Genomic DNA, 288,358 nt, shown 5'->3' with positions numbered 1-288,358 from the left:
CCCTGTGTGAATCCAAAGGGAGGAGCCTCAAGGGAACCATGGGTGCTGGTAAATCCCTGAGAGGACACAGCCACTAATGCTCATGGGAACTGAAGATGGGAAGTTCTTCAGTTCGACTGCTGTGAAAAGAAAGTCTCTATATATGCACGGTGAATACCCTCAGATCCTTATTCTTCTGTAACATTGTATTAAAAAACAAAGAATACATTTGAAGTACAGCCAGTTCTCTGAAGATGCTCTTACATCACAAGAGAGCCGGGATTTGGAGAAGAAGGCAGTGAAGTTGTCAACACTCGACAACACAAATCCTACCAGCATCAGCAAGCAAGCAAATCAACTTTATTTATAGAGCAGTACTCATAAGAATGACCCTAATGTGTTTACAGATACGAAAACGATCAAATTTGACATTAATTCAGTGATGATTCAGATCAAAATCAAATTCAATATCTTTAATTAGATTAATTCTTCATTGTAAAACAATAAAATTGTTTTGCATTTGCATTAAATACACCCTACACCCTATTTAGTATTTTGTGCATAAAACAGTAAACAATAGAACAGACACACATAAAAACTGAGGGGGATAAATACTGGGAATAAAACCAGACTTAGAAATTGGCTGTTTGTAACTGTGTCCTGGGAGGGATCTCCATCACAGGGATGATGTGTGCCTGGCTAAAATCCAAAAGCTGCAAAAGTCCAAATGAATTATACATATTTGTCAAAATTAATAAATTATAGATTTTTTTCTTCATAAGTGAAGAAAATATTCTGGATCTCCAACATAATGATGCACTGAAATACTGAAAGTTACAGGTTTGGGTGTTGTCTGTGCTCTCTTTAGCAAAATGCATAAGCATCTTTTCTATATACAATATGATACACCAGACCCTGTGTTTTTCATGAAGAAATGACAAAAGACTCACATCAAGTGGCAACACATGATGGGAACCAGTGATGCCAAACAAAATGAAATAAAAGATGTCTTGCTCACCTAGAATATGTTAACATACTTGGATGATTGAACGTACACCAGAACACTTACTGTTGTTTTATGCTCTGGCAACATGGTGCAGTGTTTGTTCATAACATCGTGAATGGCACTTTACAAGTGTGCTATGTCACTGTAAGGAGATGTGCACACAAATAAATGTTTTTTTATGGCATGCATTTCTCCAGCATGCAAATGAGTCATCTTGTAATCTCAATCGTTCTTCACTGCCATCACTTCATCAAAGATCTGAAACATCAGCGCCACATTTGTCTTTTATCGGCAGACTATCGACAAAATTCAGTCAATGTTTCCAGAAGATGACCATATCCCAGTGGGGTTCACAAGAAGAGCATGCTATGTCACAATGTGTGTGCCTCATTAGAGATAATTGTATACACTTATGCAAATCATGGAAATGTGCTGTTTCTCTGGAGGTTTGACACATCTCCTCACCCACTCATTCTTTTAAATGTTGTCTCTCTGTAATCTCTAGACCTCTCCCAAACATTGGCAAGTCTAAAACATGAAGAACAGCATTTTCTTTTCTTTTGTTTTCACTCCCCCTCTCCTTCTGTGTGAATGGTGTTCCTGAGTTTCATTGTTCACAATATGTGTAATCCACCTCTTTCCAGGTCTTCATGGTCGAGAGTCAATTGGGGAATGCTGGATGGTTTGTAAAGCCCTTTGTGGTTTTGCTTGACTTGCTTGAATTTTCATTTTGAAACTTTGTTTCATAGGTTTTTTCTGTTTTTTGGCAGAACTGCAGCAAAGTAGGTGTAAGGGTTATTACTGCTTGAAACAGATTAAACTGCATGAGTTACAAAGGCAAATGCACTTGGATGAATGCTCTTCTGCAGCTTTTGGGTGCCCAACAAACAACTGGCAGGCAAGTCTTGTGGTGGGTGAGCTGATAGCGAAGAAGCTGAAACCTCATTCAGATGAAGAATTTGTGAAGGAGTTCCTTGTTGCTACTGCAGAGCTGCTCGCCCAGTACAAAATATAGCTCTTCTGATGTTTAAATTTGTTTTGAAGAATGCACAGAGATGGAAACCTGACGTGGAAACTCAGTGATAACAAGCGTCTGTGTGATTTGGCCTTCCTGGCTTTCAAAGCTTAACCTCAAGCTTCAGCCAGCTTCTGAGCTCTCTGCTTTCAAATGTGAAATCATCTGAAGTGAAATTAAGGCTGTGGCAAGGGCAAAGCAGGTCCATGACACACTGGGTCTGTCCTGTACCACAACCACAAACACAAACACATACACTTCATGAGAAATCAATAACCAAATCCATACTCAATGTGGTCAATGTGCAATGGCGCTTCACAGCACATGTGCACAGGTGGCACAGAGACAGTACAGTACCTGAGGGGATGAAAATGGAAACTACATAAAACCCACAGCTGTGAGAAGCAGACGACGGCTACACGCTGCAACAGTCCGGCACAGAGCAGAGTGGGGGAGGAAACAGCTCTCTGTGAACCAAAAGGCATGAGGGAGAGCGCAAAGCGTTGCAAATAACAATCACTCGAGCAAAACACTCAATACAGAGTGAGTCATAGTAAAACTAGAGACGTCAGGAGATAGACACCAATGAAATAGCACTAGTAGTTAATCTACACTCAAGATTAGCTACTAATGAAGCATGATTATTTTAGTGCATACCAGCAGTTAGTATAACCAAATTAAATGAAAGCAGCTCTAGAGGGAATAATTTCCAGTCACGGTTAGTCAATCAGTTTTCATATCGGCCCTTTCTGCCCATCTCATCTGATTTGTTACACACATGTGTGGCCTATTTTCAGAGTGCTTAATTAAGCTCAGGTGTGCTTCATTACTGCCTCACTTTGTCTATTGAGTCAAACTCTCACTAACTTCACTGCTGTGCTTGCACAAACACTCTGCTAGTACACCATCAAACTCAAGTGGGACAATAGTGGGACATATAATCAAAACAGAGTGATCTGGTGCCAGTGCCAATAGTTGAGACCCTGTCACAACAGAAAATGATAGGCCTACAACGGATTTGATCTGCCCATCTTTGCTAAATATGTGGCTCTACAAAATGCTGTAATATCACTTGCAGGACTAGTTGGCAAGCTATAATAGCTGAGGAGCTAACACACTAACCTGCCACGTTTTATATATATTATCATATATCATAACAAAATATATCAGCTCTTATGCTCTAATGCTTATCTTATGCTCAATGCTGGGCTTTCAGTGGCAAAAAACATATATGTTGGCCAAACTATCCTTGCAGTTCATTCATTCTGGGGACAGGAACAGAAATACATCAAAGTTTAGTGCTGTCACAGCACAACCATTTTTTGTTCATAGCGTTAGATGAGCCTCTAACAACCTAAGCAACCCAATTCTATTTTGGAAGACGATTAAATCTTTATCTGAAAATAAAAGAAATGGTATAGTGCTTCCCCCATGCATTGTCGAGGACTCTCAAGCCATAATGCTTGACTGTTGCAACGAGCACTTCATTGTCTCTGGTTCCCTGTTTGACACTCAACCAGCGACAAGAGAAATCTCCAGTTTGTTCTGATGATCAGGTAACTGGAAGGCAGTCTTTCAGTTTAAAGCCTGTTACTGTCACAGAGGTACACAAAGCCCTAAACTTTTAAGACACCTGAAAACCGACAGGTCGGGATAACCTCAAGCTATATTTTCCAAAGTTAGCTGCAAGTTTTATTGCACCACCTTTAATACACCTTTAATCTCTCCTTGGTGTGTAATGAAATTCTTCCCATACAGATGTGTGCCTTTGTTCTTCCATAAAAGTAGGACACCCCACACTTTTTAAACAGTTATAGGCAGTCATCTCCAAACTGTCTGTTTTAATTAAGATTTTGAAAAAAAAAAAAAAAAAAAGAAAAGAAAAAAAAATTTTCAAGAATCTTTTACATACATACAAGTTTTTGAATTTTTGCAGCTGTGGAGCACCTTCAATTATTTTGAAAAATCACTACTGGACTATTGGAACAAACTGTTTTTTGATTTGAAAATTATATATTAAACAGATCACAGTGCGTGCAGGCCGAAGTCAAGCTCCTTTAACATATCAAAGGGTGTGCCCCAGGGTTCTGTCCCAGGACTACTAATGATCACAACATAGATAAACAGTGTCAAAATAATGCGACCCATGTTAACTTTCATGCTTTTATGCTGATGATACTGTTGTTTGCTACTTTGCTCCTACACAGCAGCAGGTTCTTTGTCAGTTACAGCTGGGTTTTTATATCTACAACACACATTTAATTTGATTTTGAATGCTGACTTGAATGCTGCTGATACTGATACTTGAAGCTGAATTATCTCCCATCATGATGCACCACAGTCTGACAAATCACAATTGGTTACCTCCATTTTCTTCACCTTGACTCTTACTTTGACTCTGGAGTCAAATAAAACACCATTTCAGTTCCAGTTTGAAAATAAAGAAGAAACAGAAAGCAAAATAGATGTCTTTTCCTTTCATCTTTACTTTTCTGTGCACTTTTCTGGTTCAAACAAGTTAAGTTTTTTGAGTTTAAAAACATTGATAACATTCAGCCACGGTATATGACATTCTCAACTCCTGAACTACAAAGCACACTGAGTGTCTGGCACCGGAAAGTTTTCTACAAACAGTGGCAAAGGCTGTCAAACACATTTGTATTCGAGTTTTATTTCTGACATTGCATCACTGGAGCTTCCTCTTGCCTCAGGATACACTGTCTGGTGTGTTGCTTAATTTAGATGTCGAGATGGGTGTAAGCATCTGGTGAAGGACAGGGAAAAGGTGGAGAGAATGACTGAGTGCTGTTTTTAAGGTCAGGATTTGGAGACCAAAATAAAGAATGGAAAAAAAAAATGCACCAAATAGTGGAAATTACTTAAACTGCTAAAAAATTGTATTAATTATTTTTTTTGGCCACTTGGGGCAACAGAACAAGCTCTAAACACAACACTGACACATTGTCACCTCATATATTATATTTACACATCCAGCAGACACGCATTAACATTACCATTGATTTCTAGTTGGATTTCTGTCTGTTTCACTGCATTCACAATAGGTTCTGGTTCATCATCACTTGTGATCCCTTTTACATTACACATATTCATTTGACGCAATCTTTAGAAATATTGCAGTGGTGAAGCTATAAAAAAAGAAAGCCCATCTCTCAGTCTTATAGGGACATATATACTTTAACACAATGTGTTCATATATATGTGTGTGTGTGTGTGTGTGTGTGTGTGTGTGTGTGTGTGTGTGTGTGTGTGTGTGTGTGTGTGTGTGTGTGTGTGTGTGTGCTACATGTTTAAAAACCAACCTTGTCACAACATCCCAGGTCAAATGTAACCAGTAGTGCTCTGACTCTACATGTTCAAATCCTCTCTGGAAATTCCCAATGGTTATCTAAGCCAAAGAAAAAAAATAGCAACATAGTCCAATACCCTTTCTACAACATCCAGTGCATACAGGAAATTAAAGCAACTGGAATATTATGTTAATGTATGAAATGCATTACTGAGAGTAAAATGTGTCCCGTCTATGTAGCTTAATGGTGCATTATCAACTTAGGCAGACCAGTGATTGCAAGACATTTTATGCTACAAGTATAATCATTTTAAAAACTGAGAGCTGAACATGACACGGCATAAAAGCTCCTCCATGAGGCTTCTATCCAAAAGAGATGGAGGGAGGCACATTTACTGCCTTCGGCTTTGGAAACAAAACAACATGAGGGCGCGCACGCACACTCAGAGAGGCACACTCCCATACACAAACACACACACACGAATTGGCAGTAGGGCATGTAAGGTGGTGAAGGGCTTGGAAGCTTTGCTGTTCCAGTCAAAAGAGCACAGTCAGTCCATCCATGTAAGACTATGTATGTCTGTGTGTGCGTGCATGTGTGTGTGCTCCTATGACACATTGTCCATACTTTCATTGCTATTAATTCACACAAAAAAGTCTGCAGACATGTAAACAGCTAATCACGTGATCCCTGCTGCATATAAACATTTGTCTTATTCTGTGATTAAGACTGATTTGATGAGGTACAAATGAATAAAACATTCATCATATCCATATATGTCACCGTGTGAGTCACAGTAATCAGTAACAACCTAAACCAGAGCTGGATGAGTGCAGAACAGACTTCACAGCTTTAGGCGTGCCTTCAAAATGTGTCTCTGTTTATTCTATATACAGCAGCAGCACTAAGGCCTGTGGCAAAACTGTGCTCCAATGTGTCATATGTCCTGACAAGCCTGCAAACATATTTTGCCAGCGATGACAACCATTCTTATACACCACCAACCAACAATGTCATCCCTCCCTGGAGTGACAAACATTTTAAATGTGGCTGCTTCGTATATGCCATACATAAGATTGTGTGTGTGTGTGTGTGTGTGTGTGTGTGTGTGTGTGTGTGTGTGTGTGTGTGTGTGTGTGTGTGTGTGCGTGTAAAAATACAGTGAACAATATGAGATGTGCATGTGTTAATGAGCATGAAAAATAACCCTATATACTTAGGAGGTGAAATCTAAAACACATCATGCACAGTTACACATGATAAGATGTTTTTAGCCTCTAATTGCTAATGTGTCTCTTGTTATATTGGAATATGTTGAGCCTGTCACAGCTGAACCAGATGTGGGGGCAGAGACTTGGGAGAGGAGGAGAAAATAGACAAGTCTGTCTTTGGATGTGTGAGAGAGGGGGAAAGAAGGGCACAGGAAAGGCACAATGTGTGAAGGAGAGGGAAATCAAGCAGCAGCAACCATAATGTGTGTTATTTAAAGCTTTTGGTCACCTGGAGGCAGAAGAGCTCCAAAACAAGCTGCTTTAAAAAGTTGCCATAGTCAAAATGTTAGCAAGCAAATGGTTTCCCCACACATCCCGCAAACACAAAGCAGCATTTCCATTCATTTCTATTATGTTTCTATCCCCCTGATAAATGTAAGTTTGCCAGATGTAAATTTCTTCATCAGCTTGTCACAAACACTGGGCCCCTTCACACTGACCTTATTTGGTCCACACTATCAGTTTGAGCATGGTTTGGTTAATTTTTAGTGTAAAATGCTTTTTTCAATTGTTTTCCAAATGACAAAATGAATCTGTTAATTCATTTTCTGCCTCCATTCAAAATGTAACAGAAGGTTGCCCACCGAACTGCGTGCGCACTTGTCCGCTAACCAAAACTAACCAGATAAAATGTATTCAACATAACAAAAGCGCCAATCTTGGTCAGGACTTTCAGGTGTGAAAAGACCCTTTGTCTGCTATTGTTTTGGTTCTGGGCAGGTAGCATGAGGTGGGTTTATCAGAGGCATGTAGCTGCTTGCTGCTGCTGCTGAAAACGGATGGGTTGTTGACATACTAATTAAAATTTTTCAGCACTGCACCTTTTAGCTAATTTCTAATTACTTTTAATAATACTGAATTTATTCCACCAGTAGCAATTACAGTCACAAACAAAATATCACGCTGCACGTATCAGGGCACAAATACAGATAGGGAAAAGATGTTTTATTCACAACTTCCACAGAAATGTTGCTCAGTTTTTTAAGTTCAGATTTTTCCAACAATCTCTTTCATCAGCACACATGCTGATTTAAGAATTTCACAATTTCTGCTGGAGGCAGAAGCACAGGGGATCCCTAGATTGGATTTATTCAAGCGCTTTTTTTCATGGTTTAAGACGGGACAAAACATTTCTCAAAAGCAATTATAAGACTTGCGAGACAGACTGTCAGTTTTATTCACAGCTCGGTAGGGTGCAGAAGTGCTGAATGTTATATTGTGGTTAGCATTTGGGAATATTGGCAGAGGTTGTGTTTTCTGTAAGTACTGTTCATAAGCAGCAGGACACCTTTGAAAATTTCCATTCAGGACTCCCACTCCTATTTGGACACAATTCCACTGATACAATCATCCAAAATTTAGATCTCTAGTTATCATGACTATTACTATTAATGGGGACTACTAAGGATCGCAGCTTTGATGAATGCTGTCTGTGATTTTAACTTATTCCCCTTTATGACAGCTTTTGTTTAATCAGACAAGGGATTTAGGATCAAAGCTCAAATCAAAAAAGATGAAGACTTTTATCTTATCTTAAGACCTAACATTCATGTTGAAATGTTTCAGCTGCCTGAAACACCTCTTCAGTAATCCAGCCTTTTCTTCTGTTATTTGTCTACATCACTGTGTAACAAATTGTCCAAATGCAGGAATTAATTTGTTTGGCAACACTGTGTAACTACGATTAGCACCTAGCAGTTAGCTTGCTCAGGCCTTTTAGCTGTGGTTATTCTGGTGATATTCACAATATAACTGTAGACCTATGGAAGCTGAAAACACAGAAACATGGAGAGCGGTGGCTGCTCTGACCAGTGTGAGCTGAGCGGGCTTTTCAGGACATAGCCCTTACGGAGGACTGGAGCTAAAAGCAATGGACACTATTAGAAGAATAATGTATTATTTGAATTTTTGAAGATTGAATACCTAGTCTAGTAAACAAAAAGTATGAATCTGAAAACTCTATCTCTCTCTCTATCTTTGAGATGATCAACTTTTTCATAGATCAATTTTGCATGCTGCTCAACAAGGTAAGGCCGAATGTGTCACATTTCGCATGAGGTCGAGCCCCAGCACACATTTGTGGAGCTAGGCTGCTCTGTGTAGCCGTCTCATCTATATGCATAACACAGTACTACCTACCTCATTGCGTTTCACAGCACGGACAATATTGCTCTCTTGGTGTTTGTATTGTCCTTTGGATAAACCAAGCGTTGTCTCAGCTTGTTGGCAGGTTTGAAGCCAGGGGAAAAAAAAAACAACACACAATAGTAGGCATATGAGATGATAAAATGGTTCTCTGGTGGTACAAGTCTCTGACCACATGCTTTGCTCCCGGGCATGTGACAGTTGCTCATTTCCCCCACACAGACTTTTTCCCAAGCTGGACTAGGCTTCATACCGTTGCTGCTCTTATCACACGGCCACTTTATGTTGTTCCAACACTTGAAAGTAGGCCTAGAAACATGCTGAGCTGAGTTGATATGCATTGTTAGTATAATCAGAGGCCAAATCATAAGAAAAATTAAACTGAAAGTGAGTAATTTCTTGATGGCCAGTGTTTTTGTTGTTATTGTTAAAATAAAAAAAATGGGGGACATTTTTACCCAGTAAGGCCATCAGTGAACTGGGTAAATAATTAATACTGGAAGATAGATTTTGGATCAGCAGTGGGGTTTACAATGAGAGAGATGATTGTTTCTTTTCAGTGGTGAACGTGAGAGGTCACAACACAAAATGCCTCACAGCACTGCGATCAGTATGGGGACTGCGTCGCAGACTCTGCAGTGATGGTCAGTAATGTTATGTAAATATGGAGGGAAAGCATTATGTCCACAGATGGGAGGGAAGTCAGCCGATTTCAGCTGTCTAATGAGTGTGAGTGCGAGTGTGCGCATGCGAAGCGGGTGTTAACCACGGAAGCTGATGCAGGATGACAGTTGAAATTAAACATGAGGCGGTCATTGACATTTGTTTTTCGATCCATTCACAGCTGCAGTTTTCTGTTTATTCTATGATCTTGATATTGACAACACCACATAGCTTATGATACTGTCAGAAACCACTTGTCCCTTGTGAATATCATGACATACAGCACAAAACATGACAATCTGGATTTATATCCGACTGCGAAGGACAGATCCTCATTAGTCAGTGTAAATAACATGGAGACAAATCTGATCTGTGCACTGGATTAAAGCTGTGTATTAATGACAGGTGTTAATGGGGTCTGTGAGGAATAGTACTCTTCATTGCCTCTGCACTTTGTGATTGGAGAAGATTGGTAATATCTTTCATTAAATGCTGTCTTTTTTGGCTGTGGAGAGAATTTCAAGTGGACTGAAGTGGAGGGGAACCACATCAATGGAAAGTACTTAGTGAAAGATAAGCTTTCTTCCCATAAATCACATTTGCAAGTGACTGCTGCTCTGGATTTGGAAGGCTACTCGACAATGGTGAAGCCAGGAAGGAGAACAATTCACCAGGCTGGTACAGGGAGAACAAAGAGCTCCTCTATAGACCAAGTCCATGCAAGTGACTACTGAATGTAGCGTAAGCAGCCATGAGCACCTGGAGTGAGTACAGAGGGGATGTGAGGTGGGAGAGCAGTGGGATGTTAAGACAATACTGGTTGCAGCATTCTGGGTGAGATAAAGGGAGTTGGAGGAGGTCTTCCAGGTAGCTGGCAAGGCAGGAGATGCAGTGGGTCAGAAAGGAGACGCTTACTAAAGAGGACGAGAATGAGTGTTTTTCTTTCTTCAGAGTCAGTGTCGCTCAAGAATACTGTGTGGGACATTCTATTTTATGGCAAAATGATTGATCGCATAGCTGGAATCAATACGATAATACTTGCCTTGCGTTTTGTCATTCAGACGGACAGGCCAATAATTGAGCTTGTGGAGAGAGAATGTAGCAGGTTAGAGAGAGTACGGCAGGGTGAGGGAGGGAGGCAGTCTATGAGGCTACTTTATATTTTGGTTCATTTTCTATTAACGGAGATGGATCATCACTAGGTCAAACCTCAATTTGTTAGATGGCGATAGTGAACCCCAATCAATCCACTAAAATGTTGTGAGTGGTTTCATTTTAGGAACAATGGATCGGGGGAGGAGGCGAAGGATATGGGGAACGCAGTGATGGAGATTAATGTTAAAGTGGACTAATGGACTGTCTGTCTAAGCACTCACCATGGACAAACTCTGTAATCAGCCCATAGAAGCTGCTCGGGTTTGCAGGGAGGCAGCAGGCTGCAATGGGGTTGCACATAGAATTTATTAAGAGCGTGTCTTGGCAAAACGCCTCATTTCCCAAAGCCTCCCATGCCTGTGATCTGCATTTTAATTGTTTCTGCATTTAAATCCTGATCTGCAGCAGCACAGCTCTCTGATTGAAACATTATGACCTTGATGATGTCCGTCATCCCTCCTTTTCTTCTTTTCTCTCATCCTTTGTCGCTGCTTTCCATCACATTTCTATTTCTACTCACTTGCACTCACCGTTTCATTCTCTGTTTCAGCAATTCATCACTGTTGCCTGATGTATGCACTGCTGTGAAACTGTGTGATTGACATATGGAAAGGTCATGTAAAATGTAAGCATGAGGGACAAAACTCAAGAACTAGAGCTGAAATTACTAGGCTGGCAAGAGCGCCTTGTACAATTACACCTCCAACCTGTAACATAATGAAATTGCTGAATTTAATTCTGTATTTTTTATGTTTTTTTTCTTGAGAAAAAGACATTTTTACAAGTGTTATACATGAAATGGCACTGATACTATTGCTTTATAGCTAATGTTTCTGATTCTTCCGGGAAGCATAACTTAAAGTTGAAAGTGGTATTCTTTCATGTTTGAATACACGATAAGCTGCCTTTCAAACATGAAAATGCAAATGACGTACCTGGCTTTTAAACTTTCTCTTTCTACTTTTTCTCTTTCATTATGTGCTTTCATCGTGTTCTTACGTATTTAGAACAATACACTTCAATCACTGCCCTGCATATATGGTAAATTGAATATGTTTCACGTACCCTGGACACCCTGCAGTTGAAATAATTACAACAATATTTACACTACAAAGAGGAGGAGGACAGCTGTGTAATACATATCATTCATGTCAAGGTAAATGTGCCTCCTGATGGCGAGTGAACTGCATGACTTTCAGAATTGAAATAGCTCAATTATAATTACAGTATCTCAGAGTAAAGAACGATTTGAATCAATTTAGGTGTTTTTATCTTAAATATCAAAGTCATGGCCTAGCATTTAAAGATGGCAGCGTTTAATCACATGTTGAAAACATAATCCTTCTTTTGCTCAGACAGGTATTCTAGCAGTTTTGCACAGAGATACTACAGAGAAGAAGAGTATTCCATGTCACATTATCTCACATCATCATCCTATCTGGTCTAATCTCTCCGTGTGTCACGTTGCCATGGGGATCATAGCCAAGCTCTCCGGGACTCCTGTCAGGTAATGGAAACGTCTCTGGCACAAACACGATGCGAGTGCGTTCTGAATGCAAAACAACCCGTCTCAGTGTCCAGCCGTCAAACCGAGGGAGGATCCGAAACAGTGGTTGGCGAGCATCCACGGACTGACAGAGCAAATCAGAGCAGACCTCCTGACGTCCTGGAGACGGCAGGAAAGTGACATTTAGATTTGGCTGCTCGCAGAGTTAAACTGCTTTGGATGTGAGCACATGGTCACACACGACTGTAGATGAGAAACCTCAAATGGCATCATTTTAGGACGAGGGCCAGCGATGTTTGCTGTGGAATTAGAGGGGGTTCAGTAAACACATAAATAAGACTTGCAAATATATATGACAACTTCTTTCCGTCCATATTTTCATGCCCTCTACTTAACTGAACAGTACTAAAAATCAAATGGCACCTTGAATGATCTTATATGTATTATATACAAAATCTTCTACATTATTGTGAAGACTGCTTTTTCAAATTGTATTAGTTTTTCAGAGATAACCATGTTTATTTGTATTTTCTTTTGCAGTATTGGCTATGTATGCTGCTTGTCCTCAACTAAAAAGCTCACACGAGGCATGAAGTTGTCAGTTATAAACGATGGCAGAGCTTGTGACAGATTGTCAATAATACAACAAATGGTAATTCTGCTAATGGCAGTTGGAGAAAATGTCTGACACACTTATCAGTGGCTCTTAATTTGATACATTGGTCATGACAGGATGCATCTCAAGCTGTGTATTCACCTACTGAGTCATACATAATTACTCCAATCTTGACATTCAGATGTCATCTTCATTTTTGTAAAGACAAATGACCAAATACTTCATCTTGTTTAGGGAAATGGCATGATAATCAACAGGGTATGCACCATTTAGATACTAGAGTAATACTGTTGTTTTAACTGGGAAGTCCATTAAGAATAAATATTTTTTTAACTACTGTACTGCTCCCTTCAGGCTGACTGTGTTGGCAGTGGCTTAGCATAGTTTTGCTCTAGTTTTGAAGCACAGAAGCAGAAACAATTTAGTGCAGTAAAGATTCATTTCCTGTATCTGTGTCACATGGGCTTCGCCACTGACTCGCCCCTTTAGGTCCTCAGTCTATTCACTCCAATGCGAGAAGTGAACGTGAGCACAGATTATGACCCCCATGTTCTTTCACCCTAGTAATTATTGGACCCATTTTTCATAAGCCACACATGTTCTGCACATTCTGATACTGAAATGGCCTTTTCAGACGGATAAATCAGGAGAAAATTAACTTTGTTCATGACCTTTTTCTGTCCCTGCAACATATTCCTGCAAGAGCTGGAGTTAGCATATTAAGCAAGCAGATAAAAACAATAAATTTGTATTGTATCTAGTGTTGTATTGTTTTGGCAAGGACAAGCAATAGTCCGTCAGTAATGTGTTTGTGTTAAAAATGCCAAAGGGGGACGATGAAGAGGCAACTGCGCCTACTACTTTACCACTTCATACCATTGCTGTAGCTTGTTATTATAGAGCATCATTTGCAGAGGCTAGCTGTTATTTCCGTATTCATTAACTTTTCATTCTGTATGTCTGTGAGTACAAAGTAACATAGTTGATTTTCTTACTTTAAATATTTAGCTTCAAGCTGTTAATTCCTTTATGACCTACAACAAACATAAATATGTTAAGATGCTAATCGCATTCACATGTCAATGGGGTTTTCAATGTTATGTTAGCATCACTGCATTCGCCAGCTCAAGTTAAATGCTCAGCTGTTGATGACATTATTATAGATCCCACTGCTTCTCTTGACATGAGCCACCCTTCTCTGCCTCTGATTCACCATACCCTGATATTCCTACCTTAACCTTAATCATTCTCACTCCTCATATCTATGCCTTACCAACCCAAACAGCAAAGGCAACCAATCAGAGGCAGAGTGAGATCCATAATAAAGTGTTGTAGACACATAGTTTTGAGTTGTGAATAAAGTATTTCTCCTGGTTTGACTGCATTTGTGTGTCTTTTGTCACCGGTTTTACTTCATAAATCGTGCTTTGACCCAAATTTTCTCATTGCTGGTTTTCAGGCGAATGCAACAGCACAGAATTTCTTATATTTCCCACCTCAATTCATCATTGTTACCCTCACACCTTTCCAAACCACTATACTGATTTTTGAATGAAAACCCACACCAGCTCTTTATTTCTATCTTTCTCTTTCACTAGATCTACAGATGAGATTGACCATGCCAATGAATTCAAAGTTAAAAAGTATGTCATGTTGTCCATCAGTGACCACTTTCTAGCATCCTGGGCCTTGCAGCTGTCTGTGGCCTGGTCTTAATCACTCTGTCTTTGGGGTGGAGACAGGTCACTTTAATCTCAGTGGTAAGTCATGCTGACCTTTCATATCTCTGATGCAGACCTCTACATGACCTTTTATGAAGACTGCAGGATGTGTCTCTCACCTGGCAGACATTTCTGGCGAGTACAAGCAAGACTAGGTCATACCAGAGGCACAACATGATGGAATTTGGCCTTCAAACTCTAGAGAATATAGATGCAACCATCACAGAAGTGCCAGGTTTTCCTGTCTTTTTGTACTGTGATCATCTCTGCAGTGACGCCAAAGGAAAGGTTAAAGCAAGGTGTTTCTGACATGCCAGAAATTAATAACGTTGCGGCATCCTACTTCCAAAGCAATTACTTTTTTCTGATTAATTGATTAATTGCTCAGTCTGTGAAATGTCAAAAAGCAAAGAAAAATCGGTCCATCACAAAGTCCAAAGTGACAAATTGCTTGTTTTGTCTGATAAATGGCGCAAAACCCAAAGCCATTGAATTTACAATATAAAACTGAGCAAAACAGCAACTTCGCACATTTCAGAGGCTGGTAAAAGATTAACTAATTGTCAAAACTGTTGTGCCCACTCACTTTGCATTGTAATTTGTCACTTCAAACAACAGTGCAATAAGGAGTGGCCCAAATGAAATTTATTTTCTCACCCAGCTCACTCCACTTTGACAAGCTCATTGCACTAAAGATTACGAACCTTGACTTCCTCAACCATTACAAATTTTCATTGATTTTAATTTTCACACATATAACTGTGGAGCATACACACTGAAGCACGGAAGAGTCAGGAACGTCATACCTTATTACCTTGGACAAGGCGTCCATATGGATGAAAGAACCTCGCAGAGCAGGCTAACACAAAACTGAATGGAGCCTTGCATACTCCGAGATGTGGGGATCTGACAATGACAGGCAGCTAGTAATGGACGAGAAGCTTCAGAAAAATCATTTCCACAAACTTCCTTGTTCCTGTGACAATTCGTCTCACTCATGACCAATGATAGTGTTTACCTTTCCTCCGCTGAGATGAACAACACGGCAACTTTGGGATGTTGTCGTTGATTGACTCTGGCAAGGAGCTGTTATGGTGGTGAATAATGATACGGAGGCAAACACAGCTGGAGAAGATAGAAAAGAGGAAGTCGGATGCTCTTCCCTGCATACATATATCACTGCATTCGTGTGGGTGTGTGTGTTGCGTATTTGCAGGCCACAAACACATAAGCACAAATGTCTGAAAGCAATGTAGAGAAAGAAACAGTTTAAGATGAAAGCAAGTATGATATATGGCAGGAGGATTTCTATGCCTCTTACCTCTTAAAACCCAGGAACATAGACTGACAGATAAATGGATGGCTGCAGGAGTCAGAGGCAGAGTGTCAGAGAAGGAGCTGGGACATCCACACTCACAGGGTGCCAACTGAAAACGCCGGCATCTGCCAGCCGGCCTCATGTCGGCCTGTCTCTTTTACCCAGGGAGAGGTATTATTTATGAATGCCAGAGTTGTTTATGCACTGCAAAATAACACCCTGAGTGGGTCAAAATGAAACCGACACAGGAGTCTGTGATTGGTACCATATTATTTTCATTGCATCTCCCAAAGCCTGAGCTGTAGCTGACAAAGAAAATGATGTGAAGTTAGACAAACACTGTCTGCAGTTCACATCAAACTGCAACATGCTGTACTTTGACCGTGGTCATAGTTATGCAACGCAGAATTGTGGCTATTGAGCTGTGAGCTCTTACATAAATGGCAATAAAATTATATTACCTCTATTACTGATTTCTGGAAGACCATTCACCACTGGTTTTCTCACCTTTCCAGGGAGGCCAGGTCAGGGTCCACTGCAGTCTCATCTTGGAAAGCTGCACTTCCATATTAAATGATCTGTGTCTGCAGAAATTCTTGTCAGAAAATGTGCGATGATGAGATATTGCTGAGCCAAAGGCAGAACACTGACGGGCTGTGGTTTTGAAATAGGATTCTTTCAATCGCCCCTGGAAATGGCAGCTATGGCTGGTTTATTTTCCCAGATAAATACGCTGCTGCAATACAAAAGAATACACGCTAGCTGCAGTTCTAACTTGTATTTGCACTTCCATGAATAATGGCTTTAATCCTCTCCATCTCACTGGCACTCCAATTAAATTTTATTTAAATACAGTGACATTTGACACCCTTTGAAATCCCTTGCTTAAAGTGTTAATCCTGACTTTTTTCTGCTGGCTTGAACTGAAGCATTTGCACTCTGTATTCCTGTGTCTGTTTATGCTGAGCCCCGACAAGGCCCATTTTTTGGCGGTCAACACATTCAATTATGCTGTTTTGCTTTGCAAAGAGTAAAGGTGTCTGGTTCTGTCAGGGTTTCCTTGGTCGTCTTGTTCCATGTTCATTCAGATTTGTCGGTTGAAAGTGTGATTGTGGTGAACATTTCTCATGATTAGAAATACAAAACCACTGTATGTACCTCATCACATCACAGTCTGGGCTCATTCTCTGTACAGTTTGTACAAGTCCAGCTTAATACATGGACTTGCAACTTAGAAACAACCAGTGATCTAATCTTTATGACTAAAAGTGGAGGTCTGAGTGGTGCCCCAGCCTGAGAATAGCAAGTCTATCTATTCAGCTACAAACACTTGCACACACAGATGAGCATCTAATTCAGAATGGAATATTTTCACAGTGCAGCAAAGCTTCTATTACTGCCAGAGTGGGCATCTTGATTATTCAGTCTGTTGCATCGGCACAGCAGGGTTCCTCTCGGCAATGCTCCTAATGGGCCACTTATTATCATGCAGTATTCTAACACCAGTTCAACTGGCCTGCACAGATGATTGCAGAGCTTTGTTGCACAGAATAACAATAAAATCTGCCATTTTACATTTGCTCTTGTTTTTCCTTTTGATAAATGGCAAGTTGTGAAAGGAGACACAATGCAGAGGTCCATGGTAACACTGCCCCTGCTCTAATGTGAACTACAAGGAAACTGTGCATCTCTTTTGCCCAAAACGTCAAATCGATATCCAGTTAGATTTGAACAAAATGTAACAGACCTTTGACACTTTCTTTCACCAGCAACTCTTTTTAATTATGTCCATGTTTGGCATACTTCTTATTTGATTATCTGACAGCATCTTGATGCCATGCTTTGTGGCAACCAGTTCTTCATTTTTAGATGTCAGAGCTGCTTCAGCCTGTGGCAGGTCTTGTGATGTGTCGCTCTGTCTCACAAATAAATCATGAGGGAGATGATTGTCACAGTTCATGCATATATGATTATTTTCATATTTCTTTGCAGACATGACTGGCCTGGAAAAATTCATTACTACAGTCCTCCCAAAGTGCATTGTTGCAGACGGTTTGGGTTTTGTAGAGCCAGATGACCTTGAAGGTGTCTGGAAGAAGGAAGCGTCTTGCTCATTTCAGACAAAAGTAAAACACTATTAAGTGGTCAGTATGTGTCTTCAGAAGTGCTTGTCAGGTGGTGAATAGCTTCAGAAACCTCCTCCAACCAGAATTTCCTGACACCAGATTATGGGGGGCTGTATCCAACCATTTCTGTAACTTTCGGACATTCGCACCCACTTCACGCCGTGACTGGCCACCACTGTAGAGGTGAGAAAGGAGCCAGCGTTTGAACTTCTCTCTCTAGCTTGATTTCTGTCACTTTTAACATGAACTACCAAGTGCAACACTCAAATGCTTTCCAGGAGAGACTGTTATCCCCTTATTTAAAGAATATCACATCTCCTCCTTGCCTGCGACGGCTGGTTTTCACTCCACCTTCCAGTGTGGCTGTTCAGAACAACTAAACCTTAGAAGTTGTCTGATAACAAGTCATACAAATTAGTCTTGTTTGAGCATTGACTGACCATGAGCTGCTCCTCTGTACATCCCAAGATTACTGATAACATGCACTCAGTTTGCATCCACCTAGCTATTCCTACATGCAGTGTACAGCTAATATTGCAGCCCTGCAGGAATCCTACCTTTATGAAAGTATAAGTAGTTTTGCTGAAGCTGATTTAAAGGGATGTTAGTGCAACTTTGTGGTCATTTTGGAGGCTGTAATTGGTGCTGCTGTTAAATTTTATTGTGTTATACTGAGGTATATATTTGTTATAGTTCAGTGGACTTTTTCTCTCAACCTCTGCACAGCATCAGTGTTACCTCCTGAAGAAGTGAGATTACAATCCTGCAAAAGAAGTCAAGTTATCAATTCTTGTCAACCTGTCACTGAACCATGCAATGGGAGTTCAGAGATTCTTTCAAAAGACACACATTATTCATCTCCATATGGTCCGGCAGTTTGTCCCAAGCAGTTGACCACAGGACCAGGGCTCTGTGGCTCAGGCCCCCTCAGTCTGTGCATATGGCCTCTCTGGCTCCGCTGGGCTCAGATGATACACTAGCCACTGCCGCTATCCTGCTCACTGCCAGGTAACACCCACCCACGGACACACGTTCACCGAGGTCGATGATAGCATGGAAACTGTGGTTGTTTTTCAGCAGTTTTGACTCATGCAGTTTCTGTCATGTTTTCGTTTATTTGCCTCAGGCGTCAGCCCCGCAGCAGGTTGTGCAATTGGTGTGAAACACTGTATGACGGAGACACGCGGTAAGAAGCGCTGCATGACTGCAACAGAAGCATCTGTGTTGTTTTCAGGTCAAGTCATTCTGCTTTGAGTTAAAGAAAGCAAACTCTTCAAGAACTGCCATCCAATAAATGCTATTCTCAACTTTAGCCACATGGTTTGTTCTATTGCTTTCCAAGCCTGATCAAAATTCCTTCACTGAAGTCAGTCGAACACATGAAATATGCTGTACCTGACTTTAATGGACTGTATTGTATAACGTCTTTTTAGACTCAATGAGTCAGACAAGTACCAAACATAGCCATCTATTAGCCATCTCCTGCTCAATCCATTTATATAAAGAAAGCAGTAAGAAAGGGAAAACGTGTTCAGCCTGATTCCAGTGAGTTTTTCAAAAGAAAATCAGATGTTTATGTTTCATAAAGAGATGTACTGCATGCGGTAGAGCATGTGTTAAAAATAGCATAAACATACAAAAACAAAACAAATGTATGTTTGATGTTATTGTGCTGCATGAATGTGTAATGATATTTTTGGTACCTCTATACGCTGCAGGGGGATCAGCAAGCTCTTCATGCTAATTTGAATACACAGCACAGCGAGAGGAACGGCTGTGAGGTCACTGCAGCCATGGACACGTGCTGCATGCCCAGGTGAAGCAAATACCCAGAGAAGAAAGCTAAGGTAGAAGTAGTACTGCTATCAGTAAAATCAGCACATGCTGTGAGATGAAGCCTCAAGCTGTTCTCCTCATGTCAGTCATTGCTTCTAATTAGTGCACATTTACAGGATGTCCTGACACACTTTGACTGAGCCCACGCTGTGCCTTTTGATTACAAACAGCCAGTGCTGATTGTGCTAAAAAAACAAGATCTGACCCATCAGCGCCCTTCTCTCAGCCCAGCTCGCTCACACCTTGCCACACTTTCCATGGATGTTTTTGGAGGTAATGAGGAAGCTTCACCAGAGGCAATTAGTGAGCCCATAATAACAAGCACTGTCTCTGCCACAGCTAAGGATTCTAATGTTTCTAATTCAGTTAATTAGTATAAACCTTAATGAGTAATACCCAATTAACTCCTGAGCAAGATCAATAGAGCCAATGAGTTATCAATACGATTAGCTCTTAACCTTTCAGTTGAGAGGTCGGGGAAGCTTAGAGGATAATCAATGAGAGTGCATGTGTGTTTTCTGAGTCTAATACAGGAAATGCAGCAGCTTCTAGTTTATTTTGAAAGACTAACAAGGGCTGTAATGTCCTTTCGAGTTTGGCATCATCCACAGTGTTGAGCAGTTTTGATCTCGGTGATTTGAACTCGATATATGCAATCACCCAGCATATAAACATTACCATCGTACAGCGCTTTAAACCCTTTGTTCCTAAATAACTGTTATTGCCATAAAATCACTTCCTGCTCCAGAAAGAAGAAAAAGCTAAACATTGCTTTCATGACATCACTGAATATATTACAATGCAAATTATATAATCTATTGCAGAATGTTTTAGAATGAAACACTTGCACACAGTCTCTTTCCTGGACATAAATATTGGTCTCTATGTAGAGTCACATGAAAAACAAACACCACTCCTATCCAATAACATCATGACAGGGTTGAAACAGCTGGAACAATTTGATGGAGGTGGAGGAGTTGCATGATATTAGTGAGTCTTTCAAGTCATGATAAAATGAGCTAAAGGGGATAATTTAGCGCACGTTATTGATGTTTGCCATCAACTCGTGGAAGATGACTGCCACTCTTAATGAATGTCCTCTGAAAAACTGAGCTCTCTGAAGTTCTTCAAACGAGGTGTTAATTTCAGGGCTATCAGGAGAATGATCAGAGAATCCAAAAATGAAAGTCAGTTAATTGAGTGAGATCATCGCTGCTCTCCATTGAATAATATGTATTAATTAACAGAAATCACACAAAATACTGTATGCACACGCATGTAAACACGCTGTGAAACAAACTGGTTCCTCCATCTGTAGCTGTCTTCACTCAGTCTGTGCATATGTCCACTTCCAGACCAGGAGGAGATAAATACTCACAGATTTAAGAGATATTTTTCATTTAGCTAGATTAAAATCGATGAGGTTCAAAATGATGGGAAGATATTTAAGAGACACAAACATAAACACTTTACAATGTACATGACAAATTGTTTTGGAAGTAAAAACTTTACTCTGAAGTCCCCAGTCTACTTCCAAACAAGTCATTATGGCCTTCACCAAATTAAATGTCAATAAGAATTAAAACGCAAAGAGCAATAAAATCATAATAAAAGAGGAACAGCAGTCATTTTGGTTTTGTCACAGCATTCGTCACTGAATGTTGTACTAATGCTAGGCAATGCAGATTTTATTCATTTTGGAATCAATAAGCATAAGTCACACCACCAAGAAAACACCCTCTTTAGTACCGTGTTGGCTTGTTAAGTTGTTGCTGAAGAGCTCTCTTTCAGGAACAGCTGTAGTGAGCTTACATTCATGCTGGTTATAATGTGCTCCAATGGCAAAAAGTTTTCAAAGCTGAAAACTGTATGAAACATAGAAACTTCCCAAATTGCTCTTGCTCCAGAGCACCTCTCTACTGTCCATTTGTTTGCTCAGTTTGTTCCAAACACTACTGCAACAAATGGCTAAAAGCGCCGCTTCTGTCACCTGCTAATGAGCAAGAGTGATTGCCTGCGGAGCGAGCCACAAATGGAAACTTAATTTTTTAATAGCATAATTTTTTATTTTGACGTGGGAAGGGCCCAAGTGATTTCCAGTCACAAGGCTAAAGTACAAGTGAGGTGACAAGTCCTTGGAGTTAAAGTGAAAGTCCAGTTGCAGCACGTCAGATTTGTGACTGGTCTGACTGCTGTCAAAGTCACATGGCCCCGATCCACACACACGCACAGCCTCACGTAGTTGTGTGTGCAGAATTTGGCAGAGATGGAATCTGGTCACGTCCTGTTGTGGCTGCAGTTCAAAGAGATGTAACTGGCTTTGCTTGCTGTGCATGTCTCACTTCGTGCTCCACCTGTTCCTTTGCCCTAACACCACACTACGCTGGCACAGGATGCACATATACAATCACACACAAACATGCACTGTCATGCACACACACAGCCTCGTGTGCACAAGCAAACTCCTGCATATGCTCATATAGACAGTACATATGTACTATATACACACTCAAACACACTCCCAGTCACAGGCACACAAGGTTCCCCTTCCCAACCTCCAACAGCTGCGACAACAGGAGGTTAGAGGAGTAAAATAAATTAACAACATCTGCAGACTGCAGATTAATGGGAGAAATCATCTGTAAATTAGGCATGGAGCTTATTCATCTGCTCATCCATGCATAGAGGGGAGAGAGAGATGCAAAGTCACAACATGTAACAAGGCAGCCAGCTCATCTTCTGGAATATTTTGAGTGTGTTAATTTTGCAGAAGCATTTTTAATGCTTTTAATGTCGCATAAGTTCTGATTTGTTTCCCCGTGAAGTGGAAATTTTCTCTCAGAGCTGTTTAAATTGACTTGGTTATATATGAACACACCATGAAGAAATGTACTTACGCTGTGAATAAATGTACTTGTCAGTATGGAAGAAAAGATGATTTTTCTTATTCAAAGTTTTCTGAATTAGAAAACATTCAGTGCGTGCAGTGTGATCCAATTTACTTGAGGATGTGCTAAAATGGACAGCAACATATTGCGAAAGAAAAAAAGATATTCAGTAGACACCAGCCTCCAACATCAAGTACCCTAAGGATGCACATTCATTTCTAAAATGTCCCGCTTTAAATAGCGATAGTTATCGCTATTTAAAGAACAGTGTGCCAAAGAAATACTTAAAAAATATGTCTGATATCACCAGCATCTATTTGTCCTTGTCTGTTTATGTGTTTGACATTCCATCACATCTAAGTTTGGTTATGATGAAGTAATGGAGTATTTTTATAAAGTCGTACTTAGTGAAAGATCCCAATGCTTTCTTCACCGCTGTTGACCCAACTATCCCATTTTCTTCCTCCTCCTCTTCAGTTTTTGAGCAAATGGCCAAAGCTGTGACGTGCGAGGACGTGTTTATGAAGGCACAGTCATCCCTCGTCTTCATCCACAAAGCTTTTTGCAGCCAGTTGAAATTCAGGGAAATGCATTAAAGGCTGAACTACATTGTGTAACTTTCATTGCGTACTGTAACACTCAGACTTTGTTTCACTCCGAGTTTGCCCTCTTTAAGCTTTAGGGGCAAAGACTGATAACCACAGCCTCTGCCATTACAACTACTCGTAATGTAACTGGAGCAAGCTGCCACTCAGGAGAGGGACTGGAGTAGCATTACTGTCGAGCAGAAATGAGAGATGTCATCTCTTCAAATATCAGTTCCTGAATAAAATTCTTCACCAAAGTGATGTATCACGCTGAGTAATGCAACTGAAGTAGACAATTTGAAATGACCCTGAAATACAGGCAGCCAGAATCAATGCTGAACACCGCAGATCTCTGTGGAGAGTTCTTCCTCTCTGCAGTTTGATAACAAGACAAGCGTTCTGGTGGTGTGGCTGGCCTTGTTTCACCTTTCTAGCTGTCCAGAGAGTCCTCAGTCAGGCAGTAAATTAAAGCGTTTGTTCATCTGGGGATCCTGCTTTGAAGTCGGGGGGAACATACACGCCAGAGCTCACTCAATGTGGGTCATGTTCAAAGTAAAATGGAGCATCACAAGCAGTAGATAGCATCCATATGCATTGCAAAGGAACAAGAAAATCAATTAAGTTTAGTCTGATTGATTATAGGTGACTGATAAACTAATAAAGAGTAATAAGAGCTGATGTCAGTCAATCAATCAGTCCAGTTGAGTTGAATCTCTCTGATGAACTGACTTCGCCCTCCAGGCTCCTGCAGGCAGAGGCCAACGAGTCCTGCTCAGAAAGGGTCACCACACAGGCTACAAGTAGTGTCAAACTGACTTTGCCCTCCAGGTCGGAAAGAAGATGTATTAATGAGATAAGGTTACGGTTCATTTTGGGCAGGAGAACAATGTAACAGTGATAAAGACATCTAATGTATGGGAAAAAAAATAAATAAATAAAAGCACAATAGCCTACATCAGGTTCGGCAAAGATTTTCTTTTTCCCTGTATGTGTTGTCTGTCTCTCCCTGTCTTTGTGTGGGCGCGTCATGCAGGTCACGCCGACAGGATTGGATCCACCTGTCCACACCTCTTCCTCATCACCTGAGCACACCTGAGACTCATCAGCCAATTACTCATCTGCTCTGCAGTAATTAAACCCTGGCTCTGTCTGTTGTCTCCAGTTTCTGTTTTTGCTTGCTTGTACAGCTGCGCACCCGTCTGCCTGACTCAGGTCAGTTCTCCGTCCTCATTTGGAGCATGTTCTCTGTGAATTCATTGGTTGTAAGTAAAAAGTCTGGACTCTTCTCCTGCCTGCCCATTCTCACCTCAAGATGCTGTTGGATCGTCTGATTCTTCTGTTGCACATTTCAGTCCAAAAGTTATTTGATTAAAAGACATTGTTCATCTCAAACCTCCATGTCTCTGTGTCTGTGTGCAGCCTTTTGGGCCCTAGCTTGGAAAAACATGACAGCCTAAAACAAATGACACCAAAGCTGTTTGCACCCCAGCAGTGCGTATGTACACTCATTCTTTGAGTTCACTCCTGCAGTCAGGCGTCCCTCAGCACATGTGGACATAGTCCTCATTTGGGCTCTAAACCCTCAGAATCAAAGCCTTAGGCAATGCTCACCTTCACTCAGAGGCAGAAAAGACTGGTTCTATTCTGATGAATGCATTCATAACTAAAAGATATAATGATCTACATTTCCCATGTTTTAATATTTAGTGTATAAACATTACAGCTGGCTATTTAAATAAGTATGAGTGGGTTCAGTGTGACAAATACAAAACACAATCATCTCACATCACAGGCAGGAGTTGGAGGGAAAGTCTGCTGAAGATTAATTGGATGAACTAAGCTGGTAAGAATTCAGCAGAAGAATTCAAGTAGCACAAAATAGGAAAAAAAAATAGCAGTGTTGTTGCTCTTTTGATTAAAAGCTGCTGTGCAGACTTCTCAGCAAAGAGCAATAGATCATCTATCACGAAGAACCAATAATTGTTTCAAAGTCGGAGGTAAAAAGAGTGGAACGAATAATGGAAGGTAAAATGAGTTACATCCAGGACAGAGAAAAGACTGAAATGTGCATTTATTTCAGCACGTAAGAAAACCTGATTTTAATTAAATGCTGCTGGGCCAGTTTCGGTTTGTTTCAAAAAGTTCAGCAAATATAACCCCACCCTGTCATCATGCCTTTGTTATAATTGTTAAGAGCTGGATGTGGAATAATATTTTTTTTTAAGTGACAGACAAAAATCATAAAATCATAAGTTTTTGCACATTTTGCTGGTCCTCTATCCAGTGTGCGTCGCTTTGGGCCACAATTTGAAGGTGACACTAATGAGCTTCAATTAAAATTTCACACTCAGAGACTTTCCCTGACAAAATAAAGACATGGCAAGCCCAAAATATACTAACAGGGAAAGAAATTATTCCCCTTGTTTGTGTTTTACTCTCCAACGTTATTAAGAATCATGACTGCAGATCCCACTGATCATGATTGCACATTATAGTTCTTTAAAACTACCCTGTTATCTTTGTTGTTTTACTATAGCAAACCGCCACAACACCACCTGGCTATCAACGCCGTGAGGTAATGATCCAGCTACGTGTGTACAAGCTGGAAGATTGATTATAGTAACTGGATCAAAGGAGGAAAAGTCAAGATCTCATTGAGTGGCTGAGTGCACACTTGTACAAATAAGACAATTAGATATCTGACACACAGAAATGATTGCTGTAAAGTGAAGGACAATGTGGACAAGCCAGCCGTCCACAGGACAGAGTCAATGATGTGTTCAAGCAATTACACGCTGTTGAGTGATTTACATTTTCAGGTAATATGGCGGTGGCGTAGAGACATCAGCTGTGTATTTACTAAGAAATGTTAAAAATACAGAGAAAAACCAAGGCTGCGTTACCTTTCTCTGTTACCTCTCGATGTAAGATGATCCTGTGGATCTCTTCACTAATTATCATTTAATTCACTTTTTCTTTAAAATGTTAATTATCTTTGGCAGTACTGCTATTCTTTACTTCCATTTTAACATTATTTAAATAAGTCTGAGAAGTTAGTCCTGAAAAACAATGGCCTGAAAAAACCTTATAGGATGATCCTGGGATGATAAAATTGAATTGAATTGGTACTGTGCTGTATTTGAAAGTAGACCTGTGCAGCATCTCCCACTCAAACTGCAAATTCTTCTAATGACTGCTTTTCACTGTTATTCACACCCCCAGCCCTACTTGTGCTGAAAAAGACTGACAAGCAAGAGCGCTGAAACTGGAAGAGCGCAGTGACTCAGCCTCCACATTAAACTTTCACCATAAAGAAATAAAATCTGCTTCACAAATCTGACACATTAGCACAGGCCCTTGAAAAGGGTACAACTCTTACGCTTCTATCAGGAAATTCAGCGTCCTTTGTCTGCAAATCCATCAGCACGTTTGTAAAGCTTGATTGAGGTCTCAACGTCGCAGAGTAATGCATATCGAAACGCGGCCATTTGTCCAGTTTTATTGATTCTGCTGTAGCACCTCAAGTCTTTATTAGTTGGCACATAATTTTCCCCCTGGCTTGGCCTGTGAAAATGAGCCACAAGCTTAGCAATGGCCTGTGGCCAGCCACCGCCTTCTTGCAGAATAGGCAAGTAGCAAGGGGCCAAGCCATTACCATAGCACAAATTGACTTTGACGAAATAATTTCAAACTGAACACCCTATGAGATTTTTCTTTTTATCACAACATTGACTGTAAGAATCTGAATGCAGTGATAGCAGAATCGAAAGATTAAGGATCATCCGAAGAGTATTTTGGGTTCATGTTACAGGCTTTTATTGGCAATTTTGTGTTTAGAACGCATCCTCCTCAGCAGGTCGACTCTTATCGACTGTGGCCACGCAGAGCCAATTATATATGTGGGTCCATCCGTTACAGGAGGTCACGCTAGAAGGGTCAACATCATCAGTGTATTCCAACCTGTTCATCTACTCATCTCAGCATGAGTCTAGGTTTTAACGCTGTTTAGCAGAGTGTGATATCATCATTAAATAGAGATTGTGACAGCTATTGCCCATTTTGACAGTGTCTTAAAGCATGTCATAATTACTGTTGTAGGCCTCCTCAATGAAAAAGGTAAGGGCCAAGCTAATTATATGGACCCTGAGCATATTGATCTAGTGGGAGAAGCTTTCTAATCACCGGCCTCATGCTGATAAAGTGTACATGGCGGTTGAAGTCAATCTGTCAATTCCATTTCAGGCAGTACGCTGTTCATGCTCCAGTGACTTCTCCTCAGGTTTGCTCCTGCAGCAGGAATCTCATTTTAAAGTATGCAATCTCTATACTTTGCACAAACTTGAGCTGAATCATGTTCTGAAAAATGTCATCTTGATTTAAATCTGTTCTTTTTCATTGTAATGAAAAGTGGTGTTACAACTCCCCCCTGTTCCCACTGCTAATGAGAATACATGGCGGGAGTGGTAGAAAACTTTCGTCCTTCAAGCAGGAAACCAAAAAATTCAAATTAATTCACATAAAAATGCATGTAAGGAATGTTTTGCCTTCTTACTCTGTGCCTGGCTGACCTTTATTAAATTCTGTCTGCTGTGGCTCTCTCTCTCTGTCATCTCTGTTCATTATTTGTCTTGCCCAGCTCTGCCCTCGTTTTTCACCGCTGTGCACTTTCAAATCAAGTTTACTCTGAATGAACTGTTTGACGCTAATAAGCCATCACAAGATTTTGATGAAAAGGAGAACCTGAGCAACTTTGTATTCCCTCGGAGTTCAAGCTAATTGCCTTTTAATTGATAGCTTTCAGCTTTAGTGCAGCTGGTTAAATTGTCTGCTTTCTGTCTGTGTTATTCTGAAGCACCTTGGTCTGGTGGGCTTTGAGAGTTTATGACATTTCTGCAACTGTGTTACTATAGAAAACACAGAGGAGAATTTCACATGAGGGTTGCATGGCACACGTTGGTTTGTGTTTAATGGTTTGGTTTCCATTTCCCATTATCATTCACGTGAAAATGCACTGATACACAGTGCAGTATTAGAGTTCACTCAACCCTTAATATTTTGTTACATGGCTGCTGAAGATGCTTTCTTTTCCTTACGTTCAATCATTTCCTCTGAGATTCCTCTGCAGTTGAAGACACCCAGGCTGTGTCGCTTCTCTTGTGAGAATACAACGCCCAAGTGATGCAGGTGTTGTTCTTATTCTCCTTGTTTAACAGTCAGGACACGTCAGAGGAGACATGGCTGATGTCCTGAGGGGACAGGTAAAGGTGTAAATCAGAGGGCGGTTTCAGAGATCATCTCCTTGTTGTTTGTACGGCTGTATAGAGGTGAGCACCAATGCCACGCTGTGGCCTCTTTGAGTGACTTGATGTCTCTCCCCTGCTGTTGGTGTGGACATATGTATGTATACACTGGATTAGCACAGAGCAAACGTTTTCTGAATATATAATGAGCAAAAATCTCTGTTATTTCTTATTGTCAATGTCACTGATCATTAGAGCACTCTCATGCAAAGCCTGCATAAATGGCATCCTGTACAGCTAAACTTCCCTTAAACATTTATGCTGCTAACACTGTATCCTCTTGCATTAGTAAAAGCTCCTTCCCTTTCCTTTGTGCCTGCATCTGTCTGAGCATACACATGATTAGCCTTGTCTTAGCGTGCCGTACTGTGTGCCATGTGTTGGCATATGCAAGTGAGTTGGAAATCATATGCATATGTGCGTGTCTACGAGGACCCTGCGCCCTGTCTCAGCAGGCCGCTGGTACACTGGCTCCAGTGTCTGGTGGCAGCTGTCTCTCTGTGTGTCCCTGTTTCAGGTGACATAGTAGCTTCTCATGTCATATCATTGTTCTGCCTCAGCGCTCAGACGCCGGTCTTCTGGCTCAGCTGCTCACAGTGAGACCGGGTGGCTCTCCCCAAAGACGTAAGGTGCTCCGGAGATAGAAACAAGAATGCTCATTCACATGCCAAGCCTGGAAGATGTTGACTGTGTGTGTATCTGTTGATGTACGGGCTTGCACGTGTAAATTTGCATGCCTGAGTGTGTGTGTGTGTGTGTGTGTGTGTGTGTGTGTGTGTGTGTGTGTGTGTGTGTGTGTGTGCTCTCTCTCCTGTATCCTCCTGTATTTTGGGATAGCTGTCTCCAAAGCTCACAGCTCACAGTGGGATGAGCCAGAAAAGAAAGGCATTCACTTCTATTTCTATATTATCCTACCCAAGGGCATGTGGATATACTGTAATGAATACATCATTCTGTTATCTGGAGTGAGCAGTATACTTGCTGATACTTTTTGCCAAGTGGACTTAAACGATTTCGGGAAAGTTTCACATTTAAAAACATGTACAGTCCTCCCTTTGTACATTTAAGTAGTTTATCTGTGGCCTTCTGAATTTCTTTTGAGGAATTAAACTATGTCAAGGTGATCTCGGCTGATATCCCTCCCAGAGTGTTACGGTGTCCGTGTGTGCGCGCGCATGTGTACGTGAGAGACAGTGTGATGGCAGTCTTTTGAATACAGAGTCATATCAAGGCCCATTCACAGATAAAAAATGAGGGCTTAACTTATTCCTATGCACAGACAAAGTTGTGAGTTCACTAAATTCCTATTAAAATGGATTTTGAGAGGAGGGCACTGGAGATTAAAAAGAAAATGGCACTACATTTGCATTGGCAGGTGATGTCCTTGGCACACATTAAAGCTTAGACATCACCCCAAAGAAAAAAAAGTCCATGATCCCTCCCCACACACGCTCCTGCTTCTCAGTTCATATTCAGTTACCACACACTAATTTTGCTCAATAGCCCACAAGAGCAAAACACAGTCTCTTCTTTACACGGTCAGTTTGCTTTTGAAATTGTTTATTTCTCTGCCTCTCCTAACTTTTTTGCAAAATACACACTTTATCTTGGGACCCAGAATGTCTATTTCCATACAAATTAAAGCTTGACGGAGGCATTTCAAAGCAAAATAGTGGTGTGGTTGGGGGAGGCGGTGAGAGGACGAGCTAAGCCTATGAGAAACTGGCCCTCTCGGAGAGAGAGGACTCGAGACTGGAGCACCCAGCAATTCATCAGTGACTAAGAACGCTGTGATCCATAGCAGCCACCAGCATGCAAATGTTCCTCTCCTGACTGGATCTGTCACTCTTCTTCCTGATGTCGGTGCATGAGGGCGCCAGTTTAATAACAGATGTCTCGAGGAAGACTATCAAATTTAACTTCCTTGTGGCACTGATGAAGAATACATTCTGACAGTTGTATTGCACATCAGTAAAAGCTGTTCCGCGCTCATAGTCTTGATGCAGAATGTAAATAAATGTAGAAGCCACAGAGTCCTCTGAAGAAGACTCTGTTCTTCTCATTATTTGATCAGTGACAACGTCGCACTTATAGACTCACGTACTTAAACAAGCGTGTACCTGTGAAGTCTGGAGTAGCTACTGAGGTCCTGTGTTTGATGAAGCCTCAAACAGCTCATACTGGTGCAGTATTCCCAGTTCCGCCATTATATAACTGCATTAATACTGACTGCTGATTTACATGAGATAGAATCAGTAAACATTTCCGCTATGGCAGAAACTCTGTACAAACAGAAGAAAGAAGGTGGGGAATGTCAGGTCTCCATGATGATTTACAGCGTGTGTCATGATTATTTTCATATCCTTCTTGTCTTATGATGTATCTTATTCCCTGGCAGACTATCTACTGGGGCCCAGTCCAAGTCAGGAGGTTAGACATTTGGATTCAGCTACAAAGACAGTCAAAAACTATTCTATATCCTATTGTGTCACATCCCTGTTTCCCACATTAGTCCAAAAAGTAATCAAACCTTTGCAAACTTGCAATACACATTTCCAAAACACCCATCAACCCCCTGGTGTTCAGTGTCTCCATGCATTATGATAAGCTGAAGAAAACAATCAGATTGTGGTTAAGGGCTTTGACTTTGTTGGTCTGTCTCTCCTTATCCAGCTGGCACTTGAAGCTTCTTTTCCCTCATCAAAAGGCCTCTCCTCCCTCTTCCTCTGTCTCTCAGGATCTTCTGACAGGCAGATGCCGCTCAAATCCCCAAGGTAAATGTTTTGTGCATTTCCAAGTCAAAGGAAGAGTTCCTGCGCAGACAATGTTTCCTCTGAAGACCAGCTTCAATCAAAGCTGCGTTAACTAGAGCACTGATTCTGATCACACTATAAAGACAGTATACTGTCCTGGCGTTGGCTCATATACTGTAGCTCACAGTGATGACATAGGCTGGGATACTGCTTCTCAAATTACTGCATGTTGTATCATCTGCATGTTATATCATCTGAGGAGGTTGAGTACAGAGGTTCAGTTTGTTTTCCATAATTAATTGTGACTGGAAATGCTTATACTTTGGGTTTCACCTAAGCTTGTTCATTACTGCATGTTACTCATTGCTATTCCGTCCAAGTCTTTGTAAGGGATTTAGGATGCGGAGAGCAAACAAGAGATGGGATTTATGAGAATTGACCATACTTTGCATCACTTGTTTACCCAGCTTCTCTGCAATAATGCGACCTGTAGGAACGTTAGAGAACATAGCGTCTGTGTTTTGGCCTAGAGCAACGAATTGGCAGGGAAAAGAAGCGCCTACACGATTCATTGACATTCTGCAAAGATGATCATTATTGGTATTGTTACTTTTTCCTTCATATTGATCACGGTCAAGGAAACAACGCAGAACACAGCATGCTGAGAGGTTTGCACAGATCCGAAACATAATGGCAAACAGGATAATTGAAAATAGACACATTTTATGAAAGACCTGAACCTAATGGTGGCTATGGAGGAAAGTCAGGAGATCACCAAAGTCACTGGGGTTCTTCTTTTGGCAACCGTAAATGTCTCTACTAAATTTTCACAGAAATCTATGCAATTGTTGAGAATGTCAACTGCACAGACTTCTAGTCCATGGGCAGTTTAAACGAAATAGTTTCAGTATGTCGAGGCAAAAAAAAAAGGCTTCTTTAGACGTGACATGAAGCCTCTTGCTCAAAGACAAAGATTTTAAGACTCAATACTAGATTAAATCACATTTCAAGATGAGGTTGCACGAATGAATGCATGTGTTATTCCTGCCCACATTTACGCTAACCTAGACCGTCACTTTGCTCAGTTCTATGGATTGGGAGTAAATGAAGAATGGGAGAAATCGGATGGTTCAACCTTTCCAATTAAATGATAAGAAGGCCATCTGCTGACAGGTCTGCATGTTAAGAGACTTTCCACTGACAAATACAACACACATTTCTCCCTTCGTCATTGTTCTTCATCAAATGTAGCCCAGGGGTGAAGGTTATACGGGAGAACGTCTAATGATGTGTGGACTGAATCAATCTATTTCCCCTCCTCAGTGGCTTTTCTCAACACGATAAATGGAGAGGGCCTTCATTTCCCATCTGTACTCCAGGTGTTATGTTAATGTGTCAAGCAACGTTTGAAACCAAATACATAGCACAGAATTTCCAGAAGTTAGCTAACCGCTTCACGCAGGCAAGGCAGTTTTACATATAGATATTACATATAGATATAACATGAACTTTACTTTAAAATACTATAGCAACATGTATAGAAGAATATAATCATTGAAAAACAACTCCACAGTTACATATTAAGAATGGATTATGAGTGCTGGTCAGTGGGTATGAAACTCAGAAAATGAGACTCGCATTCTAACTAACTGAATGTATTTTCAGTCTGTCTGATACTCATGCTGGCACACTCACCCTCACCCTTTATGCTCATAGCTGTGACCTGGCTACAAATCTGTTCTCCAAAAGCATTTGAAAAACACGGTACATCAACAGTACCTCTGCTTTCGCTGCACAGCCAGCATAGACGAGATGAATTCAAAGGAGAGGAAAGACGTGCATGCAACCAATCCACATGGACTCTGACCTTGGTTACAAACGTCACTGTCCAAAGAACCATCTGTCCTATCAGCAGCACAGAAAACGCTGGTTACTTCATTGTATTTGGAAATACACATGGTGCTTTTAAAGGATAAAGTTGGTGATATTCTATTAACTTCATGTAGTGTTGTCCGTAACCACAGCCTGGTAGAGCTTATTGTTCTGTGCCATAGCGCTCCAGTGTTGTCCAATAATATTAGAAACACATCAGTGAGTCACATTGCTACACTGGGTGACATGTTCCTTCATTAACATGAAAAATGGGTCTAATATGAGTCAATCCCACATACACTGTCCTGCTGTTTTAAATACTCTGTGGAGCAGTGGTCGTCAACCCATCCATCTTCATCAACTGGTAAGTCTTTGAAACTTTCCCTGCAACTCCCTAAAATAATAGAAAAATAAATGCAAAAATACATTATGTCAGATTAATGTTCAGTTTTTCTAAAGGCCACTCTCTGTGTTTTGATCCAGCTGCTGTATTTCCTTAACATAGCAGCTACTGCTTTAAAGTGACAGATGAGATAATAGAAGAGTACCGGTACATTGACTGTTGCAAATATTAATATAGGGCCCATGCTGGTGATAGCCTGCGAGGTAGGTAGCTAGCATGGCAGACGCTCCATGAACAAAGATAAAAACGTACAATTTCCATCCAGAATGGGAAGAGGAATTTATTTTTAGCCTGGTGAAACAGAAGTGTGTACATATGTTGTGCCACCAAACACAAGTACTGTCTACAAGAGGAAATCTGGAGAGGCACCACAACAACAACCTTCAGAAATTCAAAGACAGGTACCCCCCAAAGAGCGCAATCTGTGCAAGCTAAGTTGACTGAAATTGGGTTTGAAGGCCCAGCAATCACTTTTAACAAAACCTGCTGTTCAAAATAAGGCTGCTGCTGAAGCATCATTTCATCCCAGTCACCTTTTGGCCAAACACAAGAAGTCACAGATACCAATTTATTCAAGGAAATAATGGCCAGTACCGCAGAGACTGTTTTATACGTCTTAAGAACAAAGACGCCATCAAACCGTGCTCCGTGGTGTACTGCTTGGCCCTTCAACAGTGAGAATGTGGATCAAGCCATTGTCAGGAGACAAGCTTTAAAGGACTTGTGACTGAGTATTTGTCATTACAGTTCGATGAAGTTTTCTGGGATTCTACAACAAAGGAGGACTTTCTCACTCTTTTGCAAAGAGAGTGTCTGCAAAACAGACATCCATATTAAAAAACTGCTGGCAATTACAACTGTTGGGGCCCCAGAAATGTGCTGTGTGCCACTGGCCTCATAGCACTGTGCCATTATGATCACGATTTTCTTGTGAATTATCACTGATTTATCAGGAGCGCTTATTCAAATGAGTTGATGCCGCTTACGAAGACCTACTTCTCTGTGCTGATGTCGAGCAGTTGAGTTGTAGCAAAATGCTTCAGCAATTTTTTGACTTGCTGCCTGGCATGAAGACGTTTCCATCGACAAGGAACGAGTAGCATGAGGAACTGCCAGATGATTCATGGTTGGTGGACAGACCTAAGATGGCTCCATGGAAAAGGCCAACATTTGCCCCACGTGATGCAGTGAATGCCTTCAAGGCCCACCTCGGTGTACGGACCACACATCTCAAGAACGGGAGATTGGCACACTTTCCAAACCTGGAAAAATAGGACATCAAAAACATGCTCACCTGGATAATGTGGTGACAGAGTTCAATCATTTTGGGGAGTTAGACATCACGGAAGATATTGCTGCATTCATCTGGAAACCGTTACTTCCCATTGATTTAGTACAGATAGCCAAATTCCAGCAAGAATTTTCTTTGGCAAGTGACATAGAGCTGAAAGGTAGATCAATGGACAGTGATTTTGGGGGACTTGTCAGCAGGGAGAGGTTTCCTCTCCTCACCATGTGCACTTAGAGTGCGTGTCTACTTTGGATCCACTTCCCTCTGTGAGATGGCATTTTCACAGATGAAAATAATCAAATCAAAGCTCAGGAGCTGCCTTACAGACATCTCACACACGGCCTCAGACTGGCTGTCTGCAGCTATGTGCCAAACTACAAAGCACTCACAGACAGTGTTCAGTCACAGGCATCGTACTGACTGGAGTGAGTAACATGACTGCAACAAACAAACAGTTTTTCCTTCTGATGGCATCGTGAAAAGCATTGTGAAAGGCAATGCTGCATAAGATGCAACATAGAACTGCACTTAGATGAATTATTTGCTCACTGAGAATTTTGTTTGCACATCATAGCTCTACTTTCTAAAATGCTAATGGTAAATGTAATTTGCATGAAGCTTCAGTGGATAGGCATAATTATTTCCATATGGCTTTTGTTTGCTATTTCTGAACTGTAACATTTACATCTTACATACATTTTAAAAAGTATTAGCTTGCAGCCTGCTGAAGGTCTACTGCTGTATGTTTTGTGCTGGTTTCTGGATGTTTGGTGGGTTACAGGTACAGGTTCAGAGGTTAAGGTGACCAGCCTTGAGAATATTCAAAACTGTGATTAAGAAAAGCACTAATGTATCAAGCACATCCGGCCCAGTTTCTGCCTCTGCAGGCAACAAATGTGGCTTGACTCCGGGGCCAAGGACGCATCCTTGGTTTTAAGGTCAGCAGCTCTGTTAGCCCGTCGGCCTTAATCACCTTTCACATTAGCATGTTGGCACTGCTGGGGATCGATCGCCAGCCTACACTCTCCATGTGTTCTGGCCTTTGTTCAATCACACTTGCCTCATTCGAATCAACTATAATTTATTTGTCTTACAAGCAGAGGAGATGCATACCAACCCAACTTAATCAGTAACGGATCGATCCCTTACGCTTCCATCACAGGCTTGCCTGCAGGGGAGGCAGCATACAAGCCAGAAACAGATACAGCTAGAGCAACCATGCTTTACTGTTAATACAGTGAGTTAAAATGCAGACCTTCTATATACGATATTGTCTATGGTGATGATTTCTGTTCAGAAGCATGAGCAATGGTCAGTTGTTGTTAAATTAATGACAGTTCTGCACACCTGCATCGGATGGAGAAGCAGTAAATCCTGTGACTTTGTGTAATTCATCTACAAGAGTACACAACAGATATTTGGCTGGGAAAGTGAAGCATTGATTCGTTAGTTTTTGTTTAATGGCATTAAGTTCCTGGCTTATGCATTTTGAAAACATGTAGCTTATTGTCAGAGTTCCTTGAGAATTCATTTACAAAGTGCTTTTTTATGTCTCCACAGATTCCTTGGCTTTCATTTTGACAGTTTCAACGTTTTCGAGTCCCCATATGGATGCCTCACCATCTGCTGCGTCTCAGCTCTGTACCTCAGCCTACATATATCCACCTGTCAAACAGGCACAGTGCTTTTGACAGGCTGCCCAATTTATTCTCATACAGCTTCATTCCTAGAAAACTGCTTTTAAGGTATGAGGGAGAAATTGGTCACGCAGTTGAAGTTATGCAGTTGTGGTTATGTTAAATGCTCTTACATGCCTATTGTGTGTTGTTCTGTTGTGGACCTATTCTGGATGTGTGAACGCTACCAAACAGATTCTCCGCACAGCATTCCCTTCATTGTGACACAGGTTACACTTCATTTACACAACATTCATGTTTTTATTTGAGCATTTTACATAATTATGTGTGTCCTTGTGTTTCTCTTTGCACATTCAGAGGAGGCAATTATGCCAGAGAGCCACAGTTCCTCCAGAATGACATTTCATATAGAACAATGATCAATTTATGCTCATTTTTCTTGAACTTTTTGGTATATATGCATGTGTGTGTGTGTTTGGAGCTCTGTATTAGCATTTTACATTAGTGCCGCCGACACATACAGCACTAGACAAGCAGCATACAAATAAGTTCTTATGTACCGCACGTGTATCATTAATAGTTGCATCACATGCAAATTCACCAGCATACTGTGCAATGAAGAATTTATGAACTCTTGACATTTTAAATGCACTTCAATCACACAGTTGGGATGAGCTCCAATCACATCAGTCCCTCTCCTCTTCTTTAACCCTAAAAATGCAGTAGATTTTCAGGAAAGTCCAGGTGACTTTAAGGATAGTGACATGACAGGAATAAGAAACAAAAAGAAAATCGAATATGATATACATAAAATAGAACAGAAATATAAAAAGAAGGACTCTAAGTTGTAATACTGTAATAAAACAGAATAGAAATGCTGTGTTTATGTGCTCATATCTGAACATATGGTGAACAACAAAGAGAAGATATAGCCAATATCAGTGGTGATTGTACAGAGACCAAACAGGAGGCACAGCAGTGATGATGGACCAGTATAAAGTGTCTTATACACATGTGCCAGAAAATAACATAATATAGATGATAATATAGTCCAGAATAATATAAAATAGAACTGTGTACATGATAGTAAACGATGCCTAACCAGTGCTGTCTGCAGTGCAAAGAGGTGGCACAAAGGTGACATGAGTTATGAGTCTGACGCTGGCACAATGTGTCATAAATGCTATGTGAAAAGTAATAGTTTGGAAACTTGCATGACACAAATGGAGAATTCACTCAACTCAGAGTCAGCCATCTTAAAACATTACTATTATTAAATATATGAAATGAGCAAATGAATTACCTCTTAAGCACTTCAACACTACTTATGAAGCAACACAGTGTGAAATTAACTCCAAAACTTAGTGTATTTTTTATTTTCTTTCCTAATTGGCACCGTCCCAGCTATGCAATACACTCTAGTCCAACACTAGCTTGAGTTAGACAGTGAGACAGATTAAATAAGTAGCCAAGCTGAACTGTTTGGATGCAGTACGTTTGCTTTTGTGATTCAATCGCTGAGTAAATGTGACAGTCCTCTATAGTTTGAGTCAAAGCGCAGTGCACCAAGCTAGAAAACAACATTGTTAGTGTAAAGCCCGCAGAGCCTGGGTTTCCAAAATCTGGTTGTACCAACCCCTCAAAGAGGATGCTGTCTGTGTTGGGATAGAAGGAGCAGATCACTTGAACAGGCACAGCAGAGACATCATTTGAATGTCAGTGTGTCCAGTCAGGTGACACTGGGACCTAACTGGCCAATCAAAATGTTCACTGGGACTGAGCAGCACGTTATCTTGAATTCATACAGCATTTATGTATTCAAATACATTTACTTTTGTGAGCATGTCTCCAATAGTGCATGTGTTTGTGTGTGTGATTAAGGCTAACTGGCATGCTTGGATGTAGTAAGTGATGGCAATATGGGATGCATGGAAGCATCAATGCTCCCTGTAGAGAACCAATTAGATGGCAGCCTTGGGAACGCTCAAAGCCATACGTTAGCTTGCCAGCATGTAACAGGCCAAATGTAGGAGGGGGGCCTTACTTTCCACTCACACACAAGAGCACACACACTCCCAAACACACACGCGGAGCACGGCACACCAAGGCACACACAAGAGCACATATGCACCAGCCATAAACAAATTGCCATTTTCAAGTGTCAGTGCAACGGTTTTCAAGTGGTGGCTTGAGGTGAAACACATTTGCAAGCTGCTCTTCTCATCTCTTTATGTTTTGATGTTTGCGGGGTGCTTAAGATGTCAAAAGCTTTCAAGAATACAGAGTATTCACCGCTCTAAAGTTGTGTTAGAATAAATGGATCTCTCTGTTCTTTGCCACAGTAGAAGAAGACTACATCATCCGATTATTCTGTATGTATTCTGTAGGCGTGATTTAGGCAGGCTGAGAGAAGCAGGGTCATGACGTCACACCTGGGGGATGATGGGGCGGACTCATTAGCGGCCAGGAGTTTCACCTATGGGGAGAGATTTCTGGTTGAGTTGTTTCAGACATGCCATGAGGAAGACAAAAGCAAGATATTTTGGAGACGAAAGAAAGACGAGAGACTGAACATCCACACAGAAGAGCGACATGCGGCTCCTGAGGAGGGTCGAGAGAGAGAACAGAAATCAGGAACTGTGACCTGGTGGTGAATTAACCACACACACACACACACACACACACATACACACACACACACACACACACACACACACACACACACACTCATCCCTTTGATAGGAAAGGTTACATTCATCCAGGGCCGTTTAGGTAACATTTTCACCTCTGATTCAATTCAATTCAATTCAATTCAATTCAATTCAATTCAATTCAATTCAATTCAATATTCCTTTATTAGTCCCACGAGGGGAAATTCAAATATACAGCAGCATCAATAAAGTGTATAAAGTATTAGAATAAGAGCAATGCAAATTCAAAACAAGTATATATACAAGAGTGGGATAAAAGAATAACGTCATCCTAAGAAATTGTTGATAGTATTTACAGATTGTTATGCACTGATTATTGCACATTATTGCATTATTGCACAGGTTATTGCACAGATTGTAAAAATATTATTGTACTGATTACAGTTTCTGTTGTACAGTCTGACGGCTGCAGGAAGGAATGACCTGCGATACCGCTCCTTCACACACTTTGGATGTAGCATCCTGTCACTGATGGAGCTCCTCAGTGCAGTGAGTGTGTGTTGGAGGGGGTGGGAGTCATTGTCTGTCATGGAGGACAGCTTGGCTGTCATCCTCCTCTCCCCCACCCCACCTGTTCCAGAGGGCATCCCAGGACAGAGCTGGCCTTTCTGATGAGTTTGTCCAGCCTCTTCCTGTCAGCTGCTGTGATGCTGCTCCCCCAGCAGACTAGTCCGTATAATAGGGCAGAGGCCACAACAGAGTGCCCCCTGCACCCCAAAAGACCTCAGCCTCCTGAGCAGGTAGAGTCTGCTCTGTCCTTTTTTATAAAGTGCAGTGGTGTTATGAGTCCAGTCTAGTTTGTTGTTCAGATGAACACCCAGGTACTTATAAGATGTCACCATCTCAATGTCCCTTCCCTGGATGTTCACTGGTGATGGGGGAGAGTGCGGGCGGCGGAAGTCCACAACCAGCTCCTTGGATGCAGCACAAAGGGACTTAACACAGTAAAGTAATAATGGAATACAATAGAAACTGATTTACTTAAGTAAGGACAAGGATAACTGCTCAGCATGTCGTGTAATATGTCTGTCTTTAGTAACATCTAGCATTATGCTTTTACAGATTCAGCGAGAGATCTCCTTACATGTGCACATACATCTCCTTCTGTTCTACAATGTTTGATTGAATATGTACCCTATATTGGCTCTCAAAGCTGGCCTCAGTCCCATTGGTCCACTCAGCCACAGAAAGGAACTCCAGCCATTCTGTGCCTCAGGCAATCTATTCGACTGCAGGCTTTTCTCTTAAATCCTTTATAATTAAATCCACTTAACAGAGTTATTTAGATTTACACACATGCACAAACACAGTTAAGGAAAAAATCTGTTAACTAATGTTGGTGTAATTGTACGTGTGACATTTTATAGAACCGACCCTCCCCTCTCTGTCCTCCATGCATGCTCAGTTGATTTGTAGTCGGCTGGTAATTAGTCAAGCAGGTGGGAAGTCATTAAGGAACAGACGCTGAGCTCTAACCAGGGGAGAAACCCGAGCAATAGAGAAGAAGTTATTGTTGTATGGAAGATGTATATAGAGTGCAGTCACAATATCTGGTATCCATTTTTTAGGAGCTGTATTTATTGAGGAACTATCAAACCATAAAACACTCTGGCAAGTGCTATCTATAATCCCAAAACAAACATAGATGTTCAGGGCAAAACAGAATCACCAAGCATCTCTGCTGATTCTCACCGTGTGTTCAGACTGAACGCAGCGAAACGGCACAGCTGCATGCAAAGTCAATGGACAGACGCAAGTGAATGTGAACTTGCTCTAGGCAATGCAAAATGTTCCAGCAGCCAAATGAGTGCAAATTTTACAAGATGAAAATTTGCTTCCTGTTCTGTGTAAATTCACATTCAGGAAAAGGTTAAGGAGATAATGCTCCTTTGCACTGAACAGAGTCAGTAGAGTTAATCCTGGCATCGGATGAGAGTGCCCTCTGGATCCCTCTCAGTGGAGTTATCCCAACCGTGTGGTAGACCCCCAACGCTAAGGAGGGATTACATACCCTACATGGCCTGGGAACACCGTAGGATCAAGGAAGAACGTGAGGATGTGGCTGGAGAGATGGACATCTGAGCTGCCTTGTTTAGTCTGATAGTGATATCATCATTAAATCATACTTGAGGATCAATTAATTAAATCAATGCCTTATGCAGGCTAACTTTTTCATGCATTACAGCTGTACGTGGATGTTTGGTGGTCATATTTAGCACCTGGAAGATCAGCATCATCTTCCAGGCAAAATGTTGAAAACTACTTTGCAGGATGTCAAAGTACCTGTTGATCATGACACCCTACAGATACTCAATGGTGTAAATATCAAGAGTGTGACTGGTGCAGCAGCAAGAAAAAATATTTGAGCAGAGGCGCATCGTTTCTCCTCCTGACTGTGACCTTCAACCTTCGCAGCATCAGATCTGAATCTTTCTCAGAACTGAACGCACTTTAGATTCTGCAGCTCACAGCCGTGACCCAACGCTGACTGTGAATCAGTTTACCTCACTGACGTTTCCTTCCTGTGTTACATGCTGCAGGCAGTGAGGGAGATAACGTTAACTCACATTGATCTTCCATTTCATTTCTTTTGTTAGCTGATTACTGGGGAGGCTTATGACCACGGGCTATTACAATGCAGAGTCCCAATGTCAGGTCTAACTTGAGGCAAGGCAACCACAATTATCTAGAGGGGCTCTGAGTGCAGATCATCTCTGATGTTGCATCGGACTTGAAGGACACTGAAGGCAAGTTGCCTTTGAGGTGATATGAATCAACATTTCACACAGAACATTTCATGAGCATTGTCTCTTGTGTCCTGGAATTTTACAGATATGGCCAACGGAAAATATGATCTTGCAACAGGATAAAAACAAAGCCATGCACAAAGCTCACTCGGTATATTCACACTTTTAGTGAAACTACAGTTAATAATGTCTCAAGAGAGGCACAAGCTATGAACTCACAGAGAATTATCATTTAACTTTGCAGGTCCCCTCTACAGAGCATGTCTCTATCACTATCTGCTAATGCATTCACCATAGCAACTCTATGAGGTGATATTATGTCAGTGTTGTGTTCACAGGTTGTTGTGCTGCTTCTCAGTGGCCAGAAAAATCAGCTATTGCATGTTGAAAGCATTTGCGGCATTCAAAAGAATGTGTTTTTCTTCTCCTGGCATCACAACATTTTAGACCTGCCAGGAATGGAACAGAATATTTGAGACAGTGACTGCGGCTCTTTCTTGTTTGCCTCAGGAATCAAAGAGGACACAAGGATATTTAGCTAGAGGGGAATTTAATCTTCCACAGAATGCTCTCAAACGATCACTGAACTCACTTTGCGGGTCAGATGAGGGGATGGAAGCTGTGAATTAAATTTTGTTATAACTTGTTTTTTTCAGGCAGGACATTTGAATGTCATGTTGCTCAGAGCGGCGTTTCCACTTCGACGCTGCGGAGCTTTCAGACAAACACTTTGCTGACAAAGCAGGTGAAACTCTCTGATTCATCAAAGCGGATCTGGCATCAGTTTTTTTCATTAGTTTGAATTAGATTCATCAATGAAGGCTCAATCAAACACAGTTTTGCACAGAAAATTCTCCGCCTTTGTAATACAGTATAATAATTTTATGTTACAAATCCAGAGACAACAAGCAAACACATCAACCAAACCAGATCTCCCTTCCTCCTCACCATTGCACACACACAAACACACAGTCACATGGCTTGATCCAGATGCTAGTCAGTTACAGTGGTTCCCACTTACCATGTCAGAGGCAGTGCTCATCGCAATCTGTCTCTCAAGATGCATCATGACAGCTCCTCCAGTCTGCTCTGGACAATGTTCCCTTATGATGTGAGACTGAAGGAGGTGGAGAGTTGCCAGAGTAAAGTAGCACAGAGAGAGATGATGTGAGATAGCAGATACAGAGGCACGGAGATGGAGTCCTCAGTCCTCTATCTGCTCAAAAAAAAAAAAACAGGTGAAAAAATGTTGAACATCACAAGGCTGTGTGTCACACCAGCAATACGCGTCCAGGCAGGGACATTTTTCTTACACTTGGGGAGGAAAACTTAATGGTCTTTGTGCTTGATTGTGGTTTCATTGGAGGAAATTGGTGAGATATTGGACTCTCCATCACGCTATCAATCTTACTTACGGTTAAAGCTTTCAGACTCGCACTTGAGAGATGCACAAACACACACATGCACGCACCCGTAAGACTAGAAATATAACAATGCACTGTTGACTGAGACTGCGGGCTAACCTTTAGGCTCCACAGTGAATGTGGTTTTGTGTGATATGACAGAGGATGTCAAAGGATAATTGTGGTTTGTTACAAATTTAGTCTTATTTCCACCTGACCTCCTTGTTGCTCCTTGAAAATAACATAAAGAAGTAAAATAGCGAACATGAGTTCTCAATTTACAGGTACAAAACGCGATACACAGTGACATTTTAAATAGATTAAAATTTAATGCAAAGAACAACAAGTACTTCTTATTCCACTTATGCCAAATTCAGTGGCTCGACCTCTCAGGCGTGGATGCCCGGAATGAAAATATACACTACAGCCAGTCATTTTCATGCTCATTTTATGTCGTGCAATGGAAGACAAACCGAGGCAGCATCTGGGATCCCTCTCCACTTACGCTGACCCACAGGAGCACAGAGTGCTCTTCACCCACAACTGTAAACATGGCAAAGCAAAAGAGGATTAAAGCTTCATTTCGGTGCATGTGTAACCATTTGACTATCACGCTCAGGTCAGGAGCATTATGCTAAATAAATCACACCTGTGCTTTCACTGCTGAACTCAAAATGAGGTGATAATATGATAAAGTGCTCTCTCGGGTGCCCTTCCAGTGGAGAAAACATGGGGTAGGGCAGTCAAAGGTGCCTGTCCAGTGGAAAAAACTTAACAAAGTGCATTAATGGGTGCCCTTAAAACACAGAAACACGATACAGTGCACCCTGGGGTGTTCTTCCAGTGGAGAAAACATGACAGCTGCTCTTATAGGCTGCTCTTCATGCTGCAAAACGAGTTGGCCTCTATGTACCTCTAAATTGTTAAATAGTAAAAAGTTCCCTGTGAGCTTTTCGGTGTAGTAGTTATGATTTAAATCTGACTCACGTAATAAAACAATTTCTCTCTTAACCAGGGTTTGGGGCAAAGCAAAAGAAGATTAAAGTTTCATTTCAGTGCATGCGTAACCATTTGACTATCACCCTCAGGTCAGGAACATTATACAAAATAAATCACACCTGCGCTTGCATGGCTGGGCTCGAAATGAGGTGATAACGCAATGAAGCGCTCTCTAGGGTGCCCTTTCAGTGGAGAAAACAAGATGCAGTGCCTTATAGGCTGCTCTACATGCTAGAAAATTAGATGGCCTTTATGTACCTGCAAATGGTTAAATAGTAGATAGCTCCCCGTGTGCTTTTTGGTGTTGCAGTTATGATTCAAATCTTGCTCAAAATAAAAGTTTCATTCTTAACCAATGCACTGGTGCTCCACCACATGCAGCTGCTCTTTTATTGTTCTCACTCTTGCCCCTCAGACACCTTCTGCATACATACAGATTGTACGCTGCACACCTGCATATTCACCCTCTTTCTACTGAGCAGGAAGGACAAAGACATAGCTCACCTTTACTGCTGAGTGATGAATGATTCATTCGTAAAACCGTGATTACGTACGTAAGCATTTGTTGTGGCTGCTGTCAGGTGGAGCAACAAATTTTTTCACCCCTGGCACTTTAATGATCACCTATGTATGTACGCCAAGTTGTGAAAGACAGCGAACTATGATCAGGTCAGCCTAGTCGCAGTAATTCATCACTCTACTGTTAATAATGTAGATATGATATTATGGCATAGTGCTGCATGGTTTTACTGTTAGATTATTAATAAAATGTGGTTTAGTTAAATGCATTGTACAATTAATTTATGAACATTATACACTGGTTTCATTTTTATTCTTTTATTTGGATCATCACACTGCCATTTATTATGTTGTTGGTATTTGGTTACATTTCTTTTTACAAGTAGAGTCACAATGCAAAGCTCACTCATGAAAAGGTAAAAGCCCTGAGACGTGTGACGGACATTGTGGATGATAATACAGGATTACAACACACATAAGATTAAATGGGAACAAATTTACAAATCAGGGATTATAGGATAAAGTGAGAAAGCGTAAGAGAGGGAGAAAGAAGTTGAGGAGAGAACAGAAATGAGAGGTTGTTGGCTGAAAGGAGAGAATAAGGCGAGCAAGAGAGAAGCTGAAGAGAGTGAAGACACATGACAGAGCAAAGAAAAATGAATGGAAAGGACATTAGAAGAAAGATGGAGATGGAGGTGTGATTGACTGAAGAAATATGTCACCTAAACTACAGGAGTAAGAAAGTGAAAGGAGCCAAATCCCTTTGCTCGCCGTCCTCAGCGAGTGATGAAAGTCATTTCAGTTTTACAGCCGTGATGACATGTCCCCAATGCCCACAGTCAGATCGATCAATGTGCACGGGGGTGCACAAGTGTGTGGTTATGTGCGAATGTAACCCATTTACAGTCAGCAACCGCCCTTGGAGTTTGTGTCTGTAATCCTCTTGGAGTGTGAATCTGTAAATGTGTTTGTAGTGTGTATTTATTTTTGTCTCCTTATTATCATAGGTATTTCTAGACATACAAGACACAGGTGTCCTCGGGAAAATAGAAAAAAATCTCTTTTGTTAAAGGTACATTTTAAGGTGAGGAATTGGCTTTAGGAGGTATACATTTTCTTGACTGCCTTATCTTTGCCTGATGTTCAAGTGTCATATCTTATAAGAATATTGCACTTGGCTAACTGTAGCCCTGAGAAGTGTCTGCAGAGCTTCATCCTAAGAACTTAAATGCAGGGCTAAAGAAATACGCCACAGAACACTTGATGCCTGTAAAGCTTATTTCTGGTCATAATTAAAGCAATGCAGAGCTTGAGCTTATTAACATTTCCGTGAACTCAGAGGACACTTCTCAGACAGATTTTAGTGAGTGGACCAAATTGAGAGGGAAAGAAATGGAAGTCGAACGGGGAAAGTAAGGTTGACATGTCCCCTCGTCCCAGTGGAGGAGATGCCCTGGTGTGAGGGGTAAGACAATGCAGACGATAAAAGTCAAATGTTTGTCTATTTTACAAGCCCGCAGCCAATCTTGGCTTATGTGTCTTTGTGTGTCTGCTTGTCTACCAGTGTATTCCTTTGTGTGTGTGTGCGTGTGTGTGTGTGTACTGTCCCCTCTTTTTTTTTTTTTTCTAGGACGTGTGAATGGACTTGTCATGCTCCTGACAGCCTCCGGTGAGCAAGCCAAGACGAGGGCCTCTCTTTGGTTTTTTTTTGCCTTTGATCTGCCCCACTGACTGGTGAAAGGGTGGACATGAGCTGTCACCCTCCCCTCCATTGCTGCACATGCTCCTCCAGAAGAGCTCCCAAACACCTCAAGGATCACAGAGTCACACAGAAGGACATACGCACAACACAAGGATGCACATTTATATCTACGGAAGCAGCATTCACACATGAAGCAATACAAGGGGACGCACTCACAGGGGTATGTGTTAGGGTGTGTTCAGGCATCAATCAGCATAGACAGACTCATGCACATACAAACACAATTAGAACAGAGATGAAGGTAGACAGTGAGGCTGCTGACTGACAGGCTGCCTCGCTGACAGCTGGCGCCATTCAAGATGTTAGTGGGACTCACAACCAGGCTTGTTTTGACTGGTGAGCATCTGTGGCATATTCACTCCCTCGGTCTGCTATGAATGGGAAGCAGGGTGTTGCTGGAAAAGAGCAAGAGAGCTCAGCTGCTTTTCCTGGGTAAAAGTTCCAATGATCCAACCAAACATCCGGGGGCGTCATGAAAGCCAAACTTTTGATAAGGGGCACAATTAGAGCGGCCCTCACTCAGAAAAAAATTAATTAATGATGCAATTTTCTGCAATATATTCCTCAAATGCAATTAAGTGTATATAACTGATTGCGTTTCCACAAGTTTGAAAAAGGGACTGATGCTTGACTAACCACTTCAGCCACACACCGTTAAGCTGCAGCCTAAATCTCCTCCAGCATTCATGCGTAACAGAGTACTGTGTGTGTGCACACCTGCTGTTGTGAAGCGATTTCATCCTGCAACTTTTGGAAGAAACCAACGCCATAGAGAGGGGAGGTGTGTGACTTTTGGAGGTATGATCTGTGATATAAATACAAGAATATGTTTGACTCATAATATAAAATGATCAGAAATGTATATTCTGAAAAATGATGCTAATTAAATGACATGAAAAATAAAATAAAAATATAAGAGAGATCAAAAATCAGGTGGACCATGTGCTCACCAGCTTTAATGGGCATGATGTGTCTACAAACATCCATTTTCTCTGCATAGCCACTCGTGTAGTGTGTCCAAAAGGGATATGTTTCAAGCTCCAGCATGTCCTTTGGTGTACTCTTCCAATCTGTCTTACCCAGGCCACATCCAAAGGCAGGAATCTGAGGGCATTCACATCACATCTCTATGTGAAGGAACAACCACTGGTCTCACCTCGATATCGCAACCATGAGCGAGGCCACTGTTGACTTTGTCATTTCAATTTTTTGCTTAATGGAAGTCCCTCATGGTCACAGACATTTGGTGTCACTACCTTGAGTTACCTTTATAATAATGAGAATTTCGCTGTAGCATTGCATTCAATGCTTCATGCACAGTATAACAAAATTAAGCTCTCAACACATGAACATTTTCATGCATACTATGTATTTGACAGCATCACACTCAATTATTTTAGAGGGAATTGCACTCACTATTTGTCTTTAGTGCATGGCACCAGACTTGATCCCTTTTATTTGGTGACAAGGACTTCACGGTCAGATAGTTTCCATCTAGCATCTCTGGATGTTGAGGTCAAAGGATAAAAAGCCTCATAAAGTGCTTTCTGCAACAGTGAGCAAGTCAAGCAAAAAAGGACAATTTGCATACAGCTAACCTTTGGTGTAGCAATTCCCAGGAGAGACAGTAACAAGTAAATTGCCTGTTACAACAAGTTAACCATGAAATCACAAACAAATCTCTACATGCACATTTACACCCATCTCATTGTGTTGTGTGTCCTCACATTTTCTCCTCACCTATCGTTTCTCTGCAGGAATACATCTGAGGTGTTTACCTGTCGAGCAGCTTGCTCCATTGAGGCTGCATGTGTTTGCAGCGGGGTGCCGAGTTTAACAAGGTACACACACTGTCAAACTTTGCAACTTTAAACAGAGCAGGTTTGTCTTGTCTCTGCCTCCAATTTTGTAAAATTAAGTAAGCATGAGGAGGATAAATGAAGGAATGAAACAATGAATCTATTATTTAACTTTTGTAATAATAATAAAAAAAATCCCTGCAACTTTATGCATTGCACAGATGCTCCCCCACCCCAAATACATCGTCCACTAGCAGCTTATAACTTCTGATAATGTGTGTGCTGGTGTGCTGAGAAAATTATGTTCTGCGCAGGCTGACGTACCCTGAGGGACTCTGAGCTCAGAAGAACTCTGCATAGCCAAAGAAGAATCAAAACTAGATATAGACGCAGAACTGCAGCATATGGTCCTCCCTCTTGGGACAAATTTTAAAAGTAACAGGCCCTACTTATGACTCATGAAAAAAAAGCATCTTCCTCTGAGAAGCTCACCTTAGGCTCGCGGCACAGTCCTGCATGGGTTCATTTTTGCCAGTGAATCTCTGCACCATGACCGACTCCTTATCCACAGTTGTCTTTAAATCAATTCTGCCTCATTGGAGACATTATCAAATATTTAATATATGGGCTCAGAGCTAACAGCTATAGGCAATGTGCAGTGGGCAAATGCAAAGGATACCATGGTGCATGATGCATAGGAATGCATGGTGCATGATGCATAGGAATGCACAATAGCCGTGGGGAAAAAATTATAAGAATAAATGAAAAAAACATGCGGTTATACATACTGAGGAGGAGGGGAAATTGCTCTCCATGTTTTCTTTGGATTATGTTCGTTCTCCGTGTTGATTGTTGGCAAAGCCACATACTCAGACCTCACTAACATCACACAAAAGCTTTTTGTTATGTTAAAGTGTCACTTTTATTGCCTCTTAAGTCTTTACTGGGTTAAAATAATCACTGATTCTTCCAGTAGTGCCATTTTACAGCAGTTAGAACAAAAGGCTGGATTGCCAGCCGAGCGAAGTAGAACTCCAGGGGACTGAAAGGTAGCGCCTTACTGTGTGCTAATGTGATTAAAAGTTTGTTTGGGGAAATGAATGGTCCAATATCAACTGACATGATAAGGGCCTTGAGGTGGGTCCTGCATTATTAGCTTAAGTTGAGGCTCTGCTTTAAGGAGGTCTTTGTATCACAATCTAGTTTTAAGACTTAATCCAGTTACTACACAGCAAACTAAGTAGTGTTCCAGCATAGATAAACCTAGACATTGCAAGGAGAAGCACAGTTTTGACAGGGGGCCTTTGGCAGGTCAACATATAGCCATGGTAGAATGAATTACTTGCACTGTTCATCTGCAGTCGCACAGCGCAGAGGATCTTTGCAGCTGCAGACAAAGGCAGGATATTGGCAGAACTCCAACAATAAGAAAGCAGGAGATAGAGGAGTTAGAGGAGAAGCTGGTCCTCTTTTTACATAGGGAGAAAGAGGGGGAAAAGAGGAGCAGAAGAGGTAATGTTGCGTTTTGGCTTTCTTGAAGTAGGTCATGTACACAGTGCTGCATTTGTCATAAGTGACAGCCCTATAAATCATGGAAGGGGCAGTGTCAATGCCCAGTGGCTTTGCTCTGCAGGTGGGTTGTCCCTCTGGATGCCAGGGCTCCAACCTCCTTGTTCTCCCCCTGTTCTCCCTACTTTCCGTCTCCTCTTATCCCTTTGTGCTTTAGCGCTCTGAAATGGCTCACCTTGCGTGCCCTCTGTGCACATCCGACTCTCACCTCTTTCTTTTTCCAACTCCAATTCCCTCTTTCCCTGACCTTGGAACTTTTTGCTAAATTTTAAGTCCTGCACTGACTCTGCCATCGAAAGGCTGACACTGTTGCCTCTGAAACATCTCAGATTTCTCTGACTTTTGCCCTCAGTCTTCTCATTCTTTTGTCTCTCCTCCATTTTCCACTGTCCAACCATTCACCTTCTTTTCAATCCATCCTATTTCTCCTCCTCTTTTCCCCAGGCAGTGGTTCTGGTTTTTAAGGTACTCAGCAGGACCTGTATCAGCAATCAGCCAGTTTGCGCTCCAAGCGCTGACAAGTTTGAGTTCCCAGGTGTTTTGACCAACCTTGTTCCCCTCACACACCTGTCTCCATTCCACCTAGTCCTTTCTGTGTAGAGAGTTGTTAATACAGGCCTTAAGGGAGATGCCTGTGTAACTGTCTGATTGTCTGACAGCTTGTCTGTATACTGTACGAGTGCAGGAACATGGGATATGGTAAGATATGACTCAGGAAGAGTTTTGGGACTTCTGAACTTTATCCTTAACACTCTTCAACTGAGATGCAGCCTATTTTCATTTGGAATGATAATGAATAAATACCAGAGCAATAGTTATTGTAGATTCCTGAAGTTTGTCTGATTTGGTAAAGAGTCGAGCTGTCCGTTAGCAGAGTCCGTTACTTCAACATTTTGCAGGGGCAACTCGTTCGCTGTCTTACGCAATTTGATGGATGGTTTATATCTGTTTGCTCTCTCTCCATTTAGTTTGGTATGGCTTAGCACAGGGGCTGCAGGTCGGGGGGAAGGCAGCTAGCCTTGACCAAAAGCTGAGAAATGCGATTCCCGGTGACTCTAAAGTTATTGTTTTTACAGCAAACGTCATTAAACCATGTCTTTGTTTCTACTTGTACACATGTTAAATGCAGAACATTTGTTATGTGGGTGAAGGGGATTTGTAGTATTTCAAAGGCACCTTTTATAGATCTGTGCTGAGTAGCAAAGTAAAGCAACAAGTCGCACAACTAAATATAACCGTATTTTCTACTATGCTATGGAGACCTTAACCTCAACAATACAACTTATCCCACGACACTCACACATGGGGTCGTCTCTTCCAACACTTCCTTCTGCATGTTTGTGTGTCTGTGTGTGTGATGGGTGTGCCCATCCTGCTGTTGATAGTGTTACATATTTCAGTCAGATTCCACGGTCATACATCTGGGTGCATTTGAGACCCGAGATAAGGAGGGATTTATGAAGGCAGCCCTCTGCTAAGTCAAGGTGAACACCAGAGATATGATGCTTCTGTGTGTGTACGTGTGGTGTGTGTGTGAGTCAGTGTTTTGTGTGAGAGAGATCACCATACACCATAGACATGCATGTCTGATTTAGTGTGTGTGTGTGTGTGTGTGTGTGTGTGTGTGTGTGTGTGTGTGTGTGTGTGTGTGTGTGTGTGTGTGTGTGTGTGTGTGTGTGTGTGTGTGTGTGTGTGTGTGTGTGTGTGTGTGTGTGTGTGTGCACACCATTGACGTCGTATTTTCAACTTAACTATTCCCTCCGTGGAATGCCTGTGAAGGATTTGATGCCTTATGGTGCCTGAAATCCATCCTTTTAATATCTCAGTATCATTTTATTCTTTCATTCATTCTTTTTTTTCCCGCCAACTTAATCCTTTTCTTGGCCACAGGGCTGAAGCCTTTCACAACTTACATTTGGCAGGAGGATCTGTGACGAACTAGTGACGTGTTTTAGGTGTCTCCCTGCTTTTTTGTGCCATGAATCCAATGATTTAATTTGAGGTTGTTCATCTAATATTAATTCATATAACTTTGTCTGTGTCTGATATTTTCATATGACTGGCACTCATAACTGTCATTGTATATGAAGGCATTGCACCTATGACTTCAAGTTTTAACTGATTCCTTAATCCTGTGGTTAAAGCTAATATGCAAACAATGCAAACTAGACATGCACATCCAGATACCTTCAAAGGCATGTGCTGTGCCAATAGAAGACAGCAATGAAAACATGAAAAATGGTCTGCAGCTTCCTCCAGTGCAGTTTAATAGTACATCCACCAAGCTAACCTTATGTTTGTGTAGCAGGATACAATATGCTCCAGAACATAAATAAAATAATATCCATGCATACTGATATGCACAGAACAGACAAACCAAACACTGGCTAGCAGCCACCATAGGTTCTCCTACATGCTTAGCTGGTTTTAATGTGCAACCTCACTGTTAGACGCCACCAAATCCTACATACTGGTCCTTTAAATATTGAAAAGGCATCAAATGCTCACTTGCAGCAACACAACGCAGCAACCAGCAGCTGCCATTAATTAAGTGTTGCTTTTCCATCTGCCATTTCTTATTAGTAGGTGGAGGCTCATTAGACGCATTCGCTTTTCATATGGGTCAGTTGCCACCTTCAGTTTATTTGCCTTCGAAAAATCTCCACCTTCTCTCAACATGCTCTCCAACAATCATGGTCAGGGGTGCTTTACCTCCTGTGGCTCAGGTCATCTAGCGGTAGTCCACTTATCAGAAGGCTGTTTGTTCGATCCTTGGCCTCGACAGTCTACATGTTGAAGTATCCTTGGCCAAGATACTGAAATTGCTCCCTCCCCTATGCCGTGCCTTTGGTGGGTGTGAATGTTCAATGCTCGTAATGATAAATGCAGAAAAAGCACTTTAAGTGGTCATCAAAGTCCATTGACCATTTGTCATTTCGACCTGGGCACAAGTGCACTAAGGGCTCTTATGCATTACAGAGATCTATCAACTTCACTGTGTGTGGTGTTTTTTGAGAAATAACCTGTAGCCAATCAGGTGGCTGTGCCTTGACCACAGATTGACGGTGTGCTTTAATGTGACGCTAGCTTATTTCTTTTTTCATTTGTGCTCTGATAAACAGTAAATTCATCAAATTCAGTGCCCCATATAGCTATTTTCCCAGCTACTGTAGCTGCCATGCTTCATGAGACCCACGTGAGTGGGGTTTCCATCATATGGTGGTGGATCTAAAGTGCGTTGGAAAAACAGTGGAAGTGTCAGGCAGAGTGAGGAGGCGTACCTGAGGTGACATTTTAAGTTCTAAATTGTCGTTGGAGGTCAGAGTCTCTGGGCTCTTTTTCGAGCTCTGGTGCATTTTATTGGATCATGCAGTTTTTGAAAGCATTTTAAGCCATGCCAAAGGAAACCATGGTTTTCAGATTTGGGGACAGCAACTTTCTGGGAAAGTTGGATAGGTGATAGCAGCAAGTAAGTTTTGGGAGAATACGATTGGAGGCATCGCTGCTGAGGAGAGTAGTGTTGGGTGATGTGTGTCACTCTCTATTGCGTGTCTCTCGGCCCGCCACCCCTTCCACTGGCACACTCCTAACTGAGGAGGATCGGACTGCACAGCACCCAGCGACTCCTGCCTCCTCGCATTTTGTTATGTCATCGAGGAGCCTCTCTCTTTTTTGACTTTTCTCTCAGGTCTCTCAGACACCCTTGTCCTCCCTGTCACATAACTTTCTTCTCTGTCTCTTTTCACCCCCCTACAAAAAAAGAACTTTAATGCCTTTATCTGCTTTATTTATCACTCCATCGCAAGGCTGCAGAGAACTGGGACAGAGAAGATAAAGAGGTTTTTTTAAGGGGGAATATAAATGTGTAACTCCCTTATTCTATTACACTGTGTTTTGTACATATGCTAAATGTCTAAGAAGTGGCTATGAGTTGGTTTCATGCATTTCACAATTAACTGTGGTCAGCCGCTCTTTTGACCACAGAAAAGCTCAGACTCCAGGCCATGTGAGCACTGGCCACTGGAACTTTCCGTCTCTGTCTGCACTTTGTGATTATGTTTAATTCTACTTAGTGTCAGTCAACACCGACAGGAAGTAAGGCGAGTCTCCACGAGGAAATACATCACGTTCAGCTTCGCATTGTCACATTCGTGTCTTCTTATGGGACGTGTTTGTTACAACATTTAATTTCATGCTGGAATTGACACCTGCAGGACATTTTTATTTTGAAAATCGCTGAAATACAGAAGTAAAGAGACTAGAGCACTTCATGAGCACAATATTGTCCTTTAACTGTCCCACGAGTAAAGAGTGTGTCTGGCTGCAGGTCTCTAATTAACAGCATGTTGTATTCTTGTGTCACACTGCGTGCATTTTTTTGTGGATCACATAATGGATTTTTCAACCCTACTGTACAGCGGCATCCTGGAAAATATTAAACCACCAGTGACAAAATACCTTTTTCCTACATGGGTATAAGGAAAGAACATTGCCACCATGGGAGCGCAGCGTAATTGGAATACACTCTCACCCACACTGAGCTTCTTCACCAAGTTGGTCAATGCTTTCTGTGCTAAATGGGCAAAAGGTGCCCCTGTGTATTTGTGATACTATTTATGTCTCACTGTGGTGACACTAATGACTACTGTTAACAATGTCCATGCTTCTGGCCCATGGTTATTGACTGTAGGACTGTTAGCACACAGTCGACCTCTCTACCTCGTTTTGCCTTGTTCTATCTATCTATCTATTTCCCCTCAGGGATCAATAAAGGAATTCTGATTCTGATTCTGATTCTGATTCTGATTCTGATTCTATCTATCTATCTATCTGATGTCAGGTGGTTGTGATGATGATGATTTCTCGTCAGGATGGGAAGGATGTACATACTCGAGCTGAGGGAGGTTGTAGCAACTTAGCTTGTCGTTGCTTTGCAGCTCAGTGATCTCTGTCGTAGGTTTGTCAGGCACAACAGCTGGTTCCACATTAAACAGCGTATCGAGTACACTCAGTTCCTTTTGTTTACTTTTCATGTCCTGAAACCTCTCGGCAAATGTCTGAAGGAGTTTTTCACACTCACCCTCATTTTCAGATGTCACAGCAGGCTTTTGTTCTTCCAGAGTAGTTACCTCTTTCCACATACACTTGCCACGGCTTTAATTTCACTTCAAATGATTTCACACTCGAACGCAGAAAGCTGAGAAGCTGGCTGGAGCTTGAGGTTCTTGGTAATGTCCACCATGAAGACATAAATCACACGCAGGATATTTCTACATGGATCCAGACACACTCCATTAAACCATAGTCAGTAAACAAAGTTTATTTGCAAATAATAGCATTCTGTTTTTATTTACGTTTTACACAGTGTTACAACTTTTTTGGAATTGGGATTATATCATGTTCATGCTGAAATAAAGCTCTAATGAGACCTATTTCACCCACTTCACTTATGAGCCCCTACCGTTGCAGCTATGGATGAATCTGGACTCATAACACGATGGATCCACCCACAAGCAGCTGATTGCGGTAGGCGTCGGCAGCCCATGGCAGTCATCGCCACATTCAGTCCAGCAGCTGAGCATCAACTTCTTCACTTCATTTCATCTAATCAAGCAACCTTGAAAGCATCTCTCCTCTCACTGACCCACATAGGTGCTAATCACTAATCACCATTGCCTTTTCCATCCAGTTAACTCCACCTGCAGCCAGCTGCTTCCAGCGCCTGACAGGATCAACCACCCACAAAAACACTCACCACCACTGTAAGAGCTCATAACAGAGCGGCTTCACCTAATTGAGTATGCACCATTAAAATAGTCCCTGTTGTTGTTTGTTTTTTCAAGTTTATCTACTCACAGTACTCAGAAGGCTTCATGCACTGAGTAGTTCCTCTTGTCCTTATTGGTCCTGAAGAGATACAAATCAAAAGCCAGAGTCCTTTGTAAACGTAGAAATTCAAGGAATCTGAAAGTCAAGGGTACGTCTTTTAGTATGAATTTTTCTGTTTGGGTTAATATAGATATACTGCAGCTCAGTCAGGAAACACTGTTTGGACACCCAAAAAGGAACCAAAATGACTGTATTTTTGGCAGATTATTGCAAGATTTTATCTAACTCAAATTGTTAAAGCCTCATATTAGCTTCAACCAAACTTAAGAATGGATTTTTGCCCAAAACAAGGATTGCGTATGTTGTCACTTACATCAAAATTGCTTTAGCTAGTGATTGCATCACGGCCAGTGTGGACAGGAAAAACAACCGCAGTGACCTAAGAGTCTTTTGGTGTACTGTTTGGGCATGTGAGCGCTAAAAGAGTGAACGTATCTTTTAAACTATTAGCTGAAATGCTTGAAATATGTACAATTAATAGTACATAGTATCATACAGTACATAGTAAGTCAGCATCACCAAACTTTTGTAATCTGCATCTATTTGATGATTTAAGCAGAGGGTGTGTTGTTCAGTCCCTGGCATTGGTAGAAAAGTGCATTCAGGCTGTTTTCTGTACATCTGCTTTAACTCACACATTGTCATTGCTGCTGTCCCTATGAGCAAGGCACATAATCCTCAGTCTCATTCATGAGTGACCCTGCAGAGTGACATTTCTGATCAAACACTTGAACGCATGTGAGAAATGAGGGGGGAAAAATTGAGGCTTTGATCTTCGTTCTGCTTCATTCCTCTCCAGATAGGTTGGTGGGCTCTGTCTGCACTGGCCCCACCTGTCATTATGGGGACCGTGGTAGAAAAAGAGGCACTGCACACTGTAATGACAAACTGAGGTGATGTGTGCAGATTATTAGCAAGCAAACACAATGACACAATTATTAGCAAGCAAAACAAAGATTTCTCTTGTTTTCTCTGCCTGACTTCTCTCTCACACACGTTTTCTCTTCACCTCTCTCTCTCCTGATCTCTCACCAGGTGCCTCTATCCAGTTAGATACTGTTTGAATGATCACATTCCCTGGCATGAGAGTGCTATGTAATTAACCTATGAGATTCTTGCAGTTGCAACGTGCCTTCTGCCTGCCTCAGTGGCCCCCTCTGGTGGATCATTACTGCCATCTTCTGGCCGAACAAAAACCTTGGTATGCCCACAGTAAGAGAAAGCTGTGACAGAGGAAGCTGTTGACATTTTCAGTCGCAACTATGCCTGAGATGACAGATTACTGTCCGTTCAAAAATCCCTCTCTGTCTCTCTGTCTTACATCTCTTCAGAGGTGATTAAGATCTGCAGAGGGACATCTGATGGGGCCCCTGTGAACTTTACACAGAAAAGGAAGAAAGGGTAAAGCAAGAGTTTAAGTATAAATAAGATAAAATAAACCCGACTAAGGGTTTTATTTATATAGCTCCATATAAATAAATGAATAAGAGTGTCTAATGATTTATTTATAGTTATGAATATGTTAGCTATGAATTCTTGAAATCAATCACTTACAAATGTCTTTATTTGTTTGTTATTTGCTTCTGTGTAGAGTTTGTTTTGTGGGTTTCCTTCAGGTGCTCTGGCTTCCTCAGACATGCAGGCTAATGGTGACACTTTGACTACACATATATGGATATTTAGCAAAACGAACACCTTCTAAAGTGCAGACTTTTCAAAACGTTGGCTTTGAGTACCCTTTTGGCAAACAATCATGTCATCACCTCAATTTGCAAATGCCCATGGTTGTTCTGTGTAATGAGCAGGCATTTAAAACAACAACAACGGCGGGTAAGTGGCTCATTTACATTTGGTTCGCACTGCTAGGCTGCTATTGTTTGTGCTTTGGACTTTATCGCCACCTACTGACCCCGACATGTTTGTTTGAGCGTTTGGAATCGTTTTTGCATTCCCTTGTGTATCGAGATATTTTGTAGAACGAGGATCATGTGGCCAGAAAATGTTTTTAAAAATATTCATACATGAGTGGCCAAGGTCTGAATTGTCCGTCGGTGTGATTCTGAGCATGACAGGTTGTTTGTCTCTATGTGTCAGCCCTGTGATGAACTGATGACCTGTCCAGGGTGTACCCTCTCGCCCAGTGTTAACTGGGATCAACCCCTGTGAAGGATAAGCTGGACAGTCGCTAAAATAACATGCTAGCTGTCTAAATTAGCAACTATTATTGTCATTATTAATGTTAGATTACCAAAGCAAACAGACGCCGAGTGCTAAGTGCCTCGTAGTAAAAGAAAACAACTTGTGAAACAGCAAAGTTTTAGTCTTTAGGTTTCTGCTCAGTCACTGCACCACCTTCAGTGCAACTCTGTGTCGGTTTTCTCCACTTTTTCCACTTTTTTCTCTCTGTTTTTATAGCTGCTGGAAGGACAACTCCTCATTGTGCCTGTCAGGATGAAACTTTCTGCTTCAAAACAAACTGAAAGTCACAGCGGGCAGGTGGAGGACCAGAATCAAACAGGGCCCTTTTAGGGAGGTTTGAAGGTTTTTATCATTGCAGCAGTGTCTTTAAGAGGGCTATTTTGCTGTCGCTGTCAATACTGTGGATTCAAATCAGTGAGTTCTTTGAGGGCCCCAAGTAGTTTCCTGCCTTGTTGTCCATACATGTACATATTTAATTATTTCTTCAGCTGTCTTTATTTCCCTGTCATGTGACAGTGAAATAACAATCTTTCTCTAACACCTCTCTGTTCAGCAGAGCATTATCTCAGCAGGGTCAGCGTGTAGCATTCAGTTAAACAATAATCATCCCTGTGAAAAGGTTTATTTTGTATCTCTGTAGATGCTACTTTTTTCTCTGCCTGGTAGACAGGTGTATTAGTATCAATTTCTCCCTAATTATGTGTGTAGTAGGTGCTTACAAAGGGTAATTACACAATGAAGCTGCATTGAAGGAGTTTTATCTTGGAAGCGTGATATAAAAACACTGTAATTATAGATAATGTGGGTGTAATTAGGTACATCTTAATGAACAGACTTTCAATGAGATGTTGCTTCGATGAGAGCAGGAGCTGGATAGGACTAGAAGACTTTTTGAACTTACTTGTAATGTCTTGTCCTCACTGACAACAACAATAAGCCAATCTGACCAAAAGATGGAAGATGGTGGCCTTGTTCGTTTCTACAAATCACATTAAAACTTAATATATATCATATCAACGTTCCTACAATAGGTCTCAAAGTGACGTATTTCAGATTACAGCTACATGTAAATGAGTTGACTTCCTCATGAGGAGGAGGAGAAGGCGTGACAGCAGACAAGATGACTGCCAAGCAGCAGACTATGAGTCGTGTATTCCTGCGATAAAACACGATTTTGGGGCGTATTCCAGCCATCTTTGAGGTGACAAACCTGGGTGTTTTAAGCCAAAACACATCTTTTCCTTACCCTAACCAAGTGGTTTTATGCCTAAATCTAACCAAACCTTGACCACAGCGCTGTCACAACATAAACTTGAAAATTGAAATGTAAAGACACAAAGCTTGAACACAAAGAAGCATAAAGTTTTGACATATCCGTGGTCTGCAGAAACAATGCCAGCCTTTATTCTGGCGACTGGGTTGACAGTTGATGTGAAAATGGGGGACATCTGTGTTTTTCGCCCATCAACGCGACCTCACAGTGAAGGCTAATCGATGCAGCAGCTGCTGTGTCTGCGCCCACCACATTTAACACCTGGGATGAACTCCATGATATCTTGGCCTTATTTCCCCATCTGCTGATAAACCCTGAACATTGCTAAGTGCCAAACATCATACAACACTTATAGCTGAAATGCATGAGGATTTTGTGGTGTATGCTCCTTATTCAAACTCTTCTTTGCCCTCCAGCTGGGATCAGATAGTAGCGACGGTGACACAGCTGACTGCCATGTTTTTCAGCAGTGACTTCGCTCTCTCTTAATTCATTTATTCCCCTGCTCCACTTCATCTCTCGCTGCGTACCTCTGCCTTCTTCCTCATCAAAGCGAAGGGATGTGATTTAGCCACCCTCCCCGCTGTGTTTGATATTCACACTTTCCTCTGCACTGATCCATCAGGAATGAAACCGCGCTTTGATCCGTACATGATTGGCCGTGACATGCGTGACATTCATGGTCTTGGCCTATCACATTCACATTCATCGTTAAGTCCACTCCCGCGCACTGCAAGGCCTCGGTCCTTAAACTTTAATCTCTCTCCATCTAACTACTTTTTCCTCAGGTTTGTCTCTCCTTCACTCCACTATTTGTTGTGTCACGGCTCTCAGAACCAAGGTTGTGATGCAACATTAAGGAAATGTGACAGGTTAAAGTGTCAAATGGAGCTGTTTGTCTCAACACAAAAGATGCACAGCAGTTATCATTTTGCAAGAACTATTCCAAATGTTAACTTTTATTAAAGGACACATTATTATATGATAAAGCCTTGAAGAAAAATAGATGTTGTTCTTCCCCCTCTGTGCTTCATAGGCCATTTTTTCTATTTTTGGAGTGTAATGGACCTCAAGCTGTGTCAAAAGTACGCATTTATAGCATATCATATTATTTAATACTCTGGAATAACATTGCATGTGGTCTCTTTGAATTGATGCCGGCTTTGAGGCTGCCTTAAGATTCCAGTCACATTCAGTCTTCTGCCTTGTTGTCTCTCAGCTTGTTGCTCAGGTCGGCTTTTAACTTGTACTGTAGCTTCATGGGAATTCACAGGAGGGGTGAGGACACAGATTGACATTTGTATATTTTAAAAAAATCTGCTCTGCCTAAATGTTGCCATCCCTGCTGACCCAGAGGGAGACAGTGATGTGTGACCAGACTTCAGTCCATCCACTAACGCCCTTTTGAAAGCCCTCCCTTGGCAGACATGGAAATGCTTTTAGTAGAACACATTATTCAGACTTTGGTGCCCCCTGTCTGCTGCCATCAGAGTCGCAGAGTTCATCCCCTGCCCTACAGCGCTCTGTTTGTCTGCTCAGGATGGCTAAACACCTGCTTCCCAAAACCCCACGAATATGCTTACAAATCAACAGAGCCAAGTGGGTGTGACTGCGTTGAGAAAGCTGATTTAAACCGCCTGAGCAGTTCCGATCCATCAACAGACCACAGAGCCTTTTCACAAGCCTGTTTTTGTGAGGTGTTCCTTTCACCTGAGCAGCAGAAGGAGGCGCAGTAAAAATGAAATGAAAGAGTAAAAGTCAGGCTCATGCCCAGTCGCCGCTCAGCCTGTAAAAGGGTGAAATATCGTTGCATCTTTTGATATTTTGTCTGCCAACAGTTCTCGGTTGCAGTGCCTTCAACCTTCACAAGCCTCGCTGGGTGCTTTTTCTTTACAGATGACAGGGGCCCGAATGTCATTTGATGCAGGCCTGGCAATTTGCTGAAGGGAACAGGAGGGAGAGGGAGGGAGAGTCAGGAGAATTAGAATGTATTTCAGGTCTGAGGCAAGTGGTGCATTGCTGCAACTCGTATCTCAGGGAAGGAGGGAGTTTAAAGCGGGGGGTATGTGGAGGAGAGCAGGCGGGAGGGGGAGGCTTTTGCAGCGAACTGTTGCTAGGAAACACTTGTGGCATCTCGACTCCCTCTCGTTGAAATGCCAGAACTAACTGACAGAGAAGCGGGAGTGAAATGTCAGTCCTATCCTCCCAGGAGTTTGAAGAATGTGCCGCGTGTTTCTATTTAAGTAGCCATGTTTATCAAAGGGTTCTCATAGAGTCAACACCAGCCTTTCTTCTGCCGGAGCACAGAGTGTCTGGGATGCAGGCTGGCTGGAGTTTCTCCTGCCTCTTTCTCGTCTGTTGTTTGTCTGGTTGGCTGCCTTTCTTTCTACGTCTTTGTTTGTTTGTTTTTTTACTCGTTCTGTCCTTCAAGATTTTTCCATCTATCTTCTCACTGCTTCAGGTCCACCTCCCTTCCTTCACTCACTCACTCACTCTCAGCTGAGCACCATTACTCCATCTCTCATTATTCTCCTCTTATTCTCTGTCTTTTATTGGTCTCCGGTGCTCCGTAATTCCCTCTCTCCTTTTCAAATTCCAAGGCATATGGTCCATCAGTGTAATCCTCTGCCCAGATATTTGATTATCAAAGCTGTCTGGCTGAAAAAAGGCTCAACTCTCCATTGGCCACTATTGAGTCCATTCTCCTACACTCAGTAAATTGTAATTCAGAGAGGGTAACCGGCTTGAATTAGTATAAAAGCATTCAAATTCTGCAGTGACCTCATCTGCACCACAATGCATCAGCAGAGAAAGACACACTTGGACATACAGATCAAGAGAAACTTGAATAAAGAAATAAAAAAAATAATCCTTCATTCTGGACTTTCTATTTGGTAAAAGAATAACACTTTTATTTCTGCGTTTAATAAAAAAAAACATCAAAAGTAACGGTGTTGCACATCTGTTAACATAATTACTTCTATCATACATGAATCATCTTTATGCTCCTGCCAGCAAAGTTTGTTTTCCGCCACCCAGCAAGCTCCCAAACTGTGTTACCACACCTAACCAGAAGGATTGCCTTTACGCTGTGCCATCCATGTAACCTTGAAGAAATCTGATTCTCCATCTTTGGCTTTCAGTACACACATAATGCACAAGACAGACGGCTTTATGCTTTATGGCTTCCATCCATGTACCTACGTTTCACTCTCCCACTGGGAGGGGATAAAATTCATACCATTGATTGACTTCCATTGCATTGTGTGAGGCCTTGAAGCTAATGCTCTCATTATAGATGCCAGGCTCATGCAGAATACTGTTTCGGGTTTTTTTTGTCTCGTTATGTGACAGCGTGAGGGCACAGAGCGGTGAGGCTTGACACAGCAGTCCTATTCTTGCGCAGCACACATACTAATGGTTTTGTATGCAGGGGTGTAATTAGGGCTATGAAAGGAGTGCCAGTCTTTACTCTACTGTGCAGTTGCTGCACCCTTAAGTGAAAATATCAAGAGTTCGGAAAACTCATACAACAGCCATATAGAGCAGGTCAGGACCATGCTCTTTGATGCCACAGAGACCCAACAATTCCCCCATGAGCAAGCACTTGACAACTGTGGCGAGGAAAAACTTCCTTTTAACCGTCATTAGGTTAACTGTGGTGAAAAGAAACGAGTGAGGAAGAGAAACGTGTATTGATGAGCATTGACAGCTGCTACATAGTGTGCAAAGGCACTTTTGGAACAACGGACATCATGTATTTCTGATTTTCACGGCACATTCTTACCTTCTGTATGTACCTGTTACGTGCATCCCCGAATATAATTGTGTTGCAGCTTTGTAGCAGTTGACACTGTACTAACTGCCCGACACGGCTGTGAACATAATCCAGGCGGTAATTACATTTCTCTCCACACTAGAATTTGGAAAACAAGTAAGTATTATATGAACCTAATTTCTATGACACAGTTTTGCAATATAACAAAATGAGAAATTGTAATAAAAGGTCTCTAAGTAAGATTCATCACATCATGATTTGAATTCCCTAATAATGTTATAAACATCACATTATGATTGTTCTGAAGACTTTCCACTGAGCTAATTTAGTGCGATATGCTGGAGGAATAAGAGTCACAAATAAGAGCTACAAAACACTGCAAAGTAAAATGAAATGTGTCAAGTGTTGCTCTGTTCGTAATAAATAATTTCAGGTGGAGCTGGAAGGTTATTTGTTCAGGCCTTATTTCCAGCTGCTTCCTCTCAGAGGTCAATAACTAGCTCTGTGTAACTTTCAGTATAGCAACAAAAAGTCAATAAAAGTGAGCCTTTTCCAGCGAGTAAATGGGTGTGTTTTCTAAAGGCCAATATCAATATTGACAGTGGGGGGACGTCCTGTGGCCCGGGCCTGCAGCTTCCACAGCAGGCTGGTTTTCCAACAGTCCCTGCTTTGTGTTTCTACCCACAGCGCCAGCCGCCACACTACAACTTCTCCATGAGACTTGTATGTATCGTTTCACTTTCTTTCACTAGAAAATCTGAGGAGTGTTCAGTCAGACATTAGTATGTGGTCTGCCTCTGTTTTGCACTGGAGATTTCATGTGTACTACTCTATAAATTGAGTCTGAGTGCAAGAAAATGCTTCAGTATTGATTCAGATATGAAAATTTGCATGTCTAAATAACCCTTATGTCCATATTAGCCTGCTGCTTTATATAAGAATGCTTATATTACTAGATCAATTATGTTTTCTGTCATTGTTCTGCAGACCTCTGAGTTCTGACCTGATCCTCTGCTGATCAAAATGCTGTTGAGGATCTGTCTCATTGCAGCTCTGCTGGTATGCTGTAAGTAGCCTACTACATGCACCAGACAACTGTTAACATGTATCATAACATATACACACATGTATACTCAATATGCCTGAAGTATTTCTGTATAATAACAACCAAAACACAAACACAGAGACACAAAATGCCTCCACACAACCATAACCATGCATGTGTAGGCTCACTCACACACACACAGCAATCTGACATTCCAGAGTACACTAATAAGATTCTTATTATAGAAACAATAAATGGTGTAGAAATATCTGCCTGCCCCTGGTGATTACCATGAACTGAGCCCTATTAGCAGACTCTAAACTCCTGTAAACATAAACCTTGGGGGGTTTGGGTCTATTGCTGGAGTGACTGTGTGTTGGCGCAAGTGGATGAGACATTTAAAGCATGATTGAATGCTTAATGCAACATTGCATAATTGCGTCTCACTGCAAAGCTTAAGGCACAGTCTGACTCCGAGGGACTGTTGAGCTACATGAAAATGTGACAGCGATCTTATTGCAGAGATGCCGCACAGTGGACACAGCTCTCACTCTGCAGTTGCATGAGAGGAACCCAGAAATGTGACAGTAATGTTTGTCGCTGTTTGCATCGACCTGTTCTGCTTAAATGTTGATGACACTTTGAGTGAGTGTCCCTTTGCCATCAAAGGTAAAAATCTGAAACAATGCAGCTGCCATATACCCTATTTCACAAAGCAGCAGGTCATTTTTCACTTCTTGTCACAAACATTTCCCAAATTCTTCTTTTGTGAGTTCAGTACATAATGCTCAGACCTACTAAAGCTATTCAACTTTGTCTAAAGAAACAGAGAAATCAAAGCTCTGTTGGACTCTTTAAAGAGTAATTATAAGATTAACAAAAAAACGAAATGACATTTTTTTTCTGATTTTCGCTAATTCTGTGTGTCCTTGATGATGTGCAGGCTGGTTGAAACAGCAGGACGAACAATAATGAATATGCAAATAGCTAAATTTGGCTGTGGCCTGCCACAGCAAGCACTCTAATTAAGTATGAGACATAATAGTAGTGTGTGTTGCCTGGCAAGCATGCTAACTATGCGCACAGTATCATGAATGGCATTGGCTACATCTGGTGCAGTTAACATAATGTGAAAATGCAGTCTTTGCTAAGCACTACATTGCTTTTGGTATGTGTGGTTTCAGCAATGTATGGATGTGGACAACGACGCCAAACGGCCCCATAATGCAGCAATCACCTAGCAATGCAACAGCCATCTAACAAAACACCATTAAAACTCCACTCCAGCGTAAAATTGCTCAGGAAACAGACACACTTTTTTTTCCCACAAAATTTTTTGCTTTTTCTGTTTTTTTAAATTCACATGCTGAGGCGAATTGCTTTTCCATGCCTCAGCCAGCTATCCAGCCCGACTGTCTCCCAGTCATTACGGCCTTCTAGTGATAAGCAGCTTCTTTCAATCACTGAGCCCAGCGTGTGTTCCTGCGCCAGGGCAGCGTGATTGAAATATTTTCTGTGCCTCTGAGGTTAATAGAGTTAATGAAGATCAAAGACTCGTGTCTGGGCAGGATAATTAGTATTCTGTCAGACTGAAAACACACTATGAATAACTGAACTATGACTCTGTCTGTCTATGTGGACAAGTAACACCGTTCTCAACAAGTGTGCCCAGACGGGGAGCTAAGACGTACCTTGAGACTTTGTTAAAATGTTAAAAAAGAAAATGCTACGAACAACCACATTTAACAAAAGTACTTCAAAGACATAATCAAAAGCAAGTTCGGCGAACTCATTAAAGTTTTTCCATTAACATCCATCAGTTGTTAATGTCTAGAAGGTGTGCTTTTTAGCCTTCTTTATTACATTACAGATTTTTATGGTATTTTACAGCAATCAGCAGTTAGGTGTGACTTGGAAATTTATCAAACTTGCTTCAGGATCAGCAAGTTTTGGGGAATAGTAATTTAGTTGTCTTTCTTTTTGATGATGTGAACTTCGTGTGATTGGTTGGTGATTGGTTTTTGAGCCCTAAAGTGAATCCACTTAACTCTAACCCACCTCAACGTTCTCAATATCTAACCTCTTAAAATGGCTAGAAATAGTTAGGTGGGTAGATGTGTTGTATGATTCGTGCAATCAGTTGCCAGTTTATTAGGGATACTTTGCTAAAACTACTTCAGTCTAATACAACAGTCCTGCAATAAAACCTAACTTCCTGAAGGTTATAATGTTCAGTGTTTAGTCTATTCATTTTGGAGGCTACAGTTTGTGGTGCCGTTGAATTGTATTCTGACAGATGTTTCTATTATTTTGTCCACCACCTTTATATCAATGAGGTTGGGCGAAATAGAAACACATCTCTGTACGTACGTAATTCAACAGCACTACAAACTACACTGCTGAGGGTTGAGTGGATTGGTCAGGTGAGTACAGACAGTAAAATCATCTCAGAATCCCTGAAGTCTGAAGAAACTAAATCCAAAATTGAAGGTAATCCTAAAATACCAATATCACAAAAGTTTGATTTAATCCTTAATCCAGGAGAGTCATTGCATGCCACATTCTCGTTTTTAATCCTCGCCCCTTAAATCTCTGAGTGCTTTTAATCTCTCCTCAAGATGTCCTGTTAAGTTGTGCTTTAGAGCATGACAAGAGGGAAGGTGAAGAATTGCAAAGCCCTGACAAGAGCGCTGACAGCAACATCAAGGTGAAGAGAAATTACACAACAGCAAATGACAGGGGACCTAAGGCTGTTACTCAGAGGAAGAAGGTCAAGAAGACAGGAAATAAAAGAGCTTCAATGGGACCAAGAGGCGACATCAGCTGCACCAAACTGGGAGGTATCTGCCAGTCTAACCGGTACATCTGCCAAGGCCAGTACCTAAAAGACAAGTGCTCAGGCGCAAGGACTCGGCAGTGTTGTATGCCAGGTATCATGACGCAGTTCCACATGAATGCAAACACATACCAGCAAATTTGGAAATATCACAAGGTCTCCAGCTACTTCATGCAGCCACACAAACATACTTCTGGTGTCTGTCGAGTAGGGATTAAAAGGGTTGCGTACCGCTCTTTCCTATCTGAGCCATGAAAATGTGTTATTGTGGGTGTGAGGCTGTATCAGTGTCTGACACACCACTGATATAAAAAACATCAATACATGACATTTGAATCATGTCTTTCTGCTGTAATTGGCCCTATTTCCACAAGAATGGTGCATGAGGTGACTCAGACTCAGTGGATGGTAAAATATCTTTTTTTGAATATACTTGGCCTTTTCGAATGCAATGCAGCTGCCTTTAAATACGTAATAAAAGTACTGGCTTAACATATTACTTGATTTTTACCTGTCTCAGTTGGAGCCTGGAGTATCCTCTGTGCTGGTCACCACAACAACAGAGTGAGGGCGTGTGATGTCCACGGCTGTGGAGCTTTCAACTCCAACAGGTGATTCTTGCAGATCTGATATTCATGCTGAAACCTCGAGATTACTCATGCTGCAAAATGAAAGCTTCGAAGTGCAGATGAGTTGATAATGCAGCATTTCTGGTGTTACATATCCTCTTAAACTGTTCACTGTGTGGCTTCTGACATGTCTTACTCTGTGGGATCAACCTGTTTATGAGGTAGACATGACAACAGTCCCATATCGCAGACAAAATGAATTAGCTGTTATAACTTAAGTTATCATTTAAGGTGATGTCATTTCAAGGCACAGCTCACTTTTACCACCAAATCTTTGATAATGAAGTTTATAGATGATTCCTCTGGGTGGAGATCTGGCCAGACAAGTACAATATTCATAGCTAGACATTGTTGAAATATGACAAATTGGAACAGGCCTTTTAAGATGGCTGTGTAATCCCAATCTTTTCTATTGCTCCTCTTGCAGAGGTAATGACCTACATAAAGCAGTGGACCTGGTGTGTGATGACTACGGTATTATCAACACTCCATTCTCAGGCTTTCTGGCAGGTCCAGTGAGTCGGAAAGACCCCGCTGGGAATCAGTATGATGGGGTGAAACTTCTCAATGATGGTAAGAAGGACGAGATGTCGATACAGTGCTTGAAAGTGAGTGCAGCAAGGGAAATTAACTTTGAAGATTATTAATCATAATTTAAAATTAGAGGACTCTGCCTCTGAAAGTGTTATTTCAATCCATATTTGCATAGGAACCAATGTTAAAGTCAATATGTTTGAGTGCATCTGTCTACTAAATAGAAGATAAGCAAACCATTTATTTTCACTTAATGATAACTGTATAATAAATCAACAAAACTAAGAGTTTACAGTGACATTAGCTGCCCTGTGAGGCTTTAATGCTCAGTGTGAAGGACTGAAGGTTATATAAAAACATGACAGTGCTTGCTGAAGTCAGGGGATAGAAAAATTTCACAAAGACTCATTCAGAAGTTGTTGAGATATTTCATTGAACAATAAATTTTAATACGCTGGTGGCACTTGAGGAAGAGTCAGGGGGTTGCCAAAGGATTGATCATCTGGGAACAATGAACATTCGTCCAAAACTGGTGCTAATCCATGAGGTCGTTGTAGAGATATTTCCTGCTGGTCATGCTAGAAAAAAAAAAAAGTCAGGGAATAATTAAAGTCAGTAGGATTCATCCTCTGGGCACCATGAGTATCTGCACCAAATGTCATCAATCAACCTAATAGCTGTTGAGATACTTCAATTGGGGCCAAAGTGATGGACCAGCCAACTCACTGAGCAGCATGCCATCCTTAGTTTTATCACTAGAAGCCATACTGTCATGGGCTACACCAGAAAATAATTAAAAAGCAGCACTTGTTCTGTTACCTCTGCAAGTAAATTCCTGTAATCTGCAGTGCATGGGGCCATGGCCAGGGCAAAGTCGATGTGAGGTTATTATGGTGTAGGCATTAGGTGAGGATGAAAAAAAGGAGTGATTTAGAGGGATTAGTCAAAGTGTTGGAGAGGGGTGGCTGAAACTCCACTGAACTCCCAATGGCCTCTAACATCATGATGTAGCTGCATCTGAAGCCCCATCAAAGGCTGTTCATGGGTAATGACCCCCACTAAGGGCCATCATTACAGAACAAAGCAACGCATCAGCATGTGTGTTTGTGTTCGTTGAGCCTGGCAGAGGAGCGGACATATGCCTTCGCAATGTACAGTAGGTTCGTGTCTGTATGCTCGTTTGAGGGAGTGTATTTTGAGAGCATCCTGCGTGGATAAGGCACTGGAGTGATGAGTAAACATCATTAGTCCTCATTCTGCCTCTCGCCCTAATTGAACTGTATTATCAGAAGAACACATGTACTGTCAGCTCCTTTCATCTCAGGGTAAAGCACAGACATGATTAGACATCACAGAGAGACATTACCTCACCATGATACCCACATTAATGCCGAGACACTCATCATTAGGAGCTAGTAGCATTTAATGATGGTGTTGAGTTGCAGACTAGCCTACTTTTGGGTTGTTTGTTTCTGAGTCGGCAGCTCACTTGTTTTTGTCTGCAGAATGGTGAAAGGGAGACGGTAAGGTAAGATGTTATTTAGGGTCTCGAGTGGATGTAGATGCATTTGGAATTATAAATGAGCAGTTATGATCCAGCTAGCTCCATGTTCCGTATTTGTCAACTGCATACAGCACGTTAAGAGAAATTCATAGCTTCTAGGGGGAAGCATTGTTAATCCATTGATTTCTACCACATATATCCATTCACCTGTGTGGGAACAGGTTTTCCACTATCATTCACCTCAACTGCATCCACGCTCTCCAGTAAGTTGAGTCAGAAAAATGGGATTCATTTCCCCACAAAATTACCCCATGAAGGTAAAGTGATGAGACCACCTCACTTCACAGGTATAAATGAGCCTTAACTCTCAAAAATGTTCTTAGATTGTGACAGCGAGCTGACCTTACTCAGTCTTGGCATTAGCACCATGTCTTTCTATTACAAAATGTCACTGAAATTCTCAAATTATTGAAGGAAAAGGGGGTGGCAAAAAAAAAAAAAATCCTTCAGCAGCTCTAAGCAGGAAATAACAGTGGATTAATGTCCTCAAAACTATTTTTTCTCTCTTTGTCATCCAGTGCACTGTGTTAAGATCTTCAACATCCGACCTTATCGTTACATCGGCCCGGTGGCTCGGGGAGAGGCCTTGGGTTATCTGTTGCCACTGCAGGAACGCTTCTCTGGCATCACATCACATCTGGAGCTGCAAATGTGTGACAGCACTGACCCGTCACCTTTCATATGACCCTGACTTTCATCTTTCTTGCAACTTGTAATGCTTCACTTTTTGCAATTCTTAATATTTGACCTTTGACCCTGTCAATAAACTCCTTAATTTTTTTGACTGGTCAATGATACGACAGTCCCAATTCTTTATCCTCCCAACCGAATGCATCCTTGCTCTCTCTAAGCATTTAAAAAAAAATTGATGTCTCATATTATGGTAACTACATTTTCCCCTAATGACAGGCTCACGATGGCCAGCTTTTATGTGACTGATGATCCTTTGTGTCATTTCTCTCTTTTCTTTTCTTTTTTTAACTTTTTGTATTATTATTTTTCCGCCTACTGAATGCCACATTCTATCCTAAGTTTACTGGAAAAGCTAAATATGTCCTAATGACATTAACTCTTGCATACTTTTTTCCTTCTCCTTTCTTATGAAAAATCCCACGAACATGGACTCCCATGACCCCCTTTTACATAATCTCTTTATATTTGAATGATGCAATAAATTCTTACTTTCATTTCTGCTTTTGATTTAAGTGATTTTTATTTCCCATAACCCAGTTGGAAGTAAAATGTACACTGTACCTATGCAGAGTCACATAGTTTCATTACTTGTCATAAAAATGAATTGCTTACTTTATTCTAAACTTGCTATGACTATTCTCACCCTTGACATTTTCTCCGTAATGCAGCCATCATTTCATATTAATATCTGCATGTCTGCAAGAGCTGCACCTCCTCCTCAGACAGGGGAAAACTGCCACATATGCAGTATTGATGTAATGATTACAAAACACCAAAAGATGGCGCTGTCTTGCAACAAAACTGCCAGTCAACTCTGAACCTTGGTCATTTGTCTTCTTAAAAGCTGTAAATGTTACAGTAATTTGTCACAAGTATCAAGTGTGATATCAACAGGGAGAAAATCTACTTAACAAGCACATTTGAGAGGCAAAATTAGCCAATTTCCAGTCCAACCCACCACAGCTTTAAGTACCCCATGACTCTTAGAAAGACATTAACCACATACACAGGAAAACATCATGTGATGCTGTCTCAATGAGTCAAGCTCAATGGTTCCTTCCCTTCACCCCATCTCGGTACAAGTGTTCAAGTTTTATATGTATACAATTGTACAAGTTTTCCACCATTACCAGCATTATAGGAACTGTTAATACCCACAGTAAGGAGAGGAAATCTGTGGTGGATTTAGACTGAAATGCAGGTTGGTACACATGTGAGCAAATTACAAAATTAGCCACAATTCCCATACGCACCGTAATACATTTTATCCACTTATCTTGGCTAATAGACTTGGAACACGGTTCCCTAATGCATACACTTTTGTCAGTCTGCTGGGTTTTATTAAATATAAAAAAGGAGAGTATGATTTGATTAAAAAGTATAACTTGTGTACATACAGTCAGATACCTGTAACACATCACAAGTGAATGGGTGTGAACTAGCATTGCTATTAGCAACCAAGCATAATGGATGAAATAGCATTTGCTAGCTAAATGTTAATGTTAGCTAAAACTGAAGGTTTAAATAGCTTGACAGGTAAAAGTAATTGATAGCTAAATGTTTGAAATAGTTAAAAGTAACAGCTAAATAGTTTAAATGGTTAACTTTAATATAGGTTACCTTATACAGCCAAATTAATGACTAAATGACTGACATTATGTTAGCTAGCGTGAAAATGCAATGGATAAACTGTTGAAATGGATAGCTTGGCTAACTAGTTGGAAATATTGGCTGAAGGGTTAAAATAGTTTGCTAAGTAAGGGCTAAATGGTTGACATAACCCTAGATATGTTAAAAGCAATGGATAAACAGATGAAATTGTTAACTTAGTTAACTAGCTATTTATTAAAAGTAATGCTATATTTCCTTAAGCTTGATGCTGCCTTTGAGTGCTGCCTTAAGGTTGTCAATAATTGTTCGTCAGTATACTATAATGTTTCACTTTCCATTCACCTTTCCCAATCTGAGTATTTCTGTGAATTGTCTACATTAAAACTATTTGATACATATGGATCAAAATATTCACAGTAAGGTTGATACAACTTTAAGTCAATGGATTGAACCCGTGGTCGAGCGGTCCTTCAGCCTGTGGTTTGCTCTGACGCTGGAGGGTTGGTCCACGGAGCATAATGGAGCGTCCCAGTCCCTCAAATGGGAGTGGGCGAGCTGGGATAGGCTGGGAGTTTGGTCGGAGCCGTCAGCGGAACAGGACCAGGCACAAGGAAAACGAAGAACCGACTGACTGTTAACTTCTGGCCTGTGAGCGGCTGAATGTTGGACAGGAAATTTGACGCCGACAGTTTTACGGAAAATAGCATTTGTTGCATTCAGAGGTTCACGGATCTGAGCGGCGCGGATGACAAAGAAGCGTCGCCGTGCAAACTTTCTCAACCGGGTTTGATCGCTCGTAAAAACCCAACAGGGATCTCTGTTTTTCTCTCTAAAGGAGGCGTAAAGAAGAGGACATCATGCCACGGCGCACCGTGCAAGAAGTAACCGTGCAAGATGTCCAGAAGCGGAGAAATCCGAACAAACACTACGTAAGCCTGATTTAATTCTCCTTAAAATGAGCAGCAGAGCGAGGTTGCATTGCAGTTCTTCTCCCTTTCCTGTCGGGCAAAGTAAAAACAAAGAGAGTATCAAATTACAGTTTTACCAAGCCAGCCGAAAAGCACAGTTAGACTTTGTCAGACTTTTTAGACACAGTAAATGTTGAAACTCACTCATTATGGCCCAACAAACCTTACAGTAAGGAGAAGACGATAAACACTTAAGTTTGCCACCCTTAGATTAACTGTTGGCTTTGTCACTTCTTTGTTGGATGTTAGATTAACCAGCAGCTTTTATATTTTACTCCTTACAGGGACTGTGGTCAGTATTGTTGTTTTGGGTAACCCTAAGGAGCTCAAATGGATCAGACTCATGTGACTTTGCATACCTTTGAGTGACTATCAGCAATTGAGTGTCACATGTACATATTTGAATTTAGACATTTTGCAATCACTACCAGAGTCTGCAGTCTACCAAAAATTTTCTCCAGTCTTTCCATATGCCTGCTGCCATGTGTGAGCCAGATTAAGGTCCCAGAAAACATCTTAATAGGCAAATCACTGCAGTCCACACAGCATCCAGACTAATCCCCATGAGGGTAGAGTTCAAGTGGAGCATCGCAGCTTTGTCTCGCCTCAGGCTTTCCAATTTACTCAGAAAAACATAGCTATAGGCACCAGGAACCAGGAAGTATAACTGACAGAGTTTCTAAGGTCACCGCAGTGAACACAGCTATGTTTGAGCAAGGGAAGAGCCAAAACATTATATACCATGAGTCATGTGGCATGTTTTCAATCAGGGATGTCTCCTTATAGCCAGATGTATTGATAATTTGACTACTTACACAGAATAGCTCTTGTTCTGTGGTGTTTAGTTGATGGAGACAGTAACTTGACAATATCCTGATGTCTGTAAGAGATGTCAGGTTATAATACTGCCATTATCTTACTAAGTGTCTCTCCATTGCCATACAGTACCTGTGCCAATTTAGGGTTTTTGTTCAAGTCCCACTACTGTGTGTGTGGGTCAGGAGAAAAGTAGGGATAGAAAACCATCATTCCCCGCTGCTACTGGAAAGCTTGTGTGGGAGACAAGAATGTCAAAAAGACAAAGGCCCTTTGCCTGCTTTTCTGCAGTTTGTAAACAGCGGAGCTTTCGCTCTTGTCTGAAATATTCAGGGATACATCAGGGGAGGATTTGTCGGCAAAAGTGCACACAGTCAGTTTAACACATCCATGACATCATAGGATGGAGAGGGCCAAGAGTGCGAGCCAGTGCCAAGGCCTTAGTAGGTGTTAGCGTTAGTTCCGTGTACATGGTGCGTGGCTCCATGTGCACTCATGCACATATGTTGATTTGCATCCATCTGTGTGTGAAAATGATGCCTGGGTTGAGGGACCAACAGACCTTACACCAGTGTGCATGTTCGTGGTCAAGGACACACAGTTCTAGAGGTCCTGTGTCTTCTCCATCTGTCTGTTTGCTCTCTGGTGGAGGCCATGTGGTTCAGGGCCTCTGGTACTCTCTCCATTCAACCCTGGAGGTTTGGGTTAAGAGTGCAAAAAGCAGCTTCTATCTCTGCTGCTCATCAGAGAGGAAGCTCTAATGTAGACAGGAAAAAAGAGGCCTTACATATATAAGAGCTTTTTATTGCCAGTGTTTCAGTTTCAGCTTCCCTTTTCTTCTCCACAGCTACGCCTTCAGCCTCATCTGACATTGTAGTGGTAGTACTGGTAGTAGTTTCATAAAAGGTCCTCATACACCCTTTTGCATATAACCGTTCTCCCTCTTAATTGTTGAGAATTTAGTAGTTGGGGAAATAGCAGTTGGCCGCAGACAAATAAATATATACTGTTTTGAATGAAGACGACCTCCCTGTGGGCCTGAGTTGGTCCGACCATGGCCATGTCTGACTCTAGTGCCCTGAAAGAGACAGTGAGCAGGTCTGGGACTGGGGCCAGCAGCTTTCAGCCAGACACAGAGAGCCACCGGGGAGTTTCCAGTCACCTCCTTGCCTCTCCCCTCTTCTTCTTTAGTGAACAACATAAAGAACTGTGTCTGTTTCCTCTAGACTCTCAGTGATTAGATGGTTTTTAACATAGTGCCACAAATGATACAAAGGTATCAACAATTCATCAGTGTTGTAATGGTGTTTGTAGCACTTGGCATACGTTTACAATGTGATGTTACGCAGCATTAAAGACCTCACATCAGACTCATTAACGGTTGTTTTCATTGTTGCTTTTGCTGCTCGGTTCTTCTTGGCAGTACCTGCCACAGCAAAGTGTCTCAAAGAGCTGCAATTTTGGAAATACGGCATAATCAAATCTGCTGCTTTCGCGCAGGATAATGACTTCCTCTTGGGCAGGAAGTGATGCAAATGGACTGGGAAATGAAATAATAGGATATCCCTTAAGCGTTCCTGTGAACAGATGATGACACTGACTCCTGCTTCATGTTGCCTAACAAGTGTGCTGTCTGCCTTTCCTCTTGATATCCTCTCTAGGAGTGCTGCCCTGGGTGGTTTTGGCTGTTTATTAGCTTGACTGTTCCAGTTATTTTTGTCTTTTGCTTTTCCAGGTTTACATTATCAAAGTGTCCTGGAGCGATGGCAGCACAGAAATCATTTACAGACGCTACAGCAAGTTCTTCGACCTGCAGGTGAGTAAGTGTGTTAGTGTTTCTTGGCATTCGATTATCTTTCAATACTGTAGTTGTGTGCAGTTGCACATTTTAAGGGGCAAGCAGTGTGACGAGTTCTAACTTTTCCACCAGCCAAGACTAGCATGGCTCAGTAAGTGAATGGAAGTACTCTCAATACAGCACTGTGCCCCTGCAGACCTTTGCTTGTAGCCAAGCCCTCCCTGCTCCACCCATGTGACATTGGTAATTATATTGTGCGAGAGGAGTCGGAAAATGTCCCAATGAAGTTAATAGAGGACAGTGATGAATGCGACGACCACACTGATGACCACAGAAATGTCTGAATCATTCTCGAACGTCACGCTGGCAGTGTGTGTTGCACAAGGAGGGAATCTCATTAGTATCCTAGTTTCTCTTCCTCTTTCGAAGGTAATGGATCTGGGGCCCCGGCCACATCTGAGCTTAGAGAGCATGGACTCAAGGAAATCCAGAGAGGCAGCCGCTTTTAATGAGCACATGGTCGATTTAGGTGAAGCATACTGTCATTCCTAATTGGATTAAATTCCTTTTAATTGATTAGGATGGTCAAAGCATGAGCAATGAAATAAAAAAATGATATTGCTCCACAGAGGTTTTTCTCAGCCTGCAGTTGTATGTTAACCAGAATAATGCAAACTATTTCACAGCTAATTTCATTTGTTTGACTTAAGCCTACAAAAGCTGCCAATAGTGTTTCTTATAGATCAGCTCAAATCACACTTACAAATGTTTTTGTTTTGTTTTGTTTTTTCATCATGGCACCCTCCCGTTTTTGCAGCCATGCCAAAATAAAAGTGCATGTGTAGCTATGAACAGTAATCTTTGTAGTGCAATGAAAACAGATTGGCTACAAACACTGACTAAGGGCTGGTCTCTGGTCATTACTGATAACATTTAAAGGTGTATTAAGTCATCGGTGCCCATAAACTATTGTCAATCAGCAAGAACAAGAACAACAGTTAAAGAACTACACAAGCACAAACCCCATCCCTCTTTCCCGTTATTACTGTCGTCTATAATGACACAAATGATAAAGATTTCATGAAAGAGACAAGAAATATGGCTAATCTGAAAGTGTACTGTGACATATGTGTAAGCAAGATTTTGTATATCGGTGCTAAATTTCAATTCAATTCAATTCAATATTCCTTTATTAGTCCCACGAGGGGAAATTCCAAATTCCAAATTTTCCTAACAGTGCTACTAACTAACAGTTAATCTAAAATATCACAATCAATTGTCACACATTGGAAAACTGTCTCTAAAGTAAGTTAAGCTCAGTCCGAGCTTTCCCAGGGTTGGTTTTTCAGTAAGTTTGGTGTCATCATTCAGCCGTGGCACTGCTTTGCTTTTGATGTTTTTGGCCCAAGAACAATGCTTTTTAGACTTAGTGAGTGGTGTGACCAAGGAGTTTTCTTTCCATCATAGGCTGGAAAGTGAGTTTTGAAAGTCAACATGGGATGCAATAATTCCTGTATCAGATTTGATTGACTTAACATGTCATTTGTTTGCTAGGAAGCACAAAAACTCTCCTGTTGCATCCACAGATATTGATAAAACAACAAAATCATTCTGTGCTTATTTCATCATAGATTACCACTACAAATCACTAGTTACATCACTAAAGGCCTAGAGTATTGGATCAATGGGATTGGATCCGGTGACCATGTGTGACATATTTGCAGCAGAGGCATTCCCTGCTAGTGTCCCCCCCCCCCCCCCCCCCCCCCCCCCCCCGCCGTGCCATTCAGCTGCTTCCTGCTGTGCTGACAGCCTGTGGGTGGGCTCTCACTGCTGAAGGAGATGTAGATAAACCCAGCTGGAAAGCTTACAAACCAATCTCTTATCTCCTGTAAGGCTTGGCATTGAGGTATCATAAGCCACCTTGAGGCTGTGGTATTTCTTAAAGAAAAGTGGCGAGTTGGAACGATCATCAGCTCCAATGTGATAAAGAGATTATACGTTTCATCTGCTCGCATTGTTCAGAGAACTTGTTTTCAGAGAAGTTGTTTTTAAATGGTTATCTGATGAATAAGGCGGTGGTTTGACATCATCAGGCGTCATCCCAGGTGCCCGGCCGGGACAGAGACATCGAGCTGAGTCATTCAGCTCCTCTCGTTCATGTTTCTTCATTTCCTGTCATCCTCCTTTGCTTCTTTACATCTTACCCTGCCTTTTGCCCGTCTGCTCTGGTCATCCCTCGTGTGGCTTGACGCTGCTGTTATGTAAATGGAGATTATACTGTTTGAAAAACAACAAAATGACACGTTAAGTGTCTCTGGTCATTCCAAAGCCTCAGAGCCAGACAGGAAGTATTATTCACCCCCTCAACGCAGCTGGCCCGAGCAGCGGATGCCTTAGTTCAACCAAGTCATCCTGCTTTTTGTGTGATCACACCGTTTACTCACTCAGTCTGACTTCAGTATCATTTCTACATATATGAGCGGAGTTTCTATCCCTCCAGACCTGTTTGGTTATTATCATTTAAACACATATGTATGTATTTTAGATTTGGGTGACACATTATCAACCATCTTTCTTTCATATAACAGGTCAAATTCAGACCAGGTTGTGTTTAACATACAGCCTGGTGTTGAGGAGAATCTCTCTCTCACACACACACACACACACACACACACACACACACACACACACACACACACACACACACACACACACACACACACACACACACAGGGTGTTTCATTAGATAATTATTATCTTAATACTAATTTGCATTCCTTCATCTTTTTAAATGTTGTTCTCTTGTTTTAACTTGCCCGGGAACAATTCTCCTGCCAGGTCTCCACCACATCAAACGCTGTGCAACACGACTGACATCATGGCTCAGACATGTCTCTCATTACCAATCTCTTACACGTCTGACAGGATCTTGAGAATAGTTGACGAAGAGCCAGACGTTTTTCTCGCCCCAGATATTTCTGCTACTGCTACTACTAACAGCAAAGCAGTCTGTAACTGCTCCCCCTAAATAGCATCAGGGAGTTCAGTATCCATTTCTGCATGCTAGTGAAGGACTCGATGGTGAGATAGAATTATTGCCTGCGCTTATGCATAAATGTATGTAATGCAAAGTGTATGTTTAGTCTTGCAAGCTGTGGAATACTGAGAGAATGAATTGAGCGTTTAGCATTTTAACAGGAAACCTCTGGGGGTTTTCTCCCCTCTGTGTCAGTGTTAAATTGTGAACAAAAATAGACTGATCGGTTGCTTCAGACACATGGAAAGTGCAGAGATTTTTTTGCCATGGGGTCATCTTAGTGGCTTTGCAATTTTATTTCCATGTCACTGAGAACAGTTTCCATGCTGCACACGTGTCCACTCGACTTCACAAGCTTCGTCTTCCAGCGTTCCCGCTCGCTTTGGATACGGGATACACTTTAAAGCTGTCGGAAAAAATCCAATATATCACTGCGTGCTTATTCAGAGTTGCACAGCTGTCATTTTTTCCATCTGCAGTAAGCAAGCAACAAAACTTTTCAAGGGAGGCAGTTTGTTTTGCTTAGAGCGGTGGGGCTGCCTGTTGTGCACATTTCGCCAAGCAGCAACAATGTGCTCATTTCCTTCTTGTGCCCAGTAACTTTGGCCATTTTCAGAATAAAATGCGCTTTAGGTGTGAGACAGGGAAGTGCCTCACGTCTTGTTATTAACTGGTGATCTGTCCGGGGTGCACCCTGCCACTCGTCCAGTGCATGCTGGGATATGCTCCAGATCCAGTGACTAAGAATAGAGTAAGTGGGTATAGAAAAGTGATGTATGCATGGCAATTGTGCCTTAGCAACAAGTGGGCGGGGGGCAGTATATGACACCCGATAAATTGTGTCATATGCCTCCAGAGAGACGAGGAGTCCAGACATAAAGGGTGTGATTAAACCAAGGCTTATCAGTGTGGCAGCTGCCCACCAAAGCAGTAACTCCTGTCAGTCAGGCCTTAGATGGCATTTAAGAAGCACAAGTTAAACACATTAGTAATTATTGTATTGTATTATTGTACCCTTGTGTGCTGTTGTTAAACTGACCCTCTGCTGTGACCTCAAAGGAGTAGACATGTGAAAAGACAATGGCCCTAAAGGGACTACCTAAAAAGATTATTATCTTGACCATATTCAGACTGAACATACAGCACCAGTATCATCTATGAGTCCCCAGAAAGTGCATATTAAAGATAAATAGATTTCTTACTCATTCATCTATCCATTCATCCATCACCTATACCTGTTGACCCTGTGCTGCGTCACGGGGGGGGCCGTATCAGTTCATATTGGGCTCATCCTTCATTTTCATTCTTGTGCAAACAGGGAAAGTAGTCATTGGCAGCATAAAGCATTACATGGATGATCAACCCTTGGCTTTATGCAGTATTGTAAGTTCACCTGATAACATTGAGAGCTACAGCCGATGCCGGATCTCTTTGTTCTCACTGCTTAAGAAATGAACAAATAGCTCAGCCTTCCACAAATGAAGGGTGCTTCAGTAACAGTCTGGCTCTCCGCAAAGGGTTAAAATGACCTCAAGCATGAATGTATAGCGGACTGAGCGAGAATCAGAGGTCTACTGAGATAGGCGTGTTGGAAAGAGAGTAGCCATTGTTCTCTGGCCTTTTATGCTCTCATTCAAGAGAGTCCCGGGCGTCTTAGATCTGCTTTATTAGGCCTTTATTTGAAAGCTGATGATGTGGTTAAAGCGGATATGGAGTAGACAAATTATAGCCCCTTGGACCATTACGTTAGTCTCTGAATCAGCAAGAATTTGGTAAATGAAATAACAGTGCTGAAAAGTTTACAGTATTACAACAGACTGGTAACGTGACAGCGGATCTATTTGTTCTTCTTCCTTACATCCTTCTTGAAATGTGTCAAACAGTTTTTTTAATTAGAGTAAGTGGCAAACTTTGACACAGCAATGTTTTAAGAGTTTTAACATTTTCTGTTCAACGTGTATTCACTCATTATTCAGTTTCCCTGGCAGAGTATAGCTTTGCTGACTGTTTCTTAATCTATCGCAGAAAATCTCAATATTTTACAAACATTGTTTAGAATGATAGCAATGTGATTGATCGGGCTTTGGTCAAGGGTTTGAATTCAACTTTTGACACAGTTTTGACAACTGAGGAGTTCATAGACTGAAATTAGCACATTTTTTTAGGCATTGTTTGAGGTGATCACTGTGTGGTGTCCACGATTACTATCTATATCTATCATTATCCATCCATCCATCCATTGTCTATACCCGACTATCCCTTTTCAGGGTTGCGGGGGGGGGGGGGGGGGGGGGTGCAAGAGGCGGGGTACACCCTGAACCGGTCGCCAGCCGATTGCAGGCCAAAAGAGTCACCAGTTAACCTAGTGAGCATGTTTTTGGTCTGTGGGAGGAAGCCGGGGTGCCCGGAGAGAACCCACGCATGCACAGGGATCGAACCGGCAGCCTTCTTGCTGTGAGGCACGCACACGACCTGCTGCTCCACAGTGCCGCCCCTCTGTCATTATCATTTCCTTCTAACTAAATGGACTGAGCAGGACACTATCTCTGATAACGTACTTCAGAATAGCCTTGGAAAGTCGCGTGGAGCTTGACCGTAGTCCGCCTCGGCCTGTCATCTTCATGCCTGTAGAGCATGAATATTTGATGTTGGGTGCATGATGTAACTGGTATTTTGAAGAGACAGCTTTACTCTCTCCAGATGCCTTTTCTTGTGTGAGTGGCTCTGATTACAGAGTAGATACAAGGTTTGGAGTAGACACAGAGACTGGGTGTGTCCTCACTCACAGTCAGGCACATGGGAACAATTACAGTGTGTGGGGTATTGGCTCTTCTGTGTTTGTCTCTCTCTGTCTGCCTGTGTCTTTGCGCATGCCGTCTCTCTTAAGGTGACACTGCGTCCCTGTCGAAGCATCTGACTCTTAAGCCGAGCAGATTGTCGCTTAGTGAGTTTTGTGCTCCTCTTCTGTCCTTTTCTGAATTCCCTCTGTGCCCTCTGCTGTATGGAAGACTAAAGTGGACTGACTCACCTCTCTCTTTGTCTTTATTTTGCAGACAAAGAGGGTTCATGGCTCACTTTTCTGTCCTCATTCTGTTCAGTCTTTTCTTTGTTTCAAGGAAAATTATGGCTTTAGCTTATGATGGTTAGCATTAGCAGTCAGAGCCAATTACAGGTCATTTAAGTGCAACCATATCTGGCTTGATATCCAGGCCATCCCTTATCTCTGGCCTCATTGGACACAGTATCAAACATAACCACCAAACACCAGTTTTCTCAGATGCAGTTAATACCATAACCCATGTCTGTCAGGTATCAAAGTATTATTGGATTATATGCTGGACAGCTTGTAATATATCTAATCTTAAATGGAGATAAATTAGAACAAGCCCTTTGGAGTGAGAGAGGTTGAGTTCATCAAACATGTAGAAACTCAATTTTAGATTCCAAAGCAAAGAAAATGTCTTTTTTCTTGGCATGCTTGAAGATTTGAGTCAGAACTAATTAGAGGGTTTTAGATTAGGTTAAAATGAAGTTATTGAACTTCCTTGTATACGCAATAAGGATTCTGCACAAAGTGCTCAAAGTGAAACAAATGGACATTTAGAAGCATTAATGTGAGCAAGAGTTAGTGAAGAACTGGAGTGAGGCAGAGAAGACAAAGGGCTGGGAGGGCCTGTCTGTAGACATTCACCTGTAAAACATATGTCCTCTTGTATACTTGAACATAGATCATCTTTCTTCCTTTTTCTGACTGGTGTTTTTCCATCCAGATGCCTGTAGCTATCCAGGAGCTGTCAGACCTTTGGCTCTAGTGCCGCTGAGGCGCTGTTGAGATTTCAGCCTACTGCTATATTTCAATTAGAACTAAAACACCTGTTTGAATTACGAATGCTCATTCATTAAGGACATCTAATGTGGTTTTGCAGTCGCTCTCGTCATTGAGTCTGTTCTTCCGGCTGTCTTGGTTCGGATCGCAGTGGAAAGAAGGCAAACTGTCCAAAAAATGCATCTGCGCTTTACCCAAAATAGAAAGTGATCAAGGCCTATCTACTTAAGTGATTTGAAGCTGTCTAAACATTATGCCGCTCCATTGTTTTATGGCAACAACACCTCTTTGGCGCCTGACTAGACCGAGGCAGTCCATATAAAGCAACATAAAATACTATCTGGCACAGGCCTCTGCCTTTCCCATAACCTCTCCATCACCTCACCTCATATTATACCTTCCCCTGTCTCCCTCTATTAGTTTTGGCTCAATCCAACTTATTGTTTCTTTCCAATTCACCAGAGGACTCTCTGTGACAGCTGTACTTAATTTATGTTGTTGTAAAAATGCATGAATACTCCGGAAAAAACGTAACAAGATAAGATTTAATAGCATAGAATATCAACTATGAACTTCGGTGGATGATACCGACCTCGTGAAAAATAATGTCTGGTGAGCAGATGAAGTGCAGCACTCTGCATCCTCCACGTTTCATGACCCACACCTGTAAAATTAGATTCAAGAGTAGGCGGCTCAGAGGAGGCCGATCAGTGATATAGTTTGTGGTATAATATTAATGTTTTGAGTCAATTATGTTTCATGTTGGCAGCAAACGGGATGCTTCTCATCGTCCAATATGAGCGGTATTGCCAAACCAAATCTAAAATCTGCCTTATGTTACACATCAGATGTCTTCCTTTTTAAGATTCTGCATACAGAGATGCGTACGCTCGCTGTGAGATCTGAAATTGAGCCACTGAGGGTAAACATACCCAAACATTACTGTTTGGGTATTGCCAATGCTGCATGTTCGAGAAATGAGTCACACCAGTGACGGTACAGAGCTGTGTAACAGTGAAAAAAATCCCTGTTTAGCACAGCCTTGACAGCTATATCCATTTTACCAGGTTGTCATTGAACAGAACCCGAAAGAAATCTCATTAATCTTCACTGTTAAAGCTCTGTCCCTGATTTCAGTTGAAGCGTAACGATCTTTGGAGTGCCTTCATGAGGAAGTCTGCATAGTAGCACGTTTGGCCATCTGTCACTCATTTGCTAATAAAGGCAACTTGAACATCAAAGGTAATCTGACCCAGAACTGCATAAGAATGTTTTAGATCAGGAGGATTATCTCAGTAGTGACAGAATGAGAACTTTTTTTTTGAAGATCAAAGAATGAAGGTTTTAGTTTCAGCTTGTGATTTCATTAATAGATCACTGAACTGAGAGGAGAAACTCAGCAGTGAACCCCCTGGTGCGACCACGCTGACTAAAAACAGTGATCAAATAATCCGATAATTAATTGAAGAAATGGTATATCCCGTTAAATCATTCAGCCACACTTTGACTGCTTCTGCAGAGCCGTGCAACACTTGCTTGAATCCCCCTAAAAATGTTTTTCTGCAGTCGAATAAAATTTGCCGTGGAACATGAAAGCCTTCTCTTAATGTTTGTGAACTACTGGATTCTGTAATCTGAGTGAGATATCAGAGAAATGTCCAAACACTCCTCTGTCAAGTGTTTTTATTCATCGCCCTAAATCTTATGGTTGGAGGATTCGTTTGGGTTTACCTCAAGCAGCATGCAAGGATCCATAAGTGAAGACATTTTAGGGTTCTTTGACATCTGTTTTCAGTTTTTCTACATTCTCCTCCATTTTTTTTCCCTGTGTTTTCAGTTTGGATTTTTCTGAATTCTTTGTTTATGATTGAAGCACATTTTTCAGAATCAGAAAGTGTCTCATCATGTGATAGAAGAGTACAATTTCAGCAATTCAGACAGAAAATAATCAGAATTTTAAATATCGATGATTTGATGTAACACCTGGACAGCCTCCACGTGTCTCCATATGCAGCTCAAACGCAGCAGGTGAGGTGGGTTTGACGGAGGCTCTTCTCACATATGGGCGACGCTCCTCCTTGTTTACGTGTTTGACCAGAAACAGACTCAGATTCATCATTTTTCCAGCAGAATATCTGACTGTGTGCAGATATGAAGTCTTCAGTGAACTCTTGCATCTGCTGATGTGTTTGCACTTCTGAGAGTTTGCTTTGTCTCTCAGCGGGTGTCTTCAGTGTGTGTGTGTGTGTGTGTGTGTGTGTGTGTGTGTGTATGTTTGTGTGTGACTCACCAAAACATATCAGTGTTGTTGTTGTTTTTTTCGCGGCTCACTCAGCTCAGATTCCCTGAAAAAAAAAAAAAAAAGCTATAATGGTTGGGAAAACCCTAATTTTCATAAATTGCATCCACATTTTGGCATTTTCCTCAATATTCTGCATTTTGCAATTGATTCCCACGGTGGCGCAGCAGGTAGTGCCTCACAGCAAGAAGGTCGCCGGTTCGATCCCCGGGTCGGGCCTTTCTGTGTGAAGTTTGCATGTTCTTCCCGTGCATGCGTGGGTTCTCTCCGGGCACTCTGGCTTCCTCCCACAGACCAAAAACATGCTCATTAGGTTGATTGGTGACTCTAAAATTGTCCTTAGGTGTGAGTGTGAGCATGAATGGTTGTATGTCTGTGTATGTTGCCCTGTGATCGACTGGCGACCAGTTCAGGGTGTACCCCGCCTCTCGCCCGTTGACAGCTGGGATAGGCTCCACCCCCCCGCAACCCCGAAACCCCATTTCTACTGTCAAATTCCGCTGTTTTGTTCATGTTTTCTGCATCGTGGAAATCGCAGGGCTCTACAATGTACAGATCCACTATCAGAAAAGAGCATAAGAACAAGAGAGAGTCCACCTGGAGTTCACTGGCCAGGTGTCCTTTTATTGGCCTCAGCTGCATGGGGAAGGAGGTCGTGCACAGACACACGAGCACAAATATTTACTTATACGTGAACAACCATACATGTGGAAGAGCAAAGAAGACATTAGTGGACTAAAAGAGAAACTGCAAATCAGACCGAAGGAGCCACTGCTCTCTGGCCTTTGAAGATGATAGAAACAGGAATGTTCCACCATGTCAATGGTGCCTCGCTGCTAAGAGCCACTTTGCTGCAGCAGCACATGAACTAGAGGGGAAAAACCATACCATCTGCTCAGGACATTCCTAATCATTGGCAGGTTTTACTTCATTGGCCGAATTCCTCGTAGGAACTGCTGATATGTAAAACTGTAAGCCCTTACGCTCCGGCCTCAGCGATCCTGTTGTGTGTACTGTTAAGTGCATGTTTATGTGTATGTGTGAGCGTAAATGCCTTTGTGTGCTAATTGGTTTTAATTAATTGTGGCATTTCAGATGGAACTGCTGGATAAATTCCCAGTGGAAGGAGGCCAGAAAGACCCAAAGCGCAGGATCATTCCATTCCTACCAGGTAAGAGTTAACACATGTCCCCAGGGCCCTTTCACACACACTACTGTACACATAGCACACACACGCACAACTGTGGCTTGTCTGAAATGAATAGAGGAAGAGTTATTTTCATATTCAGTGGATTAGTATCAAGACAAATGGCAAAACATTTGCTGTTTCCAGCCTCTGGTATATTAGCATTTGCTCTTTTCTCCCATTCATATCAATGCCTTTTGGGTTTCGGACAGCTACTTGGACAGATGGCGCCATAACAAGACACAAAGAACAGCGAACTCGTGCATTATCGCTCCTCCCACCTCTGTGTATTGTCGTGTCTCCGTCTCATTCCTGCTCCCATCAAAAACATTTGCAGGCATCGGGTTAAAACGGGGACAACAATGACTCAGTGATAGGCTGAGAATAAACACGACAGAATGAGCCAGAACAATCTGCTGCAGCCATAAGTGGTCATGACCACACTGTTTCTGTGAACCAAGAAAGAATATGTTTTCCATCTACTCCTCAGACGCTCAGCTGACTCAGCTCAGCGTATAGCCAGCAGGCATACATGTATTAAACAATTACACGGATTAGTGTTGGAGCCTTCGGGTGATACGTTTAATGTTTGCCAATTTGACAAAAGAATACCTGAGATCATAAAATGAAAAGTTTACAATGCGTGACGCTCAGGACGAGCCGTCTTCGCTGCACGGTTGTCCCGGCTGAATCATCATCTTGTGTAAAACCTGACTCGCCAAAATTATGCTTCCTTCTTTTGAGTTTCCATTACTCTCCTACAAGGACAACGGCAATGCAGCTTGTTTGGAATAAGGACTTTGGGTGTGCTCGACCAACTTTTTTACATTTAGATCCTGCTGAAAGTAATCCTCTATGAGAGTTTGGAAGAAAGCCTCACCCAAAGACCCCACCCACATCTCCCCTACCGGGCTTGGGACGAGTGGGGGATAGGATTTTTTTTTTTTTTTTTTTTTTTGTGGCCTTGCAGGTCTGGAACTCATTGAAAGAATACACACACACGGACACACATGCGCACGTGCACACACACTCTCAGACTGACGAGTCGGAGGAGGGGGAGGGGGAAGAAAGATAGAAAAATACTGCTTTTCATACTATCCCTGTACAGTCTCTGCTACATTAAACTGTTAACTTCCCTCCTGCTTTTACAGTTTTGCCCTGGAATGAGAGATTTTCATCCACTTCCCATGAAGGATCTTTGCTTTTCCTTCCTGTCTTCAAGTGACGCTCTGAGTGTTGTTCGACTTTCGCTCGTCCTTTTTTTCCGTGGAAGAAAAAGACGACTGAAATGCCCCCAGAGGAAGGCACTAAACTCCCATCTGCTCCTCTGGAACTGTTTGCTTTTGTAGTACAGTGTTGCTGACAAAAAAAATGTTTATCCTCAGTGCCTGCATATATTGAGGTTTAAGAGAATGACCATTACTAGTCTTAGATCCCAGATCAGTATACATCTCTGAGATGAATTCCAAGCTTACATTTACTTCACATTCGTAGAGCAAAAGTCTGGACTGTGGGCTGAGACCAGCATAACAAGACCCGGAAGTGGTTTTCCCTTCTTGGTTTGGTTTGTCAAGGCCCCGAGCTGTTTTTACTTGTTTGGTATCTCAACATCAGCAAAGTGGCTTGTCTGAATGTGTGCATAGTGCAGAATTTATGCTGTGTTTTTGCCAGGTGGACACGCAAAAAGCTTGACTGCTGCATTTTGTCCACCCTTTGAGGCCCAAAAACTTGGCCATCTAATATATATATGTGTGTGTGTGTGTGTGTGTGTGTGTGTGTGTGTGTGTGTGTGTGTGTGTGTGTGTGTGTGTGTGTGTGTGTGTGTGTGTGTGTGTGTGTGTGTGTGTGTATATATATATATATACACACACAGGAGGTTGACTCTTGCTGTTTCAACATTGCGTGGTATCTATAGGCCATATGTTGTCTGAATACGTCTCATGGTACTAAATTTCTTTGATACGTTCATAGGACATTTAGATAAAAGTGATAAATTTGATCCATTTACCCCAGAGCCCTGAACGATGCTCTTCAAGGCATTGACGGCAGGTCAGCCTTTGAAAACGATCTGATATGCTCTTGAGCAGTTATCTTAAGTTGGGCTCGCTTAACTACAGTCAGATCCCAAGAATGTGGATCTGCTTCTTTAGGGCCCCTGCATGATAAAAGAGGGGATATTCTTTCATGAACTTCCAGAAGTAGGATATGAATTTGTAATTTGGGTCGACTTTTTTATTCCCTTTCCCCTTGATGATGGATATCGTACCTCCTTTTTTCAGAGCGTGCGGTTGGCTGGGGATCTCTGGCTGCCACAGTAGGATGCACAGTATGTCAGGCATGTTAAAGAAGTACAGTATGTTTCTGTGGATCTGAATAACACATTCCGCAGTCAGTCCTCTGCGAAGGGCAGAAAAACACGAAGTAACAGAACAGTTCCAACGACCTTGTTGCTCATACCTCATTCATATCACGTTCATCTCCTGTCCGCAGGGGAAAGCAGCTGCTGAACTGTCTGCTCGAATGTGGTGCAACAGTGCCAAACTTGTCTTTTACGTTAGCTTTTGAGGTTGCGTCTGCCCTTAGTCAGCAAGTTACCCAAGAACACAGTAATTACAACTCACACACACCGCTCGTTCTTTCACACTTAGAAGCTCCACACGTGCCTTGTTACAGTGATATGTAGAGCCTTTTGGGGCAAGTCATGTGAGTCAAGTCTGACAACAAGGCTTAAATCAAGTTTCAGCTCTGTCTACAGCTTCATAACAGCTCTGACGTAAAGTCGTCAGTCTTATCTTGAATAATGGAGAGTTGACTTGTGACTTGTTAATGCAAGACTTGAGACTTAACCTGAGACTTGCTGTTATAAAACTTATCCGTTGACTTGGATTTGTCCCACGTTTAGTAAAGTCTCACGTTTGCAATAGTAAGTTATTAAAGTCCTCCATTTTTGTGACCAGTCTGAACAGAGCCTGTGCCTTAAATATACGACTTTGGTCTTATGTCAAGGTTTTAATTAGTCAAGGTCCATCTGAAGAGCTTAAGTAGGGGGAAAAAACAGGAGGAATTCATGTGTGCTGGTCAGCCCAGTGATTAAGAGGTGAGTGCTGAGAGCAGCTTTCTGTGGACCCTCTCTGCATTCCCCTCTACCAGGAAACAAAAGTTGTTTGATACCCTTGGTCAATGCCGGCACTGAGATTTACCATAAAGTGTGCCTCAGCCATAGCTCCGAGGCAGCGGCTTTCCCTCCCTCCCTCCTCAAAACAAGCCCTTTTCTCAGCCTCGCTCATGAGCTGCCGTGCATACAGAGTGGGCAGTGTTGAGTCAGAGCTTCTCTCCTGACCCCTGAGAGCTTTGGAAAACCGTCAAGAAAGCTTTCTGTTTGAGGAGTGACGAGGGGAGGAGAGGAAGAAGGAGAGCGAGGCAGGAGGAGGAGATGTACCGTAGGCGTCCAGGGGTTGACTTTCAAATCTCTTTAGTTTTCATGAGCGGTCCAGACACCATGTCCTTTCGGCTGCTCTGGCAAGATGTTGCCAACGCCTTAGAGACTTGGATTGCCTTCTCTCATTCTTCATCAAGTTAATCTCCTCTTTAATAGTCTCCATGTAGTACAAGCCCAGTTCCCAAAAAACTGGGACGCTGAGTAAAACATAAATAAAAACAGAACGCAATCATTTGCAAACGAACTGTTTACGGACGACAGTTTAACCAAGCCATCCTTTGGGCATGTAGTAATGTCCTCCGTGCAGTTGTGTTTCTCAGAGCGCTGAATCTCGCCCCATCCTTGTTCGTGAACGACCGAGCCTTTTGAGTTTCAAGTCCTTTCGTGTTCTTTGAGCGCACTTCGCTCGCGTCCCAACTTGTTTGAAACTTGCTGCTGCCATCAAATTCAGAACAAGCAGATACAGTTTTGACAAAAATCAATCAAGTTGATGAGGTGAAACTGAATATATTGTGTTTGTGCTGTTTCCAGTTGAGCATATGTCACTACAGTTATTTATGGCGCTCCACCCAGCAGTTGTCAATACATTACGCTCAAATTCAAAATTGTGTAAAAGTCACGGCTGCAGAAGACGAAAAGTTATCTGGGTACCATGAATGTCTGTAGAAAATCCATTCAACAACCAACAAAATGGCTAAATTGACTGACTTTTCTCTCCTATTCAAAACATTTGCCCAGTTATAGGACTGGATCTTCTTGAGGTTATATTAGTCTCCAAAGCAAAACCCGGTTTCCTTATTCACTGAATACATTTACAGTCTGGCTCTTTGATATCACAGGAGGCGTCTTAAGTCACTATAAAGAAGATGTGAAGGTGATTTCCTGTCTTTTTTTGTTTTTGTCACACGTCTGAGTCAGCTAGCAGGTTGCCGTCAGAGATGGCTTGATTGGGGAGGGCAGAGGTGGGGTCTTTTGGAAGTGGGTTGTTGGTGGTTGTGGTTATTGTGTGAAATGTGTGAGATCTGAAGTCTGTCGAGGAAGTCGTTTATTTCAGTGTTTATCATAAGATGAGCAGAAGTCACAAACAGCCTCTGTCTCTCTCCATCAATAGGTGGAGATGTCGGGGGCTTGACTGCTCAGCGCTGATCTCCTGTGAGATAGATTCATGTTTCAGCAAGTCTGCTTTAGATACTCTGAAAACAAATACCATAAACCCTGTGGTGGAGGTGATTCAAGAACTTCTCAAAACATGTCCCCTTTTGTGTCCAGGATCGTGTTACAGCCTTGACTTCCTGCCCAGTTTATATGTTTGCGTTAGAGCTGTCTCAGTGAATTTATTAGAGAAACTTCAGCAGCTAAAAGGAGGAGAAAATAAATGCTGGCTCTGAAATTTCCTGCATTCCGTTAAGTTAGAAGAGTGTTTTAAAAGGCCTATTTGTAGCCGTTTCTTGTTATTGTTATGGCGACACAGCTCGTCTGTGCCTGTGCTCATTCGTGCTTGGAGATAAGGGCACTGGGGTAGCATTTAAGCTGTCATGCAGACATAGTTCGCTTTCCCAAAATCATTTATTCATGACTTGGAAAGGCCAGCTATTCACCTAGCTCCTTACCCACCTCATTGTGCTGTCAGCGTTATTGATGACGTGACTGTATTGTGTCTGCATGATAATTCACTAGCCATGTTTTGGAAAAGCAACTGTGTCCTTATTGTCCTTCAGTGGACGCCTAACTTTTTGAAGTTGCTCTTGACAAGAGCATCATCCGAATTACAGAACAATTCAGCATGTTTTTATTAGGAAATATTGCTTTTTTTTCTATATGACACACATGTATGCTTATTATAAAGGATGATGAGTAGAAAATGTAGTTTTGCTGTGAAATACTGATGAGTATGCTATTACTTAAGCATTAAGTTAATGATAAGTTTGGCTTTTCTGACTTCTAAGTCTGTTTTTCCTTCTTTGTTACAGGCAAGATCCTGTTTAGGAGGAGCCATATCAGAGATGTGGCCATGAAAAGGCTAAGGCCCATCAACGAGTACTGCAGGGTAAGTGTCTCGACCAGTACTCACCTTCAACCTGGAAATCTGCACTGGTCTTTTTTTGTCTAGTTCATGAAAGCACTTCCATCCTCAGTACAAAGAACTAAAATCAAGGCAGAAAGTGCAGTGGTCAGAGGAAAAGAAAAACAAGCATCCCACCCACGTTGCATTAACTTAGCCCTGAACAGGAAAATGGAAAATAATCTTTTGGTGCCCTCTGCGTATGTATGAGCAGCACGAGTCGCTGTTTCTTTTCAGCACATTCAGGCTTATGCTGAGTGACCTGAACATCTGATTTCAGGAGAACGTTTGACTTGTCTTCATGTGTGATTTTTCCGTGTGACGCCATGCCAGCGTCCCAAATTTATAAGCCGCCACCGTCATCTGTCAAGCAGACACACAGACACCGTAGTTGTTAAAAATTCAAACACGTCGTTATGTTCATTAAAGTTAAGCTCGTAGCCACACTGCGAGATTTGCATAACAGCCAGATTTATAGGATTACATTGTTCCAGGAACAGCTGTGTGAATAATGCCAGTGCCCTTGCCTTCTCAATTGGCACTGTATGGTTTGCGCCATGCGAAATTCCCTGGAGCAGGCCTTTGTGACAGCAGGCATCCACCACGCTGAGGTGTCCTAAGAGCTCCCCAGGTGCTCTGTAGCTGACAGTGACCTCCCTGCCGAAGGATGCAAACTAAAGTGGAATTGCTCTTAAGGGATCAATAGTGTATGAGCAAAAATGTGGAAAGAAGATGTCTAATAGCTCCCATATATACAGTAAACTCCCATGATCTCTCTGGACAAGAGAATTTATAGATTTACTTAATGTCTATGCTGTTGAGTTGCTGTCAGTGGCAGAAGAAGAACAGGGTGGGCGCAGGGTGTGTCGTAGCGTCGGTGGTGTCTGCTTTTCCATTTGAAATACAGCATTTTTCCACCAGTTAACAGGGAGATAATGTAAAACCTGTGCATTATCCAGTCCATTACATGGCTTTTTACCAAAGAGATTAATCACTTGGCCGCAAGAAAGGGGGGAAAATATGTAGCTGTGCATTCTCAGGCTCTGCTGTAGCAGAGCTGCAAGCGTAAAACTGCCAATAGCTAGCAGCTAATCGCTACAGTTTGACAGAAATGGAACCACAGCAACCTCAATGAATACATTATGATTGATGTTCGGCATCTTAGCAACAAGACAAAGTGTTTTGCCCTTGAAGTAAATTCAAAGCAGTATCTTAAAAAAATTTCCATTTCTATAATTTAACTTGCCAGTTGTTTATCTACTGTAACCAAGGAGTGGGTCTGTTTTGCAACCAGCGGTCATTACTTATTATGATGAGATGTTTCCAAATGGATATCTCGGCCACAAAGTCACATGACTTAGGTGTGAAACACTGCTCCAGTATTCAGAAACACCGGGCAGGATGAGCTGTTGTTGTATCTCATTTAGTGGCGGTAACTATCAGCAGAGGGTTGTGCCAAAGGCAGAGAGCCGGCTGGTGCTGAGCTTGCTCCAGTCAGCACATCCACAGCCCATAGGCTGTGTTTTTGTTACATTTTACAGGCTTGCCTTAGGGCCTCTAAACCATACACACCCCCATCTGTCTCTCACAGAGAGGGGAAACTTGAGGGTGTTTTTACAAGTTTTGTTCTGACTTAGCCTTTGCTCACGTCTTCTTGTCTTTCCAGCTATATTATTTTATCATGCGGCCGCTTCTCTTCTCCATAAAGAGCCTCATGAAACGGTCACTGTACAAATCAGTTTCTGATGTGGCGCTGATGGGCCTTTTGTCACTTCTTCCATTGTGAATGAAAAATAACAATCCTCAAGGCCTCAGAGTGAAGAGGAGAAAAGTTTCATGAATAATAAACAATGTTGAGGACTGGCGTGGCGCGGTGACTGTACAGCTACTCCACCAAGTGTCGTCTGGGGTTAAAGGAATGTACAGCTGGTGTAGGCAACATCTTTAACCACTTATGTGAAAAATAAGAGTATGGGGGAGGAATGGATAGAGTTGTTGGTTCGTGTCAGTGGGCGTGGATGTTTATGGGAATAGCTTAGCCACACCAGTAGCATTGCTGCAGTCAAAGTTGTTTGCGTGGAGGAAAATTAAAAAAAATGAAAATGGTGGCTGGGGTCCTAAGCTCCTGTCTTTAAGTAGTTTGAGGACAAAATACCTCTGAGCATGTGAGAGCATTACGTGGAGTGGAAGGGAATACGATCCTGTTGGACTGGCTTTAAATCTGAGCAGCTGGAAGTCGCAAGTCGCCAGCCAGTGAGCCAAACGCTGCCTCACACATCAGTCGTGTCAGTCACACATACCTGAAAATGATTTGAAACATTCAGACCCGTGATAGCATCATCAGAACGCGGCGCTGGCAGTGTGTTCTGCATATTATGATAACCGCTGAAACAAATTTGAACTTGACTGTAAGCAGAAAAAAAAAAAAAACTGGCATTGTCATCCACCCCCGTAGGCAGTCAGGTTGACAAGGTGAAACTTCGTGTTTTTCTCGGGGAAGAGCTTAGTCAGCCCTTCTGTAGCACAGCTGAGGCTTTAACCTGACTCATATGGAATTTCCCTGGTTGTAAAGTCTTATGTTTTTATTCACATCAGGAAACACAGTCGGTTAAGAAAGAAAGAAAGAAAGAAAGAAAGAAAGAAAGAAAGAAAGAAAGAAAGAAAGAAAGAAAGAAAGAAAGAAAGAAACATGGAGATTGTTTGCATAGACCAAGAGTAAGACTGTTGAGGATGACGAGAAAGGTCACACATTGTTGAAATGCATCGCATCAAAAATTGCTGTAGGAGCAGTTTTCACCTGACCTTCATCAGCCTGTGTTCAAAAATTTGGGATGTGGGAACGAAATGCATTCATAATCCTTTTGTTTGTGAAAAATAGACCTATTTTTAGTGGATGATGCCAATGCAGAACCTAACCTCTTAAACCTCTGTTGTTGTTTGTGTTAGTCCAGTCTGAGGGTTCCCATTGGCTGTGTGTGTCTTCATGTGAGAAGATACTGTGCACAGATATAGTCACGACGTACTGCACCGTATGGAAGAGCACATGTAGATCTGTCATTCCCATTACCTATTTTTCATTGGAGGAAACACACGTGCGCACACACGCACACACACACAAAGGCACACACAATTACCTTAATGCTGCCTGCTGTAAAGAACGGCCATAAAGTCCATTTGCTGTAATGTACCCTGAGCCCCCCCCCCCCGTCTCCTCCCTGGGGAGAATTGTAATGAGTGGACGAGCCACAGGCGGACACGAGGAGGGGAATAAATCCAAGGAGACGATAGCCAGTTCAGGATGCTCTCTGACCTCGGGCACAGTGCAGCGTTCTGGGCTGCAGGAGTGGAGGGGGGGTCCCCTGGAGGTCATCAGTTAAGATCTTAAATCAGCTGCTTGGCTTTGGTGTCTCAGGATGTGGATGAAACTACTGTAAAAAGGGGGCTCATTTGATGCAAAATAATATTACACTGTATGTACCATGAATCAACAAACACCTACGTGGGCTCCCTCACGCTCCATGTGGCTCTGCGGCTAATGGAAAACACTAGTTAGACTTTGTTCATGGCAGCAGCGCCGCTCCTTTCTGTCAACACAAGCTGCTGGCATGAACTCGTGGCCGTAACTATGACAAGGCAAATGTGGCACATGGGACAAGGGCACCTTGGTCGGGTCTTTGGCTTCCATTCTGCATCTGTCAGAGTATGAGAGGTAGATGGAGACTCTGCTCCCTTGAAGGACTGAACTGAAACACTTACGAGTATTAAAATCAGAGGTAGAGGCCAGCAGAGGAAGCTTGATGGATAGCATTGAGCCTCGCCTGCCAGCATAGGGAGGAGGAGTGGCCTTGCTCCTTTAGCTGTAAGAGAAATAGTCACCATGGGGTCGTTGGCAACAGTTATTCTGTCTGTTGGTTTGGGGCATCAAGCTGTGGAGGTGATTATCTGTTCCACAGCTGCCCTTTAGTGGTTCGCTTGAAAGAGTAGGAGAAGCAGATAAAACCGACTCAGGAGAGAAGAGAAAGAGGGGCCAGAAACAGACCGAGCGATAACACGACGGGCCGCGTGCGCGAGGGAGAGCTCGCACCAATAAAGACCAAGATGAACGCGGCCGCTCTGTCTTTCATCTCTGGCCGCGTTGTCAGGATCCATCTCCGCGTTGCTGGTGATCCTCCGCAGACGCTTAAGATTAGGAAGGAGGGTAGGCAAGACCGATCAATGAACTGAGATCAGAACCAGAGAAGAGATGAGCTGGTGTGATTGAGAAGCACTGAAAGAAGAGAAGGGGAAATTACTCATTTTACATATCATTTTTTTATTTCAAAGTGCTTTGTTTTTGCTCTTTATATTAAAACAGAACACCAACAGGGACAACAATAAATATTAAGAGACTACAAAAAATAGTAGAAATTTTTTGTTATTTAGGTAGTTATTAACTGTGAAACTTCCTTGTAGTTGATCGGACACACAGGTTCATTTGTATGAAAAACTTAAACATTAGACAAAACACATAGCTCCATGCCTGTCTGCCTTACTTGCACACAACCAATGATTGAACACTATGTTTAACCTCTGGTTGACTTCTGTGTGCACTGAAGTGACTGTACTTGTCAGAGTGTGTGATTACCCATGTTTCCTGCTGTCTTTTGTGCCTGCAGGCCCTCATCCAGCTGCCAGTCTACATCTCGCAGTGCGAGGAAGTCAGAGTGTTTTTTGAGACCAGACCTGAAGACCTCAACCCACCCAAGGAGTGAGTCCCACGCATGTGCGCGCACATAGACACCCACACATGGGCACATTTGTCAGAAACCCCCAGGCCCACATCCAGTGGCAAACACCCGTCATTGTTCTCCTGACTGTCATGTCACGTCCTGCCAGCATCTACCCCCAGCCTGCCGGTAATGAGCGTTCATTACACCCTCTAATGGATATGATTTCATACTGTTGCGCTACTTCCTGTTGGATTTATCAAGCAGAAACATACGCAGTGGGCCTTTTAAATGCTGACTTAGCATTTAAGCATGTAGCTGCGGCTCGGTTCAGCCACCAGGCTGCAGACATGGTTGCTCTGAAGGCGTGCGGACCTGCCCGGCTGCCTCTTGTAAATCTCACTCAACACGCTATCGTCGTATCCAGCGCTGACAGTTACAATGTGCCGAAACTAAGGCATCAGCAGGCAACGAATGCCAGCGTCCAACACACACAAGCAAGTGTTGACACACACATAACTTCACACGCGGGCCTCAGTTACAGATGTGTTGTTATTAAGGTTACCAGCGCCTTCGGGGCAGTGGAGGTTACGGGTGGCTGGTTTCATAGACACCGTAATGCGAGGCTCACATTTTGACCCTGGAGATGGTTTTTACACCAGCGGCTGTCAGCTGACTTATTAGTTTTAACCTCTCTGTCATCACGTACTGATGTGTGGCACCGGGCGTTGAGAAGTTGTCTCGGTCGGCAGGAAATTGAGCTGATAAGTCCTGTGATATATGCTGGGAGTGCATGTAAGGCCAGCGGTAAGCCAGCACATAGAGAATGGGTTTTTCAATTGGCAAGACTTTGTTGTAAAATCTGGGTCATATACTTAAGAGACTATCACTGTGTCCAAATCCCTTACTCAATGCTAACAGTATAATAAAATACTAATGATAGTGTTCACCGACATGGATGGATGCACTACATACACAGAAACATGGTTAGATTATTATTATTATTATTATTATACATCAGGGATCCTCGTACCATTTTGCACCTGAACAGTACAATAGGTGTCGACTTTTTGGCCCGTGGCCTTCCTTTAAGTTTCAGTTCTGGCCCTCTGAGGGACAACCGTGGTAATAGTAATCCAATTTAGACACATTTTAAGATTTTTCACTTTTCACTTACTGTAATGGCCTTAAGCATGACAGTTTATCTGGCACGGCTCGATTCAGGCAGCGACAGTCGTGCACCTGCCTAGCGCATGCGTGAGCGTGTCTTTCTCCCATACCCATCGTCCCCCTGGTCACCTTGACATTTAAACTCGCTAAAACTGTTGAGGCGGTGAAATTGCAAAATGTTGCTCCACTTTCGGATTAATTTTTGATGCTGCAGCTCCTGGTTCATTTGACCCAGAAGCCGTTCAATCTTTTAATTTTTTGTGATGATAGCATCTTTTGTTGGTACAAAAATGAGACAATCGCTGTGACAGTCTGTTTTCATTTCACTGTGGGTCAGCGAGCATCCGCTGTCGCCGCCGTGCTTTGATGCTGCAGCAAGAATTTTCAGATTCTGCACTTTGTGGCTTTAAGTTTTAGAAACTTTTTCTTTTGCAATGTTGAGTGAATACGATTACCTAAGGCAACACAGTATCTACATCCATATTCTTGGTATCAGGAGTGACTTACACTGAGTGAGCAGCTGGGGGCTCTTGCTCAAGGACAATTAACAGGACACATTGCTGTTACAGGGATTGAGTGTGTGACGGGTACGTGCACCAGCCTGCCATATTGTCATTTATAATATAGATGGATTTAATGTCACTTTGAAGTGTGCTGTCTGTTGCGGTCAGATGGTTTACCGAGGCTGTATTGCTCTCAATGCTCAAGCCTGTGATAATATAAACAGAATTGTGTGAATGTGTCGCTCAGCTTCTCTTATGCCAACATTTTGACCAGCGTGATAACAACCATAACCCTCTGAAACTCCCCATAAAAAGAAACGTTCTTATATCTGTGTTTGATCAATGCATGAACACACATGCACACATTTTGTTTCCTGTCCTCCCTCAGAGGAGGTTGCCAAGGACACATACCTCCTCACTCCTCATACAAAACCCCAAGCATGTGTTGGGAGAGGCAGGAAAGAGACGGAGCCTTTACTCAAGGCGGATGAACATAGGAAAGACCTTGGTTTGTCTTTATTGAAATTGGATTACTGCTTTCTGCCAGTGCAGCCTGTTGTTTGGCTGACTGTCAACAGGGCTGGTGTACAGACACAGCAGCCACTGTGGGAGAAGATTTATCATGGACTATAAATCTGCTGCACCGAAAGGGACATCTTAGACTACCAGAAAAGATGGGTAAGAAGCGAAGGAGTCTGCAGAAAAGAGGAAGCATTGAGGAAAGGAAAGGAAAGGAAAGGAAAGGAAAGGAAAGGAAAGGAAAGGAAAGGAAAGGAAAGGAAAGTGGAAAGTAAGGGACATCATAGGGGAAGAAAAGAGGAGATGAAGGGTCGGTTTGAGGTGAGACAGAGGGGTGGGGAGAGGGGGAGAGATTATGAGTGGCGGGATTTCCTTAATCATTCAAATGTACGAGCTCTCTGTGGAATGGCACCTGTTCGCTGTAAGTTTGGCTCCAGGTGTAGAAACCTGATGGCTTTTGTTTGAAAGGGTCTGCAAGAGTCAGAGCCCACAGCGAACATATCCACACAACCTCCAGCAGCAGCAGCAGCAGCAGCAGCAGCAGCAGCAGCAGGTTTGATACATGTCTCATCATTTGCCTTTTCTCCTGTAAGAGCAGACGTGCGAAGCGCGTTCTCACAAGTCCTCTAATTGTCCCATTCGTCATGTTAGCGGCCACCGTGCAGTTCGCCTCAGCCGTGGCCGCTCGATGCCAGCGCTCCCAGGGAAGTTGAAATTGAAGTTGGCCCCCGCGTTAATGTTTTGCCTTGAAGTAACATGAAAACTTGGAACCAGTTACAATAAACTAATCATATTAACAAGGTGTAATATGAGCGGCCATGTCTGGGGCATTACATGACCCTGATTTCACCTCCGTTCAAAACAAGCAAACAAAGCACACACACACACACATTCCTGCTCTATAATAACCCAGAGCATTGGTACTGCTTTGGTTGGCCCGGCCAGGGATTTCTTTTTATAGTGCGTTAATGGGCACGCTTATGGGTAAAGATTTATCGAGACTGAAGCCTCTGCAATTAACAGTTCTGCCGATCGAACGGTGCTTTATGTGGCTGAGAGCGCTCATGTTGATGCGGGGAGACGAACAAGCAGCGGCTGCCAAGATGAAGGAGTGAGTGAAGGAGGCGTGGAAGATGTGGGGTGGAAGAAGGAAGGCTGTAAAGTAAGGTGATATTTAGATAACAAAGAGGGTGAAATGCTGAGATTTAGTCACCATTGATATTTCGGGGCATCTGGACATGGAATCAGCTCCTGACTGCTGCTGTGGAGTGATGGTCTATTTATCTGGCTAATGTCTAAAGCAGACGCAGCAGATGCTGTATTGAATTTAACATCAGACTGAATTTCAGAGATGGGCTATCTAAAGGCTTTCTGTTCACATCGGCCTGGAGTAAAGAGACAGGCAGACAGACGTATTCTTCTCTCGTGTGTCTGGAGCGTATAAATAGATCCAACCGATACGTCAACATTAGCAATTATTGTTGATTCTTTGCCGGAGTAATCAGCGTAAGTGTTGTGCGGCGGCGCCATGACAAATTCAAAAATCAAACGAAACAAATCAAAATCAGATCAAATTAAATCGATTCGGAGTTTGTTTTAAAAGCATCGTTAGTGCCAGTTTGCTGGGCGCAGTTAATAACCGAGAACAGCAGTGACAGATGGCGCCAACGGCAGTAGATGCATAATGGAATAAAAGCAAACATACAGCTTTCTGTGCTGTACTGCAAAGTTCAGATTAAAGATAACAAATCACAGGACATTTTGTGATATCCATGAGATGATGTGAATTATTCTGACTATTGAAAACAGTGAGTGAGGAATGTCTCCACAGCTCTGTCATCTGGATGTAACGTGATGATTTCCTCTCTTTAACAGGGAGCCCATCGGAAAGAAGAAATCAGGTATGTGTTTGAAATGAAAGTGGGGTCGGGAGGCTTTGGCTATGGTGTGTTCTTTTTAGTTTATTCATTCATTTTTCATGAAAACAAAAATAGTTTAGAGGAGCAATACAAGAAATCAGGTGCTCTATTGTTACTGCTTTTATGAGGCTCCACCTTTTATGACTTCTCTTCATAACAAATCCTCTACAGCCATCTGTGGCATATAATATAACATTATCTCCATCTAGTGGTCACATAGGTTCACACAGGAAAACACACCATCCCAAAAGTTTCATTAACAAAGACATTTTCTGGCTGTATCCAAATGTTTTCCTGGAGGTGAAGAAACCACCTCTGCCATTGTTTTTGTTTTTTTTCCTCTCCATTCATTTAATATTCTGAACTTGCATCAATGTCACTGTTTTCAGTTTTCTTCTCCATTCGTTTTCCTTTCCATTAGGGATTGTGGAGAGAGCGACTACTTTCCTAAAGCGAGGTAGTAAACACTTGGTGTGTGTGTGACCCAGCGGGTTGCTAGCGGCCTGCTCCCCCTCTCCTCCCCCGGCCTGGGCAGGTGGGATGTGGCTCTGATCAAGGCTTGGGGGCTTGCATTGGTTCCGTAAAGAAAGCATAGCTGGTGATCTTTAAACCCTGTGCGGCTCATGTCTTGGGTGTATTTAAGTATGTTTTCTTGGGAGAGAAAAGACCATTTCTGTCCCAATAGAGGTCTTTATTTCTGCCTGTGTGTGTTTTTACTTGATAAGTAGCATTATACTAAGTTTAACATCATAGACCAGTGATTTAAAAGCATTTATGTGGGTTAGCTTGTCAGTCTGTCTGATCATCCCAGTTCAAACTAGCCTCGATTAGCTTCCCTGATGATCTGCTACCTGATGATTATCATGTGCCCAAAGTCTTTTTGCTCTTACGTTAGCTAACTGTGGTGCTTTGCTTAAAATTAAACTCAACCTGATCTTAGTTTCCCTGCTTTTGAGATATGTTTGCATTACTAATATTCAAATTTCTGATTCTGGACTGAGAATCTGTTACAGATTAGCTGCTGCTCACTGAAGGATGCATACACGCAGACAAAATGAAGCTGTTTTAGGAGCCATCTAATCAGAGTTTCACCACATCTGTGCTTTTCAGATTTTTTACATTATATTGAACTCCGCTGAGACCTGTTTCCTGTCTGCCTGTTGAAAACGTGTTCATCAGTACCTTCAGTGATCTGCATGCTATGCTGGATTTTAATGTCCCTTCACCAGTCATGCACTTAATTTAAAGGCATAAACATTGTTAAAACGGCAGCGTGCCATGTGTCAACCAAGTATTTTGTTTTCAATTATTTGTACATTAAATTTAATCTCTCGGGTTGTTTTAGAGGAGTCGTGCTGCTGGGTGTATTGTGATGAAGATGATTTTTCTCAGGCTGGCTCGGTGCTAACATTGGTGGTGGGTCCTCGTGGTGCTGGTTTGTTTCTGTGTGAAAGCCACAGCCATGTTGATGATCGACTTAACCCTCAACACTTTTGAAACCCCGCCTCTCACTCCCGTTCTCTAAATCTCCAGTTATTCCTCTGCCAGCTCATTCTTTCCCCTCACGCTGTCTCTCCAATCACGTCCACCACCTCCTCTGCTTCGTGTCTGGGCGAATCTCCGTACTCCAAATAAGCCTCCTCTCACTTTTCACTTAAAAGCTTTTACACAAATTGTGACCTTGGACTTGTAATTGGCATTTCATCAAAAACGAACTGTTCACTTATTATAGCTCTCCTCGTGCATTTTGGCTGTTTTGTAAAGACCGTGGCTAAATTGGATTTTCGGCTAAGTTCTTTAAAGTGCCTATAAAATCTGACATTTCAAAAGGTCACGTTCCCTCCAGTCTGTGAGATGCAAGGAATTTTAAAGGTCAATATCTTTTGTCTCTAATGATTCCAAGTTCAGAAGCGTTCCTTGAATATCACATTAACAAATATTAGCACACATCCTCAGTGAAGGGCAGAGCGTGATGAGTGGAGGCTTATTTACATTATTGAGATTTCATCCTGAGCCTGTCTAACAACAAAGGAGCAGGAGTGAGCACAGAGCTAACCGAGCTCCCGTTCTGACCTCAACAGGAGATTCCACCTCAGCAGACCCTCTCCTCCTCGACCAGTACGTGGCAGTGACGGACTATGAGAAGCAGGAGAGCTCTGAGATCAGCCTGCATGTGGGTCAGGTGGTGGAGGTCATCGAGAAAAATGAGTCAGGTACGTTCTGTACAGCATCCAGCGTACTCCTCAGTTATTTTTGCAGACTGAATATACTCATAGGGGTTATGGGTGGAAACGTGCATTAATTCCCATTTTCTTTAGCCAGTTTTCTGGAATGTTTGTTACAATTTGAGCGACATTACATGAAATACGAAATGGACAGAGCACAAATCCGTCATGCATTTCAACAGTGAATAACCACAGACTCGCTCAGGATATCTTGTATGTCGATGTGTTTCTGTTCTGCTCCTTTAGGGTGGTGGTTTGTTAGTTCAGAAGATGCTCAGGGCTGGGTCCCTGCCACCTGCCTTGAGGCACAGGATGACCCTGATGACTTCACTTTTCCAGGAGAAGAAGGTACATAAAGCTTTCCATCTGGGTGATATTGTTCAGTATCTCCTCAAGGAAGATTTAATAATGTTAAGAGGCCATTTAGTATTTACTCTCAAACTCAGCTGTAGGGGGGTGGGGTAGTGGGATCACGTTAAACTGTACTTTTATGCAATTTGGACAAAAACGTTTTGTGCACTTGTCTTTCGGTTGCCTTCTAAAGGGCAACACACACCAGATACTCCATATAAATAGAAAATAAGTAGTCATAGCTCCGTGATGTGCAGATCCAAGCAGCAAATGCAAATCAATTTATGCTGATGGTGAAGGTGTGCATTGTATTCCCCTGGTGTGTGTTGCTCCTAAGAACAGCAACCTAAATATGTTGAAATACCTGAATTACAGAGCACTCATGAATACAAATATGTGTAAAGAAAAGATTAAAAGGTGAACAAAAAAAGAACAAATAGGTAAAGAAATGCTATCTGTGACATAAATATGAGTGAAATTCCATTAAAAAAAAAAGCCAGATTTAGATGATTCTGTAATGATACTATACTGCACATAGCAGCAGCCCTGCTAAGCAAAGAAGAGTACCCAGCCAGTATGTAAATTACAGACCATATTTCAAGTCTTGGTAAGCCGAAGAAGTATGTGGTTTTAAAGTGGACATTGAGCTGGCTGCCCTGTCTTCGTCGGGCAGGTCACTCCTTACAGCCCTGGAATTAGACTCATCCACATCTAACATTCACATTCGCAGACGTATAGAACTATGATATAAAAATAGAAGCAAATAAATTAGCAACTGAGCACATCACACACAAGAAAGTAAGGTCAAGCTGTCCATATGCTAGTCAGCATCAGTTAAGCAAGTTCTCCAGTAATGAGAAAGATTTAATTAAATAGTGGAAAGACCACGTTCATCCTACAGACCCAAAGTAACCATGAAATATATGGTCCATAACAGAGTATTAACAGATTAAGTTAGAAATTAAGCTGCACACCGATACTGACAGTGCTTTCATTTAGGATGAAAACATCCTCCAGATGGCTTATGTAATGTTCACTTCCTATTTTGCCCCACTTACTGTGCTGGGATGTCAGTGCCTCGGAGATTCTGGTCACTGCCAAGGCACATGGGTCGTCGCAGAACTTTAGGGGATCTATTCAGCACAGGCTTTGGGCAAGGTGGAGCGCACGCCTTTCTTCTCCCCCTATTCTAAATGTGTGTGTGCACACATGCATACACAACTGTATGCATGTCTGTCCATGTGTATGCATGCAACGTTTGCTGCATGACAGATCCAAGCATGTCAGTTAAATCCTTGCATGCAGAGTGGATTGTGCATTTTATCTGATAGAAATAAATATGTATTGTATCATTTCAATTAACCAGCATCAAACACTTGTTAGAATTGTAGTATTACACAGAGTAACTATAATAAATAATAACAGTAGGAATAGCTAAAATATTTCTAGTAGAGTAACAATTTTGTCCTGTTTGTGGTCAGTATTTGTGGAGGATGGATGTGTGTTTTATGTGTTGTACATGTGTGTATCTTACATCTTCTCACTCCATAAGATGCTGCTCAAGCCTTGCCTCATTTTATCACTCAGCTAATGTAAAACCAATTACAGTATCTCATCCTAAACCACTAATGAAAGGTGTCGTGATAGAGAAATGATTTTGAACCCTTTCATTAAAAGGTTGCAGACATTTTTAGCGCATACCAACCACAGGAAGCTTAAACAGTTTCACAAATGCAACACTACACACCGTGTCAAGTTACAGTGGCAAGCCATTGTAATCCAAGTGGGCCACTGTGCGCTTTGTCTCCCATGTTATTACCCTACATCAGCATTTAATGTGCTCCCGTATTTTTGAGCCTATACACAGTCATCTTCAGGCATTATGTCCTTATGTTTAACAATACTGCATTTGTCTGACTCCAGAAGAGAAGTACACAGTGATTTACCCATACTCGGCCAGGGACGAGGATGAGATTGACCTGGAGAGAGGCATGGTTGTCGAGGTGATTCAGAAGAACTTGGAGGGCTGGTGGAAGATCAGGTAATAACACTGATGACATTAACTTTGGAAAAGCAAATATAAACATTAAGAAAAATCTTTATTTATGAAAGAGACAAGTTATTTTAATCTATTCTTAATTTTATTTTATAAACATTTCAATTTATTTTAGCTAGTTAATTTTATCTGTACTTACTTCTGAACTTCTGCTGCCTTAAAACCCAATCTTTCCTTCTGGGGGATCAATAAAGGATTATTTTATCTTAACATGAATTGAGATGACTTTAGATAATACTGACGGGGAAAAAAACCCACCTGATCTCATTGTACAGACTCAGTTTTTCCAATGATTGCACATCTGTCTTCCACTCAGGTACCAGGGCCGTGAGGGCTGGGCCCCAGCCTCCTACCTGAAGAAGTCTGACATCCAGAGCCAGAAGCAGTCAGCAGGCGCTGCTGCTCATGCCAGTACCAACGACCTAGACGGCGGTTCTAAACACAACCAGCAAAACAATGCCGCCAGAGAGAACCGAGACAACAGCCATAAAGAAAACCGACTCTCATTTTTTTCAGACAAAAGTAGGCAGTGAATTTCAAATCCGGTGAACTGTTGTCTGCTTTTCATCAGTTTTGCTGCTGCAACACTTAATATCTTTCAAAGCTTTCTATCTATACAGTAACTTAAAAATAAATAATGGAGGGATATGTGAAGACACTAAAACTATACAAAAATGCAGTGTTCTTGTATGTTAGGTAACCTTCGATCGTTTCACAAGGTATTGATTTGCTATAGGCTGCAGTCTGTCCACCCACAGTCAGCACACCCAGGACTCAACACCAACAACAAAATGATTGATTACTTAATGTTCTTTTCCTCGACAGAAGTGGGATCAAGACACAGACCTCCTCCACGCAGAGATCTTACCATTGTAAGAGATCCTGTTCAAATCTCCTTTGACAAAGACCGGATTCTGTTGTATTGTAACTGTAGGACTCCATTTTTCATGAACTTAACCTCCATGTGTCTTTCTCACATTCCTCAGCCACGTGGTACAAACCTACCCAAGCCCCCAGTTCCTCCTCAGGTTGAGGAGGAGTTCTACACCATAGCAGACTTCCAGACCACCATCCCTGATGGTATTAGCTTCCAAGCTGGAGTCAAAGTTGAGGTGGGTCGATTACTTTCCTCAGTTGTGTTAAAATAAAGAATGACGTGATTGCTTTGAATAAAAATTTGTCTTTTCATTAAATGCCAGTACTAATTTTAAAGTGTTTTTTTTAACCTACCAGGTGATTGAGAAGAATGCAAGTGGTTGGTGGTACATCCAGATAGATGACAAAGAGGGCTGGGCCCCCGCCACCTTTATTGACAAGTACAAGAAGACCAGTAATGCTGTGCGACCTAATTTCCTTGCCCCTCTTCCCAATGAGATGGAGAAGCTGAGGCTGGAAGATGGTGGTTCTTCAAATGTTTCAGGCACAGATGAAAGCTGGTCCAAGCCTTTACCAGATGAGCCAGCCTCTGAGTCTCGGCCTAAATTGAGAGATTGGAAGTCCAGTGCCGGCAAAGGGGCCTCTGGGCCTTTACCTCCAGCCCCAGCTGCCCCCCCAGCTGAAGAGAAACCAGCTCTGCCACCTCGAAGGGAGTCTATTAATAAGAGCTTTGAGTTAGAGGTTGCAGAGAAACCAAGACCTGATCATTCCAAACCTTTGCCCCCAAAACCCCCAGCTCCTGGGGTCATCATGCCATTGGTTCCACCCAAGGCAGCCCCCTTCAAACCAGACAAACCACAAGATACCAAGAAAGAAGACAAGAGCAAACCTCTTCTCCTTCGGAATGAGATGGGTCTTGAATGCGGTCACAAGGTCTCTGCCAAAGAGGTGAAGAAGTTTAATCTGAAGCCGGTACCCAAACATCCACCAAAACCCAAATCTGATGCACAGGAGGAGAAAGCAGAGGCCGCTGGCCCAGCAGCGTTTATGAAGGCAAAGCCAGTGATCCGACCTAAACCTGTGCCAGCTGCCAAGCCAGATCCTCCGGCAGAAAACAAACTGGACATCACCAACCTGAGAAGCAAACTGAGGCCATCAAAACCTGCAGACCTCGGCTCCGATGCCTCTGCAGCAGTGAATAGTTCTCAACCCAGTCAACCTCCGAGCTCTTCCCCCATCCATATCCCTACTCTCAATAATGGAAAGCACTTAGACGAGCCAAAACTCCCCCCAAAACACATCAATGGCAGCCATAGCCAGGAGAGCTCATCACCCCCTGCAAAACCAGCAGTGCCTCCACACAAGGAACCCCCCCAGAGACCCCCCTCCATGGCTCCAAGGAGACCTCCTCCTCCAAAGAAGGAGAATCCATCCAGCCCAACTGAGCTCAAACCTCCTCCTGCCCAGGATATGCCCAAGGGCGCACCACCGCAACTCAGCAGACCCCCACCCCCGAAACCCAAAGGGTTTGCTATGCCACCACCAAACAAAGAGAAAGAAGAGCCCAAAGTGAACAAAGTCCCGATTCCTCCCAAGCCCATGGTGAAGAGTGAGAAGCCCGGCCCGCCCAAGGACAAGCTTCCACCTTTACTCAAGGATCCCAGTAAGGATGAGCTGTACCTCGCCGTGGCGGACTTTGAAGGGGATGAAAACACATCCAGCTTCAAGGTGGGTACAGTGTTCGAGGTGCTGGAAAAAAACGGCAGCGGCTGGTGGTTCTGTAAAAATGTACGAGAAGAAGTCGAGGGCTGGATCCCCTCGAATTACCTGAGCAAGAAACCTTAGTGTGAACATGCTCGCAAAAACCATCGCCATATGAATAAATAAAGTAAGGATTTAAATGAACAAATTATCACTAGTTTGTAGCTTATTAGCATTTTTTTTATTTATAGGTACCTTTTTTTTAAATTGACATGTTTTTGTTATGTTTCATTTTGATAAAAATATTCTACCTAAACTGAACCAGCAATAACACATGACCGTGTGTGGGGTCTTGTGATGTTTACTTCTTTTAGTTTTTATCTAAATATTACATGAACTCTTACGTAAAAAGGTTAGATGCTAGAACAGCAGCAAATGTATTTCCACCCATGCCTTCTATGATACGGTGCCTCTATATTATATGCAAAGTGCTTCAGTGCTTAATATACTGTATGCAACTGTAGACATAGTCCTTCTCTCTGAAAAAAAAACTCAATCTAAAATGTGCATTGCAGGAGAATACACTAGATGTTCACACCCAGCCAGTCTTTCCCCAGCAGTAGACAAGAAACCTCTTAGACAAAGACTGCACATGAACTCACTGGGGGAGTTCAATGACTATATCAGAGCTTACAAGTGCTATTAGCGATTACTAAAAGAGATGTCTTTGCCAAGTAGAAGTGCTGTTTGTTATACTAGAAACAAGCATATTAGTTTTCCGCGCTATTGTAATGCTTTCTTCGTTGACTGCGTAATTAATGTTGCAGTGACTTGTAACAGATGTGCACTTTGTCCATCATTTCAGATGAGGTAAGTTTAAGGTTTGCACACGCTGAAGGAAGGGGAGGAATGCCACAGTGCATTTTATTTCTTAGTTTTAGTAGTCGTTTTAGTAGCTATGTTTCATTTTATACTCACTGTAACAAATATCCACCAGTGTAAAAGATGAGGCTAGAACATCCAAACCGCCGAGGTGAAAGGAAGCTCTCTGTCAAAGAGTTGTGACGCGTGACTTGCAGAGCATGTCTGCATATCTGTACCAGATGCCTAAGGAATAAGAAATTGGAGATCTACAGTGATTTGTGCAATGATTTACAGTATTGTAAGTGTACAGTCTGTTCTTAACCGAAGTTTGGTGCTCAAATAACAGCAAAGTGTGACCATTGTATAAAAATAATGTTTTACATTAATGCTTGACTGGTCTCAAGCATGGTCAGTATAGCAAATTATTTTTTATTGTACAGAAATGAGAGACATATCTTAGCTGTTGTCACTTTTCTTTGATGGCCCATCTGTTCTTTTACTCTGTACTGATGAAAGGATTAGAAGGAGAAAAGAGCCAAGGAGGAATTTGGTTGGTTGATTTATGGGATTTGCCATTGAGCGGAAATACAGACGGTTGTGTTGTTTCTGTCAAGAGACAAATGAAAACTAAGTATGTGAAAGAACTGGCTGCTAATTTCCCAAGTGGTCCAGAAATGATTGTCTTCTATACAAGTGTTAGTTTACTAAATAAGCAAAATTGGAAAATAGAATTGTATGTTCATGGTTGTTAATACAATCAGACAAGGCTTAAAGCTGTAACACGGATTCTGTTCTGCTTCTAGTCGCTATAATGTTATTCAATCTTCCACCGATGTTTTAGAAAGAAATGACAGCAACTAGAAACAAAAGGGCAAGTTTTCAACACACTGTACCTGAAATTGCATCGTTCAGGTATGTTAGATGGATAAATGCAAGAAGGTACAGTACAGTGTGAGACAAATGGGTTGATGGTGTCGTCATTTCAGTATTGTAATCTTATTTACTTTTTTGCTATGTATTTTTCATTACATTGAGTCTCCTTTTACTTTTACGTCAATAAAGGTTTCTGATTTTTCAGTTGAGCTGTCACACTGTGTCTGAATCTATTTATATAGCCAATGGTCTGAAGTAATAGTTTAAAAAAATCCAAGAAAAATCAGGTAAAGAAGGTAAAAACTGAAGTATTCTCTCTTGTTGCATTAATCAAAACTTTTGTGCTAAAACAGTAATTTCTTTGACCACTAGTAGCACTAATACGCTTTGTTTTATACAAGTGGATCCTCACCCAGCACAGCCAGTGAAGACAACATGAAAAATGTAAAATATTAAAAAATTGACTCAACAAATGTTTAAGGAGAAAGGAAAAATGGGCGGTAGGATACTCATAATGTGCTTTGGGGAGTAACTTTCATTTGTCTAAAGGAAAACTTACGAACAATAGCAATCGATGAAAATCACTACATGTATGTGTGGCTTGTAGGAGTTTTGGTTTTATTACTGTTTGGTTTATTCATCGACCTGGTTTCAGCCACAGCAGGCAGCTGTTTTCAGGGAAGAAGTTTGGATATACCCACAACCTGCACAGCATCACTAAAACACAGCTTTTAAACCCAAGTTGGTGACTGCTGTAGTCAAGTATTTGCCAGCTAAAGATCCATGTTATTTCACTAAGGATTAGGTGGAGACCAAAACGGAGCTAAAATTGTGCTAACATTGCATTGCGCTGTCTCCAAATGGCCAAAAACAAACAAAAGCAGGTGTGTGGTGACCCACCTCTCACACTGTGTGCTGGTCCAGTTAGATTAGCTACGGCAGCATAGAGCTGGCTCATGGTCTGTGTGAGTACTTGAAACTTACTGTAATGTACCAGTGATCCTCCTCCTGCCTCCTCTTCCTTCACTCAGACTGAGAAAACTGGAGCATTATATGCATTTCCTAAAACAATTTTTTTAAATCGAAGACTGCCATCATGTTAGTCTTCGTAACGTGTGCTTTGATCGTGTCACTGCTGTTAGAAAGAGCCTACGCCACAATCCTGTAATTAGAAAATCTGCCTTTATTAAGAGTTATTTACAACAGTGGTTCCTTCTGATATAGTTTCATTCACGCTCACAACACCTCCATACAAACAAGGACATGTAAACTGAGGCAGAGAGGAAGGCATAGACGGAGCAATGGAACATGACAGGAGAGAGAATTTGTACAAGAAATTTAAATACTTTTGAGAGAGTACGTGAGAGGGAGAGAGAGATTTAGCCGTACCTGATTGTTGACCTGCTTCAGTGTAAACCTGCAGGTCAAACTGCTTTTAAAAAAACAACACGTTCTCTCATCAAGGCCACAAGTTCCTCAGCTGCAAACTTTAGGTTTCAGTTAAATATTAAACGTCCAGCGGACTCAATTATTGCTTCCCAAGTACTAAAAACAGTGGAGATCACTTTTAAGCAATGCGGTTTCTTTCCAAACTCCATTTCTGGAGTTAAACTCTTCATATTATTCCCCCTCTCAGTGCAAAAGAAAGCAAAGTTTAAGAAAAAATAAACCTCTTTAAGCTGAAGACATACATGTAATATTGCACTTTGGTTAGCAGGCAGTACATTTACTGCACACGGTATAACAATTATACATTTTTTAAATTCAAATTATATATATCCCCTATCTAACATCCTTCAAACAACAACAGTATTTTTGCTTTGGCTTTGTCAGTTCCCATCCAGTGTGACTGATTTTACAGTTAAAAAAAAAACAAAAAACAAACACAACAGATAAACACAATAGCTCCACTTTGTGATAACGATTAGTCTTCCCTTGTCTGTTAAAATCTCACTCCTAAAGAATCATTAAAAAAGAAACTAGTAAATCTGATCTTGATTCAGCCTCATCCCCCATTTCAAACACGATACAAAATAATAAGCACATCCTTCATACCATGGGTGCGTTGATCAAAAAAAGAGAGACGATGTTTAAATTAGCCTTTACAGTGATGAATCTAGGTAAGGTTGTTCTCTTTGAGTAAAAATAAATAAAGGCAGACTTTAGCTGCTGTAAGACATGCATCTGACTTCCGGACGAAACAGGTCGATTAGCCGAGGCACACAGAGATGGGGACAAAATAGAGAGAAGCTTGCAAACGATGACATTTTTGGTGTCTTTTTTTGGTCATGCTGTTTGGAAGACGGCACTGCTAATTTGGGGTCAACAAAAAGTGCTCAGTTACTGGCTCACCAGCTTTCATAGGAACAAAGATTCAGCCTCCTCATGCTAAAAGAAATGACTGCGCTGGGTGCGAAGAGACCACAAACTACTCCTTCTCAACAAAAAGGTGTGTTTTTTTTCAGGATTTACTCATTGAGACTAATAATTAGTTTGGTTTCTTCAGCTTGTGGCCGATAAGAAGCGGAAGTTAAAGAAATTAAAACACTGTATGGGAGCCGATACTCTAATCGATTCATATGAAGCACGCGATGAGTTTTAAATCAAATACTATGACACTTTTTTTCAAAGAAAAAGCTTAGAACATGAGCTAAAACATAAATATTCACTAAAACTATTAAGGAACCTAATGGAGGGATAAGTATGCTGCCGTTACAGGCAAAGCCAATTAAAACGGAGGCAGCAGGCACTTGTTACGCCTGTGTGTGTGTGTGTGTGTGTGTGTGTGTGTGTGTGTGTGTGTGTGTGTGTGTGTGTGTGTGTGTGTGTGTGTGTGTGTGTGTGTGTGTGTGTGTGTGTGTGTCTGCGGTCATGTGTCGGCCGGGAGAGGGTGGACCATCACAGCGGATGGTTTTATGTGGTGGAAGTATCTTGGTAAGGCACAAACTTGGAGAGTTTGTTGGGAGAACTTGGGTTTGGGCAATCAGAGATCTCACTCATCCTGAAGAAGGCCTCCTGCTCCCTTTTCTTCATGTTTAGCTCGTCCTCAAGGGCCTAACAGGTGGAAACCAAACCATGTGTTACATTACGTGACCGAGCTAACTGATTACTGGTCTACAGGTTACACAAAAATGTGAATTACTGAGCTTTGTGTGCTTGAACTCTGAACAGAGCCAGGCTAGCTGTTTCCCCCTGCTTACACTCTATGCTAGGCTAAGCTAATCACCTCCTGGTCTAGTTCCACACTTAATGCAGATATAAGAGATGGTATGGTAAGACTCTCTGGTCACTTAAAGTCTATCATAAGCACATGAATGATTTCAGTGCATGTATGATGCACATTCATATTTTTTAACACATTGTGACAGGAGACGTACCTTCTTCCTGGGTTTCAGCTGATCCCTCCAGGTCTTCAGCAGGTGGTTGTGCTGTTCATCCAGATGTTTGAGCTTCTGAGTCTCATTCTCGATCAGCAGGTGGCATTTTTCATTCTGGAGCACAAAACACTCTTGTCAACAGCTGCACATTTAGCGCTTTAGACTTCGATGGCGCCGTGACACAAGCGTGCGGGATCAAAAAGCGGTGCCCCTCATTCACCTGCAGCTGCTGCAGCTCTCTGATGTTGCTCTCGCACTGGCCGACCATCTCTCTCATCTGGCCCTCGTGTTTCTGCTGCTGGTGCAGCCTCTCGCCCTTCTGCCGCTTATCCTCCTGCTGGGAAAACTGAGAAGAGACAAAGAGAGTGAGGCGCTGCTCCATTAACTTCCTGCTTAAATACGGCGTGAGAATAACTTTCGTTCCCGCTACCTGTTTGATCTTCTCTCTGTCCTCGGACGAGCTGCCCGTTGAGTTGATGCGGAGGCTCTTCTTGAACATGGCCATGCGGGTCTTGGCCTCGCCGCGCTGGATCTTTGGCAGCCGGTTCTTCTCCTGCTGCTGCCGAGCTTTCAGAATCTCGATCATTCGCAGATTGTAGCACTGCATCTGTTCCTGCTCCTGAAGTGACACAGGAAACAGACACATTCGTGCGTGCAGCCAATGTGGAATACATGCACAGAAAAGTCAATTCCTGATCCACGACTTGACTTTGACACGTGATCACATGATTCAACCCGAAGTCAGATGGGTGCAGAATGACGGGTACAAGCAAATGTAGCTGAGATCAATTTGACAGTTTCAAACATCTTGAGCTGCAATCCACTGATTTACCTTCTCATGTTTCTTGAGAAGCTGGTGCCTCTGGAGGAAGGACTTGTCTTTCAGCTGCTGCTTCAATAAGTGGTGTCTCTCGTAAAGGTTCTTCTCCTCCATGTCCCATATCGTAGCTTCACGCTCTAATCACAGCAAAGAGGGCAGAAGAAATGTCCAAGAGTTACTGAATGTACCACAAATGTAGCATCAGCGCAGCAGGGACGGGCTGAGAACAGTAAGACTCAGGAGTCTGCACCTCTGATTAGTTGGTGTTTCCTGCTAAGGCAGTCCCTCTCCATCTCTGCAATCTCTCTCTTGTTGTTGGAGATGATCCTTAGAAGAGTGGTGTCAAGGTGGCTCTTCTGACCCGCCAAGAATTTGTTCTCCTACAGCACAGACAAGAGAAACGGCTCGTTTCAAAACCAGTCCAGTCACATGAAAGCACCATGAGCCCAAATGACCAAACAACTCACCTCTCTGATCTTCATTTCTTGGAAAGCATTCATCCTCTGCTTCAGCGCTTCTTTACGCTGACTCCTGGGCAGCTTATCAACAGCTTGTTTTACCTGAACGTATTAAAAGAAGGCGAATTTCGGCTAGAATCACTTTACCAAGACACAAAGTATGCAAACACTGAAAGACATCCTTTCGCCACAGCCTGTTTATGATTTAACTGAACATGTCAGACGTACCTCCTTTTTCTTGTGTTTGAGCTGATCCTGGAAGCGATGGTGGTCGCGCTCCTGCTCCGCTTTGATGCGTTTGGTCTCGTCCTTGAGTCTAACGTTGTGATCTGCCTCCATCTTCTCAATAGTCTGCTTCTGGTGCTTCTCCAGGTTCTCCAGCTCCACGTCATAGTGCTTCTTCTTGGCCTGCGATGCACCGAGGAGGAAACAAGCACACTGTAAGCTTCTGTAAAATTAAACAACAGCCCGACAGCGCTTTGTATCGCACTGTGCAGCGGTCATATCAGACATGGTTAAGACTCAAAAATCAAAAAATACATTACAACCTTGTCCTGCTCCTGCCAATCATGATATGAGGTAAATAATAAAATCTATTAAGACCAATTCAACAGTGAATGAAGTGAAAGCAACAACTTTCTGTCTCAGGAAAAACTCGTCATTTTCTCAACTGTAGGTGTCGCTGCATATGTTGCAAGTGGCAGCTCAGCGTGTGTGTGTGTGTGTGTGTGTGTGTGTGTGTGTGTGTGTGTGTGTGTGTGTGTGTGTGTGTGTGTGTGTGTGTGACACTCACATTCATCTCCTGGTCAAAACGTCGCTGCATTTGTTCTTTCTGTGTCTCCAGTTTGGTGTTTAGGACAGACAGAGCACGGTGCTCCTCCTTCTGCAGCAAACGGAGCTCACGCAGCTCCTGACGTCTAAACACACACGTTATTATTTTTAACATGTATACAACTTCAGTTTATGACCTCAACATACTGTTTTAAACAAAAAAAAAAAAAAAAGTATATGGGGGAATATCAGAAATGTTGCTTTTTCCTCTCAGCCTTTACATTTGGAGCCTGTCGCTCTTGTGTTGTGTCACAGACTGGAACTGCATGCCTTTATAAAAATGACAGAACTGCTTTATGCAAATGCAGTTTCAAATTAGACAGTTTGATTGGCTGTATGAGGATAAGTTCAAAAATTAAGATGAAATACATTTTTACCCTCACGGGTACTGATTTTGTTCTCATGAAGAAGAAATTTACAAAGCAAAATGATATGTTGTAGCAGAAATAAACATGTTTTTTAATGTCAGCGGGACTTTGAGTCTTTGCAAACTGACATAATTTGTCAAAATAAGACCCAAGTCACAAGGTGGTCACACATGCAATGTCATATTCTCACCACTAGATGGCAAGAGTCACGCACCAGGGACTTAAAGGGCTTCAAATCAGTGTGTTTAAAACTGGTGTAACTGTGCAAACTGTTGATTTCAAAAACATCAGGTAATTTATGTCATGTACACAATGATTGTGAAAGTGTATGGATCTTTTTATGTGACGTCTAGACTCCCTGCATCAAACACAGCAAACCTGATCTACACCTAATGTACATCTAAAAGTAACTCCATTTTTCTTTCAAACCATAAACCATATATAAAGAAACAACTCCCTAAATTAGTCTTTTTCCATGACAGTTTGGGTATTTGTGAAACTCAAATCTCGGGGGGCAAAAACCCAAAAGAGCAAGATTCCTGAAATAGTACTAGCGGTAACAGCAACATCCAAAAGGCCCCTTATCGCTGCACAGACGTCACTCTGAGCTGAGGAATGAGCAGTTCATGGCCCTCGTTCACAGCGAACGAAGACGGATTTTCATTCTCTGTGAATGAGCAATGGGGAGCACATATGTCTCACTCTGCTTGTCCAGACGGTGAGTGAGACATAAGTGGAGGACATAAGGGAGACAGAAGTGTGTGTGATCTGTCGTCGGGCCGAGCCGTCCACGTACCTCAGGAATCTCATCTCCTCATCCTTCTTCTCATCGTCCCTGATGATCTTGGAGGTGGTCACGCTCACCTCTACGCCGTCAATAACAAACCTCCTGGTTCGCTTCAGAGTCTTACTCGAGAAGTCCTGAGAGGATGAAGGTCACAAAAAAAAAATCAGAGTTTAAGTACAAGACAAGAACAAGACAAGACAGTTTAGTGACATTTTGGGAGGAAAGAGCAGAACTAAGCAGTGAAACATGACATTTTTTAAGAGTACTCCCCCAGTTTAGCCCTGCAATCCTGTAACACTGTCCGACTCACGAGGGACAGTTACAGAAACCAACAGAACCATTTCACATATCTTACTTCCCTGTCAAAACCTGCCACCTACGTTACCCACAATGCAACGCAACCACCAACAACTTGTCAGAGATTCATGTGTTATGCTAATAGTGGTTGACGTAAGCTGCTAGCCTCAAGCAGAGATGAGGATGAGGAGCGTCTACCAAGCGTACTTCTTTCAGAGTCTTCAGCTCCAACTGATGCTGCCTCGAGTGACATCACTTGAGGCAATTCATCAGGCTTTATAAAACTGTTTTCACATCGTTTGTCCCCAAGACCTGTAAACTGACTGTGATGTGTATTAAATTGGAGTTCCTTGTCTGGCGGGAGGAGAGGCAGCTGAGTGTGAATGTGTGTTGACAAAGGCATTAACATTCCCGTCAATCTGGTTTTACTGTAACAAGACGCAAGATGCTCCATCTGTCAGTGTACTGGGGAGCGCCATGCAGGAAGTCCACTCTATCCATCAACAGTACGGCACAATGCGACTTGGCTTTTTTAACTCTTTACAACAACGCTGGGCGGAAGCCTGTTTTACTCTACAGTAAATTTAGTTGTTTTTCACGTTAGGATTTACACGTGTGCTGCATGAGAAACTGGCAACCAGTTAAACAGCTTTCCTAGTTGCAGGAACGGCCACTTTTTGGAGATTCAAGGTGTCAAAGTCGAACAAACTCAGTCTAATTTAGGAGGTATGAGACAGACAGTACACAGCGATCCAACAATGTCTAGAGATGTCACACCATATGACACATTACATCTTTAACGTGACTCAGAGTGTCACCCCACCTTATAATTGTACAGAAAATTGTTACAGCTGACAAAGCACATGTTCTTCAATGGTTACATAACATCTAAATCAGCCTTGGTGGCTCAGTATTTTCAAGACTGATATGGCAGAGTTTACCCTGCAAACACTGGCTCAAACCCTGGATGTCGTCATTTCCTAGTTTATAAATAGTTTCTACATAAGGAGAGGAAAAGAGGAAGCTGAACCAAAGAGCGGGCATTAATTTGGTTCGTGCAAGCTGTCGTCCACTCTTTGACAAAGCTTCCTCATGAAGCCTCCACAGCTGAGCAAACAGACAACGTGTGAGGCTGCTGGATGCTACTTTTACGCCGTTCTGTGCTGTTGATTCCCTTTCCACACATCTGACACACTGACAATACATCTATGCGCTTGTGTGTTTGAGTGTGTTATTAAGCGCACGCTGGCACTATAATCAGAGGTCATCCTGTGGCTCGGCTGCCTTGTTTGCGTTCGAGGCCCGACGTGACTGCGCTAACTTCCTATCGCTCGTCATTCACAAAAATCACACACACACAGCTCTCCTGTAACACACAGAGGCACACAGCGCACAGTCAACCGTTCAGGAGCGCACGCTCACATGAACGAGAGCGTCCTCCTGTCCAAAAAACAAAGAAAGCCCATTCACTGTCCCTGCAGGCTGCTGGCCGAGGCGCCTGCTGAATAATCTGTTCTGGAAAAACTTAACGGACCACAAACAGGCACTACTCCACGCGCAGTCAATAGGATTTCAATCATGGTCAATCCATAAGCCTCCAGAAGCGGCAGAGTGACAATGAGCTGCATAGAAACGTCCATTCACGCTGGTGAATGCTGAGCCGTGCCCACACAAAGGGCACTGTTGCGCCTAATGAATGGAAAATGTTGCATATTTTGCTTCAGAAAGACTCGGTGTCTGATGATAAAATGGTCTCTCTCTTCTCTCCCCTCAGCTTCCTAACTTCCTCCCTCGCTGGGATTGTCAGGCAAAACACAAAATCTGTCAAGTCGTCTGTGGGTTACGGGAATTCTCCTTTAATTTCAGGCAAATAAACCCTTAAAAATCCATTGGATTATATCAAAAATGCACCATCATGAGGTTTTTATGTGACCCACATCTGGCAGTTTGGTTTTCACCTCTCATAGACATCTTTTAGAATACTAGAAGTGTTTTTCCACCAATTAGATTCACCAAATATCCACATTCACCACAAATCATAACCAATGAAAAAGAAAAGGTTAGGGTTTAAGAGCATTCACCAGTATCCCTCTCTGTATCCACCCAAAAAGCAATGTGCAGCGCAAGCCTAATGGAAGACAGGCTATCCACTGTTTCAGATGTTTAACACCCACACCCCAAAACACAACACAATGCAGTTTCAGTTCCTCTGTGGGTGCCGAGAAACAGTTTTTCCAAGGAGGGGTTTTCCTCCGGCCTCCGTACGATGGAGACCTAAGCTTCATTCATGTAAGCGGTTCAGCAGAAACGATAGCTCTGTATCTCTGGGTTCATTCCTCTTCCCTGCATCAACAAACCATTACGTGAAGCCATTTCCATGATGGTGTCTTAAATAATAAGATGTTTAAACAGGACAGTTTTGCTTCCTGTGGACTCACCCTTGCAGACATGGACATGCTCTCCCTGTGGATGGACAGGTCCATGCTCTCCGACGCCATGCTGCCTGAGTAAGAGTACCGTTTGTTGCAAATCCCTCCATTGATATAAGGCGAGACGGCCTCAGCGCTTCCTCCTGTCGATGCCCGCTCTGGGATACCTTTGGTTAGGCTGCCGTTGGGCCCAGAACGGGATGCGGGTACCGGGGTAGGAGCAGAGGAGGGGGCGGGAGTGACGGTGGGACTTGAGGTTGGAGTTGCCTGTGGGTGAGATGTGTCTATGATGATGTCAACATGTTCCTCAGATGCCACGGGCTGGGGGAGAGACGGCGGCTGTTCTGTCTCTGGGGTCACAGCAACCTTAAAATGAATTTTAGTACCATTATTAACACAATCTTTGAATACATCACTTGAACGTCCATCAGTCGATGCAGAAATATTTCATGAGCAAAAGTTTCAAAGAGCACCTTTTCCTCCTCCGATGTTGGGGTACTCTTGCCATCCTCAATGCCTGAATCTGAGCTGGACGTCTTGGTCGAGGCCTCACTCTCTGATTTCTTAGACTCCTTAGAGTGACTGACTTCTGCGCCCAGCTCCTCTGGGCCTTTTGGAGGGAGATTCTGCCGTGGTAGGGGAACAGGGACCACCATGACGGTGCCCTGCTGCTCCTCTGTTGGTGAGTCTGGCTCGGCCTCCTTCCTGGGTAACGGTGTTGGTGTGGTTGGGGAAGGCGTGGTGGGACTTGGAGTGTCCGGAGGCTGGTCTGCCTCCAAACTGGTTTGACTGGTCTGGCACGGCTCCTTGCCTGAAGACTTGGGGAATGAAGAGGGGGGAGAGGAGAGGTATTGTTGAGCACAAAATGGCAAAACATTTGATGTTTCTCAGGCTTTAAGTCATTGGTGGTCTCCTAAATGTTGAAGTCTGATTAAAATCACATTTTTCATTGATTTTTGGTCAAAAATAACAAGAGATAAAGCAAACAAACTTTCGCTATAGCCTACACATCATGGGCAGACCGTGTTTTAGTGGTACTGAAGGGAAACTAGACCAAAGAGACGTCTGGAGATGCGTTTACATGCTGTTCAATGAGCTACAGCTGAGCAGCCAATCAGCTGTCTAGCCTATGAACTGATGCTAGCAGCGCACTTTCCCCCCCTGAATGTTGGTGTGGTCATTTGATCAACAAGCTGAGGTGCAGGACAAGATGTTTGGGTTTGCCAGTTGGAGAAAAAGCAGACTTGAGCAGGAAAGAATTGTGGGTTCAAAGTCCGTGGCTGAGTGCGACCGTCTGCTCCACCGATGACAGGAAGTTGACATTACTGCTTTATGCAACTTTATTGTTTTCAACCTTTGGTTTAGCCCAAATGCTAGTGGCTTAAGTCCTTCAGGCGTGCCACCGTCAGTGAAGTTCAGCCTTAGCTTTGGTAGGAATGCGGTCATTCCTGCTCAGACTCCTGCACTGCTACCTCTCGCTGTGGCTGAGGTGGTTATCTAAATTGTAATTAGTACACTGATTATTACAGCGGTGAAAAGCATGTGGAAATCATGGCTGACGAACAAGGACAAAGAGGTCTTAATGGCATTATTGCCCAGAATTATGTGTGACTCTTGATGCGCACGTGGCAAAACAAAGCAGTCTTGTTGGTTTGTGTGCGCATTTTTAAAAATCTCATTACATAATGGAAGTTAAATAGATGACTTTTTAAATACCTGTTTTACAGCAGCCAAAGTCTGAGAGATATCTAAATTGAAACAAGCAGGGACGATAAGGCCTAGAATTATTTACCAAGTTTCAGGCGTTAACCTGCAGACACGCTGCAGAAGGGAAGTCTGACTAAGATTAACAATCTTTTACAACATGATCTTACAGACTAACATCGTAACACAACTCGACTGGCACGAAATACAGTGTACAAAAATGCAAATCCTGAATAAGATCGCCAATAAATATCATACAAAGGTCGTATCCTACAAGCAGCTTAAAACACTCTAAAATTAATAATAACTAAGTGAGCCTAATACACCCCAAAACCTTGGCAGCAATTATATAAATTCACAGCTTTAAATCTAAATAAAGAACGTTCCAGACATTGGTTAGACACAGGGACTCTATGATCTGTAATCCTAAACACTACTGAGCATGTTATGTCAGAATAATGTGCACAGCTATCCGTCAAACTGACACTTCTCCGCTGTCTTCCACTGGAGGTAAACAATGCTATCAGGCATCTTTATGGTCAGGTTCAGCCATTCTAGTGTCTCAGCAAACATCTCTGTCTGGCTGTGTGTGATATATAGGAAGAGATGAATGGGCAGGCAGCTGCTTGGCTGGCTTTCAGAGCCTCGTAACTGCATGTGTCAAAATATTGCTGTGCGCAGACAAGAATGTCCTTGCTTGAAGAGATGCAACGATATCGTGGTCAACTCAGCACAGGGATGGGAAAGATGATGCTTGGACTTAATGGGCCAATTGCAGCCATTTACAGTGAAGTGCTGCACTGTATGTATAAAATTCTCCTATAAGTAAATGTCTATCTTGCAACTCCAGACTAAAGTAGCGCAGTAGCAGTTAACCAAATTCATGGAAGTGGTGAGTTGTTGTCTTCCTTTCGTGCCAACTGTGGACATTAAAGTGGGCAAACTTTCATCTTCATTGAGAGAAATAAAATCCATGTTGACAACATGATTACACATTTTTCTGCTCAAAGCTTCCTGTCAGAAAGAGTATTTCTGGGGTCTTCTGTCTGTCTGTCTGTCTGTCTGTCTGTCTGTCTGTCGTTAAGGGTCAGAGTATAGAAAACAGAACAATGTGTGACCTTAAATAATTTACTCCAACAGTTGTTGTGAGGTAGCAGTGCTTCTACTCAGGATGGAGGCTGAAGGCAGCACCTATATTTAACCACATGTGGGTGTGGGTGAATGCCAGGATTCCGGTTTCTGTTCCTTTGTTTGTGCTGAGGGCAGACGGTGCACTTGCGCTATGTTACTTTCTAATCTTATACCCTCGGTGGATTTATGAATGGCTTCTGCAGAGCGGACCTTCAGTGCTTTGGCAGGAAGGTCATGTTTACAGAAGAAATGTTGTTCAAAGTGGTCAACAAGCAGAGAGACTTCAGAAGCAGGGGAAGTGGACAGAATGCGTGTGCTTTTCGGGACAGGGCTGCATGCAGGCAAGCTTGCCTTTGCGCAATCATGTGCATGAGTTTCCATTTCATTTCACTGAATGTTCCATAAGTGACCTTGTAAGTCCACATCACGTGCACGTGAGCTGCCCACTCTCCCTCTCGAAGCAAACAATGAAACAAGAAAACGAAAGGAGAGAAAAGATCAAGGGTTGGTACCACAGTCAGCTCCATGGCGTCGTCCTCCTCTCCTTCCTCTCTATTGTCTTCTATTTCCTCCATTTCCTCCATGACCTCAGCCTTGGCCTCGGCCACCAGCTCCAGCAGCGGACGGTTCGACGTCACCGATCTCACGAAAGGGTGCTGTGGACAGAGGAGAGGTGGTTAATTGGCTATCAGCAAAAATCCACAGAGCAACTTCTTGTTTTTCTCCCCCTTTTTTCGTTTCATGCATCATATTCTGAGCATGAATGAGCATGTAACCATCACCCATAACATCCAGAGCGAGTGAGACTAAAAGGCTTGATGTGACCACAGGATAAACACTCTTACAACCGTAAAACAACATTTGCTGGAAGAAAACACATTATCCTTGGATCTGAGCCCTATTAGACCATGAGAGTGTCGCTTGAGGGATGCTGCAAGTACACATGAATGACGAGGCAACGGTAACATCTGATACATGTGATTTCTGTCCTTTTAATCAGTCACCACATTAACTGTAGAGGTCTGAAGCCAAACACAACAAATAAGCCTTCAGGTAGGAGACAAGAGTGAGATGAAGGCAGGCGATGCACATGAGAAGCTGGACTTTCACTGCGGGGGAAACTCTATCTACCAGCTGCCAGGTCCTGAACAGCTCCAAACAATACAAACTCTCTCCTTAACGGCGCTCTGATGTAACGGTGTTCAATCTAACATAATGTTCTTAAAATAGCGAGCCATGTTTACTTCTGCGACTGCCAGACCGAACGTGTGCTTTGCCAGGCTGCAGATAAGGCAGTGATAGGTTGAGTGTGAGCAGACTGAAAGGCTAAATTAAAAGTTGAGTGCAGCTGGGCTACAATGCTGATCATCAATTATTCAGATGCTTTGCACTGCTGTGTAATTTAATTGGAACAGCTGACAAAGGGGAAAAGCTACAAGTTGTGCTGGACCATGAAGTGTGTATAAGTCAAGGTGTGTGTGCGCGCATTTGTTGTGGGTGATCACTGTCCTCATAGACTGCATTAGGCTTCAGCTTTTAACTTCTCCAGTGACCAAACAACAGTCAGCTATTGTCTAATGAGTCAGGTAGTGTAACTGCTGAGTGCCATCTAAGCACTCGTTATACCGCAGTGGAAACAGTGGAGGATGAAGAACATTCGATTAAAATGCTATATATACCCTTTTTTTTTTTCTTTACAAACGTCCAAATCAGAGAGTGAACACTGTTACATGCAAATTATCTAATCATTCTCCCATTCACCTGTCGGACAGATTTTGGGGGAGATTTTAAAGGGATATTTCAGGCCCCAGTTTGGAGAAGCAGACAGGAGCACCAGCTAAGCTTAGCAATGTACTGATGTAGAGACAGGTTAGCTAAAAGTGTTTAAGCCACCTTAAAAATCAATATATAAAGTCAACGCTATATTTAGAACATTTACACCACGTTCCCTTGCCATCAGACTGAAGCCACTTTATCCATCAACGCTCCCTTCAAAAGCCACCAGACTCCTTTAACAAACACAGTAATTTTGCTCTCACAGAACAAGGGAGTTGCTGGTCTACCACTGCCTCAATCAGTTTGTTTGTTTGTGTTATTGTGTGACTTTGGTGTCTTTAAGGATTGATTCAGATTCACCGCAGTCACACAATAACACAAACAAACAAACGAATGGAGGCAGCGGTAGCTTAGTAACTTCCATGTACTGTGAGGTAAAATGACTGTTTTTGGTGAAGGAGTCTGGTGGCTTTAAAACTAGTAATGTGTTGCTATTAAGTGTGTTTCAAGTGCAAGCTAATAAAGGGACGTCCTGCAGAAAATTAGAACACGAGTCCACAGCAAAAACATCCTGGAATTGGATGCAGGATACCTTTACGATTAAGTATTTCGACATACACTCAGCAACTGTTGTACAGGAGAGACATACTGAAGAGACACTCTGGTTGATTCAACACGCGCAGCTCAATTGATATGACTCATACTGCAACAACCACACCACCACACCCTGCGTACACACCAAGAGGCTGAGAGATCAGCCATCAGCTTGTTAAAACCAAATGAACTTGTGGTGGGACGGAGTGAGATAAACAAATGCTGGGACTTCGAGTCTGCAGCTGCACTGAATGATCCAATAATACTTGAAAAATTCTTGATGCTTGGAGGAGGGTGCGCCGGCTGAACAGTGCTGCGGTGGGTATATGCATTCAAGGGCAAAAGTCAATAAATAATCCAGTTCCTGTGTGTAGGTCACCTACTCTTCAGCTATCGCTATAGTACTATGCTTTACTCGATATAAATTCCTGCGATACTAATAGGTTCCCCTGATTAATAAAGATTTTTTGTCCACTACTGCTCTACACCTAATTACTGCATCAAACTAAAATACTACCTGTGCTGCAGCTCTTTCCCCTCAGGCACCATTTGAAGTCTGCCTACATTAGTGAACATCTGAGATTTCAGCTTCAAACTGTTTATTCTAGCCAGTGAACTTCCACGCTGAAGCTAAACTCAGGTTCCTTTGAGGCATATCAAAGGAAAAAAGGCGAACAGTGTAGTACTGCTGCCCTGTTAAATCTGTTTTGGAGCTGTGCATCAGTGGAGCTGATATCCTCTTCTAGGTTTCACGTTGCCTTAGAGCCAGAGAGGCTGGTGATTCTGGCTCTTACATGCACGGCTGGGTATGAAAAGTTTAAATGTGAACAATATCCCCATTAGGGGACCACAGCAGGGGGGTGCACCTGTGTAGCAATGACAGTGGAGTGTGTGTATTTGTACTTCTGTCTGACTCTGGATAACTTTGAGTTTTAGACAGTGAGTGAGGACATTTTTGGGAATGTGAGGGCCTTCTGGTCCTCGCTTCCTCAGAGCGGTTCGGAGGTTAAGACTTGTTTTTAGGGTTAAGGTTATAATTAGGTTTAGGTTAAGCTTGGGGTTAGGCATGTAGCAATTTTGGTGTGCATAAATAAAAGTGACTTGACTTTTATTTGCTCAAATTTTGTAATATCAGTCTGAGATTTCTGGTGCTCACGGCATTGAAAAGTTTGATTTTTTAAAAGGTGTTGTCCTTGAAAAAACGTATAATCCACAGACGTAAGAGGAACTACTTTGCACTGAAAAATAGCTCCTATGAAAACTGTTGACAGCTTGCTCTGCGGTTTATCCAGAGAAGCAGAGAGCTATTTCTAAAAAGGGATGTTGTTATTGACTTGTTAAAATGTAATTCTTCAATGCTTTTAGTACCACAAACAAACTTCATTCACCTCCATCATTTTGGCAGGTTGGCAGAAATGAAACACCTGCCCCTCAAACAAAACTGAGACAACTGTGGCATTAAATTATCATAATGTACGGATATATATCTCAGGATAAAACGCAAAAATGCTGTGATTCTCAGGCATCATATGGAGCTCTGAGCTGCTTTGTGGAGGTTCTTTGCAACAGACATTGAAGTTAATGACATCTTCAGAAGGTTAAGTCACTACAATTATGTCTATGACGTCTGTGTGTTCAGATTTGACCGAATTATGACTTTGAGAGGGACTACAAATTTAATTTGCGGCAATCAGGCACCATTTAGTCGTGCTGCTGCAGCTGTTGACCATGTTGGTAAGAACAAACTATGATAACTACCTTCCTGTTGTTTTTAAAACATTATGCACCTGTCCCTTTCACCTTGATATCTTTGGCCTCACAGTCTAAAAAACTCTAAAATTTGGGTGAACTGACCCTTTAATGTTTGAATTAGACGAATAAGAGTTTAGAGTAAGGTCACATCAAGGGTTGGGCTTACAACTTACAGCTATGATGGCGTTCTGGTTCAGGGCAAAGGAATGCATCGTTCCCACAAGTATAAAAGTATAAATATGAGTGTGTACGCCAACACATGTCAATATCGCAAAACCACTACAAAGCCCTGGCTCAGAGATAAAATAGCCACATGGAGTACATGGAAAAACTACCCAACATACAGACAGGCTATGATCAGAAACAGAAAAGCAGAAAATATTAGGCGGGAATGGAGGCTACTCCGACAAAACACTCAACAATCCTGACCATGAGAAACTATGTGGGAGGAGAGGCTATGTTGAGTATAATGAGTACAAGTCATCCAGATGGTCCCCTGCCAGCCACACAGCCACAGTGACTGATACTGTGTCATGTTGTTTTGTATACATTCTTTCGAAGCACACATGTGGGACAGACCCAAGGCGAGAGGCTCAGACATGTTCCAAACTAGAAGTCTTTGTGCAGCACCGTGCTTTCATTTCCTCTGCTGATACAGTCACACACACCTCATACAGTTTAGCACCTTCATTCCAGACACTTATCTATGATTCAGTATTATCTTCCTGTACTCTTACTACATCTGTTTTCCACATCCTTATACTCCAATGAATAACCACATCACACAGTCTGACCTAAAAGCCATATACATTTACATTCAACATCCATTCCACAGCGGCCATCATTGCACAACTATGTACAATAAATACTATGTGACAGCCGTTAGGAGCAGCAGGCATGATAAACATCTAAAACCTCTAACACGGCACCAAAAAACGGACCGCGCCCGTCTCTTTTTCCCCCCACTGGAGAGCACATGCAGAATTCCCAGCGGGCCTGGGTCTAGGAGTTTCATCTCTGCTTCTCTCTAATTGGCCAGAGGTGGCGAGCTCAGGGTAATCCAGCCATACCATTGGTTGAGGGTGGGAATGTAAATAGTTGGCATTCCCTCAGCTGTGGGATACAGACAGGAAACCGTGGCTCTGAATTTTAATAGACGCTGCGCTCGTGCTTTAATCCACACCCTGTTCACTTTTTCTCTCATTTTTCTGGCTCGGGTTCCTGGATGCTGAGAGATGTTTGTCAAAGCTCGTCTTCAGATATTAACGTTTTTCTGTCATCAGCCTCTCCACAGCAATATGCTAGCTGTGCCAAAGTGCACTTAGATGTAAACATCCGAGTTGTGTTTTCCTGCCAGCCTGAATTTATGTTTTTCTTGCCCACTCTTGTACACCCTCTCTGCCTCTCGCGCCCACATGCCAGTGCCCTCTACAGGGCACCACTCACTTCCCTGGCTTAGATCACTCCATTGAGGCCTTAAAATAGAAGATAATGTGTGTTGGTGCAAGATAAGGACAGAGCGAGGACAATGTTCCATCATATATCAAAGCGCAGCATTGTTTCACGTTTGCTAGGTTATAATTGCACATCAGGACCTACCTCCAAGAGCTGTGTTGCCGTTGGGCGAGTCTCAGGGTTTTTGTCCAAAGCTTTCTTTAGGAAATCTTTAAACTCCTGTGACCTTGGGTGAACACAAGAAAACAGCATTAATCAACAAGAAGAGGAATGGAGGAAGGGTGAGAGGGAGGGAAGTGACGATGGGAGAGTTACAACATGAGACATCTGAACACAACATTTCCAGATATGCTTTGTCAGTACATGTGGATCATCTTTGTGCACAGCTGCGCTTCGTAAAACAAAGCTTTCAACGGGGATGGTGAGTCAGCTCCCCATCCCGAATCTCCTTTCAGCACCTGATAACTTTGCTTTTGCTGTATTAAATTCGCTGCTATGGAACATTCGGCTCATAAAATTGATGAGGAAAAAAGTTAAAGACATAGTTTGGCGCTCGCTGAGGTCCTGCCTCTGCTGAGTTGTTGCTGTAATTTTGGAAAGGGCAAAACGGAGTGCAGGCGGAGAAAGGGAGGACAATGTGATACATTAAGTGTCTACAGTCGATTACAGGGCAAAAACTTGTGAAAAATGTGGTGAACACAGTGAAAGTAAATGAGCCTGTGGAATGAGACAGGGAGATATAAGCCTCTGCTGAGTCCACCCATCATATTCTATGCCGAAACGAATAAATCATGGATTGTGTAACACATCAGAACACCAATCTTCTGGGTAACACATCCCTGCTCTCCCTCTTCCCAATCTGCACAAATCATGCGATACATTTACTGCAACAGCAGCCTTTTTGGATGCATCCTCACCATTTGTGTGGCTGCTCCAGGGTGGGAGGCTCCGACTTGGCGATCTTCAGCAGCACCCTCATGGGGTTGAGCTCGTGGTGCGGGGGTTCGATCTGGGCCAGCTCGATCAGAGTGATTCCCAGGGACCAGATATCGGCCTTGTAGTCATATGGAGCGTCCTTCATGGTCTCACACATCACCACCTCCGGGGCCATCCTGAGAAGACCAAGGATTTATAGAAAACCATTAAGTAGTGAGAGACACTGAATCCTCAAACAAACTTAAGCAGCACCAAGTTGAGGCACACTGCACATTAATAACATTTATCCTTAAAACATCCTTAGAGTGGAGAGCTTTCCCTCCGCTGATGCCATTTAGTCTATGATTAACTTTCTTGTGTCAATGACGGTGATATGGTGGTGGATAATACGGACATGGACTTCTGAACCTTAGAGGCGTCTCACAAAAGGTTTGCATTCCATATTTTTGGTATACGTTTATGATCGGTGCTACTAAGCATCAAGCAACTCAGCTTGTAAAGATTTCATTTTGCCAAACCAGCACAGCCCGTCACAGAGACGCCAGTCCGAACATGATTCCGCTACCATAAAGCTACACCTGCAGTATTTACAACAGCGACCTCGGAGCGGTGGCAGGAAGTGACTAACTGATGATTACTGCAGGGGGGGGTGAGGAGCGTTCCTCCTCTCTCTTACTCTGCTTTGCCTGTGTCAACATCGAGCGCACTTCTCCAGTCAGCGTGTTTGCTGACAATCTGCAAAATTGCCTTCGTAAGCCGGAGCGCTCAGATTTACTCAAGTGCAAAGAAACAAATGTTTGCAGTTGCTTATCAGTGCACTCAAAGGGAAAAGGTATACGACAAACCTGCCTGCAATATTCTTTCAGGGCTAATTGTGCAAAATGAGGGCACGGTCATGTTTCTTGAGCTGGGAGAGTATTCCTGATGGGTGATAACCTGTTCTTGTCAATGGTTAACTGGCTGCAAGCACATTCATGCAGAGGACAACGGTATGGAACAAGGTTCATGGACTTCAAAGGGGAGCTTTCCAATTTGTTCAGGTATAGAATAGGAAACTGCACTATTGTGACAACAGTGGAGGATTAAAGCAGAGTTGAGGTACTGGGTTGAGTGTGTGTATACACAACATCATGCTCTATAGAGTATTACGGAAGAGTCGTGGGCAGCAGGAAATTTATTCTCAACAAGCAATAATCTCCTGCTTATACAGCTCATGTAGGGATGCCAGGATGTCTCCAGTTAGAGATTTTGCTATGTGGTTTGCACCAAGTTAAATATCCTCCTAGCAGCTCAGGTTGTGTTAACACATTGCAGGCATTTTTTAAAAGGATGTTGCGTCAATGTGATGGAATACCTTGATTTTCCAGGCCTTCGGGGAATTTCAGTAGTCTAGTTATGTTAGCTTCTCAATTGAATTTCTATAAAACAATAAGAATTACCACCTCTGCCTCCACCAACTAGTCAAGTTGTAGTTTACATCCATGTCTGTCCAGACTCAGAGTAAATGTAGTGAAGTCCTTTCACTGAAAGGTGCTTTGAGGGACGTCTTACTCACCAGTATGGCGTTCCGATGAAAGAATCTCTTCTTTGTAGGGTTTTGGTGTTTTTTGCAGATACGCCAAAATCAGCTAAAAGAAGGGACATAGAAAAGGATGTGAGATAACTGAAAAGTTCCCCAGTAGCATTTCTCAGTACGAGGGACTGAAGCCACTTCAAAAACTTGGATCCCTTTCTTTCCCCCCTTACAGAAGCTTGTAAAGCTGTCAGGACATTGCGATGGACAGCCACACAAAGCCAGAATTTATCGCAGTCCCGTTTCCAAAACAAGCTGCCCCCATTTCCCCGACGCGACCCTCAGATTACAGGGGTGTTTGTTTTCACTTTGGCTGAACACGTTTTCCCCTGCAAGACAGAATATTACGTGTGGCCCAGGGCTGAGAAGTGTTTGGCAGAGGCCTGAGGATTTTACTCACAAGGCAGCAAGCTGGCCGCTTCAATTACAAACGGGCATGTTCTATTACGGGCACTTAAGTGACTGTCTTGGTTTTGCAGACTACAATTCAAATATCTTTGACTTCCCAGTCAAACATATCATTTGGACTGTTGCAGCCTAAACTTTTGCAGAAAGAATTTTTACTTCCTACAGAGACAAATAGCACTACTGCTTTCATTGTGCATCCAATACCAGGTTACACATTCATATCCCAGAGGGTGGTAACATACTCTGGTACCAATAGTGTCAACCGGCCCTGTGCTCTCCTCAAGAAGCATTATTATGATTATAGGCAAATATTTCTACCTTACACATCTAAAAGCATGAGTGTAGAGGAACAGAATGTTTTCATCTTAATAATTTTAAGAGGAGAAATACAGATAGTGTGTAAATTATGAGCTTAAGTAAACAAAACTATGTTGTCGCCCACTCCACACTGATTTGTCGCTGGTATGTAGCTCTTGAAATAGGTCAAATTGCTTAACGTACCTAGAGATCAACAGTCGCTGCAGAGTTTACGACAAGAGTTTACAACCGGCTGTGCTGCATGGAAGAACATGATGTTTAATGTCATGTATCATAGGTGGATTTAATGCATTTCGGCTGACCTCAATGGCAGTTAATTGGTGCCTTCTTTGAATTAACAACTAGTTAGATAACTTTGGAGACTGTAAATGAGTCAGTGTCATGACTTAATGAGTTTAAAGAGGCAACTCCCAGTGATTATATCTAACTGTGGAGTCTTAGGGAAGAATGTATGGCAACAGAAAAACACAAGTGCTGTTCAGTGAGCACAGCAGCTGACAAAGTGCCTCATTTGAATTAAAAAAAGAGAGCGATTGCAATAAAAACATGGATCAATAGACCATTTGGAATTAAATTAAACTGAACAAAAAGCGCAGCACACGAATATGAAGCTCTATGCAGCTCACAGTCACTCTCTATTCAGAGATTTTGGTTTGTTGGTCATCGAGTGCAAAACGACAGAGAGCCAAGGAGTCTAAAGGAAGTGAAACATCATGCATGAAAAACAGACTATTTTTGTTTTTGTTTCTGAGTTTTATGTCCGAGGATCCAAATGTCAGGCAGCCAATAAAAAATAAAGAAAAATCAACACTTCCTTCGCTCGCACTGACACAAAGCACATTAAACTCTCCCGTTTCTGGAAACTGCCCTTCAATCCAAAACACACGGGCGATTGGTTTGGATCCACAACATCAGCTGTGCAATGCGAAGAATGTGGAGAAGTCTTCAAAAAGCCAATAAATGAAAATATGCAAAACTCCTGAGAATGCAGTTTTCCCACACAATGCTCACTTATGATCCTCGTACAGCGCCGCAGGAGGGGCACAGGGCCTCTAGCTCTGTGTGTGCGTGCGTGACAGCGTGCGTGTAAGCCAAAGAAACAACGGAGCAGAGATAACCTGTAATGTGCAGCAGGAATGTGCGGTTGATGTGAGAATTAGCTCCACTTGCATCATTTAAGCAGTGAAAGATATTTTTCTGTGAGAATGATGGGATGTCAAGAGAAACAGATTCTTATAAACACGGTCCAAATTCAATGTGCGTGTTTAAACTCTTCTTCTGCTCTGCAATGATCCGCAGGACTCCTGCCTTTCAGGGATATTTCATCGCTTTTGGACTTTACATTCAGTGCATGTCTTGTGTATTTCTTCGACATTAACATTATTTCTGATGGGATATTTATGGATTCGACTAATTTCAAAAGCATCGCTTCATGTGTGACAGATACAAACCTCATGTTCTCCCCATGCAAACACTTAAAATTTGCATTTTTTGAATATCACTTCAAAAGAACATGTGTCTGAGTTAGCCATCATAACTTATAGGTAGGTCAAACAGTACAAATGCATGCTGTGGAGCTAAGCACCATCCAGACTCACAAAACCCTCCAATTTCTAAAGCTGTGATCTATTTGTGCACCAGATAACTGCCATTTTTGCATCGTCTGTGTAAATACAGTGAGGGAAATATTGTTGTTCTAAATGAGATTACCCTCAGAAAACACCATGTTGCATTTTCAGACTGTGCACTTGGACAGATGATGTCTACACAGTGAACAATGTTCAGTGCATACAAACACATCCAGCTGAAACCAGCAGTAATGTGACAAATATCCAAACCCTCACCCAGTTTGATTTCCCCATCCAGCATGAGGAGGATATTCCCGGCCTTCAGGTCTCTGTGGATGATCTTCATGCTGTGGAGGTAGACCAGCGCTTCCAGCATCTGGCGACAAACCACCTTAATCTGCGGCTCCGTCAGCCCACGATCCAGCTCTGATAAGGGCGGGAGAAGCGGAGGCAGGAGACAGGAGATGGAGGGGTTAAATATGGGGAAGGGGAGAGAGCAAAATGAGAGGGTTCAAAACCCTTTGTGTGTGCACACCTTGCACATTCCATATTCTGCATGCATACCATCATGGCAAAACAAAGTCTTGAGGACTAATCTCATGTGTGAGAAAACAGAGAAAGGTAAACCCGTGATGATATCAATGAAGTCTCTCAGATAGTGTTGCTGGTTAAGTAATCCCAGATCAGAACGGCTTTCACACGTCCAAGCTAGTCCTGCCCTGCAGACTTTACTCTACTGTGTCTGTGTTTGGTTAGCTGCAGTGGGGGCACAGACAGTTATGAGGATGTGGATTACCAAGTAAAAACAGACCATGGGGGTTTCCCACACCGGAGGACTCCACTATGTCTAGAACATTCAAGGCCAGGCTGGCGAAGCTGCAGTGCAGGATCATGTTCGGAGCAAAGCAACACCTTTGTCACAAAATGCTGATTTTCTAGCTTTTTCCTATAGAAAATAAACCTGACGGGAGCTTTAAAACAAGCCTTTTCGACCGCTGCCACAGGTGTGGAGGACAGGTGACAGGGAAGAAGGTGGAGGCCTACCGAGCATCGTGGCATCCACAGCTCCTCCGGGGCAGAACTCGATCATGATCTGGGGAATGAATGGGAGGGGAGAAGGGGGGAGGTTAAACTTGACCGAGCTTTATGAGAATACAGCTGTAATCTCCCTTTTCAGGGATTTATGTGTAGCAACAGGAGGAAGACATCACATTTCATCAGCAGCACATGCACAAGTTACGCAACTAACACTTTCATACAAGCTTGCGGTAATTTACAGGAACACCTGAAAGTAAAATGAGCTCATGTCAATAAATAACTTACACACAATACTCCACGAGTGACAGAGACCACAAAAGGTAACACCAACAACAAACTGGCAACATTCCCAGTCACCACCATTCACACTATCGTGTCAATGCCAAAGAAAAGAAGGAATGTAGATGAGATGAAGATGCCTCTTTGCTGCTGACTGTGAGAGCAAAGCACTGCTGCTATTTTCTTAAAATATGTGGAATATATTCCCGTAACACCAGCAGAGTTTGACATGCAATTGCTTTGAACAACTGTGATTTTATCCTGACAGCAATCATCCAGAGTAGAGAAAAACTGAGTTCCACCTGTTTGAGGTTTTGTTGCCTTTGGTGGAAGCTGTTAAAAGTGTGGTGGCATTTCTATTCTTTCACACACACACATTGAAAAAACAAACGCTTTCCCCATCCATCTGTTGAGTACCCGGTGAACCCAGGGGGAATCAAGGTGAGTTTTTACATTTGCTGCACTTGGACGAAGAGAGGAAAGAGATAAATTCTCTAAGTTTTTAATGCAGCCAAGTAGCTCAGTCCTCAGTGCGGGCTGCACAGACAGACAGCTAATGTTTTATGTCATCACTCCCACTGCCATTCATCACTCCAACACCCTTTGACATCTGTGGTGAAAGTACTGGAATACACACACTTTGCAAAGTGGACAGCTGGATTCCAGTCTCGCAGAGGCAGACCCGTCTCCATGCAAAACCACTCTGGCTTTAATAATTTCTCTAAACCGCTTACAATCATGTTGGGGAGTGCTACACCCCTGCATGCAGCGACGGTGCCCTTGCAAAACAGCAGAAAAGGCAGCAGCTGATAGCTTCTTTACGCTTATACCGCTTTGTTTTTTGTTTTTATTATTTTGGGGGGTTTTTCTAGCCTTTATGATAGAGACAGCTGAAGATATGATAGGAAAGAGGGCAGAGAGAGAAGGGACGACACGCAGGAAATGAGCTGCAGGTGGGAGTCGAACCTGCAGCCGCTGCAGAGGACTGACAGCCTCAATGCATGGCGCGCACATTCTACCGACTGAGCTATAGGGGCACCCCACGCTCATACCGTTAGCAACCAGGTCACACACAGACAGCGGAAGGTGAAGAGAATGTCAACTGGAGCAGCCGACCAATGGCAGGCTACTTCCTGTGAGTCTCACTAGCAGGAGTCAGACTGAAGTGTGTGATAAACTGCCCGGCTGTGACTACACACACTTCCTGAGACACACTGCCAAACGTATAATACCACTTAAGCAGTGAAGTAAAAACAGAGAGAGACACGCAGAAGAGGAAGAACGATTCTGGGAACACATTCCCTAAATGGTGTATTGTTGGCCAATAGCAACTTCCAACAATTACCTTTCATTTCCTCTCCTTACATAGTCAGACACACACACACACAAGACTGTCAGAAAACCTCATTCAAGTAGGACCAAACATAATAAAGACACCACAGGATTTCATGAGAATCCTGCGAATCCAAACGGTCACAGATCAGCCCGAGGTGCTGTGCAGCATACCCGCTGAGCGACGTCATTCTTCTTTGAATGACGGAGTCCTGCCTGCTATGACAACACCGTCAAAGCCTCAACCTGGGACTGGACAGGGTGCAGAGTTTCAGTCCAGACAAAAGGTGGAAACACACCACGTGCAGACGAACTATGCAGAGCTCCAATCACACGCAGAGGCATGAAGGCACACGCACACACACTGTGGAAGATGAGGAATCTTGGCGTGCAGCTCCAAGTGAGACAATGTTCCTTTGTGACGTTTAGACTGACAAAGCCCTTTAGTTTAGGGCTTTGTCAAGTGTCATAAAGGATGTTTCACTTTGTCCTGGACTCTTTAACATCTTACCTCCCATCTTGAATGAAGGTCCACTGATTCCAACTTTTGTATTTCCTTAAACATCTGCACACATTTGTCTGTCACGTTAAATATTTGAGTCTAAATGAGCAAAAATCAAAGTTACAGATATTTTCATATTTAATTTATATTATAAACAGTATAAAAGTTCAACACTAAAACTCTGCTAATCTGCTTTCTAGGATACTGTTTGTGTGCGGTTTCAGGTTCCGGGTGGCCTTTAAAATTAACATTTGGATGTCAGATTCTAGCAGAAATAGTCAATTTGTGACATATCGGAAGTTGAAATGATTGTTAGGATGTGTTTCAACTATATCTCCATACAGTGTTGAGTTAATGCTGATTAATGATGAGGGACGTTTCCACATTTTGGACCAAACCACTTCCTCATTGCTGCTCACCGCTAACCACACATTTATTATTTTTATTTCTCTTCTGTTCAACACAAAAGAGAAACCCCTTCCAATTAATTAAACGAGCCACTCCGCAGTGGTAATACACCATACTGCCTCACGAGCAACTGGCTTGTGCTTCCATCAGCGCCTCTGCTGCCAGACTTCTGGATGACATGTTGCGCTGCGGTGAAGAATGTGCCCCGACTGGTCAAGCTACATGCAAAACATAGCCGCTATGGGCTGAACACACATACAGACACAAGCTTTCTCTATCACGCACACACACGCACACTTATTTGTGTCCACATAAAAGAGAGCAGAACAAGGACACGAACACTGGCGGAGTACATTCACAGGATCGTGAACCAAGTGGCGCAGTGCTAAACATGCAGCACTTCTCAGGGGTATAAGTAGCAGCATCTTTGCCAAACTGACCAAACAGTCAGCGTATCACATGCCACCTGTTTGGAGAAGCCAGCATTTCAGTTTTAACAGGAAATAAGAGAACTATCTATCTAAATAATGTCTCTTTTTTGAGCACCTCTTTTATCCTTTTAATCCAAGATAAACCAAATTGGACGCAGCCTACAAAATCCACAAAGCTTTAAAATAAATGGAGCAGTGACATCGCTGACATCGCAGTGTTCCCGTACTTTCACAGTGATTTCCCACCTCACTTTGTCCGGAGTCGAAAGGCTATTTGCCTGCTTAGAAACTGCAAGACGGAAAAGAGAAAGAAATAAGGCCGCATAAAACCTGAACCACAGACGCACTGTTACACCGTGTCACTCTTTGAACATGACTGTGTCTCTTAGGTGGCGCCAACAAAGGCACAACATGCTGACGCCTATCAATTCGCTTTCCAGTGTCATCAAAGACCTCCTAGCAACCACAGCCGGTGCAATGATGGTGACCTCACTGCACGCAAATAATGCCGACTACATAACAACCAGACAATCCAAAAATATAAAACGTCGAAGCAACATGACTTCACAGCCGGGGCTGAATCTTCTCGTCCTTCTTTGCCAGACTACAGGCTCTGGGTACAACATGCACACACACAGAAATAAAATACTCATGGGAATGCTCAAAACTCTGTGACCTGTTGCTTCCTCTGTAAGATCACACTGCATTTAACGGGTTAAACCAAAATATCCCATCTTAAAACCAGAAACAGTGTATTCTTAATTTTGGTCTAGAAAAGCTGCAGTTGTTGTTGTTGTTGATATTCTATATTTATGGTGGAGGTGATAAACAGGTCTATTAATCAGAACATGCAATAAGTCAAGGAAGGGGCAGTTTTGAGGGTGGAGGAGGCAAAAGGAAACAAGTTCCACTGATGCTGATGGCAGCGATTGATGAGGACGCTTAGAGTTCCCTTGAAAAAAGGTGCATCAGCTTCTGTAACCTCCACCGGGCTTTGAAGGGATGATTGGAACAACCCTTTAAACAGGCAGGCTGTTTAATGCCTTTCTTTTTCCTTTTCCTCCTCCCTTCTTTCTCTTCGTTCGCTCTCCTCGGTGTGCCGATGTCAGCAGTCCCGTCCCCATGTTAAAGGCCCTCTTTTTCTCACGCTGTGGGCCTGGCTGCCCCGCCGTAGCCTCAAGACCAGATTGTTCCTGGAAGCGAACAAACAGCCCTTCTCTTGCTGTCTCTCTTTCTTCCTCTATCCCTCTCTTGCCCCGCAGAGAGCAGAACGGGTGGGTCGGCACTGGAATGCATCACCTCACCCCTGCCCAGTCCACCAAACCGGAGGTTACTGAGGCCTGACCGCCAACCACCGGGCTAATTGTTGAGATCCTGAGGCTGAGGCTGGTGCATACACTCAAAGCAAAGAGGTGCAGGGCTTGTTCACTGTTGTATATAATTACTCTACTGCCGGTCAGATGCTCGTATGTCCATTTTGGCTGTGAGTTTCTATACTAACCCAGAAAAAGATGGCTGCTCTTAAAATAGAGGCTGAACAAGAGACTGAGAGTAGCTTGGTAGTGAGACAGTAAAGTGAAAGCTGACTGAAGACACACTCGCAGGAAGCATGTGGTTTGAATACAGCAGGAGGAGATGTTTGTATATGAGACTTATCAGCACAAACTAACACCGTGTCACAGTCCGGCTTTGACTGATGGGAGCGTTCACCTTCCACGCTCAGGAATTTCAGCTATGGTCAACCATGACTGGCTCTGCTGTGATGTGGCAAAGCTGGGCACCACACAAATGCAACAACCTGCAGAAACTGTTTAAACCTGACGAGCTGATCCCGTTTGATCAGTTTAAACCTCTTTTCATAGACAGAGAGCAGTGTGAATGTGTCTCTATATAGCAGACTTTATTGGTGGTGGCGGGGTCTGCCGTTCCTGTGCAGGATTCAGATTCTTTAACACTAACATTCATGTAGTCCAGTGTAATTTTATCTCATTGATAACAGACTTATTGTTTAATGTTTGCTCTTTGAACACTGTACTGTAATAGCTGAGCTCGGTAAGTTGGTGCTTATGCAAACTGAACATCCTACTGCCACTACTTCACATTAAAAGTGCTCAACAGGTGAGACGTGAGGTAACCTGCTGGGGCGCATCAGACTGCGCTGTGCTCAGCATGAAATCAGATCACGGCTGTTCAATATAGTTGACCAACTTTCTTTTTATCAAACCAAGGCGAGCTTGTTTGGCTGAGCTGTAAACAGACACACCAGTTGCTCTACTGTTGCATCTTTGTCACAGCAGCTGCTCAGCGAGTGTTTACTGTAGTATTAAATTGCACTTGCTGTTACCACAGTAACCACGGGTGTTGCCAAATCAGCCAGGACTGAAATTGAAAGAATTTCAACTGAACAATGTGCTTAACAATTACCAATTGTTCAGATAATTGATGACAGAAAGGCCACTGGAAAACAAAAGACAATGAATGTGTCTCATTCACTCACTCTTAAGTACATTTCTGCATAAAAATACACTCAAGATAAATCCAAACTTTAAATCTTAAGTTTATAATAACATAACAAGTGGAGAGGTAAAAAAAAACACAACTATCTTTAGTCTTAACGCTGCCTTGTAATTCCTCAGATATTCAAGGTCGTGCCCCAGCATGAGGTCACTATTATTTTCCTTGGCCAGACAGACAGAGAGATTACAGAGGGAGGTGAAAAGTTTACACTTGACCCAGTGAGCCAGAGTGGAGAGGAAAAGTAAGTGGAGAGCAGAAAACACCAAACTGAAATTGATCCTGGTTCTTGCAGTAACATCAGGATGAGGACTGGGGCATTTCTGATGCATTATGTCACCCTGGGGGGGTTTGTGTCATCCCCATTTAGGCAATCCACTCTTCTTCTCTTTATTTTTCAACAGAGTTTTCATATGTGGGAGAAATATACTCGGGATGAGATACTGTTGCAATGAAATAACAACATCCCATGAGCCCGCCAACACTAGATGGTTAAAAGGTCTGTTTTTCCACTTCCCCGCAGATTTGTGTGTTGTGGCTCTGTTTGGAAAGGCCGCAAAGAAAACTCGGTGGATGGACGCTGAGGCCGCAGTGAAAACAGTACGTCTTGTGAGGAAGGTAACAGCGTGGACAGCAGATACTGTAAGGTGCTTTAGGTACATTGTGCACCAGTCTAATGCAGTAGCAGCCCTCATCACGGTGATCCCATGCAGCAGCAGCAGCTTACTGTCCGTCTGTTCATTGAAATCAAATGTGTGAGCTTTGCACAAAACCTGAAGTAATGTTCACTGGTGGATCACTTCTACCTTTGTTTCTCCAGTGCTAAAATGCGCACACAAAACCACACAAACAAACAAACACACAAAACCAAAAGAGAGACGGGCTGTCAAGTCTGTGGTTTACGCTTAAAGCTGGTTGTCTCGACCAGATGCCTGTGTCACCTACCCACAGTTTGTTGTCATGGTAAAATGCATCAAGCAGCTTGACAATGTAGCGGTGATCACATTTAGCCAGGATGTCAATCTCGACCATGTAGTCCTCCAGCTCCTCTTCACATTTCGTCTCGATCTGCTTGGCGGCAGCCAGAGCTCCCGTCTCTTTGTTCCTGACCTGAAAAACAGAGAAAAAGAGGAATATTAAATTCAGCACGGATGAGTAATGGCAGGCCTCAAACCTATAAACTCAAGAGTTTCACTTCTCCAGAGAGAGCATGTTTCAACCACTCAAACGTCCACAGAAAATATTAACAATGGGGGAGATACAGGGTGTGGCTGCACGATGTTAAGAGGGTGCACAGAAACACACTGTTGCTGTATGCCAGAAGAAAAAAAGTAAATGAAACTAGCTTTTCTGTGCTTCCACGTGCCTATCAGCCGGACTCTCCTGACATAGCTGCAGCCAAAGAGAATCCAAAACGTCAAAAAAAAAAAAAAAAAACACGGGCCAGCAATTAAAATGTTGACTAACTAACATTTAGGGACAAAACAGGAAACTCCACACCCTCCTTGAGCAACTGGGGGAAAGGAGGAACCACAAAAACCAACAAGTGTCCGTGTGGCTAAACTAAGACAGACGCATAGATGTAGAATTCCTAGAATTTCTGAGTAACAAAGGGAAGTGAATGTAAACATGAGCAGATTGTTCGCGGCCTTTCTGAAAAGCATCAAACAAGCGAACCGTGGGGTGACTCAGGGTGACGCGCAAGGCGTCCGACACATGATGTTCAGCCTTCGCTAAGAGACAGAATGTTGTGAATGCTGACTGATGGGATTCTGTGGGTGAACTCGACATTAATGTGCGCCTGCAGACAGAACCACAAGTTCAGCGCTGCAAGAGGCGAGCACGAGGCGAGACTTAAAATAGAGACGAAAACAAGAGGCGAACGCTGGCGATCCATGCTGCGCCGTTTGTCAAGAACCTCCAATGCTAATTTTTCAGACAGTTACACAGTTGCACCTGTGCGGAGGCGATCCCACTGTGCACATGTGTATTTACATCCACCCACTGACCTGCAGAAACACGGCAGACTAAACAGCCTGGTGGGGTCTGATGCCTCCACGCTTTACAGGGGCTGTGGGAAAACATCTGAATAAACAGAGCAGGCTCACAGCAAAACACACTCTCATACTTATCTCAGTTTGCCGTGTGTGTGTGTGTGTGTGTGTGTGTGTGTGTGTGTGTGTGTGTGAGCTTGTGTTTGTCAAACAGAGCTCTGGAGAAGCCGTGCTGCCCCCACCAGACTAACCCACAGTGTGAGTCAACAGGACGTCTCCTCCCGCCATCAACCCATCAATCAGTTTGTTAACAAGCCAAGACATCAGACACTTTCACTTCTCTGCTAACATCCCAGCTCCTCGCTACTCGCCCCCCTCCCCGCACCAAAACCGGCAGCCTCAACAAACTCGCCGCCTTTGGCCTGATTTCCAGTAGAAGACCTACTTGCATATATGCACCTGTGTGCACAACGCACAACACCAGACTACAGCTTCATCTTTGATGGTTTCATCTGGTGCCTTATCGTCCCGCTGCAGAGGAAGAGGCAGAGTGACACATGCAATTACACCAACCCACACAGACACAACAAGAGAGAGAGTCACCTCCAGTTTGAGAGTAGCAAAGCAAAGCTAACAGGACATTAGCAAAGTCTGTCAACTCCTCTGATTCTCTTAGATAAACACGACACCGACTTCAGCACTGCACTTCTGTAACACTGCCGAACAAAAGGAGAAGAATCAAAATGAACTGACTGGATTCATTCTTCATGTTACCCACAATGCAGCTCAACCGCCAACAGTTCAAGTCAGAAATGCTAGTAGCGACTAATGCAGCCTCAAGCCGCTAACCTGAGGCAGAGATGAGGAGTGGGCTTTCTAACTCCACACGTCCAGATTTTTTTCAGTTTCAAACTTCTAGTCTTCACCGCCAGCTGACACTAAGTCAAGTGACATCACTCGAGGCGATTCATTGGACTTAACGCATCCCCCCCTGGAGCCACAAAAAGGTAATGTTAGACTGTGCTGACCTCTCTACTAAACAAATGTCCTCCTAAGCATAACAAGGGCATTCTCTCTCACACACACACACACACACACACACACACACACACACACACACACACACACACACACACACACACACACACACACACACACACACACACACACACACACACACACACACACACACACACACACACACACACACACACACACACACACACACACACACACACATACACACACCTTACATCTCAGTGGGAACAAGGCTGAGGAATGCACCTCTGGCCTTCAGATGGTTGAGGGAGCAGACAAAGAAGGTGGACTGAAAGAACTGAGCCTCGTGCATTAATGTGCAGCAGGGCGTGCACGAGGGTCCTCAAGTACAGTGCGCAAACATGCGTGCACACCTTACCAAATGTACACACCACACAGAGAGGAAATCATACTGAAACGCCTCATTGTGTCTCACATGGGACCCCCTGACTTCCCTCGAGCTAGTGTGACATCAACGCACAGGCGTGTGTAGATGTTTGAAATGAGGAAATAATTGCAGGAGGAGGCGTCATCCTTTCACACACTTTAATCTCAGCGACCTTCAAAGAGCAGCAGCTGCCTCTCCCATCAAACACAAATTCCCGTCTGACTGACTGACATCTTCACTTGATTTACAGTCGGCTCCGTCAGACTGGTGACATTTAAGGTTAACTCCTTTGGCAGAAACGCTTTCTACCATTGCTGTTGGTTTAGAGTTTGCTGCCCACCTTACTTCCCATCCTGACATGCTACATACCGTACAACATATATTACATACCGTTCATGTGCTGATTGCATCTTGTCAATACAATATGTAGCAAGTTCTGCACGACTAAAGAACACTGGACACACAAATGCATTGTTAAAAAGTGAATATATATGCATTCTTGTCTGACTTTGAAACCTGGAATCAATAATGCATCTTTGCAATGTCTTTCAGCAATTACAGGAGTTATGAAATTGTTTTTTGAATATATATACTTTATCTGTTAACACTGCATGGAGAGGGATGATGCATTTTCTGTGCTTTTAACATTATCGGATGCTGTAATTTGAAGCAAATGGTCCAAAAACAACTGTTACTGCCACACAAACCATCTGAGTAACACTGGAATTACACTTTTCAGAAGATACTCGTAAACATGCCTGCAAACCTGCACACAGAGGGGTGTTACTGGTAACTGCAGGTCACAGAGGAACCAACACACACACACACACACACACACACACACACACACACACACACACACACACACACACACACACACACACACACACACACACACACACACACACACACACACACACACACACACACACACACACACACACACACACACACACACACACACACCTTCAGACTGTCAACAACATGTTGCGCGGACCTGTCAGTCAAGTAAGTTGATTGGTTGAAACTCCAGTTTGGAGTAAAATAAGCAAACATACATACAGTGTAAGTATAAAGAAAGACCTCGGAGGGACCCCAGGGCACATTCGCCCACATGCAGCCCAGAGAGGCATAATTCAAGGTTTAAGGAGACAACACTAATCGTTACCAGTTGGCCCAGGAGGCACCTCCATCATTCTCAATTTGTTTACAAATGTCAAAATAAAGCGACGAGTAGACAAAAGAAAAAAAGAGGGAAACCTCAGTGAATTATTACATAATAACAGTTCACCACTGCAAGACTGAGGAATACAGTCAACTACACACTGCAGCTCCTGCAGCCACACCGAGGGAAAATAACGCTTCACTGACTCTTCATCGCCTCAAAACTCTCCTCCGGAGCAGAGCAACAGTCTTGGGCTTTGTTTGGGACTGGTTTCCATGGAGATCAGACGGACTCGTTTCTGCTAAATCTCGCAGCTCGTCTCATTAGACCTCTGCCCGGCCGTTTTCCTGTTCACCAGTGGCTTGGCTTTCATGTAGCCTAAGTGCAGATGGATTATCACAAGGACCCAACAGGGCAGAAATCTCGCTCTTCTATGGTTTGAACAAATTGCCAAAAAGGGCCAAAATATTCATGTCTTATTAGACCACATGCACTCTGCGACACAGACCAGTGGACGCACCGACTTCCACCTAAATGCCAAAATATTTTCTTCTATCCAGTCTAAATGAACACAATGGGAACACAAAAGCAGATCATATAGTAGTCCTAGTGCTGCTCTACGCCTAACAAAGCCCCTGAGGACACAATTACACACAATAGATTGCACAAAAAAAACAATGGGAGTCCATCAATGATTTGCTGATCGTTCATTTCACTGCAATTTGGACGGAAAAGTTAGAGAAACAAAAGGAGAGATTTGTACCTCCACCCTTATAAGTGATTACTTTGTTTGAGCAATTGAATTGAAACTTAATATATCTTTGAGTTGTGGACATAAAGGACATTTGAGGACATCATCTTGGGCTTTTATAGACGAAACAACTAAATGATCAGCTAAGAAAATAATCGCTAGTTGCAGCCGGAATCTGTTTCCCATTTTCTCCATTTTCATGTTACTTCTGTCAGTCGTCCTCCAGTTCTACTCCTCCATCTCCTCAAGTATGATCTAACTTTTTGAACATCCTGCATGTTGTTTTTCCTGTTTTTAATCCTCTTACTGTAGCGTATGTGCAGCACACCTCCCCACCCTCCTCCCTCATGATTCACTGTCTGCCACACTCTCCAGCTTTTGTCTCCCTCACAAAATGTGTCTGTCATCCCTGCCTGTATACCTCCCCCCATCTGTCCCGTATATTTATCCATCTGTTTTCACCACCACTGTGTCCGAAGGCCACAATGCATGACCGAGAGGCACGCCGGCTGCTCGAGAGGAGCTTCGGAGAAGGCAAAGATGCAAACGCAGATGTTACAGCCTCATGCGTTGGTATACAAACATACTGTACTGCATGTACATGTAGGCTAAGTAAACACATGATTAAAAGCACACACTCCCGGCCTGGTGTGTGTTTATCTGTTAGCATTCAGGCACGGTCTTTTCAAAATGAATCAAGCTGGGAATAATAACGTTTAATTCTGTGCCTGTGTTGACGAAGGTATTAATGATTACTGTGGGCGTGCTGGCTTAAAAGCACAGTGCTGGCCCACGCTCAAAATGGAAATGAAGCCCACGGTGAGTTACAAGCGTGAAAATAACCTAAAAAGCAACTTTTACCATCAACTCCTTCACATTTTTACAGCACAATTATGAGCCTTTGTGCATTTAGACTACTGGCTGAAAAGAATGAGGAATAATTAATCAAAGTGTCAGAGGCCCAGATGGTCCCCCTGTAACCGGCGACACAGAGAACTTTCCCTGAGGTCAATCACCTCCAGGTTGAATGAACATACCACATGTTGACGTGAATTTTCAGCGTGTATTCTGCGTTAGAGTCTTTACTAACACACACACGGCTCCCTCCAGGGGAATGTGTGTGTGTGTTAGACCTTTGCCCCTTCATAAACCTGTAACCCAGCCCTCCTCTGAAGGCTCCCCGCCATGTGTCTGTGAACAGGAATGTGGTTCTCAGCTCCTACATAATGACGGCAGCTAATAAAAGCTCACCTCTGACAGAGTGGAGTGGAGGTGATGATCTCTCATTCAGACCAACAAGGCCCACGAGCAAAGTGTGATAAACAGCCGCATGTAGGCTGATGATTTGTTTCAGAGCAGAAGTTGGACGAAGACATGAGACAAGTTGTGTCAGAGAACAAACTTTTAGAGTAAATCTTTGTCAAGTTTCAGGACCCGAGGGCATAATTTCCCCTGGGAATGGAGGGATGATGCTACATGCTGCCCTCAGTTTTACAGTTTGGTTGATTCATTCATAAAAAAAAGACTTAAATATGATAAAAAAAAAAAAATTGAATTTCTCATCAGAGTCACCTAGAGAGTAGCTTTTCTGCCCTGGATTTTGCCTCTCAGGCAAAGTACACACTGCTCTACCTTCTTGGCAGAGGTTGTTGGGGCTGTGTGCAGCTTGCCAGGAAGACGGCTGACATGGAAAATTAAGAAAATCGCATTCATATGACTTACACCCTTGCTAATACCAACACTTCTTGATTGGATCACCATGTTTTTCTACAGCAAGGCCCATTCACTTCTATGACTTTATGCAAAAAACACAAACGTAACAGTGTAAAATGTATCATGAAAAGTCCTTTTTCCCATGTAAACTTTAACACCGGGGGTAGCAAATCATGCATTCATGCCTGTGCACAGGTTGTTAAACATGGATGTGATAATATCTTTATGGAGAGGTTGTGAGAAGCAGCCTTGACTGCAGTCACTATTAATTCTGTTCATGGATGGGCCTGATCTGGGGTCTGTTTTTGATGCTTAGGGTTGTAAATGATCTTGATTCACAATATCTACTGTGCAGGAAAGTGACTAAAACACTCTTTCAAGGCTGCAAAGCAGGGACTTGCTTTATCATCACTAACCCCAGCCTTAAAGAGACAAAGTAATGCAGGTATCTGTTTTCCAGAAAATGCCAATATTTTAAAATGCTAATGACTCTGGCGGACGAAAGGCACTCACATTTAAGTCTGCCACATTTTCTTCTATCAACTGTCTTACAGAACCTGCTGACTGCATGAAAGCAGGATTTTATGCACTCACATAATCCACCTGGGCGTGTTCAAACTAAAACACCCCCAGATGGAGCAATGACTCTTTTCAGGATGTGAAAGTTTTGATCAACATCGCAAAATGTTCCACATTCAAAACCTTGAGGTCATCAAAGGCTCGAGCACAAAGCAGGTCAGTGAGGCGGGAAATCACGTTATGCCACAGAGAGCCTTCAATCATTCATACTCATGCAAAGCCTCGAACAACATCTCAAAAGCATGAATCTTATGACGGACGAGCTGCACTTCCTGAATGCAGCATACAGGACAAAACAGAAGCAACAACAGATTGGAGAACAGATTGGAGGGTGCTGCTCAAACCAAGCCCGGACAGGTGTTGCAACATGCCAGTATTTAGAGGAACTCTATCAGAACTGATCTGAAATAGCTTGAAATGCACATTTGTGATGCACTTAACTGTTAACACCCAAGAAAGAAAAGTGAAACAAAAATACCAAGACATACAACACACCACACTTTACTGCACATCCAAGTCTCAGAGAGCAAGCAAAGGTATGTGGCTACAAGTGTGACGTTCTGCTTTCGTGAGAACGGACTCCACGAGACTAAAAATCAGCGTCATAAATTCTCAATAAAGTCCTCGACCTCCAGCTCGTCACTGATCCATAACTGCCAGCAGTTAAAGGACGTACTGAGGAGGCTTTTCTGTAACAGTGTCATCACGACGGACGAAGGTGACTCCCAGCATGCTGAGCCGACACCCACCCAGCAGAGCTCTTATCAGCCGCCGTGGGCCCAGCTGGTCCCTGAGATTAGACCCAGAGTTCCCAACTAGCGTCTCAGTGAAGGCACTTCAACATACGTCTTTGTGGCACCGCCATAATCTAAATTAAGACGGTAGCATTTCACACACAACCCTTGTGGCTTTTCTGCGCAAAGAGGATGTTGCAACCTGTGACCCCCCTCCCCCCTCCCCGATGACACCCAGTGTGTTTTTCTTTCACTTAACTGAAGAGGATAATCATGCTTGAAGTGATTTTTCCATAAGCCTTTCACTTGCGTTCCACCATCTGTCATTGCAAGTCAGACCAGCACGACGCATGTCCTATTTTGTGCCACAAAGCAATACAGTTGTCCTTCAACATCTGTCCCGGAACTGTCTTCACAAGCCCAATTACCCAGACCTGTTCTGGAATTACACATTATTCAAACCTAATGTGCATAAATTAACTTTCAAAAAACAAATTCTGGTGCCAAAATGGATTACAGATTTCCAAAAAGGCCCCAGGGACAATTCTGTCCTTTCCTTGGCTGAAGGACAATCAGACCCGTTAGGCCCAACCTGATCATACCCAACAGTTCTGAATGACTTAACTCTGTTAAAAGGAGAAAGAGACTGGGCCTTAAACCCACGTTGTATCTAAAGACACTCACAGTCCACACTCTTTGACTCCAATAAGTCCAAAACCAAAAGAAATTGTGCTCATTAAAGTGTTTTCCCATTTTTGACATGAGCCACATTGTTCAAGTGAAATTGTACTTGAACACATCTCTATTAAAAGTACTACAATACTTATTAAGGACAGGGCTAAATCCAGAGTAGCACACCGACCGGGATAAGATGCATTGCGGTTTTCATCGCGCAGTGAGAATCTGATGGAGCGTAACCTCACAGCCTGCGCGTGCCCATGGAAACACTTCACCAGCGGCAGCAGGGCAACGCACTCAGCGGCACGTGGCCCGTTAATTAGCGAGGGGAGCCATACAACTCCTCTGTTTCATGCTTCAGTTGCAGCCGCACATCTTCACGCACACGCTCTTTCCAACAAGAGCAAGCATGCATAGGCAGACTGCACAGAAAACAACCTGTGACACACTGGGTGGACACGAAGTGAGACAGTCTCCTGTCATTTAAGCAGAGAGGTTTAAGTGGTTATGGCGAGAATAAAACCCAGAGAGAGAGAGAGAGAGAGAGAGAGAGAGAGAGAGAGAGAGAGAGAGAGAGAGAGAGAGAGAGAGAGAGAGAGAGAGAGAGAGAGAGAGAGAGAGACATCCTACTGTGGTATTTTGTTATTTGAGGTCTATATAAAATGGTACAACTTTTCGAGCAGGATGTTAAGAATGGGGCATCAAACATGGGACAATTAAATGAAACTTTTAGATTTAAATCTAAAAGTACGACAAACTGCACTTCAAAAACACTAATCGACCATAGACTAATAGACTCAGATGAGACGCGAATAAACACTAGACCATTTGTTGGTCCATGAGAAGAGTGCTAAATATGTTCCTTTAACTGGGTCCAAGGGTAAAGCTATTAGTCCAGGGCTGGACCAATCAGAGAGTGCCAGGATGCAGCAAAAACGGCAAACAACTCTGCTAAAAGCACAGTCTTCATGTCCCCACGTTTAACTGCTGTATGACACTGTCTCACTGATGGCGGACAGCGATACCGTAACGGCGTGACACAGAAAACTTGAGAATGTCAACACCAGCGTGTTTGTGCACACGTGTCTCCTTCAGTGTGGCTCTGACAGCACGAACCTGCAAATGAACACTCTGCATCGGCTTTGTTTATTTTGTCAAATTGTGTGCTTCAGCCGCCTGGTTAAACACGTCTGTAGGTTGGTTCTTTTTTTATACACAGGAACATAATGTCAACCGTGAATTACACTTCATGAACTTCTCATCTGAATTCTTAGTGAGTTAATTAAAAATGTATAAAACTTTCATGCAAATAAATGTGTTGAAAGTCTATGCAATATTTCACCAACAAAAAACAAGGGCAAAAATCAAAGGTTGGAAAAACAAATCTGGTCTTGGGCCAGAAAAGAAAAGCACAGTCGCGCCTGCAGGTAATTGCATTTTATGAGATCCTTCTTTGAAAGCGTTCCTGCGACACACACGAGCTTGATTTGTCCTCAACAGTCGCCTTAAGTAACAATGTGAGTTGTTATTCTCCCAGCGGTGACATTAACCTTTGGAGAGTCAGTTTGACAGGAGCACTCTGTACTCTCAACCAACAGCGCGCTCACACAGGTCTGTGCTCGATCTCAAAGACAGATGTTGGAAACAAAAGGAGCTGCCTGTGCAGCGCTGCTTGCCACGCACACACACACACACACACACACGACAAGAGCTCATCTTCTTATGAGGAGACGATCAGTATGCTCCTCTTCTGCCTGTCACACGTTCAAAACCAGCTTTTTCTATTTGACTCTCGCCTCCAACAGTCTGAAAAACAGCTGATTGAACTTGTGACGGAGATGTGGGGTCTCCTCCCCCTCACGCCTGCTCTATCAAACACTTTAACAACGGAAAACATGTGCGATTTGCCACTTGAGGCCTTTCACTCCCACGGACGAGCTGATTATTCTGAGGTTCGGGAGCTGTGAGAGGAAGCTGTCCCCTGACGGAGTCCCACCACTTCCTCTCTTGGCTGTCGTCTGCTCCCTCTCTGCCTGACAGATGCAGGTGTGGAGCTGTCCTCCTCCAGTTCTCTCAAGGAGAGGGAACAGAAGCCAACGAAGAGGCCTGACATTTGTATATGAAAGACATAGTTGGGAGGCATAACATTTCAGAAAGCTTGCCAGTTATTCAAGTGGGACTCAACACACCGATAAGCCAGAAATCAACCGAGCCTTCAGTTTGAACAACTCTGCAGCTGAAATCTGAGCGTCTGCATCTGCACTGTAAAAACAACTCCTGTATTTACCATAAGCGACTTCTAAGAGACGCCTTTAAACTTAAAGCACTTTGTGCTCAGCCAGTCGAAGCAAAATGAAAGCACTGTTTGTTTATACTGCGTTGTTTTCTCTGTGCTGTCCACAGGACGTCTCACATGCTCGCTCTGCTCAAAAGATACATTATAGGAGGACAACGTATGCAATGTTGGATTCAGACCTGTGGCTACATACTGTAAGCAAGGCTGGACTGATGAACTTTCAAAACTTCATCCTCCTACTGTATGTCTGCGCTCGATTCATTGCTCCACTGCGTGCGTACAGTGCTGTGCAGCAAAAGCAAAATACCTAAATAAGGTGGAGTCCTCTAAAAAGACTACATTTTCTGTTCGGTGCAGCCCTCTGGTAAGGCATCACTTCTTCCACTGAGGCCCCCGATGTGTCAAAGACTTTCACTGTGCTCCGCCGGGCAGTGCAGACACAGAGCGCCTGTGCCATGCTTCTCGGAGGGGACCGACCAGCGAACAGATCCAGATTAAATAACTCCACTGAGCCAAAAGTGCTGCTGAGGTTTGAGAGGAAAGGACAGAAGTAATGAAGAGGGCTTTCATTGTCACTGCGGCTGCTTCGCACTGGGTTGGAGGAGTCGGGTGGGTGACTGAGAACTCCTCTACACCTTCTGCACTGCAGATGTTTGCAGAAAATGAGATTTGGGTTGTCTCTTCTGCATGCGCTTCATGATTTAAAATTACAGCATGTTACTCCAGGAGGACACCAAAGTGAGAAAAATGAATGATTATCCCAAACTTTCATCCCCTGGTTGTGTTGCAAAACACTCCCATGGTACCCAAAGCTAGAGCATGTGACTACCTGAGTTTGATTTACAGGGGAACTCTGGAACAACGACATAGCTGAGACATTAGTCACAATCCCAACAATGGTGGGATGGTGAAGCGTCCACAGGTGATCTGAAGCGGTTCACACCTCTATTACAGGCTTAATTCTAAGAAAAGACGGATATATGAGGTGTGTTCATCACAATAGAGAGACTATAACTCACAATGGAAACTGATGGATGAGGTGTAGCTTATAATTGGCGATATTTCATCATGGTGTGGCAGAGGCAAGCTGATAATCTTTATGGGAGAACGTAAGAGTGACTGGGCATGGGAGGAGATGAGAGAGCAGCGTTTGAACCTTTACACTGTCCAAAGGTGTTAATGAACTTGGCAACAGGTGCGCAAATTACCAAAAAAGTTTGAGAGGATTAGGAACTATACGTAAATTGTTCACTACACTAGTATGGCCGCTTTGCGGGTGCCTCGATACTTTAAAATCTTACCTTGTAGACTTTCCCAAACGCGCCGTCGCCCAGCTCGCCAAGTATTTCCCATATGTCGTTCGGATTGATGTCCCGATGGACGTGCTCGTACTGCTTGACCTTCTTCTTGATTTCAAGAGTGGGCAGACGGAGTATTTTGCTGAATCTAGCGAGTGCCATTATTTACAATGCAAAGAAAATGCCAGGTATCAGAAGGCACTACGCGGAGAGCATTACGCACGCAGAGACGCGAAACCCGTGAAAAAAATAAAAACTTATCTGCCGATTTACCTATCCTCACTTTCTGCTTCTTCAAGAAAAGAAAAAGAAATCAGCTCTGATTCAAAGAAGTTATTCTACTCCGTCCATTTCAGCTCTGAAGGCTCTGCGCTCGTAATCCCATTCACAAACGGCGGTGAGTGCCGGACGCGCGGTGACCACCTGCCGCTGGAAACACGATGGAGTAGCCGCCTGCCTTCCTGTCTGTCAGGGCAACTTGTTGCTTCACACTGCTCGAAAACGCCCCACCTTGTTACTCAACAACCCTCCCGCTGCCGTCATGGAAATGTAGTTTCTTTGACGGAGCGCGTCGTCGTCAGTGTGGCGCTGATGAGGTGAAGAGGACTTCATGTCCGGGTTGGCGCTGGGCGGGTCCTCTGACATCTCCAACAGCTGTGCCATCAGCAACGCCGCTCAACTTCTGCTTTGACACTCATTCACACCCAGCTGCATCATCGCCATGTCTGATATTATTGATTATAGTTTGTTTTTTAGAGAGACTCAGCCTTTTTGGTGAGAGTTCATCAATAAAAATCTTTTGACGATCAGTAATTTTAAAATCAGGTTGTGGTTTTTTATTCTCTTATTGAAATTACACGCTGGCTCGGCTCTCTTGCTCCTCACCTGCACAGGCGGTGCTGTGGCGCCCTCTAGTGGCGCCTTCAGCTCGGTGAGCCACGAAGGAGACAAAGCGGTCAGAGCAGCAGCTGCACAGGATGAAGGTATTAGTGGAGCTGAAATGATTATCGATCAGCAAACAATCAACTGACACTTATTTGGAGGACTGAACTATCAAGCATTAATGCCAAACATGTTCTTCTTCTATCAGCTTTAAATTTACCATTTTAAATTGAATGTTTGGATATTAGGCTCTTTGTCAGACACTTTTCATTATTTTATAGAATAAACTGATAAATTCATTAATCAATGAAATAGCAGATGAAGCAATTATGGAAACATTTTGAAGCCCTATGGGATCACAAGGCTGCTGTCTGTGTGTTTGAATTATGTCTGCTGGGTCTACACTACATGCAGTTGCTCGTCTTTGGGCCGATCCACTGCTCTCTGTGCAAATGACTGTTGTCCTTAACATGAAACTCAAGTCTCGTTAACGCTGATCTACATTTCTACAATGCTGACACTGATGGAGGATGTACGCACCGGCAGCTCTGAGATATCCGTCAGTGAATGTCAGGTGACATCCTCCTTCATAATGCAGAAATCATTTCATAGTGAAACTCATTGACCTTCATTCACTTTACCATTGAGTCATTTTCGCTCTCAGTTCTAAGGAAAGATTAGCAAAACAATTAACTGCTGAGTTGGCGATTATGGACAGGAAGCTTGGTGGCAGAGGGGTGGTGTCACGCTTTGCTTTGAGCTGGAAAACATAATTTGGCATGTTGTGTTTCACCAGCAGCTCTACTGATTCAGGATAAAGGTTTAACCTCATCCATGATATTACATCATGATTTATTATATTAATGAAATTTACAACATCATCATTTATTTGTTGATTATATCTTGTCTATATTTATTGGAAATACTGAAGTACACATATCTTAAAATTGTACTTAAACACAATACTTGAGTAAATGCACTTTTCACCATTGAATACATGTGTAGATACTTTAGCTGTTCAAACCAACGTCCTTGTTAAACGCTCCCTAATGTCACTTTCTTTATACTTTGCGAAAGAGATCCTAAAGATCCAAAGTCCAGCTGCCCCAGATTCAACCGTCCTTGGATCACCTTGACCTGGATGACTGAGAATCCTCAGACATTGTGAAAGAGAGATTTCATCACATCGCTTCCTGTAAATCCCTACAGAGCAGATGCAAGTGCATACAAGCCCACAGAGGTTCACAGAAATCTCTTCACACTACTGACGTCACCATTATATATGTGTGTGTGTGTGTGTGTACGCTTTGTACAGCTCCTATGACTACGAGAGCATACTACAAAATATATACTAGATAGATGGACAGACCATGATTCCCTATACAGCTGCCTATATTTGACATAAATTGACATTTTCTGCTTTACTGGCAGAGGCGGAGAGAGATGGAGATGACAGTGGACAAGGAAGCAAGTCCAAAAGTCTGACGCATGGAGCAACTAATAAGCTTTTGCAGTATAATTTTTGTGACACATCATTGTGTTTAATGAGAATTTATGTTTGATAAATCAGATTTGTTGGAAATCCCATTACAGTTAGAAAACAGATGGTTAAAGTCCATTTTTTAGGAGCAAAACCACAGTTACCGCAGGTTTAAACTCAACATCAGTCTTTGAATCATTGCTGATGCTTGAAAAAAGCACACAGAGGACGAGTATTGGTGTGTCTTCACTCTCCAGCGTTTCGGCGCTCCAGCGCAGCACAGTCGTGGATCGTGAACACCAAGTCCTGCAAAAAAGAAAGGTGACAAAGACGTCTTTTAGTGAAGCATGTGGAAATTATGAAGATCCTTATTCAGGATCTCTTCAGGCACAAACACAATCCACTGGAACATAATCACCTGTATGACACGTGCATACTCGCACTCCACTTACTCTATTTACAGTCTATAATTAGAGCTCAACCTATCCCTGTTATTGAAGCTGAACTCAAATGACCGCAGTGAAAGTGAATTAACTGTCACCTTCTGTGGAGACATCGTGGCCTGGTCTGCAGCAAACCAGGCCCAGATGTGTCTGCTGTCACTGTTCAGGTGAGCGGGATCAAACATCCACAGAGTACTGAACGTTTTTCATAATCTGCATCATAAACCCTGTTTAATCCCGTGAAATGACCCACTGAGTGATGCATTAAGCGGCAGTCAGTCAGAATGCATCTCATCAGTGTTAGTCTCTTTTCTGTTTCCTGCTGGGCTGCGGTGCTCAGACGACATACAGCAGATAGTTCTTTTATTTATCAAAGACTCTATTATGGAAAGTCTGTGTATAGTAGCCTTAATCAACCTCAGTGCTGGATTACTGCTGTATTCTACTTGTGAATACGACAATCAACAATGTAGCCCAAGTATTTGGGACTGAAAACAACCTGGAATGATTTAAGAAAGTTGGTTTCAGGGTAATGCCTTTGTCATAATAACAATCACTCAGTGAGTGTGTTTACATCAGCACAGGTATCCTGATTATAATCAGGCTTTCAGAGTATCCAAAAACACGTTATCCTGGTTTAAGAAACCTGGATAAGATCAAATCCTGGTTAGAGGGAGCTGGAAATGCTACCTGGAGAAACCAGGACACTGTGGTATGAAAGCATCTCATGCAGGTTTCTCAGCATTATTTGTTGATCAGACATCAACAACTGCAGACATGTGAGGAGAAACCTGGACACTGTTAGGACCGTGTGAACAGAGATATGAATAAACTGTAAAGACCTCCAAATGGAACAATACAGCTTCTACTAACTCTGCTGCTGCAACCTTTCCCTTCTCCATTCAGGTCACTTTTTTAAAAAATTTGTAGTCCATTAAAAGTAAAGACAATGTACAAAACAGTCTTTCCCATGCACAAATAAGGCCGTCCATGTGAGGCCTGCAACCTCCCTGCAACAAAGGTGCAACCCTGTACTCTGCCTGTAATATCTTCATGGCACAAACAGATACACCTTTATGGTACTACTGCAGTACTATTAATTGTGTTGTGCTTAATTTGAGCGTCTGTCTCGTCTTACCCCGTGACATTTCTCTGACATGATGATGAGGAGCTGCCTCAGAGTGACACCCAGCTTCCCCACTTCTCTGGTGTAAGCGCAGCGGCGCTGTCGCAGGCCCTCCACCAGGGAGATGTAGGTGCTCATTTTGTGCATCACACAAGAATTCTGATGGCATGAGTAGCAATTAGTGTCCCTGGGTGCCGTTATGATTTACGGCTGAGGCGTTCGGTCAAAGCACCACAGATGTCAGCGTAGAAAGGTTTGGGACAGCCAGATAACTCACAACAGTGCGAAGGAAGGAATTTGAAAGGAAGGCAAGGCATGGTAATTTCATTTGTATAGCACATTTTTATACACCAAGCAGCAAATACTATTTAAATGCACAATTAATTTAAATTAAAAGTAACTAAAAAGTCATACTTACATGGACGTCAAGGTAGAGATCTGGCATGTGTGCCATGCAGAAACTCTGGATGGGAAAAAAAAACCCCAATATGAAACAAAAAGTTCAAAACTGGAAGAATAATCTAATACACTTTAAATACCCACATGCTAAAACTAGCCCACATTTAGCCTGCTGTGTTTTTATTTGATGGGATTAAACTAAATTAATGCATATCTGTAAAAGACAGAATAAAATTATTCTTTCCAGTGTGGTCATTAGTGTAATAAAATATAATATTCAAGAAAAAATCCAAAACACAATTTGAGAGTTAAATGTAATCCATGCAGAGCAGAAATGTAGAGGAGTGACAACACTGACTTACAGTTTCATGGTCCCTCTTTAACTCTGCAGCCCACTGTGTGAGCTCTCTGGCCATGATCAGCACCTTGGTGTAGCATGTTGGTGGGTAGAAAGGGTAGCTCAGCACCAGCGGCACCAAGGACCAAACAAGCAACAAGTGGTTACAGATCGCCATGATTCGCCGACACCTCTGCACTAACAGAACCTTTGTTTGTTTGTGTCACACACGCAGCCACGTATGCATGCGGACAGATTTTAACACACCCCTCTGTTTACTCCACAATTATTATGCAACTGCAGAGGAATGACCGGCGACAACCCAGCGTGTCGGATCAGACAGCACGGATGTGTACAGAAGAATCAAAACAGGCTTGAGAGGCTGTTGTTGCCTAAAAACATTAATGCTGAGAAGCCATAAATAAGTCGTTTTCAGTAGTAGTCACATCTTTTCCTTAAGTGAAAGTTGTAATACCACAAGTTTTACTTAAGTGTTTTGTCTTTGAACTGTAGTACAGTAGAATTACAGCAGAAAGTGGAAATACTCAAGTCGGGTACAATTATTTGATACCTTATGCATCAACTGCATGATGGCTTACAAAGCATGACAGTGACTTCAGTTTCAGTCTCAAGATCCCAACTCAATACATGTGGAAGCAGCTTTGGAATGAAACTAATCCATGCTTTTATTGTTTTGTGTTTTTTTTTTCCTGGATCCTTTGTAATGGACAGACAGACTGTCCGGAGGCCAACAAGAGGGCAGATAATTCAAATGTTTGACCTGAAGGAACCACAGAAGGTATTCGGACCTTTATTGCACTGGCGCAGGTGTGCCGCTACAGTGTATGGTTATTATTTCAACGTATGAAGAAAGAAGAAAGCAAAACATGTCAATAAGCTCCAGCAAAGTGTTGAAATGTGCATAGGCCAGACTACCAGAGAATTTAATATGTTGATATATGAACATTACATTGGTAGCTGAGTAATCTGAGCATTTAAGAAAGTGTCATTATGTGTGTGTATCTCAATAGGAAAAACTGCAGTAACTTCCTGCACTAAGATAAGCTTCAGGTGTCAAACATGTCTGTTGAAATGTGTACAGCTCCAACAGAAAAGCTTTAACTGTCTGTACTGATGAAGCATTGGAATATCTGCTGATTATTGACTGTAAGACTGATCAAGACCTTTACTGTTAATTCTGTTCCCATAAGACGCCTACTGTCTTTTCTATCCACCAGATGGGGCTAATTTCACAGATTTAAACTTGAAGTCTTAAAGTCCAGTCTCTTAAAGCATCATGTTGAAGTGCTCCAAACAGTTTTCATTCATCAATTCAAATCTGTATCTAACATAACCAGTCCTTATATATATGACCGATTCTCTTTACAGGCACAAACACGTCCACACTTCCAAAACTAGGACAACCCTGGCACAAGCCGAGGCTTCCCGCGTGTCAAGTAGCTTTATTCCGTCTCTGTCCAGGTGTGATATGACACCGTCATCACTCATCTCATCTAAACGAGCAGCGCACTTCCCGGTGCTGCCAAACGCCCAACAGGACATTGTCCTACTTTTGAGGGATGCTCGTCACCTCTCATGGCGTGTTGAGTTGGGGGTCCGTCTCCTCCCTCCGTATGAAGATGGATGGCCCACACTGAGTGTGTCTTGGCATGACGGAGAGGCATAAAAAGGAGGAAAATGTGCAGTGTGCGCCGTAAGCATATCTCTGCTCCCACAGTCCCACCGCTCAGCCATCCTCCTCTCGACCTTGGCGGGCTCAATTAACAGGGGACACAAGTAACCGCGCAGTCCTCATAATGGACGGATGTGTCTTACAGTTAGTATTTAATGGCCAGAGAACTTCATGTATAAAGAGAGCTTGTACTACAGAAAACTGCCCAAAAAACAGCAAACTCCACTGCAGCAAACACAAGTTCTAGTTTTAAACTCAGATTTTCATTCACTTCTATATGAGATTGTCCAGAACAGCCGTGACCCTCTAATGCAAGCCTGTGGGGGTTACGTGCCTTGCTCAACAGGACCCCAAACAGAAAGAGTAGTTAATGGGGTAAGTGGGGAAAATGCAAGTCATTCAGGAGAAGGAGAAGATTCTGTAGAAGTCATCTTCTACATATGTATTTTTTCAGCTTTACCAGAAATTTAGGCCAAAAACTGCTTTGAAAATGTGTCATTATGTATGGAAGTAATCTTAGATTTCAGATTTACTACGTTACTTTAGCTGTGGCATGCTATTAATCAAAGTGTATGCTTATAATGATATGATCCAGACCTTTATGAGAGGATATGTAAATTTAGGCAACATTCACTGTATGTCTGTGCTCACAGTATGCTCAAATAAAATGGTACAATATACATTTTACGATGTAAGAATATTATACTGATGCCAAAGGAAATGTATAAAATGAAATAAAGTACAATAAGGTCAGTATAGACTCTGCGTAGAACACCAGAGAGACATTAGTGTCCATTATCCCGCCTGTATAATGATTATTTCCATATAACTTTAAAGGCTGTTATGAGGACAGCAGGCTCAGCTCGTCCATAAAGAGACTGTCCCTCACCTGGGGACCACCAGGATGAAACAGCATTGTCGACAAGCTGCCTTGCTGTAGTGCCTTTAAGCAAGTAGACAGAATGAGCTGTGGGGGGCGCTGTTCTGAAGCTGACCATGACCTCTGACTCCATGCGCTCATGAACAAAGTAATATAAATAGTAGGGTTTTTTTAATTGATGTGATTGATCATAGGGTTAGTATTCTTCATTTTAGGGTCTAAGCTAAAAGCAACTGGCTACAGCAGCTGTAGCGACCCTGCAGTGCTGAACTGACTTTACAGTGAACTTGGAGCTGTGACAGGCGCAATAGTCTCTGCGATATTTCTAAAATATCTTCACGATTTTAAGGCGTGATCCATTTGGTATCTCTCTGAAAATGCGTTAGGGGACACAACTTTTATGTATTTCTTTTTTTTTCTGAGTGATGAGCGAGTGTTAACGCCAGGGAAAGCCCACAGCTACAGCAGATCAGCCTGACCAGCCTATGAAACGTGCCTCTCCAGACGCACGGTGGTGGCCAGCCCATTGCACAGGCGGCGATGTGGAGGTCAGTCGCTCATCAGTGCAACGCGCCGAGCAGTTTCCCCCCTTAAACCCACAGCGCTCCCTTTGTCCTCTTGTCCTCCAGAAACAAGGGATTTCGCATTGCACTCCGTCGGCGCATCCCGCAAGTCTCGCTGTGTGGTTCCTTTTTTTTTTTTTTTTTCCGGGTGGCGGGTGTCCCGGTGCGTCGTCGTCCGAACACCGGACAAGTGATGCTCTGAGCTGCACTGTTGCTCCCGTGTCGCCTCACATCTCTGCAGCAAACCGGGTTGGAAATGGTCCTATGCTCACCTAACCGGCGGCGCTCTGAGGTAAGTGCCCACAGCTGCCCCGCATGGATGCGGGGGAGATGGCGGGTGGGTGGGTGGTGCGGGGGGGGATACTTTCTATTCAGCGCATGTTTCCCCCATTTGATCAGATATCGGCTCTGAGCACAATGTCCTCTGCGGGGAGCTCAGCACTGCGGCTTCCCGCACTAGTTTTTGAATATTTCATTTAACCCAAGAGGGACACTCGGATGCGCCGTGGTGACCTTATCACGCAGTCTGGGGATGACATTCATGAAAGGGTTTCCCCTAGCGGATTGAATGTTGCCACGGTGACTTGAAGTTTGCCTATTTATCCCTCAGACGCATCTCCTCACTCGGGTCAGTCGTTCTTTCTCCTTTAAGATGCTGTTATGGGACAAGCTGTCATTCAGCGTGAGAGGCTGCTACGGTGAAGCACATGGTAGAGCTGTGAGGTTCATACTGTAGTGTGATGGGAGATATTCATGCCATTAAAAACTTAAACTTACTTCCTAGCACTCCAGCTCCCTATAGGCTGAGGCTGGAGCAGGGATCTAATACTGCACGATGCACACATGATGTACTACACTTCAATAAGAATTTAATTATTGAGGGCATGTGCAGATTTATAAATCATAAGGCAGCACAGACTTCCTTTTTTGTCTACTAGTGGAGCAAAACCTAGCAAGTCATGAAAGCTTGTGTCCTGAAGAGGGCACACCGAGGGATTCCATTTACAGTTCACAACACCAGCAAACTATAAATCAAAAGCCTCCAATTTAGTTCTCTTAATGGGAAAACGGATCATACCATTCATCACACATGCACCGCAGACGATGCTCCGCCGCGAGGCCTTTCTGAGTAAAGCATAAAAATTAAATAACTGATACATGACAGATGAAGGGAGGAAGGAAAGGAAGCAGGAAGGAGACTGCTCGTGCTCTCCATCGCCCAGAGAGCCTGGACCTGTTCTCTGACAAAGCTAATTTCTAATCAGCATTAGCATCACTGCTGTCCAGCTGCTATTGCAGGTTAAAGTTTGTGTGTTTTTTTCTTTTTGTGTCTTAAAATCTTAATATGCGTCCATCTTTTCATTGATGGTTAGCAGGAGCTGTTCATGTCTCATGACTCTGCCTTTCTACTTTTTCCTCCCTCCCTCCCTCCCTCCCTCTGTCCCTCCTTCCCTCACTCTGCTGGTGGTGTCATGTTTTCCTGCCTCCCCTCACAGGTTAGACTCTCAGTCAACAGAGGGTCACAGCCACTAACACATCACCCACCCTCCTCCCAGCTGGCGAGAGTCGTCCGTCTGCCTGCGTTCATCTAAACAGCAGTGAAGACAGACAGGGCTTACACTGTAGTGGATCTGCCTGTGTGTGCGTGTGTGTCAGCGCTTCAGTGCCTTTAGTGTTCCCCAAAGCCCTCCCCTGTGTGTGTGTGCGTGTGTGTGCGCGTGCAGTGATGTGTGGTTGTGTCAAAGTGGCGAATTAAGAGGAAGACGGGACCCGTTCAAGTCAGCAAAACCGAGCCAGCTGCTGCGTATGTGTGTGTGTCAGGATTGAGAAGTCCGGCACGTGAGACCAAGAGGCAAGTGCGCGCGTGCGTGTGTGTGTGTGTGTGTGTGTGTGTGTGTGCGTGCGTGTGTGTGTGTGTGTGTGTGTGAGGGGCTAGTGTCGACCAGGCTATGAGTGCGCCTCAGAGGGAGAGGCCGTTGGATGCTGAGCTGAGCTAAGAGGAGAGCAGAACAGGAGAATCTGTAAGAGGAGCAGCCATGGGGCTCGGACAGTCCAGCAAGGCTCCGGTCACCGACGACACGGACGAGGGTGAGTAATGAGGCATCCCAAAATACTTCTTTGACTTTCCTTCTTTTTGTTTTTCCACTTTTGTGGCTCAGATCAATGAAGATAACTAAAAAAGGCAGGTCAAAGAGAAAAAGTTGTGAGCAGAATTCACCACCGTCGAATGGCTTGTCCCTGGGTGTCCATTTTTCCTGCAGCCTTATTAATGGGCTGACTTATTCCTATTACCTGCCAAAATAAAGAGCGCTTACAGTAAATGGTTAGAGTGATGTAATGCTGATTAGGTCTGCCACTTCCTGAGCAACAGAAAAGAGGAATTCCCCTTTCTGTAGCTACAGTTTTCTGAAGCCAACAAATACAAATACAACTCTTCAGGACAGTTTCCTCCTGTTGTCTTTGGTGGTAAAGTCCTCATATTTATGTTAATTGAAAGCCGCTTGAATCTTGCCAGACTATTATCTTAAATTCTTTCCGACCGATCGCCATCAAGGTCGGCTTCAAAAGGAGTTATTACTTTGATTGGCAGAGCTCCTGGTTTGAATTTATCTCCCTTTCCTTTGTGACATGAGTAGATAATACAATGTGAATTTATTGATCCGAGTCAGTCTCTGAAATGAATTCCGCTCTGGCTGCACCCCATGGGCTTCAAATAAGTCAGTGTTACATGAGTCAGTCATTTAGTCACAAGTGAGGAGGCTTTCCCAGGTTTTTCCTCACTGTGTGTCTCATATCGTAAATCATCGAAGACATTTGTCATTTTATGAAGTTGCAAATTGAGATCTGTCAGGTTCAAACTCAAACTCCATTGATTATCACTGGACTTTTCTTTCAATCGTGTATCTTTTCACGATTGTATGGCAAACGAAAATGATTTTTTTTCTGTGTCACATTGCCGCCTCGCAGCCTCATGAAATCCATATCTGTGGCTTTTTCACCGGAGGCAACTTCTATCAAAGAGGAAATCATTATTCATGGTTAACCTTGCTGCTTAGTCATCTAGGGTGCCGTTCTGGAAATGTCACTCATTACAGAGCTTCCCTGAACTCTGGCTTAATGCAACAGTGCACCTTTCTGACTTCTCCCTCACAAAACAGCGTGGGCGATTTCACCGAGGGCAGGGGAATAATAAACACAAGAGACACATCGTTTTGAATTAGAGAGAGCGCCGCTCATTGGAAACAAAGTAATCCCCTCGCTGATGAAACTCACGTCAGACACAGGCAGGATTCTCCTTCCGAGGCTGGAGAACCAGACGGGTTCTCTGCATGTTGAGTCTACATCATACGCTCGCTCCCTCTGAGTAGCAATAAAGATGCAAATTGAGTTTTCACTTCACACTTCAGGAACATTAAAGGTTGCTTCAAGGTAATATTGGCCGCGGAGGTGGAATTTATGTTTGTTAATTCGACAGCGAACATTAATAAATGCTGACATTTCAGAAGTATTTTATCAGGAGCTGTGTTTCCGTCTAACTGGCAAGCGACTTCGGAGCAAAGTTTTGAAATGACACAAAACAGGAAAGAAAAAGAAAATGCAAATTAGCTTTGAACGGGCGACTAAATTAGGTTACGCAAAGTTCAGTCAGGAGTTTGTGGTATCGGCTACGTGGCCGTGATAAACAGCGGAAGAAACAGAAGTCATGAACTGGAAACAAAACTGCCAATAAACCTCAAAGAAGTAGAAACAAAACCAGTCACCTTGGCCATCCACCGTGGAGTAATAATCTTCTTCTTCTTCTTGTCTTCTCAGGGCAGTCACAGTTGCTCAGTCATGTCAGCTAAATGTTCACTACGCCATAACTTATTGAGAAAAGTTGTTTCCATCTGCCATTGGGAGCATTAACTATTTCACTCGTGAAAGGCAAACACCACCTCAAGTGAGCGGAAAACTTCTTTTTATGTGAAATTGAGGATTTCTTTTTTATATTTTGCCCTTTCCATCAACTTCGGTAACGCAGGACTTCAAAATGTGTGTAAAATGATGTTGATAGAAACGCGGCTAATGTACGTACATGCTCTGAGGTCATTTTCATCCGTAGTTCCCGCGCAGCTAAAAAACTACCAGACAGTTTTAAACAGAACTGGTTGTAAAGTTATGAAGTATATTTTTACTTGTTCACAAAAATGTCAACACATTCAGTTTAGACTGTGGCGCCACCATCAGGCCGGGTTTGCAAACATCTGTTTCTTTCCCATGTGTTACACGCAGGATATTTAAAGTGCCGATGCAGCATGGCTTCTGTTTCACCGAGATGCAAATGAATGTGAGATTGTGATGTATCCGATCATTTAATGCCACCTTTTGTGGTATACTTTAATCTACTGTGGCAACAGTTTCATTTTACTTACTTTACTCTTCATTTTTGCAGTGTCTATTGTACATCCATGGAACGTAAATATTTAAATATACATAAATATTTCAGATCAAGTTGTCCAAAAAAGAAAACATGATCAAATTAAATGTCAAAGTGTAAATGTTTAAATGATTTTTTTCCAATAAAATTATCAGAATGAATCTGCAGACATAATTTACAGACTTTTTTTCCCTTGCTGCTGTCAGTACAGAAACAGATGCATAATTTGTTGCTCATACTCAACCCGCATTAGTTGATTTACAGAGGTGTGTGCGCATGGAGGTGAACTCTGTCAAGACATGTTTATCTCCTCTGAGAATGATGTGTGTACCACATGTGCTTCTTGTGTGCCACATACGTTTTCCACTTTGTGCAAGCAGGAGCCTCCGGTTAATGGACAGGCCCTGTTTACTGCTGATCATGCTCTACTCACACTGCTGTGGCACATGGACCCATGGGCTCTCTCTCAGTTGTCAGAGCAACAGTGTGAGCGCTGATGTTCCCACGCTGGTGGGTCCTTAAGTGATTTACAGGCTTCTGTGTGAGAGGTGGGAATGAGAGGAAAAGAGAGAGAGAGAGAGAGAGAGGGAATCAGAGCAAGACGCTACATCCACAATTGAAAACCTCATTTATGTTTTCCACACAGAAACACCTAAAGAGCAGGACAATGGCTAAATCTCTTCCTCTTTCGGTAAAGAGTGGGACAGATATATCTTAGTTAGTCTGGAGTCTAAGTGGAGTCTCAGCTGGTTAAAGTGTTTTGATACAGCCAAACTATAATTCATTCGCTCTCCATTTACACGTCTGCTTCTGTCGTCAGACACCTGAATGATGGTAAATATGTGATTTGATTTAGGGCCATAAATGCAACTGTTAACTAGCCAACCCCAGTGCTGCATGAAGTGAGACGTAAATCAAAAACATCAACGAGCCACGCTGTCAGACTGGCTGATACTTATATTTATTATGATGAACGTGAATACTGTAGTTTGTGTTGAATCCCAAATGCTCACTCACCAAATGTGTATTAATCCACCGCTGAAAATAGTCCCCAACAAACGTGTTATTTACTCCTGTTTGCGTTTGCTAAAACTACAGTGCCCAGCTGTTTTAGGTAAATACTGAAACTACCTGTTTGTGCTCTGTTTTTAAAGATTTAAGTATTCACTGGGAATGAATGTGCTTGGGGCTGAGTGCAACAGACGGGAGGGGACTTGGAACACACTGCTGGTTTTGGTCTTTTCATCGGATTTGTTGTCAATGTGAGAATACTTTTCAAAACATGAAATAATGCCAGCATCATGCTTCAGAATGAGACAGAAAGTTGTCTTCTTAAGTTTACTGCCACACAGACTGTGATTTCATGAGTTTTCAATAGCTCACGTTTCCTCTTCCACGTGAAAAGTGACGTTTTTAAGCTCAGTCAGTTGTGTGTCTGAGCAGCTGTGAGGATGCGTCTAACATACATTTTGTCAGTTGTGTAACGTTACATGCAGAGGGCGCAAGAGGTTGTTGATTACTTCAATCCAAACTGATTAGCGTGTGTCAGTCAAATTCCCGTTGACTAGCAGTTGATTTCCTCAGTCTCAGGCATAGAAAGGCTATCAATGTGTCAATTCCACTCTAGCAGATTTCAGTCATTATACGCTCTATTACTCATGTGTCCATCATTCAATACAGCAACCATGCAGTTGCTGGTACAATATGAGTTTCCATCTCACCCCCTCCCCGTCTCTCTGTGTCTACCTCCCTCTCTTTGTATGTCTTCATGTCTCTCTCTTTCTGCCCTCTCATCCACGACCACAGCTGTCTCTCCGAAAAACCCATCAGAGCAGAATCTCTGAGTATCTCAGCAGGAAAATGACCATGTTTATCTGGAGTGTGTGTCATCTGTAAGTCTATGCATGCACAGTACGTGTGTGTGTGTGCACCACCAGGCGGGTTTCATATGGTCCCTATCAGACTAGGTTGTGTAAACAGTCCAACACAGATAGTGTGAGAGGAGGAAGTGCCAGTGATACGTGACTAACAGAGCATAACATTAACTGTCACATCCAATAGATCTAGTGACTGCAGGCAGAATATGTGTGTGTGTGTGTGTGTGTGTGTGTGTGTGTGTGTGTGTGTGTGTGTGTGTGTGTGTGTGTGGTGCGTGAGAAGCAGGTGATGAACACTTGACATATGTAAAGATTGTGAATGCATTGTGAATGTAAGTGTGTGCATCTGTGTGTGTGTGGCCAGAGGAGTGCGCGGAGTGGGCAGCAGCTGTTCCATCATCGGGGACAGCGCAGAGAGGGACAACCTTCTGTCCCGGTTGTCATGGCAGCAAGACACAAACAGCCCCATCCGGTTCCAATTGGCGATAAATGTCGCTGATGGTTGAAGAGCGAGATAGGGATTTAAGCTCTGGTTCAGGTTATGTGTGTGTGGTGTGAGTGTGTGTGTGTGACCATGTTTGACACGCGTGCAGGGGAGAGAATGTCACAAAAACTGAGAGGATATTAAGCTGCAGAAAAAAAAAGAGAGCTAAAAATACTCCTTTTGTTCGGTGGAAAAACGCAACAATCATAAAAGGCGTCTTTGTGAGGAGCTTATTTCAATTCTCTGCTAGACAATGTCAGTGACCTGTGGATGCCCCGGAGTCCTCCATCTGCTTCAGCTTGACTTTCTGCACTGCTCAGATGAGCTCAAAGCAAACCTCACAGTGAACCTACTGTAACTGCACTGACAGCGAACATTCATCTATTAGAATGACTGAGAGACCTTGTATTCATTTCATTCATTCGATTTCTAGAGAAGGTTGTGTTTACCTGGAACACATTCTTATTATGTGTATAAGCTTTCTTTTCTTCAGTAGCTTTACACTTAATGTATTTGAAGCTGAAATCAATAACTTGTTAAATGATTAAACTGCAGCAACAACAAGAATCTGGTGCATCTGGTCTTGTTTTAATATTGAAGCTTCCAGGTTTAAATCTGTGTTTTGTGCTCAGTCTGAATTAACATAGATTTTCTGCTCCTCTTTCTTGCAGTGAATTTCGACCACTTCCAGATCCTGAGAGCAATAGGAAAAGGAAGCTTCGGAAAAGTAAGTTTTCTTACGGAGAGCCGAGTTTCAGCTTCATGATACACCAAACGAAATTAGTTTAGTATCCTCTGCAAAACAAACAGAAAATAACAAAAATCAGGTCACAACAAGAAAAAAAACATGAAAGACATAGTGACACTAGAACACTACTGACAGACACAGTCGTGTTGCCCAGAAGCACGCCTACCCAATAAGTTGTTAAATCACAAGAGGCCAATAAAAAATAGCCAATAAACATGAAACGAAGCCTTAAAAAAATCCAAAATGCATCCAGTGTTAACAGAATGCATGCAAATGTCATGTAATTCATATGTTTCATGTGATTCTGGGGCTGCAACCGCCGATTGGTTGAGAAATGGGATCACGACTTCCTAAAGCCCAACTTCCCTGTTTTGTTATTGATTTTACTGTCACATCAGACATTAAATAGCAGCGAATCCTCACGATGTAGATGCTGGAAGTAGTGTCTGAAAAATGACTCAAATGATTATTCGGTTTTCAAAATAGCTGCCAATTATTTTTCTGTCGATCGTTGCAGCTCTTCATGATCTCCTGTGATGTCCTTAAAAAGGCATGTGGACATGAGGCGCAGCGTCTTACAAATAATATATCGTGTCCCCGCTCTGTCAGTAGTTATCATACGCAGTCTAGTTGCTTGAGACCAACTGGCGGCTCCATGGAAACTAATCTGAGGTGACAGCAGTCGTGTTTTCTCTTGCTTTTAAGCTATATAGTGCAGAGTAATTCCCATCAGCGTGCACAGGTCATGTGCGCACATATAGTGACGCACACTCTCACGCACATGTATGCGCACACCCACAAACCATCTACGCTCTGCCCAACAACAGATAAGCAGTCTAATCACAGTAGCTGGCAAGCTGTTCAATGGGAGGAGTGATGTGATCAGGGTTTGGCTGATTAACTGTGCCAGCTGGTCCACAGATCACTCTCTTAGATAGCAGTAATCACTGACTTATTGACGCTTGTAGCACAGACAAGCACAACTACAAATAAATATGGGGTATTAAACGGCTGCATATTGAAAATAGTGTCTGTTGTCAGACGCATCGTCAAAAGGGGTAATCATGTACAGTTTGGTATATACACACAATGACAGCTACCCAGACTGCACCAGGTGCTGTATTCTCCCTGTTAAGTATTTATTTCCACTGATGTAAACACACTGAGTGCTGTTTGAAAGCATTTTTATGCAATTTTGTAAGAAATGTCCACATTCCCCGCTAACGTGCACGGGCAGCTCTAATGAAAGCCGACGTGATGTTTCCCATCTCTAAAATGCAAAACCTGCCGGTGTGAAAAGTTTAACGTCTGAAGAGAGGATTAAATTTGTTATCACGGAGATTAAAGGGAGATCCTGAAGTTTCCCTCCAGCCTTGTTAGACGGGCAACATTTCTTGTTATTGCACGATAGCACTTGATATGCCCTTGAGTCTCAAGCAATAAAGCTTCAGACGAACTTGGATGAATGATGGTAAACACACTTCTCCACTGCAGCATTTCTCAGGAGTTTTTCGACATGCAACACAGAATGTCAGAACTCTTATTTTTCTATGTATCATGCAACATAGTTAACAGATGATCAATGATGCATCACACTACTTTCTGGCTACACTTAAGAATACAATTATGCATAAGAGGAAGGGTGATTTTATCATATATTATCAGATTGGATGATGTGCAACCTGGTTAAAGTTACATATAAGTCACTTTTAACATCCTTGAAAGTACTGAGGTGTAAGACAGAGATGCACAAGCAGAACACAGGATATTAAGTTTGACCAAAGCAGTGCAGGAACTTACCTTTATGTGATCTTATCAGGTCTGCATTGTGCAGAAGAAGGACACTAAGAAGATGTATGCCATGAAGTACATGAACAAGCTGAAGTGCGTGGAGCGGAACGAAGTGAGGAATGTCTTGAAAGAGCTGCAGATCATGCAGAACCTCGAACATCCTTTCCTGGTCAACTTCTGGTAAGTCACTGATGCTTTAGTGAATACTTAATATGTGTGGTTGTATATGTCTGCGGATCAATTAGAGTTGGGACTGATCCAATCCAATATCTGTATCAGGTGCCGATCTGCAGTAACAACTAAACATTTCCTTAGTTTGGAGATGTTTTAGTCTCGAAACACAGGAAAGCAAGACAGCACAGTGTAATGTGTGCAGAGCCAACATTCAGAGGGGTGGAAGTTATATCGGCATTGACAGATATTCCAAATCGAGGTTATTGGGACTGAAAAAAGTGGGTCAGTGCATCTCTAGTATAGGAAATGATTATTCCTATTTCATGAATTCAAGCTCAGGCTGCCTTAAATTTAGCACAGAGTGACTTGGACAGAAGCTCCATTCTTTAAATATGTATACAAGAAGCTGCACTCTTTTCCACTTCACCTCCTCACAGGCTTGTGTTTAACACTTGCTGTTGCCATCAGCCAGCGCAGCTTTTTAACTGATTTTGCAGTGGACTGCGTGTCACCAATTAGATTTTTATGGTGATTATATCCTGTCCAGTAAATCAGTGAATGCGCAGACACACAGAGAGGCCATTAAAGAAAGCTCTGAATTGAGGTATCGTCCACTGAAGAACACCGACAAGCCTCCATCCGCATCATCTCACCGTGTGAAGCTGCTAAAAGGAAAATGTGGTTTGCTCACTGAGCCCAGCTTCAACTTTTAAAACTGCGACCCTCCTCTCCCAGCAGCTCCTCGTTCGCCTCACCGCATTTTAGGGTTGAGGAAGTCTTTCCCTCAACGTCGCACAAGCTCATTCAAACTCTAGTGCGCTAATCTAAGATGACTCATCAGGTAATTTTCAGCGACTCATTCATCACAATTTGAAAGCCAGAGCTTATTGAGCACCAGGAATCGTACTTTTGAGATGTCTGATAAGTATGGCTTGTTAAGTTTCCGTCTGAAAGGCGTCATTAATTCTTGATAAGCACTCCCACTCTGCAGCTTTTGAGAGGACGCCACCCTGGTTTTCTGTCAAGCAGAGAGGCAGAGACAAGGGGATGTCTGTCCAAAGACGATGAATAACTGCCATGGTCGCGTGGTCCAGTTTTTAAAAATCAAGGCACATTTATTCATGTATTGTTCCTGCTTTTGATTTGATACTTGCTCTCTTGGGGTTAGGCAGCTCTTTAGAAGAAAAAAAGCTAATATTTGTCCCCATCTACCCTTTGTCTCAGTTTTCTATCCGCTTTTCACCTCTTTCCCCTATTCTCCCACTTTAATTGTATGTCTTTGTGAATCAATAGCTCTCTTTTAATTACTAATTTGAGGGAAATAAAACTAAATCCCCCCATGGTGGGAATGAATGCAAAGAGACTAAAAGCACAGTAAAAAGAATAGAGGATGGGAAAAGATGGCAGAGGTGGTAGAAAAGGGAAACGACAGAGGGGGTGAGCGGAGGAAAAGAGAGAAATGCAGTGTACAGATTCATCAGACAAACAATGCCAGTGCTTGCTTTCTTGCTTGATTGCATGCTGTGTTGGACAAAAAAAAAAAGAAGTCCGAACTTAATGGTTTTGGCAGCGTAAACTCCCACTGGGTGGGGGTGATTTCCTCCAGAGATGTGCTTGGGTCAGCGCTGTGCCCACTCTCCCTCTCTCTTTCTGTCTCTCTCGCTGTGTTGAGTTGGCGTAAGTTATGATTGTCCTGAGGTAAGCGCTCAAGGTCAGAGACGGGGAGAGATTACCTGCAGGCATGGGAAGCGCACTGAGCCTGCTACATGCAGAAAACCAGCCTTTATTTTTACTCTGGCCTGTGCTCTCATCTCCCTCGTCTGTCCCCTCTCTTTTAACCTCGTCCTCGCTCACCTTCCTATTTCTTTTCCTCCTCCTCTCCTGCTTTCCTCTTCCACCACCTGCTTCACTTACTTTTCTCTCCTCTTGCTGTCCGTGCACTTGGTACTGGGCACAACCTCAGGGGTCCATCTGTGCGCAGCCAAGCGCCAATGTACTTGGAGGCAGGAGCAAAAAAACAGCACACCCACTTCTACATAAGTTATTTTCCTTCCATGCAAACCACTAACTCTAATGTGGAATTCTGATTTTGAAGAATATTAACTTCTTGCATTAAGTCTGTGTACTGGTGTGCCAGCGCTATTAGGGCAGCCTGATGTGCATGCACTGCACTAAATCCCACTGTGTAAGGGGAGCCCTTATTGGCACTGCACTGCTTAGACTCAAAGGCCAGAGACACTCTCACGCTGAATCCAGAGAGATGGCATCCAGCATCAGATGCTGCATTCAGCTGTCGGTCTTGCCGCCTCTTTAACTGTGGATTTTGCAGTAGATTTGTTTGTTGATGGAGGAAAAGTCACACAGGGAGAACTTTGGGAAAATACCTTGCTGTTTGGTGTGATGAATGTGTTGATCGCAGGCTGTGTAATGTGTTCTCTGTAAGTACCACATTTGTTTGGGGCGTCAAGCGGAAAGAACTGTAGTGCAGTAGTGGAAAAAAAAACTGTTTAGTTCTTGAGGTGAGTGCAATTTTTATATATTTTCATACTGTTATAAATAAAGTGTAGCATTAGTGATCTGTGGGGTGTTGGGAGCCCCTCACAACTTTGCAAGACCTAATGTCAAAATAAAAACTCTGCTGAAATGTCTCTTCATTTTCGTTGACTAAAACTTGATGAAATGTTATAACGTCATTTCTTCTCGTTTAGTCACGTTATTATTATTTTGCAGTATTTCTGTTTCCTGTGTCTCACTTCAGGGGCTGCATCAGGTCGCACTGCGCATGCGCAGGCGACATCACTTCCTCAATCCCCACTCACGGGATTATTTAGAAGATGCAGCTGAGATCGGTTAGCGTTAACGACAGACAACCGACACAGAGAACGGGACCGATGGCCGGCCAGCCGGCTTTGTTTGGTAAAATAAATATGTTGTAAACTCAAATCAGAGTGTCTTCATGTCTGGAATGGATGTATTCTTGAGTCTATAAGGTAACAATAATATAATTATAAGACAACCTTGTTTGAATTGTGAAATGGGTTTGGCTAAAAGAAAATTTTGGTTTCTCTATACTACTAGGTACTTATACTATATTGACTGGGTTAAAAAGAGTTGCATTACGAAAAAGAGACTAAAATGCAATTTTCATCGACTAAAACTAGACTAAAATGTCATCAGTTTTCGTCGACTAGAACTAGATAAAAACAGTCACGGAAAATCTGACTAAAATAAGACTAAAATGCTCAGACTTTTAGTCGACTGAAACTTGACTTGACTAAAAAAAGAGTATGAACGTGACTAAAACTAATAAAAACTAAAATGACAGCTTGACAGAAAGACTAGACTAAGACTAAAATTAAAACAGGCTGCCAAAAACAACACTAGGCTCAAAACTGCAAAGGCTCAAAATGAGAATAGGAAACGGCCAGAGTAGAATTCTATAAGATAATAATATATTGATAATAAATTAAATTTGTGGAGCGCCTGTCACACAAGAATTACAGTTCAAAGTGCTTCATGTAAAAAAAAGACATAGAATGAACATAAAAACAGGGATAGAAAAGTAATGGAAATTAAAATGGAGAAAACACTTAATAATAATAAAAATAAAAGAGAAAAAAGAAGTATCAAAGGTCTCCACACTCTTTTTATTCCTTTACTATCGGGGCTGTCTGCATTTGAAACTTAATAGGCAAGAACTCATATGCAGACTGATGCAAACAAACAAAATAGAGCCTCCCAATTTCCCATCAGCAAAGATTTGCTAAAAAATGGCCAGGATTAAGGAATTAACATGCTGTAACTATAGAACTGGAGTATCTTGTTTTCTTTCACAAACTTGGCCACAGAGTAATAACGTCCACTGCCAGCCTTTTCCACTGCGTGATTCAGATTTGAGTCTGTCAGACGCTTCATTCCAAGACATCTCCCATGTCTAACCTCTCCAGTACTACTATGATGTAACATGCTATAAAAAAAGTCATTGCGTAACTGTCAAAGGGAGAGATGAAGAACATTAACAAAAATCTGAAACATTGTGGAGTAAAAGCTTCACTTGCTTCAGGGAGTCCCTCTCCTGCCCAATCTTACTAATGCATTTCATTTCTATGCTGAACGAGATATCACTAATGTGCATTTTTCCCTCAGAAAACCAAACAGAAATGACATAACCTCTCACAAAGGCCGTGGTTTTCTCAACAAACTAAATAGAATTCCTCCAAGCATCTGGATATAAAAGGTCCAGTACTCAAGATATGTTGCACTGTGACAGGCACTATAGTCTGCTTATAGGACACATTCTGAATGAATGGCCTGAGCTAAAATAAGCTTAATTCCAGTCTAATACTACAACCAAGCAATAGTAAGATCTGCTGGCACCTAAGGTCCAAACTGCATCGTCGTGGATCTGCAAAATGTGCACATCAGATCCTCATTTTACTTTTAACACTGCAGGCATTGCCAAACGCCGGAAAGCAGCGTGTCAGCATGTCAAGTATTTGATGTCAAGGTGACCTGGTGAAATGGAAGATCATAGAAAAAGGGGTGGCAAGAATAAGAGAACATCGTGATCAAAGACTGTTAGGCAGCCATAAGTGGAAATAACGAAAAAGCAGAAAAAAAAGTAATTCTTTCAAATGTGCTCACTTTTAGCTTGTGTGACTTTTCTATGTGTGAGATCCATTTTCCATGTGTTTTTTATACGAGATGTGTGTGCGTATTTTTGCATTAGAGTGTATCCATGCGTGTGCACTCAGGGAGCATTAGACACAGGCTGATGGGAGCTGTCAGTCAAAGGAGGTGTTGGGAGATGGGTGGGAGGAAGGTCGGAGGGCTGTCGGCTTCGATCCAACGTGTCACAGTCTGAGCGGCTGGCCGGCTGTGTCCATTTCAGAGCAGGGCATTGGTCAGATGGTGCATGTGTGTGTGAGTGTGTGGATAGTAACCAGCCGCTATTGCAAAACCTTGCTTTGAACAACACAGTCTCAATGAGCCACTTTATTACTGAGATTCACTGAAGTGGATTTTCTGCTGTGGGCATTCAGTACATAGATGTTAATTAACAGAAATCACTCTACAGTTTAGACCGAGGCGGTTTAGCCCATTTACTTCATAAAAGGTGTTCAGGTGATAGAAGATGTGTTATTGAGAGGGATGAAGAAGCCTGTGTAAAGGGGGATATACTGTATGTTAACATTTAATGAATAGAAGGGGTGCGTTTAGGATTATTGCCAACATTACCATTACTTTTAAAGAAGGGAAACAATACTTTATTTAGGCACTTACTGTAATGTAATGAAAAATTGGGAATTTTTTGCTGAACATTTCAGTATGAGCAGCCACTTTGCTTGATTTAAAAGCCATAATCTACTTAAAGCAGGGATAAATTGTGTGTGTCTGAAACATTGCCCTCCTGTAAGCAACAAAAATTTAATGTAATTTAGAAATTGCAGCAGTTTTTGTATTATTGTAATTAACCGTGCGGCCTCGCATGTCACAATTGTTACTTCTGATAGAGGGAAGGAAAGTCTTTTGTAAGGACACGTTACCATTAGCTTCTGAGCCCCTGTGGTGTCTCGAGACCTCCATTACTGAAGTGGCCTGGGGTGCGTGTGCCTCTAAAAGCTCCATGCAGGATGCTCTCCCATTGCACTGACTGCCTGGAGGCCACCAAGAGGTCACATTGAAATGCATGTGTGGTGGAGCAGATACAGACAATGAAAGAAAGAAAGACAGAATTAGAGTGTGTGAGAGAGAGAGAGAGAGAGAGAGAGAGAGAGGAGGGAAAAGAGGAATAACGAAAGGACAAGAGAGAACAAGCAAGCGAGAGAGAAGCCAGATGCAAGCAAGGTGCCAGAAAGGCTGATGAAAAGTCCGCACCGTTTCAGCATAATGCACAGGTGCTAATCTGCAGCCCGGCTGCTGTTCCCTGCTCTCTACCCAAAATTCTGGTCAAGGCATCAAGCAACAGCTGCTAACAGATACTTGAGGATTGGCCTGTCTTTTTCAGCCCAATGCAGCTGCGAAGTGCAAATGGAAACATTCAGCAGTGTAATGATGTTGTCAAAATGGGGAAAACGGAAAAAGAAAAAGAACCGAGTAAAAGAAATAACTCACTAGTTATACTTTTACATCTGTTTCCATTTCCTCCTTTCTATCATCTTTATTCTTTTGCATGATATGATGTGGTTTATACTGCTTGTTGGGTTTAACATGGTGAGACGTAGCGCGAGCAGCATCGGCAGCTTCAGTACAATCACTGTAATTACAGGCATACAGTAACCAGTACATGTAAAACGAACTAAAATGAGAGCTGTCAGCTGGATTTGTTAAAATAGCAGATCATCTGTTCCATCAGATGCACATTAAAAGGACGACTGAAAACACTGTAGACACAATGTTAGGTTCATGATTCTTAATGTATGCTGCTCAGGGGAAACACAGCCTGAAAAAATTGTTAAGTCCAGCCTTATGCACTCTCATGTTTTTGGTATTTATTTCTTTTTATTTCATGTCCATATTGTGGTTGTGCTAACTAGCATGCTATCATATGTTGTTGATATGGGTGTTAGTTGTTTACCGGGTAATACTTACTTCAACAACTGAGTGAGTGACACAGAGAAGGTGTAAATTGGATAACTTGGTCACAGCTGCTCATCTGTGATGGTGCTATTTTTCGACCTTATATTTATATTTTCAACATAAAACTTTCTAAGCTAATGCACAGTTTCAACATGAAACAGACTCTTTGAAATCACAGTAGCCATACATACACATACTCCGTCACATTAACGGTAACTTGGGTAACTTTTGTGACCCGGCGCCTTGACGGACAACTTAATGAGTACCATTTCTAATTCACTTTGACAGCAGTGGCTGCAGGCCAGCGGAGAGTTCATTCATATTGAAACACCTTCTAAACACTGTGGTGCCATGTCAGTGAGAGAGAGAGAGCTTTTATTGTCATAGGAGACCAATTTACACTCTGAGTACAGTAGAGATATTGCTGAAATAGCATAAAATAGAAAGTTCAATTAGCGCAAGGTCAGTCAGTCCCAGAGCGATGATGTTGATTTACAGCTATAATATCTTACATGTACAGCAGAACATATAATCATGAAGTGCAATAATGTGCACTTGTGCGGTCAAGTGCTGAAGCAGTCAGAAAAAATACTCAGTGGCAACTTTGTATGTGTTTCTGCAGGATGCAAATTTCAGCTGTAGCTTAGGGCGTATTCAGACCAGGAAAGTCATTTGGTCTGCTGCCTTTGGTTCAGACCAAAATACAATGATTCTATTTTGGTTTGGTGCGGTTCCTTGTCACATTGCATTTTTCGCAAGAGCCCCAGAATTTGTCAACAAACCCACATGTGTGCAAAGATCGTTCAATCATTGGACAAAACGGTCGGGGGCGGGGTAACGCTCAAGCTTCTTCTCCCCCATCCTGGTACTGAATGTATTAAATGCATCGGCATTTTTATGTGTGTTTTCCAGCTTACTTTTTATGTTTTCGTCTGCCCAAATCTCCAAAAGACATTTCGTCTCCTCTTCGCTCCATATTGAGCCATAACTCATTTTAAACCGATAGTCTGATAACATGCTGCTAATCTTTGGAGTTCTCGCGCTAATCAAAACAATATTTCTCATAATGCCCGCAACGGGAGCCTGTTGCATCCAAGAAGGCATTTAATTTTTAGAACTGGGTCTGCCCGAGCGCGGTCGCCTTCACACATCAAGCGAACTGCACCAGGGTTTGTTTGGAAGCGAACCGAGACCACCTCTCCGGCTGGGTCTCTGTCCGGCTGTTTGGTCCGCACCAGAGTTCGATGGTTTGTATTCACACCAGCCCAAAAGGTCCACACCAACGATTTTTTTGGTTTGGGTTGAACCAAACAAGGCAGGTGTGAATACGCCCTGAGACTCCAGGAAAGCTGGGAAGCTGAGTAAAACGTAGATTAAAAACAGAATGCAGTCATTTGCAAACTGACTTTGTTTACCAACAACAGTTTTACGAAGCTTGTGAATGGCTGAGCCCTTCCAGGACGCCCCTTTCATACCCAATCTCGATACTATCACCTGCCCTGTTTTAAACAACATCCCAACTTTTTTGGGCGTGTGCACGTGTGTTTGCTTGTGTACAGTTGGTAGATAACATTTAAAACAACATTTTGGTGGCTGTCATCAGATGCCAAGAAAACGGTTGCTGGCTCACACAACAGGCTGCTGGGTGGCGATAATTATGTGCGTGTGTGTGTGCACTTTACACTAATCAGAGTGTACTGTAAGTGCCTCACTGTGTGTAAAAGCACACCGGGCTGTCAACCATCTTTATGGCAGCTTTGTTCCTGAGCAACCATGTGAGAGATTGCGGTGAGTCACTCAGTCTTGTTTGCTTACGAGCCAGAACAACTTCCCCGAACAATGACCGCTGAGCCCTTTCAGATTTTACCACCTTGGTTTTCTGATGGAAGGGCTTGTGGGACTGAAAACAAGGAAACGTCAGTCAAGCATGAGAGCTGGTTTTCTACTCGATTGAACTAGTTTCATGGAGGACTCACGTGTACTATCGATTGATTTGATGGACTTGCTGTCAGTCCCTCCTGAAGCCCAACCCAACCGATCAATCTAGTAGTTATGTGCTGTATGATAAAATATTAAAACATTGCATTTTCATATTAGCTTTTATTTTGGCTTTTGTGTCAATGAATATTCTACTAACCAACTGATGTTGAAGCTGTTACGTTACATTTGCTTTTCTTATAGCCCAGTTTCCAAAGGGAAAAGCCTGAAAATGCTAAATTAAGCAGAATAGGTGATAGGTCACATTTGGATATTACCAAAATTATCAAAAAGATGCATTAGGATTATCAAGTCAAAAGATAGTTTAGTCAACAAAAAGATTACAGTTTTCATAAAATTAAAGGTAAAGTTTCAGGATTCCCCCATCAAGTTATTGAGACCTGAGTCCTTTAATATTGGTTATCAGCCGACACCAATCACAGCGTGTTTTTCTGCTTTATTTTAGCCAATACGGATCCATTAAATTAATCCCATATATAATAATCAACCAATCCTTTAAATTGGCTTGCACCATTTATAGCAAAGATTAAATAAAACACATAATACCATAACTGAATAGTCAATAGTCCATACTAATAATTTACAAACAGAAAAGCAGAAATTAAATTTGAAGATTAAGAACTCACAAAGTCACTGAACTCATTACATTAGAAGAAATTGTCCAGAGGTATATTTTACAGATTCTACAGTTTTAAAAAGATAAACTGCTGTTTCTGGAGGAAGCCAGTGTTTGTCTGCCAAGAAAAAGAGCAATTAAAGTCCAGTTTGTGCCCGCTAAATGCTTCTGACAGCAGTCTCTGGGATTCTTTACCACCTTTACTCCCTCCACTGCTGGTTAGATGTACTTACACTCCACTGTGTGTGTGTGTGTGTGTGTGTGTGTGTGTGTGTGTGTGTGTGTGTGTGTGTGTGTGTGTGTGTGTGTGTGTGTGTGTGTGTCTGACAGAGAGAGTGGGTGGAGAAACACTGAGGTAGAGCAAAAAGTGAGAGAACAGGCCAGAGAAAAGGGGTAGAAAGAGAGAGAATGAGGGACAAAGAGAGTTAATCAAATGATTGATACACAGAGTAAAATGGAGTCCGTCCAGTGAACACAAACTGCTGTTGAGCTCTCTCTTTAAAGCACTGAAAAGCTTAGTTTTTCTCGTCTTTGCTTACAGTTTTTAGCTCGCCTTGATTTAAGCTTTGGCCATCAAATTTGGGGTCGTGGATATTTCAAATTTGTACAGATTTTTGCTTGCTGGATCTCACGCTAAACTTTTTCTCATGACGATATTTTCAGCATATTCTCCTCAAAGTTATTTCCATCCTCAAATGAAAGCTAATACCAGCTCTCCGTGACGGAGACAGGAGCGCTTCGGCTAATTACAGAGGAATGTTTTGACCATCTACGAACTCAGTCGCGTTGGTCCCAAAAACTACAAATCCTGTATCAAAGTGAAGACTTGCTTTGATATTTAAAAGAATGTGGTGTTAATGCGAGGGCCTGTTTGATCTGTGATTCCTCTCTGTGCCAGACGCGAGTGTCATATCATTTTCCAACACGCTCTCTCGCTCATTCCCATTAAGACACAGACGCACAAACACACACTGATCTCTCCCTCACATCTAATGGCAGCAGTTGGAGCTTTGATTTTTTTCAGTCGAGTCTTTGTAGACTCTCCATGGGAGTTCCCTCTTCTCAGAATATGTCGCTTTAAAGTCATTTTGTCTCCTTTTTCATACAAAAATGCAGGATTGATGGGATTTTAACAGAGGTGTCCATCATTTTGACAAGAAAAAGAAAAGTTTTCTGTCGAGGAAAAAACTTTAAGACCAATCATCTCACAGACTGAAACTCCTTCTTATCCATCTTGCATGAACTAATTGATTTATTTTTATTTTGGGGATTCATTTAGAAGGGATAATTGCATAAAATGAAAACAGAAATGTACTTACACAGCTACAAAACAATGAATCAATGTCAAAAAAAGAGACCATGCAATGACTGACAAGGTCTAAATCAGATCAGGCCATTACAGATCATTACATTTTTATGTTTGTAATTTCATAAACATGAGTGGATTCTTCCTTATCTGATTTGGGGATATTATGGCTCTCTTTTGTGACATGAAAACTGGGTTTGTGTTTGTTCTTTGCATGCATTTCCTCATATCTCTCTGTATGAGCACTACAGCTTATAACAGTCTTAGTTTCGTGCTGTAAATGTACTCAGAGCGCCATTTAAATCCCTCCCAGAAAAAAAGAGGTATCATCCCATTATGCTGCCCCCTCCTCATGGCAAACACACCCTCATACATACAAACTCTGCCAAAAACTTTAGAGAATCTCTGTGTCCGCAGGCGTGGCTAAGTCATGCCTGTCTGAGTGATAGATAGCGTTGCAGCTGGTCTCATCCATTCAGCTGTACTGTATTATATACTTGAAGTGGGAAGGGCTGGCCTCCTCTCATTTCTTTTGCTCCAAAAACTGCTATTCATTCATTCATTCATTCATTCATTCATTCGAGAACTGTTTGTTTATGTGTTGTGTGTCATTGTGCATCTGTGTGTTTAGGAGACTCATTCAAATTCAAGATGAGTTGGGTTTTTTTTACCCAGTTTGTTTTATAATAATGCATCATATTTTATGATGCATGCAGAGGGACAGTGCTGTGTGTGTGCGTGTATCTTCATGCACCTCTTTGTGACTTTGGCGAATGTGTGTGCGTCTTCGGGACAGGCATCTAGCAGATAGTCTTTCCACACTCTGAGGCCATTGGCAATCAGATGTCAAGTGGCCTCAGCATTATCTGAGCCTTAGCAGACAGTTTTGAGTCAGCTCGATCAATCCACATCCACCCAGCGCAGAAAAGCACCACCTCCAGTTTATTGGAGAAGGGCCCTGAGGAAGGGAGGGAGTTCACCAGCGTGGCAAAAAACTACCCTTGGTCACTGAGGCTTGACTTTGAGCCAAGATGATGGTCCTTACAGAGAAGTGTGTGTCAGTAGAAAACCCAGTGGACTCAAGAGAAAATGTCCCAGTCACCTCGCGGCAGTGAAATTGTAGCCTATTTATTTCAGATCAGTAACATGTTGAAGGACTTGAGACGGGCGGGGGTGCAGTTCGCCATTTCTATGGAAGATCTGAACACAGAGCAACGCTTCAGGCGAGCCAGGAAATGTTGGCTGCTGCAGTTTTTTAAATATTATTTTTACATAAATTAGTTTCTTGTGGGAGAGAAACTAATTAGCTCATCGTTTGGGGGGGGGAGGGGCCGGTGGGACGCTCAGCATGTAAAATCAATGATGATTTGTGCAACAGCTTCTCAAATGGCAACGCAGTGGGCCGCATGCTGATATATGCTTGCTGTGCATGACAGTGCTTAATAGATTGATGAATAGATGGATGACCGCAAGTAGCATTACCACTTAGAACATCCCTCAAACACTAATAGAGGACTGAGGCATAAGACATGTAGTACGTACTAAAAACAATGCAAAAGAACACCAAAAAAAGCTTCATTCATGAATAAAGAAAGTGACTATTTGTTGGAGTTATCTAAGCAGATGGGATCAGTCTTCCCTGCCAAAAGACTACAGAGTGATATCAGGAAGATTTAATAGATGTAATGGTCTGCTTTAATGAAATGGCAATATAGTCACCAGTCTGATGGAAAACCTGTCAGAGAGATGAGAGCAGGGCAGGGAGCTGCCTGAGCAGACAATGTTGCAGACAGTGTATACAGATATAGAGCTTAAGAAAAGATGTTCATGCTGCCAATGCCGATGGCATAGAAGACAAACTGACGTTCAATAACACTGCACATCACTTCATGTAATGCATAAAAAAGGGCCAGGATAATCTGTCTGTTGATCACTAATGTAATCACAGCAGAGATTATGTTTTCTCTATGCTGACTGTCCTCATTTGCTTTTCGCTCTGGAAATCAGAAAGTAACAAAAACAAAAGGAACTATGATGGTGATTGTGTCGAGCACACGTTTTTTGAAAATGCAGATAATGTATTTGATGTATATAAGCCTCTTCAGTAAGCTTATATCCTTCATAATTTGTGTTTATGCAATCATTATTATTAATAAGAATGTCAGGTATATTACTGCTCATAAATGTGGGTCCAACAACCTTCATTTGTAGCTCTTAAACTTAAAAAACAAAAGTCCATGCAGGCCAAAAAACACTGAATATAAAAACACTCACTTTAAGGATTAAGAGAGAGGGAAGAAAAAAAGAAGACAGAAGAAAGAGAGGCATAAAAAGAGAGATTTTATGTAGTTTACTAAGTCTACATCCTGTCAAACACTATGTTACCTGCCTCACCTGTCTCCTAAATATCATAGCCACTTGTACCAGCTTGTTAACCTTGAAGACAAGATAATGAGCATTGCCTCAGGCATGACTCAGCCAATATGTGGGCGCTCTCTCGCTGCAATGTAAAAGAGTGTTTCTCTTCTGCCTGTGCTCAGTCCTGCGGAGCAGAGCAGCATCTACACCCTGGGAGGCTCCTGAGGTTTTGTTTTTCTGAGATCATGGGGTTGAAACACTGATGGGTGATTTTGTTGAACCGTTTGTTCTTGCCAAACCTTTTGTACTGAGGTCTTCCAGAGGCTGATTTGCCTGAGGAGCGCGAGGCTGACAAGAGTTCAATTTGCACTTGTCATCCTTTTTTATTGCTGACGGGTAAAAGTGTATCTTCAACGTTGCTGCAATCCAGAAAGTTAGAAAAAAAAACCACCCTCTGCTCAGTGAGATGACACACGTTCTCCCAGCATGGCTAACCATCTAAAAATAAAGAGGGTTATCTTTGGGAACCCTTCCTGCACACTGTTTTATGGTAAATATTTGACTCTTAATCTCGGCTGTCTTGTCACTTCTTGCTTCTTCCCCTCTCCTCTCACCATCTTCTTCCTCTTCTCACCTCTTATTTCCCTCCTCTCTCTCTCCTCCTGCAACTTCCACATCTCCATATTTACCTTCCCATCAAACCTCCCTCTCTGCTGACTACGTCTTTCTTCGTGTCTCTTTCCGTCACTGCTGTTATTTTCCACTTCTGATTCCTTCTCCCCTTCCATTCTGATTGCACGTCTTTCTCTTCCTTCCATCCCTCTGGCATTCTCACTCTTCACTCCTGACCACCTCCCCCTGCAGGTATTCCTTCCAGGATGAGGAGGACATGTTTATGGTGGTGGACCTGCTCTTGGGAGGAGACCTGCGCTATCACCTCCAGCAGAACGTCCACTTCTCGGAGAGCACTGTCAAACTCTACATCTGTGAATTAGCCCTGGCCCTGGGATACCTACGTACCAAGCGCATCATACACAGGTATTCCTCCTCTGAACCCTTTTATTTTGTTCATTATACTGTAATTTCTTCAATAACCATTAATAATGCAGAGGATGGTTTGCTACCCGCTCTGTCTGCACAAATAACATGAGAGAAATACTTTTTGACTGGTTGCTCCATTGTGTCTCTCCCTGATACACTACATGTTCCCCTTCTGTCTCTCTCTCTTGCTTTTCACCATGAGCACTGAGCACCCTGGTGTTCTTTTCTCCTTGGCTGTCCACTTCCATATTATTTTCTAATATGACTGCTCCACCACTGTGCAGAAAGGTCAAGCTGTCTTGACATGAGGGTCGCACCTGACACAACAGTTTACCCGGAGCCGCAGACTATAGTCATCATGAAATGCACCAGTTCTGTCTACGCTGCTGTGTCGATGCCTCATTTAATTAATAAAATGCAGGTTAAGTGCTTTTTAGGCAGAACAGGCTGCAGCTATGGCAGAGCCACAGACTCGCATTGGCCAAGAAAGACATGGCTGCAGCCCAGTATTATTATTTTAAGTTGTTGAAGTGACTGAAAGCGCTCGGGGTATCCTGTTACAGCCGGTGACGCTGCCAAAAAAACGTTTAATACACTGAGTGAGGGAAAAGTTCAAAACTGTCCTTTTGCTGAGACACTAACCCACTGAGATTTCCTTACCAGAAACACACAAATCTACCTCATTCCTATGGGGACAGTGCAGATACAGTAACATACACAATCACAATTTTCTGTAACACAAGTACGGCATCATTCACTTCAAAACTGTCCTTTTGCTGAGACACTAACCCACTGAGATTTCCTTACCAGAAACACACAAATCTACCTCATTCCTATGGGGACAGTGCAGATACAGTAACATACACAATCACAATTTTCTGTAACACAAGTACGGCATCATTCACTGATTAATACAGATTTTTCACATTAAAACTCTTCAAGTCATTCTTTTATGAGTGAGCTTTTGGTGAATATAACCTGACTCTGATAATGCATTGATGGAAAATGTCATTAGAAGTTACCATGTGAGCTGCTTAACTAGCAGTTTATTTCTGGCCACGGCTATTACATGAATACAGGCTTTTATATGAACATCATTTAAAGGAGGACTTTAGATACAGAAACACATACTTAGACTACTGCAGGCTACCCACACACAACCATATGTATACAGTACTTGTACCTTTTTATGACTCTTCCATACATACATACAGTACTGTATGTAAGTACATTTCTCGCATGAATGACCTAAGTAGTGCTTTGCTCCAATCTCCGAGGCACTGCGATGTCCATATTCCATCCACTGCTTACATTTACTCCTCCACTCTGGTGACCACAGTAAACCTAGAAAGAGAGGCCCTCTCAGATCATGACTAATAGGAAACATCACTGCAACAGAGAACATTCATTTATCAACACCCCCGGATAACAAATTACGCCGTTTAACGTAAAGCAGGCTACTTGCTCTTGTCCACGCTCTTAAACCTTCGCAGGAAAGAGAGAGGGAGTAATAAATGGGACGGATTATTAATTTGCCTATTCATTCAGTCCATTGAGGGGTATGAATATTTAAATCGTGTTTTCTATTTCAGTGCTGGAGAGGACAGACTTGCCACTTGATGTGCAGGTGTTGGGGGTGTTTGTTTAGACGGAATCAACATCTTTTCAATCTGCATTCATTAGCTTCAAATAGGAAGAGGAGCTGAAAGTAACTCTCAGCTCATCTCTATGGAAATTGAATATATAATTTCCTCCCTCAGATGTGGACGAGATGACTTCGGTACAGCGAGTGAATGAACTTAAAGCGTTCAGAATGTGTTTTTGTGTACGCGGGATGCACCTGTGTATACGTTTGTGTGTGAATGCAGGATGTACACATTCTCCTTCCGTTGGTCTCTGATGATAATTAGGGGAGCAATGACGATAATGATATTAATCGTATGCAACATGATGATACACTAATTATATTATTTGCTCACGAATAAGTTTGATCACGACTGTGACAGAATATGCTTGCTGTCTTTATTGCATTTACAGCATGCTTACGATTAATAAAAGGTATGGGGGTCACCAAAAGCAGACTGCAATCTGGAGAAGGGCTGGTTTGTGGTCGCAACAAAAACACACAACATGGTATCATCAGCATTTTGTTTTACGTGTTTTACACAGCGTCCCAACTATTTTTTGGAATCTGGGTTGTAAAACTACTGCCATCAACTACAATCTATAGATCCCACCTGGGTTCTTGGCAGAAGTGGAGTAATTTGACAAATAAAAGTAATTTAATCAACTTGGAAAAAACTTAAGCAAGGTTTTGTGTGGTCAAGGCCAGGGTAAAGGTCTTAGAGGGAGTTCTGTCTCCATCTGTAACCATACCAGAATCAATGATAACATAACAACAGCAGCGACCACAACAGGAGACATTTCAGTCTTTAACATTGCTAATTATTTTGAATAATGAGCTTGCACTCTATGGCAAATATGAACAACCTCAAGGGAGTGGAGACTGAACAGCAATGAGGTTAATAACACCAGCTCATCTCTCAGAGCCTGGACGGAAAATCAGCGACAGGGCAGCGTCATCATGGTGACACACAGGAGCCTCTGAGCTGATATGATGCAAGGATACACAAGAGTTTATGGCACTTTGGGTAAGACTTAGTAATTATTTATCTTTGCTGTCTTGCTCAAAAAGTGTGACTGAGCTAACGGTGAGCTCAAAACTCTAACAGAATATTTTTTTTAGACTTCTTGCAGTGTTCCTAGATCTCAGCAATTAACTTGATGAGTACAATGTTATTATCAATAATGAATAATAATCCATGTTTTCAGACACCTATAAATTAATCACATTCCATTCCATCGCATGTGTCAATCTTTTCCTGTCTAAATAATTCTTTTGTGGTGCATAAGCATTTGTATTTGCATTTCGAGACATCATATTCAGAATACAATCAACCTCATGGGTGTCATATATCCGGTCCAGCCTAATTCAGGGTTGGTTAGTCTGTGTTTTTAACCCTAAGCTCTCTGAGGAGTTTGAATTATTAACAACAGAATGAGTCTCAATTAGATGACATCTTCAGAGACCTCACGAGTCTCTCCAAACAAGTGGAAAGACGGAGAAAGACACAGTATGTATGCGTCTGCTACATTTACCTCATCACCGTCTCTTTGACAACAACACAACAACAACAATAATCTCTGGTTGAATCCTCAGGTGCATTTTCGTTGCCTCCTGGAATCCTTGTAATGGAAAGACTTGCATGATGCCAGCAAGCAGACCCTCTTAACGAGTCATTATGCCTCAGTGTTTCATTGGGAAACACACTGGCCATTAAAGTGGTTAAGAGTTTTGTTTGCTTCTCATCAAACTGACAGTGATGGATATGCTGCGGACAGATCTCACTTTACAGTTAAAAAGGACGATGCATCAGTGTGTTGCATAAAGTTCAGAGTCTTTAAAACAGATTCTCAGTATTTCAAAAATATGCTGTAAAATGTACTAAAACCAAGCATTTACAAAACACTTCTTCAAGATATTTGTATTACACTTGGTTGCTACTGCACAGTGTGCTCTTATTATTTTATAGAGAGTACAGCAGCTTTGAGCCATGCATTTTGTTATTTATAACCGTTCAAAGGGGACTAATGGTCATTTCAAAGGACCGGTGTGTATGATTTGAGGGGATCTATTGGAAAAACATGTCAGAAAAAGAAGATAATATTTAGAATTAAGTTTTCATTAGTGCATAATCATATGAAAATAGGTTCCACAGAGTCTGCCATGTTGCACCGTCACGTTTCTACAGGAGCCCAGAATGAACAAATCAAGGAGAGAGGCTTGCATTTTTGAGTTTTGTAGCAACTGAAGGTTTTCCTACACGCTTGGAAAGGGGGGGATGACGGGAGGGGTACTCAGCTGGATGTAGTTTGCAATTACAGCACTAGACATCACTAAATCCTCCCCAGTGGTGCCTAAAAAATTAACATTTATTCTATTTATAATGTGTTGATGGGTGAATAATAATTGTCAACGAAATACCATGAAAATACTAAAACCATGAATTAAATACAGTGTAGCAGAAGATGATATACAATATGTTATTACTCTGTACCTCAACAGCTGTCCAGGAACTATTAAAAACACATCACTGAGCCATATTGTTGCACTGGTTCTGTCATGACCATCAGCATGGACCCTGTAGTCTTCAGTTTTGACTCAATCCCACATACACATACTGCTGCAAGTACTCACTAGAGCTTCAAATACAGTATGTGTTAATTCACAACTGAAAATAGTCGCCAGCAAATTCTCTTTTTACTGCTGTTTGAAAAGTTTGTTGGTACTGTAACCAGCTGCAGTGCCACAAAAAGGCTGGAAAAGGGGATGGATGAACACACTGTCGCTTTTTGTCTTTTAGAAATTGTCCAGTCGATTTATTCAGATTTCCTATTTCTTAACAAATGAACTGAAGCATACTGAGGGCCAGCTGTTACAGCAACAAACCTATTTCAGCCAAAAAGGATTCTCTTTTACAAGCTCCTGCCTCACTCCCACTGACACACACACACACACACACACACACACACACACACACACACACACACACACACACACACACACACACACACACACACACACACACACACACAGTATATCATGCCTTCCCCTCATAATCTCTCTCAGCATCACTCCCCCTTTTTTCCCTCTTGTGCTATTTTCTCTACCTACAGTTTGATTTCCTTCTCAAGCTCTTCTTTAGCTCATCCTAATTTCTTAGTCCTGGTTGTGCAGGATCTGTCTTTTTCTCTGAGGGAGTGGCACGAAGTGTAGCTCTGCATCAAATAATTTATTTGCTCTTTCATGCCCCTTTCCTCTAGAGGTCTTTCGCCAAGCTGTCAAAAGGGAATATGGTCTTAATTCACCTATATGGTTAATTAAAGGTGAAAGAGAGGAGGAAAAACCAGTCTCAGTGGGTCTTCTAATGGGTGGTTCTTAAAATGTAGAGATAATATAAAGTACTGCAGATTGCATGGAGGCATGCAGGCATAGTCGTTACTCTTACTCTCCATCAGCTGCTGGAAACGGCGAGCGTTTGTCATGTCTTCAAGTGAAGTATTCTTTATTCATGGAGTGTGTTAATGTTTTATTTCCCAGCAGAAGAAGAAAAAGAAGAACCAGGAGGGAGGGGAGGAAGGGAGGGAGGGGGAAATTATACACTCATATTTCATAAATACAGATTAAGGTGCCAGCTGGTGCCAGCTCTCTGATTTCCACCACAAAATGGTGAATTGAGCATTATCATTGTGGAAAATCTCCCTCAGCTCAACCCCGCTCACAGCAGCAGATTAGCCGATGGGAGGAGGTCTGCGCTCTGAACATGATAGAATGTTTACTAGCTAGTCTGCTCCAAAAAACATCACTAATTGCCTGCTTGTGTACCTAACTCACGTGCCCGCCTGGAGGAGAAAGAAAGAGCGGGATTTTGGCAGAGAGCAATGCATTCAAGCAGTCAGAAAGGCAGATGGGGAGACAGAAAGAAGGAGCTACAGGCAGAGATGGAGTCAAAGATCCAGGCAGAGAGGGTGGAGAGAGCTAAGGTTTTTTTTAACACTCCTTGAATGTTTCTGACTCAGTGAATTATTCATCACTGGTAATTGTGATGTGAGTTTTGGCCTTGGCTTTTTAGTGCCGACTGGCTGCTTTCAGCGTCTGCTGTGCACTCGCCGCCTCCCAAAAATCAGCTCCAAATTAGACCGGGGACTTGTCAAGCCCGACTTTCGTCAACCAGACACACTCAGTATACGTTGATGAATAAGGAATGAACATCTCTCGGTTGCCACTGTCACGCACACACACAATGTTTACCCATGTGCATAAACGGGGCGAAACACGCACATACACCTGTGCCACTCTCGCACTTGTCAGAGCTGCTTTTCTTTAACAGGAAGAAGAAAGGGTGAGTGAGAGACGCAGCAGTTTGCTGGGGTGGAGCTGTTAGTCTCTGTGGGTCTAGTTGGGCTTTCAATTCACGTTCAAAGGCAGCGGCTGTCTGACTCGCTCTTCGTTGGCTGGTGGGCGTGGGCACGTAGAACTGAGGGACTCTGTCACCACGCGTATCTGCATGTTTCTGTGCAACTGTGTTTTATCGCGTTCATGTGTGTCTGTGTGTGTGCTGAACGTGTGATGTAGCTGAGCTGTGGGCTTTCTGGGGCTTCCAGAGCCCCTCCACTCTCCTTTGTGGCAGAGAGGGAGAGGCACAATCTCAAACAGCGCTCTGCTTTTATTCTGGAGTGGAGGAGAGAGCTACTAAAGCAGCAGAGCCATGAAAGAGCCTCTGATTAAACCGCCTGGAATCTAGGCCCAGAAAACCAGCAACGGCAATTTCACTGAGGCAGCTTCGCATTTTTTTCAAATTGAATTGAATTTAGCGGGAATCCACTGAATTAAAGATTTTTATAAGGCTGAGAACAATCCATCCACTTCACATTTTGCCCAAAGCTACAGAAACAGAAAAATGTAAGACATGATGTAACTAGAGCTGCTTATTGAATCTCAATACTCTTGTACTTTTGGCACAGTCGGAAACGACGAGTCCATTAATGGATTTGTCGATTAACAGAATATGAATCTGCGACAATTTTGATGATTGAGAAATTGTTCAAGTAATTTACAAGGAAAAATACCAAATATCAAATGGCCTTCAAATGTGAATATTTGCTGGTTTTCTCAGGCGTCTTTGTCAGCAATATGAAGGTTGAAAAAAAAAAAAATGGCACGGTGGAGCAGCAGGTAGTGTGTGTGCCTCACAGCAAGAAGGTCGCCGGTTCGATCTGTGGGTCAGGCGGGGCCTTTCTGTGCAAAGTTTGCATGTTCTTCCCGTGCTTGCGTGGGTTCTCTCCGGGCACTCCGGCTTCCTCCCACAGACCAAAAACATGCTCATTAGGTTAACTCGTTACTCTTGGATTGTCTTAGGTATGAGTGTGAGAGTGAATGTTTGTCTGTGTATATGTTGCCCTGCAATCGACAGGCGACCGGTCCAGGGTGTACCCCACCTCTCGCCCACTGACAGCTGGGATAGGCTCCAGTCCCCCGCAACCCCGAAAGAGACAGGCGGGTATAGAAGATGAATAAATGAATGAAAGTAAACAATTATTTGATTAATGGAGAAAATCATCTGCAAATTAATAACGATATTAATAACGATACTGAAAATAACCATTGCAGCCCTACTATCAAATACCAAAGCTGGCACTGAATGTCTGCTGATATTTGTAATCTATTTTGAATTTTTTATGAAATAAAATGTGCCAACATTTGAGAACTGTGTCTCTCAAACAGGCTGCTGAAGCATATATGTGTGGACATGTGCGTGCTTTCATAAGTTCCTTGAATGATTGGAGTGTGTGGCTGCCTGGTTGCATGATCTGTGCCTGTGTGTGTGTCCATAAGCCTCCGTTCTCAGGTGTGTTGGCCGCTCCAGTATCAGTGCAGTATCGTATGACCAGGTACAGGCTTCAGTTACCCCTCTGCCTCTGATAGCAGGCTGTAATGAGGCCATTAGATCCTGGTAATAGCTTGTAGGGTCAGTCAACCGAGAGAAAAGCCAGGGGGATCGGCTTGCGCCGAGCTCTCCTCACCCTTCGTTTCACTCCTCACACAGGAGAGCCCCAGTTTTTACATCCACTCCTGCCTTTTCCTACTGCTCACTTCATTTCTTTACCATGCTTGGCCTTTGTACTCACTGCCTATCTCTCTAAATTTACCCACAGCTCTCTCGCTTTCCTCCCCTCCTTCTACTCCAATCGTCTCATTGACTCTCCATTTTCTTGATTTATCCGTTCAAACTAGCTATATATTCTGTTTTCTCTCAAATCGTCACGACCCCGCCTTTAGCTCTCTCACTCAGTAAATGTAAAAGTGTCTGGCTTCCTAGCTCTGCTCACCTCCTCTCTCTCAGTCTGGTCCGTACGTCACAAATTATTTCTTTACTCCGTTTCTCAGTTTATCGTTATACATTTACTTTATATCTCCCTCCCGGTCTTTCTGTTTCTCTTCCATTTTTTCGGGCCAAGTGATTCACACACAGCTGTCAATTCATATGTAAAGCGCCTTCAATTATCATAAGGTTTTCTCACTTTTTGCTGTCAGGTGAAACAGGAAATTCAGGGAAAACGTGCACCCAAAAAAGCCCCAATTTCATGTACGACTGCAGCAACGAAGAATGGCGGATGATTACAAATTGCTGATGCGATAGTCAGCTCACGGTGCAGGATCTGGATCTAGAAGCTGAAGTAAAATACTTTCGTCCTACCCCAGGCACCCACACAGTCACACACTTCTACATCCAAGTTTACTTATTCCAGTATTTCCCGACACATTTTTTCTCAGAGGACAGTTCATTGAATAGAAAACTCTTTCATGCCACGCACCTTTTCATTGTGTCATCCCGTTCAAAGTGGTAAACGCTTGCAGATGGTTGAGGTGTCACCTAGCCAAGCAGTCCCGTATTCACACAGCACTGGTGTGATTGGGGCTGCAACAGACCCATCTGTTTCTCAGCACTAATAGATGTTGCATAGTGGTTATACAGGCTAATAAACACAGGGGAGAATGAAATATTCAGGCCACAACTCAAGTGTCCTCTCACATCTTTTACTGTAGAAATGAACAGTAAGTCATTCAGACTTTGTTACTTAATTCATATCAATAACACTGTATAAAAAAACATGTGTCACTTCATCCAAAACACACTGCACAGACAAACTGAAATGATAGAAATGGCAGCACTCAACAGTTACTCAAAATATCATCTCCAGATGTTCAGGAACATGATTGTTTGGTACAGTGAAAATGATATCATCATTTTCATATTTTGCTGAGTGAAAATGAAATGCAAAAACTACCATTCCCTCGAAAATTATGACTCACATTGAAATATCTGTCAAAATAATCGCAGCATGGTAATAACTATAATCAAAATCAGAGCTCCTCATGTATTGCGATGAACACAGGGTCAACACTTAAGTCTGAGTCAAGGAAAATACAATATCCTGTGAATACCAGCAGTGCTCTTTCCCCAGACATCATCGTTACAGTCTGACCTACTTTTCATGATGACTTTGTTCCTGACAGAAAGACTTAAGTTTGTAATTGTTGGGTAATTCTTTTACGTCAGCTTCAGTGAAATGAAAACAGAACTTAATTCATGGATCATTAAACCGAATGCAACTGAGAAACTGTGAGCATTGATTGTGACTGTAAGAATAGGCTTCATAAGTCTCTGAGCTTTATAAAATATTGACAATTTTAGTGCAAAACCGCTGTTTATGCAGGGCTGAGCCCATTAAGCAGATCTGAGACTGTTCTTTCATTTGTTCTGGTTTTAAATAAATCTCATTATTTCGTGTAACATAACACTTATATAGTAATTTAAGCTACTGGTATCCATCTACTACTAGATAGCAGAGGCTCCCTTTTAAAGAAAAAACACTCACTAAATTCACTTCTTTGAGATGTCATACTAATGTTAATTGGTTCTTTGCATAGAAGTAGCTGACTACTTTAACTACAGTATGTGTTTGAGGTAAATGTACATGCCTTGCACTCAGACGCATCTGCTTTCCTGTCATTGTCCATTCCTTCAGCTGCATCTGTTGCACCCTTGCCGGTGTTAGCTAGTGTTTCAAACCAGTACAGCCCCAGACGACGGCGGTTTTTGAAAATGTGAAGGAAGCATTTTCAAGCTAAAACAGGTGTTAAGTTGCTCCTTAATGTCTGCTGTCGGAGGAACAGGTCAGTCATGGCCATCATCACCAGCTCTACCTCAAAAGTTTGGCTTTTACCACGAGCCACCTCCTAACGAGCCTCGCTGCTTTGCTTTATCTCTTCAGCCACTTGTCTGAGCACCTTCTTGTCCTGTGGCTTCACAATGGCAGCATGGCCTTTAGCTACAAAAGAGTCTTCCATGTTCTCACTTACAGCCTGCTTTTTTAGCAGCAACACATGCCCCTCCTCTCTCTTTGAGGCAAATGTCAGCTAATTAAGGGTTACATGTTCGACCTTTCTCACCCCCATCTGGGCCGGCGCCATTCAATCCGCCAAAGCACCCATGAGCCGAGCTCCATGCCACAGGTTGTCCCCGTCTCTGAGTGTGTGCCGCAGACACACACGCGCGCACATGCAGGCACACACAAAACACAGGTCAGCATGGCCTTTGATATGCTAAATACCGCTGGGTTCCTACAGGGCGGCAGGCTCAATTAGAGGAGACACTCTCATTCTGACACTGAGGATGCACAGTGGGTTCGACTGCCACAAAGATGATATGTGTGTGTTACGGTGCCACAGTCTCAATACTGTTGTGATTAAACAAAACACGAGATGTCCAAATGTGCTTTGCTTTCTACAACCCCATTCCAAAAAAATTGGGAAGCTGTATAAAACATGAATAAAAGCAGAATACACTCAGTTTGCAAACAAACTGCATTTACTGACAACTGCTTTATGAAGAGTTCCTGAGCCCATGCCGTAATATCCTTTATCCAGTCATGTGTTCACAAAGTGATGAACCTCCCTCCATCCTTGCTTGTGGATGACTGAGCCTTTCGCAGACGCCCCTTTCATACCCAATCATGATACTATCACCTGTTACCAATCAACCTGTTTACCTGCGGAATGTTCCAAACAGGTGCTATTCCACATTTTGTTTGAAACGTGTCGCTGGCATCAAATTCAGAATAAGCACATATTCACAAAAATCAGTGAAGATGATGAGGTGAAAATTAAATATATTGCCTTTGTACTTTCAGATGAGTAAATGTTTTACACTACATCCCGACTGTTTTGAAGTCTGGATTGCACTCCTGCTTCCTTTGCCAAATTTGTTCCCTCAAAATCTGCATCGTGTATTATTTTGTCTCCTGCAACAGAAGGTCATTTAAAATGCAATGACCCCTCCCTCCTCCACAGTGTTTTGGTGCCATAGGAGTCATTTACTGAAATCGTCCGCTGGCCTGATCACAAAACGAGTTAAAAACGCACACCTGAGAATGCTTAGGAAAAGCATCTTCACTTCGCCATCGCTGCTAATGTCCACAAAACAGGCGTCTTCACACTGTAACGTCAATGTCAATTTCAGGGTGCAGCAATTCTCAAATTGAACGCTGCAGTTGATCATCAAGCACAAATGGAACATTTGAGAAGGCCGCTGAATATTGAATGTCGTCTCTCCGGTTCAAAAGCATTTTTAGAGCTGTGGGGATGCGTTCCAGAGACAAGAAAGCAGAGAGGAGCTGAGAACACACTGTACCCTACCACTAATGTAGTCTGCAGCTACACACATGCATGAAGGATTGGAGTGCTCAGATAAAAAAAAAATACACACACATGTGTCTTATGACAGGATCTAAGTGTGGTTCAGCATGTGTGTGAGTCTCCAAGTATCCACGCACGTTATGTTATTAGGAATAGTCTAAGGTTAGGGATGAAAGAGAAGGTTGACAGTGTGAAGGACAGATAAAGATCAGGGATAATGAGAAGAAAGAGGAGAATAATGTTGCGTTGAGTTCAAATAAATGGCCAGAAGGGACGCCACTGGGCACTGAGCTGTTCTTTGATGTGGCTGATTGTCATCAGGGACCTTGATATTGTTACTGCTGCCTTTATGTCACTCTGTAACAAGTCTGTGCTGCTCTGAAGTCTGCGGTTAAAATGCATTCTCCTCTCTGCTAATTTGCTTTCTGTGGGTCTCCTGTGTTGCAGAGTATTTAATATGGCAACTGTTAGTAAAACATTACTTTCACGAGAAGAAAGGGTGATTCAGCAAGGAGAGCGATTATCAACAAATGCGTGTAATCAGAACAACAAAAGGACACAAGTGGCTGAATGTAAAATGGTAAATGTCTCTTTGGCACAAAAACAGAAATAGAATGAATAATGGTTCATTTTCCCGACTAAAACTACTTCAAAAGACGTCGAGAAGTAAGAAGTGTCTGGAAAATGAAATGGAAAAATAAAATTACAGAACCAGGAAAATACTCCCTGTATTCAGTGTATGTGCCTCTGTACAATTTAATTTAACAATGTAATTTATTTTCATAAAATCTCTGCACAGTAGTAGTCTTTGCACCAGATTCAACACGGCTTTTAGTGCACTGGTAGTTTTCTACTCCCAATAACAGATTCGGCTTCCAGAAGAATTTGGAGTAACTGTGTTGCTTCTGGGTGCCATTTTGGATTCATGTGGCGTCAAAGAAAAAGAGAAAAAAATAGGTGCAGAAAAACAAATATCTGCTTGAGAACGGGAGAAAAACAGAAAACACAAGGGATGATGAGAAACAAGCAGGAGGCAAAGGAGCCTCAGTCTACACCTGTTCCTCTTCTCAGGTGTCTCAGCTACTCCCACGGCTTCACCTGCTGTCCCTTCCTCCCCCTCAAAAGTATTAGATATTCATTTGCTGTCGTCACATGCCTGACACGGGGTGTCATATTAAAACGTTTTGATCTGTGGTATTATATGACCATTTTCGTCACTCACTGAAGCAAAATGATTCAACAAAACGATGAGTCAGCCTACTCCATAGTCACCTCCTGGAAGCTTTTACATTTGATGATCTGTGCACGCAGCTACGGGTGTCACTCTGACACACAGGAAGTGCTTTAACTTCAGCAGCAGGAAAAGGGGTTTGTTTAGCATATTCAGAGCAAGAACTGGGCAATTAATATGAGCAATGGAGCCTCCCTGGCAGGACAGATAAAGAGGAGAGTGCCACCTACAGAGGCTCAAACGTCATCAGCAGTAGATAAGTCATCAGAGTAGCGCCCACACGGTTTTATTTACAGGTAAACTGTGGGAAGTGCGGTGCTGAAACACGAGAGCCATGTGAGCTTATTACTGAAGATGATAAAAGAAGAACAAACCAAAGTCAAAGAGCTTTTAGATTACCACTTTAAAGTATATTTTTAAGGCTGTTCATGGGACCAAATATGTGAAGGGTGAGATGAGACGGCGGTGACTACAGTAACGTTCACAGAGCAGAGGTGTCAACTCTGTCTGACACCACCTCTCTGATTCTGTGTTAAATAATTCCTCTGACTGGTTTAAGGGGGTCGCTATCATGAAAGTCAAGTTATAGTCTTCTCTAATCTGAATAAAAGTTTGAAGGATGACTCATATGTCAGTGATGACCTTCAGACAAGTTCCCATATCTAAATAATTAGCTGGGTTATTTGTCAGTGCCTTCAAAATGTTCAAAAAACTAATTCTACGAGTGGTCTCTTGCTTTAACTTTGGGGGCTGCAACACCTGGTTTCAAGTGTCAAAGCCATTTTGTAAGCCGGCTCTTCAACAAATAACCTCATTATTTCACGCCCACAGACACGGCATTGTGATGTAGCCTCAGAGTAAACAGTTAGTAAAATCTGCTCTGAGTCATGAGAAAATGTCTTCATGAAAATGTGTGCCTTGAAAGTGTAAAATATTAAAGTGAACTGACGCGAGCAGAGTGAAGGCCAGTGCAGACTCGCTGCCTATTATCACTGTGGTACTGAGATACAAAAACCACACAGTTATGTCTGCGCACGCACACACGCACACAAACACTCCAAGACCTCACAGAGCTTCTTGCTGTTGGATTGCCAAAAGCTTAAGTTTGATAAGGATCAAGAAAACTTTGGGGTTTAAGGTAATAAACCGGCCTTCTCATATTCATATTTTACAGATTTAACTGCAGTTGTCTAAAGACTCTGCTCTGATTGCATCCTCCTCAAGGCTAGAGATTGTAAATCTCTCTACTGCTTGTTTTCCAAACAATACTGCATATTAGAATTTATATATTAAACACAAAAACACATACTAATCTCACTGTACTGTTTATCTTTTTCCTTCCAGAGACATCAAACCTGACAACATACTCCTGGATGAACACGGTAAGATCCTTTGTCTGATTCTATTTCTAATTCATTCATATGGATGTCAGGGGGTGGACTTCAAAATCCAGAAACTGTACAATAAGCTTCCATCTGTTAATATTCGACTTCACTCACGTGGTGACTTGGCTTAGCATTACAAATGCGAGACCTAACTGCTTCTGATGAAGGATTTTACCAAACCTCCGACCTCTGGGATCACTTCTGCACAGATCAAAGCAGTTGAAAGGCTTAGAGGCAGGTCTCACAGTCATAGGCCTTGCAGCATAAAGAAGGTAAATACCTCATACCTTATTTTAACAAATGCAACAAAGAGAAGGTGCGCACGCATGCATCTTTATTGTCTGCCCACAGTGATAGTCAGCGTTGGGTGAAGCGCTGTGACATTTACATGGTGTTTTCTTTCTCTGAGCTTTAGGATGAAATAAGACAGAGGGATGTGATAGGAGGGTGGAGGACAGGGTGATATTCATCATGCCTCCTCTCTCTGAGGGAAAATCTGGTTCTGAATGATTGATTAAGTCTCATCATAGGCTTTAGTGTCAGTTTCAGTTTCACACAGATAGACATCTCGCATGCACGCACACACGATGAGAAAAGAGGCAGAGAGCAGTGTGTGCTTGTGTGTGTGTGTGTGTGTGTGTGTGCATGTGCGTGTGTGCGTGTGTGCGTGTGTGTGTGTGTGTGACAGAGGGGAACGATTACAAATCAAGGCCACATAAAGACAGACTGTAAATTTCTTCATCAATATGTTAATCAAGAGGAATATTAAATTACTTCATGTTATGATCCGTCGCAGAGACACGCAGACATCCGAAGACAGACATGATGGTACAGTATGAACACAAACACCATGCGCGAAAGTATTACAACATTGAAACCCTCTATAACTCTTTGCTTGGAGTCTGGACCCCCACATACAGCCTCACCTGTTAATTAATAACCCCTTACCATTGCAGTAAAAATGAGCTTAACTTGCCTATCCAAGGCAAGTTAATTCAGAGCTGTTCTTGAACCATGTGGAGTACATGCATCAGAATCACTGTGCTGCAGGCATTGAGTAACAGAAGTTGAACAGGAGTCTCTCATGGTTGCCCAATAACCTCACAGTGATGATAAGACCCCAGGAAGTAGCTGCATCCAGCCGAGAAACAGCCCAGCATTTAACTCCTCACAAAGCCGCACTGTGTCTTTCTTATATTTGTGTTTGATATTAGGTTTTAATTGGTGAGCTTTAGAGGTGCTGTAGACAGAGTTTTGTTACTTTGGACAGAGCCGGTTGTTTGCAGTGTTTTTGCTAAGGCAGTGTTTCTCAACTCTGGTCCTAACCCAATTATCGGCTCATCACCAAGCTCTGCAGTGGCTTGATAACGAGCCACTCATTTAAATCAGGTGTGTTGGAGCAGGAAACATCTAAAACATGCAGGGCAGGGGGGCCCGAGGACTGGAGTTGAGAAACACTGTGCTAAGGTAAGATAGCTGCTGGCTGTTGCTCCATATTAGTACAAATATGAGAGTGATGTTAATCCTCTAATCTAATTTTCAAAAAGCAAATAACTGTATTTTGTAAACTATTGCCAGCTCTATTACTTTAATAAGGACAAAAATGGTTATATACTCAATGGACTAAACTTACATCGTGAATTCACACCTGGTTCAAGCGATGGAGGTGACAGATTAAAAGAAGGCTGTATATTAAAAGACCATTTGAGCATCAACTTTACAGTTACTTTACACAGGAAATACAAGGATGCCACACAACACCTGAACAACACCTCAACTCTTATGGCACAGGTGTATGAAGAGGCTCAAGAGGAGATATTACAGTACACTGCACATATTCTTGATGATCATGTGTAGTAACTGTATTTATAAACTGATTTCCCCCAATCGGAACTAAGCAGTCGTAACCACGAAAAACAGTCCACGACCAAGACTGTCCACATACTTTTAGCCATATCGTACACACACATGAGCAGACGCACACACAAGTCCTGAGATCTCGCAGGGCACTGGGCAGCTGCTCAAGGGAGCTGAGCAGATATGTGGGACAGGAGCCCTGCTGTCGCTACAAACTGGAAGCAGACAAAGAAAGACAGAGAGCGAGCCACAAGGACAACACAAGAAGAAGGAAAGCGATGAGCAGACGTTTCTGGAAAGACAGATTTGTCAAAGGAAGAAAAGCAGGGTAGACAAAGAGAGGAGGAGATACGTGAAGAAGAGAGATAAAGAGGGACGAGAGAGAGAAAGGCAGTTTTGTCAGCCTCAGCCTGATTTCCATAGGACATCGGACGGTCACCTGGGTTTTTTTCTCTCTCTCTGTTTGTGTGCGCGTCCTTTTAAACTCAAGAAGCACTTCTCTCCCCCTCATGCATTCTCCCCCCACTGTTATTCTGTGCAGACCCGTAGTTTACCTCTCCATTAAAGCCTAAAACAACAGGAGGTATCAGAGGAGGGGGAAAAGGCTGTTTCACTGCACACCACGTCAATTTTGCAAGCTGGAATTGACCCATTCCTCTGGGAGCTGCTTCAAATACAGAAAAACAATTTACTCATGCACACGTGAACTGGCGCTGTGCTAAACGGCATAGCCCGAGGATGCTGGGAGAAGCTCCAAGAGGGCCGTTGTCTAGGTTATCCACTATGAGCCTGCACACATGCTACGAACACAGGCACTATGTTAAAGCAATATCATGAGGGAAACCGCACCAACACCCATGGGACTCTTTAGAGAAATACAGTATATGATCTTTCCTGATAAGAAATAGCAGGTAGAGTTAGCTTAAGTAAAATGATGGAATTAAAAATAGGCTGAAAACAGGTGCCAGTGCCGAGGTAGTGGATACACAATACAATGGGCATTAAATTTCACAAAAATCGCACAGATCACCACGGTCAGCTAACAATTACAAACATCTTTGTGACCGAATTGTTGATCTGTTGGTAGCTTTTGGTACAGTGAGCAGATCTTGTGTATAATGCCTGCCTAAACAGGCATTTAGACCAAAAACAATCCTGCCTTAACATGCATGGGGCTGCACTGCTGGGGCACGATGCTTCAGGTACCAGCAGGCAACGAAAAAGACCCAGCAAGTGCAGCTATGGGGCGATTGATCCATGAGTTCGAATGCCTGTCAGCTGCCAAAACAATGCACAGCAGTTTATAATATTACAAGAAGAGCGTTTTCAAATCAAAATGCATGCATTTGACTGGCCAACGCACACAATGGTGGATAACAGTGCATTACCGTTGCTGCAGAAGTTGAGCCAGGTTGAACTTTATTTGCTCTGCCACCCTTCATTTGTTTTGCTGGAGTCCTCTGCGTTGCATTCGGGTGCGTCAACAGAGAAATGTGGACGCATGCCAATAAGATTAAACACTGAGAGTGAAATGCATGGGTATGGAAAACGAAGTACATAGGGATTCTGACTTGGTAAAAGGCAACTGAGAGTTGGACAGCTGAGTCATGTTACACGATGCTAAGAAGTATTCAAAAGTGTAGATACCTGAAATGGCCAACAGAGATCCAGGATGGGACTAATAGTAAACTAATTTGTGTATGCACAGTATACGTGACATATGTCATCTGTGGTGGGGGTGACTTGAGGTCACAGAACGCATACGAAATTAAGAATAGAAGAGACATGCAGCAGCGTGACATAACGCCAGGATCAAACCTCCACAGTGGTTGAGGTAATCCCAGTAAAACACGTTAGATAACTAAGCCACCAGCAAACCTGCTGAGCCTTTGTTCAGCCACCACACACTTCAGCAGTCAAGGCAGGGAACAGAACGACTGGAGACAAACAAGGGTTAATCTCACGCATGGACTCTAGATTTTAGAGCTTATAAATGTAAGGGAAAAGCACTAATCTGAACTACATGTATGATTTTAACAAACTCAAATTTGCCAAATTTGACAGAGCAGACAGAGCATGAAAACAGTGACTTTGCTGAAAATGAAAAACAGAGGACCAGCAACTTTCAAGCTAAGCTGGGTTGTTATGTTCAGTGATTTTAATATGTTACGTCACACAGGCTGATTAGCTTCCTCTCTCTCTCTCTCTAACAAGCAGGCTCCTGCTAGTCAATCTACAGCAGCTAATGGTACTTTAAATTAAAAGCACTCTGTCACAAATAAGCTGTTTTCCGTCCCTGGGGTCCACTTTTGTTTCAATCACAATGGACCCAGCCGCTTTTGTACATCCATTCACTGTAACCAGCAAGTAATCCACGAACATGAGAGTGTAGTTCTGTTACCCAACAGCAATGTACTGTACATTTTCCATAAGGCTGAGATTAAAACTGTGTCATAGTTCATCTCTTAATCTCTCTCTGACTAATGCCATCTGTCCACGACTATCCCACGTTTGTGTCCTGTTAGTTTTAGGACCATATCTGCTCTATCACTGAGATTCTACTTTACACCTGACAACTCTGTGAGTTAAGTTGGAGCAAACCTATGAGTCTGAAAGATTCTGCTATTGGCCAAGTGACTAACAACAAGGAACACATGAGACATGACAAGGCAAGACAGAGACAATAAAAACAACCAAAAAACAAAAGACAGAAAAACAGATAAGCATAAGAAATCAACAGAAGGTACCTGAAAAACATGACAGCTGGGTGGGACCAGAGTTTAATTTCTCTACCCATTTCTAATTTATTCACACTTCACACTTATTTTATTTTGACTCGTTTGCTTGCCTTTTTTAGACCTAATGGGAGCAAATATGATGATGCAAAGGATCATCATCGCCATCCTCTGAGCTGTTTTGAACTGATGTCAGAATGACACTTTGGTTAAAAATTTGCTCGTAGGTACTTCTGGCCTAACATTTTGATGACGCTTGTCTGTTTCTTCCCGTCGGCTACTGTGCAAAACCCCTGTCCTAAATCTGTCTTCTGCAAAGCTAAGAGAGATGAATCAGAAAAGGAAAAAAGGGAGATAAGGATGTGACAGAGACAGGGGGCTTCATTAAAGATGAAAACAAGAAAGAAGCTCCAGTTAAAGTCTAGAGCGACATTTGAGTCCTGCTGCACCTTTGTCACAGTTGTTGTGGAAGAAAGAAACCGAAGTTTCAAGCCACAAAGGCCCAAAAATCAAATTCAACAGTGACCAATTGTTCAAGGAAAAATCTTCTTGAGAGAGTTCAAAAATGATCAGCTGGAGACAGGATAAGGAGAATAGTTCAGATATGCACAAGGTACAAACCCAAAGGATTCTGAGTTACACTGGTTAATGCTCTGTCTTATATCCAGTTTGGTAAGGGTCTGTTCCCACCTCTGGGACCTCCTCTAATTTCTTTCTAAAGTCTGCATGTTTTTACACCATTAGGTTATCATTGGGCCATTGACTTGCCTTAACAGTCTCCTCTTATTTTAGCTGGTGTTGACCTAGTGGCAGTGCAGCCTCAGGGCACACTTTTTCTTTTTCTCAAGATTTGTTCTAAGTTACACCATTATTTCTTAATTAATTGTTCATTTCTTAAAAAAAAAAAAAAAAACACAATCTTTAATGGTACATGCATAATATAACATCATAAGATCATAACATGTAACAATATGGTTACTGAGTGTAAGATTATATCAGAACATAGCAAGATTATAAGAACGTGTTCTTTATCCGTCTTCTTCAACCATCGTTTTGGTGGCACGGTGGAACAAGTGGTAACACTGTCGCCTTGCAGCTAAAAGGTCCCGGTTCAAATCCCGCTGTGGGCGCTGGTGGCATGTCCTCCACCATGCCTTCAGTGCCTGCCCAAGGAAAAAGGGCCTTTCTGTGTGGAGTTTGCATGTTCTCCCCGTGTTCACCCAGGGTGTCCTCCTTAAAATAACCCCCACTAAAAACATGCAAGAAGATCACCACCTGACCAATGGTGATGAACAGAGTTGGGTCCCCAGGCGCCACTGTCACCTGGCAGGCCACCACTCCTGGTCTGCCGTGGAGGAAGGACGGACCAAGGATGGGTTAAAGGCGGAGAAAATAATTTCACGGAAGCATGGCCTGTGTGCGTTAGTGTGCAAGTAACCTGTGTGTGATAAATAAAGTACATTTCTTCTTCTCTCTTAAAAATCATGATAAGTTTATAAGAACACTTAATTTCTCAGCAATCACACATGATTATAAGGTATAAGTATGAGAATACACACTAAAGGCCACTGGCAGTCTTTAGGCCATATGAAACTACTGGGATGAACCTGTTTACCCAAAGAGCTAGCCACAAAGACGCCCGGGATGGAGCCATGGGAATGTCTCTGAAGGCCCTTGGCAGGTGTGTTGACCATAATACTTTCCAGGGTCAACGTATCTATGACCCCTAACATGTTTATTACAGCTTCATATTTACTACTACAGCTATTGATTGCCATTGAGTACAGCTTTCCTTAAATCATCACATCTCTGTTAGGAAAAAATTATACTCCACAGTCATCAGACTGCATTAACAATGGTCTTTTTATATTGGCAAGGCACCACCCGATCTCCCCTCTGTGTATCACTACACAGCTGCAGTGTTCATTCACTGAGCATGTTTCAAACTGCACAGGACAAAGAGGGGTTAAGAAGTAAGAGCATAAGGGAGCGGAAAAAAAGAAAATTAAAACCTGAAAAATAACAAGCGGATGGTAAAAAGGAGAAGGGGGGTGGAATAAAAGGGTACACAGAGAGAAAAGGTGTGATAATGCAGAGTGACAAAAAATGGAGGTAGGACGGAAAGAGGGAGAAAATGAGATTTTCTCCGTCCAGTTCTTTTATCTTTCAGGCTCTGTATCTTTTTGTAAACACTGAGACTGTCTAGCTCCTGCCTGCTTTATATTCACACACCGTTATCTCTGTGCACGGTGTGTGTGTGATAAAATATTCTGCCTCTAAAATACAGTATGGCTGTGCAGCTCTCACGTGTGGTCGTACTGTATGTGTTGGCTGAGGTAACCGGGGGCATCAATTCATGCGAGCAGTCACTCTGCGGCAAAAACTCTCTGGCTCTGTCTTGCTCTCTCACTCAGTATGACACACACACACACACACACACACACACACACACACACACACACACACACACACACACACACACACACACACACACACACACACACACACACACACACACACACACACACACACACACACACACACACACACACACACACACACACTGTATACATTCAGCTCATTAGTGTGTGCTCAGTGTGCATGCAAAGACTATGGGCCATCTTGCAGCACTGTGAGACACAGGTCAATGGTTTGACTTTGGAAATCACTGAGGTTGCCATTAAAACACTCTTTCAGCTCTGTCACAATATCACCATACACGTTTTATTCCATCAATGAAGCTGCAGTTAATTTGCATTTGATGTCCTTTTTTTTATTTCAATGTAAGAACATTATGATCGCAGGAGTGTGTAAAGGAAACTGCATCATTCCAATGGATTATGTTGTATAAAATTCTTTTGATCCTCGTTTTTGCATATCCAACACTCACACAAGCAGCATACAAAGTGGGATACCTGCTACGTGTACATTGTGGTTAAATTTAAGTCCAAAGAAAAAGCTTAAACTTTCAGGGGAAACACAGGTACTGTCAATGCTGGCGGTGTAAACACAGCCGTGTGATCTCACATGTGAGCGTATCAAAAACATGCTCCAGATCACTCTGAGGTAATATAATCTCTCTGTTCTACAGGGCACGTCCATCTAACAGACTTCAACATCGCAGCAATCGTTAAAGAAGACCTAAAAGCAACTTCCATCGCTGGGACAAAGCCGTACATGGGTAAGAAAATAGAAACTATGATTTTAGTTCCCAAGGATGTTGAAGGGATGTTAGAGACCAACTCTGGTGAGCCCAGTTTTCACTGGAGGAACAATCCTCCCTCTGCTGTTTGGAAGGCAGTTTCAGTTCATTTTTGTTGATTCATCGAAGGCATGCGCGATGACCCAGCACAGAGAACAAATAGAGCAAAGCTCAGCTGGCAGGCTTGAAAAATCTCTATGATTGATTTAAGAGTAAGGAATGAATTATGGATCGATGGATTGAGAGACACATGCAGAACATGCAGGAAAAAAACGACAAAGAACTGTAATTTTGAGATCTGAGAAGAAAAGCAAAAAGGCTCCTGTACAATGCAACAATTGAATATAAAACACTTCATCACGAAAGCCTCTGAAGCAAAGTTCACAGAGTTTGATCTTTGTCAATATTAACTGCTCCATGGTAGAACAAGACACAGCTAAAAATAAGTGTGCACTTATACCAGTACAGTCATGTTAGTACACAGTGAAGGTTGGAAGCTTATGGAGCTTAATGCATACGTTGTTTAGGAAGCATTTTAGAATTAGCTCTGATAAATATAATTTTTGCATCTTGTTTGATTTTGATGCATGGACTCAAAACCTGAGAGTAACATTTAGTAGCCACATGTGACTAGATTTCAGCCGAATACTCTGTGGTGTAATAGATAATTCATGGGTACTCTGGGAGGAAGAAAACACTCTCTCTTTCAGAGGATTCAGTAGATAAACTACACGTTTTCCTCCTCAGCGAGAGAGCAGAGCAAACCTGTCATGACGAAAAGGAGGAAGGGAGCGTGTGCATGCTCCTGAGTGCACACTATGTTTCTCTCAGACCTAATTTTAAGAGCGTAATACAGATAAAGAATCAGTGTGGGAAGGGTAAGAGATGAGTGATGGAAATTCATCTTGACCATTTGAAACAAGATTACATCTGAGCAACCGTTTCCCCAGAAAAGATTATTCCCTTCCAAAACCTAACCAACTAATTTAAGGGTTTAAATAGCTCGTCCCACCTACAAAACTAGTTTAGTAAGTTATTTATTACAAAGACACCCTGATGCTACATTGGCTCCAAAATAGATCCCAATACCTAAAACTTGCCTCTGGCAAAAAAAAAAAAAAAAGGGGGGAAATTGTGTTTTTCATTACTGAACAAGAACAAAAGCTCAACAGTTCAAGTGTGAAAACTTTCTGGTTATGAGTTCAGCCACTTCTGTAAAGTCTGCTGACAACAAATCTCTATGTGTTTAAGCAAATACACAGCATGCGGCACTCTGTAACGCCAACTTGCAACGTAAGTTTGGTGGCAAATTGACATGTCGGCGTCATGACTGAATAACCACCAAAGTCACGTTTTGCAAATCAGTTGTGACAGTCTCACTGGGTAACACTCCTAACATCCAGTCTCTCATGCTATTATTTCGGTTATCATCCGTGCCGGATGCAAGGCAAATAAGCAACAGAAATCTAATTAGTGATAAAAACTGATGAGTAAATTCATGAGGGCAAGAGGGAGCGAGTGTCACATGCAGACATGACAGTCATTACAGTAATTACAAAATGAATTTTAAAAATCAATCATAAGTCAGTGCCAAATATTGTGCAACCTCCGTTTCCCACAATCCTGCTCCGATGATACAGCCATTAAGGAGTATTTACCAAATGAAGGCCTATGTGTGAATGACAAAAAGACAGATGAAGCAAGCTATGTTATGTTTTCCATGTCTGAAAGAGTCTAGTTACTTCCATTTAATTTTGTCAACAATATTTTGTGTCTATCAGCTCCGGAGCTGTTTCAGACCTTCGAGGGGTCCCACCCTGGCTACTCCTTCTCTGTCGACTGGTGGTCGCTGGGCATCACAGCCTATGAGCTGCTAAGAGGACAGGTAACTGAGACATACACACACAGAGCCCCATCACCGTGTCCACATCTCAACTCACTTCAGCCTTGGCGCGGCACACTTTACTGCAGTGAATAATACATATGACGTCTGATGAGAGTGTGCTAGAAAAGTCCTGTCAGAAGGAAAGCAGACATAAGTCCTCAGCCTTCACCAAACAACAGGGGGGTGAAGCTATAATTGAATTTTACATTTAAGCTGACCTTACTGGGGAAGATGTTTAAATGTTTAGTCACGGTGTGAGACGAATCGCTGTGGGAGAATGAGAAAATAGAATCTGAGTTATTTCCAGAGCCATATAATTGGAATTGATTTCTGAATATATAATTTATTTAATTTTGCACCGGTCCCATCTGGAAAAATTTTATTCAGATGTCATGGAAATAAACACAGGACATAATGTTTTCACTCAGCCTCCTTGCTTTGTCAGATCAGAATCTCAGAGCTGACAGCAGTCTGCTCACCGTGGACTCAACTCAGACTGCAGCTGCAGAACTTCCTCTCATATTTCAGGATGATGATTACGCCAACTACAGTAACCTCTGTCTACACTGACAAGGACCCAGAACACCTGAAACCGATCTGGACCGTTCGTGAAGTGGTGGTGAAATAAATTCCATGTTTTAGACATTTCAAAGCTCTCCCTGTCACCCTTCTCCATAAAACTGTTGACAGCTGTCTTACCTAATAGCTTTCCATTCCGCTTTCTAAAACTATTTTGTCTACTTTCTGACTCCCACTAAAATATCTGTAGTTGTCTCTCAACCTTCCTTGAGCCCTTCTGAAATTATGTTTTGTCCTCTTCCTGACCTCAGAGCTACATCTTTTCTGCTCCAGAACACCTAAAGTCTTCTCTCTTACCTAAAAGCTGTGTCCTGTGATTTTCAAGTACTTTTAACCTTCACTCACTCAGGAGAGGATTGCTGAGCACACACTTACACTCCTTCACATCCAGAAATTACTTACAGTGACATAGATGTTAGCCCCATTCTCTCCCTTCACTCATACTCCACTTTTTGGACTTTCCTGTATAATCTGAGTCATCTATGCAAACCCTCTCCTAAACTTTCTTTCACCCCTCTCTCTCCCACATCATCCTCAGCCTCTCCCAGAAAATTCATTTTCACTTCATCCTTCTGTCTCCTAGGGACTCTCTTCTGCACCTTTCACTGACTGCCACAATTCAACACCAACTATAAAGCATAAATCAGTCTCAGGGTGTTGAAAACTGCCCCGCTGGATGTGCAGAATTATTTGGCTGTTGAAAATGGAGAGCTAGCTCGCTATTATCCAGCTCGGGGCGCCTTTCGATCCCTTCTCAGCCTTTACTTCATCTTATCGCACTCTTAAGCTCCAACCCCGTCTTACTTCATTCATGCTTCGCTCAGACCATTTAACTCCTCTCTCACTAACCAGGGTTCCCTGCCAGGTCTGGCCACTGGTTGCAGGTAAAGGTCCAGGTAGCTCAGTTCCTTTCTAAAGCTGCAAATCAATCACTGTCACTTTGTTTCTCAGCCTCCAGACGAGATTAATTAGACAACCTCAGAGGGGGACCTCCTGGTCAAAAAGGCCAATATATTGTGGCTTGTGAGCCAGTGTCTGCCTTCTGAACACCTGACTCCAAAAGAATATATTACTGGTTGTCTGACACTTTATGTGTGCCGTGTGTGGGGAACATCTGCAGAATTGGAATATAATTGATATCATGCATCTGAAAGAGCCTGCAATAAAAATGAAAATGGCGAGGTGTCCACCTGGTTTTCATGTCACTCCCATTCCTCTTTCATCTTTGCTGCCTCTCTTTACTCTGAACCATCTGACAAAGCAGAAATGGCATCAAAAGCGTGGCAAGAGCAATTTGCCCATTGAGCATTTGCTCTTCTGTGAACAAACAATCTGGGAGAAATGGCCAAAAGTGTGGCTTGTCCACCTCCACACTGCCTAATCTAGCTGTGTCTTGTCACTGTGTCATTCTCCAACTCCAGAGGGTGGAGAAGAACTGGTGTGAAGAACTCTCAACAGGCTTTCCATTGTTTTCTGACCCGCAGACAGCCCACTCGTTCTGCACGGCTGAGAGTTTAAGTTGTGCTTTGAGAAGAGTCCCTTATTCTCTGTTTCCTCTATCATTTGTCCTCATCAGTGTGGGAAATGGGTTCACAGAAGGTGAACACAAGGAGAGGAGGAAGAGAGAGTGGAGAGGGCCAACTGCAAACTTGAAGACACATACTTTATCACTGCCCCCAGGCAGAGAATGACTAAGAATACAAGTAGTCTGTAACATATTGTCTCCTCTCCTCTCCTCTTTTCAGAGACCATATGTGATGAGATCCAGTACACCAGCTAATGAGATCCTTCAAACCTTCCACAAGGTCCATCCCAGCTACCCAGCAGCCTGGTCTTTGGAGATGAAGTCCCTTCTCAGAAAGGTAAATGTGGCACATGCATACTGCACAATATAGTCTAGGATTAATCTCACCTTGTCACGTGACACCCCCTCAGTTCCAATCAGTTATAAAACACACAGTGGAAGAAGCCCAGTCCGTCTTGAGACTGAACGTCATTTAGCTTGCCAGCAACTGGCAAGAAGCCAAAAAGTCTGTGATTTGTTCTTCACCCGTTCTACAGAATCACTTTATTCTCCAGCTCCATCCTCTCTAGTCTGTGGACCCACCCTCAAAGTGCTCGGCTCCCAGGCTGGCCATTCCCCGGAGCCGACAGCAGTGCGCTGGCCAGATGTGGGTGGCAACTCAATAAGGCTGTGTATTAGAGGCCTCACTTGGGTGTATTTTGGTTGGCCAACCGTTGTACTGAGTCTCAAACTGAGTATTTTTCTTTGTTTCCTGGGATCCAAAAGAGTTATTCTGTTGAGATAAGGACTCATTCATTGACTGACTGTTTCCTTGGTGGAGATCTGAGAGCATTTTTATATTATATTATTCATATAGGCTAATGACAAGAATTTGCAATAAGGTGAAAATATTAAAAAATAGGCTAATTGGGCCTAAAATATAGATTTTTTTTATTCGAAAGTCCTGCCTGATACTGTACATGTCTGGCCCTATAGTACTTGGAGAGATCTGTCATTTATTGCTTCATTCAGAAAATGGTCAAGCTTGATCAGTACCAGAAAGTATTGCTTCATGCTGCTTCTCTTCACCCTTAAAAAATATTTGGTTTTACAGATTACTGAACGTTTTTTTGTACAATGTTTTTTTACTGAATGTGTGAACTCACACTGGCATCTTGAATGTACAGTGACATAACATGCATTCCATCTAATAGTGGCATTTCCCAGTGCTCAGGATCTGAAGTAACTACCCCAAACCTCTCTCAAATGTGGGTGCATCAGAGTGCCACACTGTACACCTGATGTGACTTTGAATTAGGGCCACCACACCTCCAGAATGTACTGCCATCATTTATTTAAACCTGCACTTGACAACTTCTCACAAAGGTGGTGCCTGGTGGCCAAACTGAACTTCAGTGCCACAATACTCTGATGAATAATGACATCTGTAAACTGTAACGCAAAAGTTGGCCAATTTAACTGATGAGATCTTAATAAACAGAGAAGAGAGGCAACGATCTGATGTGGGTGAGCCTAGCATTTCTGGATGGCTTCTTAGCTACTTTGCAGGACATTATAGGAGTTTATTTCTCAAGGGAACACAATTATCCATACCTGACACCGGCACTTCATTTGGGCAAGCAAGCTGCATTTACAGAATCTTAATTAGGAGGTCACTTTCATTGTTGCAACCCTACTTTGTATACCACCTGTTTATGTGTTCAGGAATATCTTGCAGCATTCAGTGCAGCTTTGGAATTGGAATCAAGTATAATCAATATTCAAAAAGAGGAATTTGTGTTGTAGAAGAATAGACCTTGGCATGTAAACAATAGGACTGTCCATATCACTCCTTAATTACAATAATTTGGGTGTACATTTTGTTTTTGCATTTGATGTAATTAGCATATTCCTAAATCTTCAGAGTCTATCAATAATTACCTGTCTAACATCTGTTCTTCTTGTTGCAATTAAGCCTCTAGCAAGGCTAACAGACACACTGTTGCTGGAGCATTTGGGTTTTGTCTTGGCAGCGATCCACTGCAGTCAAACTGTTGCATTGCTTCGTGCTCAGACTCCTCGTACCTCATTGGCATTCTGGTTGCATAAATGTGTGTGTATGTGGGAGTGAAAGGGGGAGCGTGTGTGTGTGCGTGCTGCGTGCGAGAGGGAGACAGAAATGTAAAGAAAGTGAGAATGTAAGGGGAGAATTCCACGCTCGATATATTTGTCCTTCATCCCTCTCACTTCCCAACCTCGTAAATTCTCATCTCCGTTCGCTCCCTACATGTATCTTATTTTCACTTCCTCTGCCACTCGTTACCTCCATCCTCTCCTCAATACCCACCACCCTCATCCCTTTTGTACCCGTATCCTCATTCCTTTAGGGCAAACATGTACTCGTGTCTCAGTGGGACTCTGCCCATAACTTTTCAACCAGGCCTCCCCATGGACAATTGTTCTTACTCTAATCCTTTTGTCTCCTTCAGTTGCTGTGCATAGATGTCCAGAAGCGCATTTCCTGTCTAGCAGAGCTACAGGATCTGGACTACATGTCAGATGTCAACTGGGACGCTGTGCTCAGCAAACAGCTTCCTCCAGGCTTTATTCCCAATGTGAGTATCAGAACTGCCTCAGTGAGCTACCCAAAAAAATGCTAACATCTGAACAGAAAAGGATGTTTTGATCTGACACTGTCCTAATATACTGTGGTGCTAATCAGATCCACTGCATCTTAAACACTGGCAAAAAAAAAAATACAGCACTGGCCAAAGCTTGAAAAAAGAATGTCTGGAACAAAAATGAGAGAATAGCATATGATGCATATGCCATCTGTGGATGCCTTAATCCAAAGTATGCTACATCTTTGTCAGAGAATAATAGCATGATTTTACCCCTTTTTCACATTTCAGAATAAAAATACCATACATCACTGAAACCCCTCCTCCCTCCTACTGTTCTCACATACCTATTCCCATTCCAGTATTTCCCCGAAGGCGACGAAGATGTAAGGAACACAAGATGTAGCTAAAACTACCCACTCTTCATCTAATCTTTTCTAGTCAAGCTGCAGACACCACCCCCTGCTGGGCTGAGCAGGATGTCCCACTGAGTGTGTAGACTGAGTGAGACAAAGCAGACGTGTGCATTCCTCTTAGATATAGACAAAGTAGCTCTACGGGTGGTCTCTGGATCATCATGACCAGTTGGATGAAGACAGTGTTTGCGTGTGATAATAACACCAAGCAGGTTTTGCATTAGCTGTACTAGTTTACTGTGCCAAATTTCAAAGCTGGTAACAGTAAAATATTTATCCAACATTCTACCTCACAATACTGTCATACAAAATACTTAAAAATAGCTGACACTGGATTACTTTAATCAGACTGCATTTATGGCTGCAGATACAATAGATTCATTCAGCTACTAATGACTAATGACAGATATAACTAATGCCACTGCAACTAATGATTAAACCTGCAATCGATTAATCTGCCAGTTATATTCTTGATGAATCGATTTATTGTCTAGCATATGAAAACCCAGAAAACTTTGCTACATTTTTGCTTTAAATACATTAATCACTCTATCATTGGTGGTCAGTCACACCAACGCAATGATCAAGCAATACAATGACAATCCTCTACTGTTTTAGTGAAACAGCGACATGTTACTGTTTAGAGCCAGAGCTGAATGCATGCAGACTAATGAGTGTTGCAAGTGAATAGATGACTAAATGACTTCATCTAACGCTAAGTCTATAGCGCCTGCAGAGCAGCGGGTATCCCCAGCCGCCAGGCTGGCACAACAGAGGAAAAACACAGAGGATCGATGGGGAATTGACAGTGTCTCTCTATCTAATTATAGGCCTATCCTCTGTCTTTAGTGCCTTATAGACTCAGCGAGAACTCAGCCCTTATGTTTCATTTCCTAATGTCTCAGTGTTCAGTCTGCTTTGCCCTTTACTGGCTGCTGCTGTTCAAGGCTTGCTAGAATAAAAGTATAACATTATATTGTTTTGGATAGCACGTCTAATTTAATCATGGTGTATTATTTTATGGGAATCAGATGTCAGAAACAATGCCTGATCCTCACTAAAAAACCATGAGAGTTTCACTGCAAGTGTAGACTGGCACTCAAAGTTTAAAATATTACCCATATTAAATATGTGAACCTGTGAATCTCTTGTGTCTTTTTTTAAATGTGTGCTTACAGAGGCGGAGACTAAACTGTGACCCTACATTTGAGCTGGAGGAAATGATCCTGGAGTCCAAACCGCTTCACAAGAAGAAGAAAAGGCTTGCTAGAAAAACCAGGGACCAGGGATCTGATGGGTCCCCACAGGTAAACTACAATTTCATTACCCATCACACAAGAAAAGGTTTGTTCCAAGACACCTTATCTTACTCAACATATATGTTTTACAGATCAATAAGACACCATCCACTTTTTCACTTTAAAAAGTGTTTAAATATGAATTCAAACTCAATTTTAGGTGGGTTTATCCTGTCCTCACACATGCCTCTTAAAAGTGTCCCTCCCTCTCAGTGCTCATCATTATTCATTAAAAAGAGCTGACCGCTGGTTCCATTTGGCCCAGTTACAGGTGATAAGTTGCTCCTTAGTTTGTCTTTTAAATGTGTCTGGAGAGCTATTAAAAATGTTGAGGACACATTTCAGAGCTCCGTCTTCCCTCACCTTCATCAGAACAAATGGGCCGCCTGCCTGCTGCGAGTATGGGGAAGGCAAAAGTATGCAATCACCTCGCTGTAGTCTTTCAGTCTCTTGCTCTGTCTACATAAATCAACTGTTGTCTTCTGGGTGTTTATACAAAACAGAGAGGAAAGCACTGAAAGGTTAATTTGATCACTCAGTCAAGTGAGAGACGTGGGAGGAACACACATATATACACACACTCATAAACAGTGTGATAGTGAAAGCGGTGAGGCAGGAGAGATTGTATTTTTGGTCTAGTGCAGCACTGGGACCTGATCAGTGAGGCCATTTTTCTGTCAAGGCTAACTGTAGCACAAATGACCGCAAGTCATTTGTGTTCACTTGCATCTTTAGTGCAAATAGGTCATGAAGAGCTTGGAGGAAACCCGAAAAACATTGTGTGTGACAACAAAGGTCGAGCTGACATGTTCTTTTGCGAGGGCTTCTAAAAAAGACACTATTTTGAAATCATTTCATTTTGGGGGCACATTTTGTTCAAATCTACTTTCAATATTTGATGTGCAAACTATTCTGGTGAATTGGATTTTGATAAAATCTCTGCCTTCATTTGCAGATGAACATTTTTCACTAGAAAAGACATTTTCTACTGTTTTTGACCATTCCCACACAACAAATCACTAAATTACTTCTCTGCACAAACTCACCTCTGAAGGTATTTCATGGGCCTTTGTCACACAGTATTTAATAAAGCTGTCGCTATATGTGAACCTGGAGGTCAGAGAAGCATGTTACTACCCATCCTGCATAACCGTCCTCCACTGATAAATCACTGTGTGAGATATAAATGGTAGAACTACTATTCTTACACTGGAGGTTGAAGCCAGCTTTCAAGGAAATAAACCGTTTTCCTGCCACCAGAGAGATTTCAGTAATGCACCTTTAAAACTGGCACTGAGGTCTGTTTATCAGAAGAAATGTATTTACAGTACTGGTCAATATGTCAGTACAACAGGGAAGTGCTACACTGAATTCTAGGCTTTTGTCCAATTTTGAATCTCTGGCTTTTTCTGTCGAGATTAAAAGATCTGACAGTGTCACTGACTAGAATCAAATGTGTGCTGTTACCAGTAGCTATCCTGCGTGTCGGGTCTGGTCACTATCCAACACACTGCACCACAACACTAAAACCTGCCCCACACACACACACAACCTAACCTAAAGCGCACACACATTGAAAATCTACGCCATTACAAAGTCAGTACGGTTGGACCCTCTCCCACTTTTCCCAGAACAGTTTATGGGAGTCTTTTCTAATAGAAGTGAAGCAATTTGTGTGGTCTAGACTCGAGAGCATATACCTTGTCAGCTTGCAATAGGAAGTCAGAGCTGGCCCAAAGTGCGCCATGTTTTATGAAAGCTGACAGCTGCTTGTGGAGACCTGCCTGCCTTTGTGTATATATCAGTGATATCTCACTGTGCCGCCAGACAACATTCGTCATCCTTTGGCCCGTTCAGACAAAGAGAATGTCTCCTATTCTAATGAAATAATGATAGTCGGCTCTCAGGGAAACATTTGTTATGTTTATGGAGCAAGATGAAGTAACAGTGCATGGTCAGACGAAGGGAAACTAACATTAAGTCACTGAAGTGGTTTTGTACTCTTGTGGCTTGCATTTCTGGATTCAATCACCTTATTCATTTTGCTGTCATGCTTGATCAATGCAGCTCGACCAAAACCAGGGTTAATATTATTCAGCTGTATTTGCTTGACAGGTCTTTCACATGAAAATGGAGGTCAACATTTTCATTTTTTTCAACATTACACAACTGCAAGTGGCATATATTAAAAGAAAGATTGAGCTTTTATGCAGATCAGTGCAGTAGTAAATAATAACAGCGGTTGAGATTTGTGAACTCTCTTTAAACCCTGTTCAACTCCCTTTCTGGAGCACTGCCATTTTGACACAATAACATCAGCTAATAGAGGCTGAGGCATTTGTCCTCCCCTTCTAAACTACTTGCCAAAAACCTTGTGTCACTTTTTAAGGTGTTTTTGATTAAAAAAAATGTTCAGGAAATCTAGCTCTTGATAAAGATGTCTTTTTGAAATTGAAGTTGTATTTTTCCTGAACAACCTGGAGATGGCCTGTCACGCCCACCTTTAAAACACCACACTTATTTTAAGATGCTCTCTTCACTAATTAGCCTCGTGTGTATCTCCCATTGTCTCCCAGCTATTCCGCTAAATACCACTCCTTCACTCCCCAGCAGCCAAAGACACTAAAAATACTTTTAAGAGGGACCATAATATACATTGTAAACACATACTGTGAAATAATATACTGAAGATTTTACCATTCTTTCCAAATAATTAGTTTAACCTGCATGTTATTCATTTCACATAGTCATATTTTAAGTGTGTGCTGGTCACGCAGAATACTCCCTTTACTATCTATACATATGAGTTTGTGTTTGTGTAAGGCTTTGCCATATCCATTTACAAAGGGCCTGGGGGGCACTCGTGATCGATGCATAGAAGAGAGAGAAACAAAGAGAATGCTTGATGTGAGTTGATGTGTGCGTTCTGTGCAGCATTTCTGAAGCACAGCTGGATCAATATTGAATGAAGTAAGCAAGTTGCTCTTATACCTGTCCCTGCCATCTTCTTATTCATTAGCCGAGGCTGTTTTTTTTTTTTGTGCACATTCCTCCCCTACTCATTCTCCTTACTTGTCCTCAGACTCCTTCCACGATGCTGCCTACATATCGCTCTCGCCCCCCCTTCACACAATGCCAGTCCCCTTCCTTATCCATTTTTCCAGCTCCTCTTTAATCTCTCTGCCTCTGCCTCCCTGTCGCTGTTACGCTCATAACGTAGCATAAAATTAGCTCAATTAAATCACTGATAATATACAGCACAAAATTGGACCCGTGCTGTGAGAACAATATAAACTGGCAGACTCCCATCACACAAAGACACAGACACACATCTCTCTCCAAATCAGAGATGTCATTCAAGTTCATTATCCACTGCATGTATGAAATCCACTGAAAAGCTTTCTTGTGGAGTTTATGTAGATAACAAACGCCAGGGTTCATTCAAAATAGCAGCAATACAGATGGACAGAAGGGTTGCAGAAGGGTTATTGTGTGCATGTACGTGTGTGTGGATGGAATTCAGAGTACAGTATCTTAATGATCCCACTGTGATAATTGAAATGCAAAGGAGTGTAGACAATATTGTGCTTTTTAATATAGATATATAGTCTTTTTTAGTTGATTTTTGTATGGTCTGGTTGAGTGTAAACTATTTTAGGCAAAAATCCATTCAAAACTATTAAAAAAAAGAATCATAATACTTAAGTTTGGTGATAATGCATTATTGCTGGAGTGTTTGGGTTGTTTGCCGTAACAATTATTAGGGCTGCAATGGAGTGCTGCATGGCTGCCATCATGAACTAGTGTGTGCGCACGTCATGGTCGGATATTATATTTAGAATATCAAATATTAAATAATAACATGCAACCAGTGTGAAAGGGGTCACTGCTTGTGATGAAATTTAAGAGTATTATCATCCAAACATACTGTTTTACAGCAAGTTTCAGCTCATTGTTTAGCTGCAATTTTACTGTTTTGGTTTACTCTCACCACTCTCATGGTGTCGTTTTTGGCCACAGCAGGCAGCTACATACTCAGCACCAAACGGCAGATAGTTAGCGACTAGCTGGTGAACATAACAGGAGCTGGTAGAGACCAAAATCAGAGCTAAAAAGGAGTGAATATTGGGCTTCCATCTCCCAGGTGGCCAGATGTGTGAATGCTGGGTGTGTAAATGAGCAAATGCTTGCTAACAAGTTTGCCATATCAGCTTAAAAGGTGGTGTTATGTCAGTGGTGTGTCCTCAACTCTCTTCTTCTGCCCTCAAGTGGTCAAACACATAAGTTACTGCAGGTTTAAGGTGATTAAAGGATGCAGTAAAATCATGTGACAATGAACGTTAAAGAAAGACAGATGACTGTTTCAGCACCATGGAGAGGGACACATGGGTTTATGGGTTCCAGGTCAAGTGACACGAACTGTTTTTCACTTGCACCATCCTGTGGCCAAATGCAGTAACGAGAGGAATAATGTGTGCTTACAGTAAGCCTCTTTGTTTTATTGCGCCTGCAAGCGACATCAAGTGCTCCACAGAGGATGATAAAAATGAACATAAATTTTATGTTGGTTCTTGTTTTTCCACGCTGAACTCAGTCTGTCGCTTTGGTATTCTACCGAACCCTTTCCAATTCTTTTCTTCAAGAGAAATTTTAATATGATGAAAATTTATGTGTGCTTGCTGCTAAGCAAATGGAGGCTGCATAGAAGTATTGGAAAATCACTTAATTAGTATTAGAGTCAGGTAAATGAATGGGCCTGTGGAAGAGACGGAGAGCCGCATGTGTATCTGGGGATACAGCTCCGTGGTTGCCACTAATTAAAAGTGTAGAGTCAGATCTCGTCTTCAGAATGTCATCAGAGGTTGAAGCTCAAAAAGTACAGCTTGTTCCACATAGATATTTCCACTGAACAAAGGCAAACTCAGCTGAAAATGTTGACATAATATGCCTCCGGACTGTTCAAATTATGGTTTGAGTATTCCTAATCAGCTTGTTTTTTTAATGTTCCTGATGGGGTAAAAATAAATTCACCATTTACACCAGATCGCTCTTCTAAAACCAATAGCGCAGGTCTGATGTGTTGTCTAAGTATGTGGCGCCAAAGAACAATAAATTATGGGTAATGTGGAAAACCTACACTCTACATCATACTTTCTAAAACAGAGTCCATGATCTTATATTAGCACTCAAACCAAGTCCACTATTTTGATGACACCTTGTGTTTTCAGGGTAAGAATTGGGAATCATTTCAATTATTGGGGTATTATCTAATTTATTATATATTATTTAAAGTTCTCTAATTCCGACTTCAATCACAGGACATATTAGCAGGCACATTACAAATGAAAGCTGTCCGCAGCCACAGACAGACACACTGTAAGCCCGGATAAAGACGCTGAGAAATGTCTCCGTTGGGCTCTCGTCCAGAAGAGCACTCCCTGTTGGTTTGTCTCACTAAATGGAAAGTTTAATCAAGCCGTTGGAGCAATTAGCTTCTGAAGTGCCTTTTTAAAATCGTCAAGCAGAGACAGAGAGGGAGATACAGAGAGAGAAAAAACAAGTGAAGTGTCTAAGTTAAAGCATTTTTAACGTACTCTCTGCAAGGCCAGAGCGTTGTGTATGGATCCCATTTCCAGCAAGCGTTCCTTCTTTCCTTATGTCCTTCCTTCTTTCACTGTCTTCAACAATGTCCATTTGACCCTTAATGCTCAAGACAGAGGATAGGGAGGAGAAGAAGAGCATCGAATCAACAAAACCAACTGCTCAAACCAACCTGGTGAGGTCGTCTTCAGGTGTTTTGAGACACATTTTAGCAAGATGTCGGCTTAAGCTTAACTCCTCATAAACTGTAAAACAATAAAACTTGTGTCTTGCTCATAGGCGATCAATGCCCGTCATCCATAAGTCTTAGCGCCCTAGATAACTGTTGTAAATGCAAGTGTTATTGTTTTTGGCAGTTACTAAACAGGTGCATTACCACCACCCTCTGGACTGGAGAGGGGCCGACCCTGATTTGCATGTAGCTTGGAGAAACAAAGATGGTGCATTGTGGAGGTTATGTGCTTTCTAAATAAACTGGTATATTGATAAAGGTTATACAAAGGTGGCGTTTTTGTAGTCACCTTCTGTCATGCCTTCAGAATATGTCATTATGACAGCATCAGAGAGACACTACATCATACCCACTGCCTCATCTGTCACATCTCTTATGCATCACATCTATCATTAATATTTGACAAATTATGCACAGTTTTCCTCCTCTTTCTCTGTCGACCTGCCTGTTTCTTTGTCCTTTTGTTAGTCTGCATCACCTCCATACAAGCACGCCCTGTTCTCCCAGTCTATGTTTGAACATTGAGTGTTACGCAGTTGCTTTTATGTTCCTTCTGTGTCCACGTGAATTTGCCTTTATCCTGTGTGATGCTGCTGTGACAGTCTTTTTACCAGAAACCCACAGGAAAAGAAACAGACACTCTTTGTCTTTCATTTGCAATTAACATATATGCTAATCATAGACCTACATCTTGTTTCCTCACCCTCTCCTCTCATGCAAGCACTCACAATTATTACACAATGCAAACTATACACCTTCTGTTCTTTCACTTTTCAGATGTACACACATACACCTCCCTCTCCTCTCTCTCTCTTTCTCTCTATTTTCCTGCCCTAATTTAGTTGATAGCTTTTGGTTTGCCAGTGGCTGCTCGCCCACTGTGACAGCACCTGTACACAGCTTCACTGCTTGGCTGTGTGACTGACAGCTCTGGGCAGGGAGTCAGCCATTTCTCTCCTGAGGAGGCTTCCAGGAGCCTGGGCTCGGAGCTTTGAGGGCCAATCTGACTAGAGGGGTGTGGTGAAGCAGCATGTACTCGCACTTCTGTTTGAGCATTTATGTGTGGTCCTGTTCTAGAGAATGAGCCCCCCTCGATGCCCTGATCTTAAAAGTCTTCCAAATTGAAGAAATTTTGGAAATTGTGAGTGGCCAGAGAAGTTTTTGTGTGTGTGTGTGTGTGTGTGTGTGTGTGTGTGTGTGTGTGTGTGTGTGTGTGTGTGTGTGTGTGTGTTAATTTTGGAATCGGTGTTTCATTTAGCTTAGTCTAAAGGTAAACAAGTGATACTAGTACGTCTTGGAAAACTGTCATCTGCACAAGCAAATGAACACATCCATTTGTTCATTTTCTCTTGTGTTGTTGCATCTCTAGTTTTTCTCTGTCACACACAGACACAGACACACAGACACACACACACACACACACACACACACACACATAAACACAGAGTACAATGTCACAGTGATGGTGTATCTCTATGATCTCTCTCCTCACTGCCTCCTTGGGAGAGTGAGAAAGCACCTGTCTACTTGTCTTGGCACTACAGTAGTTGTGAGGACAGCCCAGCTTGACAGAGCCTGGCATGACAGAGGCGGATGATCTCACTTGATTAAGTGGGCCAAATATGTATGAGTGCATATAGCAGGTGGAGACCGAGCACAAGTGTCCTCTAAAGTTAGGTCAATTTCCTCTTCTGGCAGCTTATTAAAGGAGATGAAGTCAGCATGAGGAAAACAGTGTGTACTGCCTGTTGAACATTTTGCATACTGCGTGTGTGAGGCAGCAGGTACTACGAAAAGTTACGTCTCTTAACAGTGATAACAAATGTATGTGCATTTAATGTAGTCCCTTGTGAGCTGGGAACAGTAATGACGAACGATCTCGACTTTGTTGCTGCTCTGTCAGAACTGACAGCAGTGATCACTGAGTTGCTGACGTCTTTCTGTTTGTCTCTCCTCCAGAATGGTCAGCTGCAGCAGCGATTGGATAATGTCCAGAGAGACTTCATTATCTTCAACAGAGAAAAGTAAGCTCCATTAGCTGCTCTACACATTCTCTTTGACCAATACTGTACAGCGCTGTAGTGTTACTAAAAAGTAAGTAAAAAGATATGGAAAAACAGCCAACACAATGTTTAATGAATACTGTTTGGTTGACTGTGTGTATGGCTAATAAAACATTCTGCAGTTTGTAGACTGTAGCCAGGCTTTGTTTAAAGTGAAAAAAGAAAAAAAAACTTCTCCTTGCTGGCTGGTGAAAGCGTGTAGGATGGTGTGAAAGGACAGTAATGTGGCTATTTGTGGCAGAAGATCTGGTCCATATATGTGGGTGTGTGATTAAGGCAGAAACACAGTGACGGGCAGAGAGAGTGTCCTCCATGTTGACAATGCAGTGAAGATAGAAAAAGATTAATAAAATATTTGCAAAGAAAAGAAAATGTCACTTACAGTACGCATCACAGTCTTGTAATCTGTCTAAATCATTCATAAATCGTTGCCACAAAAGGCATACCAAATAAATACTGAAGCTTGTGGAAGATTAAGATTTTGAGGAAAATAACTTGTGATGGCACTTCTCTCTTGTAAAAGCCTCACATGGTTGTCCAGTCTTGTGCTTCAGCTGAAAGGCTGAAGAAAAAGCATAAATGTCTAAAAGATCAGACCAGTCTGAGGCTTTAGATGTTTAAAAGTACTACGCACAGCTGACTTGAGAGAAACAATGAAATCAGATATTTTCAAATGAAATGAGATTCATAGTATTTTTATGAGTGGAAAAAGGTTTTGTGACAGCCAAACTAGTAAGAAAACCCAAGTTAAAAAACTAAACAGTTAAAAGCATATTTGTTATTTATATCCATGGATTTCTACTTTGACTGATTCTGTTTATTTAGGTACCCACATCTGTTCAATATTAATAAGAGGTGCTGTTTACTCAACAGGTCAAGGAAAGCAGTCGTGGACTCGGAGTCCTCTGTGCTGTCCATGAGTGAGAAGAACAAGGCAATAGAGGACGGACAGAACAACAACGTTGAACCGGCTGCCTACTTATCAGGATAGCTCTCATAAAATGAGATCCCTACTGACTCCCTTATTACTTGCACCTGCCCACAGCTTGTAGATCAGCTATTAACACCCAGACACCTATTGTTGTATCAGCACAGGCACTCTTCAATGTTCCTGTACCACAACATCGTCTATACAAACACAAATGCTGTATGCACTGATGCATCACGTTTCAACCCAAAAAAAACCACATTATCAAGAGCTCCAGACCTGCAGGAGTGAAATGAACCCCTGGAGCAGCAGCCGTGCGACAGCCAGGCTTTTCGCTTTCCTCTCGCCAAGAAGAATGACTCTCAGCAGAGTGTCTCTCACATCATGGTCCCTTACATCACTCCGGTGCTCTAAGGTCTGCTCAACCTCTACTCTGGGCAGTGTGCTGAAGTGAAGAGGAAGTCACTCCCCAGCCAAAAAAGGAGACATTGCCACATCTTCTCAGCTGTTACAGGAAATCTGATGTGGTCAACTATGGCTGAAAGCTGTGCGTGCTGCTGTTTGGGACAGGACGCTCAATTTTTATTCTCAGAGAGGACTTCTCTGGTTAATTACAGCTATTTAAATGGAACAGTGGTTCTCAAGGGCCATATGGAAATGGACTAGAAGAAGAAGAACTGGCATAAGGAGTTTGGCTAACATACTGAAAAAGAAACACTTGGGTTGGCTTTCGCCCATGTGAGCAACATGACGAGGTCGAGCATGATACTAAGAGTACAAAACATTCAAATGGAGAGGTTAATACGGTAAAACGAGGCCTTTGTTTTTAAGACAGCAACCACAGATTCCTCTTAGATAGAAAATAAAGAGCTGAACTGTAGGCTTGAGCGGGAATGGCTCACTTTATCATAGCAGCAGATTCATGGTTGTAGTGGTCATTATGCTTGGCTTTGCTAGTGAAGCTAAAAAAGATGGTAGGATTGCAACATTTGGTACAATGTCCCAGCTACATCAGCTGCAGATACAGGCAAAACACGCAGCAAGTTTTCTTCAATTGTATGCTTTCAGTTACTACCAAGTCAATACAGAAATCTGAAATGCAGACAAACAATGGTTGGAAGTTTATATGAAGTTGCTCAGTTACTGTGTCTGAAGGCTTCAGGTACTAAATGGACCTACTGCTGAAAGTTTTTTGTGAAACCGGTTTTGAACTCCTGTAAAACACTGACATTTTGAACTGACCTTTGCCTCAATCTGCAAAAGACCAGCTGGGTCTTGAAATAAAAGGTTTATAGCTAAGAAACAGTAGAAAAGGTAGTTGGTAGATGTTCTGTGTTCTGCACTGAACCTTGCTTTGCACATGCTTCTTCATCAACTGTAGCATTTATGCACAGAGAGGCAAAAACAAAAAAAATCTAAAGCTGTGAGTGAATACTTATTCCCTTAGGGATGGTTTTATAGACAAGGATTAAGCTGAGTCCTAGATAAGATTCATTTTTCAGTTACTGTCTGCATTGAAATTTGTTTTTGTCAAATAATTGTTTAATGTCCCTCCTCTTTTGTGTTGGATTCAACCAATTACATATGTGCCACCAGATAAGTCTGTAAATGTGTATTTGTAATTAATTGCTCCCATAGAAAAATACATTCTGCAGCAACATTCTTGTGCAGATAGAAGTCAACAGCAATTTGGCACGAGGTGGATGACAAAGTGGGGGGAAAAACAATCTTAAAACTGATTTTCACATGTTCAGTTATTAACAAGAAAACAGCGAAGGACAAAATAAACATCAGGCAAGGCAATACCCCTCATTCTTACTGCAAACTCGGCCAAAACCATGTCTAAGACACAACACCTGCCTTTGAAGTTTGCAGAGGGATGCCTTATACCACAGACATGGCACACAGCTTGTTCCCTTAAATGTGGTTTCTACTAATGCCTAGTCATTCTATTGACCTTGGTCTTATCTATCTGCAATACGACTCAATCCTTTCAAGCCTGATACGTGTAACTGTATTTAAAACATATTTCACTCTATTCAATTCATTACTGTTGGCACTTTTCTAATGAAAATTGATACAATGTTTTGACTTACCTTTGTGTTGTTGTTGATGCTGTTGTTGTCATTGATGTAACTCTACAGATCCAAAGGTGGTTTCCTGTACAAGTTGTAAGATATAGTGGGATAGTTAGATGGACTAATCCAAGGTATACCTGGAATAAATAATATTTGTGAATGATTATATTAAGTTAGTGACTGGTAATCATCTGATGTGGCGGATTCAACCCTTCCAAATGTGAATGTATAAAGTAATCATTGACAGGTAGTTTTTGACCAAGGTAAGACCATTTTTCAATCAAATGTCTGTCTAAAAAAAAAAAAAAAAAAAAAAAAAGATGTAGTCTGGGAACAGAACTGTTCCACACCTGTGAATTTCATTCCTATTAAGGTTTTGTTGTCCTTCGGCTGTCACTGTGTGTTTATTGTATTCAAATGTGATGGAGTTGCAAACTATTAAGGTGTGCCTTAAATAATGACTTTCTTTTTCAGAACCAATCTTGCTGTGCCTTGTGCCTTATTTCACTTTGTCTTTCTGAATCAGCACATTTTATTGAATAATAATTCCAAATAATTAGTAATAGACGCCTCTCATTAGGAGTAACGAAAGGTAATAAAAAGGGGAAAATGTATTAATCATGCTAAAAGGACTTTATCCTAATCTAAATCTATTTACTGTGTGAGTGCAGGTGTTGATTGCTCTCCACCATCCTAAATATAATGCTGCCCCCCAATGTTAACTGGCTTGTAGTACAGTTATTAACTTAGAGAGGGATGGAGATGTTTGGTGTGAACACCCATGGATGAAATGCAAAGATATAAGTGAATATAAGTGAAGCATGTGAAATGCGACATGAGGAGACGTGGAAACAGAAAGCAGTCCTCTCCCAGACTTCAGTGGCTGCTGTGCATCTTTAGATGAATCCTGTATTCTCGTGCAGTGTGAGAATACTCTTAACTCTCTCTCTTTTTTTCCAGTGTGTCTCAGGGCATTCTTTAGTAATGAATCCTCAGCATCAAACATGCACCATATGCTTTTCCTTTTCTTTCTCCCACCCACACACATTCACAGCGTACAGATTTGTGTACACCACTTCCCTAGGTCATCTAGAGGGTACAATCCCCTCTCTCGCACACAGTGGGCTGAGCTGAGGCAGCACATTTACACATTAATGGCTGGTCTGAGGGGGATTTCCAGTTGATAAATGCATCCACAATCTGCCATGAAAACCCCACAGATAAAAGCAGAAAGCCTCAGGGTATCACATAAATGTTGAAAATACTTACTATTATCGATTCATTGTACACACTAACACAGCATCTTTCTTATTTCAGAACGGACTGGATAATAACAACAAATGCACATTATCCTCTCCTCTCATTACAGTCAAATACATGTTCTCATTTGGAAACCGACAACACCAACATGCACCCACCACACACACCACTCCAGTTTAGCTTGAGGTTGCTGATTCATCTCACTATCCAGACCTAGTCAGCACTTTACGATCGTCATCTCTGCCATCAGACATGATTGCTATGATGTCATGAGACATCTACTAACCATTAAACAATGCATGTGGGACCTTACAGCAGTTTTATTGGTGGACCTCACACTGAGGGTGAGTGTGTGTAACCCCTAATATGAGGGAACACAGTGGATATTTCATTCGGCCAAGTCGTTCAACTCCACATTGAGAGTGTTATAAATGTGCTGTTTTGTTAAATTACTTTCATAATGTGCACCCTTCATACGAGTAGGCTAATTTACACAGTTCGGACAAACCATTGCCTCTCATGACAAACATGATCAGACATGATCAGACACAAACATGCAGGAACATTGGGGAGGTTCAAAAAATAGTAATGAATAAAATAGTTAAAATTAGTTCGGCCTCTACCAGCTGCAATTTAAAGTGATACTTCATAAGTAATGCATCAATAATCAATACAATAATTTCATACAGATTATTCTAACATGAGCCATTTTTCATAATGAGTACAATTACTTTTGGTACTTTTAAGTACATTTTTTTTTATGCTAACTGCTGATACTTTTGCACTTTTACTTGCAGGACTTTTACTTGTAACAAAATACTTCTACATTGTGGTATAACTACTTTTACTTTTCTGAGTACTTCTTCCACCATTGTATGCAGCATCTTTTATCACAGAAACCAGGCTGCAACACGTAAGTTAAGCCCTCCTGGCGTTTTGACAGATCTCACAGCAGTTTCTACTTAACAGTCTTGGCTGCCTCAGCAGGGCAAACTGACCTGAGACAATGCCAAAGTTAGCAACCAGCCAAACTACGCCCCTTTAGCTAGCACCAAGCACTGCACTCCTCTGTAAACACTGAATAGTTGTGAAGGGTCTCATCATCATTGTCTTAAATGACGTTTACCAAAACAGTAAACGTTGCAATATGAAAACAAATTTACCTCGAGCTGAAAATCCTTTACTAGGAATTCCCTTGGCTCGTTTCCAAGTGCGTGCTATCGTTAGTAGCGCCACCATGTTGCCACAGTGACCGTAGGTTCAATTAGCTAGCTAACTCTAGCGAAGAAGCTAGCTTGAGTCCGACACTTTTCAGGAACCTCGGGTTCACAATGCCGGAAGCCCGAGACAAGCGTCTGGCGGAAATGAAATAGTTCTTTGAACAGACGCTTAACATATGAACTAGATCCCCTCACGACAATTTTGCTGGCCTTAGTATTTCCTGTGTTTTATTTTGTTCATTATTGTTAGATTTAGTGTTAGAGTGTGTGTGTGTGTGTGTGTGTGTGTGTGTGTGTGTGTGTGTGTGTGTGTGTGTGTGTGTGTGTGTGTGACAGACATGTGTATTGGACATTTGTGAAAATCGCGTCCCAACATTTAATTGTCAATTAAAGGACGATTCCGTATTTTACGGGACGGGTGGCAATCCTACCTATAATTGACCTTGAACAGCCAATTATGTGGAGAGATTGCTGCCCCATACAAAATAAAACAAATATAGAACAGAAATATGTCAGCTAAGACGCGACATTAATGATCCGTTAATGTCAGGAAGCACCCAACAAGACATAGCTTCGATGAGCCATAGACGAACGCAGTTCAATTCGCCTGATCTAACAAGCAATTGATGAAGCACTGAAAAAACACTTTAAAAACCTTCTCATGGTCAATTTTTTAAGCCGAATTACTCAGCAGAGCATACTGATTACTTTCCTAGATCGAAACGCGCGGACCGACGCAGATTTTGGAGAAAAAGCGAGATACCTTTAAATTTGTGGATTTTTGACTGGGGTTCGGCGAGCCCCGCAGCGTCCCGTGAGAGTCCTCACTTCGGGACGAAAGCGAGTGCCACACTGTCAAAAACAGTTATATTTCTCCGTAGATTTTACAAAAAGATCATAAACTATCACTGAGTTTTAGGCATGTTATTCAAATGTGTACTTTTTCCATAATGAATCTTACCTGGCTACAGTTTCATGCAAACGATGTCCTCGTGCGCCTGAGGTGAACGGCAGAGTCCCGTGATCTTGCTGGGCAGGTGGAGGTCTGCTATCCTGCACGTTCACATACAACCAGATTGACTGTCCGTGTAGATGTGTGAAAGAAGATTCATCGACCGGTATCGAGGAACACTTTAAAGTCAAATTTCAGGTTTCTGCGTGAGCTCAGAGCGGGACACAGTGGAACTACACTGTTAAAAGGGATTTGGGCTTTTAGTCAGAAGGACTATTGCTGTCAAGCTGAGAGAACTCTACCCAATAAAACAAAGTAAGAAGAGTTCAAACAACTTCAACTTGAAAAAAGCGCGGAAACTCATTAAAAACCCATGATAATCCATTCAGTTAACTTCAGCAAATACGTCGTGGGCATTTCAACCAACACGCATGCGCCCGCAATGTGACGTCACGCGCAGTGTTGAACTTTGAATTGAGCCGACCGCCATCTTTTTACCTCGGAGCCGAGCCGTCCAGTAAGTACATTTTAAATTATTTTAGCTTAGTTAGTTCATCTGTTGGTAATGTGCATTGGTCGTCTAATGTCTCTCCATCTCAAATGATCCGTCAAGATATTAAACCTGTCATGACTATTTCATGTTCGTTCTTTTTCAGAAATACTTTAGCATGTAGCGCTAGCTAGCTAGCGCCGCCAGAGTGAAACAGCAAGTTAATGTAGGGTTGAGCCTCATATTCGACTGTAACAAATATTCGGCACCGACAGTGTACTCTTATAGGAGTGAAACAGTGCGAGACTTGTCTTTATTATTACGGAAAAATGTGTCAACTGTGGGAATATTATACCTGGATCAACCCGCTAATATACGTGACGTTGCGACTTGTACAGAGGCTTTGCTCGCACTCAAACAACCTGGCACAGGATTGACAAGGCAGCGAAATAACGGAGCAACTTATGTTCCACGAGGAAGAGGAGTGGAAAAACACTGACCACTGCTGTAGTGTATGGGTATTTTTTATGTAGAGTTAGATGCTGTATAAACACGTAGTTATAGGTGATTGTTTTCAGGTGTGCCGTTACACTCTGTATCCATGGCAACGCGTAGCAGTGGGGGTGAACGGCCACGCAGCCCATCGGCTGCTGTTTGAAAGCCGGTTGACCGAGTTTAAATTAAAAAAAAACAAAAAAAAAAACAAACGTGTCAGCCCGGTAACTATGAGTCGGTGCGCATCCGACAGCAAGAGACAACAGCAACGGAGAACCAGAGATAAGCAGAGAGAACGGTTTTCACAATGAGTGTTTTTAGGATTAAGGAGAGGCGATGTGCATTTCAGAGGGTGAGAACCTCGGCACTTCATTGGCCTGGAAAAGTAAGCTTTAAAATTCCAGGTCATTCCAGTGTCTTACACTACCCTGTTAAGCTTGCAACTGGGGCTGGGAAGCTAAATAAAATAAAATAGGGGCATAGTTGCTCTCTTTACGTTGGCTTTGGTTGGCTCTGGTGCTAGCAGAGACCCACCCAATATGGCAGCGATGCTGGATTACGCTCCAGCACGTAATGAGGCGTCTACATATATTATGTCTATGGCTGCCACCGCTGTGCGTTGCCATGGATACAAAATGTAATGGTACACACATCACTCATGAGAAGCTCTTTTTTCTCGCTGTCTTGTCAGTGCTGTGCCATGTGGCTTCTGTTTTTACAATGTAATCACTTACCATTCAAATGAGTGACATGGCCAAGTGTGTCCACTTTATAATAAAGTCGTGTTTATTTCATGTTAGGATACATAAAATCTGGAAGCTTTAAATTGTGAACTGTGCAATTTTTCAGAGACTTGTGGCGATGCACAGTATTTTGCACATCTAAAAATAGACATACACAATAAGGAAACTGAACTTAGTGTGTTTTGTGCTGATAATGGTTGTATATCTTTCTTTCTTTCTCTCTTTCTTTCTTTCTTTCTTTCTTTCTTTCTTTCTTTCTGTACAGGGTTACTTCACTTCAGTGTAGGCTGTGCTGTTTGGGGCAGCTGCCCCTCAATGAGGTGGTCCTGCAAGTGTTTCTCCTCACCGAACCAACGCACACTAATTGCCCATTATACGTCCACCTTGTTTTCATTTTCTGATTTATTTCTATTGCTCTGTTTGGAGGAACACTAATCCATGTGATGTTATAGAGAAATTGTCAAGAGAGTGGACATTTCAGTAATGTTTGAATGTTTTCATTTTCAACATTTTGAGCAAGTTTCTCAGATACATTTTTTTGTTTGTTTTTATGAATCTTTGCAATTTGGGGGGGAGAGGAGGATGACAGTCAAGCTGTCCTCCATGACAGACAATGACTCCCACCCACTCCAACACACACTCACTGCACTGAGGAGCTCCATCAGTGATAGGATGCTACATCCAAAGTGTGTGAAGGAGCGGTATCACAGGTCATTCCTTCCTGCAGCTGTCAGACTACACAACAAGAACTGCTGAAAGTAATTTTTTGATAATTTATCTGTAAATCATCTGTAAATTACCTGTGCAATAATCTGGGCAATAGCTGGTGCAATAATCTGCAATTCATCCTGTACCTAACAGTCCGCAAATACAATTTATAATTTGATAATGCTTATTTTTATATAATGCTTATTTTTATTACACTCTTTTGTATAAACTTGCTGTTTTTTACCTAATTCTATCTTTTACTGGTGCTGTACATTGGAATTTCCCCTTGCGGGACAAATAAAGGTATATTAAATTGAATTGAATTTACTGCAGCAACTCTGAACATTCACTCAGAAAGGACTCTGTTGAACTCGGAGAGTTATTGTTTTTCCCCAAAGGATGGGTGCTCTTCTTTTTATGTATTATTATTATTATTTATGTGTGGGACAGTGTAATTTCAGTTTGTGAGCAAAAGTGTGTTAGAGGGTGTAAGGGCTATTTTTTTAATATGTCCCAAGGAAGGTCTTTTTTGATGTCTCGACATCCATTGACACTTATTTTGAAGCAAGGCTGCTTGAAGTTGGACTTGTTGGGGGTTAAATAAAGGTCCTTATTGAATTGTCTGTTCAGCTATTTTTTCTTGGGTTAATATTTAGTTTGTCTAATTCTCATGGAGATTCTTTGTAGATATTATTTTGCTTAAAATTTTGAAATCTAGCAATTTCCGTAAACTCAAGTAACTTGGCAATAAAGCATGAGAAAAAATAATAATGTTGCCCTAACTTGATAAATAAGTTCAACCAACATCTTTTTTAGTTCTCTTAAGTAATGTTTTCCAGTCCACATTACTTGATACAGAAAGTTGAGTCAACAAATCGCAAGTTGTATCAATTATGTATTCCATGTTGATGAGCCAACTTGATCCACAGTTGTAGGAACTTGATAAAATAAATTCAACCAACATCTCTTAAAGTTATCTCAAATAATATTTTTAAGTTCAACTTACTTGATACAGGAAGTTGAGTCAACAGACTGTATGTTGCATGAACTCATGTTTTGAAGTGTAAAAAACTTGACACTATAAGTTGACTCAAATTAACTCAGTCAAAGCAATAAGATGACTTGATATAGTTAAGTCGGCTCACCTAATCTTTTTTTTTTTTTTTTTTTTTACAGTGCATGCTTCCCGTAAAATTATTTTCTCCGCATTTATCCCATTCTCGGTCTGTCGATCCTCCGCGGCAGACCAGGAGGTGGGCTGTCAGCTGCCAGCCGCCAGCCGGCGCCGGCGCCCGGGGACCAGTTCTCCTTCGGTGCTTCGGTTCTCCTTCCTTTGGTGATCTTCTTGCATGTTTTTAGTGGGAGTTATTTAAGGAGGAAACCTTAGGTTCATGCAAACTCCACACAGAACATGCAAACTCCACGCAGAAAGGCCCCCTTTATTCCTCGAGCAGCAGGCACCGAAGGCGTGCTGGAGGACACGCCACCAGCGCCCACAGCGAGATTCCGGGGGCCTTCTAGCTGTGAGGCGACAAGTGTGACCACTTGTGCAACCGTGCTACCCTACAAATTAGTGTCTGACATTATTATGGAAAGAATCCATACAGAGATACTTCTTTGTTGATAAGTAAGATCTGTTTTGCTTAAGCAGAAACAGCTGTTGTAGCGCTGTTGCCAAAGCCACCAGACTCCATTCAAAAAAACAGTCATTTTAGCATTTTTTTAAAAACTTCTTCAAATGCATCAAAAACAAAATAAAACTCGACAAAAACCTTCTTGGATCACCTTTTTAATGTTTCGGCAACAATTACTAACTCTGAATTGGTTGAAATAAACTTTCAATTCACGGAATGGGGAGAGGAGCGAGAGAGCTGGCTGACGTGAGAGAAGCAGCGGGGGAAACAGCACATTGAGTCGGAATGTTGAATATTTTTACACTCAGACTGACACTACTACGTAGACATAAACATGTCGGACTTGGTTCTTGGTAAAAATAAATAAATAAATAAATGATTAAATAAATAATAGTAACGTACAGCACAATGGAAACTGATTTTGTGGCTCCTGTCCATCATGAAGTTCTTTCAGCAGGCACCAAAACAATGCTGCTTTTTTCCCACAATCCAGTATTCATTTACATATTCGAATGTTTGGATTTTTCAACAATTTGAATATAAATTAGAATTTAGGATATTAATTGACAGCCCTACTCCTGATTCTGATGATCCCCTAGTTTTTTGTCTGGCGCCATAAGATGATTTGTAATAACTTTTATTAGCCCTTTTTATTTAGTGCCATCATCTGGTCAAAAACTTGATATATGGTGCATGTCCATATAACTCAGAAAAATATCCCCATCAGCTTTGACTTATGTTAAATGCTAAGTAGTAGCAAGTGTTGGCACACTAACATGTTGACCATTATGCATACTATTAACATCACACTTGCTAAACTTAGACTTAGACTTAGACTTCCTTTATTGTCATTGCACAAAAAAAACACAGCAGTGAGATTTTGGCAACGAAATGTCGTTGCTTGGCTTCCGGATTACAGCAGAGATGGAAATTAAAAATATAGTCTATATGACTAAAGAAAACAACAAGAGCTAAATAATAATGAGTGCAATAGAGAGTGAATAGATAAACAGAATGTAAACAGCAGAATAAATAAATAGTGCAAAACAGAATAAGCAGTATATAAACAGTGTAAACCGTGTAGTGCAAAAAAAGAACAACCAGTATGTAAACTGTGGAAACAAAAACAGAATAAAGCAATGAAGCAAATGAAGCAAATGAAGCAAAAACAGAATAACCAGAAAAACAGAACAACCAGTATGTAAACTGTGGAAACAGAAACATTACAGCAGCTGGGGGGGGGTTATTGCACAAATAAGAGGTGATTGAAAGCCATCCCTCCATAATTGTATTGCACAGAAATATTGTCTATAACAGTAATATTGTCCATAATGAAAAAGTGCACTGAGAAATATTTGTCCATCAGAAAGATATTCCGATATTGTCCGTGGGGTCGGGGTGTGTGTGTGTGTGTGTGTGTGTGTGTGTGTGTGTGTGTGTGTGTGTGTGTGTGTGTGTGTGTGTGTGTGTGTGTGTGTGTGTGTGTGAACAGTCCATGCTGGGGGTGGGTGGGGTCAGAAACATTAGCACATTAGCATTGCCACTAGCATTTAGCTAGTGCTACTGTGCCCAAGTACAGCCTCAAAAATTTGTTAGAAGGGCTGTACACTCATATTAGAATAGAAACTGTATAATGTGTCATATACTTCAGTTATCAACAACAATGCAGCTACCAATGTTTTACGGCCTTTTTCGAGTCTTAGCCTCATTAAATTATTGCTGTTATTTATTTTTATTGTAAGATAGCTCTTTTTAGGATGCCAGGTTGTTTCAAGGCTGAAATCTTACGTATGATTAATGAATTTATTAATTCATCAAAACCAAACCACCACCTGGTTGTCACTGCAGCGCCATTTTGCCACCCTCCTCATTTCTAGTCACACCAGTTTGTGTTGTTATTGACTCGAGTACCGCACACATCAATACAGTATGTGGACAATGGGACCAGAGGTTTTGCGACACCGGCGGCTCGTTTATCTCCGGCTGGGAGAGCGCCGTCGGGAGGTAACATTAACCGGCTATTTTAACCCATATTAATGTTCATACATTACCCGTTAATAAACGATACCGTTTAGTGACAAACGCTTGCCATATAAACTATGGACTGACATTTATGTCATTTAACCATGAGTCTTGATATTTCTGTATGCTGTAATTTTAATGCTATGTTTTCAAGATCTGAAAAGTGCTTGAATTGAATAGTTAAATGTGTACGAACCCTGTAAATAACCCTGACTTCATTCAATAGCCTATTAAAATGTTGCGTTATTAAACATCAGAACCATATTGAGGAGCCAAAGTGTAATAGATGGAGAAATGAAGCATTATTGGTCTAAGCTTTAACATTCACTAGAGTTGTTGTATCAACTAAAATTCAGTTGCTCTTGTTTAATCCTCCTGTTCTTACCCTCCTTTCTCCATCCAGGCAAGGGTGATGTACTGCTGCATAAACATCAGTGTTCCTGTTCTGCTATTATTTTTCAACGATCATGACACCAGACGAGATTTTAGGCTGAGCAGAGAGTCCCTGGCGGTGCTGCTGGAGCTTCTCCACCAGGAAAGGCGACACAGATGGGGTGCCACAATAGAGACCTTGGTCTGTCTCTTCTGGCTGGCGAGTGGGACATCCTCCAGTTGTGGTGGCAAGGGTGTTTGGGATGCCTCGCTCGCTCCACTCTTCACCGCATCATCCATTGAGTCACTGAGGAGGTGGTGGCCATTTGCCACAGGGTCATCTACCTCCCCAAGACCACAGAAGACCTGGCGGCAGTAACTCAGGGGTTTGCAGAGCTGGCAAGACACAGAGCTTTTCGAAAAGCTGCTGGAGCAATCGACAGCTGCCATGTGAGGATCAAGCCTCCAAGCGGTCCTGATGGTCACTGTTATCGGAACAGGAAACTGTTTGCTTCAATAATCTTGCAGCACCACCAGGGACTCCTGCTCACCCTCAGCTGTATACATGTTCTCTGTAAATCTGCAAATCTCTGTAAATAGTCATTTCTGTTGATCTTTTGTAAATAGTTGTACATTTTAAGAATGCCCACTTGTAAATAGAAATATTCATATTGTATCTTTGTAAATATCTGTAAATCCATCCATCCATTTTCTATGCCGCTTATCCCTTTCGGGGTCGCAGGGGGACCTCGGCTGTCAGCGGGCGAGGGGTACACCCTGGACCGGTCGCCAGCCGATCGCAGGGCACATACACACACCATTCACACTCACACTCACACCTAGGGGCAATTTTAGAGTCACCAATTAACCTAATGACCTAATGAGCATGTTTTTGGTCTGTGGGAGGAAGCCGGAGTGCCCGGAGAGAACCCACGCATGCACGGGAAGAACATGCAAACTTCACACAGAAAGGCCCGACCCGGGAATCAAACCTGCAACCTTCTTGCTGTGAGGCACGTGCACTACCTGCTGCACCACCGTGCAGCCCTTTATCTGTAAATATCACAGACAAAATAAGATAATTGTGTTGTCACTGAAAAGTAGTTCAAAAGTTTACTTATACTGTAAATAAGAAATGGAAAAGATAATGTAACGAGGTTATAAAATTTTAATTTAGAACACAATATTTTTAATTAACAATTTAAATCTAACACAGAACGTAATCAAACAGAATTTAAAAAAAAAAAAAAACCATCAGCACCTGTCAACCATTTTTTGTCAATCCCATTTTCTGCAGGATTGTTCTAAACATGAGTGAAGCATGACAAAAGGTAAACAAACAAAATATGACGTCAGCCAGCTCTCTCACTCCTCTCAACCATTCGGTGAATTGAAAGTTTATTTCAACCAATCCAGAGTTAGTAATTGTTGCTGAAACATTAAAAAGGTGATCCAAGAAGGTTTTTGTCGAGTTTTATTTTGTTTTTGATGCATTTGAAGAAGTTTTTTTAAAAAGGCTAAAATGACTGTTTTTTGAATGGAGTCTGGTGGCTTTGGCAACAGCGCTACAACAGCTGTTTCTGCTTAAGCAAAACAGATCTTACTCATCAACAAAGAAGTATCTCTGTATGGATTCTTTCCATAATAATGTCAGACACTTATTTGTAGGGTAGCACGGTTGCACAAGTGGTCACACTTGTCGCCTCACAGCTAGAAGGCCCCGGAATCTCGCTGTGGGCGCTGGTGGCGTGTCCTCCAGCACGCCTTCGGTGCCTGCTGCTCGAGGAATAAAGGGGGCCTTTCTGCATGGAGTTTGCATGTTCTGTGTGGAGTTTGCATGAACCTAAGGTTTCCTCCTTAAATAACTCCCACTAAAAACATGCAAGAAGATCACCAAAGGTAGGAGAACCGAAGCACCGAAGGAGAACTGGTCCCCGGGCGCCGGCGTCGGCTGGCGGCTGGCAGCTGACAGCTGGCAGCCCACTGCTCCTGGTCTGCCGCGGAGGATCAACAGACCGAGGACGGGATAAATGCGGAGAAAATAATTTTACGGGAGGCATGCACTGTTTAAAAAAAAAAAAAAAAAAGATTAGGTGACCCGACTTAACTATGTCAAGTCATCTTGTTGTTTTGACTGAGTTAATTTGAGTCAACTTATAGTGTCAAGTTTTTTACACTTCAAAACATGAGTTCATGCAACATACAGTCTGTTGACTCAACTTCCTGTATCAAGTAAGTTGAACTTAAAATTATTATTTGAGATAACTTTAAGAGATGTTGGTTGAATTTATTTTATCAAGTTCCTACAACTGTGAATCAAGTTGGCTCAACATGGAATACATAATTGATACAACTTGCGATTTGTTGACTCAACTTTCTGTATCAAGTAATGTGGACTGGAAAACATTACTTAAGAGAACTAAAAAAGATGTTGGTTGAACTTATTTTATCAAGTTAGGGCAACATTATTATTTTTTCTTATGCTTTATTGCCAAGTTACTTGAGTTTACAGAAATTGCTAGATTTCAAAATTTTAAGCAAAATAATATCTACAAAGAATCTCCATGAGAATTAGACAAACTAAATATTAACCCAAGAAAAAATAGCTGAACAGACAATTCAATAAGGACCTTTATTTAACCCCCAACAAGTCCAACTTCAAGCAGCCTTGCTTCAAAATAAGTGTCAATGGATGTCGAGACATCAAAAAAGACCTTCCTTGGGACATGTTAAAAAATAGCCCTTACATCCTCTAACACACTTTTGCTTGGGACTGCTCACAGACTGAAATAACATTGTCCCACACATAAATAATAATAATAATATAATACATAAAAAGAAGAGCCTTCCTTTGGGGAAAAACAATAATTCTCCGAGTTCAACAGAGTCCTTTCTGAGTGAATGTTCAGAGTTGTTGCAGTAAATTGCAAAGATTCATAAAAACAAACAAAAAAACGTATCTGAGAAACTTGCTCAAAATGTTGAAAATGAAAACATTCAAACATTACTGAAATGTCCACTCTCTTGACAATTTCTCTATAACATCACATGGATTAGTGTTCCTCCAAACAGAGCAATAGAAATAAGTCAGAAAATGAAAACAAGGTGGACGTATAATGGACAATTAGTGTGCGTTGGTTCGGCGAGGAGAAACACTTGCAGGACCACCTCATTGAGGGGCAGTTGCCCCAAACAGCACAGCCTACACTGAAGTGAAGTAACCCTGTACAGAAGAAAGAAAGAAAGAAAGAAAGAAAGAAAGAAAGAAAGAAAGATATACAACCATTATCAGCACAAAACACACTAAGTTCAGTTTCCTTATTGTGTATGTCTATTTTTAGATGTGCAAAATACTGTGCATCGCCACAAGTCTCTGAAAAATTGCACAGTTCACAATTTAAAGCTTCCAGATTTTATGTATCCTAACATGAAATAAACACGACTTTATTATAAAGTGGACACACTTGGCCATGTCACTCATTTGAATGGTAAGTGATTACATTGTAAAAACAGAAGCCACATGGCACAGCACTGACAAGACAGCGTGAAAAAAGAGCTTCTCATGAGTGATGTGTGTACCATTACATTTTGTATCCATGGCAACGCACAGCGGTGGCAGCCATAGACATAATATACATAGACGCCTCATTATGTGCTGGAGTGTAATCCAGCATCGCCGCCATATTGGGTGGGTCTCTGCTAGCACCAGAGGCAACCAAAGCCAACGTAAAGAGAGCAACTATGCCCCTATTTTATTTATTTATTTTATTTTATTTAGCTTCCCAGCCCCAGTTGCAAGCTTAACAGGGTAGTGTAAGACACTGGAATGACCTGGAATTTTAAAGCTTACTTTTCCAGGCCAATGAAGTGCCGAGGTTCTCACCCTCTGAAATGCACATCGCCTCTCCTTAATCCTAAAAACACTCATTGTGAAAACCGTTCTCTCTGCTTATCTCGGTTGCTGTTGTCTCTTGCTGTCGGACGCGCACCGGAAGTATTGCCCGGAAGTACTGCCCCGCACACTCAAGTTCGAAGGTCACCGGTCGCCATATTGTGCACGGAGCGAATAGGAAGCGTCAGTCAATGAGGCGTCTACGTATATTATGTCTATGGTGGCAGCTGCCAGATGGAGATCAGACCCGGGTTTTTTTTGGTTAATAGGAAAGGAGCTATCTCTCTAGCTCCGATCTCTAGCGGGTCGACTAGCATTAAAAAACCCGCATCGATCCCGCTAATTTCATTGGGGAAGCGGCTCATAGTTACCGGGCTGACACGTTTTTTTTTTGTTTGTTTGTTTTTTTTTATTTTAAACTCGGTCGACCCGCTTTCAAACGGCATAGGGCTCCTTTCCCACTAGCCAAAAAACCCACACGTAGCTGATGGGCTGCGTGGCCGTTCACCCCCACTGCTACGCGTTGCCATGGATACAGAGTGTAACGGCACACCTGAAAACAATCACATATAACTACGTGTTTATACAGCATCTAACTCTACATAAAAATATCCATAAACTACGGCGGTGGTCAGTGTTTTTCCACTCCTCTTCCTCGTGGAACATAAGTTGCTGTGTTATTTCGCTGCCTTGTCAATCCTGTGTCAGGTTGTTTGAGTGCGAGCAAAGCCTCTGTACAAGTCGCAACGTCACGTATATTAGCGGGTTGATCCAGGTATAATATTCCCACAGTTGACACATTTTTCCGTAATAATAAAGACAAGTCTCGCACTGTTTCACTCCTATAAGAGTACACTGTCGGTGCCGAATACTTGTTACAGTCGAATATGAGGCTCAACCCTACATTAACTTGCTGTTTCACTCTGGCGGCGCTAGCTAGCTAGCTAGCGCTACATGTATTTCCGAAAAAGAACGAACATGAAATATTCATCACTGGTTTAATATCTTGACGGATCATTTGAGATGGAGAGACATTAGACGACCAATGCACATTACCAACAGATGAACTAATTAAGCTAAAATAATTTAAAATGTACTTACTGGACAGCTCGGCTCCGAGGTAAAAAGATGGCGGTCGGCTCGATTCAAAGTTCAACACTACGCGTGACGTCACATTGCGGGCGCATGCGTGTTGGTTGAAATGCCCACCTTGACGTATTCGCTGAAGTTAACTGAATGGATTATCATGGGTTTTTAATGAGTTTCCGCGCTTTTTTTTTTTTTAAGTTGAAGTTGTTTGAACTCTTCTTACTTTGTTGTAATGGGTAGAGTTCTCTCAGCTTGACAGCAATGAAAGCCCAAATCCCTTTTAACAGTGTAGTTCCACTGTGTCCCGCTCTGAGCTCACGCAGAAACCTGAAATTTGACTTAAAAGTGTTCCTCGATGCCGGTCGATGAATCTTCTTTCACACATCTACACGGACAGTCAATCTGGTTGTATGTGAACGTGCAGGATAGCAGATCTCCACCTGCCCAGCAAGATCACGGGACTCTGCCGTTCACCTCAGGCGCACGAGGACATCGTTTGCATGAAACTGTAGCCAGGTAAGATTCATTATGGAAAAAGTACACATTTGAATAACATGCCTAAAACTCAGTGATAGTTTATGATCTTTTTGTAAAATCTACGGAGAAATATAACTGTTTTTGACAGTGTGGCACTCGCTTTCGTCCCGAAGTGAGGACTCTCACGGGACGCTGCGGGGCTCGCCGAACCCCAGTCAAAAATCCACAAATTTAAAGGTATCTCGCCTTTTCTCCAAAATCTGCGTCGGTCCGCGCGTTTCGATCTGGGAAAGTAATCAGTAGGATCTGCTGAGTAATTCGGCTTAAGAAATTGACCATGAGAAGGTTTTTAAAGTGTTTTTTCAGTGCTTCATCAATTGCTTGTTAGATCAGGCGAATTGAACTGCGTTCGTCTATGGCTCATCGAAGCTATGGCTTGTTGGGTGCTTCCTGACATTAACGGATCATTAATGTCGCGTCTTAGCTGACATATTTCTGTTCTATATTTGTTTTATTTTGTATGGGGCAGCAATCTCTCCACATAATTGGCTGTTCAAGGTCAATTATAGGTAGGGTTGCCACCCGTCCCGTAAAATACGGAATCGTCCTTTAATTGACAATTAAATGTTGGGACGCTATTTGTTCCATATTTTCACAAATGTCCAATACACATGTCTGTCACACACACACACACACACACACACACACACACACACACACACACACACACACACACACACACACACACACACACACACACATTCTAACACTAAATCTAACAATAATGAACAAAATAAAACACAGGAAATACTAAGGCCAGCAAAATTGTCGTGAGGGGATCTACGCAGGACCCCGGTCGTGTGTCTGTGCCCATAGACATAACGGGTGCTTTTCATTACGTTGAATTGTGCCTCCTCGTCTCCTCTCTCCTTCGTCGACACGGAAGTCGTTTCCCCTCCGCCATGATGAAGGATTTTCCAATTGCTTAAATGCACCTGAAGGAGACGAGGAGAAACCTCATCAACAGCAATCAGGAGTAGAACAGTCTGACTGCAGATCTGACCATAATATCACGTTTTACAGCTTTTACAGCTGTGCAAACGTCATCAGTAATTGACGTCGCTTCGGACTGACGCTTTGAAGCGAGGATTTTTAATTTCGGAGTTTCGTCTCCTCCGTCCTCACGTCCCTTCCTCGCATCCCTCTTTCATGTCCTCGCTGGGCGGAGCTAAGACGCGAGGAGAGGAAGCGAGTGGAGGAAACCAGGAGACCAATTTATGGAATGAAAAGCACCCAATGAAAAGCACCCTACATGTGAACTAATGGCCTGGCCGGGCAGGTAAAATTCTCAGCACCAGCGAAGAAGAATTGTCGCCGCGTGCAGGTGACTGTGTGCAGTGCTGCCTCTGGTGGCTGTACGATAAATTGCATCAAAATAAGAGCATACTGTTTTCATGGGCTTGAGCTGTTGATACAGTGGTATGAAAGCTGAGTTGACATAAAACTCAGTATTTATCTTTAATCTTATCTTTTTTTTTATCGTTTACCTTATATTATTTTTATTAGGCTTATATATGTATATCTACTTCACCACAGAAAATCTTTGCCTGTGAAAGGAGTCTCAGAAAGGCTAGAAATGATGATGCTGGTGTCAAACTTCATCCTTTGTTGTTTAGGTTATGCATGCTGCTCATTCAGTTTAAACCTCTCAACTCAGTCAGTCACTGACAGTCTAAATTAATGGGCTGTTCAGCAACTGTGTAAGGAACAGGAACTGTGGAATGGGCCCACAAAAGTGGAATCTGGAGGTGTATAAACACCCAGAAAAGATGTTGACACAGAGATATGGCACTGCAGGGTTTTAAGTAATTCTGGTTTATTGAGAAATGAGCTTTGATGATTTACATAAATTACATGTTAAGTCCATCTACATAGTGTAAATACACACTGCATATGCAGATGAATTTAGAGAGCTACATATGCAAACTATATCTGCAGCCTTTTATTGAAAATATAAATGTAATGCTAATGCGTATGCAAATGAAAAAGCTTAAAGTTAATCCATGAAACAGGCCATTTTTGACTAACACTTACATTATATTGTCATTAAAAAAGATGTAGCCTTCTTGTAGACTTTACACCAAATAAGATTAAAGCCAGTAAGTTTAGGTCTCCGTCTTAAGAGAACCATTTTATTTATTAAAAAAGATTCATACTTCATAATATAAATAAGAGATCTAAGTCAGTCAGTTGCAACTCATGTTTATTCAGGAAACAAATCATACCTCCACAACACACCTTATTTTTGACCTGCCATCTCTGGGTTTTGACACAACAGTAAAAAAGAAATAACATAAAAACAATAACAAAGGTTGTCAAACTAACATAAATACAACAAACCACCACTTGTGCCTGCCTCAGAGTCTGCCAAACCACTGCCAAATGAAAATGCCATCTCCTTCCCTCCCACCCTCCCTCCCCCACAGTGGGACAGCGACAAATAAAAGCTTCCCTCACTGCACCGCAACCCCCCCTGCCTTATCAGAAAACAGCAGAGACGTAAAAAAGAGCTCAAAAGACCCCCAACACAATCAGATCCAGAGTGCATAAAGTACACTGAATTGGACCCATAGCTGTATTTAGGCTGATGTTCGATTAGTATTGGCCAGGACTGCGTTAGAGGGCAATGTTGGGATGACAAGGGAATGATGGTCTTCCTCTTGTCTTAAGATGAGAGCCCAGTTTGCAATGAAAAAGTAAAGCCAGAGGTGAAATGCTGTTATCTGAAAGCAGGTTTTTGTTACTTACTCATTTCATTGCATCTGTTTTTTTTTTGTTTGTTTTTTCTTTGCCCTCGATTGCAAAGCTAGTTACGGTCGCGCTACAAGGGACAAGTTGGGTTTATTCGCTCTTCTTGTGAACGGATTTTTGTATCTTTTTTCCTCCGTTCTCCTTCTCAAGATGATTTCAGGATGACAGGAGCAGGCAATAAGCTAGAAGCAAATGCAAAGGACGGTTTCTTACAATTCTTTTTTTAATAGAGCCATGATGGAGCGCAAGAAATAAAAACTGACATAAACCTTTGGGGGATAAAGAATATTAAAACCCTTTCTATTATTTACTTTTTTCTTTTGTTTTCACAAAATCTTCTCTTAAGCAGATGTGTCTATCTTCCTTTTTTAACACCAATAATTAAGCAATTAATACATCATGGGGATGGTATTTATCAAGCACCACAGAGGAGGGGGGCAAATGGATCATGGATCACGTCACCCGTGTTAATGTGGCCCATGCAGCTCCACATCCAACAGCACTCCTGCTCCAACACTTGATAAATACCTCGTACTGGTCCAGGAGGACCGAACAGGCTGCAACAACATCATTCACAAAGCTACATTACAGTTACCGTACATACAATGCCACCTAGAGCTAATCAATGGTACTGCATGAGAATACATGGCTAATGTGGGATCTAGTGTTTTGCTTTGCTGACTATGGAGAAAGCAGGCTACTGAAAACGGGGTGACATTGAAAGCCAAACAGAGTGAAAGAACCATAGCATCATTCTGAGAAAAGCAGCACCCATTTTCCTTAAAGAGCATAGTTTGTTTTCTATCTTGGTTGAATGTGGTGGTATGCAGGTTTACTGGTGTTTTATTCCATTACCAAAGCACCAAGTGGACATTTTCACTGTGTTTGTGGTGTATTCTACACTGAGAAGACGTGAGACGAAGACTGCTCGTGTGTTTTGTGCTTTGGTGGTGACCTTATTCTTTAGTCACAACTCCAAACCACTTCAATACTCCAAATTCCCCAGGAAAAGGGATACTGTTCTCATCTGAGCAAGGTAGCACTGTGACAGGTAAGGCATGAGGATTCAGTGTTTTGCTCTTTTAACTTTTAACTAATCATGGTCCTATGCATCTCCTCCTCCCTCCCTCCCCCTCTTCCCCTTTCCCTCCCTCCCACCCTCAATCCTGCACTCTGGCTGCTCTCCCTTTTCTGGAAGCGACCCCCTCGTCCTGCCGTTTAACTGAGGGATGTGATGTTGGAACGACCACCAGGGGGCACTACGATACGCCGGCCAGCAGGCCTGATGGGGATGTCATCTGGAGTGGGGGGACCTGGACAGAGAGAAAGGGAGAGAAAGACGATGTGGGTTACAATGGAGACAGTTGGGAAAAGACTGTGGTGTGTGCTCATATTGCTTTAAGGGGAAATTAACAAAAATGAGTACAAAAATGGCCTCAAATGTACGTAACAAGAATCCATCTACACGAACCAATAAGACTTTACAGATACTGATGATAAGATTTACTCCTTTAGCTCTGCTCTGGAAACTGGCATCATTCATCAAACCTTTCAAACGTACTCTCCTCAGAATAGCTTTTATGCCGTCATAACACACAAATAATTGTTGTTATTATTACTTTCCAGGCACTAGAGGTTTTTCAAGACACATTATTATGGCCTATGATATACTGTAGGCATCACAGAGATGACAGGAAGTGCAAATTTCAGCGGACCGTGTGCTGCGTGACTGCTGCTGAAACATTAACAGAAGGAACTACAGTTTGACATAAAGCATGCTGTTTCCAAAGGATGAGCCAGGGCTGCAACAAATCATCAGCGAGTGTATATAAATGGAAAGCTGAGTGATGTCAGAATCTGATACGCTGCATCCAAGCAAACAATCCTTCCCATCTCCTTCCAGACAAGTAAATTAACTCTGCAGGTGGTGGCCCTGGAAAAACTAAAATAGATAAGAGACTGACTCATCCTGAGAGAGCGCACACTCTCTCAAACACACATAGCCATTACAAAGCCTGGGAAAACCAGGAGCAGCCTCACTCCCCTCTAAATTCATGCACTCAGATGTGCAAATTCTTTCCAGCTCAGGTCACCTTCTTTTTTCATCGATGAGGTATCGCACATCAGCTACGCTTGTAAGGACAGATTGCTCAACAGGGCCGAAGGCTGAACACCATCCTGTGGGCTTCTCGTTCAAAATGAGTTGCTGGCCGTTAAAAATACTACTTGCATTCACAAAGACAGCCGGTCCCATGTGGAGTGCAGCTCTGATCTGTCCAGGTCAAAAGGGGTAGCTGTCACTGATTTAAGGTCACACATGGACACATTTAGACTGTCAGGGAGGACAGAACAAATCGCTACAATGACAGCTATCGTTGCTCTGTTTGATTATGAAACAGTGGAAACACTGACTGATCTGGTTCATTATTTTATCACGTGTACAAAGTACCACTGTTTGGTAGCCTGACAAAAATGATTTCTCACATTGGGTTTCTAAATCTGAGATAATCCAAGGCTAACATTACATATGGGCACAATCAGACTGTCACTCAGCAGCTCTGCATAATGGAACAGATGTTGAATGTGAATACACAGTGTTGTGATCTCTCACATTAGATAGGCCCTCTTAATGGACTGTGTCCAGATGCCTAGACTGAAATCTTGCACGCTGTATGGTTCAGGCCTTGAGCCAGTATGCTTATCCAGCGTGACTTACAAGTGCAACTGTGAAAAAAAAGCTACATTTCCGACTGAAGCTTGACATTACAAAGAGTTAGTTAGAGGTCACAGTGTCCTCAAAGAGTAATGACAAGTATTTTATTGGAGAGGTGTAAGATACTGTGAGAGGGGGATTCAGCAGGATTTTTTTAGATGAGTCATTACAGAGAATGACTGATCCACCTGAGTTAAGAGGATGAACCTATTAAGATGTTGAGTGGTGCAAAATACATGTTTCATATATGCTCTTAAATCTGTATGCATGCTTCAAATAGAATAAAATAAGTGCAGTAAATTTCATACATGCAGGAATGCGGGATAATAGAAACCATCACATGCTTCGTACAATGTGCAAAAGCACTGGGCTGCTTTGTTGAATGCTAACTCGTCTGAAAAAGGTAGAATGCAGTTCACGTCATGAGTATGGGTCAAAAGTACTGTTTGTGCAGTTTTAATTTGGGGAAATGTTGACTTCATGTTGAACCACATTAAAGCAAAAAAACAGAAAGCCAGCCAACTTTCACTGGTTGTGTACAAAAACTGAACTTAATGCTTTCTGCAGTGTGGCTCATTACAACTCAAGGGAGCTAAAGCTGCCAACTTAATGTCATGCATAAACAGACAAATTGTCATATAAACAGTGAATAAACCCTTTTACGAAGGAGCGTGATGGACTGCAAACAACTGCATGCCATACTGTGAACATCATTAAGTTTGAAACAGGATAATGAGAGATTATTAGATTACTCTATGGGTGTCATATTTAACACCATGGACTGTGAATGCATCATTCATGATGCAGCGTGTTAAAAATCATGTGCTCGTTGTCCTTCAAAGCATCAAGCAGTGGCTGAGATAACATGATGGTAGACTGACTGATACGCATGCATGATCCTTTGATGTGTCTACAAACACCACAAATCAATACAGATGGAAAACTGATTCAACCAAGGACTGGGTGATAGAAGGGTGGGGGTTGTATTCAGAAGCTGGGCTCACCGCAGGGTGCAGGGTTACCTGCTAGACTAAATCCAGACTGGTGCAGGTTTCTGACAGGCTGTTTGGTGGGAGAGGTGCGTGCCGAGGCGGAGGGGGTACCACCGCGGGACATGGAGAATTCAGACACCGGGCCGTCGTACATCCCCCTGGGTACTGCCCTCAGGACGGCCAGCTACAGGACAAACAACAGGAGGAGGTGGAGAGAGAAGGAAGCATAGGAGGAGGTAGAAGAAGGAGGGATGGGTAAGAATAAAGAGACATTATGGCGTTTGCAAAAGACTTAATGTAACCAAATCCACACCTGTTTAGCATTATATGGTTGTTTGTGCAACTGCTGGTGTCTGAATTATATGTGCATTTTTCAGAGAGCCTTTTTCCTGCCAAGAACCAGATCCAGATTTACACACTAAGACAAACACAGACATACAAGCAAGCAAACCCTTTACAGACTGGAGCAGAAAAAGCACAACATAAAGCATGCGTACACTTTGAAAGTTGAAAGTTTATGCTACTAGTGAACAAGCCATTGTCTGCCTGCCTGCCTGCCTGCCTGCCTGCCTGCCTGTCTCTCTGCCTGCCTGTCTGCCTGCCTGCCTGCCTGCCTGCCTCTCTGCCTGCCTGCCTGCCTGCCTGTCTGCCTGCCTGTCTCTCTGCCTGCCTGCCTGCCTGCCTGCCTGCCTGCCTGCCTGCCTGTCTGCCTGCCTGTCTCTCTGCCTGCCTGTCTGCCTGCCTGCCTGCCTGCCTGCCTCTCTGCCTGCCTGCCTGCCTGCCTGTCTGCCTGTCTGCCTGCCTGCCTGCCTGCCTGCCTGCCTGCCTGCCTGTCTGTCTGTCTGTCTGTCTGTCTGTCTGTCTGTGGCGTGACTCAGTGGAATCTTGGACGCTCTGTCAAGAGTTAAAAAGAGACATCTGTGAATGAAGAAAGCATAACAGCGACTGCTACCAAGATAAACAGCGCACTGTTACTACAGCTCCATTTTCTCATCACCAGCCAGCTGCAAATTAGGAAATGGTTGAACAATGAGATTTCTGGCCCATAAATAAGACGACGAGAGAGCAGAGAGCACCGTCTGCTATGAGTTTAAATTGTCGTAAATTAAATGGTTAAATGTTGTTAACTCTTTATGCTTTGGAGGAGATTTCTTCTTCTATTGAAGTGTTTAATGAGGCATTTTGAGGCAATTTGTGGAATATTTCCATTTGGATTCTAGTTTTACAATTAATGTAGCAGCACACCTCACACTCATACTATTTCCCTTCTCATATTTTTTCTTGGCTGTCTCTCATTAGTTTCCATTTTTCGAAAGAGTTCAAAGGTGTTGTGTGTGACTAGAATCAATAAAATGATGTGAGAGAGATTGGCAGCTGGGAATGGCTTGAAATCGATCCCAGAAGGGACAAAACACTGTTACAATGCTCATGCGAAATAGTGAAAATACTACAAGTACACTTAATTTTTGTGGAATATTTTTACCACTATGTCCATTATGGAACTATTCTTTGTTCTTGGCAGGTGGAAAAAAACCTTAAAAATAGTGTATAGCAGCAGCACAACATGAATCATGAATGACAAGTGATCAGAAATGGAAACATGAAATACATTGAGGGAATTTAAGTGGAAGGTTGTAATGAGATTTTTCCGAACCCCCGAAATAGTGGCCAAGATGAGCCCAGTATGCTCAAACCTATGCTGGAGAAAATGTGGTACACAAACTGGCAACCGCACCCATGTATTTTGGACTTGCCCAAAACTGAGTACATTTTGGAAAGAGGTCGTAGAGTAGAGTATTTCACCATAATAGATTCAAAGGTGGCATTACTGGGTTTGACCCTGGCAGGTCTAGAGGGAAGGGCCAAAGAATACCTGCTACTAATATCGTTAACAGCAGCGATGAAATGCATTACAGTTAAATGGTTAAAACCTGAGCCCCTAACATATAATATGTGGATTGGGAAGGTCTTGGAAATCTATCAGATGGAAAGTATAACATACTCTCTGAGACTCCAAAGACATATATTTATCAAAAGATGGAGTCCTGCCACCACCATACTATCTCAGTGATTGTTCTCTACCCCTCCCCGCATCTGAATCCTGTTTTTCAAAGTTAAAAAGAAAATGGAAATATGGTCCCTTTCAATGAGCTGAAGTTCTGCCGACAAAACTTAAAAGACAGACTAACGGGAGCTGCTGGCAGGATGGATGTGCTGTTGTGTGTTCTGCAACCTGTGGCAACGGCTTCCAAACAAACTTACGAGGGGAGCGTGACATGAGGGTACTCATAACTGCAACACAATGGGATGCTGCGCTTAGAAAATAGTACTAAAATATCAAACTGTGCCAGATTCTGCAGAGGAAGATGTCACACAGGGCCTTCATTACACCCTGCATGTTGAAGGATATTCATCTGCATCGCACGCTGATGCACTTATGATACTGAAAACTTGTCAGGTCTTCATATAGATGTCAAACCTTGCCTGGCAAATTGTACACTAGGTGTGAAAATGGCCATTGTGCAACCAAAACCTGTACATTTTAACACTGGCCTTCCTGTGAGTCAAGCAAATCATTCTAATGAACTGCGCTCATTGTCTTTTTTTGTAATTAAAAAGATTAAGAAAAACATTTCATTTCAGGCATTTCTTCACTGATCTGTGATGTGCAGCTATAGATTTTATCCTCGAATCACAGTCTAAATATTCACATTGGCTGCTGCTGAGACGGAGCCTGTACGGTTTCTGTGACAGGAAAGTCTTTCCAAACCTTTTGCCAAACTAGAATCAGAACAGTCTCGCGTGACTGCAGTAAATTGTCAATTTGGGACTCTTTGGTAACCCCTTTACTGCGTGTGTGTGTGAGGTCTCTCTGGAAAGTTATCCAAATCCAAACTCACTGTATCCTTCTTAAAACCATGATGACAAAGCGTCGGCCACCCTCACTGCGTGGACCCTTTAAAGAAGTACAGCCAGCGTGCCGTGGCTGAACCTTGGAGGCTGATTTCAGACTGTATCTCCCCCACATCCCACTTCACTGCCTCCACCCTCATTTCTCTCCACCATAGAAACTTTTGTTTCAGCTTCTTCCTTTACGATCCAGACCTTGAGTTCTGCCTCCCACCTTCCCCTATTGTCTATTGTGTGTGTCTTTAAATTAAAAAATGGTTATCTAAAGCAACAAATATTCTTTCTTCCATCATGTTTGTTTTAATTTAGGCAAATCCGGTGCAAAGTGGGCACTGCTGTGGTGTTTTTGGACCCTACCCGAATTCACTTAAAATCAATGTGTTGGATTCTATGATGGCTTCATCTATGTAGCAGTTCAGTTTCATTTTACATTAAAAATTGTGTACATAGCTTCGTGCTGTACAATCTAAAGTATCAGAGTTTACCTTTCAAACAGGATATAGCGTTACATAATGTTTACAGACAACTGTCTGGACAAAATAACTGCTGTGCTGAGTGTAAACAGAAGGCTGTTACAGAAGTAAAACATATACTGACCTGCTTCCTGGCCTTCACACGCTTGTAGGCAAAGTCAGGGAATGCAGAGCAGGGAATGAAGCGACCCACGCCGGAGGTCACATGCAGGTTTCCGTCTTCCAGAATGATCTTCCCCTGGCAAATCACCACGAGTGGGGCTCCACGCAGCTCCATGCCCTCAAAGACATTGTACTCAGCAGCCTGAAGCAAAAATATAAAATCGTTAGACACCTGAAAAGAAATGAGGTTGTTGCAGCAGAAAAAGCAACAGAGTGGGCGCAACAGTAGACATGAACTAAAGCTATGGTATGGCTTAGAAAGCAGTAAATCATGAGAAATGATGCAGAATATATAAAGAAAGTCTAAATTTACAGCTGTAGAATGATGAAGTGGAAATACAAAAGCAGATGCATATACAGCAATACAAATGCAGTGGAAATCTGTATCATATTCATATTAAGAGACATATACATGCATGCTGTCACAACATGCATGCACATTTTATCATTTTACTTTTTGTCGCCCTTTTTAACAAAGTTTCCTTTGTGCTGAATGAATGAATGAACATAAAAACACACAGATGTACAGAGAAAAGCATCACATGACGTTCAGCCCTGCAACACGAGCCTGACTTTTTCAATCCATCTCATGACTCAGATCAAAGGTTTTAAGGAGGACGCGCTGTTTAAAATGAACAGTAATGAGCAGTTATAGAGCTTTAAGGTTTGAACAAATAACTCTACTCAGAGTGAAATTAACGATGGGGCTTTCACATCATTGTGATTTTGAAGATTGAATCAAATTAAACTAGATCAAATTCGATTTGGAGAAAGAACACAAACAACAAAATAAACTGCTCTTGAACCTTCCCTTGAAGGACTGATGGTGGGATGAGGGAGACAACAACAGGGGGAGCTGTGGGAGGATGAATGAGGAGACAGGAAGCGGAGGCTCTTTCTCTTTCTCCCCTCCTCTCTCATAATCCCACAGTCCTTTTCGCCCACTCTTTATCATTCATCACCTTGTTTCTTACACTTGTCTGCTCGGCATGTACAAACAGCTGCCGTCATCCAGCTGCTGTGTAATGCCCCTGTAGTACTTCTCGCTCTCTTTCCCTTCCTCTCTACCTCATTGCTCTTTCCAGTTGTCCGTCTCCTTCGTCCATATATCCCTCTTTCTGTGTGCTTTTCATGCCCCGTCTTTCCCTCCCTCGCCCTTGATTTATGCAATCCTTGTTTTCTTTTTTCAACTTTCTGCACAATTCATCCTTTTCCAACTGCCCTTGTGCCAGCTTTCTTTTCTCTACATGTTTGTGATCTGTGATGGTCCCCTCCCCTCATTCCATTGTTGCTTATTTCCTCTGCACACGGCCCTGTTTTCTGCTGCCGTCCAAATTCAGGCCAGAACAGGACATAACTAAGACTCGCTGTGTGCCAAACATGATGTCATGACTTAACCAAGTGTGTGTCAGAGTGTGTGTGCTGCTGCCCCTTCTTGTCTATGTGTCAGGATATCCTTATGTGCATCTATGTGTTTGTGTGTTGACAACAACAAGCAATTTAGACCAGATGTGGGCCTACTGATAACAAACTAAGGCACAGCACTGTCTAAGTCGTATTTACTCTGCAGAAGAAGGCATTCCCTGGCAAAGTGTGCTGGTAAACAGGGCCGCTCCTGTTTGGCCTGCCATCAGACCATCCATTAAGGTGGATTTATTGGAACTGGGAGCTGCCGTGCTCTGGTCTTCTGTTTTATTTTATCTGGACGGATGAGCAGCAGGAAATGAAAGGGTGACATCATTATGTAAGAACCCACGGGTCCTCAGTGGATGTACTCCACATTTGGAGAAGGCGTATTATTAGTCCACTTCTCTCTTTCTTTTTCCACTCCTCTATTTGGAGGCACAGTGATGTTCTTTTTCTCTGACTAAACAAGCGCCATCAGGCCTCAAAGCAAGGCAAATTAAAATCTACCAACTTAACTTCATCACTCCAGAGACCCACCTGCATACACTGTCAGGAAGCACATTCTTCCCTCACAAATGTATTTCTCTATAAGCAGGATTTGTGCTACACTGGTAAAGCCTTAATTTCCTGTGTCTACACTTCCTCTGCTCTGAGTGGCCTGTTTGAGATCCTCTCATGTCTGTGTAATAGTACGACCCCCATTTCAGAACAGCTGGGATGCTGTGTCAGACATAAATATAACAGTACAAAGACAATAAATTTAAAGTTTCATCTCATCAACTTCATTGATTTTTGTAAATATCTGCTTATTCTGAATGTGATGCAGCAGCACGTTTCAAGCTAGTTTGGACAGAAGCAACTAAAGACTGTTTGGAACATTTCACAGGTAAACAGGTTAGTTGGTAACAGGTGATACCATCATGATTGGGCATGAAAGGGGCATCCTCGAAAGGCTCAGTTATTCACAAGCAAAGGATATTACTCCATGGGCTCAGGAACACTTTGTAAGACCGTTGTCAGTAAACACAGTTCATTCAATAAATTTGCAGATGATTACATTCCGTTTTATTTACATGTACCAGGTGTACTGCACCGTACACACAGTTAATATAAACTGTGCGTGAGCAAGAGAGAATGTGCGTGTGTGTGTTTATGAGGCTAATGTGTTCGACCCTCAGAGGGAGGACAAAAGACATCTGCAGTGGGGTAATACAGTTTCACATGTATCTGATGTAGTCACTTGTTTCAATACTGAACTCATGACAATTGAAAAAAATTGTCAGAATGTCATTAAGTGTAATTTAAGAAAGTTATTGAATCACTTGTCCAGACTAATGGTCTAGACTTTCAATAAAGAGAATCACTGGGGCTTTTTCTCACATATGCAACACAGCTAGACAGACCTCGAAGGACAGGAGGACAAAAGGAAAAGCAAATCAACACTCGCAGGCAATAGCATGTCTGTAGGTTTTTCCAAACATGAACATATGAAATCGAGCAGTCTTCTCGCTGCGATTCATGGTCAGAACCTTAAACCCCTTTGGCCACCACAGCGCCCCAAATTGCAACAAAGTCTGAGTCAAAGCAATGGGTTGCACAGGAGGCGGATAGAGCAAATGGTGGCCACGTTACACTACCGCTTCTGATTCAGACTGCGTGTTGAGCGAGAAGTTTCCCATGTAATCAAATGTCTTATGACCAAAGCTGTTTGAGACGAGTTGTTTTTCCTACCAGCGATGTGTACAGATGTTCCAGATCTCTGGGGTTTATGAAAGTATTTGAAATATTAGTGTTTACACAATCCTGTGCGATGAATGACATTCTTTAAACCCACTATGGTTGTCCAATCATGAAAACATCTCAAATGGATCTGTTCAAGTGAATGTGATATAGAGGATGGAAATACCTCACGATTACACAGCGCACAGATTCCCTGCTGATCCCCTCTTGTTGGACTTTACGGGACATTTTGGAGAATGTTTGCATCACTGGCAGAATGTTTGTTGCATCTGAATAATCCATATGTGTCCAAATCATTACATCAGTCATTACTGAGGGTTTGTGGATTTAGTAAGGTTCGACTTTACATTGAGAGCCGCTAATGTGGCGAGTGCAGTGTGAGTCGTATTAGTAGCGAACATCCACTGAGACTTCATTTCCGTTCAGAGGAACTGAGAGCTCTCTGGAAGCTGCTCAAAAATGTGCTCTCCCTCTCCCTAACCACTCTCTCTCTCTCTCTCTCTCTCTCTCTCTCTCTCTCTCTCTCTCTCTCTCTCTCTCTCTTTATCTCATGTCTCCTGCACACACATACATACACAGATGTATCTCATATTCTGCTCTGCTCTTTCCCTCAAAACCACCCTTTTTAACAGCATTTTTTAATCTCTAGCTCTTTTTCACCCCAGCTCTTCTGTCTCATTTCTGCACAACAGAGCAAATGGATGGAGGAAGTACTGTAATGTACTGTACTGTAATAATACAATTATTAAAAAAAATGTTGGTGCACATCACTCTGCTTTCACCCATTGTACACAAGTAAGATTGAGGTTTAGTTTAACCGGACCAGTTTGACCAGCGCACGCCGCACATACCGAGTTGTGTGTCTTGGCAGTGATGGTGCGGATGGAGTCTGTGTCCCAGATGACCAGGTCAGCATCAGAGCCCACGGCGATCCGACCCTTACGAGGGTACAGGTTCAGGATCTTAGCTGCATTGGTGCTGGTGACCGCCACGAACATGTTCTCGTCCATCTTGCCTGTGGTCTGTGAGGGAAAGGAGCAAAAACAGGGATCGGGAAGCATTTGTCAAAAAAGTCTCACTCTCACTGCACATAGAAAAGCAGATGTGCTATAGATGGCTTAGATACATGGACGTATGTAGCTCTAGATGGATTACATTTGGACAAAAAAGGCTTCAGACATGTATCTTCCTTACATTTCATACTTCATTTTGGTGTCTTGTAAGAAGCAATTAGCTTAACTTAGCAGGAAGTCTGGCTCCATTCAAGTGTGGTGTGAGCTTGGATTTTAAGTAACTTCCCGGGGGAAATAGATTCAGTATAACTTTTAAAAGCCCCTCCACATTTTACAGGCAGCGCCGCACTCCACAGCTGTATAAACCTACATGCTCTGCGTCTTTTAGCGGCACACTGATGCAGTGATAACGAGAGAGAAGGAAAAGGAAAAATGAGGGCAGTGTGCTGTATTCAAGGGTGAAGGAAAGGACAAACGTGCAGATAGAAAAGGAAAAGATAAAGGCAGAGACAGTGACAACAAGACAGTGAAATAAAGCTGGAGGGAGGAGGGAGAGAGAGAGACGAATAGCTGAGGAGGGAAACGTCAGGAGAAAAAAGTGAAAGCCAGATAAAAAGAGGGAGACAGAGAGCAAGAGCGGCCTTATGAGAATACGGAAAATAAAAATAGAAACCGCAGAGATGACAAAAAGCCGCAAACTGAGCATCACAGGACGCAGACTGATGATGTCTGGTTTAAAACAAAGCTCGCAAAAATAACCATTTTCCTTTGGAGAAAAGGTCAGAGGGCAAGTGAATCAAGATGAAAATAAAGGCAATGAATAAATCTCTCCCATTATTTTGTCCTCGTTCTTCTAAAGTCCTCACCACAGCTTTGTCCCAGATGAGGGACATCCTCTCCTCCACTCCGTTGACACCTTCTGGGATCTGAGTGAAGTCGTCCTTGCCAATGGCCTTCTGGGACACACTGAAGGTACAGTGAGCGCTGCCAGTCACACTCAGGTCTCCACTGGGGGAGGAAGAAAACATGAAAACACAAGAGTTTGGATGGGATTACATCAGCGCTGCACAATCAGTGGACACAAGCAATCAAAACCAAAATGTTTATTTACTTCAACAGGATATGTACAACAAATCAGAAGGAGGACTCGCCTCGTGCCAGAGTTTGTTCTTCCAGTGCAAACCGTTGCTAATTATTTCTTTTTCCATATGACGCTCGAACTCACATGCCAGAAGAAGTCCGCCAGGATTTATCATACGCAGCTCAAAACCACGCAACTCCAGTTTTGTGCATTCATTGAACTAAACGTTTAAATCTTTGCACACGCAGGCAACAGGTGCACAGGAGGTCAAGCTCCTGCAGACTGTCAGCACGTCAGGCACGTTTAGGATAAGCGACATTTCCATTCAAGGATCTTTCTCATTATTTTTCACTGATTTTTAGATTCCAACTTAAAATATCAGCCTGGCCGAGGAAGTGCCTGCTAATGAGGGAGTAAACCTTCAGCAAAGCATTGTAATTAAATCAGTTCTGCTTTATTTGCTGCTATATAAGCATATATGGCAGCCATGGAGTGTTTAAATGCAGTTCACTAACAAGCAGTGCGCGGTTTGGACAAGAATTTATGAGTACAATACGAGTGACAACACCATTCAAATGTAACGTTGCCCTACTTTGCCTTGTGCTGTGTTACTTGTGGACATTACACTTATTCTATATGATACAGTTTCAGGTCAAATACTGAATAAAAACATGCTCTTTCACCTCCCAGCTAAGCACGAGATGATAAGCAGGTCGACCAGAGGGAGGTGCTGTGATGCCTACCTGGACAGCAGCGTGTTCAGATAGTCTGGAGTGGTGGGATCCGGGCTGAGAGGAGGTGATGTTACAAAAGAAGCCGCCTTGGCCCAGTTCTTGCTCCAGTAATGCGTCCCATCAGTCCCCAGGCTGGCCGTGATTGGCTCCCCAAACACAACATTTCCTGGGAAAGAAACAACGGTAAAAATCTGTTAAAGTATCCAATGACAGCGTATCAAACTGATTTATTTCAGTGATTCTTGGCATTGCCAAAAAGTTGCATCAATCAAGCCTGATTAATTCGTCAGCAGTTTAATCTCACTAAAAGCTCTGGTAATTCATCTGAGTGTTTGCATGAGAGGAGCCACGCCTAATCTCTGCGAGGCCAAACATCACCCTTGGCAATGTACGAATTTCGCTTTGGCTGGGTTGTAGCTGAGCTTGTTCCTCTGCGCACGATGAGCCAGGGTTTGATTCCTGTCACTAGCACTTGTCTCCTCTTCTTCATGGTGCTTTGCTCTCACACCTCGCTGTTTGATGGCCTTCCTGCTTTAAATGTTAAAGCATGGGAGTAGATCCAAACAAAGGTGTCAAGCCCCCCGACGGCCGAAAAAGCGTCAAAAGTCGTCCTTTTGAGGTCACCTAAGACATCCAAGCACACGTTATTCTGTTTTCTCCCGTGCTCCAAGTCCCCTTCTCAAAAACTGTATATTTCACAGTCCATCAGAGCCAGCCAGCCCCTCGGTTCACCTCCACTCTTTCCTGGGTCTGTGAGGAATGATCTGTGCGACAGCTGAGCCACCCCGAATGACAAAGCTGAGAACTCTAAGAATAACATCTTCTTTTCATGATGTCAGGCAGAGCCAAAGTCTGTGTACATCAGCTGCTCCAGCAAAAACGGTAAAATCATCTTATAAGGGCAGAGGTGCAGTGATAGCAGGATGTGCATTCCACGTGCCTCAGCCGCCAGACAGAAGGATGGCAACCAATGAGCAGAAGGAAAACACCAACAGAGCGAAAAACAGCGGAAAAGTGGGCAGCAAAGTAATAACGGCTACATTGTTTTAAAAGGAAGTCTCTTGTTTGTTTGTACTGGTTTGAGGACCAAGAATTCACAACAATTAGGCCAAATGAGAAAAACATGTAAAAGTTGTAAACACGATTAGAAGATGGAATCAACATCATGTTTTGTCTTCTTCTAGCGAGGAACATGTGTTATTATACTCTTCTACTACTCCACTTGGATACACAATGGAGTACAAGCACTGCAAAATAAAGAGCTCAATGAAAGAAATTAGATAAATCTCAAGCAAGACGCAGCATCTGAGTGAAGAGCTTTACTGTCAGATAAGATGCGCTCCCTTTTATCCAATTTCCAGTTTCTTACTGCGTAATCTGCTCTTGCTGATGCAGTTATTCACATCTTTCCCACGAAACCTTTATGCAAATATCACGTCGAACTAGAATGTCATCACTTCATCATTTTATCCTATGAGACATTTGTGTGTTTTGTCATAGTTGTGGGTGGTCAATCCCATCGGTTCATCCATGAGCCCAAGTGGACGATCGTGTCTGATGTCATGAAATTCCTTCCAGGTGTTCCAGAGATAACGAACAGAAACCAGGAAACATAACACCATAACAAACAGTAGAAACCTGTGATTGCTGTGGGAGTGTACATCGTAGCATCATGGACCTGGTCTGCAGGTGTGCAGGCATCGCACAGGGAAGTCGAAACACTGATCTTTACCTTTTTTCCGGGCCTGTGAGATGATGTCAGCTGCACTCTTGCTCATGACCCGGGTCACATACAGAGGACAGTTGGTTTGGCTGGCGATGGTGATGGCACGAAACACCGCCTCTGCCTCCAGCTACAGAAGGGACAGGACATTGTGGTTGGCGTGGAAATGTTTTCCCCATTAGGATTTTCTCAAATAAACTTCAAGTATCTTAACCACAGCGCATTACGTATTTTTGGAGCTGTATTAGTGAACTGGCTGATTCTGAACCCAAATGACGAGAGGAAGCTTATAATTTTAACATAATCTGGAGAGGAAAGTCAATAACCTGCTGGACACATTTTGGAGGCCTGTTCCACATCAGAGAGCACCTGGCATTTTATTGCGGTTATCAAATTCCTAAAATATATATTTCTGTGTTTCCAAGTTAGCAAGAACAACTTTCAATGCAAAATGGTCAAGAAAAGAAGCCAAGATGGGAAACCAGATGGGACGATGGCCTCCTGCATGTGTTTTGTAGTTTGCAAGGTGACGCAAACGCTTCAGCTGATCATTGTGTTCTCGTCCACAAGCTCAACCTGGGACCAATAACAAATAGATTAAAACCAAAAGGACGCCAGACTCTGGTAAAACACCATTCCAACTCGGCGTCCGGACAATTAAATTATGTAGCGATGAGTCTTAAGACTCCACTTCACGATGTGACACTGTGAGGCTGGTGGGACAGCTTCACTCCGCTGCACCACAGAGTGGAAAATTCCAGTCAAGATAAAAGAGCATGGCTTTCATTTTGCTGTTTGTTGAAGAAACATTAGCAGCAACAGTTGAGGGAACCGGAGAATTTTCACCCAACGCCTCTAATATGTCTGAAACCACATGTGTGTAACAAGAGCAATGTGTGTGTGATGACCGCCCCAACAACGTCATTGTGGACAATGTGAGTGTGTGTGTATGTGGTCATGTTTGCACTGCTGTGTGTGCCTCTTTTAAAGCTGGCCGCACACCAAGGAAGATCACCAAAAAAACACATTACAACACATAATATCTGAATAAAACCTATGAATATGTACCTCTTCAGGCCTGCTCAGCACGTGTCCCTCTGGTCCAGTGATACCCATCTGCAGCATGCGGGCCTGCTCCTGTTCAACAAACACACCAAAAGTAGGTTGTTAGCCGCTGAGCTCATAGATGCACGCAGGAGAGTGTTTTTTATGTCGCTGGTGTGAGTGCTCGGGCTGATGTAAAGATTTGGTCACACTCCAAAATGATATTCTGTTTCTGTGTCTTTGTGTGAAGGATATGAGCAACAGTTCTGTCATCTGGGTCAGGCCACACATGGAGGACCGTGGGAATCCACGGGGCCTTTGTATACACGCAGACCTACCTCCCGAAAGATCCCGCACATTTGTGTCACAGGTGACGCCTACATGGAGACACTTGGACGCTATTATTCAATTGTTTTGACATGCTAACTTTTCCATAAGCTATGCATATCAAGCCAAGCAGAGCAAGCCTCCTAAAGCTTTCCAAATACACTTCAGCTGTGATGAATCATTTCAAACACTTATCTCGAGTCTGATCAGCCTTAGCACAGAAATTAGCTCCGTGGTTAGCTATAGTAGCTAACGTCATAGAGGTCTACTTCATCTGCACCTCCCGGTTTGTTTACATGTGTGAAGCTGTGGGTCGCTGTTGGCGTGTTAGCGCGTGCATGGCAAGCAGGAAAGCAGCAGCAAACAAAGAAAGAAAAGAGTTATCCAATGGATCATTATGAGGACGAATGTTAATCATCTCATACTGATGGCTGACTGTATTTATTGTGGATGCAGAGAGGCAACGAGAGGAGTATCTCGTAAAAACAACTGTCGATTTGGAAAGCTTTGGTTAAGTTAGTGAAAATTCGCAACCCAGGCTGAAAATATTGGAATTTCATTGAATATATTCTCGATGGAAAAATAATTTACAACACACACAAATTCACTAGTGAGTTGTGAACTTTGTCAGGAAGTTAAAGTCAGGTTTCCCCATGTGGCCATAAGAGGAAGTGCAGCTTTAGGCACTGGCAGCAGTTTCAGCTTTGATCCATGGTGGGTGTAACTTGGTTACAACACTAACAACATTCATCACGCACAGGTCTAAACAAGGCCTTTCTATCTCAGGAGATCTAAAGTAAAGCCAGGTCATGACATAATCTGGGGGTTCAGACGTTTTTGCTCTCGAAACTGATGGAAATCAGACTCCCTCAGAGTTTAAGACTGGATAGGAGAGCTGGGATTTGCAATGAATCATATCCAACACACACACATGCGCACACAGTGACAGAACCCAGGCCCGGTCTGGAGCTCTGACTAATGCCGACCCCTCTCAATCCACCAACTATTAGGGTTCATTCATTTTCATTTGTCCGCAGTGAAGAGCAGCCCTGTGTATACTACACCCACACATTACTGTCCTCCAGGCTACACATTTTCCCTCATCAGTGACGGTGTGTTTAGTCTGCAGGTAGGGGAGATACACAGCGATAAGGCTCGACTAGAAAGGTGCACTGAAGCGAACTAAACTGGAATAAATCACACTAAACTGAGACGGAACACAGAGCTGGACACGAGACAAGTACTTGGGTAGTAAAGAATATGAAGCAGGGGAAAAATGCAGAAGAAGAAATGTCCAAGGGCTAAAAACAGGCAGTTTATTTATCTTTATTCTTACCTCAGCGATGATCTCGCCATTCTCAGCGTGGACCTGAGCGATGCCTCCCCGCTCTGCCAAGAAGGTGAAGACCTCATAGAGCTGGAGGAGGAAGACACAGAAATTACAGCGGCGCTGCTTTTATATTTAAAATCCCCGCCCGGCTGTTTACACAAGAATCAGACACTCGTTTTTATCCGAGGGGTCACCCTAAAGCCACAGTTTGAAAGAAGCCCACAATTTACAGGATGTCCACAATGACACGCTGCAATTACTGTGTGTGGTCTCCAGAAATGGTTAAACTCATGTGGGACGTGCTGCAGTCCTTGTTATGTTGCTGCGCCACAGTTCCTTAGTGAGCTGCATGACATCAGTTTTTCAGGGTGGACTATTTCAGTTGCCTCATGTGCTTCTCTGAATTATCTACAGCTGCATGAGAAACGCGAAGAGTCCTGCCTCACACTGCCTGGACGTTTGTTTTCCAACTTTTACCGGCTAGATTTACAATATGAACTCACGCTGCACATCACAGGCAACAAGTTACATAAGGACAGGGTATTTCAAGGGAGAGAAAAAGACTGAGTTTCCAAAACTTTGCATGAAGTTATAAATCTTGTGTATTATATTGAACACCATAATTTAGTCACTTTTAAGGCACTTTGCCTGAGAACCAGGTCACTGCTACCTTTTCATGCTTCATGCAAGTCAGCAATGATTGATTATACTGATTGCAATTGCTCTGATTTCATTACTTAAATGAGATCATGATATTTAAACTACCCACTGAGTGAATTCAGGATCATACCGCCACATGATTGGGATTTCTAGTGCTGAGTCTAAACCTACCCTTACCCACACAAATGCACATGAACGTTACGTCCGTGTTTACACTGTCAAAGGATAGGTTCACGTTTTTAAAGTCTGTATTAAACAAAGACTCGTGCTCATAAGGTCACTGAAAGAGTTTAATCATTCATCCTGTCAATACTGGCCGTGAAGAAGAGTTCACTTTTTAACGCGGTTCCAGCGTGAAGCGATGAGGCACAAAAGTCACCTCATTCTGTGCAAAGCTAATATTTGGGCTTCAGTAGTCTGACACAGCAAAACTCAAGTGGAAATCTTTCTTTTTAGAACAAACATCTCCACTGACACAGTTTCCTTGCTGAGCTGCAGTGAGAGTCAGACTGCAGAAGCCTCATATTGTGTGTACAATTAGTGGGATCTAGCATCGAGGATACAACCAACTGAATATACCTCCCCTCCCCTCACCCCTCCCTTTCCAAGTGTGTAGAAGATGCTACGATGACCGCGAAACTCACTAAATATGCAAAAGGTGTTGTCTAGATCCAGTGTTTGGTTTGTCCCTTCTAGGCTACTCTAGAAACAGGGCAGCAGACCCGCTCCCTCTGCACATGTAAAGAGCTCATTCTAAGCGTAAGAAAACACAATGATTCTTATTTTCAAGTGATTATACACTAAACTCTACACACAGGACTAAGTTACAGTTATTGTACCTCGCTGTTGCTCATCTGGTAGTAGTCCTTGTAAGCCATGTAGACCTGGAAAGAGTTCACACCTGTAACAAAGGAATGCAGAGTGAAGAACGGGAAAAATGCCACTAAAAGCTCCCTAAAAAGGTCAAAGGTGGATATAGAAATGAACTAATAAGCAGTGTGTGGTCAGTCATGTTAAGGTGTGACTTTCAAATAGAGAGGAAGTTTGATTATTTGCCTGCAAAATTGCACATTTGTATAGATTTTTTACTGTTGTAGTTTCGTTTGTAGCTTCATTTTTGGGGGCTCTTCAATCAGAAGTAATGAACTGCACACTTCTTTGGGTAGAGGTTACGTTACACCATCACAGCCTACCTTTCTCCTTGATGAGGGTATCCACCTCCTGCTTTATGCTGTCGTTCCAGTGGGTGATATCCACGTGGAGGGAGTAGTCGCAGCAGGCCTTCTCATCGGCCCACTGCCTCCACTGGTCGTAGGTCTCCATCAGGCTGCTGCCGGGCTCTGGGATCACATGGTCCACTGGAGGAGATGGACGGCGGAGGAGAGAGGACAGAGGGATGAGGGGATGATGAAGGGAGGAGAGGTTTTCAGGGAGAAAAGGTCACAGAGAAGTGATGGAAAGGGGTGGGGAGGGTTTGGAGGGTCCAGGAGATGAGGACAGGGTGATGTCAGGATTTGTCTGCTGGTGTTTCCACTTTCTCCCTGCGTCGTTCATCTTGCGTAACCAGCTGTCTGTTCCTGCAGTGCTCAGCCAGTGGGGACCAACCTTGTCAGATGTCACATTACATTTTGAGTGTCTCTGTCGGGGTATGGGTGTCCTTGATAAATTTAGGGGCCACTTCAACTGGGGGTATTTGCAGACTTTTGATTTTGGTTATGTAACCACAATCAATTTTTCACGAGTTCATTCTAAAAATGTATTCAGTGGTGCCGCAAGGTGACTGCAATAGCATGCGACATACTGTACTGGGATGGGGTTAGGGTTATTCTTCAGTTCAGTTCTAACTGACTGGTGGGGATTTAACTTCAGTGGGGTCTTTATTAAAGGTCTTGGAAGTTCTTGTATTACAACATTCAGTGCCTTTTATAAACTCATTGAAGCATATAAATATAATACTGCTGGTAAGATTGAGCTAAAAGTCCAGTCACAATATTCCAACAAAGTCTCCCTGCTGATAATTCAATAAACACCACTCTTTAAGTGCACCAAACACCAGTTTGATTGACAGTCACTTGAATGCATGTATGAAAGTACTACGCTCATGTACATAAATCACAAAGCAAATACACAGACATGGTTGCTGATGTTTACATTTGCATGATCTTCTGTGTGATTTACAGAGTACGTGTTTGCCTTTAAGCATGGCCCTGAGGTGAATATTCACTTTGGGAACATCTTTTGCACCTTTTCTCATTGAAATTATTCATGGACAGTAAATCCTCATTGTACACAACAGTATCACCACACACAGAATATCCCGCTCCATCTTACTCAGCTCTAATACAATAAGGCCGCCTGCTGGTTCACCACCTGACCTGCCTCTTTATCTCATTAAGGATGACCTAATCTCCTTATCTGGTCTTTGCATGTTAATAGGATCGAGCTGGAAATGGCTAAAACACTGTTGTTGTCTCTGTCGACCATCTGAATCACTTGTTTGTTCACCGTTGCACAAACGCAACATCATCTGTGAGCAGAGACGGACATTTACAGTGTACAATACGCACAGATACAAAGCACAATGCTGGTTTTCACTTTCTCCCCCACACAGCAGACACTAGATTATAATCCCTGGATGAATGGGGCCCATGAATAGCGCTACAGTAGCACGGCTGTTAGTGAGTGTATCTGTTTAAAGGCAGAGCCACACTGGCAGCAGAGCAGCAGCCAGCTCAAAAGAAGTTAATGGCATTAATGAGACTGTGGTGCCTACCAGCTGTTGGCTGTGATAGCGTCTCTCAGCTACATGAAGCGCACACATAAGCCCACACTGTACCAGACCAGCATGCAGACAGACACTGGTGTTGAATTTCCATGGGAGCAGTGTTTTCGCTCTGTGCCCCCCTTCCTGATCCCACCCCCTTGGATTCAGTCTTTTGTATGGTCCTCTTTTGGAGAGCTGCCCAAAAACAGACAAAAACCGCTTCCCATCCCTTCCTCTTGTGCTCTGTTGGGGCCTCAGCCCTCCTTCCCCTCCCTTTCTGCCCCTCGTTTTAGCTTTAGTCTGAAACTCGGCTTCACTGCGGGGATGACCTTTCCTACAGCCCTTACCGATCATGGTCGTGCCGCCGGCGAGAGCGGCCTTTGATCCCTGGGTGAAGTCATCCACGGTTGTGGTTCCACGGTACGGCATCTGGAAGTGGGTGTGGATGTCAATGCCGCCAGGGATCACCATCTTCCCGTTGGCCTCGATGGTCTTCACCCCACCGGGCACGATCAGGTTGTCACCGATCTGCCTGTCGAGGGAAGATGATGTTGTCGTGATTGGGGTTTTTTACTTCTTGTGCTATGCAATGCCACTACTTTCAAATTAAGGTGCTATATTTCCATGTAAATTAATATAACAAGTGATTCCAGCGAGCAGATCCTGAACACCGATGTGCAGGAGGGGGCTGATGAGAGAAAACACTTGAAGCAGCACATTGTCACCATGTCAACACGTCAACATTCAACCCTGTTAAAAAAAAATCCTGTTGTTGAGACTTTATAGAGGATGGACAGAGGCTGGTGTGTCTGTGAGTTTGCCAGCAGCCCCATGGTCCAGCAGGCATCTGGGTGTTTATTATGCAACACCAGACTTTCTGTGGGTGCCTCCGTCTGAGCTGCCTCACTGAGGGGCTGGGGGGGGACAAAGGGTCTATAACTGGAAAAATCAAGAGGGAACGGAACAGGGGGAAGGAGACGAGAGGCTGATTCAAACTACCTTGTCTTGTGGGGCGGGGACGTGCTCATACTAGCACATAAAATTGGGGTCTAGACTAGCTGTTATGACCTTCAACCAAAGACCACTGACGGGGACCGTAGGAACAAGGTTTTTGGTTCAGGTCAGCCAGCAGATCGAGCAGCCTGTTCTCATGCATTTAATCTCTGAAGTTTCCATATCACTCATTCTGCAGGGAGAGTTAATTAGACTGCTATATTTAGTTTGGGTTCATGTAGACAATAATAGCGATATTTGCACTCGACTTAAAGTTTGTGTCGCTGAGAGCGACGCAGCCAGCGTCGCTTGTCTCAAGGTCAAGCTTTATTTAACATGTCACCTCCCCTTTAGCTACAAACTCCAATCAGAATTAAACACTTCAATGATGAAACGACTGTAGAGGGCACCATTTTAGATCATTACAAGTGGTGTTATTCCCATCTTCTTGTCCAATTCTGACAAACCACCTTTGTTAGGGACTATATAGAGTAATGACTTCCAGGGGACGACTTTCTGTGTTTACTTGACTGAAATGATCTCTGTTGCAATGACGTTTTTGGAAAGCTGTAGGCTGGTGGTTCCATTGATGTCATTCATGCAGATGTCCAGCATCTCAAGTCAAAATGAACCAGAATTTCCCTTTTCCCACCTGGACGTCCAATCTGATAGAATGATCAAGATGTCTGACTTAACATTTTGCACACATCAGCAAATGGATGATGAGCCAGAGTTGGAGTGGATTGATGAAAGCGAACGGTAGTGAATAAAAGCAGAGCAGAAAGGAGGACAGCGGAGGACTTACTTAATGAGGCCATCCTCCATGTAGATGTCGGCATGGAAGGACTGGTCATCGTTCACGATCCTCCCGCCTTTGATCAGAAGCCTGTCGCTCTGCGGACGAAAGAGGAGAGGAGGATAGAGATGATTCTGTGCAATTTCACTCCAATAAAGGCCCAGTTTGGCTTGAAACATTGTCAAGAAAAGCTTAATTGGATCACTCCTGCTCTATATTTAGAGGTGGTCATCGTTTTTTCTGTTTCTCTAGATTACATCCTTTTTCCACCCAGAGGAGATGAACAATGCTTCATTCATTCCTTCACTCCTGGCTAGGAAGAGACGGGACATGTTTGTCCGTCTTGTTCTGTGTATACACACCGCACACAGTTTAGCTGTGGACCACCCTCGGGGTCTGTCTGCCCAGCTCTGTCTGTGGTCCTGTGCAGAAATGTGGTTTTGATTCCGCCTGCAAGCAACCCATTTGTATTGACATTTTCTTGATAACCTTGTTGAGTGAATCATCAAATAAAGCAGCCGATCAAGTACCGTCGCACAACTAAAGCAGTGTGGTCATTTTTAATGGTCATTTCAAACCTTCAGTGCAAGAATTTTCATTTAAATGAATGTCAGTTGCATTCAAGTCCTTGCCAAACGGATTGGCACAATGCTGATTAAGCCTCTCACCGCCAGGTAAATCTGTCACAGTATACTGGAGTTTTTAAACCTGGTGTCTGTGGTGACTTTCCTGGAAGCAGCAGTGATCAACCAGTGATGACTGGTTTGCCAGAGCTGAGCAACTGAAGTGACGGAGCACGTGACAGCAGCTAGTAGCATGGCGGAGCCTAAAGCACGATGACAGTGTTTGTGTAGTTACTCTCACTGCCAGCAGGGGGAGGCAAAAGTCCCACGTTGTGGGTTAAAATTAGAAACGTTATGAATTTGGGGCATTAAGGCGGCCCAGTGGTTAGCATCGAGGCCTTTCTGCGTGGCTTTCCTCCAGGTGCTCCGCCTTCCTCACCCCACCGCTCACGCTATGCTGGGATTGGCTCCAGCCCCCAACAACCCTCCAAAGGATAAATAATGGAATGGAATGGATTTCGTCACGGTCCACATCAAATGTGAGGATGTTTGTGCACTCGTGTAGCCCTCAGTGCTTCCAGCATCAAGGCTACAAAGGGTGTGACTGCTGCTTTTCTATATTACTTGTCTGCTCTGCGGTCCAGTGTGCCCTTTTAAATATGATTTAATACAGTTGTTAATATAAGATTACTGGAGCACAAAGTGATGCTTGTGATCATAATCGCCGTCAACGACGTCACGGTGTGTGCCTTCCAGCTTGCAACCATAACACTGACTGGTACAAAGATTGACTGGCTAGATCTGGGAGTGCCAGTCTGATCACAAGCTTTACAAAATCAGCAGCTAGAAGGTCCTCGTAAAGGCCGCCAGAGCAGCTTTCTCTGTGAAATGACCTGGACCGGCCATGGCGGTACATCTGGGAGGACGAGCTGAAGCTGCTTTTAAGGACTGATCACGGATTAACATCTTAACCGCGTCCATCCAGATTTTGTTTTGCAACAATCCCAGCTCTGGAAGTTTTTTTTCCCAGTATAATCCATTTATGCAAAAGACCGAATATTGATTATTGATCATTTGAGGTGGGATATTTTTAATCTGCATGAGAAAATGATCACGCGCATCCCACAAATGCGCTAAAATCAAATGACATTGTCACATGTGAGGAACCCTTCAACTTCACATCCAGTCATGTGGGCTGATTTGGGCGTTGCCATGACGCCACAGTCAGACATCAAATCTGCTGCTGCACCACGGTCTGACTCTAGCAGGCCGTTGTCATGGCGACTGGTTGGCTGCAGGGAGACAGACCAGAGAGGAGGGGAGGCTGGGCTCTGGTTTCACTGGCTTGTTGGAGAGCTAGTTCACTGAACAACTGGCTGTCGGACTGGGTGGAGGGTTACATGGATGGAGGGGAGGCGTTAGGGCGGTCGGTTGGGTGATCCGTGGGATTCATTTAAGACCAAAAATGACAGATGAAAACATCATTCTTTCAGGCACAGGTCAATTTTGAGATTTTGGGCTATTTCATTTTCAAACTAGCGGACAGAAAATGTCCAAAGACAAATTATGACAGACATTTTCCACTGTTTTTTCCAGCATTTCACAAACCAAATGATTAATCAATGAAATAATCAGAACTCGTCAGATCAATCCATAATGTACATCTGTTAGTTGCAGCTCAAGCGATGTTTTATAATATTCATGCAGGTGCATCTGAATGGAATGAATCAATTTCATTCAGTAGTTACAGCCATCAGTTAATCATTTAAGTCATTTATAGCTAAACTTTTGCTGGTCCCAGCTTCTCAAACGGGAAGATAACGAGTGATACTTCATATTAAATGACAGATCAATTTATCAAAGATGAAAATTACAGCCTGTCATGAACAGTATTTACCTTCAGTGTGGGTGAAGAAGACAGCTCCTTCCAAGCAAAGTGAACTACGCATCAGTCTGGAAAAACAAATGTGTCTCTCTAATTTACGACACTACTCGCTTTTTCTTAGGTCGTACCCTGAAGAAGTGCAGCCTCAGTAATGCACTCACACTCAGCTCCTCGCCCTGCTAAGAGAAACAGGCTTCCATATTTTCGGCCCATGTGTGCAGTGATTTACACCCCTGGCCATGGCCCCAGTGTTTCATCACTATAATGAACTGCAGCCTCTCCTTCACACGTCAGAAAAAAGGAAAAAGCATAATACGGTTTTGTGTGAGGCTCCAATGATACGAGCTCAACAAGCGCTGAGCTCACCAACAACACGTAATGCGCGTATTCTTGCGTCTTGGTGTTGGTGTGTGTGTGATGGTGATGGAGTAGTGTGAAACCCAAGAAACCCCACCCTGAAGCAATACATTACAACACGCAGCCATCAGCGGCTGGAACACGGCACCAGCATGGATCATAGTGCAGAGCTGAAACCATCGCTCATTAGCTCACAGACAATTCCTTCCTAATCTCATTTTGGACTTGAACATGGAGCGCAAACTCATAGCTCCATCACGCCATTTCACCTCTTTCATGGAAATACTGCAACATGAGGCTAAGTCTGATGTGGTAGAAAACCTTAAAACCTATGAAGTACTTAGAATAGAAGACCTAGGATCCAACATTTCCTGCTTCCAGGCTCTTAGATTGGAAGAATCAGGGCTGCAGCTAACAATTACTTTCACTATCGATTAATGCACCAAATATTAGCTCAATGAATCATTAACCATTGAGTCTAAATACCTTGTTCTGCCCGAACAACAGTCCAAAACCTAAATATTTTCAACTAACTTCTGAAACCAACTAACTTTTTTCTTGACCCACTGAGTTATCTTTTTGTAATACTTGCAGTGTGGGGTCATTGAAGTCGACAAAGAAAAGCAGCAAATTTGAGAAGCCAAAACCAGAGACTGTTTGACGATAAATCGGTTATAAAATAGTTTCACATTCATCTTCTGTTGATGGACTACTGGTTTATTAAAGAACAGCCGACGGATCAGTAAACTTAAAGCAATCAATCAGTTTAGAAGCAACTGAGAATGAGTGATTTCAATCAATTAAAGTCATTTAATATGAAAAAACGGGAAACTGCTTTGAGCCTTGGAGCTTTTTTTCTATTTTTTTTCCTACTTTTTGTCATTTTATAGACTGAACAATTCATTGATTAATGAAAAAGTAACCAGTAATGAAAAAACCTGCTGGTTGCAGCACTTAAACTACAGTCCAACAGCAAACACAGACCTGCATCAGATGAGCGAGGATTTTTTTATCTGATTTATAAGACTGCAGTGAGGGGTGTGCCCTCCCTCTCTCTCTCTCTCTCTCTCTCTCTCTCTCTCACACACACACACACACACACACACACACACACAGTTGTCTTTCATTTTTGGAAACATTACATAGACTTACATTCACTTCTTGGAGACTTGTGTTTTACCTCCATAAGCAACAATTTGATTGTGTAAATAGATTTATATGCCCACAACATTTGCAATGCACTTCAACACACACACACACACACACACACACACACACACACACATACACACACATTCCCCTTTGTCATTTCCTGCCCATTCATGCAAGAGACCACAATCACTTGACAATCAATAGCTTTCCACTTCCATTACAACCCAGCGACCGTCAGTCTGCTGATTTCGGTATTCCTCAGTTCGCGCATCCGCCAGTGAAACACATAACGAGCTCAAAGCAGACTTCAGTAGCTGGAAAACTCTACGTTAAAATGCTCAATGTCAACAACTCAAATCCTCATTCATAAAATCTAATGGCACAGACCTTTTGAATGGAACCAAGCATGGCAGAAGTGTCAAAAGAATATCCAGAACACATCTGTTAATAAACGGGCGGGCAGGCTGTCGAGCTCCGTCAGACACACATCATCTGAGACAGGAGTTCTTTCATTAACACTTGGTAATCTCACTTCATAAACTGAAACGCAGACCCAGCGTTTATTGTAGCCTTTTCATGGAAACTATGACAAACAGGCTGCCACGTTCGCCGGCGCTCCCGTCATTTATGCAGACACAGCAATATGTTATGTATGGAAAATACAGCAAGTGACAGGATGCTGTTTCTCAGCGTGGCCACAGACCAAGATGGCGCCGCCAATGGCTGCCTCAGCCTTTCGCTCCCATTTTTGCTCATTTTTAGCATAGTAATAGGATCAGTTTTTCTGTATGTCTGACATCTCACTCCTTCCTCTATAGCACAGCCCACACTTCATCAGAGCTGTCTGTCAATAGACGCTTTTTTCGTTGATGTTATTCCTCTTTAATTTTATCATCCACTATGACCTACTTTGGCTCTGTTTTCCTCGATGTTGTATTCGTGGCGTAAAGGCCAACACATTCTTCGTCCGCCTGCATACTTAATAAAACAGATTCTTATTCTGATTCTGTGGTCCCTGTGTGCCAAAAAACTGTTTATTGTTTCAGAGTTTGTCCGTGGTTCTGTCACTTTTTCCTATTCACTATTTATGACAGAAAAAAAAGGAGCGTGCTTTCGCTGTTAGTGGGGACACTGTGGGCATGCGCCCCGGCCAATCTTGTCACCAGGAGGTCTTCCCATCAGCTTAGTTTGTTACGTTTTTACGATTTCCCATTAAAACAATTTTCTGCCCAATGAAACTGAACTCAAACTCTTGTGACTGTTTAACAGTGACATTGCTGGAGTTAAACCATGTGTGCTATTATGCGGTTATGGGAATAAACCTAACCATTTGTTACGACATTAACAGAACAGCACCATCCACATTGTGAACAGATACCGCAGTCATAATGCTGTTTGAATTTCTGCTGCTGCCCGGACTTCGGGAAGGACAGTTTAATGGCGTTCAGAGGCTGCTGTGGTTTTCACAAGGCAGAGTCCTGAGTCTGAGATGAGGCTGGATGGCCACTGCTGGTTCAAGATGGTGGGTTCAGACAAGGATAACATCTCACATGTGATGTGAAGCTTATGACCGACTTTGAAGCTTTGATGAGCAACAAGAGTGATGACTAAGTAACAAAGGAAAGCCCAAAGTCTTGTGGAGCTACAACCTTGATTCCACAGAGCCGCTGCGGACGCTGCGTACAACAAGAAAACAGAAAGTGATAACTTGATAATCCTTTTGGACATAAACTCAATAAAACAGTACAAAGACAACATATTTCATGTTTTAGCTTCATTGATTTTTGTAAATATCTGCGTATTCTGAATCTGATGCAGCAACATGTTTCAAAAAAGTTGGGACAGGAGCAACAAAAGACTGGCAGAGATGTGGAAAAAACACCTGTTTGGATCATCCCACAGGTAAACAGGTTCACTGGTAACAGGTGAGAGCATCATGATTGGCTATGAAAGGGGCTTCCTGGAAAGGCTCAGTCGCTTACAAGCGAGGATGGAGTGAGGTTCACCACGATTGTATAAAGGATATTAATGCGTGGGGTCAGGAACTCTTCGTAAAGCAGTCGTCAGTATTTGTAAAGGACTGCGTTTTCATTATGTTTTACACAACGTCCCAACGTCTTTGGAATCGGGGTTGTATGCAGCTTGTCCATTATGTTGCATTCTTTGATTTCAAGCATCCTGCCGACATGTGCGCCAAAAGGAGCAATAATTTGTTTTGTTTATGTTAAGCTTATAGTCTTTTTATGTCAAAATAACTGGATTTAAATCTATGTTTGCTTTGTATTTTAGATTCTTGTTTCAGTGCAGGGTTACAATATTAACACGAGACATCACCGATGATCCTGATTTGCTCTGACCTCCCAGGGTCACCGACCATGTCCTCGTTTGTCAATCACGTCACTGTTACAGCACCCAGTTTTTTGGAGGAGAAAAATAGTCTCAGTGGATGAGCTGTGCGCAGCAGTCGCTGGGAATAATCAAGTGGATTGTTGCGTTCCGACCGAAAACGGAACACGAATCTGACCGCTGAACTGTTTGTGCAGCATTAAAACATTAAAACAAGAAAACCTATGTGTCCAATAAATCTACATAAAATATGCAACTTAAAGGATTAAATGATGTTTTATTAAAGATCCAGTGAAGCAATCAGAAAACCTTTCAGCTGCTGGAAACATGAAAAAGAAACATGTTTTATGGATAATAAATAATAATTATGTGATAACCGGCGTTTGCTTATTTGGGGGAAAACAATGTACAAAGAACAACTGCTGGCAGAGACTTTTAAGGCTCTGACCATCATAAATATTTCTTAAACGTCCATATGTGAACTTGCTCGTGTGTGTGTGCGTGACTGTGGCCTACTCTCATTCCTTTGGCTCTGGTTAAACGGTCGAGGATTTGGTGTTTTACTACTGTAAGTCTCAGCTGTCTGAGAGTCGACAAATGAGGACAGTTGGAGGAGGATTAGCTTTTTTTTTTTTTTTTTTCATTTCTTTAGGTCGGGGAGTTTTAATGCTAAAAGAATGTGAGTGAAGGTATATGAGAGAATACATGCATGCATGCAGATATGTCAATATGTCTAAAACAAAGTAATTAATCAAGAGCCATCGCAATCCAGCTGCAAGTAGGCTGGGTTACGACACCTCCATCCAATCTTTATTATTGTTATTCTTATTTGAAAGTGTCACTTTTATGTTGTTTATTGCCTGTACTCAATCATGAATATGAAGCAGGATTAGCTTTAATGCGAACATCACTCAAACGTCACAACTGGGCTGAACCACAAACGCTTACAAAAGGTCTGTTTCAAGTTCAGACAAATGCATGCTGTCATGAACGCAAGCTGATCAAATGCGCGTTATAAATCTGCACCGTTTCGGAGAGTGTGTGCCTCCAGCTGCTTTATTCTTCTGATGCATTTTAAATATTTGAAGTCACTGGAAAAATAGTCATTAAGCTCTTTCTACCTTCCTCCACTGCATCTTCCCTCTTGTGCTGACAAGCTCATCTGTTACAGTAAAAGTCTGGCAACAAAGTAAGGTTCAGGTGGAAAAAAAAAATCTTGTGACACAAAGCACCAAAAATAAAGCGCTTCTAGCTGCACAGGAAACTGTCATTTTCTGTTACACAAGCCAGCAGTAATCAAAAATAGACGGCAGGATGTTGCTCTTGTACTACTATGCTGATATACACTGACAACTTTTTTCCACTTCCAGCAGACTGGAGGGAGAGGAGATCATAAACCGGGATGCTAATTGCTAATAGCCACTCCTCAGCGCTTAATAAGTGGGAATGAGTCTGGAAAAGTCCATGGCTACCAAACAGGCCAAAGGGGCTGAGAGGACATTAGAGGAGACCCATGTGTGGGTGGAGGGAGCAGTGGGGAGGCAGGCGGGGAACCAGTGGAAGAGGGAAGTCATCCTGAATGTGCACCGGGGCCTCTGCTGCAGCCCTGTTGCCTAGCGAGCAAAAATATTTACTCTTTACCCAAAACTGCGCCGGATTTTTTTCCCCGCATTCTGGAAAAGTGAAAACAATGAGACTTATCAATCTAAATTAACAGTGGCGGGTCCTGCCAGCCACGGTCAAAGAGAAACCCCGCCTTTCTGGAATGCTGATAGGCGAGAGTCGTGTCTGATTGAAGCAGACAGGTTGAATTACAAACCCTCAGTCAAGAAGTCTGAGAAGTGTCTGTTTGTGCGTGACTGTGTCCAATCACATCCCCGCACGACAAACCAAACAGGGGTTGTATTTTCCCGCTGGTCGCCATGGTGACTCGCAACGTCTGGGTGGCCGCGGGGTATTTGGTTTGCGCTCGAGCCCGCTTGTGCCCACTGTTTTGTGGCGCGGCAACAAGGGGAGCAGGTTTCATTTCCCGGCCCGGCTTCGTGCCCGCAGATGCCCGTTCCAGCTGGAGGGGATTACTGATGACATGCACCAGCCTGGAACAACACCGAGGCTGCTGTGAGTGGGTACGAGGGAAGGGAAGAGCCACACCTAGAAATCTGACAGAGCCACTCTGGCAGTGAGCAGGCGTGAGGAAGCAGCTGGAATAAAGCGGCAAGGCTTGGAAATACAGAAGGAAAGTCTGGGAGGGGAGGAGGGTTATGAGCAGGTATGAGGTCGCTGTGTGGCAGTATGTGCATATCAGAGCTTACTGCGGAGTTAATTGTGCACTCAGAGCTGATGCCACTCTGGGATGGCTGCTCAGAACTGTAACTTTAGACAACATATTAAGTGAGTGTGGATTTTTATTGTTCCACATGGTGTGGTGTTAAAGAAATACTACAGCTGCTGTCCTCAGTGATGGACCGCAAGCATCTTCTGCTCCGACTGAGGCCACACCTTCACAGCGCTTCTGCCTTCAGGACAGCAGACTCAAGCTTCTAATCTGTTCGACTTAAATGCTCATGATATCAAACCCAATTTTTGATTAATTATTGCCTCTCTATAGCAGCTTTCACTGTTACTCCTGTTCAGCATTCAAATTGTGCATTGATGCACAAAGGAAATGATCTATGCACGTACTGGATGTGATACAGAAGAACAACAGTCATTCCTTTTGTAATTCAGTTATAAGTTGAGTCTTCCTTCTAGCATTGTTGACTTCCTTTTTTAGTCCTCTTCACTAAAACAATGTGACGATCCTCTCAGGTTGTTTGGCGACACTACAAACAGACGTTTTTCTGTTGTGGCTGCTCAAGGCCTGTTTGCTGCCCCCAGTGGTTGATGTATCGTTTCTGACAAGCTCACCAAACTAAGCAACCATGTCCTCTACAGCAGGACGACACCCTCCAAAACACCTCTACTTGCTCACGCTCTCCGCCCTCTGTGGGGCGTAGGGCATCGCTAATGTTCCTCCACCTTTCACGGTGTTTAGCAGATAGTCGTGCCTCGCCCCGAGAGGGACTCATGTCCAGCAGCTCAGCCTCTGCTGTTTTTCTCCAGGTGATCTTTGGTCTGCCTCCTTTTCTTTCTCCAGGTCGTGTCCATTTTAGAGGCACTTTGAGAGTCCACTCGAATCTAAGCCATCTCTGACGATGGTTAAGTTTCTGAGAATGCGATTCGATTGTCTTTATGCAGAGTTATTTGTCTGATGTCTTACTGGGCCAGAAATACAGCAGGTCTATCGCAGAGAGGAATGAGATGACTTACTACGACTCTTGTTGCATTGGTTATCTGCCAGCACTCAGCCCCGTATGGCAGAACATCTTGGCTAAGTTTCGGGAACGATCAAGACTTCGGTCATGATCACTAAAGTCCAATATTTTGCTGACGCATCTTCCACTCTGACCTCCTCCCTTTCCGGACCTTGCAGCTCATAACGTCACCTGACTTCCTCATTTGCTCCCATCATAACTAATTACAGTCGCTAAAGAGCTGTGTCACCTGGACATGGACTGATGTTTTGCAGAAGAGTGATGCCGCTGTTCTTCCAGGGAGGGCAGTGTAAACGTATACGGGCGTTATTCTGCCGTATGTCCGAGCAGCCGCTCACAGCATTTTTACTGCCCCCAGTGGCTGAAACAGGCATCATTTTGAATGCTGCGTCTTGTATTTTCACTTGTCATTACCACAAGCAACCACAGGTGTCGCCAAATCAACGAGTCAACCTTCAATCTGTTGGAATAAAAGACTGGACTAACATGATGTGTTGAGAGCAAATGCTGATGAAAGTGGGAGGCCAGTGTGAATGACATCATGTCTGAAAGCCAATAAATCAGCCACATGTGAAGTGACGTGGTGTGAAGAACACCAACGAGACACTTTGTAATGTGTTGGAAGCTGAATGTCAGCGTAGTTAACATGTTGGCTATAACTAGGTGGAGTTGTTTGTGAGGATTTCAACAATTTCCCAGCTGAAAAATTGAACTTGCATGCCCAGATCAGCGCATCTTGAGGCCCTCACACTGCACACAACTCATGTTACGGATTTTTCCAGAGTGCGATTTCTTGCCTCAGTATCAAACTAAGTCGGGAGGAGACAGATCTTATCTTAGAGAGTATCTGTTGCAGTATCATATAACTGATTTTGTCTGTGGATACGGGTGTTTTGACATAACTATGATGCGTTTTGCAAGTTTAACACGGCGAAATTCTACCATAAAAGAAGGCTAAAGAAGAAAAAACCTCTCTGCAGGGGGTGGGTAAAATTTAGATTGGCATTCCTATGATGACTGTAAAACATGCACTGGAAAATTCTGGCCCACTTCAGCATATGATAGAGACATGCCCTACTTTAAGAGTAATGGCATCAAGAGGCTGCGCTCAGAACACAGACCTCTACAGGCCCAAACTACCCCAGTCTTCCCCCAAATCACCCCTTTGGTGTAATATCAGCTGAGGAGACGAGACAAAGGCTGTGTCTCCCACACCCCTGACTGCAGCCGGAGCTGCAACAATGAAAACTGGAAGGCAGGCATTTAACACACACACACATACACACATAGAGAGAGAAAGAGAGGCAGTGGGAGAGGTTTCTCTGCAGTTGTGACACACACCAGCAACCAGCTGGCTGGCTGTGTAACACCAACCTGCCCTGAATTCAACCTCCAGCCGAGATGCTCTGACAGGGGTCTGAATCTTTCTCCTTCCCGTGATGCAGGACTTGGAGCGCCCCGTTACTAGGCCAGCTTATCACAGCTCATCACAGATGGGCGTGTATGTCCCCCACCTCTCCCTTTCCTCCTCTCCCCTCTCACTCTGCTCTGCAGCAGCCTGCAACATGAACAGCAGCCCCTGTCTGCAGGCTGCAGGGGACAAATTTCATTCTCCATATTAATACAAATGAGGCCTCGTGTGGAAATAATGAGCTGATGAACAAGAACGGCAAATTCTTTAACTCACTTTTGTTGGGCTGTTTGCAAACTAGTAGCTACAGGATAATGCAACCAGGCTGTGGCATCATTAGGACACTTTCAAGTATGCCACTAAAAATAATGTGCATCAAACTGGTAAGAAAGGAGAAGGAGAGGGAGAGTAACATCACTGTTGAACAGCCTCCCACACAGTGATCAAATAGGCCTGAAATATTCTCCATTAGAGAGAAAGGGCTGAGCACATTCTTGTTAAAAATAAATAAATAAAATAAAATAAAATAAAACGTGATTTTAATCGCTTCAAGCACATTGAAATGATGAGAATATAGATTTTTTTTCTCAAACTGTAGGTAAAAATGTAGGGAAATTGCTATAATATAAAGCACATCAACGCAATATTAGAAAGATACGCTACCAAACTGCATTAAAAATATATCATTAAGCAGGATCAGCTCGCTCTAAACTCACAGCTGTGCACCGCAGACAGCAGAAGAGCCTGCAGGAGCATTACAGTGATTTTTATGGGCGAGCCGGCTGGCCAGGCGCATGGATCCCCTCAACAAAGAAAGATGCAGGACACCTTTAAGAAAACGCCTCATCTCCCTGCCTGGCTGTCACTATGGCAGCCACTCATGCCATTTCATGGTGCGCATTTTTTCCAGCGGCTTCCTGCAGTCGAGCCTGACGACAGGAATGAAAAAAAATCTCAAACCCGGAGTCGTGCCGGTGGTCGCCTGTGTGCGTTTCTGATCCATCGCTGTGAAACGGCGGCGACGCACTAACGCAGTGATTTGCAACAGCGCGCATCAAAGTTCGCAGAGCCGATGAAGCAGAAATAACTCCCCTTTACTCACTGTGATCTTTGGGATGTTCTTTTTTCCTTGATAAGACATTTTTCGTCCGTTTCCACCTTTAAAACCAAGCTCTGGAAATCGTATTCCCCTCTTTGCGGATGCTGCAGCGGCCCTCGCCTGGATGGGAGCTTCAGGGAATGGTCGCCCCTCTTGTCAGTGCGATGTAAAGTGCCTCGCAGAGTGCTATAGGAGCGTCTGTGGGCCGGCCCCTCCCTCAATAGGCTCAAGTGGAAAGCAGCGCTGTCGCAATCTTTCCACCGGAGGGCGCAGTGGAGCAGCTGGTGAACGGCCTTTAGCCGGCATCCAGTTGTCTGCATGACTGAGCTGTCACACATTTTTCTTACACATATAAATCACATATTAGCCCTCACTGACCTGTCAGAGGCTTGTCTTGCTTCAGATGAATCTGGCTTATAATCAGCCTGTCTGTGGTCTGTTCTGCATCTGTGCATCACTACCACCATTGATGAGAGGAGATTGCAGTAATGGTTGATTGATTAGAGGAGAGTGTGTAGCCAATAGGGAGAAGCAAAAGCATGACCCTCTGACCCCTGCAGGATAGAAATCAGCATCATTATACTCCTTACTGTCATCCACATGATCAGCATCAGGTACTGAAATCATGTAGTGATCCCACAATACAGTTAACCATGCACTGAATGCACAGGGATTTTTAAAACGGGGCCAATTTGCTAAATAAATTAAATGGACTGTTTCTAAAAGGAAGTATATTAGCTGTAAACAGTTATTACCTTCACATTTTGGTGTTTTGTTTTTCTCAAAACAGAGGAGGGGCAAAATGGTGTAGCAGCTGTCACCGAGCCTGCCCACCACATTACACACCCCACATGTCTGCTCACCATGACATGCACACACACACACACACACACACACACACACACACACACGCACTCTCTGCATGTCCCCACCCAGCCATGTGTCTCTTTTGTTTGGACCTAAAGTGGAGCCCCCCTTCACTCCACCAGTCGTTTCCTCCACCGCTCCCCCTCCTCAGCACTAATGCACCCATAATGAGGAGGCACGTGACTGAGGGTGTGCCCGTGCATGTGTGTGTGTGTGTGTGTGTGTGTGTGTGTGTGTGTGTGTGTGTGTGTGTGTGTGTGTGTGTGTGTGCGTGTGTGGGTCTATACTATGACCATCAGCTGGAAAATCATTCACTCATTCATCACTGTGTTCAAAAAAATAATTGTAATGTTTAAAAAAAGAAACCTCATCTCTCTTTTTAGTATAATTATGTCATATGTTATGTTTTTCAAATTCAATAACCCTGTGATCAATATCATGTGTGAATATCTATTTGTTAGGCCAATGCAAGGAGTTTCAAATGACTTGCTTCATAGCAACAGCTTCTTCTTGTCTTGATGCTTTACATGTGTGTGCACAAAACCATGATATCCTTGTCTTAATGTATTCAAATGCACATGATTACTCATGAAATCATAAAAGATTTACATCATATTTCCAAATATCTAATCTTTTAAACATTTAAATGACGTATCTCAGCCTGGACTTCCCTCCACAATCACGACCTGTGCATACACATGCTTTAAAACTGACTTTTCTTTTCACAGAAATCCATCACCACTGATTGTTTTTCTCCTGCCTTTGGCTACAGGAGGACACAGCGCCTGCATGCTGACATGTCCTTTCATGGCAGTGAGGCAGTAAGGGATTACCTCAGCATTCCCAGGCCTTGGTGAATGCATCAACAACACACATCAAGTTTGCAGGCTTGCTACCTCTGCAGATCGCATTAACCAGCTGACACTGACAGACAGACAGGACTCAGACAGATCAAGGATGCAGAAAAGACTCAGGTCATCAAAGCTGCAGCAGACTTAGCACCTTGGCGAGACCGAATGGAAAGGAGAACTGATAAACTTTAACATCCAGCAATCGTATTAAATTATCATTAACCTATATGGCTAATGTGTGATCCCTTCAAACCGAAAGATACCAGAGAATTTAGGATCTGCTGTGACAGCGGTGAGTGCAGCTTATGCTCACAGATGTTTTTTCAGTCAAAGGTTTGAATCATATTCTTAGGAGATTTCATTCATGACTTTTTCTGGATGAAAAAGGAAACAAGCACAAGAACTGAATTTGGGTGATGGGACAAATCTGCAAGGACTTACTCTGAGAATTCAGTAATGCATATCCAAGAAGTTGAGAGACGGAAGAAGCAGAAGCTGAGATGATGAGTCAAGCCCCAAAAACACTGGATCCTACATTTCCCATAATGCAACTCAGCAGCATCGCTTCATTGTACCATCCAGGTTTTTCATGTTTTACACAGTGTCCCAACTTTTTTGGAATTGGGGTTGAATGTTGTATGTCGATGTGTGCATGTGGATAAATGTGTCAGTGCATATGTGAGTGTGATTTTTTTATTGTTTATGTGTATGAAAGCTCTTTCCAGTCTGAACACCACCCTGCAGGATAACAAGGAGGGGGGTCGTCACCAAACCAGCACCCCTGGACATCTGGCTGACCACTCCCCATCCTTCACTCCATTACAGCAGCTGATTGCACTCATTAGCTCTCAAACCAGGAGGAAACCAATAAAATTAATTATGATCATTATCATTTGCTATTACTACGACATCAACCAAGCACACAAATATCTATTTTAACACGGCCATAGAGCTCCAACAACTGGCAGACATACTATGATTAAAGTAAAACAGGTGCATTTGATGGTTAGACATGACAAACAGGCAGTTTCTCTGACATTAGTAGTTCATGTAAAGCCTCACTAGCATCCAGACTGTGCAGGATCAGGAGGAGTAAGCATGTTCTGACTCTGGTGTCAGTCTGATGTCCTCAAAAAGTCTCCAAAAAAAGCCAAAAAAAATGCACTCAGCCTGTCTCTGTGTGTCTGATGATTTCTGCTGAGTCATCTGGTCCCTCAGGAGGTGCAATATTGCAGTTCAGAATCAGGCCACATGGGGGAAACTGGCTGTCTGCCACACTGAAGACATCTGTACACAGATGCTTAGAGGAGAGACATAATGGTACACCATGATGAACTGTGGTAGTAAAGGCTGTAAGAGGACAGTTAACGCTTAGATTTCAGGAGAGAGAAAGTAAATACATTATTTGGTTGACATGAGGATTCAGATAGGTTAGGTAGGTTGCGTGCACCAGCTTGGTCCCAAATGGTCTGCTCTCAGGCTGTGAATCGATAACGGCGCAGGAACCACCGAGGCGTGAATGAGAAAGGACAAATGGTTCAAAAAAACTGAAATTCTCAGATAAACTGAGCTTTGTGGCCTCAATCAGTCCCCCGGCATTAGTCTCACAACAGGTAACTCTTCTGCTTGCTGCTGAGTCTCGACAGATAAGAGATCTGCCACCACAGCAGAAACAGCAGCAGACTTTTACTTTAGGCAGAGGAGTCAAGTAGAGAAGAAACAGTAAGTGAGACATGCACAGAAAAAATACTGAACAGATTCCAAGTGACAATTTGGACTTTTCTAATTAATGTGTCTCTTTTTTGTCTGTTTTTTGGCCATAATAGATTCTGCTGCAAACCTGATGAAGGTCTGTGTACAGAAAAGCTGTTATTAAGTAGTTCTGACTGCGAGTGAAGACGACAGCATGGGGGAGTCTTTTGTTCTGTTTTGTGGTCTTTTCCTACGCGCCTGTCGATCCACGGGTGTGCAAAAGTTTTGCTGTTTCGCTGCCAAAATCATAAAAACTCATATCAGCAGTGCTGATTAAGTGCCTCTGAAGAGAAATGTGCACACAGGAAGTGCTCCTGTCCAAGATTTTAACTTAAATAAATGTCCATTAAGTCATTATTTATTGCCGAATGAGCTAACACAATGGTGATTGAGCCCACTGATGAAGCTACTGCAACATTATATATTTGTAGTATTAAGAACTGGTTGTCTGTGGCCACATTCCCTGATAAAATGCTGTGTAAAGTTACTGCAAACGGAACATTTCCTGTTGCTGCAGCATCAAATTAAAAGCATTTCACTGGTGAAATATGAGTTTCATTTTGGAGTACACACAGAAGATGCAATGTGTTTGTCAGTGAGCTTTGCACTCACAGCTATCATTCATTCATTCTACGAGACTACAGGTGTGACCTGATTACCTTTATCTTTAAATACAGCATATGAGAATATGTCCTCTAAACCGATACACACCATGCAGTGTCACTCTGCACATGCTCACAGCACAATCACTGCCGCCGCTGCTGATTTCAGACCAGAGTTGACGTCAGGCTGATGATACGTTCATGCATCTGAGCAGACAATTAAATTTTATGAGATTCTTCTAATCTATGACATATTGCATTACATCAGATCATTCCGTCATGTTTAACTCTTTCCTGCTCCTTCTAAAAACCATCCATGCTTTGTTTGAGTACGTGTGTGTCAATATGTGGTCGGCCCTGCGGTGACTAACGAGTAATCACCGTCACGTTGTCGAATCTTTCCTCTCTGAGCCATAATTGCAAGTGTGTGTGTGTGTGTGTGTGTGTGTGTGTGTGTGTGTGTGTGTGTGTGTGTGTGTGTGTGTGTGTGTGTGCCAAAGCCAAAGAGAGAGAGACATGAATCATCATTTTTGGTGCCCAGAGAGTGATCTCAGTCTGACATTAGAGGAATCAACTTCCCCGCCTGCTAAAGACAAGTGTCACTTAACAGTGGATGTGGTAAATATTTAGTGTGCCTGCTTGGTAACACATGCAGATCTTATCAGCATCTTCTTCTTCTTCTTCCATCCATGTATAATTCAATAATACAAGTCAAAGCAGGCGGCACGATAAGTGCTGTGGTATGAATTTTGGCAGCTTTTTCATACTTTAAACTAGAAAAATAATGAAAGGTGTGTCATTATTTGGAACTTTACTGCCGTAATCAGCTATCAGAAAAACACAGGAAGTCTTTAGAAGACAGACTTGAGGACAAATCTTTTGTTTTTTTTTTGTCAAGTTCTGAAATTGAAATTGTTTTTAGGAGGGTGACAGTGAATAATATTTTTTGATGTTTCATTCCATGGTGCTGAAGTATTAAGACACATTTAGGACATTTTCATGTGTCACACTGGGTGAGTAGTACTCTGCTGTGTGTGTGTCCTGCATGTGATTTTCCAGAAATCTGCTCAGCACTTTGAGACGTAGGTTTAGATAACAGACCTCTGCAACTACTGCTTAAACTGCCTACTGCTGCTTACCACTCTGTGTGACTCCTAAAAACAGCCTAGGCACCAAATGACCATAATAATCAACCCATGCATAATGGCAAACAAACAAAATCCCAAACCGCCTCCAAGAACACAACTGCAACCACCTGAAAACACCCTATCGACCACTCAGAGCAGGTCTCACAACCTTAAATATTAAAAATACTTTTTTGGGTTTAATGCAATTTATCACACACAAACCTCAAACTACAGTCTCCAAAGTGACTACAGAGTTGAATAAATACTTGTCTCTCTCAAAAAAGAGACTAAAACTACAAGAGTGCACTCTGGGGGGCATGTGGGTGGAGGGCAGGGGGTGCAGGGCAGGCTGGGTGTGCAGAGAGGTGGAATGAAGGGGAAGCAATATGCAGGTTCTGAAATACCAGTGATGTAAAACGCTCATTTCAAAGTGAAACGAGAACAAAAAACTAAAGAGCAGCTTGATCACTTGTGCCCCCTACTGGCCAGTTAAAAACAGCAGCAGTAAATGGCGCTATAAAACGGAGCAGTCAAAAACAAGTTTTCGTGAATTAAGTTTTCATAAACCTCAACTACGTGAGGTCCTTCAGCATAGAGTCACAGATGTGCGCAGAAAGTTTGAGGCCGACGGGTCCAGCAGTGTGTGAGGTGAGCTGCAGACAGACACACACAGCTTTACTCTACCGCCTCCTAAAGGCTGTACGGCTGCTGCTTCGCTGACCTCACAGTGGCTCCTTATGTTCAGGCTTCTGTCATCAGCCAGGACAACATTCCTGCAGCTTAACTGTTTCAACCTGTCTGCTATAGAGTTATTCTAACGTCTTATATCTGCAGCAGCTTGATTGGATTTCTTTCACTCTTTTCCTTCCCGTACACATTCTGCAGGTCTGCGGGCCTTTCTGGGTTGCATTTAAAGTGTATTACATTTCTAACCTGCGTGAAACACTATCACCTTCACTCTGCATGCACACACTGTAGCAACAAAACACAAACCAGGACGCGGTCGTCGTGTTACTATGATTTCCCTCAGCGCCTTGTCTTCCACAGCTATGTCTCTGCCTTGCCTTTTAGCTTATTAATGGACCTACAGTTGTCACACAACAACAGCAGGTCAGTATGTGTTAGAAATGTGTGGGCAACACTTGTTGCATTTGTTTTCAGTATAATATGTAGCCTCATGGTTGCCAGCTTGAGGCTCCCAAGCCTTGCTCTGTGGCCTTGGCCGCCTTACATTTTAATGTCTTGATACATTGGCTGGATTTTCCTGCAGGATGCTTCAAGAATTTAAATGCCAATGATACCTTAAAACTCAGTTTTGTACCTGAGAAATTCAATTTGATCCATTCCAGCTCCACTCTTGGCCGTTAGCTACTTGTTCCATGCTCTTTCTATGACATGCATTATTCAGTGATTACTTATTAAGGTGCTGTATCTATTCTGCAGTGCTGTTAAATGATCTACAGGGAAGTTTATATTCTTCAAAAAGTCATCCAATATGCCATATAGTGAAGTGGCGGTGTGACACATCCAATCAACAATTTAGGCTCTCATCCATAACTGTGCTCTCAAATGCATTGGACATATATCCTGCCTCTTATAGGAGAATCAGTTTATTGTGGGCTGTGAATGCAAATATTCATTTTATTAAGGTGTGGCCCACAGCTTGACAGCATGCAGTGTCAGTGAAGGCATTTGTCAGTCAGTTAATTGTGCTAATTTCCTGCAGGTTCAGAAAGGTATGGAATCTGTATAATGCAGCTGCTTCTTATTGTCTAATAATACTTTATTTTGCATCAATAAACACAACTCTTTAAAAATAACGAGGAGAGGAAAAGTCAAACAAAGAGTCACAACAGTGCCACACTCTGTACAAAGCGCTCCTGTCATTCACACATGCTGCATCAGTCCGCTGCCATTCACGCAAAAGTTACCTCTTCATCTCGCAGGTTCTGCAGCGCTTCCGTACCGCCGCTGCTCCCGAGCTCCACCGGACCCGAGTCTTTCCCTCTTTGCCGGTTCGCTGCGGGACTTTCCACACCGGGCGAGCTCTTGTTGTCACTACCCGGGCTCCTCGCCTCCTGGCCGGTCTCTCGTTTGGCGGTCCTCGGGGTGCGGGAGCCCCTCTGGCCGACGCTCAGGGCATCAAAGTCTATGGTTTTACTCTCGAATGCGCCCTCGACGCTGCAGAACAAGCCGCCGTATTTCTGCCGGGGCACCTGGTCTGCCGTGCCGGGCCGGGCGAGATAAACCGGCAGGTCGTCCTCTGCCTTGTCCCAGTTTCCCCTGCGCTCTGCCATGGTGGAGCCCTGCACAAGTGACCGAGAAAGACGGATAAACTGGTGCTGAAGTGGTGTGTGTGTGTGTGTGTGTGTGTGTGTGTGTGTGTGTGTGTGTGTGTGTGTGTGTGTGTGCATGCGCGCGCGCGCCTGTGAGGAAGCCTGAGCAGACAGTCAAGCAGGACTTGAGTTAAAGCCAGAGGTGGCACTGTGGTGGTGCAAAGGTAGCATTTGGTTTCTCACAGCTTTTAAAGAAAGTTGTATTTAAATACATACAGTGTTATAAGTCTGTGTGTTTGTCTGCGTTTGTGGTTTCAATTAAGCAGTGAATGCATAAACACATGTGCAGCAGAGGCCCCTTCATATGGACATTTAGCTGGTTTAGGGTCTCTATCTATATAGCATACAGAGCAAAAACCTGGATATAATTTGAAGTTTTATTGCAAATACCAAGACAAATACCTGCTTCTCCTGTCTGATGTAGTTTTTTAGCTGGATAAGTCAAAATAGTCTGTTCACCCTTTAAGATCCCACTATTCAGCAGTTTCAGTCGTCTGTCACCTAATATAAACTAAGTGGACACAGGTGTGCACTCAGCAGGTAACACAGGTGTCTGCAGTGATGTCCCCTGTGTCGCTGTCCCTTCAGCACCACTCCACACGTTTGACACGCATCTCCACCCGCGCTCAAACCTCAGCTCAAAGCAGGCTGATGTGTGTTCAAGTGCTGGTCCGGGTCTTCACCGGCGGCACCTCCGGCCTGATCACTGATGCCAGCACAAATGAGACAGGATGGTGTCAGCAGCAGCAGCAGCAGCAGCGGGAGACGAGCAGCTTTCAGGCCGCAGGTCTCAGACCGACAGACTGCTGAGTCTGAGAGGGCAGCAAAGGGAAACAGGAGTCAAAGCCGTCACTCAAACGCAATGATGTAACATCAGGTTTGAGGGGGTCAGACTGGTCTCACTGAGTCTTTTTGTTTGCGGGCTTCTTCTTCCTCTCTTCTAATCCAGAACGTTTGCCAGATAGTCCTGATAGAGGTAAGAACAAGAGAAAAAGAAATGCTGCACCACATTTATCTGGATTTTACATCATGTAAACCAGTTAGAAAGATTTAAAATGTGAGAATTACAATATTATATGTCTACAAAAGTGCCTCATATAAGTCTCATATCTGCCATGAACTGCTCTGAAAAAATAAACTTAAATTTTACTTTTCACCTTCAAGTATACTTAAGCGTACTGAAGTAGTCCTCAAGTTCCACTCGAGTAATACTTGAGTATACTTGAAGTATAAATAGTTGCTAAATTGCCATATTTTGCAAACTTTAAGTAACTTTACTGTTGTGAAAATCAGGATTCATAAGAATTCAAAACACTTCAAGTATAATTGTATTATATCACCAACGTGTTCGAAATATACTTAAATATACTTGATTGTACGTTAAGCGAAATTAAAAGACACTTTAATTAAGCATGGTGATAGCGTATTACAAAGGACTTGAAAATAAGTACACTTTTCATAAGTTCTACTAAAAGTATATGCAATTTTGCAGAATTACTATACTAATTTTTAATACATTTAAGTAGAACTTAATGACATCTAGTTAGAAGTACACTTTTTAAAAGTGTGTGTTAAACATACTTTAAGTCAGCACAAGAAGTAAAAGTGTACTTGTATTATACTGCTAATTCACTAAAGAATACTACTTCTTGACCTGAGACACTGCCTTGTCTTCTATTATTCGAGTATAACCGAGCCTTCACGAGAAGAATCAGATGAATATTCTACTTCATTACCCTTTTTAACTGTTTAAACTGGGATTGTTGATCTGGATTAGCAGCTTCAGTCTTTGTAGTGTGTCTGTACAGTATGAGGACGGCTTTGGTTTCACTGTGAGGTTGAGGCTCGGTGGAAATTTTCATCAGATGGATTAGAAATAACAAGCAACTGCCCTCCAGATCCCATTGATGTGCTAAGTGTGTGTGTGTGTGTGTCTGTGTGTGTGTGTGAGAGAGAGAGAGAGAGAGATGTGAAGGAGTGTCAAGGTCAGTCAGGCCATAGTGGAATCACACAGAGCACATCCTCAGGTCTCATCTAACAGGTTGTCATCACTGATATGAGGCTTTGGCTGCAGAGGGCTGCGTCATGGGGCACGGCAGTCGAGCCAGCATCCAGTATTTCGCTGTTATGCTCCCGCGGAGGAAACTAACTCACGCAGGGGAAACAAACTTTAGCTTCCAAATGGCTGAGGCTGGTTTCAAAAATGTGTTTGCAGGTGTGTAAGCTAGACGAGAACATTTAAGCGTCTGCAGTAATGCGTACTTTGAGAATGAATACGTGCATGAAAGAAATTAAAGTTCCTCTCCTGGCATTGACTAAACCCCTAAAAACTCATCTCAAAACTCAAGTTTTCTCAGATGTAACTCTACACCTTTGCCTTTATTGAGTATGCACACAGCCATGAATATTCAAATAGTCCCGTCTCTATCTCCACCCACCCCTCTGCTGCTCGCCTGCAGATGGAAAACTCATGAAGAGCGAATTGAACGCACCTCACACAGCAAGCTGACGGGATTGGTTCTTTTGGTGTGTGACGTATGAAACCCTGGTTGTCTGAATCCATGCTTCTGTAGGATATAAAAAACATCCCATGGACGTGATTTTTATTGGAGTGGCTGTAGTATATGCGCAGTATTGGGCACAAATTTCCCCTTAAGGTCAATAAATGTGTTGCTGTTTTGTCTCACAGTGGCTGACTTTGCCCATTTCACATACTTTTCACTGACACTGACAGAGTTCAAATGCATAGTGGAGGAAAAAACGAATGATCGAGCGCTATATTCTGAATAGATGGCTTAGTGGAGATTTTCTCCAGGGGACTGAAGCTGAGTAAAAACATGATAAGTAGCTCTACTTCCACACATTCCTTGCTGAGTATCACTGTCGCAGTTCCTGTGGCTCTGTTGGCATCGAGCTCAGCGACTTGTCGGGCCAGCAGAAATTTCCCCTCACATGAATGTGATTAAAGCATCGAGGTCTGCAGAGATGCCAAGAGCACACCAAAACGCCCTGCCTCTGTAATTCTCTGGTGACTTACTGAGTCTCTGCGTTTCGGGGCTGTCTGTCCTGTCCTGTCCTCTGTTTCCTCCAGTGTCAGTGTGCTGCTTGTGTTTAGACAGTAAATAATGCTGAGAGAAGGGGGACAAAACAAGAGGAAGCTGACAGCACTCTTTAGATTTTCAGCCACGCACACTGACACCAACTGGTTCAGATGACTTGAACAGAAAAAAAAACATTATGTGAGAGAACAAGGACAGCGCTCAGAGGCAGATGTTTGTCTTAAACTGCAGCCTGTTTAACTGTGGTCTGGACAGAGCAGACTGACTGGGAGGCACTGGAGCCATCAGCTCACACTGTCTGGCTTTCAATGTCGGGGATGTCGTGATAGCTGCAAACCATAAAAGCAACACATTCGGCCAGTCGTTTGCTTCGTTTGGGTGAATTTTTCAGGAGTTAGTGATGGATTGTCTGATATCTTCCAGCAATAAATGACCAAAGATTCGAATGACGCGCACAAACCTGTGACACGCAGAGTTTGGCAGCCGGTCAAGAAGCTCGCTCACAGGATATTGCTTTGACTTAATGAGGCTTTTAAAGCAATGACAGCAGCAATGAAGAACAAAGCAGGAGACTATCCACCATCTTCACATTAAAAATGGATGTAAGGTAGGCCGGCCCTTAAAACGAATGTCCCCCATAAGACAATAGCTCTCATGTTGCCACTGGCTTAAGTGCAAGTTCATCCAGGCATGATGAAATGACGGCAGATAGGACAGAGTTTGGCAAATTCACGCCGAGTGCTCTTCATGGATTTGGCACAAGAGGCCTTACGGCGAGTGAGACCCTTGAAGAAGTGGGTAAGTGGGCCACTGTTCCACAGGCGAGTCAGTGGGAGTTAATTCAAACGGCAAACGAGAACGCATGACAAGCTCTGAGTGAGGTCTGCATTGTCTCACCTTTATCAAAAAAAGGTGAATTATTTTAATTCAATAATAATAATATTGAATTAAATATTATAATTTAATTATTGTCCTCAAATGTTCCTCATTGTGTCGCAATCGTGCATATTTTCTATGTACGTGCTCTGTGTGAGTCCTGTAAGTTTGTCTGTCTAAAGAATTTGTGGTTTTCTGCCACAAAATGTCGTTCTCAAGACTTTGGAGCATGCATGCTTGTTCAGTTTAGTTTCTTTAGTCATGTACCAGCTGCAAACTTTTCCCTTCATTATTCACAGCAGCCTGGGGCAGTAGTGGTAGAGCAGTGGCCCCCAGCAGCAGTGAACCTTTGGCAGCATGAGCACTATGATCAGGAAAGACAAAGGCTTTCATTCAGACCTGTTTTGGATGGTTGGATGAGCCGGAGGAAAAAAACACTCAGGAGAAAACACACCTCAGCTGCTGTGCACTGTACGACACTATGTTGATGCAATTTATTTTAATTATTGTCATTTTAATAAAGAAATCAGGCAACAATTAGCTGTGATCTGTTTTATGCCGCACATAGCATGACTCTATGGACAGCAGCGTACAGTAAAAATGAAGCTGGAGTTACCTTGTGGAGAAGTTGGAGGTGCGCAGCCTGTTGTCGGCTCACTGCGGCTGCTCCCTCTTGTTCCATTACTCCCTGTAATATTTCAAACTGATCCGCTGTCATTAAAATGCAGAAAAT

General features: G+C 42.6%; 6 protein-coding genes across 12 annotated transcripts; 3 read left to right on the top strand and 3 right to left on the bottom strand.

Moving 5' to 3' along the window:
• Positions 1 to 66,890: 66,890 nt before the first annotated feature.
• On the top strand, positions 66,891 to 70,839 carry LOC139344999 (leukocyte cell-derived chemotaxin-2-like). The gene is made up of 4 exons (XM_070983446.1): positions 66,891 to 67,020; positions 67,447 to 67,537; positions 67,983 to 68,128; positions 70,172 to 70,839. The coding sequence occupies exons 1-4, from the start codon at positions 66,891 to 66,893 to the stop codon at positions 70,336 to 70,338; spliced, it is 534 nt and encodes a 177-aa protein (XP_070839547.1). The 3' UTR covers positions 70,339 to 70,839.
• A 1,647-nt stretch (positions 70,840 to 72,486) lies between these two features.
• Positions 72,487 to 138,865, top strand: sh3pxd2b (SH3 and PX domains 2B). 5 transcript variants are annotated; one of them, XM_070983761.1, is made up of 17 exons: positions 72,496 to 72,886; positions 75,477 to 75,557; positions 85,800 to 85,875; positions 91,300 to 91,376; positions 96,047 to 96,138; positions 100,165 to 100,190; positions 100,630 to 100,665; positions 102,290 to 102,421; positions 102,680 to 102,781; positions 103,859 to 103,942; positions 104,708 to 104,825; positions 105,157 to 105,362; positions 105,666 to 105,712; positions 105,827 to 105,952; positions 106,074 to 107,379; positions 136,989 to 137,138; positions 138,764 to 138,865. In XM_070983761.1, exons 1-16 carry the CDS (start codon positions 72,815 to 72,817, stop codon positions 137,087 to 137,089), a joined length of 2,682 nt encoding a protein of 893 aa, XP_070839862.1. In that variant the 5' UTR covers positions 72,496 to 72,814; the 3' UTR covers positions 137,090 to 137,138; positions 138,764 to 138,865. The 5 variants fall into 5 exon arrangements, with proteins under 5 accessions (XP_070839861.1, XP_070839862.1, XP_070839860.1 ...); XM_070983759.1 differs by lacking the exons at positions 136,989 to 137,138; positions 138,764 to 138,865 and having other exon boundaries at positions 106,074 to 111,343; XM_070983760.1 differs by lacking the exons at positions 100,630 to 100,665; positions 136,989 to 137,138; positions 138,764 to 138,865 and having other exon boundaries at positions 72,487 to 72,886; positions 106,074 to 111,343.
• Positions 111,971 to 151,265, bottom strand: stk10 (serine/threonine kinase 10). The gene is made up of 20 exons (XM_070983765.1): positions 150,878 to 151,265; positions 139,186 to 139,350; positions 132,781 to 132,829; positions 132,013 to 132,162; positions 129,425 to 129,497; positions 127,851 to 128,045; positions 127,078 to 127,159; positions 121,869 to 122,012; positions 118,995 to 119,339; positions 118,531 to 118,887; positions 115,805 to 115,929; positions 114,603 to 114,726; positions 114,038 to 114,217; positions 113,819 to 113,911; positions 113,602 to 113,731; positions 113,364 to 113,488; positions 112,962 to 113,150; positions 112,752 to 112,877; positions 112,532 to 112,645; positions 111,971 to 112,208 (listed from the first exon to the last, which is right to left on the bottom strand). Exons 1-20 carry the CDS (start codon positions 151,034 to 151,036, stop codon positions 112,068 to 112,070), a joined length of 3,066 nt encoding a protein of 1,021 aa, XP_070839866.1. The 5' UTR covers positions 151,037 to 151,265; the 3' UTR covers positions 111,971 to 112,067.
• Positions 151,266 to 153,482: 2,217 nt separating this feature from the next.
• Positions 153,483 to 155,719, bottom strand: LOC139344998 (cytokine-like protein 1). The gene is made up of 4 exons (XM_070983445.1): positions 155,567 to 155,719; positions 155,224 to 155,268; positions 154,818 to 154,964; positions 153,483 to 153,542 (listed from the first exon to the last, which is right to left on the bottom strand). The coding sequence occupies exons 1-4, from the start codon at positions 155,717 to 155,719 to the stop codon at positions 153,483 to 153,485; spliced, it is 405 nt and encodes a 134-aa protein (XP_070839546.1).
• Positions 155,720 to 158,580: 2,861 nt separating this feature from the next.
• stk32a (serine/threonine kinase 32A) lies at positions 158,581 to 223,479 on the top strand. Of its 2 annotated transcripts, none has more exons than XM_070983622.1 (13): positions 158,581 to 158,969; positions 160,174 to 160,765; positions 166,127 to 166,182; positions 168,023 to 168,174; positions 181,890 to 182,063; positions 195,962 to 195,999; positions 203,686 to 203,775; positions 205,578 to 205,681; positions 208,006 to 208,122; positions 210,254 to 210,379; positions 211,980 to 212,108; positions 219,892 to 219,956; positions 220,869 to 223,479. In XM_070983622.1, the coding sequence occupies exons 2-13, from the start codon at positions 160,714 to 160,716 to the stop codon at positions 220,984 to 220,986; spliced, it is 1,221 nt and encodes a 406-aa protein (XP_070839723.1). In that variant the 5' UTR covers positions 158,581 to 158,969; positions 160,174 to 160,713; the 3' UTR covers positions 220,987 to 223,479. The 2 variants fall into 2 exon arrangements, with proteins under 2 accessions (XP_070839723.1, XP_070839724.1); XM_070983623.1 differs by lacking the exon at positions 158,581 to 158,969 and having other exon boundaries at positions 160,413 to 160,536; positions 160,593 to 160,765.
• Positions 223,480 to 241,166: 17,687 nt separating this feature from the next.
• On the bottom strand, positions 241,167 to 276,382 carry dpysl3 (dihydropyrimidinase like 3). 2 transcript variants are annotated; one of them, XM_070982424.1, is made up of 14 exons: positions 276,159 to 276,382; positions 264,038 to 264,126; positions 262,587 to 262,771; positions 260,669 to 260,833; positions 260,315 to 260,376; positions 258,822 to 258,902; positions 257,183 to 257,251; positions 256,124 to 256,244; positions 254,401 to 254,557; positions 253,443 to 253,584; positions 252,415 to 252,585; positions 248,379 to 248,558; positions 244,902 to 245,055; positions 241,167 to 242,479 (listed from the first exon to the last, which is right to left on the bottom strand). In XM_070982424.1, the coding sequence occupies exons 1-14, from the start codon at positions 276,195 to 276,197 to the stop codon at positions 242,385 to 242,387; spliced, it is 1,710 nt and encodes a 569-aa protein (XP_070838525.1). In that variant the 5' UTR covers positions 276,198 to 276,382; the 3' UTR covers positions 241,167 to 242,384. The 2 variants fall into 2 exon arrangements, with proteins under 2 accessions (XP_070838525.1, XP_070838524.1); XM_070982423.1 differs by having other exon boundaries at positions 244,884 to 245,055; positions 276,159 to 276,355.
• Positions 276,383 to 288,358: the final 11,976 nt, after the last annotated feature.

This window comes from Chaetodon trifascialis, chromosome 16 (assembly GCF_039877785.1).
Source record: "Chaetodon trifascialis isolate fChaTrf1 chromosome 16, fChaTrf1.hap1, whole genome shotgun sequence".
NCBI classification, from domain to species: domain Eukaryota; kingdom Metazoa; phylum Chordata; class Actinopteri; order Chaetodontiformes; family Chaetodontidae; genus Chaetodon; species Chaetodon trifascialis.
This window is presented reverse-complemented; position numbering and strand designations above follow the sequence as displayed.

Excerpts from the sequence above, each read along its gene's own strand:
- LOC139344999 (XM_070983446.1), top strand. The coding sequence starts at position 66,891 with ATGGGACCAAGAGGCGACATCAGCTGCACCAAACTGGGAGGTATCTGC. Across the intron at positions 67,021-67,446 it reads TCGGCAGTGTTGTATGCCAG|TTGGAGCCTGGAGTATCCTC; the intron begins GTATCATGACGC and ends TACCTGTCTCAG. Across the intron at positions 68,129-70,171 it reads GGTGAAACTTCTCAATGATG|TGCACTGTGTTAAGATCTTC; the intron begins GTAAGAAGGACG and ends TTTGTCATCCAG.
- sh3pxd2b (XM_070983759.1), top strand. The coding sequence starts at position 72,815 with ATGCCACGGCGCACCGTGCAAGAAGTAACCGTGCAAGATGTCCAGAAG. Across the intron at positions 72,887-75,476 it reads GAAATCCGAACAAACACTAC|GTTTACATTATCAAAGTGTC; the intron begins GTAAGCCTGATT and ends TTGCTTTTCCAG. Across the intron at positions 105,713-105,826 it reads CACGCAGAGATCTTACCATT|CCACGTGGTACAAACCTACC; the intron begins GTAAGAGATCCT and ends CACATTCCTCAG.
- stk10 (XM_070983765.1), bottom strand. The coding sequence starts at position 151,036 with ATGGCACTCGCTAGATTCAGCAAAATACTCCGTCTGCCCACTCTTGAA. Across the intron at positions 132,163-132,780 it reads TGTGGATGCCACGATGCTCG|AGCTGGATCGTGGGCTGACG; the intron begins GTAGGCCTCCAC and ends CGCCCTTATCAG. Across the intron at positions 119,340-121,868 it reads ACGCCATGGAGCTGACTGTG|TCTTCAGGCAAGGAGCCGTG; the intron begins GTACCAACCCTT and ends TCATTCCCCAAG.
- LOC139344998 (XM_070983445.1), bottom strand. The coding sequence starts at position 155,719 with ATGGCGATCTGTAACCACTTGTTGCTTGTTTGGTCCTTGGTGCCGCTG. Across the intron at positions 155,269-155,566 it reads TAAAGAGGGACCATGAAACT|AGTTTCTGCATGGCACACAT; the intron begins GTAAGTCAGTGT and ends TTTCCCATCCAG. Across the intron at positions 154,965-155,223 it reads ATCTCTACCTTGACGTCCAT|AATTCTTGTGTGATGCACAA; the intron begins GTAAGTATGACT and ends TCATGCCATCAG.
- stk32a (XM_070983622.1), top strand. The coding sequence starts at position 160,714 with ATGGGGCTCGGACAGTCCAGCAAGGCTCCGGTCACCGACGACACGGAC. Across the intron at positions 166,183-168,022 it reads GAAAAGGAAGCTTCGGAAAA|GTCTGCATTGTGCAGAAGAA; the intron begins GTAAGTTTTCTT and ends TGATCTTATCAG. Across the intron at positions 168,175-181,889 it reads CCTTTCCTGGTCAACTTCTG|GTATTCCTTCCAGGATGAGG; the intron begins GTAAGTCACTGA and ends CTCCCCCTGCAG.
- dpysl3 (XM_070982423.1), bottom strand. The coding sequence starts at position 276,197 with ATGTCTTATCAAGGAAAAAAGAACATCCCAAAGATCACA. Across the intron at positions 260,834-262,586 it reads CGGCGGCACGACCATGATCG|TGGACCATGTGATCCCAGAG; the intron begins GTAAGGGCTGTA and ends CATCTCCTCCAG. Across the intron at positions 254,558-256,123 it reads CTCACAGGCCCGGAAAAAAG|GAAATGTTGTGTTTGGGGAG; the intron begins GTAAAGATCAGT and ends TTTCTTTCCCAG.